Below are 288,358 nucleotides of genomic sequence, written 5' to 3'. Positions count from 1 at the left end.
AAATTTTGAGGCCAACATTGCGCTAAACGTTTCTCGTGGTCTCGTTGCACATATAATCGAAAGCCCCTCTTGGTGTTCGTAGATGATGTATATTATATAACGGGTTCGTCGTCAAGACATTAATATGGAAGCTTAAACGTAGAAAGCCTTTGGATTCATATGTATTGTTACGTGGTGTGAAGTAAAGAAGACGGCACACATGGTGACAGGATGAATGATGATTTAATGTCTGCCCTAGCGCGAAGGATCCTTTCGCGCCACTGCCGATCTTCTCCGCAACACTTCTTGGGGCCAACGAGCGATCGTCCCTATCGTTTCGTTGAAGTCGATGGTGACGTGATGGTGTAGATGTTCAAGAAAAGAGAGAAGAGAATTATGCGCTTGCCACCACCATGACGATGAATACGATGATTCTTGGGTGATCCGCCTCCCCTGGAGCTGTTCTACTATCCGTCACCAGAGTCCACGGGACCGATGGCTCGAGGTCATGTCGCGCGGCTGGGCGGGCGTTGCGTGTACATGTCCGGTTCCTTTGGGTCCTTCGGATCTTTCGGGTCCTTCGTTTCGGTTCTGGTTGCACTATCTGTTCTCCTTGTCTTCAGATCGGGGCTGGGGTCTGGGCGGTGGTAGTTGCTCGGTCTTGACAGGAAGGGCTGGGACACGGTGTAAGAGTAAGCTAGGGCCGAAACTGCTCGGCGATGTCCCAGGACCTTCGGTTGATGGCCCCGGCTTACAGATGGCGCAGTGGCGTGGCTAGGGTCACCCGCACCCATTGCGGAGGAGCGGTGCTGCCCCCCCCCTTCTCTACTGCTCATGGTTTGCGTTGAAGTTCATTTTGTACCATATCACGCAGTGCGAGTGGCATTTTTTTTAACACTTATACGTGGTGATTGTGCCCCACGACTAATATTCAGTAAAACATCACATCAAAAGCACATATATCCGAAAAAGGCAGAAACATTAGCATGTCTAAGTTGCGAGAAATTTTTCAAAGTAAGAGGCTTAAGACAAGTGATTGCCCAGTACCAAACCATAAGAACAAAGTGGCATCTGAACTACGCATTGTGTAAACATTAGGCGTGTGAATCAGTGTAGCCGTATGCGCACAAATATAACAAGGATGCGAAGTGGTAAATGCTACAATGACTATAACGGAGTAGCAATGCAACTTCGCATACCTATTTAAAAACTATCAGAAAAAAACAGCGAAGAAAACGTGATAACCCGTATAGAAGCGCCTTCCTGGGTTCTCCTTGGGATAGTGGTTATTACACTGGTGACACGAATTCAGCGTAAGAATAAGTTTCAAACATGCAATAAACAAGTGCACTTATGCCGATAATAACGGCTCAGAGGAAAGGAATGGTGAACACAAACAATGCCAGACTATGCAAGTTATCAAGCGCGCAGGAATATGCATAGGAATGACAAGTGAGAAGTAGAGGGGCAAATCTATAATTCAAGGACAACTGGAATGCATAGCAATTAACTAAAGCCATGAAACAGAAAAGCCGTTAATCAGGACCTTTAATGGACATGCCAGAAAACACGACACATGCAAAACTCACAAGGAGCAAATAATTATGTCTGCCGCATATACAAAATTTAAAAGACTTACACGTATCCCTCGAATGCATTCGTTAAACAATCAAGAACCGACAGATATAAAAAAATTGAACACTTAAGGCCAGTTTTTTTCATGTAAATTATAAAAAAATTATCACGGTTATTTTAAAAGCGGACATTCCAGCAAAGAGTTCAAAGCGAAAGTACAATCAAGAACTGACTGATACAAGTAAAAATTTGATATACGAATCTGGTTGATACCAATTTCGGGATGATACGAGTTCGCGAAATTTCCTGGCCGGAATGCATTGTGTACAATGTGCAAAATTTCGGATGTTCCGGTCACTCTTCCGCGCCACTACGAACTAGAACACGCGAACTGCGCCCGTAACCTTGAGGGCTACGCGATCGCCAGCCGCGCTTTATGTACGCATCACGAGCAGTTTGCGGTGATGCGTGGTCCGCCCATCGTAGACTTCGCGACGGCTATAGTAGCGCGCTGTACGCTTCGCAAGCAGTCTGCGGCGCTGCTCAGCTGGTGCGTCGCCATCTTTTGTCGAGCAAAGCCTATACAGTAACTCTAGTCGTGCTGTACGCACTGCGAGAAGTCCGCGGAGGCACGTGGCGCGCACGACGCCGACGTCGCGATTGCCTGTCGCGCTGTGTGCGCCGCGAGTGGCGGTCTGTGACCGCGCGAGCGTAATAGCACTTCTCGGACATAAACGGTTCTGCTCAACTGTCTTTCCCATGATTTTGCAAACTTATTCTCTCTTCTTTTGATGACACCAATGTTCGGTTGATAGGAATTCTTTCGCGACCCCTTGAGATTCGTATAACCGAGGTTCTACTCTTACTAAATGTTTGAGACCTTAAAAACCACTTTTATTCATGGAAGTTGTAACAAAAAAGTCATGGTTATATTAAAAGCAGATATTCACAGAATGTAAAGAAAAATCGAAACTCAAATCAAAATTTTGCTTTCCTGGCTTCCAGGGCTGCGAAACTGCTGATCACTTGATCACGTCGGTGCTCTTTGCCAGCTCACTTTCAGTCGATAATAATGCCAGATCTGATAACCTAAACTGACCCATTCTTGATCTCAAATAGTTTTTTAGTAGTTTCAGCTTAGAAAAACTTCTCTCACAAGATGCCAGAGACACACATACCGTGAGAAATGGCTACAACCCTAAAGACAGTTTGGGAAGGCAGTCTACAAAATCCCACTCCGTAGTGAATGTCAAGAAGTTCAATGCCGCCCAACTGTTGGCGACGTCGAGGGCAATTCCGGCTGTTTTGAGGTGTCTCCTCGTCCTAGGAATTTTGATAAGGAGAGCGGCGTCAGACAGTCCGCTACAGAATTAGGTGTGTTTCGGAATAGAAACTTCGAGCTCTTCCTCAGTTGAATAAAGAAGGTTTGCTTCAACAGGTCCAAACAGAGTTGCCACATCTCAAATCGCTTTTGGATTTTGTGCAGAGCTCGGCATAAAATCTATCAATGTACTCCAGCATCGCCACCTTATTTTCTTCCTGCAAAGAAAGTCCCGAATCTCTGGCTTGTTCACATGTCATCCTTTTCCTTAAACTGACACGCTTCTCAAATGCAATTCTAAGTTGATTTCATTTTATGAGCGCCTGCTCAAGAGCATTTTTCACTAGGCAACCACGTTCCTTTTCGAGAAAAAGCTTTAGGGCCTCCAACTTTGGCACTGATTTGTCAAGGGATAGTCCTTTTGTCTGCAAATACAGCTGCGCAGCGTTGACTTCGTCAAGAACTGAACACCACAAGTGCAAATAACACAGGTGCCCTCCTTCTGATTTTTGTTTGTTCTAGTGAGCGCATAGTGATCAGTCTTGCCATCCCCTGAGCAACAGGCAATCCTTGCCTTTTGGCGTTTTGAAAGCATGAGACGGATGTATGACTGGGCCGAGGAGCGAGAAAGGTACAGAAGATAAATGAACAATAGAAAATAAAAAAGACTGCTGGAGCGATTCTGCCAGCGGTCCTATCTTGGGAAAGGAGAGCGAGGTGCACATAAACAAGAAGATGCGATTATTTTGCGGCGGCGCAGCCGCCGACGGGTGTCGTCTAAACGCTCCCGCGCAGCCGCCGACGAGTGCCGTCTAACACGCTCCCGCGCAGGGGTTCCTGATGAGTATCGGGTTAATGCTGCTGTTTCTAGGGTACGCGCCCGTACATAGGTTAAGTCCAACGTTAAAATGGCGTGGAGACTCCAGCATAAACTAAAGAATGTGTTTTCAAGCGCTCCTCACAACAGAATAATTCATTCTACGAGGAGATTACACTTGTCTTTCAGTGTCTCCACCAATGCGCGTCTTTTTGTGTCTTTACACAAAATGTATTTCGCCCCCACACCTTCCCTCATCTAACTGCTGCTCCCCCCTTGAGCTTTGAAGCTGAGGCGGACCGCACCGCCCGCACCCCCCTCGCGACACCACTGAAATGGAGTAAATGCTGCAAGGCGAGGATGGGGTTGACGTACGCCGCACTTCTCACATAGATGTTACGTGGTGACAAGCAAGGAAGACGGCAAACATGGCGACAGGATGAACGATGATTTAATGTCTGCCCTAGAGCGAGGGCTCCTCTCGCGCCCCTGCCGATCTTCTTCGCAACAGTATAATCACTGTTCTCCGAAGACCTAATATATATTTATGACCACAAGTGTGCAGCAGTGCCAGACTGGAAATGCAGTAGATAAGGCGCTAGGGTTCGTTCCAGTATTAACGGCAGATGGCAGGTTCCAGCTCCAGGCTACAACAATACATTCGTCGTCAACCACATTAACTAAGGGATTACGATGGCGCCAAAATGGAAATATGAACCATATATTTGAAATAGTCGATTAAGGATAGCTTAGAGTTTCTGAAAAAAAAACAAGTATGGTTCGCATCAGACCCTTTGCTATTTTAATGCCTCTTTATATGTTTCCTATCTTATGACCTTTCAACAACTGAAAATTGAAAGCGCTGTGTATCATGCGATCTTTTTATTCGAAATATGCTGGCGGAAAAGCTTGGATGTTCCAAGAATTTCATTGTTTTCACTGTTTTTCTCTTCTAAGGTCAAGGCATCCGATAATTGCTGAAAAAGGACTAGCTCATAATTTCATTTGCCAAAACCGTTTGCGTGTCTTTAATCGAAGTTTATTTTTTGAGAAATTCTTGAAAGCTCTTTTGAACCTAATTTTTTATGTAGCTCATGCTTAATTTTCAATTTGATATGTTGCTTTCAAACATATGTAAATGCTTTTAATGCAATTTCTGTAATGCTTTCACACTTTATGTTCTTTGAAAGAACTATGAGGGTCAGAAAAAGAACTAAAGAAGGATGGGCCTCAAGGGCGGCTAAAGTGTGAAAAATTACGCAAATTGCAGGAAAGCAAAAAACAATTCATTCGAGCGTACAAAAACAAAAAGGTGAAGGCTTCAGCGAGTTCTTTTTTAGATGTCTGTATTTTCGGTAATTTCAGCGTCCTTCGAGACGACTCCTGAAACACGAGGCGAGGATTCCAAATAAGAAAACACCTTTATTTTGGCACGTTCCAGGATAGCGGTGCATGAAGAAATGTACAGCACAGACCAAAAACGCACACCAAACATCAATAGAAATAATATTCGCCTATCAACAAATCAATGCGAGCCTCGTGTTTCTCTTTCTTCGTTATGAAAATTATTTTTTTGAAAATATTGACTCCGAGCTCCGGGCCGTTTGCGATGTCGACCGAGCGGCAAAATTCAACTTAATGGGGAACTTGACGATGCGACGCAAATTAAAGACGACTAAAGTGTTCCACCTATTCCACCGCTCAGAAAATAACGAAACAGTGGCTTCTTGTACATTAGAAAACACGAACGCAAGCAAAGCGAATGCGGATGAGGCTGTGATTCAGGGCGGCACTCTGCTCTAGAGACACAAGCTGTGCGCAGATTTATGCTAATGAAAAGGCCCATAGTAAAGCTCTGTGTTCAAAGATTGATTAAACTAGTCACTTTTAGACTTTCCACATTAATAGGGCATTCCATCTACATCACATTATTAGATGTCAGATTATGGCTGTGTTCTTTTCCATTCGCCTTAGCATCTCAAATATGCGCAATGCGTCGGGGTGGTAAAATGGCTATGCGGCTGACTTCAGTAAAACATCACCTTCATAATAGCAGTTCCTGCTGTTGTTATGACCGTTATCCCCATCAAGACGCACTGTTTTTGCTTTCTCAGTCACGAATACGAAAACAGCACCAAGATTCTTATGTTTCTAGTCCGAAACAAGCACTTCAGTTGTAGCCTTCTCATTTTATTTATAATGACAATAGCACAGCTCTAGCACTCCGCAGTCACAATTTTATTTTCTCCCTACGACGACCTTGCTGCAATATATACATCAGCTTGGATGAAAGTGACTGTGGTCCCAGTAATCCTTTTAGAGCTGCGGCCCGTAAGCCTACCAGATGTTTCAGGTGATCTTTAGCGCTTGTTGGAAAGAAAGAGTGACCTAGGAAACGAGGCGCGGAGAGAGATGAGAAAACTTCATTCAGGTGTCGGCAAAATGCAGACGCGGGGCGTTCCGCGTTTGCGACGGCAGTTACACAGCCCGGGTCACCTTCTTGTTTTTGTTTCAGGAGGAACGTTCCGCCGCCCAGCTACCTCGGTGGCATAAGCTACAATGTACGTTCTAATCACGATGTTGATCAGATAAAACGCCTTCCCGACTCCTAACCTTAGTAATGAAGTCGGCGGTGTCTGCTGATATGAAGAGCTGCAATTAAGAATGTTTAACCCTGTAGAGATGGCTTGCTGGCTGTCGTCGGTTGACGACCGAGTCAGTCTTGGCCTACTTTATTCGAGTAAAGCCTTTACTGGCTCTCACATTCGGCATCCGTTCGATCGGTCACACTATAGATGTCAGTCATCCTGACATCCACACCGGGTACGTGAGAAATTTAGTTCCCCTTGTCTAGCATAATTCCAGCGCGGTTGCCATCAAGATAGCCGCCACTAGTTGGTGGTAGATAGTGACCGATAATGATCGTTGTAGTTACTCATATCAGGCCATGTCTAAAAACTGAAACTGACGTCATGATGATGTCACATCCGGTCCTGATGTTGGGACTGGTCACGACGTCACCAGGCGATTCACGCGATGACGAAGCTGACGGCGCCGGGACTCCGATCCAGCCTTCCTTGCGGCGACCCCGTCCACCCAACACGTATAGGTAACTCCGTGACTCCGGATACGTGTCCGGATTTAACCTTTACCCGCAACATTCAGTATGCTGACTGGGTCACACTGAGGAAACCCTCGGTGGCGACCACTGTATACCAAACAATACAATTCGGACCATACCATTAGCAAAACTCACAACACAGGTTCGACTCCCAGACTGGTCCAAATGTAGGAAAAATTAGAACACAGCTACATCTATACTCTAGCAAGGCTACCAGTCATGGTCCGAACAATTGGTTTCTAGCCTTCGCTCCACCGAAACCAAAACTCAGCTTTCCGAGGCGGTATCAGACGTGGATAACCCTCCTCCATCTCTGGGATGCGCGGCATTGCCTTGTCCACCGGAGGCGCTGACAAAAGCATAACCGTAAGCTTAAGGCTCGAATTTCAGAGCTCACCCAGCAGGCGGCCGAGTATGCGGCCAAGCTCGCAGACGCCAGTTCGGTGCATCGTTGCAACACGGCGGCGCGGGAGATGTCCAGCAGGAACATCTGGCGGCATTTCCGCGCTCTTATCGACCCAACGCAGACACACACAGAAACTCAGAAACATCTAAACGTGTCATACACAGCTTTCAGGGCAACAAAACTCAGCTAGCGCACAAGTTGCGGGACCAATACTTGTGCACTACCCAGGGCCCCCGCGGACCGGCGCACTCTTATGCAGGTTCGAAGAACGCTGAGCTGGATCAGCCGTTCCAGCTCCACAATCTGCGGGTGGCCCTGGCGAAAACGAAACGTGGCACAGCCCCGGGTCGTGACAAAATTACAGTCAAATTACTAGCTAACTTACCCGATCCGGCCTACCAGTCCTTATTGGATTCAATTCAATTTGGCTTGGGGACGCGCCACTTCCCTTCGATTGGAAGACTGCTCTGGTCACTTTCATCGCAAAAGCTGGCAAGGCTATCAACACGGACAACCTTCGCCCCATCTCTTTAACCTCGTGTGCGGGCAAACTAATGGAGGCGATGGTGCGTGACAGGTTGTCCGAGTTCATGGAAAATCAACACATCTTCGCAGACTCCATGTTCGGATTTCGCCCGTACAGGTCCGCACAGGATGTTTTGCTACAACTTAATCGGGGCATTATTGACCCGGTCGAATGCCCTCACAACGACAGGGTCATACTCGCCTTAGACTTGAAAGGAGCATTCGACAACGTTACTCATGAGGTAATACTCACTCATCTTTCACAAACCGGTTGCGGACGCAGCGCGTTCAGATACATTCGGCAATTTTTGACAGATCGCATTCCTACATTAAAATTCAGGACACCGAACATGACCCGTTCCAACTTGGAACCACAGGAACACCACAGAATTCAGTGCTGGCTCCTCTCTTATTCAATCTGGCTATGATGCACGTGCTGTCGCTGGTGTGCAGCATGCGCTGTATGCCAATGACCCCACCCTGTGGGCCGCGCAAGGTTCTCTTGAAGATATTGAGGCCAACCTGCAGCAAGCGGCAACCATAGTGGATCGTTACGCTCTACACTGCGGCCTTCAATGCTCCCCTCAAAAATCTGAATTTGTACACATACGCCCCTCACTAAAGTGTACGGCCAAAATTGAGCTCCCCACGTAGCACAGAATGTGGGGCCCCAGTAGGTCCGATGATAGGCAAGTGGGGCTGGGGCAACCATCATAAAACCTGCATCGGTCCCCGATGGGGCAAATGTGGGCAAGCCCCATTTGGGCTTGCCCCTGCTCCTCCTGCATGGGTCCCATAGCGGCGTTTCTTGGGCTAATGCAGAGCACATTCCTGCATCCAGACATTCCTGCATCCCTTGCCGGATATTTGAGGGCAATCCAACCTAAATGTGGGCTTTTTATGGGAAAGCCCTCATAGATCCGAAGTGAGGCCGCCCCCATTAAATCTTTGTGGGACCAACATCGGTCGTAGTGGGGCAAGAAAACGGACATACCCACATGCTGCCCAAATCGGCCCCTTGTAGGTTACTTGAGGGCAGGTGAAATATGAATAAGGGCTCAATTTGGGCAAGCCCTCGTGAAGCCCAAATGAGGCAGCCTTAGCTAAACCGCTTTAGGCCCCACATAGGCTGTAATGGGGCTGGAAGGCGGGCGTGCCCGCATGGTACCAAAATCGGTCCTTTGTGGGGGCTTTGAAGGCCCGTGCAACAGCAGGTGGGCTCTAGGTTCAAAAACAACGTCCAGCCCAATTGGGGCTGCCCACATAAAACTGCTTTATATCCCACATGGGTCGTAATGGGGCTGGAAGGCGGGAGGGCCCGCATGATACCAAAATTGGTCCCTTGTGGGGAATTTGAAGGCACGTGCAATAGCAAGTGGGCTTTAGGTTCAAAACCAAAACCCAGCCCAATTGGGGCTGCCCACACAAAACCGCTGTAGGTCCCACATCGACCGTAATGGGGCTAGAAGGCGTGCGTGAAATTGCGTAATCATTGTTTCCAACTTTTATTTGCATTAGATGTTGCCCTAAATTACTGTTATAGATGATTTGTATAACAGTTGTGGCCATGTTTAGTCGATTAGAAATTTACATGGCTTTAGTTCTCGCGCTCGTGCAAATTGCGCTACATATACTAAAACAAACTGATTGCTAACTGTTGCCTCTTATGTGGTTGCTTTGGACAGCCTGCAACTCGCAGTACAATATTACTGTTCAGAACACACATCTCCTTAGCCTGAACGAGATGTACATGAAGTCATTTAGGCTAGATGAATGCTATGAATTATTGTAAAATTTAATATTGTGGCTGTTTAGAAAGTGCAGACATGTATAAAGTAATTACTTACTTATGTGCCTAAATATTGATTGGGAAAACTTGGACTAGGGCTTTCCATCAATTTCCTACGTCGGACCCCTATGAGAATAATGTGGGCAAGCCCAAGTGTGGCTAGCGCTATAGAACCCGCATTGGTCCTATGTCATTTTCTGAGGGGCTAACTGAAATAAAAAAAAAATGTTCCTCCAAAGCGGCTGCCCAAATCGGTCCAAAGTAGGACCATCGCGGGGAGTTGGCGGGATGTGCCCTTTTAACAATGCCGGAAAAATGTGGGCAGCCCCGCAAGGGCTGCCTGCATCGGCCCCTAGTGGGGCCAATTGGGGCTTTGTCGACAGCCCGCTTCGGGCCTACGTCGGCCCCTCTTGCAGCACCCACATGGAGCCCACCGGGGCTGTCCTGCATTGCCTACATCGGGCCCACCGGGGCCCACCCTTCATAGCCCACTTTGTGCTCCCTGGGTCTTTTTAGAGACAGGATCAATTCCTGAACGAACAGAAGTCCGGGTACTGGGGCTCTTCATTCATCAACATAGACGGTCGGACATTACCTTGGCGAAACTCCGTAAGGTGGGGGACCAGGTGGGCCGCATGGTCCGCAGGGTTTCTAACAAACGTGGGGGGTTGCGGTGCAAAGACGCCTTGCGGCTGGCGCATGCATTCGTGACCAGTCGAATCTTGTATTCGACTCCTTACCTCCACCTTCGAAAACAAGACGAGGGTGCACTCGAAGTCGTCCAGCGCAAAATTTTTAAGAGAGCCCTCGATCTCCCCGTGAACACCTCCAGCCAGCATCTACTGGGCCTGGGCATGGTGAATACGTTCCGGGAGATCCGAGAGGCTCACTTAACCAACCAATACACTCGTCTTTCTGAGACACTGTCGGGTCGCCGCCTCCTTGCCCGGCTACACATCCAACATACCACCCTTATGGAAGATCGTGTACGCCTCCCTTTCGAGTGGAGATGCGCCCTCCTCGTACGTCTTCTTCCTAAAAGCATGACACATGAAGACCACAATGGCCGGCGCCTGCCGCGGGCGGAAGCCCTGGGCCGCCATTATGGGTCGAAACCCGGCATTTACTACGTGGACGCCTCCGGCCCCAACCATGGGGGATGGTACACGGCCGCAGTGGTCCACCAGTCGAAAACTGTTAACGGGCTTACATTTCGCGCCCGTGACATAACTCACGCGGAGGAGGTCGCCATTGCAGCTACTCACACTGATTCTAAAACAATTATCTCCGACTCGCGAGTGGTCTGTCGGAACGTCGAGCAAGGCTGGGCGCCATACTTAGCCTACCGACCACTTCAAAATTGCACCTATACCGTGGACCCCGCTTACCGGAAAATAGTATGGGCTCCTGCTCATATGGGTCTCAAGGGGAATGAGGCAGCTGACGCCGCCGCCCGCGCGCTCTCTTTCCGGGCTTCCCATCTCGACCCCCTACATCAGGATCTCGAATTCGAACCCGCGTATTCTTTTAAAGACATTGTTCTTTACTATCAATCTTGTCATAGCCTTTACCCTCGCCCGAATAAAGGCCTATCTAAGACGGAGGAGCGGCTTCTACTCCGTCTGTATATTATTACTCTGCTGTGCCCGGCAGCACTAAAACATTTTAATCTCTCCTTCACGGGCAGTTGTCTGCTGTGCAGAGAAGTCTTCGCACATCTACCACATGGTGTTGGCTTGCCCATCCAACCCAGCTATTCCTCCTCACCCCAACCCCACTCGGGAGGACTGGGAGGCGACCCTGCTAGGCTGCTATGACCTGCAGGCCCAAAAGGCCTTGATCGAGCGCGCCCGGGCAGCGGCCGACGCCACTGGGGTCCCGTACTAGGGACCCCACCTAGTATCTCAAAGGGCTGGATATACATACTTACATACATGGATATACATACATCCGCCCCTTTTAAATCAATAAACGTTTGTAACCACCACCATCACATTTAATTTCCTCGAACAACTCACCATACAGCATACAGAAGCAGACGCAGACAGAGTGCAGTAGGTGTCAGCGGTGTCTCAAATTGGTTTACAGGAAAGAAAAGGCGCATTGTCTGCCAGAATCCTCCGCGAACACATTAACCGAGCCGTAATAAAAAGAAGGAAAGTGGAAGTGAAACAAAAACAAGGAGAGGTACCATAGTTGAGGGCTTCGGTCTACCACGAATTTGCCTCATGGAACTTTAGTCGTCCAAAGGGCCTCCTAAAATTTTTTATCAACCCTCTGTCTCCAGGAAGAAGCTTGTGGATTTGTTTCCAGTAGAGTTTGCCCTATTTACTGAAACAGCATCGAGAAGGCTCGGAAAAAGCCTTCTGCTTAAGCCGGCGCCTGAAGTGGCCACATATGCTCAGCTAACGGAAGTGTAATGGATGAACTCTGGTTCGTTTGATGGCGAATTGGGAATTACAGTATGCAAGCATCCGAATGGTGTAAGTGGAATAGTGAGCTCCCTCTCTTCCGTTTCTCCCTGTTGGTGAAGTGTCTGTTGTACAATATTTGAAATTTGTGGAAAAAAATGTTTTATCTACTCGTCGCTTCGAAGCTACTCTGGCCTGATCATCGCAGCATCTTACAGATATGGAACCTGATACTTCGATTTGGCTCATGTGGCGCGAGATAACCCCGCCAGGCAGCGCGAAGATTGTGCCCCGTGTTGGAGCTATGTTGGCAATGACCACTCATATTTAGTACCGGACTTTGCCAATGTAATAGAAACATTTGGCCCATGGTTCGTGCTGCCTAGATCAAATTCATTGTGTCAACAGCACCTTGAGTTTTGTGACTCCGCGTTGGAAACCTCTAGCCTAGAAGACCAGCTGCTTCGACTGCACGGGCCCAGCCGTCCTTGAAAAGTGCTCCCAGCACGGGAAGGGCGAATATGTTTGATATGAATTTTTAACTGCGATGCTCTTTACACTGGAGATTCTGTCTGTCGTGCACAGGCGGCAGTGTTCGCAGTACTGACACCATTATGACCGGAGGTGACGTCGTCATCGGTATTGATGTCATTATGACGTGACGTTCAGTCATTTCTAATAATAAGAACTCACGTCGACATGCGGTCACATCCGGTCATGGCGTAACGTCCGGTCATGGCTGATGACCTTACCATGCGATTCTCGCATACACGAAGCTGATCGCGCCGAGCGTCCAGTCTATGGCATCCAAGCTGCGCCTTTCATTTGGCGCTTTCTGGAACGCCGCCCCGTACAGGATACAGAAGCAGACGCACTAAAGCAGGAACCAGCGGCGTTTCAAACTGCTTTAATCAAAAAGAGAAGGCCTAGTACCTGTCACATTTCGTCTACAACAACAGTATAATCACGGATGACTTAGTTGAATCAAATACAAACGGCATCGCACTGTCATCAGTCTTACACGAGACTGTAGTTTGCCCTTTTTGTTTAATCCTGATTATCATAAACTTTAATGACAATCATAATGGAATAAAAAAAAATTATTTCTTGGCTTAATCCACGTAGAGATTAATTGTTCGTACAAGTAACCACTTGTTGCCACCCAGTTTTGCCCTACCACACGTTGAACACAGTAGTATACTCTTCTAAGTGTTTAATCTCCAAAAAGTGTGGAATATTGTTCGGTAAGCATTGTCCGTGGTTTTCATTTCTCCACTGAGAGGTGAAATTTTCCTCACGAATGTGTATGAAAGAAAACCGGACACTTAGGCAAAGCACATATAAATAACGTTCTTGAGGCACAGTACTTATTCTGAAAGACAAATACGGCACTATTATTATCACCTAATTCTTTTCTTGGAGCACTTTTCTACCAGTGTTTTGAATAAAGTTATCCTCGACCATTAGAGCCGCCCTTTTCAAGCATGCATCGAGGTGGCTTAAAACTCAGGACTCAGGCGTTGCTTTTAATCCTCTTTACGATTTCATATTTTCGGGACTGCACTCTAAGTTGAAGTTAAAACATCATGTATAATTATTGTTATAAGGAAGTCAGTGCTAACATAGAGAAATGTTTTAACAATAAAGCCCAAAATTCTCAAGTGCCTCATTGGACGTGATTCTTGGCATAAACTTAAATTTGCTGCATACTTGTCCTGCCTCCTTAGCATGAACCGAATTTACAACTTAACAAAGCGCACATAACAAAAAAATTTATCCGTTGTTTTCATACCCAAAAACAGCATCTGGCCTCTAACATGCATTCTTATAGCATTGGTGTCTTTAAATCTTGCGCTTGTCTGTCACCCGCATAATACGCCAATTGTCATAGCCTTTAAACTGTATTATATATCCTTGAGCTGATTGTATAATGATAATGATGATAGCATATTCTGGTGGCTTCATGGTTCGCTTATCACGTAAAGAAATTCTTATTGCAGAGACTCGTGTGCCCATCGCCGACCTAGTGCCGTTAAATAATGAAGTGGGGCGCTCCAAAGCAGGGTAGATGCATTTGGATTTGAGCCTCGGCTTTTGTATTCAAACAAAAAGTACGTTTTTGTATCTTCTATGTTTAGCAAAATTTTCTTTTAAGTACATTTATTCATCAACGCATAACAGTGCTTGAGAACAAATAGGTCAGCATCAGAGATTTGTACCTTTATAAACGATGCACATTCTGGACAGTTTTTTAAGAAGAAAAAGACAACGCTGAAAATACCTAAATATTGTGTGGTGCAATGAACAATACACTGTCTTAATGACCGCGCCTGAAAATTACCAGAGTATGTGAAAGAAAGGATAACCCAGGCAGCATTGGCGACTACTGACCTAGGGCCGAATATCCGCTTGGCCAACCATGGGTTGGCAATGCACAAGATTGACGAAAGTCCGCAATCGACCAAGGACCAAGCTCCGGAAGCAGACTGAACGCCGACCAATTCGACCACGGTTTCTCGGCTATTGGGTGGTCCATGTTCGGCCATGTACTAGGTTGGCCTGAAGTCGGCTAGTATCCATGGCCTGAGCTTGTAACACCGACTCAACCCCAACCTTTTTGGCAATGGTTGCTAGTGCATTCGGCGGCCCACGGTCGGCCGCGTTCCAGGTTTGCTAAGAGCCGGCTAGCACTCACGACCGAAACATATGCCTGTATTGGATGCCGTAAGGCAGCGCAATAAAGCTTTAAGCGCAACTTAGCCCAGCTGTTTTGGAGAGCTTTAAAAAACTAGTGAAATTGTAGCGCACAATCCTCAAACACCAGAAATTGTGCCACATTGCTCTATAGAATTATGTGCCGAATGACACAAAGCTGTTCTGCTAACTGAAGTTAGCGTGGGAAATTAAAAAGAAATAACGTTGTCCATCCCACATCACCGCAGGAATCCAAGCGGGCTTAAACGAATATAAAATGAAAATCGGTAAAATGAAAAGAAAGTTTTGCATTGCAGAAAGGAAAGAAAACCAACACAAAACTAACTGGACTATCCATTATTTCTTTACTTCATTTTAGGAATGTAATTAAAGAAATTTAAGCATTTCCGACGGCAGGCGTAACCGTCAGTTTTTCTGTGCCGCGAGCTTCTTACCGCTGCGGCGTCAATAAATAAAATATATTGAAGGCCATAAGAAAGAAAAAACGCGCCTAAAATATAACACAACAGTTATCGTTAAGGCTTCATTGCCTGAAATTTTTAACCCTCTCATGCATACGGGCCCCATATTAGGACATATGTATCCTGCTATAATGTTTTTAACTTGCTGGGAGCGAGTCGGTAGCCGCATGGAGTCATCAGCTGAGCATGTCTATATTCCTGAAATATTTCAAAGATGCCATTTGCCTTCAATGTTTTTTGAAATGCCAGGTTCTAATGAGGAGTTGGATTTTTTGAGGTCATGGAATGATCCTAAAAAACAAAAATATTCTGGAAGCAGTGGCTCTGCCCGAGTAGAACAAATATATGCGTAAAGCGCTATTCTTATTTAATGTCAGCCGTATTTGATGTCATATTTGCTTGGCGCCTGTACTCTTGAAAAAAAAACACCTGTGTCCTCAAATAGCGAATTTATGCATGAACAGCGTAGTCGCATTTAAAGCGCCACCCAACAAATACTGAAATGCAGGAATTCCAGGCCTGGGCTCAAAACACCTGTACTTTCCCGCGCTTTCCATTCGTGGAGCAGGCTGGCTTGGCGGGAATGAGGTTATGCGCAAGTGTCACACTTCCATTCAGCGAGCAAAAAACGATAGTTTTGTAAAATTTCTCCAAAACGAGGAGTGCCCTGGGAAGAAATCGATGCTCTTTCCTGCCTATAATTTGACTCTGATATCGATTCTTAAGTGGATGATTGGGAGAGATATCTTCGCACTATAAGCTGCTCAGAAGAGGAGGGTGATGACAGCGAGTCTCTACAGGCTAATGGCGCATTGGTAAATTCTTGCCTAAGGGCTGCCTCGAGGGCTTGCGAGGAAGTACAAAACATTGTTTATCGCCAATAAAGAAAACAACTTTGCAGGGAAGCCTGTTGGGTCTACTGGTGCAACGGGGTCAGCGCTAACGACGCACATACCTATTAACTACCTACACGCCGTAATTCCTGAGATTTTACTTTAGAATATTATTTTCCAATCACGTTTGTATAAAGTTGAAGAGGACAACAGGAAAGAGACCGTGTAACAGATGGCGCCAGGTCGCATTGAGTAGAAGTTTACAACAAATACATGGGGATGTTGAAATCATGGAATCCTTTATTGCAAGGTACGGAGATAACGTCCGGAACAAGAGGAAATTCATGAAAATGCTCTACCGCCTACTACATTCGGTATTTGCGAACGCCTCGCCAGTATAGAGATGAAACAAAGGCAAGGAACACTTTACGACCCAACTTTAGTTCCCAGTTCGCGTTGCCAGGAAGCTCATAAACCACGTGAACCAGCACAGAGCTCGATGCGACGAGATTGCTCATGCAATGAGCCTGCGCCAGCTTCTGTACAGAAAAGACTGCTCCTCTATCGGTCTCAGAAAACATATGCTACTTCGGGGCAACAGTTCCGAAACAAGAGTAACCAGAAGTAGACCAGCTGCTGTCGAAGTCCTGCCTTCAGTAGCAAGACAATGCAGCTCTGCCGTGCTGCAAACTCCCTCTCTGATTACTTCCACAGCCCACAAGTGGAGTGTACAGGGCCCATTTTCAACCTTGTATTTTGAATGGTTGTTTCTTATGCTGTTTTGATATTAGAGGACTGTATATTTTAGAGTAATAATATTTTATTCTGCGCACAAACTCAATGCCTCGAACACCTTACTGTATGATGTCCTCATTAGGGGCACATTGAAAATATAATAAGGATGTTGTTAATTACAATAAATAAAATATTTTCAAGATATTTATGGCCTAGAGTGATATATTCGGCTAAGAAAAACGTTTTATTCCACTATAATTAATGCATAAGAGGTTTAAGCGAAGAACCTTCAACACCAGGAAACGTCGCGAACACAAAGTCGTACAACGTGTCTTTACTAAAGTCATGTAGAACAGCCATGTTACAGATAGGTTTCGATGAGCGGAACCATCACTGTTGCATATATTTATTATATGCGTTTTATTATATATCTTCGTTATGTGTTATAATGTGGATATGCAGACGTCTGAAAAATATATAAGCGAAACTGAACAATGCCAGCAGTGTAATAAATGCGGTCGTAAGGCCAAACATTAGGAGGAAGAGTGATAACAGAGCGAGATATTCTGCGCGGTGTTTCGACGGCGTGAAAGCTTCAGACAGCGTGCGTCCGCGGACCTTCCTCAGAGCAGCTATACAGGACAGCAATAGAGAAAGAGAGAGAGAGAGAGAGAAAGACGCGTTTAAGAGTACGGGCTTTTCAACGGCATCGCATAACGCTTAGCGGTGGCGCCAGACCTCTTCCTGCCCATTTATACTAATTCCAGGCATATCAGTGGCTGCCATGTCTTATTGAGAGACATTACCACCGTCGCGCGGCTCCGCATTTCCTTGCGTTGCTAGTTTTCGTTGGCAAGCCTTGACAACTGTGGATAAAGCCAGTGCCTGACCCACCGGAGTTCGGTGTACCACTCCGTTGTCAAGATGCTTTCGCTGAATGGCGGTAGCTTCTATGATCCGCCCTATGAATGAACCGGCCAACCCAGCTTCCTCGCTGCTCGACCGCCATCTTGTTCCTCTGCTGTTGTGTTCAACGAACTCGCCCGCGAAACCGCTAACGTGACGATTTTCGCATACATCTCTCATCCGGTGGTCTGTATGCCAATTTCTTATTTGTGTGCCTGTTGTCGGTGTACAACGGACCCTGTTCGTCTTGCCCGTCCTGCACAGCAGCCTGGAGGAGGAATTCAGGGTGCCGATGTGATGCTCACTTGTGCGCGCTTGTGCCCCCCCAGCTAACGGTAACCAGCTCCAGGCAGCCGACTTCAACAGCGAGACTCAAGTTGGATACGATCTCGGCTGCGTCGAAAAGCTAAGGTGTCTCAACTATCCAAACTCTCGTTTTGATGTTGTATTGATTTATTCTGAGTTTTGTGCTTGCATTTCCCTTCAGTTGCCACTTTGCTTATTCACTCTGAACGATAACATTTATTCCGTCTCTCCTATGTCGCATACTGTGTTAGAAATACCGATGCTCACGGGCCGGGGGGAGGGGGGGGGGGGGGTTAAAATCGCCTCATTGCATTATAACTCTATTCCCGACCGCTATTGGTACCGCCAGCCAGCGGCTAATCACGCATGACCCTATCATGAAGGAGAGTCACACCATTAGCAGTGTAACGGACTTATACCGTCAACGTGGGCTCATTCTATGCAAAACATCCTAGGCCTCTTGGCAATTGCGCGAAAGGCCAATCGTTGAAGCCTTTTTTTCTACCTTCTGCTCTTCCATAAGCGATCTTTGAATATTCTCGGAAAAGAGCACAATTTGTACTAAAGAATTATGCATGAAATAGGATGCAAATGCATATATAAAAATTTATAACCTGCGTTTTTCTGTCATCATATAACTGAAGAATTTCGCATTATTTTGGGTCACTAAAACTCAAGCAATGTTACGTTTTCAGAAATTTCTTAAATTAGCCTCAAGGTTAAAACAACCAAAAAAATTCTTTATCTCTGGTTGGTGTACACAATATTAAAAATTACTTCAGTTGATAGAACAAAGCGGGTTCTAAAACAATATCCTTCAAACACCGCAAAAGGGACTTTTTGCTCTTATTCTGGATTGTAGTGGGGGGGAATCACTGCTCTCGTGATAAAAATACCTGAGATATCTCTCTGTACACAGCCCGATTGCTCATAATTTGGAAACATTTATGTGAGTAAATTTGATAGTACAAAGAAATTATTTTTAAATTTCATGAACAGACGCAGACGCAGTAGCATTCGCTGCCGAACTGTGACTTCATTGCAGAGCACGTACGTGTCACTGCCTAATATCATGGTCTCGCGTATGCAGCCCTGTTTTTTACGAAGCTAACTTTCTTGCTTTAAATGAATCCAAATGCATCACAAGCGATATATATTTGCGTCAGTTAGCTACTTCGAATTTTAAAGGTTCGGGGCGTCATTGAAGCCGGCACAGCATCGCTGTTAATTATACAATGTCAGGCATTGGCCACCTTTCCTTAACTCTGTCTGAAATTGAGGCGGAAATATCATATCGCATCAAAAGCGATTTTCGCCTGCAAACGAATTTTTGCTCCTCTTTTTGTCTCCTTAGCTTTCTTTTTTCTCATCAACTCATGCTCAACTTTTCAATGTTTCGATTCTTAGACATACAAAGTGAGGCCATTCGCGTACTCATGTCGATTCGCACACTGAATTTATTGATTGAGTTCTTTAAGATTTCAGCAATAAATGTTGAAATCGTAGAAGGTCTGAAACTGGTTAACTGTGATATGTGATACTGTATTGGGACATGGTAAGCAATTAATTGTAATTCCGTTTTTCTTATTTCTAGCGCAGGTAAATATGCATTCTATTGATTTACTTCCTAAAGATATTACTTCTACAGGCTTGATCCTGCTGCCGTCATTTTTACTATTCCACACCCAGCGTCCAACACACTTCGCGTTTTTAGTGCTGAACAGATATAGTTTTGCCAATAAATTGAAGTTCCTTTAATGATAGCGGAAGAGTTATTTTTCTGCCTTTAATTACATTAAAAAACGTCGAAAAAATAGTTCTTTTTTTGTCAGGCAAATCGTAATTCTTTATGTCTACGTGTATTACTTTCTGTTATTTGATGTGAACATACTAAACTTAACTTCCTCTTCATAACTTGCATAACCTGGTTCCACAGGTAATATTCGAACAATAATTTTAGGTAGTGACACCTCAGTGATTTTTACTGACGTCACATTCTGCAGCGCGTCGCTGTAGATGGAAATAAATTTGAAACAAAGAATTCTACCGACAAACAAAATTTACTTGCACAAAATATAGAATAAAATATGATATTGATTTGATTAATGAAGCCACTCAATTGTTTTTGTCTGGACAGTCTTCACTTGTAAGACAGGCCTGAATACAAACTAAAAGTCACTTTTCGCGGAATTTGGAATCTTTGTTTTATAAACCGTTTCGTTGAACAAGCTTGATTTATTAACGGTCAGTAACGCAACCTACACAGGCGTAATATTTGCTTAGCTGAAACGTTACTGAAAATTATCCTAGAGCTCCACATTTTTAACATCTTTAGTGACCTGAGGAACTGCAAAAATGCCTATATTTTTCTACTCAATAAGTAATATAACCGAAATACGCAATCGCAATATCGAAATATGTACTGGTAATTGCATCTTGTTTTTCGTATAATCTAAACATTTGTTTCTGAGGTGCAATTTGTGCCTCTTACCGGAAACTCCATGCAGTAATCGCTAGGAAATAAATTGTCGATAGATATACTTTCACAATAGGTTTTTTTCTCAATTACCAACCGACCCAAATTTATTCTGAAATATTGAAGGCGGTCGTTTTTGGAGCCTGGAAATTTTTGCATGGAATGACGCTGCGAAATTTAGCTTACGATGAAGAAGAAAGTAATCTAACCTTATAAAAGTGATCGGTTCCAGGTGGCACCGACAAAGTATCTTAGTATAGCCAGCGTTGTAAAAAAAAAATACAGTAAATTTAATAAACACCACATGACAGACTATTCTGCTGCCCAATGAGCCACGATTCCTGCGTTCGCATATGTTGCGGTGCGCCTGACGAAAGAGCTTGGCTTTGCCGCTAGCACTAGGTAAACGTGTGTGGGCTGCTGACAGCGCTCTTTGTCCGCACTTTGACTGCATTCGCTGGAGCTTATGTCTGAGCAAGCAGGAATATGAAACTGTCACACTAAAAGAGCTAACGATATTTTCATACTCTCATTGTAGGTGTATTGTACAGGAAGGTAAAATGTTAGCAAAAAAAAAACAGTTCATTATATATATTGCCGCAAAATTTTTAAATCTTTATTTGTTCCTTTGAGACAGCCGCTGACATGGGGCCTTGTCATTGTGATTCTGGCGCTCTCATCAATTCTGTATCCCGTGTTTGTTCATGCTCGTTGTCGGGATACGACGCGTTATCATTTTCTTTGTCGCGAACGATGCGCCAAGATCTGTCTCGAAGATTCCGATCACTCGGGTATGTTTCTACCATGTTCCAGGTTGTGCTAGAAGCAGTTTGCGACGTTATGTAGATTGTTTTCAGAAGCCTTTAAATTGAGCGTTGACAATTGCTACGGGCATTCTTTGTTCGACAATCGACGAACACGTTTGTTGCTATGGCTGCCGCCGGGTTGATCAATTCTTTTGCGGGCGCAAGTCAGCCCAATAAAGAATTTCTTGTGTCAAGTCACCGACTCTTCATTTGTGTCATCGACCTTGTCACCACCGCATGACAATATAGATGCGAAATCGTTATTATTTTAGGGGCATAAATATGCGCCTAATTGAAAGCTGTCAAGTCAAACTAGACGTTCAGCTGAAGTTAATTTTTTTTTTATACAGATATGTTGAAAATATCAAAACATCGGAAATATCCACTACCAGGCTGAGTTGGCGTTTGTGCAAACATAATTAGCAATACTGCATCAGTGAGCTCAATATCTTTGCGTCAATTCACTTTTCTTCATCAAATAAAGATATGTAATTTCATATGAGGTATAAAAAATAGGAAGGAAGCTACTTTATAAATATGCGCTGTGGGAAAGCTGCGTCAACACAATCAAAATTCTGTTTTTGAAATTTCATATTTAGAACGGCATATATTTTAAGAAAATTTGAAAGCTAGGAACGCCTTCAGTGTTGCCAGCCTTCGCTTTCCTTTATAGCTTTACTTGCTGAACTTAATTAATGCGTTGAGTGCTTTATTCAGGACACGAATAAAGCGATGTTACGTACACAATGCCCATTTTTGAGAGTATCTACAGCGACGTGATTCTCGTAGTATTTGTAAGTTAAATGTGTAAATATTACAAATCTCCCCATATCTATATCCTCTAATGCGTCTGTTATTCTAGTTGCATTATATTATCTGCACGATAGCTTAACCAAAAGTCTAAACAAAAACGTTCGAAACCAGCGATGGAAACCAGACACATATTGCTGGCAGCCACTTAGGAAAGCTAAATTTTTTGTTTTCTAAGTAGTGACTTGAGCTCTTTTGTTCAAAGTACTAAATATTCACTGCAGACAATAAATGGGACTTACAGTTGTAGAGTACCGTCTCAAAATCCCTGTTTCCTTATTTACGGTATGGAAACCTCAGGAGTAGCTTTTTCCCCAGTTTCAGAGAAACTTCGCGAACTGTACATACCGAAACTCTTACCAGCCCATTCGTGCGCCACATTTGTGCTGCTCTCAGCATGATTTGAACGGACGAAAAAAACTGAAGCCATGATAGGTGGCCCCCTTGCAGAGTAATGGTGGCAGGTTGGCGATAGTTGCTTCGTGTCAGCATTTTGGCCCGCATGAAAGGGCAAGTTACAGCGAGTGCGCCGCACTTTGCAATGGGGATAAAGACAACAAAGCGGAAAGAATATAAATGAGTGAAACATTATTCATCAGTTGTAAAAAAAAAGGAAAGCAAATATTGTGGCGCTGAACGCTTTTGCCGCCGCGGGCGAGGAGGAGGAGAAAACATGTATTTACAATGAAATCCTTTGGGAAGAGAGGTGCTTATGGTTGTGGAGATGAGGGGCAGACCCTATTCCGGGACGCCATTGGCCGCCGCCGCTGCCCGAGTTCTCTGGATCAGGACACGCTAGGCCTCCAGGTTCGAGCTGGACAGGTCCGCCTCCCAGCCCTCTCTAGTTAGCTGTGGGCAGTATGCTGACCTATACCACATGGTGTGGTGTTGCCAGCAAAATACAAAAATAAAGGGGTAAAACCACGCGCCAAGAAGTCATAGCCAACTTATAGGTCTACCGCTGCACTGGGCTGTTAAGCCAAAGCTGCAATTGTACTCTCCGGCAATCTTATTTTTGTATTTTGGGGGTTTCCAATTGTGACTGGGAAAAATATTCTACACTTCTGTATTGGAAATAATGAAGTGTGGTTGGTGCAGCTGCTCTTCAACGCAGACATTACCATTAATTGTGTGTGGCCAATATTTAGTAATTTAGGTAAACATTGTAAATTAAAAATTGCGAACAAAACTTCTGGGTTGTGGCCAAAGTAACTGCCGGCAATATGTAACTGGCTTACTTTGCTTGCCTCTTAAATGTCTTTTTTAGCCCTTGGATCAATTAAACTTGGACACGCCGTATAGCGTAAAAAAGCTGCTCCCCATAATTCAATCTTCATATATCTCATGATTAAAAAAACGAACCTCAATACTGATCACACTGAGCACCCTTATGATAATTGCCTGTTCAGTTCAGTTCAGTCGTTCAGCCGTGTCCGACTCTTCGTGACCCTATGGACCATATCACGCCACGTTTTTCGGTCTCTCACTATCTTCCTAACATAACTTCATCTGCAGCGCCTCGAGGATGCCATCTAACCTTCGCGTTCGCTGCCTACCCCGTCTCCGGTGACCCTCTACCTTTCCCAACATCAAATCTTTCTCCAGCGACTCCTCTCTTCTCATCAGATTACCAAAGTAGCTGAGCTTTAATTTTAGAATTTGACCCTCCAACGAGCAGTCACGTTTTATGGTCGACAATATCGACTGATTTGATCTTCTGGCCGTCAAAGGAACTCTCAAGAGTCTCCGCCAGCACAACAATTCAAACGCGCCAATTCTTCGGCGCTCAGCCTTCTTCACAGTCCAACTCTCGCATCCATACATCAGAACTGGAAAGACCATAGCACGAGTTATACGGATCTTGGTTGGCAGAGTAATGTCTCTGCTCTTTATTAGGCGGTCAAGGCTAGCCATGGCTCTCTTTCCCAGAAGCAGGCGTCTCCTAATTTCATGGCTGCAGCCTCCTTCCGGGGTAATCTTGAAGCCCAAGAAGAGAAAATCTGTCACAGCTTCCACTTGTTGTCCCTTGATCCTCCAGGACTTGATAGGGCATGACGCCATGATCTTTGTCTTTTAATAGTTCAGTTTAAGGCCAAACTTCTCACTCACTTCTTGTACGCGCATCAGAAGTCTCTTGAGTACCACTTTACTTTCTGCCGTTAATGTGGTATCATCCGCATATCTGAAGTTGTTGATACGTTTTCCAGCAATCTTCACTCCAGCTGAAGACTTGTCCAGACCAGTCTTCCTCATGATGCACTCAGCATATAGGTTAAATAGACAGGGCGACAGTATGCAGCCTTGTCTCACTCTTATCTCAATCTGAAACCAATCAGTAAGACCATGCCCAGTTCTGACTGTGGCCTCTTGCCCTTCATACATGTTCCTGAGGAGACAGATTAGTTGAATTGGAACTCCCAACTCTTGGAGAGCCAGCCACAATCTGGTGTGATCTACGCAGTCAAACGCTTTCGCGTAATCAATAAAGCAGAAGTATATGGATTTCTGGAACTCTCTTGCTTTTTCCATGATCGAGCAAAGGTTGGCAATCTGGTCCCTCGTTCCTCTGCTCTTGCGAAACCCAGCTTGCACGTCCGGAAGCTCCCGATCCACATACTGCTGCAGCCTACCTTGGAGGATTTTCAACATCACCTTGCTAGCATGAGAAATGAGTGCGATCGTGCGGTAGTTGGAACAATCTTTGCCACTGCCTTTCTTCGGAACGGGGATGTAAACTGACCTCCTCCACTCCTGTGGCCACTGCAGGGTTGTCCAAATTTGCTGACATAATGTATACAGAGCATTAACAGCGTCGTTATGGTTGAGGTTTTGAAGCAACTCAGCTGGAATGCCATCAATTCGGCTAGCTTTGTTCTTAGCAAGGCTGGCTAAGGTTCATTCAACTTCACTCTTAGTGACAGCATTTTATCGCTTTAAAAGGCGGGAAAAATATTATTCATGTGAATACAGAATGAGCGCAGATTTTGTTTTCGTATATTGTCTGGATGCCTGAGGAGGGACACCGTGTTTCTTAGGGACGTTCTGTTCGGGAAGGCAGTGAAAGCAGTTTTGCGATGGCCCGTAACAATGAAGGAATCGGACGGCCGGCACAACGAGCAAGGAATAGTGACGTTCTCAACTTAGCCTAGAAGTTTAAAGCAGGAAGAAATTTCTGTGAAGCCTCACAAAGTTGCAAGAAAATTTGTAGGAAAAATTACACTTTTTGTTATGAGGTTCCTGGACGCTTTTCGATTATTTAAGAAAAACTAATAAAATGTGCCGTTTGAATCTACCTATGTAGGTGCGCAGGCTTTTTAGCTACATAAAAAGGGGTACGTTTTGCCTACTCGAAGAACATCGCCATTTTTGATGCCACAAACAGTTCGCTTGGAGGAGAAGATGGGCATCAAAAAATACAGCCGCTGCATTAATTCCACGCACAATCGAACTCCGACGTTGCGTGGTGTAACCACGGACCATGAACGAGTAGACCACTTATGAAACACGGATAAACAACCCGGCAGCGACTGCCGCCGACGTTTTCGGCCATGCGTTTGTAAAACATGCCCCATACATGATCCCGCGTAGCAGTAGGCTGGCCAAGTTGGCCATACTCGTTGGCCCGTGGCCGATTACCGGCGATGGGTCATTCTTTGGCTGTTCAATCCCGACCTCGGGGCGAACGGGGCGGCCAAGCACAGCCCGACAAGTTTTAGTTGGCCATCATTGCACGGGCCGAGCATAGGCGGACCATTGACTTTCAGTTTGGGAAGCACAGATCAAGGCGGTATGTGAAGGGCAGGGTGTGTTCTCTAGACGGCCGTCTGACTCGCCTCTGGTTTTGCAGGCAGTGTGTGGAACCACAGACTCGAAATACTACGCCATAGCGTATACAGAGTTCCTCGTCATGACTATGCCTCCGCCACCGAATGCACACGGGAAAACATAGGGTGGACACTAAAGCGGTGTTGTGTCCATATTGTAACCGGTACAAGGCAAGACACCGATGTGATCAGTCTGATACCACACCACACCAAATTTCGTCCTCGCTTTTTCCGGTCGCAGAGAGGCACGCGGCATTTCCCCACCCTTCCTCTTCAGAAGTTGCTGCTCAATGCTGGTAGTGACCACAGACTGGGGGAGCAGGGAACATACAGCTGGGCATTCAAAGAATCACTGCATTTCACAGTATGACCACATCCGAACAACGTGAAAAGTTGCAGTACTTAAGCGCTGCCGGGGTGAGGATGGTTGATCTGGAGGAAGAACTTGGTTGTTTACGTTACTAATACGCCAATTGCCTCGTGTGGGTTTAAATAAAGGCGTATATAGCTTGTCGAAGAGTAAATCACAGTGCGCTGGTGTCCCAAACCGTGCATGATTGCCAGGAATATAGTGAACATCTCGTTGAACATCTTGAACCGACAGGCGTGTCGTGGTTGTTAGAGCTTATGATGACACCGTGTGGCAATAAGCCCTTCTTCGGCTCGTTGGATGAATATGTCGATGTCAGCATTGGCGTTGGTGGCATCGTCATCATGACCTATGGGCAGCATGCGTTTAAATTTTGCGTTACAGGACGACTGTAGACTATCTGGAATGGCGCAAGACGCGTCGTCTTCTGTTCAGCCGTATTGTATGCGAAAGTTGCGCATTGAAGAGCTCACTCCATGTGCGAAGTTCAACGTCGACATAGATGGAAATTATGTCCGCAAGTGTTCTATTGCTGCGTTAAGTCAGTCCGTGCGTTTGCGGATGATAAGCAGAATTATTACGATGACACGTGAGTAAGACTGAAGAGAGCTTAGTTTAGTTCGCCCATAGAGCTATACCGCGCTCCGTAATAACAACAGATGGTGCGCCGTCGCACTTTACGATGGCTGTGAGAAAAAAAAACTGGTATACTTCAGGAGCAGTTTGATGGGAATGTGACTGTGGTGTCTCGGCACACTGCGTTAAGTAGTGCGTCGCAAATGCGATTCATGTGTTCCCTGATGAAGATGTTGGCAAAGGGTCCCGAAGATCTATACCCACTTGCAGGAAAGGTAACATAAGACATCACGTTCACCGAAGCAAGCAAACGATATTCAATCCAACACCCTTCCTATTCCTCTGTGGCGCAGCAGGGCGCGGCACCACAGGAGTCTTCAGCACCTACTCAGGCCACGAAAAATGAGTCTGGGGTGGTGCCATCCGCGCCCCTGGTGGAAGTAGCTGGTGCTACTCCACTACCCCCCAAACAGGCTGCGCTGACCCCCAGGTCAGCGGGCCCGAAGGTCTTGTCCCAAGGGGCAAGGTCAAAAACAAATGTATCCGTGCCTTCTGCGCGAAGGTCCAGCACATCTGAAGATGTGATGGACACATCGCCCCCTTCGCCTCCGCAGCAGCGGCGGCAAAGCTCTCTCGAGCGTAAAAGAAGGGACAAAGTCCCAATAACGGGTCCAAAAGACCCAACAACATAGATCTTCAACCCTATCCCCAACTAATCCGCCACCATGGCATTTCTAGTTCACTGGAACTGTCGCTGGCTTTTACACAACTACACTGATATAACTGACATTTTAAATTCATTTTCTCCAGTTGCGTTGTGTCTCCAGGAGACCAATCTCGGACCACAGAACAAAAACTTTCTTAAAAAATATCAAGTCTTCCGTTGTGACCAACAGAATTCAAGCAGGCTCTCCGGAGGCACTGCTATTGTGGTCCAAGGTGGCGTTGCGACACGAGTAATCAACCTTAAAACCTCAATTGAAGCTGTTGCAGTCACCGTGGTGCATTTTAAAACAATAACAATATTTTCTTTATACATCTAACCTCATTTCACTATCACACTTAATGATTTATAAGCAATTTTAATGCAACTACCGGAGCCATATATCTTAGTAGGGGATTTTAATGCTCATTCATCCTTTTGGGGAAGCGAAAAAACGGACGCCAGAGGTCGGATTTTAGAAGATTTTATTCTCAACAACAATGTTTGCCTCCTGAACACTGGCAAACACACTTACTGTTCTTCAAGCACTGGAAAAATGAGTTGCATTGATTTGTCTTTTTGTTCACAAAGTCTTTTTACTGATTTTAGATGGAATGTTATTGACAACCCTTTTGGAAGCGATCATCTTCCCATCATTATCAGTCTAACATCGTCACCATTAATCACCTTCACTAAACCACGGCGTTGGAAACTGTACCTAGCCGACTGGGCACTCTTCCAAAAACATGCCGCTTTAGAAAAACTCTTTTCGGACAGCCTCGATGTCAACGAGCAAAATGAAAAGTTCACAGAATGTATCATTGCAGCTGCTCATTTAGCCATCCCCCAGACGTCGGGAATTGTACGAAGGAATGGAAAGACATGGTATACAAAGGAATGTAGGGAGGCCAAAAAGAAGCAGAACAAAGCCTGGGGAATTTTTCGTCGATACCCTACACAGGAAAATCTAATTAAATATAAAAAGGCAAGGGCTAAGGCTCGAAATATTCGACGTGATGCTGAAAAAAGATCTTGGCAAGGTTATGTGTCTTCAATAAACAGTTCCGTCACAGCAAAGAAAATGTGGGAGCAAGTTCGCAAACTCGATGGCAAATTCTCGCCTTTTGCAGTTCCTTTCCTTACACCCCCTGATGCACAAACAAGTATACTCTAGCAGGCTGACCTATTGGGAGAACACTTCTCTCATGTTTCCAGTTCCCTACATTACACAGACTCCTTCTTAAAGTATAAAAACACAGCAGAAAAACAGAGACTTCCTACGAATGGTTATACCAACGAGCCCTACAATAACTTAATTACAGTTCAGGAACTCCATAGAGTATTAACTAATGGCAAGAAAACTGCACCAGGCCCCGATGAAACACACTATGAAATGCTAGCCCATCTGTCCGAACCTGCAGTAGAAGCACTCCTGAAATTTTTTAACAAAATCTGGGTGTCAGGCAAAATGCCTGATGCTTGGAAGAAGGCTGTCATTGTACCATTCCTGAAACCTGGAAAACTGCCAAACTCTTCTACTAGTTACAGGCCAATAGCCCTAACTAGCTGCCTTGCCAAATCATTCGAAAGCATAGTCAATACCAAGGTTAATGTTCATTCTTGAAGCTCGTGAACTCCTTGACACCCACCAGTGCGGCTTCAGAAGAGCTTGTTCAACACTGGATCATCTAGTTCGGCTTGAAAACACAGTCCGAGAAGCCATCATACATAAACAGCACTGTCTCGCAGTTTTCTTTAATATGGAAAAAGCGTACGACACCACCTGGCGATTTGGGATACTTCGCGATCTGGCAGATCTTGGAATCCGCGGCAGAATGTTGAACTGCTTAAAACATTTTTTGTCCGACCGCTCGTTCCAAGTACGCCTCGGTTCTACACTCTCGAGGAACTTTACACAAGAGAACAGAGTACCGCAAGGATGCATATTAAGTACTACACTTTTCACTGTAAAAACGAATCCTATAGCCAAAGTAATCCCACAGTCTGTTATGTACTCACTTTATGTTGATGACCTCCAAATCGCATGCACATCATTCAGCCTATCGACGTGTGAACTACAGATACAACTAGCATTAAAGAAACTGAGTAATTGGGCAGATAAAAATGGATTTAGGTTCTCGCCTCAGAAAACAGTTGCAGTTATTTTCTCTCTGAGGAGAGGCCTACAGCTCAATCCCACCCTGCACCTAAATGAAACCATACTCCCGATAAAGCATAAACACAAATTTTTAGGACTAACGTTTGACAAGAAGCTCACATTCCTCCCACACATAAACAGCCTGAAAGTCAAAGCCTCTCGAGCTCTCAACATCCTTAAAGTACTCTCAAGGAGACACTGGGGCTCTGATAGGACATGTCTTCTCCATATCTATCGCTCAGTGGTACGCTCCTGTTTAGATTACGGGTGCGTGGTCTATGGGTCAGCAAGACCGTCATACCTTAAAGGCTGGACCCAGTACATAACCTGGGTCTGCGTCTTTCAACTGGTGCATACAGGACATCGCCGGTGGCAAGTCTGTATGTAGAAGCAAACGAACCGCCACTAAAATACAGGAGGACCATGCTTACACTTTCATACGTCCTGAAAATTCGCTCGTTACCAAAACATATTTGTTACTCCATACTTACAAACTGCCCCTCAAGAACACTGTACATCAATAAACCTCGATCCATCAGACCTCTCATACTCCGTTTTGAAGAGCAGTGCCGGGAACTCAACTTGCTGGATGCACTTCCTGATATTGCACGGAGACCTGACCCACTGCCACCTTGGTACAACTTCACTGCTGTGTGTGACTTCACATTAACTCAATTTCGCAAATCACAAACACCGCATGAACACATTATACAAGAGTTCTTGGCATTAAATGAGAAATACAGTGATCACAAGGCATTTTATACAGATGGTTCAAAGACAATATTTCATGTGGGCAGTGCAGTAATAGAAGACAAACAGGAAAAAACAGTAAGGTTGCCACAGTGTGCCTCAATATTTACTGCCGAATGCTACGCCTTATCCCTAGCAATAGATAAAATAGTCAACAAAAACATCAAAAACAGTATCATCTATACAGACTCTCTGAGCTTACTCGCATCACTACATCAAAAAATGCTACAGAACCTTTAATTGGGGACATAGTCCATTATGTAGGGATAGCAAAAACACAAGGACTTAATATCAAATTTTGCTGGGTGCCAAGCCACATAGGAATCAGCGGTAATGAGAGGGCTGATGCATGTGCCGCGGCCGCCTTCATTGCTCAAGTACAGAAGGTGAAAATTCCACATAATGATGCCATAAAATTCATACGAAGAAGACTAAGACAAAAGTGGCAGGCTGCATGGGATAACGAAGTTAATAACAAGCTACACCTAGTAAAACCAGTTATAAAACAATGGAAATCATGCAGCCATCAAGAACGTTTTATTGAAGTAATCTTATGCCGTCTTCGTATCGGACACACCCACTTGACTCATAACTTCATCCTAGCAACGAAAGACAAACTCATTTGCGAACACTGCAGAGAGGTGGTCACCATAAACCACATCCTAATATCCTGTATAAAACTCGATCAACTTAGAAAAAAGCATTTCCCACAGTTCTATGACAACTACATTCCCCTACATCCTAGCTTACTCTTAGGAGAAAATTCACTGGTTAAAACGTCTTCTCTCATTGATTTCATAAAAGATGCCAACATCCTAAACCTACTCTAGTATATTAAAATAATCGCTCGCTTCCCTTCAACAAACAGATACGCAAACCCCGAGTTTGGCGCATGATGGCCTTAGCTGCCTATGTGCCACAAAACACAACACACAACAAGCATTAGGACTTGTACAAAGGAAACAAAATATATGGTGGATAATGAATGCAAACAGGCTAAGAAAGCAGTTGAATAAAGCATCTAGTATTCTTCGCATATGTTTCGGAGCATGTTCCTGCATTTCAAATGCCTACTGCTGGGACACTACAGTCGACTAAATATCCAGAAAATATATTAGAAAAATATGTTTCATCAATAAACAGTGTGGTTGGCAAACAAGCTAATATGCTGAGCAAGTACTTTGAGAAAGTATCTAGCTGGCCTAAATGCACACACACAAACACACACACAGACATACACACACACAAACACACATATATATATATATATATATATATATATATATATATATATATATATATATATATATATATATATATATATTGTTAAGGTTTATTTACAGAATGGTTCTGCCCCTTAGCCTGATGTGCTAACCAACAGATGGTGAGCTTCCTCTTCTTCCACTTCTATCCCGGAGAGCCTCTTTTTGCACTTTGTTCTCTTCTGTTCGCATGCCTAACATTTCCCCCTTCGCAGGCGAAGCCCCTGGGCTGTCAGTCAGAGTCCCGAGCGAGAGTGGCAGCGCTTCATTCTTGCGACATGAACTACCTGTGTTTTCCGAGAGGGGCGACCTTGGGAACATTGGCGAGACACGACGTAGTTCAACTCATTGATGCGTTTGAGCACAATAAATGGGCCTGCGTAGTGCGACAACAGCTTCTGGGAAAACCACGCTTGCGGAGAGGTGTCCAGAGCCACACTAAGTCGCCGGGAAGATAGGAGACATCCTGATGCCGACGATCGTAGCGTTGCTTAGAGCGGTCCTGCGAGGCCAGAGTGCGTAATCGGGCGACCCGACGAGCCTCTTCAGCGCGGCAGACGGTGCTCGAAACAGACGGCTCGGTGTCGAGCGAGAACGGCAAAATGGTGTCAAGAGAACGTCGAGGCGGACGGGCGTAGAGGAGGAAAAATGGACTATAGGAAGTTGTCTCATGCTTCGAGGTGTTATAGGCGTAAGTAATGAAAGGAACCACGTCATCCCAGTTCTTGTGGCGCGAGTCAACATACATCGCAAGCATGTTCGTCAGTGTCCGGTTTGTACGTTCGACGAGGCCATTTGTCTGGGGATGGTACGACGTAGAGTGACGCAACTGGCAAGTACAATAGCGCAGAAGCTGTTCCACAACATCTGCCGTAAACTGGCGACCTCGGTCACTGATAATTACACGAGGAGGCCCATGACGGAGGACGACAGCGTGAAGAAGAAAGAACGAGACGTCAGCGGCGGGGGCGGAAGGGATGGCGGAAGTTTCACAGTAACGCGCGAGATGATCAACGCACACGATGACCCAGCGATTGCCTTTGGACGAGCGGGGAAACGGGCCTATGAGGTCAACACCCACTTGCTCATATGGTGTGGTCGGTGGTGTCACCGGATGTAAGTGGCCCGGCGGAGAAGTGGTGGGGAGCTTGAACCGCTGACACTGCACACAGGAGTTCACGTAACGCTGAGTCGTTCGACGCATATTTGGCCAGTAGAAACGTTCCTTAATGCGCGTAAGAGTCCTGGCAAACCCCAAGTGCCCAGCTGTAACGTCATCGTGCATAGAGTGTAGAACAGAGGAGTAGAGGCTAGCCGGAACGACTAGCAGAAAGCGTGCATCGCCAGACGAGTAATTTTTTCGATACAGCAAACCATCGCAAATGCAGAAAGGGTTCGCAGATGCCGGATCACGAGCTTTTTCAAAAAGTGATACCAAGTCTTGATCTTTTCGTTGTTCTCGCTGGAAAGTGGCAAGATCCGGAAATTGTACGGAAACGGCGGCAAGATAGTCGTCAAAGTTGTCATCGCAGAGGGTAGTTGCGAGAGGCAGCCGCGAGAGGCAGTCAGCGTCAGCGTGTTGGCGGCCACTTTTGTAAGACACTGTAAAAGTTGAACTCCTGAAGGCGTAATGCCCAGCGGCCAGCCGACCGCAGGGGTCGCGTAAATTCACCAGCCAGCAAAGCGAATGATGGTCGGTGATGACTGTAAAGGAACGTCCATAAAGGTACGAGCGAAACCGCTGTACGCCAAAAACGACGGCAAGGCACTCTTGCTCCGTCACGGTATAGTTGCGTTCAGACTTGCTAAGGGTGCGACTTGCGTAAGCGACAACGTGTTGGTTTCCGCCATGCCGTTGTATGAGCACAGCACCCACGCCGATGCCACTTGCGTCAGTGTGGAATTCAGTGGGAGCTGTCGGGCTAAAATGACGCAGTATGGGCCGCGAGGTAAAAAGAAACTTGAGCTGGCGAAACGCAGAATCATATTCAGGAGTCCATTTGAAAGGAATATCCTTCTGCAAGAGGCATGTGAGGGGGTAGGCTACTTCAGCAAACTTAGGGATGAAGCGTCGAAAGTAAGATCAAAGTCCCAGGAAGCTCCTGAGTTCTTTCCCAGACTTGGGCTCTTTGACGCAACTGACAGCTTCAATCTTTTGTGGGTCAGGCCTAACACCGTCTTTGTCAACCAAATGCCCAAGCACACACCGAAGCGGCACTTCTTAGAGTTCAGCACAAGACCCGCTTCCTCCATGCAGTTAAGGACCACAGCTAAACGGCTGTTATGCTCGGCGAAGGTCCTCCCGAAGATCACTACATCATCTAGGTAACACATACAAATTTGCCACTTCAGTCCACGCAAAAGAGTGTCCATAAATCTTTCAAAGGTAGCCGGAGCGTTGCATAGGCCGACAGGCATCACGTTAAATTCATACAACCCATCGGGAGTCACGAATGCCGTCTTCTCCTTGTCTTTCGGATGCATCGGTATCTGCCAATATCCGGACCGTAAATCAACAGATGAAAAGTAGGAAGCTGAATGGAGGCAGTCAATGGCATCATCAACACGCGGGAGCGGGTAAACATCCTTCTTGGTGACAGTATTGAGGCGGCGATAGTCGACACAAAATCGCCAGGAGCCCTCTTTCTTTTTCACGAGAATCACAGGGGCGGCCCATGGGCTAGATGATTCCTGAATGATTCCTCTTTGCATCATATCACGGACCTGTTCGTCAATTATCTTACGTTCTGAAGGTGATACACGGTATGGTGTCTGTCTAATCGGGTGTGCAGATCAAGTGTCGATCATGTGATGGGTGCGGGAAGGCGGAATTGGTGGTGGCTGATCTCGAGCAAAGTCGAACACGTCCGCATGTTTCATAAGAACCTCCATCAATATTCGGCGATCGCTGGTGGATAGCGATTGATTTATCATGGACTGAAACTGGGAATCAGCATGATCTGGACGTCTAGTTGGACGAGCAACGCCGTCACTGAACGCGGCGATATGCATAGAAAGGCGTTCTTCAAAGTCGGCGAGTTTCAAACCACGCGACAATACGGCAGGTTCATTGCTATGGTTGACAGTCCAAAGCGTGGCACGGCCCTCGTTCACTCGAACAACGCTGCGGGGTACCAGCACACTCTTTTTAGCACCGGAAAAGGGAAGCGGGTTCCATAAGAGCGTCGAAGGCATTGGGAACCGTGCCCGAAGACACAACTGGTACGAAGATGGCGGACATCGCCGGAACGACGGTATCCTCGAAGACAGAAAACACTTGGACAGCCCGCGGCGAGTCGTCTATGAGGGCCGATCGAAGGCTGGGGCTTATTGATATCTCGCCACTGTTTATGTCGAGAGTTGCGCCACACTGCTGTAAAAAGTCAACTCCTAGAATAACGTCGTGCGTAGAGCGAGGGAGCAGCGTAAATTCAGTTCTAAACTTGTGTTCAGCCATAGCTACATTTACATAACAAATACCAAGTGGAACCAATGATTCTCCCCCTACACCTCGAAATATGACAGTTCTATCCCAACCAAAAATAATTTTGCGGTCGAGACGGTTCTTAAAATCTAAGCTCATCACGGAAACTGCAGCACCCGTATCCACTAAGGCCATAACACAAACACCATCCACTAACACTTCCAAGCGGTTCTTCAGCATAACGACCGGTAGAGGAATTGGCAATATCGATGACCTGGCGACCGCACCTCCACCGGCCGCACACGCTAGTTTCCCGGTGGCGGAGAAGAACGGCGGGGAGAAGGCGATTGTCGGGAGCGGCGGGCAGGAGGTGTCAGGCTGCGATCAGAAGCTGGTGAGTCGTTGCGTGGTGGTACGTAACGGTAGGAGCCCGAAGGAGGGGGATAGGTCGGGTCACGGACTTCTGGACTCACGGTAGAGCGGCGATTCCACCATTGGCGCTGGTAGTGTGGTGGCGGGTTCCGGCGGCGGCAGAATATGGATATGTGGCCAAGCATACCACAGCGGTAACAGACGAGCACGGTCCAAATAATAGTCCTCGGTAACAGGATCGAAGCGATCAACAAAGTCCAGCCGCTGGGGTTGTTGCGGAGGAGGTGGCGCCCTGTAGTGGGTACGAGCTGGGGGAGCAGGGCCATATGAGTCGTTTGGGTGGTTACGTACGGGAGGAGGAGCGGTAGAACGCCAAGAAGAGTGCTGGATGGGAGCTGCCTGCAGGAGCAGCTATCACTGGGGATTGCACTGCGGTTCACATCTTGATGGCGGGAGAGCTCATCACGGACGATTTGGCGAAGCATGTCGGCCAAATGCGGGGGCTCATGTGAATGCTCGTGAGAATCCACGCTTGCAACTGTGGTCACGTTAGGCAGATGGCCGAATTTCGGGGTTATGCGACGCAGCTTTAAAGTTTCGAATGTACGACAGTGCTTGATCACGGCCATGGGAGAATCCAAGTTTTCTTTTGTAATTAAAAAGTTGTGTACGTCCACCGCGATGCCCTTTAAGAGGTGGCCAACTCTGTCTTCGTCGGACATGCTCCACCGCTTTGCAGAGTTTTAGGACCTCTTCTTTGTACATTGTGCATGTTTCACCAGGCCCTTGGGCTCGCTAGAATAAGGTCTGCTCAGCGCATTTCCGTTTTGCCGTGGTGTCCCCGAAACAATTACGAATCTCCTCTTCAAAACGCTCCCAGCTCGTTAAGGACGCTTCATGGTTCTCAAACCATGTCAGGGCTGTGGAGTCCAAGAAAAAAAACATTTGCCAGCATTACAGTGGCATCCCAGCGATTGTACTTGCTCACCCGGTGGTAATTGGTGAGCCAGTCGTCCACGTCTTCGCCAGCCTTGCCAGAAAAGTTCCGCGGCTCATGGTAATGCTGCCATGCGGGTGCCGCTGGACCTGGCTGCCGTGCATCGCCGTCTTGAATCATTGTGGGTGTCAAAGGAGGGATCCCAGCGAGTCGTCGGCTCGAACGAGGTAGAGAGCTATCCGTGGTGATCTTTCAGCACCTTCCACCACACTGTTAAGGTTTATTTACAGAATGGTTCTGCCCCTTAGCCTGATGTGCTAACCAACAGATGGTGAGGTTCCTCTCCTTCCACTTCTATCCCGGAGAGCCTCTTTTTGCACTTTCTCTTCTGTCCGCATGCCTAACAATATATATACATAACAATTGCTGAACAACGAAAGCTCCTCGTTGGAACAGATATGAATCAGGACAACAGCACACTTATTACACCACAGGAACTAAATAGAGTGTTATCATTAGTATCAAAGACAGCACAGCATTAAACCAAAGACAGCATGATATTCCAGCGTACCTCTCTGCAGCGGCCGTTGAGGCACTAATCAAATTCTATTATCAGATATGAGCACCTTGAACGATACCCAAACCACGGAAGTAAGCATTTACAGTACACGTCCTTTTACCCGGCAAGCTGCCAACAAGTCCAAGAGTTACGGCCAAGAGCACTCACCAACTGCGTAGCAATTTTATTTAAAAGCATTGTAAATGTCAGACGACGCTTGCGAAATGACTTTACAATTCACCTGAACCAGACTGTAGACTGTATTACATATTCATCATCATAATCATCATCAGCCTGACTATACCCACTGCAGAGCGAAGGCTTCTCCCATATTTCTCCACTTAACCCGGTTCGGTGCTAGCTGCATCCACTTGACCCCTGCAAACATCTTAACCTCATCCGCCCACCTAACTTTCTGCCAACCCCGGCTACGCTTTCCTTCCCTTGGAATCCAGTTTGTTACCCTAAGCGACCATCGGTTATCCTCTCTTCGCACTACATGTCCTGCCCATGCCCATTTCCTCTTCTTAACTTCCGCTAGAATGGGGGTAGCTTGAGTTATTTCTCTGACCCACTCTGCATGCTTCCTATTTCCTTATGTTACCCCTACCATTTTTTGTTCCATAGCCCTCTCGGTTGTCCTCAACTTAAGTAGAACTCTCTTGGTTAGCTTCCACGTTTCAGCGCCATAGGTGAGTACAGGTAAGATGCAACTATTATATACTTTCGTCTTTAGCGATACCGGTAAGCTGCTAGTCACAATCTGTGAGTGCTTGCCAAATGCGCTCCATCCCAATCTTATTCTTCTTGTAATTTCCTTTTCATGATCCGGATCTGCGGTTACTACCTGTCCTAAGAAGACATATTCGTCTACTACTTCCAGTACTTCGCTACCTAATGTAAACTGCTGTTCCTTCCTGAGGCTGTTGAACATTACCTTAGTCTTCTGCATATTGATTTTCAAGCCTACCTTTCTACTTTTCCAGTCTAGGTCACCAATCATTGTTTGCAGTTCATTCCCGAGTTGCTTAGCAAGGCAATCTCATCAGCTACACTCGCAGATTACCGAGTTATTCTTCATCTACCCTTATCCCTAACTGCTCCCATTCCAAATCTCTGAATACTTCCTCTAAGCAAGCTGTGAACAGTACTGGGGAGATTGTGTCTCCTTGCCTAACACCTTTCTTTAAGGGAATTTTGTTACTTTCTTTATGCAGAACTATGGTTGCTGTGCCGACACTATATATATCTTCCAGCACTTTCCCGTACGGCTCGTCTACCCCCTGATTTCGCAATGCCTGCATCACCGCCGAGGTTTCAACTCTGTCAAATGCTTTTTCGTAATCAATGAATACTATGTATAAGGGCTGGTTATATTCCGAGCATTTTTCTATCACCTGATTGATGGTATGGATATGATCGATAATTACATGTGAAACAAGAAGATAAATTCTTAGATGTTTCTTTATAAAAAATTGCTTTTCTACCGCACATAAAGAAATAAAAAAAGGTATCCCAGGCCATCTGTAAGCTGATACTACTTTCATTAAACACTGGAGGTCTATTAATTACGGCATGCCTGTTACATATTTATACGTATCTGGTACCATCTAAGTTAGACTACGGTTGTATAGTATACGGCTCAGCAAGACCCTCCTACCTGAAACGATTAGATCCAGTCCATATTAATTTTTGGTTTACTGTTAAACATCCAGTGTCAAAAGAACATGCTTCATAGGCTGCCTTTATGTAGAGGCCAATAAACCTGTCTTAGTAGATCGAAGTAAATTACTGACTTCTACACACGTCACCACATTCCGTTCGCAGCCTAAATATCTCTTTTATTTAATACTCATGAAATGCCACCCATCACTGGTACCCTCAAATAACGCCCCAGGCAATGAGGCTACTGCATAAGAAGTTCAATATAGTTATACCAAGATTTGGGTATAATGAATGAAATGCGACTTGTTGCCTCAAGAAATAGACTCTACCACCGTGGTACACCCTCCACACAGTCTTTGAACTCGCATTAACGCACGTTCTGGAAAACGTTAGCATATAGTACAAGGATACACTAGAAGAAAAATACAGACCTTACATAATATTTTATACTGACGGTTCAAAAACGGAAGTCCATACTGGAAGAGCAGTATTAAAAGACAAAATTGAAAAGCAATACGTCTGCCTCAGCATGCAATACTTTTCACCGGTGACTGTTATCCCATCTATGTTGCTGTAAAAGATAGCAAGTGAAAACTTACGCACAGTGAAATTTATACAGACGCACTGGGCGTACTCTCCACATTACACTCTAAAATTGTTGTCAACCCAGTTAATGCGCAAAAACCTTCATTTTATTTTCTTCAAATTTAACATCTCTCCTGATTACCCTGGAACGCTCTAATTACAGAATACAGTATTTATTTAGAGCCATACAGAAATTAGTGCGCAGTTAGGGTTCGGCCTCTCTTCCCGGCCCTCTAATCCAATCTCCCCTTTTCTTGCATCGATCGATGTAGGCTAGCTTCAGAGTCTCTCTCTCGAAGACAACCCGCCAGGCTCCTTAGGAAGCCCCCCCCCCCCCCCTTCTGTCGTTTCATTGCCGCTGTTTGTGGCCGCTGCAAGCGTCTTCAACCCCCGTTGCAACATTTGACCGCCATCTCCCGTCATATTTCCAGAAACTGACTCACTGGCCAGGCGGGGGTGGTTATATAAAGAATGGTACGACTTCGGCTATTGGGGCTATGCCGGCTTCGACCGTTTATTATGCCCAACTAACCATGCGAGGGCAGGAGCACATAGTTTCCCCATAATTAAATGCTCAGAGCTGCTCGGCATGAGAAGCGCTCATAACAAACTGCTAACACCAATCTCAGGAAGAGGCCGTTGTTTTTGAATTAAGAATGAATTGTATCATTTACCTGTTGCAACATGCTGACTAAAAATGTTTTTACGCGTGCACTGACCAATGTTTGCATAGCAGGAACGCCCAAAGTAATATTCCATCGTCTTAAATTACATTTGCGACTTTGAGTAAAAATTCTGGAGAAACCGAAGAGCTAAATTTGAAAATTAAACTCGCTGATTGGATATAAAAAAAGATTATGTAAGAAAAACATAATTGAAGTACTGTAGACGTAATGTGAGCTTAGAGAATTTTGTAACTTTTTAAGTTAGCTTTTGTCTTTATTTTATCCTATTTGATCTCATTACCTTTCAACACTAGAGGTGGATTAGAGCACGCAAGCCAGTTCTATTGGGCTAGAAGGATGTTGAAATAATTCTGTTGTAATCAATGGTCACATAAAGGGACACTGCAAAATGTTTTAGTAAAAATCGGGCTTTAAGCAGCAATCTAGTTTTTCATGGTGCGAACTCTCATACCAACTAGAGTTATGAAAAGACCACAGACGGCACTTTTTAGCAGACATACGCAACCGGTGCCATAGGGGGTTAGTGCAGCTCGCGCTGCCTTTGACTAGGCAAGAAGTTTGCGTGCTTACATTCCGATGACCAGGAAAGATGCCAGTGAGGCTCCGCCGCTGTGCTGCATGCTGATCGCGGCTCCCGTGGCATTGATAAAGTGACTGTGGCACGCTATTTCCACGCGAGTAATCATCGCGGGTTCCACCGTATGTATTCTTGTGGTGGCCTTGTGGTGGAGCATCCGCCTCGCATTCGGGAGGTGCGGGGTTCGATCCCCAGTGCCGCCGGATACTCACCGGTTTCCAATGGGTACAAGATTTTCCCCGGCCTGGTGCTCGGCTCTTCTGGGGTGAAATGCTTGTGAAAAAGCGGCCATGAACCAAAATTGTTGGTTCAAGAAGCAGAAAAAAAGGGCCACATAATGGGCTTTTGCCGCACAAGGCGGACTTATTGTTGTCCGATGGCGGACCTCGTCACTGCCACATCGGAGCAACAATTTGAGACCTATGACCCCTTTCCCAAACAATACACCCCAAAGAGCCGAGCACCAGAGCGGGGGAAAGCTTGTACCCATTGAAAAGCCGGTGTGTACCCGGCGGCACCAGGGATCGAACCTGGTACCTCCCGAACACGAGGCGGATGCTCTACTACAAGGACACGCTTCTTTTTTCTTTTTCTTTATTGCTTGACTTCGGCAGGGACCACAATACACAGAACCACATACAGTGCACAATGAGCAATCATTAATACAACAATCAGCCAGGTGGGTTGTGGCGTCGTCATGCTAAAAATTCTCTTAGGGTCACTAATGGCTCCAATCTTCCGAGCCACTCAGGAGCTTCAGGAGCAAGTTTCTGAATTTCAGTATATCTATTCATGCCTTCCCGAAAATAGATCCGCTTCGGTGCAAAACGTTTTAGTAAAAATCGGGCTTTAAGCAGCAGTCTAGTTTTTCATGGTGCGAACTCTCATATCAACTAGAGTTTATGAAGAAAAGACCAGAGACGGCACATTTTAGCAGACATACGCAACCGGTGCCATGGGGGGTTAGTGCAGCTTACGCCGCCTTTGACTAGGCAAGACGTTTGCGTGCTTACATTCTGATGACCAGGAAAGATGCCATAGAGGCTCCGCCGCTGTGCTGCATGCTGATCGCGGCACCCGTGGCATTGATAAAGTGATTGTGGCACGCTATTTCCACGCGAGTATTCATCGCGGGTTCCACCGAATGTATCCATACCAGATGTGTCCACAAACGACTCAGTACTTCCGTTGTGGATAGCGGAGGTAAGCAGTCAGGGCGTAGCAGCTGTGTATGACCACTTACTGGGGTATATAGTAAGGTGTACTTTGAAGAGTAGTTCATGTCGTTATTAGCAGAGACTATTATCTCTCAGTGGAAACATTGGCTCACATTTTCTTGGTAAGGAAGGGCAACGAAACGTCCATCACCCGCCTCCTGCGCCGCCCGCAACATCATTGTTCAGAAAACAAGGGCCCAGGCGCGTACCATATGCTTTCAGTGCCAGGTGCCGTGGTTTGGGGAAACTAAAAATGTTATGTAAATGATAAGGCAGTACAAAGCAGCCATCAGACAAATGAACATTGAGCGAATCGCAGTTGCCTTAATCTCTGGTGTATCTGAGACATTGAACTTTTGTTCTGGGGGCCAATTCATACCCGCGCTGAATGCTACTTGATTCATAGCACATTCAGCGGAGGTAAAGTATCGTCAGTTTATCATGCTTACAGTATAAAGTTGGTCAATTGACAGTTGACGCTTTTTGAAAGCTGAGCTACAACTCCACCGCACTCATACCTTCTTGTTTTCAAATTTGTTTTCTCTGTCTGTTCGTTTCATTTTTCACTTAATTTGAATTCCTCAAACAACACAGAGCTGTGTAAAATGTTTTCGTGTGAATTGAGAAACTGCAATTCATTACGTGGCAACAACGGGCAAAGTTGTCGCGAAACCTCTATTGAACAACTTCGACGATCGATTGCTAAAATCAAACATCGCTCAGTGCGCACCAGACCCGAATGAGTGATTGCGTTCGCTCAACTCTAGGGTCCTCTGAGCAGCATCCCCTGGCGGCAAATAGCACAAATATTGTCAAAACAAATAAGAGCGTATAAAGCCCGCCATTCCCGTCGCGTCTGTGGCGTATTGAATCTCCGCACTAAAAATACCTGTTCGAATTCCCTGAGTGCATTTCTTTCTGAATTTTCTAAATTCACTACTTTCAAATAAATTACTACTATCAGTCCTGGGGTGTATCCCCCTTTAGTTTGCATTATGTGATGTTTTATTCCTAATAGCCACAAAACCAGCCGAAAACAAAGCTAGAGGGTGACGGTATGGTAACGGGTACACTACGCAGTTACGATCACCGTAATCATTTCATGCCTTCAGTGAGCATATCTTACTTATCGGTGGCATTCAGACAGAGCTTTCAGCAACAATCGCCGTTGAACGTGCTGAGGGACAATTAATGAGGACAACGAAGTTGCTTGATCCTATCTTTGAGAAAACGGAATTACGCGAGCCGGATGCGCTCATTCTCAGCTGATAATAATAATAATATAAATTGTTTATTTATTTCAAAAAATTACAAAATAAATCTGTACACAACTAATCGTATAGTAACGCTACCGCAGGAATTCCACGACCTTGTTAGGCCCGTGCCGTGCACGAAATGACCTCGCAAAGCCGTCACAACCTGCAACACTAAAGTGAACGTTTGACCCCCTGCTTGTTCACTAACGATAACCAACATATGCGGCTGATTAGTTGTGCGATGTTTAACATATACGCTGTAGCGTGTACCCTGGTGCAAGAAAACAAAACTCGCAGGTAAAATCACGCGACGATGCTCTCTACCCGTCCCATCGTGATACTGCAGTTTGTGAACTGATAGCTGTCAACGTTTATCGCAACGGTTCACATACGCTTAAATAAGACCTGAGCCGTCCGAACGTAATGGAAATACAATCAGAGGCACAAACCCCTACCTGCACTTTCCTCCTATAATAAACGCGATTCTTGGGAGTGGTGACTAACAGTACCATGTGAGTATGTGAGAAAACGGAAGGAACCGCGCCATATGGCTCAGCCATGAGTTAATCGCATGCCTGATGCTCCTGATTATGCACCGGAATATTTGGTCTCCCACTAATTCTTTTTTCTTTAGCACCTTAAGGCAGTGCTGTGTATGCATAATAAACCTATGTCGTCATAATTCTTCGCGTATTTGTTTTCCATTGAGCTTTAATAACTCAAGCTATCTGCTGTACGATGTACGCCATCTGGCCGGATTGAAACGAGAGTTCCAAAAAAAAAACAGCATCCATCAGAATGGAAAAATTGCAGCTATTTAGATATGTCCTCGCTAAATCCTGTTTTAGGCAGCCAACACTGTTTTTAAAGTCAATGTACACAGCAGAAAAATTGCAAAAGAATATAAATATGCGCACATTTTCGCTAGCGGAATCGTGTATAAAAGGCGCCAGTAACATCTAGTGGGGTCACTTATATAAGCTTCCATAAGATTAGCCGCATACGAACTCTAAGACCGCAACCTGAAGCTGCAGTCATTTGGTAAATACAGTCTTTAAGCACAGACATTATACGTCTATTTGACGCTCAACTCATTTTCACTATATCCTGGAGACGCCTGTGTCAGTATGTACACAACAATTGACGGTAGTGTGCATGGAGTATTTTTTTTTACAAAACAGACCAAGAAAGAAAGATGTTAAAATTTTATGTTGTAATGCATGCGAGTCATTGGAGAAAAATAGGTGCTTTTAAATTCGTTTACACAATTACGACATAAATTTCATGTACGGTTTATTTATTACTTCAGTGCGCCGCGGTTATAAAGTTGTTATGGCGCTCTACTTTTTTGTCCAATGAAGCGGGACCGAATCCCGGTCGCGGCCGCTCCTTTTAGATGGAGGTGATAAGCAAATCGGCCATGTGCTGTGCGATGTCAGTGCATGTTAAAGAACCATCGGTAGTCGAAATTTCCGAAACCCTCCACAACAGCGTCTCTCAGAGTCTAACTTGCTTTGGGGCGTTAAATTCCATTGACCTAAACCTATGTATTATATCAGATGGCATGTAGCAATAAAACTACTTAAGGGTAAGCTGCGCGTGCACTAGGTGAGTGTTAAAAGCGGCAAACCATTGTGAGATGTGTAGGCGCAATATTTTGTCTCAAAAAAATATTTCCGCAACCATCAAGCCACGAACGCAGAAAACCGCAGTGTGCAGCATTACTTCCATTTTGTGTTTAATGCGCTAGCAGTACCGGTAACAGTGAGTAATTTCACGGATGTGACTGTAGTCCTACATGCGCTAAAAAAGAAGACAATTTCCAGACTCGGAAACCTATCATAAAACGTCCAACCAAATTTTCTCATCAGATGCTAGAAGTGTGCCTCATAATTAAGGCGCTGCTGGTTTAATTTGAGAATATAAGTGATAGACACTTCGCTACTCTTCAAGAGCTCACCGCGTTGCTTGAGGCATCTTCCCTTACAAAAATGGTCGTCAACAGTCTTTAGAATTTGTATTAACACCTTATTGACTCTATCAATATTGTACGTACATTTAATCTCTATGGACATGTGTAAATACTAAGTTCATACACGGTTAATTTTGTGTATTTAGATCAGTTCGTATAAAGTTAGTACATAGCAAGTTGTTAGGCCAATATACTTCTCTGTATATACGCCTGTCAATATACAGCAGGGGCGTAGCCAGGGCTCTGTTTCGAGCTCAAAACACCTTCCGAAAGTTTTTGAACTCTTTTTTTCGGCCTTTTTTGCAATTTTTTTATCGATGCCGTATAACGCCCTCGACAATGTCTGGTTATACCACTCATACACAGCTATTGCAATATATTGAAGCAATTTGGCATGTCAGAAAAAATGTTCAGATCGAAAGTATATAGTCCCAATTAACTGACCGAGTGCATGCTGTTCATTGCAAATCATATTTGAATTGCTTTTTTTATTTTTATTATGAGTAACATCTGTTAAAAAAGAAATGGAAAAAGACAATTGATACGACCAATTTGCAAGAATCATTGATAAAAATGTATAAGTTTATATTTTGAAAAATTTAACTGGTTACAATTTCACTCTTTCTTCATCGCGCATTTCTTCGTGAAGCGTCCGCCCTTGTTGAGGACGCACCGAGTCCTGTTATCGAGCTCGCTCGCACCATTACAGACTAAAACATCACAAATGGAAGGTAAACGCGGACAGCACGGCGTCAGCTACCGCGCCGCCAACTTTACGAAGACGAATGTGCGCTGTGTGGTGTTGTCGGGTTACACCGCGCGATGCTCTCCAAGAGGCGCACGCCCTGGACGCTCGGATCCACGTAGCCCAGAAGCTGTATGGGCGGGACTTTAACATTATTTGATGGTATACACACAACTATTGCGTATATGCGCATGTTCAGTAAAATACCGAACGAGCTCCCCCCCCCCCCCCCCTTCTCTTTTCACGCGCCGAAATTACTGGAAAATGGAGAGTGCTTTTCCCTGACGAGGACAAAACTTTCACCAGAAAAAAAAATGAACCTCTTTTTTTTTTTCTTTTATCGACACGATCGGACTGTGCGCCCAGATGCCGTCGAGCCACCCCACTGTTCACACTACGCCCCTGCCCACCACTTATGGAAACAAATCGGCGTCCGCGTCGCCGGCATTTTCTATCGCCGCGCTCAATATGTTAGCAGCGCTCAATATGTTAGCAATTGTCTTATTCACTTCTGCGCCACAGCTCCCGGCAAGGCAGCGGCCATATCTCAGCCATCTGTTCCTGACAGCGCGCATCGTATGTTTCGCTCGCGGAGGTTATCCGAGACCACACAGCAGCCTTTGGGCATGTGCGTCAACCGAGCGAGTGCTCTACAGGTTCTACTTTTGTTTGTTATGTTTTTGCTGGAGGTGCTCTCTGGGTGAGGTGCGTGCTAAGGGCAAGGTTAGAGAAGGGAGGCGCGCTAATGGTACGAGAAGAGAGCGGAAGAGGGAAGGCGCAGAGAAGGGGGCGGTGCGGGCGAACTAGCACACATAACGGCATAGAATGCGCCCGCAGAAACACGCATATTCGCTCTCTGCCTTCGCATCGCGCTCATTCAGCCTGGTGAACTATATCACCGCGCAACCTGCGGTCCGCAGCACTGACCTTGCTCTGTGCATAAATTAAGCGCCCTTACGGCACAATTAACAGCAATTAACATGCAGAACCACGGAATATGAACCAGCTGTAGCTGAACATATTCATCCTTCCGTGTGTTGTGATCCATTAAGAACGTTATGCTAGTTCTAGCTCCAGCCACCCTCTCGAGAGGGTGGTTGCAAGGTGTCTCAAATCCAATGCGCGGGGAGGATGCAAGGAGGCGCTTGACCATCGGAGCGCGCGCCTTCGAGCTGGAGGAGGGGGAGCATCTAGCCGTCCCGCGAGCAAAGCACACAGAAGCACGCACGCACGCATTCTTCACCCCCCCCCCCCCCTTGAAGTGCGGAAGGTGTGAAAGGAGAAGCGGGCAGGCTTGCCAACGTAGACAGCATGGTATCAAACCTGTGACGGCTTGGAGCTGTCCTCGGCAAATCACAGAGCAGGTTGCACGCTTTCTTCCTTTCGTTTATTTTTTAAAAGTTTGGTATGGACTGCTTTAGCCTGATCGGCAGCTAGGTAGCGCTGGCGATTCGACTGCTACGTTAACATTTACGCGCCCTTCAATCAATCAATAAATCAAATTATCACTCAATCAATCAATCTTATTTTCAAATCCGAAAACGGGGGAGGGAGGGGGGGGGGGGCTCCTCAGCGAGAAAGCAGTTGCACACTGCTTGAGAGTTTACATGGAACACATTACAGGCATAAACATTGCAGGCGTTACAGAGATGAACAGCATCAAAAGTAAAAAAAAAATGATAATAGATATGTGTTTACCGAATAACAGCGCAATTTTATTGTAATACCGGAGTGATTTCATCAATACAGCGAAAAGGATGGCTTCAAAGTTTCACAAAATATTCACGAAGCTGTCTCCGAGTAAAAGTAACTAAATCAGCAATCAGTTTTTCGTGTTTACTTAGCATAAATGGATAATGCTTTCAGTCTTGAGAGCTATATCTTTTCCGCCACTGCAAATCTGCATGTGTGTGAGCGGGCGTGTGTGCAAATAACTTATGCGCAGGTACTCAATATGTGTGGCCCCGCATAGGGTCAGAACTGAGGTTTTCGTTACAATGAGGAAAGCAAGCACACGATCCATGCAGCGCGCTGTGAAGAAGCGGGCTCGCCACTCCGAGTCTCTGCGTCGCCTCGAATACCAGCCACCCTACAAAACCACCGGAAGAAAAAGAACGAAAGCAAAAGATTGCAAACGCACAGAACCGGGGCTCGCTCGGCATTCCCCGCTTCCCGCCCCTCGTCTGAGCAGCGCTATAGTGCCTAGAACATAGCAGCGCGGCAGCGCGATTAAAAAAAAAAAGCGACCTCCCCGATACTCGCGTGAGCGGACGCCGAGGCTACGGCTTGGCTACTGCACCCATGTGTCACGTGATTGTTCTCAGAATGCCTGCAAAAATAGAGGCATGCGTCACGTGATTGTGTCACGTGGTCATGCCCGGAAGACCTGCAAAAAAACTTCTCGGGGAGGCGGCGTTTGGCGACGTCGAGCACGGAAAAAAATACTTCTTTCTGCCATAAATCTTCAATGTAAGTTGCCAAACGTTTTCATTCCTTTTTTATAAACCCTTTGCGCATACTCATGGAAAATTTTATGTTTCTGAACTGAGCAGTTTTTAACTTACACGCGTTTACCCATTTTTTAATTTGGTGCACACAGCACGACAAATGTGCTAGGAAGATTTTTCATCGTTTAGCCTTTTTATCACCTAGTTAAGTTCTAAAATGTGATCCTCGATTGTCCGCGGCCTCTTTCCGATCATTTTGCAACAAAGTTCAGATAGTTCAGGCGTTTTTCAATTATTCAAATTCAAACCAATTATTCAAACGTAAACAACCGTTGGACTCGCAGCCATAACTGTCAGCTTCAAATATTGAGAGAGGCCTTGTACTGCGTAAAAGCGATGTAGACGCCATTTTTATCTTCCATCAGATGTGTGCGATCGCTCGCTACCTATTTTTTTTTATTTATAGCGTTTGTTTGCTGAGATATTTGCAGCTAGAGCCGGTAATTTGAGGTTGATTGGAATAGTCCATAAGCAACGACTTTTGCGCGTAAAATTATACTGTTTTTTAAGCTTTCCTTTCGAGTAAGCACAGACTGTGATACATCATTTTATTCATGACAATTCGCAGACTCCAACACATTTGTATCCTCAGTAGGTCAGTACGTATTGTTTATTTAAGTCCCAACGTTTATTTTTGTATTATTTATTGAAGTCCCAAGGCCCAACGTTTTTTTTTTTTTTTTTTTTTTTTTTTTTTTTTTTTTTTTACGGAGGCGTGGCAAGTTATGTGGCTGAAGCTAACAATTGGCTGTGAATTAAGTGATTCGAGCTTTCACACTTAGTCTTCTGTTTTGTTTAATTTCGAAGAACCTTTAAGCTTCACAGAGAAACAGCATATTTTGAAAAGTGAATTTCAACTATGGAAGTTCTTCGTTTTATTAATGTTTGACATTGCTGACAAGGGTCAGAATTGAAACAGATGATAGGATCGAGTTTTTTGGTAACTTATGGAATGTGATCTAGAGCTGCTAGGAATTCCATTTCTGAGACAGCTTTTCTTTAGGAGTATAGGGAAAGTAATGGTATGTTATGGATTTTGAGAAGCATGGATTTAATGAAGTCTTTCTTTTACTGCGTTTACAGCTCGTTTGACAATAATGCTCGCAGTCCAGCTGATGCAGTTGTGTCGTCACACTGCTTTTGCAGCAGATTTCATCTGCCATCGAGGGAGTGCTGCCTGAATATGAGGCAGACAGCGTCATGAATCTGTTGAGGCATCTTCCTGTCGGACAGACAGGAAGATGCATCAATGATCGTTTGCGAGAACACAACAAAGATGTGCAAAAAGGTGACAAAGGACATATCGCAGACCATATCAAAAACTGCAGCGAATGTCTACCAGATTTTCAACAATGCAGATTCATAGGGCATCACGCTGATCAACTGACTAGGGAAGTGATTGAGGCTTTTAACATAAAAACTAATAAATACACCTGTGTCAGTGCTCCGTCTGTGCTTCTGTCCGACAAAGAAATAAGGTTTCTGTCTGCAGAACATTGATCGCCATCGTTTAACTCGCCGTTAAAGTTTAAGCAGTTTTAGCAGTAACCTGTCAATTTGATGCATTCCACTCCTTTTGTATATTTTATCAATTTTATCATGTTTCCATGCTTCGCTTTTATCGTTTTTATGGCTCTTTACACCTTGTCACATTAACTGCTTCCCATCTTTTGAATGTATCTGTTCCCTTCAATCATCTCTTTTTAGAGTATATCGTCTTTTACCCTCATCAACCTACCAGGCTCTTATCGCTTTTACGGCCCCCCACACCATGTTTGACGTCGACTACTTCTGGTTTTATCACCCAGTTTTCTTCTTATATATTGCTCACTTATGTTCAATAAATCAGTTGTAAGTCAGCGCTCGTGTTGTACGTTTCGTTCTCTCGTCCCTATTCTTTTGCGCTGTTTTAGAATGGAAAATAATGAGGACGCTTCCACTGAACGGCCGCCGAATGCCGAAATGTTATAATGGGTCGCGATAGGATTTATAACGTTTCTCCCGGAGCCGCTCACCTATAAGCCCACCGGATGCCACAGCTGACACGAGAGACGGTTGCCAGGGTTGTACAGGAGACTCAGGATACTGTCATCCCCTACGTCGTGTCTGCGAACAGTGCTCGTCCACATGAAGGAAACTACCGTCATATTCAATGCCGTATTACCACAGTTCGCCCATGTATAAAGCTTTGCACTTGTGTCCACCTTCAAAACTCAAATGCAACCAGACAGCTTGAACGGCAATAGGTAAAGAGCTGCAGAACATTCAAAGAGCGCGCAACAATGTTAACCAAAATTAATTAGACAGCTTCAGTGAGATTCAGGCACCTATCAACCCCATTGCATTCCTTAACAGAGGCGCTAACTCAGACTTTCAGCCTGACGAGCGCCTAGAGGTACGGGGAGAGTGGTTCGATAAGTCCCAGGACGCATCAAATAGCCGCAAAGCTGCTGCGCTCCACTATCGTGCCGCTGATCGCAGCTGTACATCGCCGTGGTCTGTTTGTCAGGGTATGTGCTGAGCGGGCTTAGGCCTCCTTCTTCCGCTCTCCTTGAGAACGAAGATTGCAAAGACATAATGCGACGTGCGCCTGCACTTTTCCTTGTTCGATCTTCGTGTACAGTTGTGATGGACGGACGTTTCGCGGAGCAGACGACAGTTCGCGCAAAGGGAAACGCGATGCTAGAGGCCAAGTTATGTTAGCGTCTGCTTCTGCTACGTTTCGGCTTCATGGCAGACGATATCTTGCGTTTGCTTTGACGTAAGCTCTTTTCAACTCTCTAGAGCCAGTGCTACGCCTTTTCATGGAGTATATTACTGGTATTATAGATTTATTTTCTAATTTTCTCGGAATTTACTAGATTCAAATCGCACCAGAGGACGCATAGTTAGCTTGCATGTCTTACCGGTTTTTTTTTTCTTCGTTACTGCAATGCTGATGTTGCGAGTCTTGCAATAGTTAATGGGTGAGTGCTTCAGCGCAGATAAGGCGATTGAAGCCGCTCGAGTGTACCGCAGTTCGGACGAGTTGCAGAATGTTCTGCGTGTATTTCGTGCATTGCTATCAAGCATGCTCCAGCTATCAGAACTATCAGGTTTACATGTTCAGCCCTGGAACTCGTCCATCCGCACTCAGGAGACCAAGAAGAGTAGCATTTTACAATTCGTATATTTGACAGACTGAGCGCAGCCATGCGTCTAAAAGTGTCCTTATCATCGGGATGATCGGCAGCAGCGGCTGCCGGCGTTCAGTTTTCTAGTTTTGTGTAGTGCTTGTGAAGCATATTCCAATTGATTGAACAGACAAATTATCATCACAGCTACTTCATGGGTGCAAGGAACCTGATGCGAAAAAAGAGACAAGATATCGCGCAAGTCGTTAGCGAGCGGTCGCCTTTGGTTGAGTGCGGTGTTTTACGAGTGGCAAGTGATAAGCGTTTGCATTAACCTCACTGCGTCATGCCTCTTTATTTTGTATTATTAGAGTGAATTACGCAACTTTAACGTTCAAAATGAAACAGTGATCTGTATAATTGATAAAGTGATTTTTAACACAGTGCATGTATAAGCCAACATTGCTTATTGCTGCCGTTTTCATTACAACTTATTTCAGTCTCTACTGAAATAAGTTGTAGTGAAAACAGCAGCCGCTCCACTGTTTATTTTTGTTTAACTCATAGGCATCACTTCGCAGTGTGTAGATATATTATCTGGTCAGGAACATCTCACCTTCACGAACAGCATCATTTTGACTGGAGTTTTGTTCGGCCAATATTATGTCTCGCGAGCTTATCAGGAGTTTCTTATAGCTCGGCGAGTTGATGATTGCGAACGTTCAGGTTTTTTCCCAAACATATTCGGAGAAGTTAGCAACCCTATATAAAGCCGATTACATGGGGATTGAACATCCACGGTGTCAGCTGCGCTAACAGCAGACACCACCGAATTCCTAATTAGTTTAAGTCTTGGTGAAAACAGCATGTGGGTGCGTTAAAAACGTATATACTGCGTTTTATAATTTGTTACCTTAGCTTGCGTTCATAGACTTGTTAGTTGGAAGTTCATGTAAATGACAGATTTTGTTTTAAAGGAAAACTGTTTTCTGAGGTTTACCATGGACCGTAGTCAGTGCCGCGGATTCTGGCCTGAGTTTCATTGTGGTAATCGCGTGACAAGCTATAGATTGAACCATATGTTTCAAATGTGCGGTGAATCTAACCGTGAATCTACTGACGCTCACTAACGTCGCACACTACGCTTGTGTGTTCGCTGCTATTGTCCCGCTCTTTATTGCGGTCGACGTGGCTGAAAACAAATCGCTGCCCCATCATGAGCAGCAAAACATTTATAATAGCAAATTAGCGCTGCATGTAATTGCAATATTCATTAAATAAAACACCAAGGTGGGAGCAAGGTCTTTCTACCACTCTACTGCCATTAACTACGCTGCGATATGTTGTGTATCCGGCATTTGCATTAAATTTATTTTTTTAAGCACTTTCTGTTTCGTCGAGTAGAGGGGCACATTATTACTGTCAGCGACTTCAATGCGCTCCTCATATATAAAAAACGACCAAATGGTGTTGAGAGCATAATTGCTTTCCTCGGCCTGAAAAATATAAATTCTTCAAAAGCTCACAGGACTTAGAGTAACTCACAAAACAGGTTTGTCAGCACGCATGTGGCACATCCTGTTTCACAAATTTCTTTCCTTTATGCGTACTATTCTCCGAACACATGGATGCCATCTTATTTTTGTAGACATACTTTTGTATGACACTTTTTGTTCTGAACTTTCAGTACTTTGCAAATCAGGATTCACTCGTCGTAGCCTACATTTTGTAGAAGACAATGCAAAATAAAGCTTGCATCCGTTTACTCAACAAGAAATCAAGTGACACTATCAACGGCTCGCTGAGCGCTGGCTCCGCACAGCTCATTAAATCAGCTACACTGATTTAATGAGTGATAGTCCTGTTCAGTTGTGGACGCAAACGAAGGCCACAAACAGAGTGAGAACGAAATTCCATCAAATGCAGGCAAGATAGGGGTAGTACGGCTGGCTGCCCAGTACGAGAGAAAGCAGAGAGGAATTGAGCACGCGATGAGAAAAGATGAGAGGAGGCACAAGCTGTTGGGCAAAAGTGACCCCCCCCCCCCCAATAACGCCAGCCATTTTCCCAGCGGACGATGGTTTTTTTTTTTCACATATTTTCTAGGCCCGAAGGCATTACAGAAAGGAGTGGCAACTTGATTAAAAACAGTGCAGAAATTAGTAATGCTATCAAAACACGGCAGAATGTATAGTTTTCTTGAACATTTCAATATCTAGGATTGCTGTTATTTTAGTTCTGGAGAATGGCACACCAACTTTGAAGTTATTATCGCAACGGGATGAAGTGTATGATAGGCGAGAAAAAAGATGGTCGTTTAGTACAGCATTATGGTAATAAATTTTATGGAAAAGACAAACGAAAACATTTGCGGCGAAAACAATGTTCTGGTAAGATAAGAGATTTTCATGGAATTGGACTGGCGTGACGGGAATAGTTAGATAAAATGAAACGCGCTGGGTGATTTTGAACCGATTCTGCTAAGTTAATAAGATGAGTTGGTCTGGATGCCAAACTGGATGCGTATTCCAGCTTGGGCCGTACTGATGTTTTATAGAGGGTGACCTTTGTCGGTAGGGGCGCCGTAGAGAAAGTTTGACATAAGTACCCAAGAACTTGGCTAGCGTTGTTGGTGACGTGCTAGCTACATACGTTTGCCATGATAGGTTATACTCGAAATATGAAAACCAAAGTATAGAAGGGTAGATACTTGGGCTTGTTGGTACATGATCGAAGGGAACAAAATGTAGCGCACCAAGACAAGACAAATTATCAAATACCCCTATCCTGTGGCAAGCAATATATTGGTCTAACGGGCAGATGCCTCAATGATAGGCTTCGTGAGCATGGCCGGGATGTCAGTAACAGGTGTGGTAAAGGTTTGTCGGCTCATTGCCGTGTTTGCAACTGTATTCCTCTCCTCAAAAAAAGTATGGTTTGAAAAGTGCACAAAAACCGGTTAACGCGTGAAATAGTTGAAGCTGAATGGATTACTCTTTTGAAAGATGTACCCCTTCTGTCGCGTTGTTGCCAAAGGAGATTGCGTATCTGGCTGATATGACTTGCTAGCGCATGTTATTTTGGCGCATGTGATACGCGGTGGTATAAAACCATGCTTTCTTCCTTGAATAAACATTAGTTGGAAGTTAGCGCTGTGTGTGTCTTCTTTCTCTGTCCTTGTCTTGGTGCGCTACATTTTGTTCCCTTCGACCAAAGTATATATGAGTTGACAGATCCAAGGAGAGTTTCATAGAGAAAATGCATGTACCTGTTGATACTGACGTTGGTGTGGCGTAATACATACATAGCTTTATATTTATTAGGGTTTAGCCACATAAAGCATTTTTCACGGCAATTGTGAATGCTCATAAGATCGGCTTGAACCTTTAGAGAGTCCTTGGGGTTAGATATTTTACAGTAAACTCCACAGTCATCTGAAAAAAGAATAATCGAGGATTCGAAAACGCAGTTAGGAAGGTAGTTAATGTAAATCAAGAAGAGGAGATGTCCCAGTGCGGATCGATGTGGTACACCCGATGTTACAGAGGTGGAAGTAGAAGAATTGTTATTTGCAGTGACGTATTGTGTTCGAGTAAATATATTTTTTTTTTCAAATGAGAACAGTAGGGTTAATGTTAAGCATGAGGGACAGCGTCGAATGCTTTCGCGAGGACGACGCGTACAGAGTGCATATTTATGCTCGGGTCAGCAAGAGAAAATAGGTCATTAGTGAAGAATATGAGCTTCGTCTGACAAGAATACGTTTTCCTGAAACCATGTTGTGCAGCCGCGAAAAATGAGTTGGTGTCTAGAAAATCAATTAGTTAAGAATACATGGTATTCGCGATGCATACTCGTGAGGGACATAAGACAATAATTAGCAGGGGAATGAGTATAGGCTGACTTTTGAACCGGAACAACCTTGTTAAGCCTCCAATCGCTTGGAAGAATTGATGACTCTAAAGATTGGGAAAAAATCATCGGAAAAATATGGTTCACAGATTTTAAACACTTTCGAATTGATTGAATCATCTCCTGAAAAGGAAGATATATTTAGGTTTCGAATTAACTTCTGCATACTGACAAAATCTATAAGGACATAATTCATTGGATGTAAGCGATATAAGTTCCAGGTGGCGATGTACAAGGAACGTTTGCGTGAATAACGTAAGTAAACACTTCATTTAAAACAACACAGAACTGGCCTGGAGGGATAGCAACATTGTCTGAAAGGACTAGTTGAATGGTTTTGTGTATTTTGCCATCAAATATACACCGAAACGTACGCGGGTTAGACTGGGGAAGTGAAGTAAGGGAGATCTTAATATATCTGTGTTTTTCATTTTTAAGAGCGATAACGTACTCGTGATACGGTGATACGCCTTCCAGTGTTCATGAAGATATATTTTTTTTTGCGCTACGAAAGACAAGCTTTTTCTTGTTGCACAAGCGCAGTAGGATTGAAGTAACCCATGCAGATGCAGGATTGGAAAGAGTATTCCATTTTAGAACGTAACAGCTCATCAATTGCAACCAGGATGATTTTTAAACAATAACCAGTATTCTTCAATGGTGTGGTCAGACAACTTGGGTGTATAGTCAATTATGAAATGCTCTAATTGATCAGTGCTAGATGTCGTATCGGTGGCATTGTAATCACTAATTGTTTTAATAATTTTCTTTGCGCGAGCTTTCTTTTCATGGTGAAATGCAGTAGTGAGTGGTCAGAAATTCCCTTAATATGCATTATTGCTGTAGTGAGAATGAGGTCTAATGCATTAGATGAAGTGGTGGCATAGCGTGCGTGTTCGCTAATCAGCTGAGTGAGATTAAAAGAGAGAGAGAAAGAATAAACTTAATATAGTGCACAAAACAATTGGCTGGGGCTTAGCTCGGTTAAGCCCGGATATCAGAAGCGAAAAGCTTCGGCACTGTCATGGCTGAGCTTATGGTTTCTAGGCATAGCTTTGGCTTATCTTGCTCTTACATTGTTGCACTTGTATATATTTCATGGCTTATCCTCACGGTAAAACATTGAGTTGATTCATACATCACATAAATCAACTTTATTCTGTTTCAGTTGCGCAGACGCCAAGTTCAATGTTACGTGCATGGCATCACTTACCGGTCATAAATTTCGTAGATGCCACAGTTTTTCGCAGATGTCACATACATGACCGAACGGATTATCCTCAAACTCAGTCTTAAACATATTGTAACAACAGCGCTTTCACACACTTTCAATGGGTAGTCTCTATACCGGCGACTATTCAGTTCGTCGTCGATGACCTCATCCCTTTCACTCTGCTTGCTGTTAAAACTGGTGGTAGTTGAAATCCGTCTTTGAGCCTCTTGTCGTCATTTCACCAGGCGCTCCTCTCTTTGCTTAGGGGTCTCCACTGCTCGTTTGTCTCGACGCCTCTCATTATATAGTTCTTTCCTGCATTCGGAATCTTCGTTAGTCGTCATGCTCGCCGCACTCAAACGACGCTTTGCAACCGTGTAACAAGACGAGCCGCTCTTGCGGCGTTTCAGCAGCTTGTTGAGCCCTACGTCTGGCATTTCTCCGCTCCTTCTTGGCCAATTTCCAAGCAACCACTTCAACAGCAGCGCGCAGCAGCCGCTACAGGTGACCGGCAGAGCCAGCATGCGCCTCTCATCTGACGTCAAGCGGTTCTCGCAGAGCGGCGGCAGCGGCAGCGGCGTCTCGACCACCTGCGCCTCTCCTCTGACGTCACGCAGTTCTGCGCATGCGCAGCTGTTACTTTTTCTGACGACGATGCCATGCTCACCCCGGTGTTGACTAGCCTAGTGAAGCTTTTCGCTTCAAAATAATGATGTAGAGCTCCCTTGTTGGGGACTTGATGTTATGTGGCATGTCAGTGATGTGACTGTACTAACTTCGCCCATCCCTCTCTCACAACTTTTATATCCACTCACCTCCTACCCCCCCCCCCCCTCTGCAGGGTAGAAAACCGGTTTCTTTTACGGGTTAACCTCCCTGCCTTTCCTCCTCATCTTCCTCCTCCTCCTCCGTAGTTGGGGTCTCATTCCAGGATTCCCGCGGCCTTTGCTGCCCGGCTGGCCCGTTCAATATGCCAAACTGGTCTTCCGATTCCCAACTGGACAGCACAGCCTCTCAGTGCTCCGGTGTGGCATTGTGGATTATATTCACTGCATCTATCTTCTGGGAGGCCCATGTAATAATATAAAGTGTCGGTTTCTGTCCACACAAGGAACATTTGTCCCTGTATACAGTCGGATGTATCTTGCGGTATAAAAAGACAGGCATGGATAATAATTACTTTGTAGATGCCGCCAAGACGCCGACTGCTCCTTGTTTAACACCTTGTGGGGCGGAGGATACCCAGTTACTGCCTCGGTCTCTTCGGCCTCTGACATCCCTCTGTATGCATAACCTCGAGCTATGAGATAGGCCTGAATGTTCCCGGCAATGCCGTCGTGCCCCGCAGTGTGTTTGACGTCGGCGTACATGTCTATAAATTGGATGCACTCATGAGAAGAGTTCTTAAGGAATAGAATGCCGTTCTGCTATGCTATGTTTGGGAAATTAAAATCACCAAGTAAAACGACTTGAGATCTTAGAATTATATTTGTTGCCAACGTCATGAAGATCAGTTCAGATCAGTTGAGCATGCGCAGAGAATAAAGTCATAAGTTAGATGAGCCACCTGTGTACAAACTATTTAAAGCGGGGAATCAATGGTGATAGCACTGGAGCTGATAGCAGTATTCATGGCAGTAAGAACGCCACCACCTGTACGAAAGTCCGGATTATATTGGTAAAAATTGTATTTTTTTTCACAAATTGAACATCGCGCTGTATCTTATTATTTTCTGAAAGCCATGCTTTGGTGAGTACACCGATATCAACTGAACATGCATCGATATGTGATGATAGTAGTGTTTTTTTGTTGGTAATAATGCGGATATTTTTAAAAAGAACTGTCATGAAATTTAGTCGTTTTTGAAACGTTGATATTTAAGCTGAATCTGAAGGAGGTGTGCCCGGTGCAGTGTTGTGTTTAAGGGTAATCGCGCTCCTAGCTGGACCAGTTTTGGATACTTCGTTTGTGGCGGCTCAGTATGCGTAATACTTGTTGCCCAGGATTAGCTTGTTACGGCGTACGGAATATGACTGTCCACTGGCCTTGCGAAAGTCACTGAGAGCTTTCCGCGACTGACGGGTAGCTTTGTAAAAATCTTCCCTAATTGAAACCCACGCTGGCTTCACTTTAGCTTTTTGCAAAATATATACAGTCTAGCACCTTAGAGGAAGCAAATTTCGCAATTATGGAACAGGACGTGTCAGCAGAAAAAGTCCCTAGTCTATAAGCTCTTAAGATAACAGCCTCCGACAAATCCGTGTTAAGATGTTTGGCAAGCAAGAGCAAGATGTAGGTTCCTGAATCTGTCCATGTTTTGGACAAACTATAGGGATACCGTAAAGGATAAGGTTGCCGAGCCTGGACTGGTCCTTTAGGCGATCCAGGGTTGATAAGAGCACCGTGGTTTTTTGTCAAACTGCCTATTGAAAAGCGGTAGTTATATCGTTCCACAACAGCGAATTTTCAAGGGACTCAACCGCTGACTCCACTGCGCTCTTTCTCTTGGAGAGGTCAGAAACTCTCTCACTGGGAGTTTTGTGACTATCTATAGCTCAGCAATAGCATTCATCATTTCGTCATGACGAGCATCTAGATTAGACGATAGCGCCGCCATGGCGGCAATGATTTCACTGTGTTGACGATTAGCCTCAGAGCCAAGATTGGGCTTTGTTTCTATATCCCCTGAAAGTAATAACATAGTAGACATAAAATCATTGAACGCTGAAGCTAAACCTTGTGAGCACAGGAACAGCAACAAACAGAAATCGTCTGTACGCTTGCAAATTAGCGTTTTCGAATAGCACAAAGAAACAGAAAGGAGTATTTAGCATTTATGCATTACTGCTGCGTTCGCGAGCACACTGAGATGACAGTTGCTTCTATGGTAATGCTGCAGTGCTGCCGCTGGTGCTAGAGTCGACGTTCCACTTCTTGCGATTGTGAAGATACTGCCTCTCGTGCTCAGGTAACCAGAAATACCGGTGTTGTTCATTGACAGCAGTAGATCAGGCGGGAAGCCCGGCGATGACGAATGCTCGGTACACATGCCAGACGATGAAAGCCACGAGCCGCAAACAGCAAACTGCATAAAGAAGCAGAGAGGGATATTTAGCAGAGACCACATGATTGCAGCGTTCTCGAGCCCCCATGGTTAAGCCGATTAAGGGCACTTGCACAGCATATGTGTTTACTACTGAATGCAAGGAATTCACGAAGCAGATAATGTCGTGTGTTATTACAACCTCATGTTTTGCAAACAGGGCTGTCTCCGATTGGACTCGCAGTGAGTATTCCACAATAAATCCCACACCGAGCCAAAGATCACTGAATATTTTTGTTGACGTCTTTGAGAAGGCTAAGCGTAAATCAATACACGTACACATCACAAAAGAAACGGTGAGCAACAATGCATAGCACTAAGATTGTACAAGTCCCTTTCCACGTCAACCACTTGAACAAGTCCCTACATTCACTGGAAAAGGGAACATGTTCGTGAACATATGGTTCCTTTTTCAACTATTACGGTGGCCACCGCGTGTATTGTGCTCCTCAGAATAAAAAGTAATGGGATAGAAGTGCAACATGTCTGACATGGACGCCGTGCGTGCATATTGGAGACGCGTATTACTGTCTAGCTGCGATATTAGTCAACCCCATTACCGAGCCTAGTGCAACAATCTTGAACGCCGACATGGGAGCAGCTCCGAGGCAATGCCAACCGGAGACATCCCAGCACAAGCAAGTTATGCCTCTCAGTAGTTGACGATGTATGTTGGGGCTTCTAAGAGAAGCGCGGCACCTAATTTGGAGGGAAAGGTGTACGAGCATCTCGGTTAACCTAAACAAATTTTACTGTTCATATGAAGGCTTGTCCTAAAAGCTAGGCGTTAGCGCTTCTTTCCTGGCAATATAGCAATATACTCCTCTTCTCGTTCTTGTAAGTGCGAACGGACAAGTGCTAGGGCCGATTATATAAATCTGGCGGCTAGAGCTTATTTCATAGCAATGCACGAAATATTCGCAGAACCTTCCGCAACTCATCCTAACGCTGCGACACACGAGCGGCTTCGTTTGCATTATCTGTGCTGATGGAGTCAACTCATTCATAATTGCAAGACTTGCGACAGTAACCTCGCACTAACGGAGGAATGAAAACTGGTTAGACACGCAAGCTAATAACTGGTCCTCTGAATGCAGTACATTCCCAGAAAATGAGAAAATAAAACAACAATACCGATATCCTATGAAAAGTCACAGTATTGCCCCAAAAGAGTTTACGTCAAATTACACACAAGATATCATCCGTAAAGAAGCCGAGAACTAAGGAGATAGCAGACGCTAACATCGCGCGTTCTTTGGTGCCTACTGTCGTATGCTCCACCAAGCGCTGTATCACAGCCGTGCAGCAATGTTACTAGAACATATAAGCTTACACAGCTACGCCCAGAGGGGTGTCCCTATCACTGGTGGCCGTCGTGAGAACAGCGCTGCAGTCAACTCTTGCTCCTTGCTGGGCGCGTCGTCTGCAAACACGCGGCGCGGTAGCGCGTAGCAGCCGGCACACACTTAGCTCTTGTGTGCTGCCGTAGCACTCTACATGGCTGCAGTGTAATTAAAACTACATTACGACAGCTTTGGCTTCGACGCCATTCCTTCGAAGCATTTGTCTGGAGAATGCGTTTGTGTGATGCGAAATTTAATGCCGTGAAACAAGTGTGACAGTGCTGTCGACTTGGTCGCCAGCATCAACTTTCTCTAGTACGTTTTCTGGTCTTCAGTTCCATTTCGTTTTATTGGGCGATATCCTACGCAGCTCATCCAGTCGAAAAGGTGTCACCATCGCCGCAACCCAGCAATGAGGAAATGTATCCGAAAAATACGCATCTCGTTTCGTATTAAATTATGGCGTAGCCTTTAACTGCGCAGCGTTCAGTTTTGTTTCCGTGTAATCTCGCTTTTTATTTAGCATCCACCTTCTTTTTTAATTTGAGTCTAGTTTGTGACAGTGATTCAAGTCGCTGACATGTGTGCTTCCAATTCTAAGCCGTCCAATGTAAATGTAGGGTGTGCGCCGACAAGATGCTTCATCATTCCCCTAAAATCAAACCTAATAGACGTTTAAAGCTTTGCCAACTACGTGCCAGCCTCTCGATGCCTAAAATTGACGGAATGAAGAGACGTCTAAAGGCGCTATCGAGTCGTCTTTTAAGACGAAGCTTAAGGATTATGCTATATTGTTTTAGCATGAGGACTTTTCATGCTGTCAACGGCGCCTATTGAAACTATTCCTTGGAAATGCTTCATTTGTTCATGTCATTGATAGACGCCCTCGAGATTAAAAGGTGGGCACAAGCTCTGCCCATAACAGGTAACTTACTTCAAGTGAATAATTTTTTATCTGCATTTAGAAAAGGGACTATATTCAAGTATTCTCGCGATAGTTTGCATAGCAATGCTCTTTATTTCCTTGCGGGCACATATTTCGAACGCTAAAATCATTATACCGAAGAGAAAGCACCCTAATAGTCGCGCTGCTTGTGTGTTTCGACGGCAATGCTGGAAGAGAATTCGTAAGATTCCAAGAGCCTATCAGTGTATTTAGCACAAATCGGACAGCAGAGCTCGACAAACGAATTTTAATCTGGATCATTCTGAGTTCGTCATAATGCCAGCAATTCGAAGAATTTTGAGTATTTTGGTGACGAGGAGATAGACAAGCCACTAAAGCAATAAAATTTGCTTGTTCAGAAGACATACGTTGAGCGGTTATGGCAATTATTATAAATGGCGCATAAAGTTCCATATCACGTGAATGAGCGCTAGTTAAGTAGAAGCCCTTCTGAAGCAGGTCAACGAAGCAGGTCAATGAAAAGAAATTGTGCACTGGGCTTGCAAATCAGGCCTAATGCGACGAGAGGAGACATCATAAGAACTGCAGAGAAATTCGACAAGCAAGGTTATCACTAAAATGAAAACATCTTCAGAATAACTGAGCATGCGGCGGAGAAAACGCATGCCTGCGAGCTATAGCAGTGGACAAGAAACTGAAAAAGAGATATCGAAGTTACAATTTAGGCACCTAAAAAGCTGAGAAGAGGATAGAGATCGCAATCTACCAGCAAGGCCTTCCAGACTTGCAACGGCTGGCACTTCAAGCTCTTGGCTGGTCTGAGGTATGATTTCGAATGGCTTCTTAACTGCATTTTTGCGAGGAAGGCAAACACAAAGCAGTCTAAGTTTGTTCTCATCTCATGATCTCAAGGTATGATACCAACCAAGTATAGGCTCTCCCTAATTCATGCTTCGAAGTGTATTCGCGACCAGTACGGTGTTTGCTCTTGAAGCAATACAAAATCACATACAACAAAGGATTGTCAGAGCAAATTAGGAACACCAATTTTCATTTCTGACTGGACAATAAAAGGATTAATCTGGCCACTAAAATATTTCCCCCCAAAAAGTATAATGTTCTCCTCTGCGTTGCTTGTAATCTTGCAATGTTAATTTGTCTATGTTGATGAAATCAAGTTGTGGTTGTTTGCTGCATTTCATTAGCATGCGACGTTAGTGTCGTTGAAAATATTGCATTTTTGATTTTTTTTCTTGTTGGGCTAATACTTTGCGTTCATGCAATGGACTTCTAACACCCTTTCTGCCGCTGTAAATACCTTGGATATCGTGTTTTAAAACTGTAGTTGAGTGTTACTTTGAAATTACATTAACTTCCCCTACAAGTTGTAAAATTACGTCGTTTTTCTTTTCTGTCTCTCTCTCTCTTTGGGTGTGTGTGTGTACAAAGAAGGAGAAGGAAAGAAAATAATAAATGCGCAGTGAACCACGCCTGGCACGCCAAAAACAAGCTCGAGGGCCAACTCAGGAAGGAAGTGATAAAGTGATAAGGAAGAAAGGTGTTTGGAGAAACACGTGCAGCTTTAGCTATTGCGGAAGGAATAACGTGTACACGTACTGTGAATAAGCTGCACAGTAATGCCATATGGGATTGTTTCCCGAATAGTTATGGTGTAGAGGGAAATATTTAAGGGATTCTAACGTTTCTTATTGAGGAGACAGAGAAAGAGGGAGGCCTCATCCCCTCTCAGCAGATACCATTGATATACCCTGGCCACCTGGGCGCGGCTAGGCACGCGTGCGATAAAAGCGCCGCGACAGGTGGAACAGCTACTCCGTGACTATTTGGAGCGGCCTGGGATATTTTTATCCCACTGTACATTATGTTGGCCTAGAGGTAACATTTATGTCTTCGTCGTTGTTTTTGATTTCGTTTAACGGCCCACATTACTTGTGCCATAATAGACATTACTGGTGCGGTAAAAGTCTTTTCCGCCTACCTTACACTATAACCCGTTGTATGTTCCTTCATTGATTTAGGCGTGAAGGCATTCGCCCCGGACGCTTTTTTACGTTCTGTGTCCTCCCTTTATTTGCTCCAATTCATCATGTGATGCTTGCTTGAAACAAAGGATAATTTCGTGCCGCTCTGTATTCCACTTCTGTTATGCTGGAATCAATCAGCACAAGTTTCTGTGTTCCCGATGAGACGGATAACAGCCCATATGCAAGAGTATTTATGCAGTAGTCCGTTGAAAAACCTGCTGTTCTGTGTCACAAAGCATTCTGATCGGTTGAAAGTTGCTTCATTATCACAGCCACATTCGCACTGCATTAAAATGTTCGTCCATATAAAAATTAAGCCAAGGACGTCATAACTTTATATGAACATTCATATTTAACCATTGATGACCCTAAAGTTATGCTTGTCCAGACCAAGGATTTCAAAGTTGATCTGTTCATGGCTTGGAAAATCCAAAATCTAGGGACGGTTTTGCGGGTCGGACCAAACATATGATCTCTATTTGAAATTTTAGTCTAGTTTACTACTAAATATAAGCAGACCAACTTGCCCAGAAGAAATGGCTAGCCCATAACATTCAAATCTCTCTCATCACTAACATAGCTAGTTCATACGTAAATATGAGGAATAATGCAGATTGGCTTGTGATTCAAAACATGGATTAGTATAAAGGGAATGCATTAATAAATTTCGTCAAGGGCTTGGAAAGCCCAGCTTTTAACATCAGAGAAAGTTGTAACTCATGCAAGCCCTAAAGCTACAAAAAATATTCCAAGCAAAAGCCTAAAAACGCTCTGAAGCTTCCATTTGAAATATATATAACAATTTGAGATTAGTGCAACGCTGTTAGATATTTCAGTAGACGATTCCAGCACCTTTTTTTAAAGCCTTTAGCAGGTATATCAGCGCCTGTATAGAGACTCCTCTCGTCTAAAGTAAATTGGAGTGCTTCCGGCGACGACGGTGAACTACGGCGGCAGTTCGATGAAAACCAATTTGCTACTGACGCCATCGTGTTATTTGAGACTTGGCGTCCCTTAATCGCGCGAAAAATACATTGAGTTCAGAGCCATCCTTGTCGCTCGTGCAATCGTGCTGTCTCCTTTATGTTAAAGTTACATTAGGTTTGTACTGCAGCAAACGTTTTTTAAGAGTACTACTTGTCCCCTACAAGCTTACCTCGAAACTAATAGCTAATGGGATTATTTGTGTTCAATGCCTAGAAACAAAATGATGTTTGTTGCTTTGATTCACCAAAAAAAAATTGGCTGGGTCTTAGCTCGGTTAAGCCCAGATATCAGAAGCGAAAAGCTTCGGCGACGCCATGTTACGCACATGGCACTACTTACCCGTCTTATATCTTGTAGATGCCACAGTCTTTCGCAGACGTCACATACATGACCGAACGGATTGTCCTCAAATTCAGTTTTAAACATCTTTGTAGCACCAGCGCTTTCACACAGTTTCAATGTGTAGTCTTTACACCAGTGACTATTCAGTTCGTTGTCGATGGCCTCGTCGCTTTCACTCTGCTTGCTGTTAAAGCTGGTGGTAGTTGAAAGCCGTCTTTGAACCTCTTGTCTTCGTCGTTTTATCAGGCGCTCATCTCTTTGCTTAGGGGTCGCCACTGCTCGTTTGTCTCGACGGCTCTCATTATATCATTGTTTTCTGCGTTCGAAATCTTCGTTAGTTGTCGTGCTCGCCGCACTCAAACGACGCTCAGCGTCTCTTTGTCGCCGTGCAACTAGGAGAGCCTCCCGCTCTTCCGGCGTTTCCGCAGCTTGCTGAGCCCTACGTCTGGCATTTCTCCGCTCCTTCTCGACCAATTTCCACACCACCACTTAAGCATAGTCTTCTTCCATGGCCGTCTGCGCTCCCCTTAGAGAGCTCTTACACATATACCGACCGCTTCGACCACAGCCGCGTACCTGCAGCAGCGCGCGGCAGCAGCTAAAGGTCAACCGCAGAACCAGCATGTGCCTCTCATTTGACGTCACGCGGTTTCGCGCATGCGCAGCTGTGGCTTTTTCTCATAACGATGCCACGTTCACCCAGGTGTTCACTAGCCCAATGAAGCTATTCGTTTCAAAAGACAACCTAATGAGCTGTAATAACTATATCAAAATCACAGCCTTATATGGATTGTGATAGTTATATAAAACGGTTTACAGTAATTTTCAGCATGTTTAGAACTCTTGGGCTGTTGGGAGGAAACGCAAGTAGGTATACGTGCACAAAATGGCTGGCTGGCTGGCTGGCTGGCCGGCTGGCTGGCCGGCTGGCTGTCTGGTCGGTAGCTCAATCGATCGGTCGGTCGGTAAATTAGTTCGTCAGTTCTTTGATTGGTTTATTGTCTCAAAGCGACACGTGCAAAATATTTTGCATGTGAATAAGGTAAGAAACAGTGCCTTCAAATCTTTGTTTAAGCCTCAAATGTTTTTAGCTCCCGTTCTTCTCCAATTTCCCGTCATCCTTCGGGCACCAAATCAAATTTAAAGAAAGGAGTTCTCTTTCAACGGCGTCGGCTCTCTCTTCTACGATAACGCCGAGGTGGAGCACTCAAACGCGCAGCTTATCCTTTACTATTAAAACTCAGGTATCTCATCGTGGCAGAGTAAACTTCATCACTCTGCATTTAACACCATAACAGTCTCAATTGCTTAAGGCAAGCAAAAGGGCCTGATTAATGTAAAGGTAGAAAGCATCTTGGGAAAGCTACCGTTTATTACATACAAACGCTTTCTGCACTCTTTAAACACGATCTTTATTCAACTCAATACATGTCGAAATTCTCGCACGGTAACTTTTAAGTGCAATCGAGCACGATCCTGCTTGGATTGAAGCGGCTTCAAGTACTCTGGTGTTTTCAGTCACATTCGAGAGAAGTCGTCGACACTCTCGCCTTACCGAGCTCTAGAAATAAAAGCGAATGAAAGCAGTAACGCCTTGAATATTATGTATTAAAAGGCACTATAGAACAGCCTTAGAACAATATGCTCGTCTATAATAAGGCATTTTTATTACTTCGACACACCGCTAGGCGCCACCTAAAGCCCACGAAAGAAATTTCTAAAGCCCGAGTAACACCGGAACATTCAATCCTTCTTGAAAACCTCAATGCAGAGTTCAATAAGGATCGAAAGTTTTCGTGTGACGCTACAGAGAAGCCTTACCGCATCTGCCGCCCCACCCCGCCGCGGTGGTGCAGTGTTACGGCGCTTGACTATTGTCATCAAGAACGTGGGATCAAATTCCGGCCGCGGCGGCCGCTTTTCGATGGAAGTGAAAAGCATAAACCCCGTATGCTGCGCGAAGTGAGTGCACGTTAAAGAACCTCAGATGGTCGACATTTCCGGCGTCCTTCCCTACGATATCGTTCGTAGCCTGAGTCGCTTTGGGACGTTAAACCCCACAAGTCCAAACAAACTTCTCGCATCTTTTGAGAATGTTGTATGCCTAGTCATTTCATTCATACATTGCTGTCGATGGCAGGAGATTCACGGATTTTTAATTTCTTTACCCTTCAAATTCTGACTCATTTCAGGAAAGAAAATATTTCTTTGAAGAAATATATAAAGTCATAGGGACAGCAAGGAACGTCCCCACTTTTATAGGAATGAACTCCGTTACCATTACCGTTTGCGCCTATATTCTGCTAGGTACGTACATAAAACACGAAATTTCTCTTGATTTCAACCACCACAATTTTGTAGTGAGAACAGTTTTTCTAATTCATGCTGAATACAGCTTTCCAGACCAGTTATACAAGGGCGTTGTATTTAGTAGTATTATTAAACTAGAATATACGTACATTGTCATGTATCTTAGTATTCGCTTCATATATGCAACGTGTGACGTTTGATATCCAATGCTCCCGAGCAGCAATGGCCTCCTGTTAGTGACCAAATTACGACAATTCGCTCCATCGGTAGTTCTATTTCTGATAGCATTGTTTCAGGGCGAACACATACAGTGCTGCCCAGCACCTGCTACAAAAGGTCGCCGCGTTTAGACGCAGGGTTACTGAAGTTTTGCCATTGCGACATTAACACGGGGCGGGCTTTCGGAGCCAAGTCGCGCGAGCAGATAAAGGCGTTTTTTCAGCATTTCAGAAAAAGGCACTTGTATGCGCAGAATGTCGCAAGTGTAAATACTCATGATGTGTAAACGGACCCTACACAGGCTAGAGCAGCATGAAATATCAAAAATCGGTACACATTTTGATACAGGCAATATGCCAGTTTAGTGAGGCCTCAGGTCGAAAGCCAAGTCTGCGTTGCGACAAGGGGACTTCTTTTCGTCGCGGAAGACCAGTCAGCTCTGGTGGGTTTTGTCCACGGTTTTGCTTCCGAGGAAGAAATTATAGATAGAGGAGGTAGAGAGGAGCAGGGAAGGGAATAGATGTTTATCCGGGTATGAGCTTGTATGAACCTGAAAACGGTGATTCCGTGAACTTAACAAAGATAAAAGGGCGGTGGCGCCAGGGAAAACTACACGGCCAGAGACATGATGGGTTAGCATCAGAAGCGGGTGCAATGTTTGCAGGAGTTTCTTGGAAGGAGGCAGGAATTCCAAGGCGACCTGGTAAGGAAATAGTGGGATGAATAGCCGCAAGATGGCCGACATAAGGAAGTAAAACATAGGGAAAATTGAGCATGCTCCAAAGAAAGGTAGCCTGATAGCGGTAAAACGGAAAGTGGGCATAGGCAAAAAGCCACATGTATGCAATGAGGGACAAGGCGGGCAATGTCATTACTAACGTGGTCAAGATCATCAAGGTAGATCAGGAGGTTTACATGGACCTTTATAGTATCCATAATAGTCACGACCAGGATAGAATTGGTTGAAATGAAAAGGAATAAGACGCTCAGCGAGTAATGAAGGACGATGTTAGAAAAGCAATTGAAGCTATGAGAAGGAGTGAAGCAGCTGCGGAGGATAACTACGGATTTGTTGAAGGACGGAGGGAATATTGTGCTAGAAAAACTGGCCACCCTGTATATGCCTCATAATTGTCACATAACATGGAAGGTACTGGAATTATGAAAGAACGCTAACAATTTCATAATTCGCAAGAAAAGGGATGCTAACGACTTGAAAAATTACAGACCAGTCAGCTTACTATCAGTTACGTACAAGGTATATACCAAGGTAATCACTAATAGTATCTGGAGAACATTATTCAATAAGACGTTCAAGCAGGATTTCGGACCATCGATCATAACCACACTATGAATCAGGTGATAAAAAAGTGTTCGCAATATACCCAACCCCTATATATAGCATTTACTGGCTACGAAATAGCGTTTGACCAGGTCAAACCTAAGAGGTCATGCAGGAATTGCGAGATCAGGGGTCAAATGAGCCATATATGAAACTACTGAAAGAGATCTATAGTGTCCGCACAACAACCATAGTTCCGCATAAATAAGGTGTTAGGCTAGGAGACAGGATCTCCCCAGTGCTATTTAGAGATTGCTTAGAGAGTGTATTCAAAGGTTTGGAATGGGAGCAGTTTGGGATAAGGGTCGAAGGAGAATGCTCTTAAAGAGTTACCAAATAAATTTTAAGGGGACGTAAGCGTAGCGAAGGGCGGCAGAAAATTGGGTTGGTGGATGAGTTTAAGAAACTCGCCGAGGTCAAGTGGATGTATCTAGCTCAGGACTGGGTTTATTGGAGAGGCATTCTCCCTGCTTTGGATGTAGCCCGGCTGATGATGACCGCACTTAATCTGCCTGAAATAATTACTGTTTTTTGCAGCGGTGCTATGCCTTGGAGGAGCTCAAGGAAGCTGCAATAGATTCTGCAGAAAGCCACCGTGCATGAATTTGAAACATTCAAAAGGACGGAACCCACATTATTTTCCTCGCAAAGAGACTAAGAAATGTGAAGTATATTCATCGACCGCGATCTGCAAAGGAAAGTATTATACTACAAAAGCGCAGTGCGAGCAGTGCTGCCAAAAATTTTTTTAAAATAAAATCTAGCTGCCATTAAAATGCCCATAAATATGTTTACCAAAAAATATTGTTATTAAAAAAGCTGCGATCACGTCCGCGTCAAAAGAGGATCAGACATATTTTAATTTTTCGATTATCTTTCTATCTTGTCCTTCAACCGAAATAAATTAAATGTATGGGTAAATCTCTTCATCTAAGAACATTGATTGACTCGCATTTCAAATTAATATTTAGCTTTTTATATCGATGACTAGATATTAGTCTTAAACTCAGACCACCCGCAATTAGGAACTTGCTCCTTTGTGCCAAAGCAATGCAGTCTTCTACATTCAATACCTGAAATGCCGAGTCTATGCAAGACTGAAGTGAGATTTTTATGTTCTCACTGCAGTAGCCAAACCAAGTCGATGAAGTGAGGTTATGACGACGAAAGCATCGTAGCGGAGAGCTTGAGCAAATTTTAGTGGCAGGCGCAAATAGGCGAAAGTTCTAGGCAGTACCCTGTAGTAACCCTGAGTCTGTTTTTAAACTTCGACAGAAGTTTTATATCTTTTCACTTTCATGCATAATTTTGCGCCCCAGACTCAAGTTCTACGGCTAAATTGACCGCCAAGTGTCTAGTCAAATTAGGCCAAGGAACAGACATATCCAAATATATGATGGTGGTACAATGCACCCAGCAAATTTCAGGAAATGCATTATGCTTTCAAGAAATCATTTATTGGTAGACATTTTCTGCAAGCTATTAATTTGAGCTTAGAAGTGCAGTTTGATACTTCGTACTTCTGTTGTTCCTCGCAGATCGATTTTCGGGGGTAATGTCGACGGGTGAATTTCCGCTATATAGATGAAGAATAAGTAAAGATGAAGATTTTGAGTGTTATTTTCAGAGGCATAGCTATCGCTGTGTCAACTTGACCTGTCTGTAGACTGACTGTTCCTGCCGCTGCTTCACTAGTCCCAAGTACATCTATAAACCACCATCCTGCACTTGGTTGAGTCGCCGGGTAGAAACGTCCGCCGTGGAGCTCAGTAGCCACACTCATCCATAGTTGCAATATTAGACGACTATCCGTACCAATCTGTGTAAACGGTCCCAGCTGTCATCTTCGCCTGCTCCCTTCTCCAGCGAGACCCGGCTTCAGCGAGACCGATGAAAATGATGCAGTATGGTGGCTCCATTTTTACCAACGGGGGAACATCTGCAACAATCGGACGGTGACACTAAACTCAACGTAATTTGGTACCTCACCAGAGTGGCGAACTTGAGGTACTCCAACCATGAAGGCGACATACATACTTGGGTTGCCTTTAAAACATCGTTCGGCCCCGCCAGGGTGACGCAATGATTACGGCGCTAGACTACTGCTCCCAAGAATGAGGTAATGAATCCTGGCTTTGGCGGTCGCTTTTTGATTGAAGCGGAAGCAAGGCGCCCGGGTCATGTGCGATGTCAGTGCAGGTTAAAGAACCGCAGGTGGTCTAAATTTTCTGAGCCTTCCACCGGCGTCTCTGATAGCCAGATTTGCTTTTAGACCTAAAAACCTACATGCGTAACCTAACACAACGTTCGCAGAAGTCTTCGTTCGCCCAGCTGTCAGGAAACTGCGCGTCGAACAGTGCTTGTGTGAACGATCACAGCAAGATGGCGAAAGCTTTAGAAGCTATAGAATAAGGTTGCGACCTCTGGAAATGTGTCCTCGCCAACATGTCTGAGACTGACAGGCTCAAACACACTTTGAGGGGTGTTAACGACGACCGCTTTCTGATATCGTTAGCGCGAAACTTGCGTATCGTCACAGAGGTATTCACGCCTTGCCAGAACTTCGAGGATATTCGCAAGCATAGGATGTTGAGGCATCAGCCGATATTATAGGTTGCATCACATGCCGGGCTGACACCTATCGCAGACAGCCCCTAGTTGCTGCAGCAAATTAAAACTTTTATTACGAAGAGGTGCTACATCACCTTTCCGCGTTTCTTAGCCATTAATAGCATACACCCCTTTTGGTCCTAGCCTTTCGGTAGGCTAATCAGGAGCAGATTGCTGAGGCGCTTCTATTTCCCCATCCGTCAGCAGCTGTCGCTGCTGCTCCATCGGTTTAAGCCGATGCGGTTCCAAGAGCTGTCGCCGTTCCTATGACTTATGAAGATGTCAACCCAAGAACTTTCGCCGGTCCTTTGCCTTAAACAGACATTTTTCAGTGAACTCGGAGTGCTATATACAAATTACCGTCAGTGACTTTGCGAGCGCCAGAACCTTTTTTCAACTAACCCCAAGTCACGTAATTCCTGGCGCACAACAAATAACCAGCCATTTCGCTACATTTGCGGACTGGATATGCGTTGCCGCTATTGCCGAAAGCGACTCCCATTGTCAAGCATCACCATCGTATAAACCCCAACGCTTACGAACACAGACAGAGGACCAGACGAAACAACTGTGCAACATGAGCGGCACCAGCTCATGTTTCTGAATACTGGTCTTCGGCGCATCACTATTCCTTGCCTATATAAAGTATGACGCGACAGAGTAAGTTACCAGTCTTCCTCTTCTTCTCCTGTCTAAAAGGCGAGACTTAACCACATACAATAATATTCTAGAACACTCTCACAAAGAAGAAAGAAGTAATATGTCTAAAACTGCAGACGGCCACTTTCCCAAACACGTATATCCTAAACAAAGGGCATCCTGAGCTGCACTCTTCCAAATTCAAAAACTGTGAAGGCATAGCTACCCTAAATCCGATGCTCTGGGCTTGCCCAGCGCTAAACGGGATACATGGAAATAGAGAGTCATGAGAATCCTCCCTTCACAGCCAGGAAGAAAAAATTTAAAAACAAGTCATCCGTCAAGCCCAGGCTGCCGCCGGAAGCCAACTGATTCCGGCCGACGTCTAGGGGGGAGATAGACGGTGAAGGGGGGGGGGGGGGCGGAGCTGCGTCTTCCCCGATCATCCATACTCTTCGACGGGTGCAAATAAGGTGCTCTCTCTCTCTCGCGCGCGCGCCTACTGAGCCTGCAGCAAAGCGGGCATTTCTCACCAGACCCCTCAGAAACTCTCCGCGACGCCGATCCATCTCGCCGATCAGATGTCGGCAGAACGCTTCTCGTGAGAAAAATTCGGGACCACAGTTGCCGAGGCGAGAACTGCGACACCGTCGACCTTTCAAAGTCCTCAACTGTTACTTTCCAACTATTCAATTTTTATTCTAGGAAGTTTCTGTCATGGCCCTAACTAGCACTAGCGCTGGAGTTTCGATAATGATTGCAAAACTTTGTAGCTGTTTAAATCGCGCCATGATGCCAATTTCAACACTTTCGTAGCGCACAGCTAGCGCTCAGCATATCAAAACTTTGCAGCGGGCACCACTAGAGTTATAAACCACAACATGTTTGTGCATATGAGTTCGTCGTGGTGCGAAGTTGCTACCACGCTGTTTTCTTAGGCTGGGATTTCCTGTCTGCACACGCCGCTGTTATCGTTTGTGCTCACGCTGAAGTCGGGTTTTTCTTGCGCTGCACGACCCCTTGCCAGAAAACGTTTTTTGTAGTGTATGCATAAAGCCCTCATCGCTGATATTATTGGCATTATTTTACCCTTTTGTGCTTGTAAATATCGTTGGTGTCTCTGTATCCGATGAAACTTCTGGTCCGAAAGTGCCTTCCATTGCCCAATGCAGCATTCCCTATTTTTGATGGCTGCTCTGTGCTTTGATTCTCAATTGGTTCCGCTACAGCACGTCAGTGTACCAAATGTCTCGTGAGCATACAACCCCTCGCTTCTCTGCTTCATGAAGACACACACAATGTGCCACCCCTCGCCACTACTGCGCCAAACCCTCCACTTTGTGCACCCGGTTCCTCTTCCATATACTGTTCGATCACACCACAGATGCCGATCTTCCTTCGCCACAGCGAATGCAACTTCTTGACCTACTACAGCAGTTCAGCTCCTCCTTCGATTCCCATCAATGTTCACTGGGCCAAAGCTCAACTGCCACTCACCGCATTGACTTCGGAGTTCACGCCCCACTTGTTTGCCTCATGTGTTTGCAACTGAGGAGCAAGTTATAGAAGACCAAGTACACCATATTCTGAAGAGCTTCTTCGTTCAGCCCTCAAGCAGCCCTTAGGCTTCGCCTGTAGTGCTCGTTAAAAAGAATCGCTCCCTCTATTTCTGTTTAGATTACCGCCGACTTAGTAAGATTACAAAGAAGGACGTCTATCCTCTTCCGCGCCTGGATGACGCAACTTGAATGTTTTTAAGGAACTGAGCTATTTGTATCTTTTGATTTACTGTCTCGATCTGGCAGGCCCCGATAGAAGTGGCCGATAGCTTTAAAACCTGTTAGTTACTACCGACGGCCTTTACAAATTTACTGTTATCCCTTGCGGCCTTTGCAATTCTCCTGTGACATTTGAGAGTATGATGGACACCATACTGCGTGGAGTAAAATGGAAGACCTACCTCTGCTCTCTCGACGACCTGGTCGTCGTTTGTCCTGCCTTATACACTCACATCTACCGCGAGAAGCATGTCTTGACCTGCCTTTCTAATGCTGGCTAACAGCGGAAATTAAGAAAATATTTTGCCGCTCATAAACTGACAATTTTAGAGCTTGTTGTTGCCAAAGAAGGGTTTCTATAGTCCCGGCGAAACTTCATGCGGTCGCGGCCTTTCCCAAGTCGAGATTCATTAAAACCCTACACTGCTTACTAGGTCAGTGCTCAAAATTTATTCGCTGCATTGTAAACTTTGCCCGCATTGGCCCTTTGACCCAATCTTTTTCCGGCAGTTCCGAGTATTTGCTCTGGTCACCACCATCCTCACTACATGGCCGGTCCTTACTTCAACACGACGGCCCCTACTGAAGTTAACACAGACGCCAGTGGTGCCTGTCTCGGCATTGTACTCCGCAAGCGAAAACCTGGGTTTGCTGAATAAATCGTCACCTATGCTAGCCGCCTCCTCACGAAGCGAAATCAAATTTCTGTCGCATAAAGAACAGCGTTTGGCTATTGTTTGGGCTCTAACCAAATTCCGGCATGACATCTATGGCCGCTACTTTGGAGTTGCAATGAACCACCATGCGCTGTGCTGGATTTCCTCCCTGAAAGGTCCATCTGATTGTCTAGCGAGGTGGTCTCTTCGTAAGCTGGAATTTGATGGCCGTGTAGTCCGCCGCTCTGACCGCCAGCATAGACGGCGATGTTATTTATAGCTGCCTCCTTTCATTGGCTGCCGCCAGCCCTTCAACCTTGGGCGCCTCTATGTCGTCATTTCATATCAGTGGCATGCCTTCTGCGCAGCGGAGGTCGTTTTTCTCATTGATTTCTTCTCCAATTCCGTTGCTGCTGCTTCATCGCATGCAATTCCCTGCGAAGTATCCCACTTAGCCACTCGTTACAACCTCCTTTAGCGCCTCGTTTACAGCGCATAGGGCCGCAAATAGTTGCCAGTTATTTCCCGCCTTTAGGTATGGGACTAGTTTACGCTGACCTACAATGCGACCATGTGAGAGTGTTCGAGACATACCATCGGCTACGCTTCAGATATTGCTGGTCGGCCATGTACACCTTCTTCCTCAAATACGTTCATGCATCGCCCCTCAACGACACAGGCCCTGCTCATTGTTCTGCTGGAGTGTTGCAGCCATTACAAGCTCATCATGCCCCTTTGACCATGTCGATATTAATTTATAGATATCATTCTCTTAAGATGCCGATGGCAATTTTTGGGTCATTGTCGTGGTTGACCACCTGACGAGGTACGCACAAACCACTGCCTTTCCATCGTCCACTAGTGAGACATAGCCTCATTTATTTTCCAGCGATTCGTCACGGCTCACCGCGTAAACTACTAGGTGACAGATGACGAATCTTTTTATATAACATCGCTAAATCCTTACTCAACAGGTGCCATAAAAATTGGAGAACCTGCACCACCTGTCATCCGCAGACTAATCGGCTCATCGAAAACTGTAACCTACTCGTGGCGGCATGGTTTCCGTGCACGTCTCCTCCGAGCACTACGATTGTGATCTCGTGCTTCAATATGTAATGTGCACTTACATAACCCCTACAAAGTCAACTACCGGTTGCTCTCCGTTCTATTTTCTTTACGGCTGTCACCGTTTTGCTCCACTAGACATCACGCATTCATACTAACCAGGCGCATCTGAGTATACCCCGGCTTCTGAAGCTTCCCGACTCGCAGAACTGAAATCGATTGCCCCCAGAGATACATCCACGACAACCATCACACGACACTGCGATTCTCATCTGGCAGTCTTGTGTGGCTCTTGATTTCATCGTGTACTCCCGCGCTCTCCTGGAAATTTACTGCTAACTATCATGTCCCCTATCGTGTCCTGTAGCGCATCTCTCCAGACAGTTATATTGTGTAACCGACGCGGACACTAGACTGTCCACGTCCAGCGCCCTAAGCAATGCCACGACCCTACTATCCTGCCAACGCCGTAAGTCGCCCGGGTGGCTCCTCTTCTTCCCGGGGGCCCCTGTAAAGGTGAAGAATCAGTCCAACTGAAAAAAATTTTGCGCGCTATCTTCAGCGGCACCGCTATAGCTACGTGTTCTTGACCTGCCCGTACATGGACTGGTCCTGCCGCTGCTTCTCGAGTCCTAGTACCTCTAATAAACCGCCATCCTACACCGCTAGTTGTGCGTTTTTTTCTTTGCATTAGCACGTAAATACGTGCCCCAGAAGAAAGAAAATCGTAACAGTGACAGACTCCAAAGGCTGCCTAAGACACTGTCTAGAGAGAGGGCTGGAGATGGCGACCGGTGACCCAAGACGATCGTAGAGCGAAGCACAATCTCGTCCGAACAAGACAGTACGAGCTCTCAGTGCGCGCGCCAGCTGATCGGCGTCTTCATCGTCGTTAGTGTCGGCACTGTATCGTCTTCTTCCTACTACTTCAGTTATCTTATAGGCTGTATGTATACACAACGGAGACATACATTGTTGAAGGATTTCAAAAATTTATAAAACCCGAGTTGTAAGCTGAATGCAACAAAATAGTCACATCGAACATTACATTCAATTAAAGTTCGTTATTATCGCTTTCGCCCTGATAATGATCCGAATATAAGGCACCGTGGAGTTCCATTTATACATCCCTAACCTACACGTTCTAACAAAATCAGTCAGCGATAGAGTTTGTGTCCTTGTTGCTGCTATTTTCTTTCACTGTGGTACTATAAAGATTGCCTAAAGCTGTAAATGACTGATACACATCCTCGAAGGTAATATCCTAAACCAGATGTATAAAGAAGCTTGCTTCATTTTCCTTAAACACGCAATACTCTCGTTGGCCAAATTGAATCCACAGGGAACAAACTAAAGTGAATACAACTTCTTTCTTAAAAATGTGCAGTTATGTTGGTCGGTGAAATACTGAGAAGCCATTGCAGCATATTGACCGTCCAAAAGGACGAACTTATAACTACCAGAAAAATATAGTACTTGCTAATAGCAGAAAAAAAAGTGCACAAAACGACCCAAATATTAAAAACCAGCTATTGGAATTACGACGATAATGGAAGGGCGTGTACCCCAGGATATGGAACCATGTTCAGAAAGCTGGCTCATAAAAGCCACTACCAGAAGCCACCTTCAAGCATCAATGAAAGACAATGTTGCGAACACCCTGGAGCCTTCAGTGGAAAGGAAGCGCTCGCCGACCAAAATATTACAGATTTAAAGAGGTGCAGTCAGATTTTCAAGCAAGAACTGTTTACATAGGTACAGCTTGATTTCATTTTCTTCACCTTCATTTAACTTACTAATATTTGACTGATATAACGAAGTGCTTTCATATATGCAGAGGCAGCCCTTAGCAAGTGCCACACAGTTTGTGTTGAAAGTAGACCACATTAATTGCCCGTCCTGCTTGGCACTCTTTTGTCAGTTGGTCTTGGTAGATGGCTGATAAAAACAGCCTTACTGCTGCCGTCTCTCCAGCTGTTCATTCCGCTAAGTGCAGCTCAACTCAGCCCCGACAGCTGCTACGTAAGACGTGATTTCTAACGAAAAACAGACATTTTATGTAAGTTAGTATGAAGGCAAGTAACCTTACGACTAGTGCAATTTCCGAAACCACGGACAATCACTGCTCTCCCACTATATCTGCCAACTACTATATGCCGGAGGCTCACGCGTGCGGAGGACCATGATATCTGCTTCCAATATTGCATGATTCACATAGCCAAAAAACATCGAATAAACTAGGAGAGCAGGAAGTTGGGACAGTTGGGTAACATGGATAGTGAAAAGTTTGAGGTAGACACAAGGACAAGTGAGGAAAACAAGGACGAGCGCTAACTCACAGTTGTGAGTTAGCGCCCTTGCTTTCCGCACTTGTCCGCGTGTCTCAGCACAAACGTTCAATGTGTTAATAGACTTAATAAGCGGTAAGATTGTGCCTGCGTAACCGAGGGTCAGCGCGGGAAGTTGACTTTCCTTCAGTAGATTTTGTATTTATGACCCCGACCTCATCCTTGTGTTCCTGCTGACCAATTACGCAGGAAAATCTACCATGGTGGCTACCTTCTTAACAAAACGAGCTGTATATGCTGCCGTGTAAAACATCTCTGCTACTAAAATAGACTTGTCGATGTTGGAAAATGGTATGTTTTAATTGCAAGCCAAATCTAAAGTTGTGAAACATGTGTATCGAACAACTGCTTCACCTGCGCCATTTGACAGAACCACGGTGCTCACCAGGCATCAGGTCACAAGGGGAGCATCAGGTCGCAGGGGAGCATAACAGGTGACGCCCCAGCGCGCCTACAACCATGTTAGAAACTTGATGGCTATAGCATTTCGATAGTCACGCCGCGTTTAACTACAGGGACTACGAAATTAAGCGGCCAGCCCCTCAATCCAAAATAAAAAGTCATGGTGATGAACTAAAGCAAACAGCAGTTAAGAAAAAATACGAGGTATTTTAGCTACTAAAGTAGTGAAAAACGAAAGCATGAGTGCCGCCTTCTGCTATGCAAATGGCACTATTTAGAAAATATTAATTAATCGTTAATTAGGTAATTTTTAGTATTCATTACAAATGTAGCTAATCAATTAGTCGATATTTAGTTAATTAACGATTTGCCTATTTAGTAATTGATCGAGTAATTATTTATATAGTAATTGATTATTGTTTGGCATATGGCCATATAAAGTGCGCATTCGCGCATGCTGTGGTGGTGCTCTGTGATTGGTCAATACCTTTATGACGTCATCCTGCTTCGGCTAATAAGAGCCGCCGAGAAAAAGGGACACATTTTATCCACGACTGCATGAGCCATTAAAAGCTTTCGCCTTAACAATCTTTAAGGCGAAATCGGTGGACTATGTAGCCTCCAACAGGACCATTTACCGCAAAATTTACCGGCAACTTAATGGATTTCTGCCACACCCTAATTATGTTTTCGTACTCATAATAGCAACCATCTCCCCAGAACAGCGCATGCTGCCGATAAGAACGAGACGACGGCACTACCTGGACATCAACGCATCCCGCTCGAAACCAACGAATAAAATTTGAGGCAGCTCAAATCGTAGTCTGCACTCTACTGTGTATAAATCAAGAATACTTTTTGGATTTAACATTCACCAAGAACATCAGGCCGCCGCAGTACAAAAAACCTGAGAAGAAAAAACTGCCGCTTAGCGCTGCGCTCTGTTACTGAAATCATGGTATAGTCTCGCAAGCCATGTTTAGATTGAGGGCACCAGATGGATTGCTTTTTGATTCCGTGTGGATCATTGTTTATTGAAGATTATAAATATTCTTGAATTTGAAGAATAGAAATGAGCTTCTTAGTGAGCTGCTTACAGAAATGCCAGCACTGAGGCTTAGCATGAGGAGAGTAGTGCACTCCCAGACTGTAGACAATTACATTTGTAGGCAGCAATGGAAGCACTTCACAAAAAATACCTTAAGTGAAACAGAAACGTCGGCTCCGCAAATGCATCAGTCATTTGGAAAAAGAAATAGCATCCTCCTCCTAAGATCTCAGTCGATAGCATTTGTATCAGATCTGTGATCGCCTAAAAAGTTAGCCTGAGTGTAAGAATATTCAATCTTTATATATGCGTGTGCTAGATCTTAAGCATACCAGATCGAAATATTGAAAAAAAAAAGAAAATGACCATGCATTTTTAAAAGACAGGACAATGACACCTGATCGGTTCTCTTAAACATACACACTTTATTAACTTGTATACATTCAATAGCCAGCGTGTATTCAGCGTGCGAACGCCTACATCTCGATAAGGATATTAAAGAATCAGAAGAATATTACCGCTTCTTCCGCAGGTAAGGACCGTAGTACAAGCAAAAAGTTGAGAAATATCAACCATCAATCAGTATAAGAGACCAGGAACCGGTTCAAAGAATTTTAAGATGATGGGTGCCTTCGTCCTAGCTCGCATAATGCCGCCGTAATCTTAATTCTTAAACCTGCCCAGAAATTTTATTTGAGCAGCCTCCGCTCTATATCTCTCAAATCTTTCTTTGGTAAAGTAACAGAACACGTTATGCAAAACTGATATGTTTGGGGAAATTGAGGGCCCTATGCTTCAGACTATAGGGAGCTTGCACGCAACGCTGAGTTTGCCATTTTCCTGTACAGTCCCAGACGGAAAAAGCTACAGAACATTTTATGATGTTAGGATAGAATTTCTGTGCGGTTTTTGACAGGAAACTTGTGACAACAGAACGTTCGGTAGTTACATCAAACATTTCTGTAGTTAATCAGAAAAGTGCTACAGAACTACAGAAAACATAAAGATACTACAGAAAAACTGCAGAACAACACAAAAACTACAGAACTACAGAAAAGTACTACAGAACTATAGCATATTTTGTCGTATTTTTGACATGGTTGTGTAGTTTTTTCGACTGGGGGGCAGCAGTCGACAGTGGAGCAGGCCGCGTAAATAGTGTTAAAGCGATAGTCTACTGTGCGGTCGTGGGCTGTAATAGCCGAACGCCGACTAAAGTACAAAAGGTGAAGTCCGGACAAGACGACAGCGTTTTTTTTTAAATACCAAAGGGACGCTTGCATGAATGCGACCACAAGACCAGCGATTGGAACGTCGCAGACGAGAGTGGCTTATGCGTGCACCTCGAATGTTGTATATAGAGGCGCGGATTGCTGCTGCAGCTCACCGTTCTAGCTTCACGTGTTCATTTTGCAGGTCGGCCATCTAAACTTTTCGATGACTGCAATACTGACACGAAATGACGTGCACACACTTGGTATTTGTACGCACTTCTGTGAATGCCGTCTATTGGTGCGTTCAAGCCATTCTCATCTGAGACGTTCCGATCGCTCCTAGTCATGTCGAATCGTACCTTTGGTATACTGTGTACCTTCAGTAACTTGAGTTATTTCTCAGACCCACTCTGCACGTTTCCTACCTCTTAAATTTACAAATCCCATTTTTCGTTCTATAGCTCTCTGCGTTGTCCTCAACTTAAAGGGGTCAATACACCAATTTTGGAATATAAACTGTTCAACGCATCTTGTTCCCGATGTGCCAAACAAATAAACCTCAAAGTTTCAGCTGCATCAGAGCTGCAGATATTTTTAGAACTACTATTTTCATTCTTGCTTGAACAGCTTGCGGATCTGGAAACCGGCGCAGCCGTTGATGACACAGGCCGGCGGCGCGTCGTCTGCTGCATGTTCTGTGCACGAGCACTGTCAACCGCGCTTAGGAGAAACTGCAATAATATTGGTCAAACAGCAGTTATACCGCCTACCGAGGATACAGAAAACTGAGCTTTTAGTCGATCTCTATTAGCACTTTTAACCTGGGTAATATCGGCCTCTGTTTGCGGGATTGAGGTGCACGTCGGCGCCTGAGTACGAAAGGTGCACGAGCAGCTCTTCTCTACACATTGCACACTGAAGCACGTCTCAAAAGCAACACATTAAATGAGTACCATATTTATATTGCCGTCAGACGGCGCGTTTGTACAATTTACAGGTACCGCCCGATAGCGCAGCAGCGCAGTGTACAGGGCGCGGCGCACTACATCGAGGCACCCAATACCTCGGCCATCCCGCCTTATAGCATGCTGATCGTTGTCGGGCACAAGTCTGCCCTAGCTGCATCACAAAAATAGAAGATAAGCTCATGAGGCTTACAGCACCGGATGTCGCAAGCTTATAGCAACGGCTCTACCGGCGGGCGCGCAGGACGACGCCACTCCGGCTGTCTTCTCCCTAATCGCCGCTATATAAGCCTGATTACTTCGCATCGAAGCTGAAGCGGGCAGCATTTTGTAATAGATCAGCGAGGCCTTTTAGTAAATTCGTCCACACTATCATGACACTTCTTTTTAATATCAACCCCACGGTTTTTTTAGTAAAGAAATGATTATTTTAGGCGGCGCCTTAGCAGGATCTAGCTTACAAGAACACAGCCCTCACTGCACCGACTATGAGCAGGAACTCCACCGTATGAGTCGGCATTTCACAAGAAGCATTGTTTTTGAAATTTGTCTTTTGAAGGACTATTATTATTACGAGAAAAATATTTTGCATGCTTTTCTGACACTGGCGCAAGGGATCCGCCTTATCGCTAAAGCGACGGCTTGCGCGGAAGGCACACAGCCGGCGTGGCGGTGCTTACGGTGATGGGGGCAGTGCTGCCATCACACGATGGGGCTGGTCGCGCCGAAGGCGGATACCTGGGCAAAGACTAAATCGCGCTTCACTACAGTCTGTGTTCTCTTTTCAGAAACGTGCTGAGTACAATAACTGGCCGTTTAGCAAGTGCGGACACAGTACAGCGCGTCCGCTGCTTATCGACGCCGGCACAGAAGCAAACAACGCGGTGGTCGGTGTCGGCCTGTGACGTCAACAATCGCTTCAGCATGACGATCGCTGTGGTTGGGAGAGCTTCGCAGTGTCAACTTCAGCCATTTATTTTGGAATAAGGAATGTGTCTAGGGCATTTAAATTTCCGAAATAGAATAATAAAGCCTAGTATTACCTGCCAGACTACAACATTGTTATATATTGGATGACCGTGACAGGACCCGTCTAGGTAGAACCCTTTTCGTTAACCTCCATGTTTCAGCCCCATAGGCGAGTACCAATAGGATGCAACTTTTATACACTTTCTTCCTGAGTGATACTCACAAGCTGCTAGTCATAATGTTTGAGTACATTCCAAATGCGCTCCATCACAATCTTTTTCTCCTAGTTATTTCCCTTCTGTGGTACGAATTTGAGGTCACTACCTGCCCTAGTATGTATATTCGCTGCCTATTTTAATCTATTGTTCCTTTCCAAGGCTGTTCAACATCACCTTAGTCTTCTGCATAATATGCATAGGCCTACCTTTCTGCTTCTCCTTTATAGATCATTAGAAATTATTTGCAATTGATGCCCTAAGTTAGTTATCAAGGCATCATCAGCGAATCGGAGATTATCGAGATATTCGCCATCGACCCTTGTGCCGATCTGCTCCCATTCCATGTCTGAATACACCCTCTAAGCAAGCTATAAATAGCTCTGGGGAGATCATATCTCCTTGCCTAACACTTGTCTTAACTGGAATTTTATTACTTTCTTACACACAGGAGTATTCCCAAGACCCCAGCTTTATAGCAAGGTGCAAATGTTTCGATGACATAGCGGACATGATCCACGTGATAGGGAAGTGCCCTAGATTTGGAGAACCTGACAGAGCAGGCGAGTCCTGGGAGGTACTATACTTCTCCAAGATGAAAAAGGACAACGTAAATCATCCGTCTCGCCCTGGCCGCTGCTCAGATCCAAGAGATCCAGGTCGACGGTTGAGGGGGAGGACATGGTTGGGAAAGAGCTGCGCCTCCGATCCTCGCCAATATTTTGACGGGTGCAAGTAAATGTTATTTTCTCTCTCTCTCGCAATGCCTGTATGACTGGTGCTGTTTTTACAGAATAAAATTTTGTGTCGTAGTAAATGACTGCTATGTATTGAGGCTGGTTACTTCTGTGCACTTCTCTATTAGTTGGTTGAGAGTGGACGTGATCGATGGGACAGTACTGTTTTGGAAATCCTACTTGATCCTTTGGTGTATAAAGTATGAGCCGTGATATATCACCGATTCCCTTAGTAAATGCCTTGTACGTAACGGATAATAAGTTTCTTGGTCCCTAATTTTTCATGTCCTTACCGTCTTCTTCCTTATGAATGTAGGTAGCCAAAGCGTTCTTCTATAATTTGGATACTTTCGATGTTCTCAGGCATTGTGTATAAAATGTGGCCAGTTCTCCTAACATAAAATCCACTCCGTCCTTCAACAAATCTATAGTTACCTCATTCTCCCTAGTAGTTGATTACACATTTCATATCTTTTCATAGAAACCTCGGCTAGTTAGTTTTTAGAACAATTGTGAGTTTATCGCTGAATTACTCAGAAGTGAATGCAAGCTTTTCCTTCTTTTGGTAATACAGAGGCTCACTTGTTTTGGGGCGAATAACGTAAAAATTCTGAGCAACACTCTTTTCACGTCAGTTGCGATGCGGAACTATTTACAAGATCCGGAAGGGGTACAATATGCTTGGAATGTCTAACTTGTCGTGGGGCTTCGTCGCGTCCCTTCCGCCGAAGTGTGCATGAACAATGTTGAGAGTCATGCATATAGCTTACACGACGTGCTTTAATTCAAAGGACAACATGAAAGGAAAGCTAACGACAGATATACATTTAAACACGTGCAACAACAAGCAATATACGTCGTGGGTGATGAACAGGCGGTTCTTTTCCGGCTGCTGCCTACATTTTTAGGTAGGCTTATTTATAGCTGCCCATCAGGCTTTTATTTTGACGTTATTTTACCCTTTGAATACCCATTTTAGTCAATTGTATACTGTAGCCGCCTCTTTTGCAAAAGGCAGCCGCTGAAGGTAATCTACGACTGCCCACGGCGATATTGCCGATTTACTGTGCGTGCCAGCGACGTCCGCTCCTTACTGAATCACTTTGAGGATTGCCTGACGATACTGGTGCAGCCGGCTTCACAACCATTTTCAGAGTGAGAATTTCACAGTGAATTTTCACCCCTGGGAGACGGGTTGCTTCCCTGGCCATCCAAGGCGGCGTCAACCCTAAGGCCCACCCTAAATCACCTGATGCCACCCATTATGGCGGGCAGGCTAAGGTACAACCTAGGTCAGCTGATGTCACTCAAGATGGCGGCTACCATAAGTCACGTAGTGCCACCCAGGATAGCTGCCCCTTGGTCACGTGATTCCATCTATGCCGGCGGCCACCCTAGGCTCATGCGCGCCACAAAGGGACGTATTATATTCGGTTACTATGCCACTATATTGCCGCGAACAGTTCAAATCTTTGTTTTTCGATAGCCGGCCGCCGGAATGAGGCCTTATCGCGGTTATTCTGGCGCACGAATCGATTCTGTAGTCTTTGTTTATGCACGTTGTCGCGAGATGCTGCTTTTAAATATTTGTATTATCATTTTATTTGTAGCACACCATGCGTCGAGATATATCTAGAAGATTTCGGCCACTCGCGTGTGTTTCTGCAATGTTCCAGGTTGTACTAGCCACGCTCTGCTGCTTTATTTGGAGTTTCTTCGCCGCCTTGAAATTGAGCGTTTGCGTGTGCGAAAGCATTCTAATTTCGACGACCGATGAGCGCATTTGTTGTTATCACTGCCGCCAGCTCACTTACTTCTTTTGCGGGCGCAAGGCAGCCCCAATAATTGTTCCATTCAAACATAACACCAATGTCTTGATTTGTGTTCATCGGGCTTCACATCACTACGTGACATCTGGTTAAGACACTGTCCTTCGATACCCAGGCTACCTCTTCAAGCGAACACCTCAGTATTGTTCTTGTCACCCTGGGATACCAGCCTACAGGCTACTTAGCCAGCCGCCGACTTATAGGGCTCTAACCTGAACACAACCTGCTGCAGGACCCCTTTTGACCCCGAAAGAAGGCCCCACATCGACAATGACCCAGGCTACATTACCGGTTGTCTACCACCTGACCCGACCGCCCCCCCCCCCCTCCCACTTTTAACGGATATTCTACAACATCTACAGGAGCGGCTAGGCCAGTACGAACGAGTTGACACATTCAACAATTGGGACGTCAGCTTAAAGCTCCGAAACGTGTTATTCGCTCTTGACGGAACAGTGCTGCCATGATATCAAAACCATGTGCTCTTCGCTAAAGACGTGACAGGATATCACGAAGGAACTGTTGAAACAGTTAGCGAGCATGGTAAGAAAATAAAGATCATAACTCATTCAGTCCTAACCCAAGCTCCCCAACGGGCTCATCCTCGCCTACGTTGACGAAACGAAACGCCTCCTCCGTCGGGCCTACCCAAATATGACCAAAAGTGAGAGTTAAAGTTTTGATTAGAGACGTCAAGGAATTTATTTTTGTATGTCTCGTGCGAAACCAATCCAAACCGTGACTGAATTTGAAAGGGAAGTATCATCAACAAACCCTCGACGCCCGGACTCGACAGTACAACTACCCGACACCACTCAGGGTAGCTCCCTTAAAAGCGAGGACCACCACCAATGTCTTAAGGGAACTGATACGGGAAGTCATCTGAAAAAACCTTCGCCAACTGCTACTATCGCCTCAACAGCTCCAAGTATCGAAGCTTACGGGCATCGTCCGCGAAGAGGTTCAACAGGTGCTTGGTACAACTTCAAACCAGAGAGCCGCTCCTGAGCGACCACTAGCCATGAGCTGCGTCAGCGCGCTACGTAGCTCCGATCCACGATGTGAGACGCCAAGTCCGTGACGCTGCCGTCCTGTTCTCGAAAGCCGCCCCTTGGCTCCCGCCCTCCAAGCCTATGAGCGAACGTCAAGTCCCAGGAATTGTGACACCTGAATGTACTTCGAACAACCGCCCTCTATGCTTCCACTGCAGTGAGGCCGGGCACATTCTACGCCACTGCCCTTCAAGATGCATCGGTCTAAGCGGCTTCGCTATCGACGCCCCACGACCCCGTCCTGTTGAACGGACCGCCAGGGTTAATATGGGAGGGGCTAGTAGGTGGAGTTGGGAACAGGGCACTAAGCAGCACATATCCAGGTAGTGCAGGGAGAGGTGATGGGGTGCAGTGTGCATTTGGTCATGATGGAAGGGGCTGGACATGGGGAGCAGGGATGGTGCACTATAGCCTTGTAGTGCTAGGTGTTGCAGGAATAGGAGGCTGAGCATGGGTACATTCCAGAGCAGTGTCCTTCATAGAGGGAAAATGGCAGTAGACTGTCTTGAGCTCGGTAGTTAGCAGTGAAGGGTCGATGGATCAAGTGATGAAGTTGAAGGGGCGGGGGAAGCGCATGGCCCAGGCAGTAAGCTGGACACCCCACCGGAAACAACCACTCAGGAATAGTTTGTTGAAGAGATTGGCCTGTGGGTCTTAAAAATGATATCTGGACATAAAACAAGCATTTATCACCATAAGATCCAAAATCACCTTCTCAACACTTATCCAAACACATATTTGAAGTCTGGGTGCCCTATACGATTGAGTACAAAATACAGAACCCCGCTATAGTAAAACCTCTAATATAGTAGAGTCAAACTGAAGTCCCAGTTCACCTTCCATAGGCAACCGTACGTTTTCCCCCTTTATGTAAATATATTTTGGTAAAAATAGGTTAAATTGCTTCTGGTCACGGCGACGACTCCCACGATGGTATCGCCACCGGCGCACTGCCTAGAATCGCGAGACCAAGACTTTTTGTATTTGAAAACAAAAAAATAACCCCGAGTGTTCGTTTAGGTGGCTTTACCACTAGACGCAGCAGTCAGGAGAAGCCTACTTGACAAAAGCCTTGGAGTCGTGAGAAAAAGCGCGCAGCGCGAAGAAAAAAAAGTAAAGCTGTCTGCAAACAGAGCAAGGAGGCGGTGTGGTCCGTCCAGAAAGTAAAGAAAAGTAAAAGTGCAGCAAGAAATAGGGAAGGGGAAGAAATGGGTTAACATCCACTGCAATGTGCAGCACAAAGGATGAGGCAGCGGAGGCAGAAAGTGGAGGTGCAGCGAGTACGGTCTTAGAGCACTTGAGTGCCACGCGCATTTATCATTTATTGCCTTTTAAAAGACAAAAAGAGCAAAAAGGGACACCATGCTCATGCAAGGCTTTGGTTTTTACATGAAATCGAACTTGGTTGCATTCGTAATCACGTCCTCATGCTTAGGAGGTACTTCCACAAGATGTAGAGAAATTTTATAATGCAAAAATGACCCAAAGCGATAATAAAAGCAAGATGGAAAGTATTTGTTTTTTATTTTTCATTGAGCAACAATACGTGCTCACTATGTCCCTATTTAACTACTAGACAGCATTTTCAGGTCCATGTCATCACAGACTACTGATATAGTACACCCTAATATAGCAAATATTTTTCTGGCTCCAGTGGCTTTACTATAAAGGGGTTCAACTGTATATATTGAAGGCCTATTGGCACACATTCTCCTTTTAGAGTATTTTGCGACAGGTCTCTGGGCCTGCAAGGATATGCAGCATCTTATGACGTAGGGATGATAAAAATGCATGCAAAGTAATATGCATCCCACATACAAAAGATATTTGGAAGGAAAAACCTGCTTTCGGAAAACCGATACCTTCAGGTGGATGCTTAGTCTTCATATAGAATTACAGTTCCTGAAAATATGGCGCTTCAGGCTCCAGACCTTACCAATATTTTAAAAAATTCTTAAGAACTCCTGCAATAAGCAATATGGATTTCTAAACATGCAAAACCGGATGATATAAAGAACACATTAAAGAATATTTTCTGCAGTACATCAGTTACATGCACACATACATTACTGCGGCCAGAATAAAGAAAATATTGCCCTGCCAGAATCAATCAAACTATCTTCAATCAGCTAACTGAAGGAGATGTGTACATTCCAGATATTCTCAAGGCTGTGTATTCATATTATATTCTCAAGATCAGGGATGAATGAGGCACAACTGTTTGATTTAAAAGAGCCATACCGTTTCAAGTTCCAGCTCTTTAGTTTTCACAGCTTTTATTGCATGCTGTATTCTACTATAAACAAGATACTTTGTTGTTCGAGTTGGTCAGCGCACTGTGGCTTCCTGTTCGCGCTCTTTAAATTAACTACTGTAAACAATTGCCTTACTTGTAATGTACCAAGGAATAGTTTTCATACAGTGCTCATTATAACTTAAAGGCACCAGAACAACATGCACACACACAAGAAAAGAAGAACGGGACAGAGCGCCACTCACAACTGGTTTATTGTGCAGAATAAAGTACATATATATCTCACTGCCGGCGCATGCCCAAGGAACACATTCATCATCATGTAGTTTAAGATAAGATATCTGCAAGAAACGCTTTCTCAGCATTAGACACATTGATTGACGCGTCACTGACTCACAAATTACCTTTCTTTCCGATATAAAATTCTTCAATTAGCTCTCTGGCCATCGTATTACCACTCCTTGCAGGAATGCGCACATCAGAAAAACATGGTTCACAAGTGCCTGAAGGGCAGGATCTGATATGCTTCGGAATATTGGGGCAATCTTTATATTGCTCTATGCTTCGTTCACGTTTTCGGATTCGCTCATTAACACATCGGCCGGTTTGTCCAATGTAGGAGCAACCACAAGAGAGGGTAACTTCATTCACAACCCCTTCGGCACAGTTTATGAATTGTCGCCCATGCCTCATACCTTAGCGTCTTTCTCTGAGAAAGCGCTGAGGTATGAGGCCTTTTATATCCAGGTGCCAGGTGTGCTCGGTCATCTGATTTCTTCAAACCAATTCATTGTAGTTGTTGGTATAGAGAACAGTAATCTGCCTGAATATCTAAGGTGACATATTATTTTCCATGCAAAAGCACACCTTAAAATGCCATGCTTGATGTTACTATGGGATCACAAAAAAAGATACATCTAGCATGACAGCGATTTTTCATTTTCAGCCTATCACAAGTTCCTTGATACACCAGTTTAATCCTGAGCAGAAACATTGTTTCGCACACATTTTTTTATTTCGATATCTATAAAATGTTGTTAATTGTGAATTTATTTCATAATAAAAATTTTTTAACAGCCTTACAATTTTTTTTTTCAAAAATGGACAATATTTTGTACTAAAAAAAAAAATAAAATGGTGTCTGGAGAAATAGTATTGTTTGCAGAACAAAACAGCACATACGCAAAAAGCACCAATATCGCTCAAATTTCATGTGCAATGCATGAACTGAGAGTTCACCTAAAATTAAAAGTGCAAGAGCCCTGTATACATGGACTCGACTGCACCGGATTGAATCAGCGTTCAGTAAGCAAGGTCACCATTACTCGACCCGGTTGGTGTCTACATGAACTCGCTTTCCAGTAAGTATCGCAGCGGAGCGTAGCGTCGAGATTCGAAGTTATTGTGCAAGTTTCTCACTCGTATTTGATCCAATTGCATTTTACTATCGAGAGCTTCGATTATTTATTATTGTTGATGAGCGCTAAAAAGCATTCAATTCGAGTGACGCTCGTCGCCGCTCCAGAGGCTTTTTCATATCCCAGAGTTCCCCATAACTATACTCCCTGACTGGACAGCGTCTACATGCCTTTAGATAAGCGGGTCAAGCGAATTAACCTACCCCCTGCAAGCGAGCTAACGCGACCCGCTCCGCCGCCTATTTTACTCGACCCGGCTGTGTATACATGAACCCCACAACTGATTTTTCACTCGAGCTCGACCCAATTCTGCCGAGTTCATGTATACAGGGGTGGAACGCACGTGTAACAAGTAGCAATGCTGCTAAGAATCCAATCTGCATTCTCCTGGCTCATCCAGGTTTCTAAAAAATATCTTGTCTGACAAAGGAGAATATTTGGAGTTAAGCAGCTAAACAACACAAGATCCACATGCGTGCTCCAATGCGCGACTCCTCAATGCACTTACAGTTGCAATTTGCTTGGTCATGTGGCAGTTCACTACACCGTCTGACCAGACATGACAATCGGAAAGAACAATCGGGGGATCATTTCTACTTTTACTAAGACATACAAAAGTCGTCTGGCATGGTTTTTGTTGTTGGAATAGTATAACATTCAGAGACTGCGGGAGTTCGGCAAAGTTTTATGTCTTATTTCGTTTGGAAGTAGCAAGTGGATGCAGAAAAAGAAATATGAGTGAGGAATATAAGGGGTGACAACATCCCGAAATGAACCTAATGGACCAGTGATGCACACTGCGTATCTTAAACGGCGTCACTTGTCGCATCAAACACAGAAAATCGTCCTTAAGTATGACAGATTTGAATCCCAGGAGGTGGGTTGTTGTGGGCAGGTAGTTGGAAATGGGCAGTCGCCCTGAGAGGTGGGCGGCAAGATCACTGCCACCCATTATGGAGAATGCCCTGGCAGGCATTCAGGCAAAGCTGCACATATATAAGAGCAATAAAAGCCCAAGCAATGCACTCCTAAATGAGCAGCTGCCCTAATAATATCTTTTTGTTTTACAGCCCACCCCTCCTGCACTGTCAGCAAGTCTGCTCACGTTTTCCGAACTCAAAGCATGTGAAAAAACAAACAGAATACTCTCTAAAATTTACAAAATTTGAACGAGTACTTCGGGATGATTTCCTTTCTGTAAATGTCTTGCTCTAGGGTTACAGAATAAATTCATTGCAGCTGCGAATTAAGCGAGTTGGGAGCTAATGGCAAATCTGAATGGTTTGGGGAGAGAACTATTAATAATTGTCGCTTTGAGCAAAGTTAATAACCTGGTTTAGGTCAAAGTAATATTACATATACATGGCTGAAGCCGGTGTAAGCAACCAGCAATGTACAAGCAATCAGTAACTGCATCTCTGTATGAACAAGTACATACAGTACAGGCAGCAGTAATGATGGGAGAGTGGAAGGCAAATAACCTGAGCAATACTGAATGACTTTATTTTCTGCAACCTCAATACATGCTTCTAGCGAATTCTTGTAATGCAAACATAATTAAGTACGCTAAATATTTAATCGCTTAAAGCGCCTGCACCTCCAAAGTAGAGTGTTACGCATATGTTAACTACTTCGTCATTTCAATAAGCTATGTGTTATTGTGCTATTACACCACAGCTTCACTCAATCTTGCCTAAACTTGAAATAGTCACATATTGTTGAAATAAAGCAGCGAAATATAGCACCAGCTATTAAAGCACTGCCAAGGACATGAAGGTTATTATTTTCTGCATACTATGAGCAAGACTCCTAAACAAGTAAGTCTTGAGCTAAAAAGCCAGAAAAAGTCATATAGCACGCAATCATATAGCAAAACGCCAGCAGAGCATTTAAAGCCAATATATGAATGCAAAACCAAGGTAATGTTTTCTTACACGCAGCATGTTTCATGGCAAGGCTCCCACAGTTGTTGACAGGCTATGCAGCACAAAAATGTTGATGATGTTGTCTGCCTCACATTCAGGCAGCACCTCTTTGATGGCAGATGATTGCTGGTGCAAAAGCAGTGCGATGATACAAGTGGAGCAGCTGGACTGCGGGCGTTATAGAGCAAAGAGTCCTAAATGCAAGGAAAGAAAGTCTCCATTAAATCGATGCTTCTAAAACATGATAACAGCATACCACGGCTCTTCTCTGTTTAGTTAACCTATAATTGCCATTGAAAGGTGTCTCAAAAAATGTACTACTCGCAACTCTATATTACACAAGGAATAACATAACTGCGCCAGGGCGGTGGGGCGATCAGTTAGCATCACGACCGGAAAATTCATACTGATCACACTAATGCATACCGATCACACAAATGCACACTAGTCTTGACGCTGAGCAAAGTGTCACGGTGCGAAGAACAAAAATAAAAGCAGGCACGGGCGCCAAAAGTGCGCCACACAACCGACGCGACTAGAGGTGTGCACAGGCATAAAGCTTGAGCCCGACCCGGGCCTCATGCTACAAACCCGAGCCCGGCCTGGCACTGAAGTTTCCTGAGCCCATCCGGCGCTCACACTTAAGGCTCCGGCCCTGCTCGACATGCTATAATAGACCAGTTGCAAAACCTACAAGTCGACTTCCCTGTGAGGCAGGAATTCTTGCACAGTAGCGACAGAACCTAATTCAGGGATAATAGTTAGGTGCAGTACATGCATCTACCACAGTCCACGCTGCTTCGGATGCAGTTCCCCTCGCACAGGCCATTGTCAGAAAAAAAGTTTTCGGTCATTCTTAACGGTGGAATAAAGGGGGGAGCACTGTCACCCTAGGGGTGAAGAAAGATGATTTAGAAAAGGGACATTAACTGGAGAGGGTAATAGTGGGGCGACAATGCGCACGCGAAGAATGCTGTGACGAATGGTCAAGAGGTGCGGGAATTATCCTACCCATCAGGCGATGTGCTAGCACTGTACCCAACTATTACTCCAAAATCTATGCCGCCGTTGTGCAGGAATTCCTGCCGCACAGGGAAGTTGACTTGTAGGTTTTGCAACTGATCTATTGCAGCTGAAGCAACGATACAGAAAAAAAAAAGACGATAATCACTGGCGAGGCGTTGCGCGACGACGACGCCTGTCGCTGCCGCTGGTGCACATCACACGGAGCGAAGGACCTCGGCGACAGAGACGCGTTTTCAGCCATTCTTTGTTAGCGTCGCCTCTTTGTTTGGTAAAAGAGTACAGTTACGCTATATCCAGTTTCTCGCACTAAGCAGCAACACTGATGAAATTTCTTGAAACGCATCGCGTCCAAAAAAAAAAAAAGCCCCAGCGCAGTGGCGCGCTACTATACTGCAATGCAGACATGATTGCAAGCAGTGACGTTCTCCTACAACTTTCAAAAATTAGCAATATCTAGCCACACTAGCCTTTTTTTTTCATTACTACCCTACCAAGCTTTTACTAAACCGCCTCGGTGCGCTCATACATGCATGGATCAGACGAAATGAGCGTCTGCAGGTTCTTCACTCATACCGGACTAGGGAACCAAACCTTGCATGCAAAAAAAGAACCTAGAAAACAATACCGAAGGTGAGTACCCCAAAGCCTTTTGCGATTGGCTGCCTCGCGAGCGGGTTCCGGCCACATAAGAAATATTCTAAAAACCCACAACCTGGGCGACAGCGACGAGCGGAAATGCTTTGGCGGTCCTCAGCCCATCGTGCATCGTGCTGCCGCGCGACTCATGCGGTTAGCGCTTTATCGCACCAGGGCAGCATCTGCGCCTTTGCAAAGGTTGCATGAACTCGGAATCGGGGTGCCCGGCCCAGCCCAACCGACGCGAGAAAGAAAATATGCTCTTGCACGGACTCCACCGACTCCGCCCGAGGGAACCCGAACGGCCGAGCCACGTGACGGCTCAACTCCGTGAATATCCGAAGTTGGCTTTTAGGGTTACGATGCCATGTTGTTTACTTTGCAAATTAGTACTCAGCAAAACAGTAACGGTTTAACTTGAAATAAGCAAAAAAATGATCGGAACCAAGTCGCGGACACTTGAGAACTACTTTTGAAAAGTTAACAACGTAATAAAGGTGCTAAGAGAAGACAAATCTCCCTAGCACATGGCTTGTGCAGCCTGCAGGAACAATGAAATGTATAGACAACGCTTGTAATTTAAAACATGCTCAATCTAAGAGGCTAATATTTCGCTCCAATATACACTAAGGCTTTATAAAATCGTAATGAAGACTTTGAAAACTTACATGGAATATTTCTTGAAGAAAGTATTTCCCGTGCGCGGCGCCATCGAACGTCGAGCCGAGCGTACGAGCGGCAGTTGGATGGACGTGACGGAGCGCCCTCTTTGAAACGAAATAGCAACTGTCGCCGTCATACCGGCTAAGCGCTTGTCGCGTCATCCTTCGGGCTTTCCGGTAATCACTTTTTCAGGAGCTCTGCAGCCTCGGTTTAGTACCTTCCGTTTTACAAGCGTTTCCTAGATGGTAGGGCTTGCACCATCCTTGAACGATGCGCTGCTTCTGGTGCTCATCTATGTAGGGCTCTGTGCAAGCAGCGAAGCGCATCGTCCCCCTGGAGAGGCGCCTAGGTGTTTTGGTTACAACACCCAAACCTGTTCAGATTGTATTTTGTGAATGCTGTATTATATTTCGAATATTTTGCTCAGTTGTAGCATACCAACGAAAATGTTTTAATACAATAGTGCTCAATCGAGCAGAATATTTTAATCACCCTGAAATGAGGATTTGAAGCAAGTTTGTTGAAAATTATTGAGCTAAGCATCTCAGTACCACGACGTGCCACCTCGTTATAAGCTAGTTGCATGCGATGTTTACATTTTCTCTCGTAACGGCTATAGTTGCATATCCGCACCGTCAGCATCATTGTATCTGCTAGATTAGTCGTTTGTTGGCCCGATTCATTAGGCGCTTGTTTCTTTCTCACAGTTTAGTTTCTTGCGTATATTTTATTGGCCAAGAAAATGCGGTAAAAGCACATTTCTCTATGCAACATGTTACGAAAGCCCGAAAATGTTTGAAATACGTCTCCAGTCTGTTAGCGATCGTCTTTTTAATACTGCGCAATTCCTTCCCCTGTGCGGCGGCCAACCGCCCCTTGGACCATGAGTGGTCTATCGACCCGACCATCGCTTTGGCGCACGTGCGTGGATTTCGACGCGCGCATGCAACATCGGACCTTGCTCGCATCGCATGGGGTGAGAGTGTCCGATCCGGGGAACGCCAGGAATGCGAAGTGCGCGAGCACGGGATTCAGCAGTGCGTCAGCACGGATAGCGGGCGCTGGAAAACTGTGCGAACGTGCCTGTGAGAAATAAAGATGTGTAAATCTAATCCAGTTGTTATCTGTTAATATGCCCATTGTACTTTTTCGTACTTTATTCGTGTTTCCAGTCTTTTCTTTCACAATTTTTTGTTCTAATGCTAACAAGTAAGTTTACATGTGGGTGTCTTCTCGCCATGCACAATATTTGTAAAAAAAAACTGCCTTCCCCGCGAACGCCTGTAACTGTTCCACTACAGAGGTAGTTAGAGAATAAATAAGCTTTGATACCGAATTAGGCTTAATTGTAAAACAACGACTGATTTATTGACTTTATGAACTATACAGTTATTCCTTCTTGTCATATGTAGCGCAAGCATTGTATTGCAGTCAACGACGACGAAGTCGCGAAATTGGGGGTGTGAAGAAAAGCGGAGAAAAGTCACAAACTTCTTTTTTTTCGCACTTGTGCAAAAAAAATAAACCAGAAATTCTAAAATTATGCTATCCATGCACTTGGCATGGCGCCGAATCAAATGCTGTTCTGCTGAGCTGCCGCTCTTGTATACTGGCTGCTACACGAAGCTATTTCACGTACCTATAAAATTTAGTGTGACAAAGCCCTACGCGGATATATTTCGCGCATCAAGTTCTTGTGAAATGTGAAAGCCGGCCCGACGCCGTGCCGCCGGCGGCTCTAGCTGGCTCTGCGATCATTTTTGCCACTGCAGTGATTTGAATATTCGCGGCTTGTTTAGCAAATAGCTGGCGTACTCGTTTGCCGAATGAGTGTTTCAAGATAATCATAGAGCATTTACCAGTACCGTATGTGTGCGATATTCCATCAGTGGTTAACGTGCCATGGTCATTGCAGTCGTACTTTTGATTATACACCTATCGAATGGTCCACTCTTGCAAAGCCTAAGACGTAAGTTACGCTAGCTCTACGTATGACAAATAGGTATCTGAAAAAAATAGAGCCTTAAAGTACAGGGGCTGACGCACTGCGTCTTAAATTACCGCCCGGACGGCGGCCGTGTGCATCTTGAACGACACGTGGAGCGTCAGAGCCTGCGTCTTTGATTGCATCGCACAGCGTGTAACCCGACAACCCCACCTGCAGAGCGCATCCACTCGGGCAAGTCGGCGCCGCTGTTGTTGGCAGCGTGCCTCCGTCTTTTTCTTCCTTCGTTTGTAATGTTTTCAATGGACCTAGCAAGCAGCGAACAGAGCGTCCATATTTCGGCGCGAGTGAGTGCCATATCAGTGGACTGGAACAGAAGTGCGTGGTGTGTCGTCAACAAGAGCGGACGCTTGAGAAAATTTGTTTCAGCGTAACCTTAATTTTATTCATACTGAGATTGTACGTCCAGTGTTTTCTCTCCGTTTATTTTCTAATACTTCATTTCTTAGAGCGACAACGAAGCAGGAAGCGTCGATACGATTTGCCATATGTGGGAACGTCCATGCATGGGCGGACCGACGTTTAATTCACCGCTCAATAACCCAGCTTCAATTTAGATCGCCATTGTTAAACCGTTTAAGCGAAAGTATGTGCTGCGATGCTTCGTATTCGTATAGCTTAAACGGCCTAGTGTATTTTTAAAGTGTATTTCGATGGAAGCGCGCTCGCCATAGTCGATCTGAGTCACGTACGAGCCTGAATAGGCCGACGCTTATCGTTCATTAATTGCATCGCACTGCATGCATGTCCTGCGGTAATCATCTGTTTGAAGCCACTGTTGTTAAAACTAATACACTCGGGGCAAAGAAATTTGCTAAAACGTTTGAAATTCTCTTCATCCAGAGCAGCAGGAATCGCCACGGAAGCAGCCATGGTAGAACCTAGACCATTGCCGAATAGAATACAAAAAATAGCAACCATTGCCTATGCATGATATATGACATGCCGTTTTGATTCTTTCTAATCTGCCGGTCGGCGTGGATCTATTTATCGCCGCCGCCGCCCTGACAGCCCAGCAAACGGTGCTGAACTTATTGATATTTGACGCCGTTGACCGAACGTCGGTCTCATCCAAATTTGTCAGTTTACATGTGGATTGATTACAGTGCCAGCTTAAGTCAATGAAGATCTAGTGTAAAAAAACATGGTGTAATCCCAAGCAGCATCAGCAACAGCTAGGTGGGATTAAAGCAAACACGACGGAAACCAGCACCGCGCAACCATAACTATTTAGACACAAGATTTCCGAAGCATTTAAAGTTGCAAAGGTGACTTGAAAACATCGATTATAACAGCACAGTTAACGACTCCAAGTATTAAATGAGCCTGCCAACCGCAAAAGCACGCTAATGCGGTTTCCCACAGATAATTTTCAGCCACATGCTAATTTGCATCTAATATTGACCAGTAGGGAAAATGGACAAGACAATGTTGAATAAAGTATGCCAATGCATCTGGCGGGACATGGTAACAGAACTGACTGTATTGTCCAGCATATGCCATACATTAGCCAACGTCAGTGGAGTAATGGCTAATGCTGTTCGATATAGCCATCCTTATGAAACGGCAATGCCAATATCGTTGATATGTAAGACATGCCAGCGTATATGACATTGGTGGGCCATTGTAACAGAGCTCACATTATAGTCCAGCATATGTCGAATATTGGCCAATATGAGTGCCCTGATGGCTAATGCTGTCCGTTATAGCCATCCTTATCTCATGGCAGCGCCAACACCGGTGATACGCGGATATCCAAGCCCATCCTTGTCATCCTCGTATAATGGTACCACCGATATTGTGAGGGCATCGAATATGACGGGCCAAAGTTGTTATCATTATAAATAGGTACGCACAATATTGGTTACCAATGGAATCCTCAGGACCAGTGTTGGACGTGTTATAGAATGGCACAACCAATACCAGCCATAAGATGGCAGCGCTGGGCGTACATAGGGCTGATCTCTGCCAACTCACTGAAAATATTGGTCCGGCCTCTTGTGCTGCTTGGGTTAAAACTAATACACTCGGTGGCAAGCAATTCGCTAAAACTTTTGGAATTCTCTGCACCTAGAGCAGCAGGAATCGCTACAGGAGCAGCCTCGGAAGCACTGGACCATTTCCAAATAGAATGCAAGAAATAGCAACCATTGCCTATGCACGATATATGACATGTCATTTTGGATTATTTCTAATCTTCCGGTCGGCGTGGAGCTAGTTAGCGCCGCCGCCGCCCTGGCGGAACAGCGAACTTTGGTGAACTTATTGATATTTGACGCCGTCGACCGATCGTCGGTCTCATCCAAATTCGTCGCAGTATACATGTGGATTGATTACAGTGCCAGCTTAAGTCAATGACGATCTCGTGTAAAAGAGCACGGTGTAATCCTAAGCAACATCAACAACAGTTAGGTCGGATTAAAGCGAACACGACGGAAACCAGCACCGCGGTAATATAATTATTTAGACACAGGATATCTGAAACATTTAAAATTGAAAAGGTAGCTTGAAAACATCGATTATAACATACTAATTTGCATCTAATATTGACCAGTAGCCGAAATAGAGAAGACAATGTTGACTAAAGTGTATGCCAATGCATCTGACTTCACCGGGCATGACCTAGCCTGTATATGAGCTCAATACAGGACTTGTTTGCCCTGTTTCATATCCATACCAGTTTGGGATGTCCGGAATGAGGTGCATACTGGAACTGGTCTGTCCTGTATTATCTTCATACCGAAACCGAACTGTCCGGATTGAGATTCATACTGGACATGACCTCTACGGTCTAAATCTTCTTTATCTTCATACAGGACTGGTCACACCGATATGAAATTTATACGGGTTAATACATGACCGGTTCAAACCCGTTTTGTGCGATACGGGATTTTCCACTAGGTTTACCACACCTGCCGACAAGAAAGTTGTGCGCAGATTCCTTGGGCTGTGCGCTTACTATTACTGATTTGCCAGAACTTATGTTACCTGCAGGCTCAGTGTTTTATCAGCGTGATAAGTGATGCGCCAAGTGACGTCAGCAGGGTTTTTACAAAAAGTGAATCACGCCCAATAAAGTGCTTAGCTGCCTTCGTACTGCTTCTTGCTTTTTGCAGCCCGCGAACACAGCACTTTTTGCGCACCCCCGGACCGTTGACGCAGCTTACAAAGAATGACGTGCTTTTAAATGTGAAGCGCTGCAACCGGAAGACTTCGACGAACTCTAGGGAAATGCGTTCCTGCTAAGGTAGCTTCGCATCGCTCCTCTGATATCGTCGTCATCCACGTCAACACTTATCCTCTCTTCAGAGAAGGGGATCCTCGCCTTCCGAGGAAGCTCCAGATGTCCTCTCGCCGTCAGGTTGCGAGGCCTCCAGATGATGGCACCCATACATGATTGCAGCCGAGCTGGGCACTGAGGCTGTGCTTAGTGCTTTCGCTACCACGTTGGCAGAGGTAGCTTCGGCGGCGTTGCTCGCTGCAACGCCTGCCCCGCAGTTGACACCGCAACCTCAGCCTTAGGTCCAGCTTGGTGCTCTCCGGTACATCAGCAACAGTGCACACCCCGCCTTCCCAAAATACCCAGCAGCCCATAAGTGGTCTGTTCCCTGGAAAGAACATGGAAGTGGCTACCCAGTCAACATGCCGACATGGTCATCCAAACGTGCGACTTGAGGAGATCTGCTTTCGAATGGACTAATTGGCACCAGTCAACGAGCCCCTGTGCCTCTCACAAACGTCCTTCTGTGAATGATCAACTGAATTCGTCTTCGTCAAGTGATGGCTGTCAAGGAAAGGACAGAAGACAAAAAATGTATAATTTTTATGTTTAGTTTCTTCTCGAGTTTTTTTACGATTAGGCTCATTGCCTTCACACCACCCCATTTCGAATTTTTAATAATTGATTTTGCTTTTAATGTGACTTCTATATCTTTGTAGTCAGCCTCTAAAGCATGTTAGGCAGTATTCCTGGAACATAACATACTTCAGTCATACGAAGCCTTGTGACGTTTATAAGACCCTCCCCTGCATTGAAACCCAAAGACGCGTCTGACGGGTATTCTGGAAGCTGACAAAGGAAAAGGCAGCTGCACCTCGCGCCTGATTCTTCATGCTTTTGCTCATGCGCTTTCCTCTTCACGTCCGCGTTTTCGATCGCACCTGGCTTCCGTTGTGTATTGCGACAATGCTTATGTGGTGAGGGTGCAGGGTTGTGTGTATGGACTGGTGGTTCGCTATGGACAACACCCAAAGAAAGGACACTCAACTCATGGTTCATCACGCAGACTACGATCACGTTCGTGTGGACTTTTCTTTCAGTGGGTGCGTTGCTTGCCTTTTTTCTCTTCTAATTGACGGCGTTGGGCATGGTCGATGGCACATTCGAGTTTCCGATCGAACCTGGGTTCTGCACTTGAATACCGCCAGGAACTGCTACAATGCCTGTGAGGTGTCGAAGACCTCCTTGGAAGTAAGTTTGTGCGGTTGTGTGCGTACGGAGTGGTGGTTCGTCCTGGACGATGCCCAAATAACGAACACAGCTCGTTGGTAATCACGCGCAGAACGAGCACGTGCTAGTGAACAATTTTGTCGCCAAACCCCAATGCAAGCTTGATATCACCGTCACACAGTAACTCTTCTCACCAATATGCTTGTGCGCGTACAAAGCGGAAGGCCCGCTAATGACGCTGACGTATGCTGTGAGGCAAAAGAGCGCGTGTTAACATGTGATAGCGCCGCTTTCAACGAAGGCTCGCCCCTGCCGCTGCGCGGGAGGAGAAGGTAGGAGCCGGCCTCTTCAAACGTTTTCGCTATATTTATTTTATTCACTGGCATTAAGAGCTACAACGACGCCCAGCGATGCTTGGGAAGCCTATAGGTGGTGCACAGCGATTAGACGTGGGAGGCTTCAACCACTCAAGGTTTAAAAGTTTAGCACATGTGATTTGTTAATGCGTCTATTCCGTACAATACTTTCTACAAATCGTTAATAAATCTGTGGTGTTATATACAAAATGTATATGTAAAACCACTCTACCTTCATCTTACGTGGTGTAACCGATATGAGTGTTGATCTCCACAGGAAATCGGGATAAAGAGATACTGTTAGGCACATTTAGAGCTGACGTGTATTAAAGCTAGGAAGAAACAGAAGACGGAAAAAACTTTCACCGGGAGCAGCATCATCCTCCACTGCCTGGAATGGAATTCAGAAGATTTTCCCCTTTTCACAGAATAATAGTATTCATTTCTCCCTGGACCCTCTCCAATCCGCTTTTCGTCACCCCGTCGAGCACTGCACCAGTGTGCTCTACCCCTCTCTGGTGACGCCAGTGACGAAACTGCATTGTCCTAATTTTATGACAATGCGAGAGTGTGTGCGAGATAGCGCGTCTCGCGATTAGACGTGGGAGGCTTCAACCACTCAAGGTTTAAAAGTTTAGCACATGTGATTTGTTAATGCGTCTATTCCGTACAATACTTTCTACAAATCGTTAATAAATCTGTGGTGTTATATACAAAATGTATATGTAAAACCACTCTACCTTCATCTTACTCGGTGTCAAGACTTCAGGTGGCCACTCCCCAAAGTGGGCTCATCCGAATTCAGATAGCCTTCCTTCAACCTGCAGCCTAGAGCCACAAGTCCTACGCAACCAGCCTGCTCGGCTGCCCTCCGCCAAAGGCCCCACTTTGTTGCTCGCACGCAGAGATCTTGGCCCATTCTCTCTAAACACAGCTTCTCTAAACACAGCTCGACAGTTCTGCCATTTTCTTCAGAATAAAACAATAGTTGGAATGAAAGGAAAAGAACACAGTATTAAACGCCAGCGAGCGTGTCTGCCGCTCTAATTACCTAGCCACAAAAATGATGACATGCACAAAGACAGATGCCAGACCACTCCTGCTGTCGCCACGTGTTGGAAGACTATACGAAAATCTACAACACACTGCTCGGCCACTTCGGGGGCATCAAGCGCCACAACAGCACGACGCCTACCACTTCTCTGCATTTTCATCTATTCTCCCCTCCACCTTTTCTTGCAGTTTGCACGCAGGGATGTCAAACTTCCGAAAATATTGGAGGCTAGGAAAGAAGTTTTTTTCCTAAAAAATTGGGAAAAAAATGAAAAATACATTTATTTATGTCAATCAAGGTATGTAGTTGGAGTGAAGGAGCAGTTTTTTTACGACATGTTTGCTGTTCATATATATCTCTGATATGGTCATAAAAATATATAAATAAGAATTTTTATTCTAGGCATTTCCTTTCATGTGTTGCAGCCTCCACTGCAGCATGTGAGAGGAAGTGACCAAAGTTGGCATGTGTGCACACCAAGAGCAGGAATATGATCAAGGAGCATAGCACGTAGAAGCTTTTGTTCATTTGCTCGAAGTTACAGCTTAAAGTTTTTGATTCGATGAGCAGCGCCGGAAATTTCAGCAGCAGCGATTCGAAGAGCGGCCGTGAACATCGTTCTGGCTTTGTATCGGACCGTCTTCTATTTTTCAACCGAAAAATTTGTTATTTGTGATTTGCTTTGCATGTAGTCAGATGATATGTACAGTACAGTCGACCATACATCTTCAAGAATACAATCCGCACACGGCGTATAGTCAGAAGGGGTACTGGCTCGACACATTTGTTTTTTCTTAGATAGTCTGCAGGGACGAATTTTTATGGCAAACAGGTTTTTAGATTATGAGCATGCATTATGAACTTTCTAAGCAAGCACTTTATCATTAAGTAATATTCCCGTGTGTTTTATTATATTACATTGATTGCAGCCCTAAGCCCATCGAAATCACTTTTGCCGGTGCTGAGCGCTGCCAAGGAGGCTCTTCGTTTGTTGGAAGCCATCGCAACCATTCGTGTTGTTACAACTCTGACGAAAATTCTGTTGTTGAGCCTCAGGATTATATTTTGTATAATTGCGTTTTGCGCACCTGCACAAATACAAGCAACTTAAAACAGCCACTCTTCCTTATCCCCCGCATATCGAAGCTGCTTCCATATCAGAGCTGATATCGATATGTGATTTAATACGGTAACATTTCGTAGGCACCCACTCGGGGTGCATTCACACCTTCCCCTCCACCCATTGTTGTTAACGACACCGGTAAGATTTGCTCGCTCAAATAAAAAATCTGTCACTATAAAGTCATGTATTGTCCCCACTCATAGATAATCCGTATGATGCCAAATTTCAGATTTTAAACATGTATTATGAATTGATTTAAGTTAGGGAATCAGGATATCTCATAACTATAATTTTGTTTGCAGTCAGTATTGTGGGAATAAGGTCTGCAAAGGTTCTTGTGTTTTCTTCGGCCTGGTGTGTTACAGTCGTTTGACGTTCACGCGAAGGGTTATTTTTATATTCGAGTGTGTCCTATTGTACTGTTTGATGTTTGTCTATTTACCTGGCATGAAAGACCTGATAAAATATACAGGCCGCAGTTATGCATGGTCTTCCTGTGTTTTTATCCATGCTTACTCTTAGTTGTGCCGCTTTTCGCGTGAAATCTTATTATGGGTTCAACATTTACACGTTTCCTTTCTAAAAAGTCATGCGGAAATAAGTATTGGATTTATTTCAGCCTATTTAAGTTGTATTCTACTCTCTGATATCAACGGCTTCTTTTCTACTGTTCGAAATCTCGGAAGTTCAATGTTTATCACTTTCTTGAGCGCGCACTAAGAAATTAGAGGTCATTTTTGCGAATTTTTCTTATTTATTTCCTCTAGTCGATTCAAGTCAGCTCTCCGTTGCGTTGATTTGCCTAGCTATTTCCTCACGTTGTTTAAAGTTCTTCGAATTTAAATTCTTGCAAGGAACATGGCGATTTTTTTCTTCTTCCTTGACTGAATTTAAGTTCTTTTTCTTCCAGTTACATTTGTATGATTAGTACACCACATATTTAAGCTATAAAACATGTTAGGGCTTTCGTCTGTAAATGAGGTCACCCTCAAACAAGTAATAAACACGGCAAAACCTTGACTTAATTCAGCTGCAAAAAGTCCTAAATGTTCTTTCCTCTGATCAGGAATCATCGCCAGCGCCATACTTAATTACGCATGAAGCTGGGAACGGTATCAGTGAATGCAAGTAACGTCACAGAAGAGTAGTGTGACGTAGTATGAACGGCGTAGCGGCTAGCAAAATCAGCCAGCCACTATATCGGCTGTCGGCGGGCTTATCGGTAGGCGCTGCCGCTGATGGACTGGCACATCGGCCCTCGAGAAAAATGTCGCCTGACTAATCTTGATTTACTTTATTCGAAATACAATAAAAAAAATTAAAACCTGACTATATTTCATATCTTCACACTTGTACGATAAGCAGAAATACACTCAATGAAAGAGGGAAAAGCGAGAATAGAGAATTTTCGCGCACTGTAGTGTTGCAGCAGACTAATCATTTATCAGACAGCTTTTCAACTAGGCCTAAATTCTGCAGCTGAAACCAAGCTGCAGAAAATGTATAGTTTCATGCTACCTTTTCATTGTTCTTTTCTGTTTAGAAGCAGCAATCTATCAGTGTACCACAAATTTTCAACTTTTTCGAAGGAATAATACTTTACGTTTATATGTCTGCGTTCTTGCCTGCGGAAAAAAAAGAGGAAATAGCAAGCTTTTTTTCAAAAGTTCTGTTCTTATTCTCAGCCTGCCTACCCCTATCTACACGCCGACAGTGTCTGTGATGGTTCTGCCGGCAGTTAACACAGCCCTCTTTGCTAATCTTTCCTCCTTCACTGAAGTCAACCAGCTGATTCCACCGAGAAACATGAGTCTAGAGCCTCGGCGCCCTTTCAGTGCTTTGAAGGACAAACCCCCACTCCTCCCGTCGCCTCAACGCTGTTTCGTGGGCCAAGTCCCTCTTCTGCGAACACATTACGTTTTCCGCGACGCACTGAGAATGCGTCGTTAAAGGACTAAACAAAAATAATTGTAAAATTGGTGTCTGTACCGGATGTTACCAGAACACGCCTGTTTTCCTTACTTGGCAACTGACCTATAACAATCGAAACACGCGCGAAAATTGTGAGCTATCTAAAAGAAGCAGCGAGTTGCCCGCGGGTAGATCCCGCCGCAGGACGCTCCTGTCTCCGCAAGTGGCGCTCTCGTCAGGCGTAGCTACATCTGCTGGGTGCCTGTAGGGAAAGGTGCCTCTTACGAAGGTAATGTATCACAAACTATCTCAAGTTTTATTTAGGTTTGATGCAAGTAAGTGTATGCTGCTGTACTACCATATTATTTATTGTATTGAATTTCTACTTTGCAGTGTATGTGCTAGCGGTCTGAATTTCGGTTTCATAAATAGCTTACATGAATGGGTGGTTTTTGGATGCTATAGTAAGACCGGCTCCGGTGATATTGGCACCGGGGCCGCAGGCAGTGAAGTAAAGTTAAGGTTTACCTTGCCATTTACTCTTTGCAGGCTAGACAATAGATTTTACATGCATGTCACCTAGCTCTAAACAAAACCTGCTATTATTTGCCGTGGAGTTAAGCTGCAGCACCCAGCGTAGCCATCCTAGCATGGCTCACCGAAAGAAACGCTTGCCCTGACGCCCTGAACATCTGACTCTGAATTGACCTTTAATATTTTCCTCTCCTGTAGGCTGCTCAAGAGAGCTAAACACGAATACCTCCGTTCACTTCCTTACTGGCTTCAGAGCGAGGAGACGTCACTTCAGAATTAGTTGGTGCATTTATTGGTACTTACTACATTCATTCGATTACGTTGGAGAACAGATTTGTTTTCATAGTTAGGCAAACTAAATCATACAAATGAATTCTTAACTGTTGAGCTTTGATAGATGTAATATAAAATAATTTATATATGTAAAATATTTTTACTTACTCTAGGATACAAAACTGCTGCCTACAAATGTCTAAGCCCAAGTAGCACAGCTTTCAATGCCCGTCTGGGCCCCATGTGGGCAATATGGGCTTGGGAAACCCGTTCTTAACACACCTTGGGCCCTTTTGGGTATCATGTGGGCGAGCAGAATTTGCGCTTCCCATTACAAGCCCGTTAAGGTCCCATGTTAGTAATTATGGGGCAAAACGAGCCGACATTACCAAATTCAGCCCGCAGAGATCCCTTGTCGGCAACATTAGGGCAAAATTAAGATCGACTTGGTTTGAGTGCTGGAAATCTAGGGGCAAGCCCATCTTGGGCAGCCCACCTGGCACCTAGATTGGGCCAGCATGGGTTCTTAATGGGCTAAGCTAGTTCACATTCTCAGAAAAAAACCAAACGGGGCCTTAGTGGGCGATGAATGGGCTTATTTGATGCAAACCTGGGCGGTACAGAGAAATATTGTGGGCTGCCCAAGTCTGGATACCCCATTAATAATCAAAAGGGTCCCATCTGGGTAACTAAAGGGCTAATCATAGTGCACATTCTATTTTAGCCCTCCAAAACCCCGTGTGGGTCCAGATAGGATATTGTATGGGCCTACAGAGCATGTTAGCCCCTCCAGGGCCCACACGGGGCCCTCTAGGGTATTTCATGGGCTTTCAGGTGAGCCTGGCCACAGTATTCCTGTACAATGCCCAAGTATGCATGAAGTTAGCCCCTGCTTACCCAGTTTGGGTCCCATGTGGGTATTACATCGTAAAACGTAACTATTTAGCCCCTCAATCCGTGTCCCGGGTGGGACCCCGATAAATGCCCAAGTTGGGTTGCCCACGATCTTTCTTCCCATATCCCATGGTCTACGCCACGTTAGCCCTTGCTTACCAGATTTGGGTCTCATCTGGGTATTGCATCGGAAAACCTACCGGTTCAGCTCCTTCATGTCCCGTGTGGGACCCAGATAAACTGCCTAATTCGGGTTGCCCATGATCTTTCTTCACATTTCCCTGGTCTACACCACGTTAGTCCTTGCGTATCCCACCAGAGCCCCATGTGTACAATACAAGCTGCAGTAGTGCCCTCCAAATTCCACAGTTTCCTTGCTGGAGTAATATGCGGGTCATTCAAGTTGTGTCTTCCAGAAATGTTCCTGCACATTGTCCAGCTACCCCACTGGCGTCCGATGTGAATATTGCGTGGGCACGAGCATTGTTACAGCGCTCCCACAGTCTACATGGGACCCGTTTCGGCATTACATAGACCACCCAAGCTGACCTTGCTCACAGTATTTCAACATATAACACAGCGACTGAAGCCCCATATGGCGTACAGCGAGCCCCTTTCTTATATGAACTGAATGCCGATGTGCAATTTTGCAATTTTATTAACCGTGAGATTTTTTGTATAGGGCCACGAATTCATTTTACACACACACACACACACCAACGCACGCTCACACACACACACACACATATATATATATATATATATATATATATATATATATATTGTAAGGAAGAAGAGAAGAGGAAGGAGATGATGAAGGAAAAGAGAAAAACAACGCGCCAATGGTGGGCGCGTTGTTGTTCCTCCCGCTTTGCATTTAATGCTATTTATTCCAATAATCACCATAAGACAAAATTCCTGTAAATGTCAACAGTATAAACGAAAAAAAAACGAACGTTTGCCTTGCACTCGTAGACTGTTCGCTCCTTTAAATGCTTTATTAACGAGCCCCTCATTTCCCTATATATGTACATATATACAGTTCACGACAGTTGACAGGATCATTCTAACTCTCCACGATGATAATAAATGCAGCCAATGGCGATATATGCATTGACAGTGAACGCAGTAAGTTGACACTTAAAACCATATTTAAATGCATAAATATGAACTACATCTTTATTCAGCATGAGTTGGTGAACTAGAGAGAAGACTGCGTCACCGTTTGTAAAACTGTGAGCATGAATATAGGTCATTACTGATAGTTTCGATGAGCAGCCAGTGCTAAACAGTTTAAATATGAGGGAGAAAAAAACTTTTTTTTTTTCAAAGAAATGAATTTTTCTTTCTTGCGTTTTGCATATCTTAAAGCGTCATATTTCATATAGCAAGAAGTCAGAGCTAAGATTTAGCGGGGACGTTAGCAAAAAACGCTATTATACAGCACTCGAACTGCTTTGTGAAAGTGCAAATTTTACCGATATTCTGGCAAGCGGCACGTCGCACCACGCCGTTGCCCGCTTTTGAATTTTAGCGGGTATAAACAGGTCCAATACTCATTCACTGGCTGCGTCACACTCGGACGCACGCCCCCCGGATCGCGCATGCGTGCTCTTCATTTTGCGTGGCCAGCGATTCTACCAGAACCGAAAGTTCTGCCTGGGTTTTTGTGCTTTCTGCACCATGGATGTCAGCTAGAAACATGATTTTTGTTCACTGTGGTCCTTGAACAAGACATTAATGCAAAAGGAAAACGCCAGAAACGCAAGCGGAAAGCTCCGGTGACGCGGCGACGTGAGGTTCGGCTGCTGCTAGCCCTAAACATGACAACGGCTACGCAGCCTATTCGGATTCATCAAGCTCTCTCCATAGCGTCAACTTCGTAAGTGCATCAGAGAGAAGACAGGGTGCTTAATGGCGACCATAAACTTGAAGACGAGCACACAAGCGCAGTTATTTGCGAGATCGGAGTGTTGAGCGACGTCGTCAGCGGCGCGGCACGCGCAACCTGCAGGTGATGCGATCTTTTTTTCTAAGAATCCGCCGGAAAACTAAGATGACTTGCATCATTTAGGAACTGCATTGCCGAAATGACCCGTGTTCTGCATACACTTCAAACCATATATTTCTGTCAGGCAGTGCCAGCAACGGAGACGTCCGCCTGCGGTAGCGCAAGACACAGCTCTGCCGTGAACTTGTTTGGCAGTCGCAACCGTGGTCGCAACGCAACGCGCGTGATCGGCGGCGGGCACGAGCAGTTTGTGCGGTTTTGTGCTGTAGTTGGTGCTTTAAGGCCAGTGCATTACAAGGCTTTCACTGAATTCGCCAAAAAAGTGCATGCCGCCGCCACCAAAGCCGCCACCGGAAACCAGCGGGCCAGACACCTTACGGCAGGACGAAGCGTGGTCCACGCACGTAGCCGTAATGTTCGATGGCACGTGTATCAACATAGGCAAGCGCATAGGAACCGGTTCATTGCGACATTGAGTATTGTTTTGGGGCACCCTTGCCAGCAGTCTGTAGAGTTAATCGATATTGAACGACTGGGCGGGATAGCAGTAACCGTTTTTTACCTTTCAAATTAATTTCTTTTTTTCTGTTCGTATTTGACATTTTGCCTGTGTTGGCATGTTGTTGCTTTACCGTGTGCGGAATACAAAAATGAAAATCCCTTTCAGAATCTCGCTATCATTTCAGTGAGAGAATTTGAGAAGCTTCTTTGTGAACAGTGGGTTAAAATAGTGTGGGTTAAAATATTTTTCTAGAAAAAAATACAAGTGGCGTACTTTGTTTCTATAGTTTATTGTATTCTGCTATTCGTAACGAGAAATTTGAGTTATGGTCCGAGTGTGCATAACAGGAATTGTTTTTACTGATGGCATGGAGAGGGTCAACTAAATTAGCTATTAAAACGCTGAAAGTAGATTCGGGAAGAGTCATCGGTATGAGGTCATACTCTTAATGGTGAATGCTGTAATATGCTATTGCAAATATTAAACAAAAATTTTCTGTGTAGCATCACCAATAAATCTATTGCAGTGATAGCACAACTGGGCAAAAGCAGCAGATGAACATATACAGACAAGGTGCCACTTGCAGTGACACATGCAATGCCTCTTACATTCACTGCTAAATGAACATGGCAGATGCAAAACAAAGTAAAATTAAAAGCAAAAAAGAACAAGCAATTAGGTACAGCAACTGCTGACTGAACAACACAGACTGGAGAACTAAAGGCTAAATTTTAAAGGGCTCCGTACCTCAGTGAGGTTGCCTTAAGAGCAACATGCCCTTCTTCAGTGAATTTTTGAATATGCCTCACTAATCACTCATTGTTTAAGGTGTATTTAAGAACTGATCTAACGTAGGTGCAAGCATCCTCATTGAGGTAAAGGGCCTTCTATATTTTGGCCTTAAATTGCATAACAATTAAGCTTCTCTGACGCTAGGCCATGCCTTATTGAGGATACAATCAAAGATGTTCACTTTAGTTTGACATTATGCCAACCATTTACGACAGGTTAAAAAAAGATACATTGTGACAGAAGTGCTTAGGAATCGCTTAGCAACTTGAAAATCAGTCATGCACAATTATTCATAATGCAGTGCATTTAAGTCAGTCAAAATATTTGGCACATACTCTAAAGTAAGTAATGTTACATAGCAACTAGGAAGGTCCTTGCAGTTTTTTACTTTTTATAAAAATAAACACTGATGTGAAACTAAGTATTGCCTGGTGCGCATTCAAAATAGTCGAGCTCGAAGTAGTCTTGAAGGGCTCGGAGGTTGAATGCAAAAAAATATGCATTCATGTTTCACATTCATACCAATCGCAGCTTGAACAGCAGCAAACAGGAATGCACGTATTCAAGCAATTTTTTCATTACTGTCAGCTCTTTGAAGGGCCAGTATTCAGAGTACGGCCTTTTAAACAAAAAAGCTTGAATCCTCAATCAGGTATCAGAGATAGTCTGCAAAATACAACAGCGATGTGCACGTCGAAAAGCAGCAAAACCAAACTTCAAAACTCTCTCGTCCTCCTCTTTGGAAAGCGAACTTCCTAGTTCTCTGAGTGAGGCATGAGACGTAAGCGTAGACCATTGTGTCAGCCACTCGCTGTGTGCATTTTCATCAGGCCTTTTTTTACACAGGAGCAGAGAAAAGGAAGGTTTTTATTTTCCTTTTCTACTCTATGTGCACTTCAGACTTTTCTGTGTGCAGTGCTGGGCTCATTCAGTCGCATAACTGTGAACAGATGTACATAAACACGAAAGACACACACATGTGCACCAGCCTGTTAGCTTCTCATTTGCCGCTTTGATAAGAGCAGGAAATGGGGGGGAGGGGGGAGGGCAGGCTTCCTTTTTTCCTTTGCTTTCAAAACGAAAGTTGCCTGGGGCTCCCACTGCACGTTGGGGACTCAGTCTAATAGTCATGAAGCAGCAAAAAAAAGTATGTCGTAAAGGCAGAACTGTCACATGCTGCACCAGATATCATGCCTCCTGTCAAGTGTGGAGGAGAAAGGGGAATTCGGCTTGTGAAGGCTAGACGGCCGGGCAGGAGAACGAAAATCTTCCGAGAGAGAAAGGAAGTAGAGAAACACGAAGAATTTTGTGATTGCAGTGGCTGTAACTGCAGTATCAATTATTATATTCAAAAACGGTTTGAAGCTTAGCGTTCTGGGGTTTATGCCGCATAGTTAACAGGGAAAAAGTATTGTTGACCAGAGGGTGGGCTGTGGCCCTTTAAGATAAATTTTCAGTTGAAATGCAATTAGAAATTCATCAAGCCTTTAGAGATAGTACCATAATTGAATTCATTGATGCCAGATATTGGTTCCTAAAGTACAGCTTCGAGACCTGCCTCTGGCACTGCACAGTTATGCATGTATCATGAGGTATCATGAGGTATTGAGGGAGACTGCAACCAAACATGTAATGAGATGGAAAGAGCAAAAGTGATTTAATTAAAGGAAAGGTGAAGAAATTGGCCGGCAGTAAAGAGGCCCTACCCTCGCCTGCTACTAAAAGCTGAGGAAGGGGACAAGGGAAGTAAACGACAGTCATGAGGCGAATAGAGGATGGTGATGTCATAGTACAGCAAAATTCTTTGTAGCGATCCAAGTTATTGAGAAGACCTTGCAGCAACTTGGCGACACTCGTCTCGTCCAACATGGAGCCCGCTTTCCATACAGGCCAGTTGTAAATGTATTCGCACCGACGCTGTTTCCGAGAGTTTTACGAGGTCCAGGAAACCGATACAGGATGTAGCATGCAATAACTAATTAGAAACCACTACATATGCAGTATAGTAAATGTAATAAAGAGTTCAAATAGAAGCCACAAAACAGAGGCAGTGATAAAATACATAGTTATGGAGAAAAAGTACACAAATGACTGTACATAACATGAGCGTAAACAACAAAGCAAATACTATAAAACAAAAAATAGTGATGCATTAAAAAAACACCATTTTAAGATGTTCACAATTTTAAAATGAAGCTCTGTTTTTTTTCTGCGAGTTGGGGGGGGGGGGGGGCTTTCTGGTTGGACGGGACGTGTAAGAAGGCGAGACAGACACATGAGCTGTGTCTTCCTATACCTTCCCGCCCATTTGAGCTGTTCCTTCCTTCCACTCAACATGAACCAAGCAGCCCGACAAAGCCTTCTTCTTGAAGTCAGTGTTGGCCAACTGAACTGCCTGTGTCTGTAGATTGTGTGCAGTTTTAATATGAAGAATACAACCTACCAGCCCAACTTTCTACCCTCACAGCATAAGTATGTTCCATCAAAAAATGTGCCAGAAGTTAGCATCGAAGGGGGCAAGATATCGATTTTAACTGATACATCATCTTATATTTTATGTGGAATAATGTGCAGTTGACTGAATATGCTATCTCACTGTGTGTATGTTTGAAAATTCGGGCAAATGAAGGGTAGCAGGCAGCAAACACATGTTACAGTTTTACATCTAACAAATCTTAAGCAGGGAATTATTTCCTTTGCTACTGTGTGGTATTGTATGCGATATTTAGCATTCCACAGCTGCATGGCAAATATGAAAGCCATCAGAGTGGAGTGCTCCGGATCAACCATATTACATTTTTTAGTACATGTGGACAACGTGAAGAGCACGAGTGCCTTTCACATCTCACGTGCACCTAAATGCAGACACCAAGACTTGAACCTACAACCATGAGCTCAGTAGCAAAATGCAAAATCCACTCAGGTGTTAAAGTTAGCATTATTTTTGTTTTGACACCTTAAGAATAAAGGAAAAAGAGGTACCAAGTTCTAAACTCTACAACTACGAGGAGGAAAACGTTATTCCCTTACTGAGCAAGTACAACAGACTCCAGTGGCAGGCATTATAGTGAAGCTTCTCTTTTGCATATCTACAAACTTTGCTTGTGCTTTAGTGCATTCTGTAAAGATGGAGTAAATATCTAGCATTGCATGAACTTAATTACCAGCTAATAGTGTGCAAACAGACTGAAACTACACAGCAACACAATATTACCATGACAGCCTGACTGACAGATTTCCACAGGCAGACAAAGCAGTGGAATAATTTGAATGGTGTACCTTGAATGTCACTGTACGCTTGTCTCAGATATATTTTTTTTCAAGCCCAAACAATGCTACCAACAGATTTGAGCAATGTGCATGTCTATGTGTGCAATTTACAGCCTAGACTTATAACCTGGTTTGTACTTTTTTTGCCAGAGCACTAAACAGAACAAACTAATTTGCCATTTTAATGGCATTCCAGATACTTTTTACCCTTGTCCACATCAGGCTAACAATCACACCATGCTTCTACATTTTGTCCAGTTGTCTGGTGAACCTGCACGACAATATGTGCCTGGCTGTATAGGTTTTAACTTTGAGACTTTGCATGTGGCAGCCACAGTGACTGTGCCTGGGGTTGCACTGATGTTATGGCTGCTGTAACTATGGTATTGTTCTTACATAAGTCAGGCATGTATCATCATTCAGGTTCACTAGACAAGAAAACCACACTCTTATTAACATGCGTAATGGTGCATAACGTATGGAAACACCTGCAGCAGCAGTTAGTAGACAATGACCGCATTCTCCAAGGCATTCGATTTTGCTGTTTATACAGCAGTCACCACACAGAAACAGCAAAGAATCAGAACTGTGCATGCAGACCTCAAAAAAGCAATGAAAGACGTGTCACTGCAAAAAAGATTGCAAAACCCACACTGAATAAGGTTAATGCTGTTAGCACTTTAGTTATGTCTATATAGCCCTAAAAACATGCAAATTCAAAATGTATGCTACATTTGCCTGGGAAAAGCGCACACACAGAGAGCCTGTATTTTGGAGAACAAGCCTTAGCACTGTATGACTGCAAAACATTTATACATAGCATAGCTTGATCTAGAGTCATTTGTTCTAGAAGTAGTGGATGCCTGGAACCCTAGTGAAGCCAATGGAATCATTCATGGTTGATAAATTGCGTGCATCACTTGGACTAGACAAGAAAGAACTGTAGCAGGCAAGTAGTAGGTCAAGAGCTTACCAAGATACTTTGTTGGGTGAGTTGGTACTTATTCATTATTAATATAAACAGCGCGAACACGAAGACAAGGGACAAGAAAAAAGAAAGCCACAGTACAAGCGCTGACTCACAACTAAGCCTAAGCCCTTTACTCCAAGGCCCAGAAAAACAAACACGAAGAAAACGAAACAGTCACATGAAACAACCCCTGGGTTCACCTGCTGCATAAAAATTACTTTAAAAAATCACTTAAAAAAGACACCTCTTTGCTTGAAAGAGCAAGAGAAGTCTTGCTGACACACTTATTGTCCGTTGAAATAAAATACGATTCCCCTACCTCTCTCGTTATCTTCTCTTTGTGGCGATATAAAATCTTAACACTGTCAAACTTGGATGGATGTTGGATGCTAGACAGGTGTTGTGTATAGGCTTCCACTCTCTTGTGGAGCCAGTTATGTAGGACGAACAGGACGGTGTATTAATAAGAGACTACAGGAACACAGGAACAACTTGGAAAGTGGGAAGGACAAGACGTTTCTGGTATCCCATTGCCAGTCATGTGAAATAATGAAGAAGGAGAAGAAGAAGTGCACTCCTAAGTTTGACAGTGTTAAGATTTTATATCGCCACAAAGAGAAGATAATGAGAGAGATAGTGGAATCGTATTTTATTTCAACGGTCAATATGTGTGTCAGCAAGACTTCTCTTGCTCCTTCAAGCAAAGAGGTGTCTTTTTTAAGTTACTTTTTAAAGTAATTTTTATGCAGCAGGTGAACCCAGGGGTTGTTTCACGTGACTGTTTCGTTTTCTTCATGTTTGTTTTTCTGGGCCTTGGAGTAAAGGGCTTAGGCTTAGTTCTGAGTCAGCGCTTGTACTGTGTCTTTCTTGTTTCTTGTCCCTTGTCTTCGTGTTCGCGCTGTTTATATTAATAGTAGGGCAAGAGGCAGCAATCCTGGCACAGGGAAGAAAACTAAAGTTCTGGAAACTGATGCTGTTAACTCATATATATATATATATATATATATATATATATATATATATATATATATATATATATATATATATATATATATATATATATATATATATATATATATATATATATATATATATATAAAGACTGCGCTTATATCAAGATAAAGATAGATGGCAACTTTAGGTATGAAGGGTTTTTTTTGCTGCAAGAATTCTTCATAGGTATGGCCAGCTACGCTGCCAACCCTTCTGCTTTACTGCAATTCGAGCAAAGCAGCATGCCAAGCATGCTATCCTGCAACTGTTATCTTCCTCTTACTCCCTCTCAAGGGAACTACCGTGCTGATGACTTACATTACACATTGCCTCTCAAGCTGCTATGCAGTAGCTCCTCAGTGTGCTCACCTCACCCAACCATATGTTGCCCATACCAAAATAAAAGATCTGTTAATCAAGGTCAAAATGAGTCCCCAGATTATTGAGCCATCCAACATTAGACAGGCATGCATCAGTGTTGACAGCATCATGAGAACAGCCAACATGTTTACTGTGTTATTATCATTACAGCTCATGAAGATATACACAAGTAGCTATTGTGCTTGTACAGAAGAATCAAGGCTATTTCACTGCCTGTCCCCCCTCCCCCAATGCTCAGTAAACCAAAACACTCGGAAATGACACTGGTACTTCTTTCAGCCATGATATAACACTCAAACTGCACTACTACTGTCTACAATACATGAAACCAAAAACTGTTTTCTAAAAATAAAATGATGACAGAAAGGAAATATAACACTGAACATACACTTCTACCATGATACAATAACTACAATTGCTATGATGAGGAGAAAGCATAGGGCTAAAGATGCACTTTCTTAAGCTCCTAGCTTATTGCTTGTGATGAAGGAGAGGGAATATAACATACCCAGACTGCCAGACAACTTTCACACATTTTGAGCGAAAAGACTCCACAGGCCACATCCTTATTTGATGTGAAGCATTGCCTGTACGGAAAATGTTCAGCTGCTCTGATGGAAGCGGAGCAGAGAAGACGTTCCTTGATTGAAGGTACTCGTGGCCATAAAGAAACATTGGAGTGAGCTCTGTCACACTGACAATGCTGCCATTGTTTAATAAGCAGCACGAGTCCTTTTTCCACTCCAGCTTTCAGAGATGAGATGTCTGTTGGGTGCACGATAGGTGGGATATTTCTTGGTGAATGAGCCAGCTCAGACAGTCCGGGGCTGATTTGTTCAAGTGGCTTTCTGCTAGTGCGCAACAACAGTTTAAGCTGCCCCAAAGCGTTCTCAATTGGGAAGGCACTAACATTGTTCAGTGACCCATAAATTAGTCATCCGCAATGTGGCACAGCAGGTGTATATTGTACACCATAAACTCTGGTCCATAAAGTTTCCCACACAGCTGCGAAAAATATTGGAGCAGATCTGAGGCAAATCTGTTCATCTGTGATGAAAGGACATCACTGAGGAGAATGCGGATTGCGACATGAAGACACATGAAGTGCTTGTAATGGGCTTCATCCAACAAACCACGTAGCACCACAGGGCCAATGTAGAGAAGGAATGACCTAAATTCCACGGCCTTCCATCTATACAGTTCATCAAGGTTTCTAGGCTGCCGGCTAAATTCCGACGGTGCTTTATTTTTCTGTAGTCTTGCACTAAGAATGGTCCGCTACTGTGCGCTGAGACGATGAGGTAGTAATCCAGATGTCCAAGTCTGCAGCAACTTACGAACCACTCCCAGGCACACCGTGTGCATGTAGTCTAGTGGAAAGCTTTTCATCATGTCCACACGTAACTCCAGCAGGGGACTTTCAGTGTGATAATGGCCAGCGTCGGCCATTGAACGAAAGGTTTCATCTGTGCGATTTGTGAAGTCAGCACAGATGGAAAATGTTTGCCGTCGCTCAACTCTTTCACCTTTTTGTGTACAACGGTCACAGCCGTAATAACCGGTGTGACCCTTTGTGCATTTTATGTATGAGAGGGCTGGCGCATCGCATATCACTGCCTCGAGGGAAGTGCTGTAGCACATACCTTTCACTATCACACCAGAGTTCTGCATACTTTTCATTTCCTCGAGAAATGGCCGCAAAAATTGTTCAATATTAGTTGGCTTCTTCTTGTCACAATGAATAGACACAAGAAATGGTCGATTGTCAATGGCATTCGCCACTGAACACAGCAGTACCCAGAAGCTAAGTAACGAACTCTTGAACAGTGGCAATCCGTCTATATTCGCGTGGAGGGCAACCTGGGTGCCTGCAGCATCATGCAGACCCGCTTTCACTTTTTCTATCATTTGGCTTCGCAGGCCGAAATGCACAGAATTATTGCGTACATCAGCTTTTCGCTCAGTCTTCAGCAATGTGCGAGCATCACGAGGCACTGCATGACCAAGTTGGCGCAAAAGCAGGCACAGGTCGTTAACAGCAGAGTGCGTAAGGGAATGCTTCCGGGCTATTTCTGCTAGCTTCTGTGCAGCATCTGTAACCGAGGGACTTGCTTCGGTATTGATCGCTTGTTCAGCCGCGGTAACCGTATCCTCTTCGGAAGGCCACAAATCATCGGCGCTTTCTTCAGAAGTGGCTGGCATGTGAGAGCAGTCAGCTACGCCGCTTTGTCCCACAGATGCTTCAGGCGATTCTTCATTGACTTCGTCGCGTCTCGTCGAAGACGCATCGTCGCTTTCGGCGGAGAAAATGTCACGAAAAAATTCCTGAACATCCCGGTTCAGCCGCCGGTACTTCTGCCACTTACTGGTCATTCCGTATGAAAACTCTACTTCGATAGAGAACTTTGAAGCGGAGCGCGTTACGCACTCTAAATCTCTGCAAAGGTATAAATCGACTCTCCTGATCTGTGGCTGGCGGGAAAAGAGCGGAGAAAGAGACAACTGAACGGCAAGGCAGGAGAGGGAGAAAAAAACTTTAATGGGCTCTGAAACGTAAAGGAACGCTACCCTTTTCCAAGGCTCCAGCGGCCACAGCTGCAGCACAAGCCTGGTCATTACGCCTTGAACAGGTTTCCGTTCGGGCCGGGAGTAACGGCCCGGCGACCAACTGGACTTCGTCGTCCAGTCTTCTCTGAGCAGCATGATCGGGATCTCTCATTGCTCCAGTGTGAGACTCTGCATGTGTGGGATCGCTGTGTCATGCATTTAGCTTATAGATGTAACGCCCGGCTGGCTACCCAACGGTGGTAATGAAAAAAAAAGTAAATCTATTTAACTCAGGAAATACGTATATCATGCCCACCAAAAAGGAGAGGTCGGTACTATAAATTTAATCGGTAAAATTATCGATAGGACATTCCATTACGATGTGCTAAAAAAAATTGAATTTGTGTATATGTTTCTGCAAATACAGATGATACGGTAGTTTTTACTGTCAAGTTGGAAAAAATGTCACTGAAGAAAGGCTATATATAGTCTTACATCCAGATTCCTCCTTTCCTTAAGGCTATTTCGGAGAAAGGTTAAGTTAGTAACCGAATAGAAGTACAAACGAAGCTGCAACGTGGGGGGGGGGTAAAAGCACCCGGGAAAGACGGCTTGGTCAATTAATGCCAAGCACTCGAACACTTTGAGGTGTACACTACCTATATTCCTAACGACCGACCACCTAGAGAAAGACGCGAAGGCATTGTTTACAAAATTTCCTGCGCCGACTGCAACACTTGCAAAGAAATACTAGAAGAAAGAAATTGGCAACATAACAATGGTCTAATGAATTTCTTAGGAGAACACAGCGTCATAGCAGAACATTCCGAAAACTCCGAACACGAAATAAACTTCCAAGAAACATCGACCTGGCTTTAAATCCCCTTTAAATCCCCCCTCCCACTCCTTCAACACCCACCCCCTCGAATCCCCCACCTGTGTTTGCCCCTCCTCGCCTCTTCTTTCATTTACTTACAGCTTTATACAAGCGTCGGCTTTGTCGGGGAAAAAAAACTCTATACACTGTAGTAGACTGGGGCACAAGAGCACCTTGATCGAAGTTGGACGGCATAACGAACAACCAGATACGGGCCTGTCTTTAAAAACGAAGGAGCGAGCATTCGCTAAAGCAGTGGTTCTCACACATGGAATGTGTCAAGGAGCAGTGGAAATGTTGTTCAACTCCGTGACACCGTTAAAGGAGCCGCGAAGCGCTTCGTAATGTGATGTCGGTTATGCTCAGATCAATTCTTTATGTCACAGGGATGCTAGCTCAAAAAGAATTACAAGAATCGGTGCACAGAAACGGGAGTTATTCAAAGAAGAAATTTAAAAATAGAAGCAAACAAAAAACTGCCCTCAGCTCAAATTTTGCGGGGCTTCCCATTCCCATTTCACTCTCCCATTGACGTCATTGGGTGCGACCAATCAAAAGGGGCAAACCGATGGCGTTGCGGAAGTTATCAGTGCATGGTTGCCTGTTTACTTTAACTCGTTCCTGACAAAGATGGCAGCGTCGTTTCTATGGTTACAAGGAACACGTGGGCGTAAGCTGACAGCGTCGCTCCCATGGTGATAAACAGGTGGATGGTCAGCGACGCTTCACCATCCGATATCAGCACTGCTAGCACCTTAGGAGTGCATAAGAAGTCACCGTAAATGGACTTGCCAGACTAATCGGAACTCGAACGCGAGATATCGCGACGGAGCGAAGATCTGCGCATTATTCCGTGCGGGGATACTCCGAAAGAGTACGAACAGCAGCCGACCAGCAGCGGCCACCGCGCGGTTTTGACGGCGATCGCCCAGCAACGCTACCAGATCACCACCAAGCTGACGATGCGCACTGGTAAATATGAACCGCAGCACTTTTTTTGCATCCTTTCTTGTGACTGAAATGAATTCTTGTAGAATGCAGTGGCTCGATTAGATCGGTTTCGCCATGTCGTTCTCGGTACGCAGGCACGCCTCGCGAACTTCGAAAAACAACATACTTGTTATCGCGAATAAAAACGTGGTGATAGAGCCACTGTGGTAACATTACGTTCAATTTTAACCCCGGAAATCACGCTAGCGGAGAGAACACCACACTGATGACTTGAAACTTGCTACGTCCAGGTGTACGGAGCTTCTGTGCTGCCGAGATGTTGAGCCATGTGCAGCCAGGAACCGGGACTGCATATGCCAAGACACGTGTATATATATATATATATATATATATATATATATATATATATATATATTGTCACCAACACAAGTAGCAAGCAGCACAACCTTTTGGCCCTTTTTTAATCAAGCGAAAACTCGAGAGAGACGAGGATGACGCTTAGCCACGTGCCAAGACATTCGGCCACTTGGCGGTGCCAGAAGATGGTCAGCGGTGTGGCATTGCCCCCCTTCCAAGGGGCATCGACCCGATGCCGCAAGCGTCGGGGAATAGTAGAAAAGCGGGGCAAGTTATACGGGAAAGTCTCCTACTCTGATTTGGACCCTGAAATGGTTTAACGATTGTAATAAGGCTGTATTCTCGCAACGTGAACTATTTCAGATTTGGGCTGCCGAGAGGAGCGTACAGTGCCTTGTGGTAGCACCTCGTAGTTCACCGCGCTGAGGCGGCGGAGCACCTCGTAAGGTCCAAAGTATCGCCGCAGAAGCTTTTCAGAGCGCCCTCGCAACCGTATTGGGCTCCATATCCAGACTTGGTCGCCGGGCGTGTAAGTCACCTCTCGGTGTCGCAGGTTGTAGCGCTGGGCGTCGTGTGCTTGTTGGTGCCGAATTCGCTGTCGGGCAAGATGGCGTGCAGCTTCTGCGTCACGAATAAATTGGTCAGCCCCTACGACAGTGGAGGGAGCAGAATCTGGAAGAAGCATGCATCCAGCAAATGAAATGGAGTGAAACGTGTTGTTTCCTGGAGTGCAGTTTTGTATGCGAACGTGATGTACGGCAGAATTCGGTCCCAGTTCCCATGCTCGTCGCCTACATACATAGAAATCATATCGGCAATTGTCTTGTTAAGCCGCTCAGTCAGTCCATTAGATTGAGGATGATAGGCTGTTGTCTTGCGGTGGGTGGTGCCACTGAGTCGAAGTACCTCACTCGTGAGTGCCGACGTAAACGAGGTTCCTCTGTCAGTTAAGACGACTGTTGGCGCACCATGACGGAGTACAATGTTGTGAATGAAGAAATGCGCAACTTCATCTGCGGTACCACGGGGAATGGCCTTGGTCTCACAGTAGCGGCTAAGGTAGTCAGTGGCAACCGCTATATACCTGTTACCCATGGAGGACTTCGGAAATGGGCCCACTAAGTCCATGCCGACCTGTTGAAATGGGAATTTCGGGGGATCGATAGGCTGTAAGAGCCCAGCTGGTTTATTGGGTGGTGCTTTCCGCCGCTGGCACTCACGGCAGGTACGGACGTAGCCGTGCACAACGGCAGCTAGCCTGGGCCAGTAGTACTTTCGGTGTATGCGTGCCAATGTGCGAGAAAACCCGAGATGGCCGGAAGAAAGGTCATCGTGGCACGCACGAAGAACTTCGTCATGTAGCGTTGTGGGTACTACAAGTAGATAAGCAGCTTCTGTTGGACCGCAGTTCTTGTAGAGCACACCATCACGCAGGCAAAATGACGACAGTCCGCGCCTGAAGAGCTGAGGAGGAGATGACACAGTTCCTTCGAGGTATTCAATGAGGGGCAAAAGTTCAGAGTCAGCCCGCTGCTTTCAGGATAAGGTGGACGTCGCGACAACACCGAGGAAAACGGAATCGTCGTCGGAGCCGTTCGCGTGGCAGGGAGTAGGGGCGCGGGACAGACAGTCAGCATCACTGTGTTTCTTGCCGGACTTCTGCACGATTGTAATGTCAAATTCTTGCAACCGAAGGCTCCATCGAGCAAGCCGACCCGATGGATCTTTCAGGTTTGCCAGCCAACACAGAGAGTGATGGTCGCTCACGACACGAAACGGGCGACCGTACAGGTACGGACGAAATTTCATCACTGCCCACTGAACAGCGAGACACTCCTTTTCGGTAGTTGAATAATTAACTTCGGAACGGGACAAAGTGCGACTGGCGTAAGCAATGACACGTTCTGCACCGTCCTGCCACTGAACAAGGACCGCACCGAGGCCAACGTTACTGGCATCCGTGTGCAGTTCCGTGTCGGCCTCTTCGTCGAAGTGGCCAAGTATTGGCGTACATTGGAGACGGGTCTTGAGTTCCGTGAAAGCGTTTTCCTGGTCGGGGCCCCAAAAGGACGGCTCGGTGTCTTTTGTCAGGCGGGTCAGAGGCTCAGCGATCTTGGAGAAATTGTTAAAAAAGCGACGATAGTACGCGCAGAGGCCGAGAAATTGACGCAAGCTTCGTTTATCCGCTGGTTTGGGGAATGAAGAGACAGCGGCCGACTTCTCTGGGTCTGGGCTAACACCTCGAGCGCTGACAATGTGGCCGAGAAATTTCAGCTCGTTAAAAGCAAAGTGGCATTTTTCGGGTTTTAGAGAAAGACCGGCAGATCGGATGGCCTCGAAGACAGCGCTCAAACGTTTCAGGTGCTCGTCGAACGTATCCGAGAAAATCACAACGTCGTCGAGATATACGAGGCATGACTGCCACTTCAGACCATCATTCGCTAAAATGTGGCAGGGGCCGAACACAGACCAAACGGGAGCACTTTAAATTCATACAAACAGTCCGGCGTAATAAAAGCGGTCTTCTCACGGTCTCGCTCGTCAACCTGTATTTGCCAATATCCACTGCGGAGGTCAAGGGACGAAAAGTAAGTGGCATGGCGAAGGCGATCGAGGGAATCGTCTATGGCTGGCAGGGGGTACACATTCTTCTTCGTGACGTTGTTGAGGCGTCTGTAATCCACGCAAAACCTCAAGGTTCCATCCTTCTTTGCGACGAGGACAACAGGCGAAGACCAGGGGCTCTTGAAGACACCCGGTAAGAACGCTGACATAGTGGACGTTGGTCATCGGCAACTATAATTCGGTGCTTCGTTAGTGGCGTCTGTCGGACCTTGGAGGTTGATGCAAAACAGTCGCGGAACGAATTGACAAGATTCTCTATGCAGCGTTTCTCACTGGGCAAGAGGCGCGGGTTCACATCACTCTGAATGGCTGTAGGCGTCGCATTGTCGAGGTCTGACGTGTTGGATAAAGCGCACTGGCCTCTACATTCTCCAAGTTCTTCAAAATAAGCGACCGTCGTGTTCGCCGTCAAACGTTGGGGTTCACATGTGAAGTTTGTCACTAGCACTTTGGCTTGGCCACGGACAAGTTCGACAAGGCCCCGAGCTACACAACCTTGTCGAGTTAGAAGCAGTGACATGTTAGCTTCAGCAATGCCACGCGTGCCGGTGCTGTGACCACATTCGACTGTGACGAACTTGTTCGCACGCGGAGGGATCGTTATGTGGTCGTCACAGACGCGCAACATCGTTTTGCAGAAGTCCGTGTTGCTATCAACGGCTCGCTTGGTTGAAAACGATACCATGAGCTGCTCCCGAAGGCCTATAACAGCACCATACTCTTGAAGAAAATCCATGCCGAGAATCAGATCTTTGCAGCACTCTTGTAATACGGCAAATGTGCCAGTAAAAGTAAAACCGCAGATCTCTATGCGGCAAGTGCACATGCCAATCGGCGTCATTACATGACCACCGGCGGTACGCATCATTGGCCCAGACCAAGGCGTCAGAACCTTAGGGAGTGTCGTGGCTAGCTGGCTGCTCATGACGGAGAAATCGGCGCCGGTATCCACAAGTGCGGTCACATCACAACTGTCGGCGGTTACAAAAATTTCCCCGGAAACAATGCGTTCGCATCACGTCGGTAAGTTCATCGGATCGGATCGCCGCCGCTCGGGTCGTCGCGTCAAATCGTCGGGTGGAGGCTGTTTAACCTGAAACTTAGCGGCGGCCCCACCCCAGGAGGTCGCCGTGTTTAGTTTTCTCGGCGAGGGGACGTGCCTCTGAATTGCCCAGAGGAAGAGTACCGACTGGGCGAAGCAAACCGCTTCGGAGATGTCGATCGCGACCGCCGTTGTGGTGACGTTGGCTGCATCTCGTTAGCAGCCAGGTACTGCTCAATCTCCTGTGGTCTTTCGCCATAGCGGGGTCGAGGCGCGTTTGGTGGAAATCCTCTTAAGCCTATTCTCCGGTATGGGCAATTGCGAAGAATGTGACCAGGTTCGCCGCAATGATAACATAGTTGGGCGTGCGCCACAAGTACGCATTGCTGATAGCGGGACGCTGGTATTGCTGCGGCTCGACGGGGCGCAGATCTTGTTGCTGCTCGACGGGGCGCATGTAGCGAGGCGGTGGTCCGACAACAGGTCGGAATGGATTTGGCTCGGGAGCAGGTCGACGTAAGACATCACTATAAGTCATGATGAATGGCTCCGGTTGTGGTGCTGGTGGTGGTGGTGGTGGCTGCACCTCTCGCCGAATTTCATCACGGATGACGTCCACGGTAGAATAATTCTTTGCAGAGGGAGCATTCAAGTGGATGTTTTGCAGCTCTTCGCGGACAATGCTCCTCACAAGCTCCCGCAATGCCTCGTCCCTGGCTGCTGGCACGGACACGCAGCAGGGTGTGGCCGCTACGCTTGCCTGGCGGCAGTATTGCGTACTCCGTTCCTGCAGGGAACGTTCCATGCTGGTAGCTTCTCTCGCGAAATCTGCGACAGTTCTTGGGGGGTCGCGCATGAGGCCAGCGAACAACTGCTCCTTCACCCCGCGCATGAGGTGCCGTACCTTCGTTGCCTCAGGCATGGTAGGGTCGGCCCGATTGAAAAGTCGCGTCATGTCCTCGATAAACATGGCCACACTCTCATTTGACTGTTAAGACCTTGAACCAATTGCAATCTCTGCATTTTCTTTGCGCGCACTCGAGCTGAATGTTGTAAGTAATTCACGGCGAAAGGCTGCCCAGTTGACAAAGGACGCCTCGCGGTTCTCAAACCACGTCTTGGCCAAGTCTTGCAGTGCGAAGTACACATTCATTAGCTTCCGCTCGTCGTCCCATTGGTTAAATGCAGCCACACGGTCGAAACTGGCCAACCAGTCTTCCGCATCCTCTAACCGGTCACCATGAAATGATGGCGGTGATCGCGGTGCGAGAAGGACGAACGGTGGGGCGTTGCTGGAAGGCTGGCTTGTCTGGCTGCTCGTCGTGGATGTCATGGTTCGTAGCGGGGTGGACAGCGGTTCAAACTCAGGTTGTAGGCCTCGCAGGCGACGGCTGGCTTTATGGACAGGAGTCACGTCCACGCGTTGATGAGCAGCGTCACTGACGTCTTCGGGGGCAACGTACATGGGATCTTACCCCGCACCTCCTCCAAATGTCACCAACACACGTAGCAAGCAGCACAACAACCGAGCTGGCACTTTTTTAATCAAGCGAAAATTCGAGAGAGACGAGGATGACGCTTAGCCACGTGCCAAGACATTCGGCCACTTGGTGGCGCCAGAAGATGGTCAGCGGTGTGGCAATATATATATATATATTATAAAAGTCTTCCAGGATCCAGAAATATGTATAAGATGAGGGAGGGGCGCACAAACGAAAACAAAGGTTTATTTCCGAAGTTTCGGCCGGGGCCCGGCCTTCGTCAAGGAATGCGCAGAGCAGCCTATGTTTTCCGCTTAAATACATGCGCTATCGAGGGACATGTGACAAGTAGCGACACTGTAATGACAATAGAATAAAATGCGCGTAAAACCACAAATAATACATTGTCAAAGAGGTTATATCATTTCATAATGGTGCGTGTGGCGCTCATGCAGTACATTTTCGGCGTGGCATGCAGATACATAACAGTTCGACACACAATGTCCGCTCACATGCGCACAAGGTAATGATTAATGCGTATTGCATCTTTTAAGATAATACCAAGAATCATACGCAAGATATGTAATCACCTTTAGCACACAAAATAAATGCAAAATCCAACACACGAGGAGCAGTCGCTAGTGAAGCATACAGAGAAAGATATTTTATATGCTGACATGTAGAAAGTTCAATTCAAGTTTACTGGAGCACTCTTTTGTATTAAAAGCAAATATATGTAAAAACGTAAACATAGCATGTCGTGCACCTTCACTTCAATACTAATCACGCGTCTTGGGAAAAAAAAAAGATATTATCCCTAGGTTTGCATTGAGACCAGAAGTAACTGCATTGAATTTGTAGATTAAAAAGGATTAACGGACCTCTCTTTCATGATGAGATATAAAACCAGATTCCAGTATTGTGGCTGTAATGTTGTCAAAAGAATGGCCCGGAATCGCGACATTTTTGGAAAGCGGAAGGTTAGGCAAGCTTTTAGCATGTGATTTGTGGTTGTTGAATCGTAACCTGAACGGCAGTTCAGTCTGTCCAATGTATTGGAGTCCGCACACAGAACACTGGAGCAGATAGATGACATTGCTACGGTCGCAAGTGAAATCACCTTTTATTTTACAGTAAAAGTCTGGTGACTAGGCACTGCTTCAAACGGTATGGTGACATCCTCGACTGGTTTTCTAAGGTTGAGAAAGTTGATTGACAAGCGCGTCCGGTACCAACTTCGTGCGTCCACTTTAAGTTCTTATGTCGCAGCGTCGATTGCTCCGAGAGGCCTTAGACTCGCTTTAAGGCCTGCTACATCTGAAATGTCGAGCCGAAACGCAAATATGTGGAAGGATACTCTAAAGAAAGCATCCTTAGAACTCACGCGAGTTGTCATTGATCATTACCAGTCATCCGATAAAGACTTAACGAACAGGGAACGACAACTGCGTGCTACTCTCGATTTAACACCTTTGCAGTACACTTTATTAGATGAATATCAAGCAAAAAGGACGGCACAAGTGGAAGTTACAAAATCTAACAAGCTGCTGCGTGATAACCTTCGTTCCGCGTTCTCCCCAGAAGTGAACGCCAGTGCTAAAGCTCCGTCCCAAACAAACATCGTCAACATATCAAATTTTGCCTTATCTGAAAAAGAAATTGCATTGCTTTCGCGCGGCTTGAACTTTTGTCCAGCGACAGGCGGGTATAACGAGTTCCAGCTAATAAAAACTTGGAGAACTTCACACGCACTATGAGACTACGGGAGTTTTTTCATGAACGGCCCTCTTCTACGCATATGCCGTCACATTATCAATGGACTTCGCCTACTCAGCGAGATAAATACTTCGACCTATATATACCCGCTGTGCAACAAGACATTCTAAAGGTGTACGAAGAGCGCACTATTTTCAAGCACAACTTGTCTGCAGATGAAAAGAAGGCAATTGATACACTGCAGAACCGGCATGATATTGTTATCAAGCCCGCAGATAAAGGTGGAGCAGTGGTAGTCATGAATAAAACTGATTATATCGCTGAAGCAAAAAGGCAACTTAGTAACACCACGTTTTATAAACGTTTGGACGCTGATCCTGCTTGTAGATATAAAGTTGTAATAGACAGCATAGCTGAACTTGTCAAAGACGGAAAACTATTCGAAATGGCAAGCCACTCCTTAGTACCCCTCAGCCCAATCACAGGGAGATTTTATCTCTTACCCAAGATTCACAAGCCTGGGCCGTCCAATAGTATCAGGCATTGGAACGGTTACTGAGCCTTTGTCCCGCTATGTCGACAACATAATCAACATCATCCCGCCCACATTTCCGTCATACCTAAAAGACACCAGCCACTTCTTAACAGATATTATCGACCTTGACGTTCCTCATGACTCCCTACTGGTGACGATGGATGTAGCTTCTTTGTACACTAATATTCCCCATGTAGATGGTATCCGTGCGGTGCTCGACGCATACGTCGATTTATCATTTACAAAACCGGTCGACTCCTCCACTCTGGCAGTCCTGCTCAAGCTCATTCTATAGTTTAATAATTTCGAATTCGATGGGGATCATTTTGTACAGGTGAGCGGTACCTCGATGGGAACCAAGATAGGCCCAAATTACGTCAACATTTTCATGGGACTACTTGAGGACAAATTCATTGGTAGATGTAGCTTAAAACCCATTTATTACAAGCGCTACATAGATATTTTTTTCATCTGGCACCACGGTGAATCAGAATTTATGTCCTTTATAGCAGGATTCAACAGCGTGCACCCATCCATTTCTTTTACAGAATCATATTCGGCATCGTCGATAAATTTTTTGGACGTAACAGTGTCTTTGTCTGGCATTAAATTGTGACTAAACCTTATAGGAAACCGACTGACAGGCATCAATACCTCCATTTCGAGAGCAGCCATGCAAGGCACTGTAAGACAAGTATACCATACAGCCAAGCACTTCGTTTTAAAAGAATTTGTTCACAAGATTCCGACTTCGTTGACAACTGCGGGAAACTGCGTGATGCCCTAACAAGACAAAGATATCCAACGCAAATTATTGACGACGCAATAAAACGCGCCGATGTAATGGACCGCAAAGATCTCCTTAGCTCACATGAACATACTCGAAAATCACCGAACCCCACTTTAGTGCTAGCCCATTGCGCGTCAGCACCAAATGTTAACGGCATTCTCCGAAAACATCACAATATCCTTATACAGAGCAGTCGCCTGACCCAAATCTTCCCACAACCACGACTTGCTAACTTCATCTAAAATAACTAACCCTCTTTCAACTGGCTGCCGCCCTGCCAAAAGCCACGTTGTAAGGTGTGCGATCACATGACCACCACTACAGTAGTGAAAAGCACAGTATCAGACTTTTACTGTAAAATAAAAGGTGATTTCACTTCCGACAGTAGCAATGTCATCTATCTGCTCCAGTGTTCTGTGTGCGGACTCGAATACATTGGACAGACTGAACTGCCGTTCAGGTTACGATTCAACAACCACAGATCACATGCTAAAAGCTTGCCTAACCTTCCGCTTTCCAAACATGTCGCGATTCCGGGCCATTCTTTTGACAACATTTCAGCCACAATACTGAAATCTGGTTTTATATCTCATCATGAAAGAGAGGTCCGAGAATCCTTTTTAATCTACAAATTCAATGCAGTTACTTCACGTGTCAATGAAAACATAGGGAAAATATCTTTTTTTCCCAAGACGCGTGATTAGTATTGAAGTGAAGGTGCATGACATGCTATATATACGTTTTTACATGTATTTGCTTTTAATACAAAAGAGTGCGCCAGTAAACTTGAACTTTCTACATGTCAGCTTATGAAATATCTTTCTCTGTATGTTTCTCTAGCGACTGCTCCTCGTGTGTTGGATTTTGCGTTTATTTCGTGTGCAAAAGATGATTACATATCTTGCGTATGTTTCTTGGTATTATCTTAAAAGATGCAATACGCATTAATCATTACCTTGTGCGCATGTGAGCGGACATTGTGTGTAGAACTGTTATGTATCTGCATGCCACGCCGAAAATGTACTGCATGAGCGCCACACGCGCCATTAATGATATAACCTCTTTGACAATGTATTATTTGTGGTTTTACGCGCATTTTATTCTATTGTCATTACAGTGTCACTACATGTCACATGTCCTTCGATAGCGCATGTATTTAAGCGGAAAGCATAGGCTGCTCTGCGCATTCCTTGATGAAGGCCGGGCCCCGGCCGAAACGTCGGAAATAATTCTTTGTTTTCGTTTGTGCGCCCTTCCTCATCTTATATATATATATATATATATATATATATATATATATATATATATATATATATATGTATATATATATAAGCAGATAAATGAAGTGGAAATGAGGGTGCTCGTTATTATACATGACGGAAAGAAGTCAACAGTCGGCGAGGCCAAGGAAAGCATTGGGGATTATGTTTTGTCTTCTTTTTATTTTTACTTGGATAATCACAGAAATGAGTAATGTAATCTGCTTAGGGGAAAGATAATTAAACACAAAGTAGAAGAAAAAACAACGTGCTGATGGTGGGGACCGAATCCACGACCTCCGAATATCGCGTCCGGTGCTCATCCAACTGAGCTACATCGGCCGCTGTCCCCCCTGCTACTTTCTCGGGTATTAATGTTGTCTGTATACGAACCTTGAGAGTGTTCACCAGCGCCACCCTCTACCATAGCGGCGGACGTGGAACGTCCTGTGTTACCGCCAGCGTCACGGTGATCAAGAGCGAGGGCGAAAGCTGTGCTAGAACCCTCTTACGCTACCTATGGCTTCAAGACTGCCAGAACCGAGACCCCCGTAAGCTACAAGCCGATAAATGAAGGGGAAATGAGGGTGCTCGTTATAATACATGAAGGAAAGAAGTCAACAGTCGGCGAGGCCTCGCCGACTGTTGACTTCTGTAACGTAAGAGGGTTCTAGCACAGATTTCGCCCTCGCTCTTGACCACGTTCTATGTGACGCTGGCGGTAACACAGGACGTTCCACGTCCGCCGCTAAGGTTGAGGGTGGTGCTGGTGAACACTCTCAAGGTTCGTACAGACAACATTAATACCCGAGAAAGTAGCAGGGGGGACAGTGGCCGATGTAGCTCAGTTGGAAGAGCACCGGACGCGATATTCGGAGGTCGTGGGTTCGGTCCTCACCATCGGCACGCTGTTTTTTCTTCTACTTTGTGTTTAATTATCTTTCCCCTAAGCAGATTACATTACTCATTTCTGTGATTATCCAAGTAAAAAAAAAGACAACATAATCCCCAATGCTTTCCTTCGCCTCGCCGACTGTTGACTTCTTTCCTTCATGTATTATAACGAGCACCCATTTCCCCTTCATTTATCTGCTTGTAGCTCACGGGGTCTCGGTTCTGGCAGTCTTGAAGCCATAGGTAGCGTAAGAGGGTTCTAGCACAGCTTTCGCCCTCCCTCTTGGTCATGTTCTACGTGACGCTGGCGGTAACACAGGACGTTCCACGTCCGCCGCTATGGTTGAGGGTGGCGCTGGTGAACACTCTCAAGGTTCGTATACAGACAACATTAATACCCGAGAAAGTAGCAGGGGGGGCAGCGGGCGATGTAGCCCAGTTGGAAGAGCACCTGACGCGATATTCGGAGGTCGTGGATTCGGTCCCCACCATCGGCACGTTGTTTTTTCTTCTACTTTGTGTTTAATTATCGTTCCCCTAAGCAGATTAGATTACTTTTTTGTGTGATTATCCAAGTAAAAATAAAAAAAGACAAAACATAATCCACAATGCTTTCCTTGGCCTCGCCGACTGTTGACTTCTTTCCTTCACATATATATATATACATATATATATATATATATATATATATATATATATATATATATATATATATATTTGCACTCTGCCTGGATACCGAGGTGTTGCAAATCGCATACGGTGACATCATCGAGAGGGGCCAGCTAGGAGCCTGAAATGGATATCCACAACATGGTGGCTCGCGCGTTGTGCACGTATTGCATTTCGTTTTCTTCTTTGGAATGAGGACTTCTAAAAGCGTACCATGCCCTTCAAAAATGAGAAGGGTGCAGTGCACCAGAAACTGGCAGACTAGGTTTCCAAATTAAGGACATTTGAACCTTTCCAACATGTGTGCATGCTGTAAAAGCACAGTATTTAACTGGATTTACTAGGGCAGCTTACTCATTTATTATCATTGCATATGTGTACAAAGCACTATCAGTAATGTAATGACTAATCTATTGCAGAACTTATTAGAATGTACAACCTTTTCTTTTATATCCTTTTATTCTCTGAGGAGAGAAAACATTAAGAAAAAAACACTACATAGGGTATTTTGTCTCAAGGTATGGAGGTGACTTGTGGTGGTACTATTTTTGCAGTATGCTAGACATTTGAGTCAAACCAATGTGGACTGGAGCTTTGTAAATCCCGAGATTGCTCTTTCACAGATGTCTCTCTTCTTTTCATTCTAGAAAATATTATGTGGCCTACCATCAGTTTGCAAGATGGATTGTGGGAGAGACTGAAATGGAGAACAATGAGGGATCCCTTCAAGTGCGGTGACCATGATTAGGATGACGTTTCCATCGGAACGCTACACTGAGTTAAATGTCCTGTTAGGGGTAAAAAAAATAAACTAGTTTTTTCAAGCTTCATTTGTTTATACAGTGCACAGCTTGCAGCACGGATTACAGCACGTGGTACTGCTAAGCCGAAAAGCCAATAGTATGTCAGGCAAAGACAGAAAAGGGCAACAAAGATATACAACTTTTGAAACACATTTTTTTTTAGGGCTCTTATTTTTGGTCTTGCACTTTCCGGAACAATGACGCCAAACTACAACACCATATTGCAACACCGGGAAGAACCAAAAAAAGCAAATGCTTCCCCTGTGGCCATGGTAATGGCCATTTTTTTAATTCTCCTAAGCAAAACAGTGCACAGAGTGACGGAACAGAGTCATGAAGACAGGAAGCGTGGCTTCTATCACTGTCAACATTGTCTAGAAGTTTTCACAAATAGGAATCTGTGTTCTTGTCACCCTGAGAGATGGATAGAAATTTAAATCAACACATGTGATCTGAGGAGATGGGCACCAGTTACAAAGCTATCGTTGAAATTTTCTGTAGAAGCACATACAAAGAAACAACAGAAAGAGCTTGTGAGCAGAGTTGTATCCTCACAGCCGCTACTTTAATGACGTCCAACCAAAGATTGGTGATCTTATCAAAAGACGCATGCGAAATTTCCTGGAGTATGTATAGCAGCGAGACTTGCATCAGAAAAACAGTTTACGTGGCAGTTTGCCTAGATATATGACCGATAAAGAGATCTTCCTTTTAGCAAGCCAGTTTCAGAGAGGGCCACAATCTGGACCACAGGTTTTGTTCAAGAATATTTGCAGTTCATGTTCGTCCCAGCACAGCTGCACTGCATTACAACTGGCACATTTAGCTGATTTTGACTTCTGCAAAGTTCAACAGGGCCATTTACAGCACAACAAGCATTGCTTTCTAAATGCTAATCATTAACTACAAGAAAAGCACAGCTGTAGGGAGTTGGTTAAGCTTCTAGGTAATATCGCTGGACATATGAACACAGGGCTCCGAACAAAATATAAAGGAAAGAAGGACAGATCTTCATTTCTGAGCTCCGCAATTTGCACGCCATAATCCCTCACAACGTCGAAGAAAGATGCTGACTGGGACACACTGGACCACAGCAGATTGTTTGCATGCGACTTATGACGTCTTGCAGTGGCCTGGTCCCTCAAGAACACGAACATTTTTGCTACAGCAGTTTGAACTTGTTTGCACTTAGGGGACAGTGGAGACTGGATCAAATGCAGTTGGTCAAAAACATGAACACACTTTGCAGATGCAGAAAAACATCCATCTTCAACACACAGGTCATGCATACGGTCGACAAGGCACGGTTAGATTTTGGGACTGGCAACAAGGAACTTTCAATGGTGTAGTGGCAGCCAGTAGGAGCAGCTATCGAAACCAGCTGGATGATCACCACAGCTGGCATAAAGTCCATTTTGCAAGTTTTGAAGTCATGGATGAAACCACACAACGTGCAGCAATGATTCTTGGTACAAAACTTTGTCTAAGACATTTTGCATCCAAGGCAACGGGAAAGCATTTCAGCAAGCTCGTTGGCTGCATGCTCTTTGAACCCGCAGTCAAATTTTCTGTGGCATATGCTGTTATGGCAAATGTCAGGACAACACAGTAGAACAGTGCACGAACACTTTGTAGCAGTCAGTGAGCAAGATCATTCTTCATGTATCATGTCATAACACCTTGATAACACATCTCTTATGTGGCTTGCAGAAACCAGGCTTTCACTGTGATGTTGGCAATATGAGACGAGAAGAATGCGACTTGCTCTTCTGTACGAACATTCATGTGTAAGCCCTTGCATTGAGAATCAGCTGCGAGTCGGTGATGATCCCAGTACTAGTACTATGGGCTCATAAGGAACATGATGAAGCTTTGCCTTTTGAAAATGACGCCTTTCTTTGTTGGAATAAGTGTCACCGAAATCCACGCCATTCATTGCTTCAGACCCTTATTGCCCGCATTGATATACCAGCCGCTATCTTGTCACTTCTCGTGATCGTTGAGTGATGTGGCCGTGCATAATTGTTGCTCATTCTCATGGTCTCGCAGCTCCATTAACCCATGGCCGATTCCTCAGCACTGGCCTCCTTTGGTTGTCACTGGCCCCTTAGAAATGTTCATACTGGAGCAGCCATATCCTTCCCATAGGGACAGCACTGCCTTGAAGATGTGGCTGTATTCCAAGTCTGAAAACTCTACAATAAAATTGCACAATTATTACCCCCCCCCCCTCTTGCGTTTACCCACAGCCACAGCCAGTGTGGCAAACCAACTACAACTGGCAGCCGGAGTAGCAGATGCACTCACAATGTGAATGAACTCGTTTTTTGAGATTTCCTATCACATAACAGTTTTACGCAGCCCCTGAAAGTCATATAATCGATGTTCTAATGCATAAAATACCAGAGCTAACAACACATCAAGAGAACAAAAGTTGTTTTTTGTCAGCCCTCGCGACAGGCCTCCTATGCCACGAGTCAACGTTGAAGATTCTGAAAGTTGTTCCGTAGAACAATGGCTTTGTATGTGTTGACCTTATAGACCACTTCCCTGAATACAACTATCGTATCGCAACTGACTTAGCAAAGCTATGATAGTGTCTTTTAAATCCAGCAGGAAGTAACTGGCTCAGCGAGAAAATAACGCCATCCAGACACCAACGACCTCCGAGATAGAGATCAAGCTTCCAAAGCTGCAGCAGCGGACGACGAAAAGATTGGCAGCTCTTCTGGCAGGAATTCTAAAAGTCACCGACATGGACAAGGTACTGCTATCTGTTGACAAGCGCCATTACCTGAAGGCATTGGTCACAAACAGCCACTGCACTTGCCAGACTTCCACCAACTCCATGATGCTACAGCAGCACCACAGAGCTTCTCAAGAAGTGCTTCGGCAATGCAGAGCTTCTAAGCCAAGAGCATATGAAGAAATTGACTCACGTAAAGCTAGTTTGGTCTTCAGACGACATACTCAGACTTTGCCGTCTGTATGATACTCTAGCCACACACATCAAGGGCTTAGAGACAAAAAGGAGAATCCCTATATCTTACTTTTGGCGCCTATCACTTGACAAACGATCCTCCTTGACTACAGCTGTAAACGCGTCGAGAGAACTAGTTCAACAACACCCAGCATGAAATGGAGCTTCAAGAGAAGCATTGCATGGCAACGAAAGAATGTGCCTGTGACTGTTTGCAGCTCGACAGTCATGGTGCTCTTAAAAGTGCATGGAAGACTTCAACACAGCCAACTTAATTATCATGGCAATTGGCCCATCATTCTGCCTAAACACAGTGACTTTATTGCTAAAATTTATTGCTAAACCCCGCCACTGACAAGTGCTGCTTGAAGGCATGCAGGAAACTTTCACTACACTCGGAGGGAAGCTCTGGGTGAACAGCACAAGGCAATTAGCAAACCGCCAAGGAGTACATTTTCTGCCAGAGCTACAATGTGCAACCAGCCAACAAGATGTGCAAGCCACTTCCAAGAGACAGAATCACAAAGACCCATCTGTTTCAAGTCACTGGTGTTCACTGGAGTGATCCTTTACATATCAAAGGGAATGATTTGTCAGTGTTTATATCATTCTGTGTCATCACCCTATATTTTACCCAGTGTTAAATTAAGTTATTCTTTGTTCATCCATTGCTTGTTCTTTGAAAAGTTAACATATTCGCGACAGTCTTGAGCAAAGCTATCAACAGGCCGGAACTTCAAAAGGCTAGGCTTGAAAACCAGTGCGAAGAACTCGACACTGGTGAACAAAGGCCTGTCACCATAAACACAACCCAACAGCAAAGATGGCGCATAGAAGTTTCACCACCAGCCATGATACGCCAAGAAATGAGAAACCTAGGCTCGTATTCAGAGTTTGCGTTGTTATCATAAGTGTCGCTATCTCCCGGTCTCGAGTCACCTGATTGGCGAAAACGCTAGAACATGATGTTGCCACCTCTTCCGGTTCCACAGTGGCAACATCCAGTTCCGCCGTTTCGACCAATCGGATGACTCGAGGTCACGTGAGCTAGCGACACTTCGATAACAACGAAAACTCGGAATATGGGCACTACTGCAAGTCATAAGCTTTCACTGTGACATCGGAAACATACCATCAATGAGACTGGACAACACAGATCACCTCGAGGACCTAGCCAGCATCACACAGCATCGTGGTGTACCAGCCCATCATATGTAGGCCTTCCAGATGGGTCAAAAGGATGGCCAACAGCATGCCCAGGAACTGCAAAAGTTGCTCCTCATTTCTTCACCTTGAAGTCACTCTGAAAAAAAAAAGAGTATACCACCATTTCAAGGGCAGTTTTATTAAAACATTAACTGCATATACCGTTGAGATGAGTGGTAGCTCTAGCCTCTCGCAACATGCCCAGATCGTTGGTAGCAACATACTAATATCAAGGTCTGGCACACTATCCATTGAAAAATATACATTGAGAACATGCTTTCGAAAGAAGCGCTACTTTATATTATAGCTCTACGTCGCTTCAAGCCGAATAGGATGGTTACCTTTGTTTTTGCGTCGCTATTTTGCTACCTGAGACGAAAATCAAAAAGTGCACATTCCAAATATATTTAGCGTGGGGTGCCGAATTTCATTTTCTTTATCAACTGTGCTTGCCATATGCGGGTTCAAGTCAGTGGGGGAAACAAAAAGAGTAGGGGGGGGGGGGATAAAATCGCGTTTCATTGGCTGTGTTGCGTCAACAGACCTTGTGGCAAGGGACAGGGGAACGCGCGTGCTAGGGATGTACACCGTCCCCCCCCCCCTTTTTTTTTCGATAATGCGGTCGGAGCTCCGGCAAGCCATGCTCTGAAAATAAAAAAAAAATTCGACACGCTTACGCAAACTCTCAGACAAGCCGCGCCATCGACAGTTTACCAATATTATATAATTCGAGGGGCTGTACGCAGCGCTCTTAAAAATTTGTTGCCATTCCTCCTCATAGCACCGCTCGAGCTCTCAAGTGTGCCTACGCGCTCACGCGGCCCGATCTGTTGAGTCGAGAGAACAGTGAGCTGCTGCCAAGATCGTTGCTCGTAACGATGACTCTCTGAGAAAATATACAAAAGCAGTTAAAACATTGAATCCTTGATCGTGTATGAACTTCGACAGACTCGCTGACCAAAAACGTGGTCATTGGCACAACTTTCACTGATCAGTCCGTCACGATTCTTACGTCTTCGACTGTTTTTCGTAGAGCGCCTGACATTGTTGGCACCACGTCACTGCGTAGCCGTCGTTGCTTGTAGCCTACGGATGCATAAGCTACCGATGAACACTCGAAGGCGTCTGGAGTGAAGTGCGCCGAGCACACACACCGATTCGGTTCTTTCACAATGCCCAGAGCTTCTAACCATATTCTTTTTCGTTCATTATGGGAAGGAAATCTGTGGTATGACACTCCTCCAACGCCTTCGCTGCTCGAGCAGCCTGCGACTGCGCAGAATTTCTTCATGACAGCACAAAATATAACCAGGCACCAGGCTTCACCAGCGAAGGATACGAAGAGCCACACCACCTACAACAAACCACCATGAAACCACGAGCAAACAGGAGCTACATGTGCAGCTATATCTACTAGAGGGGCGCAAAATTCTTGGATTCGGGAAAATAGGCAGAGCCTCTAGCTGTTTTTTTGTAACACTTTATTTAAAGTGCTTTAATCTAAAATAAATATGTCGGTTCTGTAAGTATATTAGAAAACGCAAGAACGTGACAGAGCCTATCATTAATCATGAGCTCATTTAGCTTTGAATTTATTGTTCGTCCAATCATCAATTCGGACCCAATGTCGTCATATCCGCTGCCAAAAAATGGCCGCTGTGTGCCGGCACCATCAGTGGTCCGAACTCGCTTTCACGAACAAATTAAAATATTAAATAAATACACAAAACAACCACCGTTAATAGTGTCACTATAACTCAATCTGCGTAACCAAGAGGCAAAACAATGTGCTTAAAAATCGTTTCGGGGCTTCTTTAAAGGGCCGGGTGAGGGAAGGGGGTTACATTGTGCCGACTGCTGCTGCATTTGCGGGAGCAGGTCGCAGAATTTGGTTAGAGTACAGGCTATTCTGCCATCGAAAAAAAAACACGCACTTGATAAGCCAGCACGCCAAGGCGTGCAAGGGAAAAGGCGACGTGTCGGCGCCGGTATGCATGCCGCTAGAAGGGATTCGACTCCTCCCAACACTCCGCAGATCGCTCGTAGGACACCTGAGATGCTTTGCATTGCAGCTTCGCCCAGTAGTGCATACAATGCTCGAGTTCAACCGATGCCAGCATCTAGAAACGAGGTAGATGCTCTCACCCACGCGCACTTTCTGTTTCTGCGCACACGCGTTTTTTTTTAGCTTTGAGAAAGTGAAGTCAACTTTGAACCTTCATGCTTTTAACCCTACAAAACTGCGTCTAGCCAGGCCACAGCTAGCGCACGACCTCTCTCTTCTTTTTTTTTTTTTGGAGGGGGGGTGGGGGTGGTGGGGGGGCATGAGTTCATTCCGTGGACCCGAAAACGGCTTCCAAGACCCGCCCGATGTACCGAGTGCTCAGTGACCTAAAATATTTTCCTCAAGCAAATTATTGTATGTTGTGCCATAGCTGTATATATGTCTTTTTATTTTGCCTACCCTGGTCCTTTCTTCCTATCGCTCACCTCTATGATTTACTCTACCGCTTCCTCACTATCCCTTTATTTCCGCCACCCCAGTTCAGGTTTCCGGTATCAGATACCGGGGCTGGCAAACACCTCTTCCTTCCTTTTGAACATTTAATAAAATAACTACATACTACTACTACGCCCATTTAGAAACACGGCGCTAAATCTTGCCAACGCGCGGAATGCCGGCGCCTAGCCTCAAACAGAAACTCAATAAACGGCGAGCGTGTGCAGCAAATATGGCGCAGATTTCGAGCTGCCTGCTGTACTACGCTGTGAAATATACTTTCCTTCCCTCCGTCCTTCTCCGAAAGACTTCTAGTTGTATCCTTTTCGTGGCACCAAGACGCATGAGCATTATGCGCTAAAATAGCACAGCCAGTCCCTGGCGTGGCACAGCACGATACCGGGAATGCTACGCTTTCACTGCACCACATAACTGCGCTTTTTCTCCACTAAGTTTCGGAATATTCGTAGTGCTCTCTTACGGGGGACGTATAAGGCAATAAATTGAACTGAATTGAACTTAAAAGCGCCGGAGTTCCTCTCGTTGTAGGGCTTTATGATGTGCCTTTTTCATCGTTTCAAACGCTGCACGTGTCGCTCTTCTGTCCATGTATGGCCTCAGAGTCTAAACTGACAGTTTAACCACCAGTATACAACACTACAAGCTGTGAATTAGTTAATTGGATTTTTATATCAGCTGACTTCCACCGCAGGTGACAGTTTGTTCCTGAAAGTATTCCATTTAAAGATTCTTCAAAGTGTTATCTGAATATAGTGAATGAAATAAGTAGTGAAACGCCTGTAATATACATGCGGCACTAAGGAGGCATAGCTCGAAGTGTGCTTGCATGAACCAGTTTTATGGTCCGGCTTCTGCCTCACTTACCTTGACGAGGCCAACGAAGCTGCTATCCAAGGTGAGGTTTGTTCAAGTGTGTTCAGACATAGTTAAAGAGGGGAGCAGCTGTCAGCGCTCCCAAATGGTTAATTGCAAAGCAATCGCATCGACACTTGAATGAATGCTATACTGTTTCAAACTCGTCGCATGTCGCTTGCAGTTCGACCAACTAACTCTCTCTTCTGTCACTCCAGACTCACGGAAATGTTAGTGTCGGGACGAAACATCGCTACGTTTGTAACTAATTCTTTTACGAGTCCATAGCCGAACACTGTAGATTCTGTTCGGCTGCATGCGGATAAAGAAATTAGAAGGACGCTCAAGGTTCGTCTTAACAATAGCCGCAAAATGCCTTTAACACCGCCTTTTCATTCCACAAATACTTATTTTGCAAGTTGCTTCTGGGGAGCTGGTGGTGGCTACATTTGCGGTATAAATGAAATCAAAAGGGACCAAAAACGCAAAAAAGCAAGGTTTTCAAGGGTGAGCTCCTATACTTGTCCTGGAGCCCATGGGTATCAGCTTCACGGGAACCTCTGCCTGCCTGCCATTTTTGGCTAGCCGGTTGAGCAACCCGCAGAGTGGCCTCCCTTGTGGAAGTAGTGGGGTTGGATATGCGGGGTATACTGCCGATGGTTGGGGGCATTCCCACAGATATGAAGAAGGGGGAAATTAAATTATATGGTGGTAGCAGTAGAGGTGGTAAGGTGATATGGCTACACTTGTCGGAGGTGCATATGTCGTCGGTTCAAATCCTTGTCGCCAACTAGCCTCCAATTTGACTAGACGATGGATGCTGAATGAGAAGCCAAATCGTATGACGCCACACTGAATGCTGCACAAAGTACAGGGTTGTACGTGCCGCAGTTTAGATACAAAATTATGTGCTTGTTTTCTCCGACACCGTTTTTTTTCTTTTACGGCGACGGCTCTTCAGAACTAAGTGAAAGTATATATAGTTGCAGAACATATTCTGCTAATATATCCATATTGATGCTTCCTAGATAATTATCACTACTGGCCTGGTGTTCAAGTCTAACGGAGCTAACAAAAATGTCCAAACGTTAACAGAATTAAAACAGTCGATGGATTTGTGGTTTAAAAGCAGGGAAGTCCTCTCTGCGCTGTCACTCCTTTACTTTTCCTTTCCCTATCTCTGTTGCTATCGTGGGTCGCATTTCGAATACCTGAAGCGGTATAGATACATAATTTATAGGTGCATGCTTGATAATTTCCAATGATGCGTAAGATAATGCATCACCAAGCGACATTCGTCTCTCACCTGCTTCGGCTGCGAACAACAAGGGAATGATATATATATATTGTACTGTGATAGTCAGCACTTCAGCCATCGACATCACCTGTGCGTTGTGCGACGAAGACAAAGAAGAATTACGCTGGGCTCGCCGTTGCAAGCTCTCCATCTGAGCGTAGCGTCAATAAACGCCCTATTAAAATTGGCGGAGGTGCCGGAAACGATCCCACCCAAACTGGAACTGCGAAGCCGTACACTACCCTCTACGACCGCCATGCAAGACGAGTCCACTTCGACGCTGCCGGCCGTTACACCCACGATCATGTGTGCTGGCGTCGTGCGCCAGCGTGACCCTTGCCTGTTCAGCGGCACGGCCGATCAAGATGTCGACGACTGGCTGTCATCGTATGAAAGAGTAAGCAGCTACAACAAGTGGGATGACTCATACAAGCTCAGTAACGTCATATTCTATCTGACGGACGTGGCGAACCTCTGGTTTCGCAACCATGAGGCTGACCTGTCATCTTGGTCGACATTTAAAAAGAATTTCGCGGAAGTGTTCGGCCGCCCGGCAGTGCGTAAGCTTCGTGCCGAACAACGTTTACACGATCGTGTTCAGCGCGCTGATGAGACCTTTACCAGCTACATAGAAGACGTCGTTGATCTCTGCAAACGAGTCGACCCGGCCATGCCGGAAGCAAACAAAATCCGCTATATCCTCGAGGGCATTTCTGAGGACGCCTTCCAGATGCTGGTAACGAAAGATCCCACCAGCGTTACTGAACTCGTGAAGCTTTGCCAGAGCTACGACGAGCTCCGCAAGCGGCGCGCTTCTAGGCGCCGCTCCAGTGTGTGCGACGAAGGCGTATCCGCATTAGCCCTGGGTGGTTCGCCAACTTCTGAAGGGAGCCCGCTGAATCAAAAGATCAAAGATTTTATTCGTGAAGAGGTCGCACGTCAGATCTCATTCCTTCTCCATTTTCAAGACTCGGGCCGCCTCGTTCCTGAACTGGCTCCATCTTTGGCCCCTGCTATACGCCGTGTCGTGCAAGAACACGTCGCTGATGTCTTGCCGTCCAACCCCGTGGTGCCGCCTGTGACGGCACCTCTCACGTATGCCCAAGTAACGGCTAGGCCACCACCTTCGCCCACGTCTGGCTCCTATGTGCAGGTCCCTGCCTACCGTTCACCGCCGCATGCTGAGCCTTCGTTTCAAGCCCCACCCTCAAGGTTCCGCCCACATCCTATGAAACCTTGGCGTACTACGGACAACCTTCCGATTTGCTATGCCTGCGGTCGGCCGGGCCATGTTGCGCGCCTTTGTCGCCAGCGCCTCCAACCTTCACAGCCTGACATTCGACTTTACCCGTACGATACCGACTCACGCTCGCAAATGATTCCGCCCGGTTCTCAATTTGTCCCACAAGATCGCCAAACCTATACTACTCGTCGATCACATTCTCCTCGGCGCCGATCGCTTTCTCCAATGCTGCGACGTTCTACCAGCACCGTTGAGGGAAACTAACAGTCGCAGTTCCGGGGGCAAGAACTGCGCTTGTTTCGAATTCCTCAAGTCCTCCATGTCGTCCCGCTAATGTTATCAAAGTTTCTGTAGAAGGCGCCACAGTTCTCGCTCTCGTCGATACCGGTGCAGCCGTCTCCGTCATCAGTGAAGCGCTCTGCCGTCGAATTCGCAAAGTGACCACTCCGATTTCCGACTTTTCGCTCCGCACCGCCTCATCACAGCACATTCACCCATCCGCATCTTGCACAGCCCGTGTGCTCATTCAAGACGTCTTGTACCCCATCGAGTTTATTGTTCTGCCGAACTGCTCGCATGATATCATCCTCGGATACGATTTTCTATCGACTCATCAAGCCGTTATTGACTGTGCTCGTGCGCAAATTGCCTTCGCCCCCCTCTGTGATGCCCCCTTCTGTGATACCCCTCCCCGCACTGCAAAACTTCTCGTCGCCCATGACGCCGACATTCCTCCGTTCTCTGCTGCCCTCGTACCACTGTCTTGTGAGTGGGTAACTCATTTGACTGCGATGTTTACACCTTCCGAAGCCACCTCCCGTCATCCCTGCCTCCTTTTTCCGTTCGCAGTTCTCGAAATTCAAGACGGCAAGAGTGCACTTTACGCCTCGAACCCATTTTCTTGCCCAGCAGTCCTGCTCCGTGGCGAATGCATTGGACGTCTTGAAGAGCTTGATCCCAGTCATATCACCACTCTTGCTGACTCAACCCCCTCCTTCGACGTTAGTCTGTGCTCTTGCGATGTTGCGACCGCTTCGACGCCTTGCGATATTGCGACCGCTTCGACGCCCTCCGACGTTTTCCAACATGCTATTGATGCTCATCTTCCACTTGCGCAACGTGATCAACTTGTCGCCCTTTTGCAGAACTTCGCTTCTTCATTCGACTTTCCTCAAACTGACTTGGGCCGCACGTCTGTCGTAGAGCACACCATCGACACCTGTAAAACTGCACCTTTGCGCCAGCGCCCCTATCGCGTGTCGGCTTCGGAGCGCCAAGTAATTGCTGATCATGTGGACGACATGCTCCCTCGTGGTGTCATTCGGCCATCCCACAGTCCCTGGGCGTCTCCAGTTGTGTTGGTACCTAAGAAAGATGGCTCCTTCCGGTTTTGTGTCGACTACCGCCGGCTCAACAAGATCACGCGCAAGGACGTCTATCCTCTGCCACGCATCGATGACGCACTAGACTGCTTGCAGGGCGCCGAGTTTTTCTCCTCGTTGGATTTACGATCTGGCTACTGGCAGGTGCCAATGGCTGACGCTGACCGCTCTAAAACTGCCTTCATCACACCAGATGGATTATATGAATTCAACGTCATGCCCTTTGGGCTTTGCAACGCCCCGGCCACATTTGAACGCCTCATGGACACTGTGCTTCGTGGATTCAAGTGGCGAACCTGTCTTTGCTATCTCGATGATATCGTAGTCTTTTCTACCGATTTTCAATCCCACCTGCTCCGACTGAAGGACGTTCTCACTTTTCTCGCTACCGCCGGCCTCCAACTGAATCTGAAGAAGTGCCGCTTTGCTGCTCGCCGACTAACAATTCTAGGTCATGTCGTTTCTAATTATGGCATTCTTCCCGATCCCACCAAACTTCGTGCAGTTGCCGAATTCCCACGCCCAAAATCACTGAAGCAGCTACGAAGTTTCATCGGCCTGTGCTCCTACTTTCGCCGCTTCATCTTAAATTTCGCCTCTATTATTGCTCCTCTCATCCAGCTCCTCTCCGGCAGCTCCGACCTCTGCGCATGGACACCTGCTTGTGATGACGCCTTCAACACTTTACGCCGTCTTTTAGTTTCGCCTCCCATCCTCCGCCACTTCGACCCGAATGCGCCAACTGAGATTCACACTGACGCTAGCGGTATTGGGATAGGCGCCGTTCTCACCCAACGCAAACCTGGTATCCGAGACTATGTGGTGGCGTACGCAAGCCGCACCTTGACCAAGGCAGAGTCCAATTATTCTGTTACGGAAAGAGAATGCTTGGCCATTATTTGGGCCATCGGCAAATTCCGTCCGTATGTCTATGGCCGACCATTTTATGTGGTCACTGATCATCACGCTCTGTGCTGGCTGGCGTCCCTCAAGGACCCGTCCGGCCGCCTTGCTCGCTGGGCTCTTCGCCTCCAAGAGTATGACATTCGTGTCATATATCGCTCAGGCCTCAAGCATACTGACGCGGACGCTCTTTCGCGCTCACCGCTGCCTCCCTCTTCGTTGTCTGATGAGATCTGCGCCTACGATTTGTCTTCGCTTGCCACTATCGACATGGCCACGGAACAGCGGCGCGACCCGTGGATATCTACACTTCTGGACTTTCTTTCAAGTCACTCTCCAGGTCGTTTGTCTCGGGCGCTTGCTCGCCAAGCTCACCATTTTTCAATTCGTGACGGGCTGCTCTATCGCCGCAATTATCTTCACGACGGAAGGAAGTGGCTTTTAGTCATCCCCCGTCATCTCCGCGCCGAAATTTGTGCTGCTTTCCATACTGATCCCCAGTGCGCCCACGGCGGAGTGTTGAAAACCTACACGCGCTTGCGTCTACGCTTCTTCTGGCGTGGAATGTACCGCTTTGTCCGCCATTTTGTCCGCTCTTGCCAGTCTTGCCAACGCCGAAAAACTCCTCTCAAGTCCCCTGCTTCGTTGCAGCCGTTGCCCTGTCCTGCCCGTTCGTTTGATCGTGTCGGCATAGATCTATACAGTCCTCTTCCTACAACTTCAGCTGGCAACCGCTGGATTATCGTGGCAGTGGATCATCTAACCCGCTACACTGAGACATCATCATTGCCTTCTGCTTCCGCACGCGACGTGGCTGCCTTTATTCTGAAAAACCTGGTTCTTCGCCATGGTGCCCCTCGCGAACTGCTCAGTGACCGCGGACGCGTTTTCTTATCAGACGCTCTTGAGGCTCTCCTGAAAGAATGCCGCGTCATACACCGCACCGCTACCTCGTACCACCCTCAGACGAATGGACTGACAGAACGTTTTAACCGCACTCTCGGTGACATGCTGGCTATGTACGTGAACACCGACCATTCCAATTGGGACCAAGTTCTACCGTTTGTTACTTACGCATATAACACCGCGACACAGGCAACTACTGGATTCTCTCCATTCTTTCTCCTTTACGGGCGCGAGCCACCCTGTACTATGTACACACTTTTTCCCTACCGCCCTGACGTTTCCGAATCTTCCCCGCTATCCGATGCCGTCACGTACGCAGAAGAATGCCGTCAGCTCGCCCGCTCTCTCAAAACAGAAAATCAGTGGCAACAAAAGTACCTCCGTGATACCGGCGAAGCTTCGTCATATCTCCCGAACACACTGATGTGGCTCTGGGTGCCCTCCACAACCCCTGGCCTTTCAAAGAAGTTTCTTGCTCGCTACCACGGGCCATATAGGGTCCTCCAGCAAACATCTGCAGTCAACTATTTAGTTGAGCCCGTCACGCCCTCTGCGGACTTGAGTCGCCGTGGTCGTGAAACAGTTCACGTGAACCGATTGAAGCCATTCTATGACCCCGCTGTGCTTTCCGCGCCATAAGTCGCCAGGATGGCTCCTTTTTTTTACCCGGGGGGGGGGGGAAATGTACTGTGATAGTCAGCACTTCAGCCATCGACATGCACCTGTGCGTTGTGCGACGAAGACAAAGAAGTACGCTGGGCTCGCCGTTCCAAGGTCCTGTCCTCACAGCTCTCCATCTGAGCGTAGCGTCAATAAACGCCCTATTACAATATATATATATATATATATAACATATGAGCAATTCCGCAAATGCGCCTTGAACGATTTTAAAGGTGCGATATATTCACCCTTTCGTCGTTTTGTTTGACTAAAACGCTAAATCAAGCCTGACTAAAGAGCCAAAATCAGATATGAAAGTTGTTATCGAAACCGAAACGCACGAGTGAAAAACAAATTATTATGTAAGAGTTAGTGGTCGCAGGCGTGTACCTACATGACGAATTATGGTGAGTGACTAATGTCTGACTTATTATTAACAAGAATACAACACGCAACCCAAATTTGATGCCTATATACTCCTTTAATGTGGCAGACACTGCATTATTTGGTGTTACTTTAACGACTATCGTGTTAAGATACCTTAGAAGTCAGGGAAGGGCTCATTTAATTATTATTGTTGAGGTTAAAGAACAACCTTAACAATTCAATCACGGGGACGGCAAGCACTAGTCTTTCAAAAAAGAAACTTCCACTGTAGTCCGAAGACCGAAGCGCAGCTGCCATTAATATTCCGCGGCTGAATATAATCCTCAAAACGACGGTGAGAAAAGTACAGACAAGAAACTTACACAGAACATTTTGCGTCACTGAAGCAATAAAATATATCATCATCATCATCAGCCTGATTATACCCACTGCAGGGCGAAGGCCTCTCCCGTATTTCTCCACTTAACCCGGTTCTGTGCTAGATGCATCCACTTGACCCCTGCGAACTTCTTAATCTCATCCGCCCACCTAACTTTCTGCCGCCCCTGCTATGCTTTCCTTCCCTTGGAATCCAGTTTCTTACCCTCAGCGACCATCGGTTATCCTCTCTTCGCACTACATGTCCTGCCCATGTCCATTTCTTCTTCTTAATTTCCACTAGAATGTTGGTAACTTGAGTTATTTCTCTGACCCACTATGCACGCTTTCTATCTCTTAATGTTACCCCTACTATTTTTCGTTCCTAGCCCTCATGGGTTGTCCTCAACTTAAGTAGAACTCTCTTGGTTAGCCTCCACGTTTCATCCCCATAGGTGCGTACAGGCAAGATGCAACTGTTGTATACTTTCCTCTTGAGCGATACCGGTAAGCTGCTAGTCATAATCTATGAGTGCTTGCCAAATGCGCTCCATCCCAATCTTATTCTTCTTGTTATTTCCTTTTCATGGTCTGGATCTACTGATACTACCTGTCTTAAGTAGACATATTCGCCTACTACTTCCAGTATTTTGCTACCTAATGTAAAGTGCTCTTTCTTCCCGAGGCTGTTGAACATTACCTCAGTCTTCTGCACATTGATTTTCAAGCCTACCTTTCTACTTTTTCTGTCTAGATCATCAATCATTATTTGCAGTTCATCTCCCGAGTTGCTTAGCAAGGCAATGTCATCAGCAAACCGCAGATTACTGAGGTATTCTCCATCTACCCTTATCCCTAACTGCTCCCATTCCAAGTCTCTGAATACTTCCTCTAAACAAGCTGTGAATAGTACTGGGGAGATTGTGTCTCCTTGCCTAGCACCTTTCTTTATGGGAATTTTGTTACTTTCTTTATGCAGAACTATGGTTACTGTGCAGCCACTATATATATCTTCCAGCACTTTCACGTACGGCTCGTCTACCCCCTGATTTCGCAATGCCTGCATCACCGCCGAGGTTTCAACTGAGTCAAATGCTTTTTCGTAATCAATGAATGCTATGTATAAGGGCTGGTTATATTCCCAGAATGTTTCTATCACCTGGTTGATGGTATGGATATGATCGATAGTAGAGTACCGTTTCCGAAAACCTGCTTGATCCTTTGCTTGATTGCAGTCTAAGGTTGTCCTGATTCTATTAGTGATTACCTTAGTAAATACCTTATACGTAACAGACAGTAAGCAGAATGGTCTGTAATTTTTAAGGTCCTGAGTCCCCTTTCTTCAGAATAATGTTTGCATTCTTCCATGATTCCGGTACTGTCAGTCACACCAGGCACTGCATATACAGGGCGGCCAGTTTTTCTAGCACCATATCCCACCCGTCCTTTCACCAATCTGTAGTTATCTGATCCTCTCTAGCCGATTTATCCCTTTTCATAGTTTCTAATGCTTTCTTGACCTCGTCCTTCGTCGCTGGTGGAACGTCTGACTGTTTTTCCCTACCGCCAATCTCATTACGGTCCTGACTACTTTGGCTACTGTAGAGATCTGTATAGAACTCCTCGGCTACTTTGACTATCTTGTCCATATTAGTGATGACGTTGCCCGCCTTGTCCCTTATCGCATACATCTGGTTTTTGCCTATGCCCAATTTCTTCTTTAACGCTTTAAGGCTTCCCCTTCTCTACAGCATGCTCAATTTTCTCCATGTTATACTTCCTTATATCGGCCACCTTGCGCTTATTGATTAGCATTGATATCTCGGCCAATTCGATCTGGTCTGTTGGATTGGAAGCTTTCATACTCTGGCGTTTCTTAATCAAATCTTTCGTCTCCTTAGACAGCTTACCGGTATCCTCTCTAACTATCCTACCTTCTACTTCCACCGCGCACTCAGTAATGATATCTCTGAAATTATTGTTCCTTGCCTCTAGGGTAATGTCGCCATCCTCAGTTAGAGCTGAATACCACCTATTCTGTAGCGAGATCCTGAACTCTCTGCCATCCCCCTCACCGCTAATTCGTTGATGGGTTTCTTTCTTACTAATCTGTTGCGTTCCTTCTTCAGATTTAGGCTAATTCGGGACCTCACCATCCTGTGGTCACTGCATCGCACTTTCCCGATTACCTCTACATCGTGCACAATGGCGAGGGTTGAGCACATTATGAAGTCGATTTCATTTTTAGTCTCTCGGTTAGGACTTTTCCATGTCCATTTCCGGTTCTTCTGTTTGCTGAAGAAGGTATTCACGATTCGTAAGTTATTGCGCTCTGTAAACTCCACTAGTAACTCCCCCCTGCTATTCCTAGAACCAATGCCATAGTTACCTATATACTGCCTTCTCTCCTGCGTGTTTTTTCCCTACCTTGGCATTGAAGTCGCCCATTTTACAGTATACTGCGTCTTTACTTTTCGCATTGCCGATTCTACATCTTCATAGAAGCTTTCAACTGCCTGGTCATCATAACTACATGTAGGTGGATAGGCCTGTACAGCCTTCATTTTATACCGCTTATTAAGCCTAATTACGATGCCTGCAACCCTCTCATTAATACTATAGAATTCATCTATATTACCCGCTATATACTTATTGACAAGGAAACCTACTCCTAGTTGCCTCTCTGGTAAACCTCGATAACACACTACATGCCCATCCTTCAGTACAGTATATGCCTCATTCGGCCTCCTAACCTCACTAAGCCCTATGACATCCCATTTCATGCCCTCTAGTTCCTCTAACAGCACTGCTAAACTAGCTTCACTAGCTAGGGTTCTAGCATTAAACGTTGCCAGGGTCAGTTTCCAATGGCGGCCTGTCCAGCGGAGCCAGGCTTTCTTAGCACCCCCTGCTGCGTCACAGGTCTGACCGCCGCCGTGGTCAGTTGCTCCGCAGCCGCTGGTGACATATATATATATATATATATATATATATATATATATATATATATATATATATATATATATATATATATATATATATATGGTTTCTCAGATGTCACTTAAGAACATTCTTCTATCATTTACCTATTTCGCTTGCCTCTTATCGGCTTCGTTGCAGTGTTACTATAATTGGTTTCAGTATATCTGTCACACTTCCTCCGGCAAGTGTGAGTTTGGATGGTACACCATCGCTCCTGTCGCGTGGCGTTACTTAGCGCGCGTTCAAGCGTGGCATTGCAAGTGGCAGGAACGCTAGACAACTAATCTCGTGAAAATATGACAGATCTCACGCACAGATCTCGCATACAAATATCGCGCACAACTCTCGCTCACGGGATTTCGTTCCATGAGCCTAGGGGCGCTGCTGTCTCGACTAGCAGTGACCCGGAAATCTTGTCCGGATTTGACGCAAAGCGCTCTTCACGAAATAGGGCACACTACAATCTCCTCCAATCCCCTATTTGTGTCAACCCTTAAAAAAAAAGGGGGGGGGGGGGGGTCAGCTTGAAGGTTCGGTAATATCTGGTGCCAACTGGCATGCCCCGCACAATAAAAGCGCCTGCACTAGGAAAGCGCCTGCGCGTACTGTGATGGGCTCGTAGACACAGTTGTTTATTGTAAAACACTGATTTAACATTTACTGTACTCTATATTCGTCAACTGGGTCACTGTCTACGATAACATGCAGATAGTTATATTGTAACGAGTACAAGGCAGCAAACACTGATCGGAACAGTTCCACGCGCTACACTCAGTTTTCGTCCTCTTTGTCCTCTGTTCTTCCTTGTCCTCTTTTCAGAGAGGCACGCGGCATTACCCCCCCTCTTCGAAAGCGGCGACTCGACGCTGGGAATATCCTCAGATTATGCACACAGGAGAAGCAGGGAACACAAAGCTGCACACGCGCAAAAGATCACTGCCACTCATAATACGGTTTCATCCGCACTACATGAACAGTTTCAGCACTTGAGCGCCGCCGTGTTGAAGGTCGCTGGCTCCGAGCAACAACTTCGTAAGTCACGTTACTAAGACGCCGAATGACCTCGTATGGCCCAAAGTAACGGCGAAGTAGTTTCTCGGAGAGTCCTCGACGGCGCACTGGTGTCCACACCCATACAAGATCGCCAGGTTGGTAGTGAACGTCTCGGTGTCGGAGGTTGTACCGACTGGCATCGCGATGTTGTTGTTGTTGAATACGGCATCGTGCGAGCTGGCGCGCTTCTTCGGCCCGCTGTAGAAATATGTCGACGTCTGCATAGGCGTTGGTGACATCGTCGCCATGACTTATGGGTAGCATAGCGTCCAACATTGTGGTGACGGGACAACCGTAGACTAGCTGGAATGGTGCAAGACGCGTCGTCTCCTGTTCAGCCGTATTGTATGCAAAAGTTGCATACGGAAGGACTTCATCCCACGTGCGATGCTCAACGTCGACGTACATGGAAATCATGTCTGCAAGCGTTCTATTGAGGCGTTAAGTCAGTCCGTTTGTTTGCGGATGGTAAGCAGTAGTCCTACGATGAGTTGTGCGGGTAAGACTGAAGAGAGCCTGCATTGGTTCAGCCGTAAAGGCTGTACCGCGGTCAGTGATAATAATCGATGGGGCACCGTGGCGCAGTACGATGGTCTTAAGAAAAAACTGGGCTACTTCTGCAGTAGTTGCACGGGAAAGTGCCTGTGTCTCGGCGTATCGCGTTAAGTAGTCCGTCGCCACTACTATCCATCTGTGCCCTGATGCGGACGTAGGGAAAGGGCCCAGAAGATCCATACCCACTTGCTGGAAAGGAGCTGTTGGCGGAGTTATCGGCTGAAGGAGCCCTGCAGGCTTCAGCGGAGGTGTCTTTCGCCGCTGGCAATCTCGGCATATTCTCACGTAGTGCTGGACTGAAGGCAGCAACTTAGGCCAATAGTATTTTTGTCGAATGCGTGCTAATGTTCGCGTGACTCGTAAATGTCCAGCCGAAGGCTCATCGTGGCATGCGTGCAAGATTTCTGGCCTGAGGTCGGACAGCACAACGAGAAGAAAGGTTTCCTTGTTGTGCTGAAAGTTTCTCTTATATAGGACGCCATTGCGAATGCTGTAGGAGGATAAACCCCGTGCAAAAGCTCGTGGGACAGCTACATCAAGGCCTTCGAGATGCTCAATAAGCGGGCGTGAACCGGGGTCAGCCCGTTGACGCTGGGCCATGTCGGCGGTCGTGACGATAGCAAGAGACGGGAAGTCATCGTCTTCTCTGTCGGGAGGGGCAGCATCAACTGGTGCACGAGACAAGCAATCGGCGTCGCTGTGCTTACGGCCGCTCTTGTATACAACCGTAATGTCGTATTCTTGGAGACGGAGACTCCACCTTGCAAGCCGTCCAGAGGGGTCTTTGAGGTTGGCTAGCCAGCATAACGAATGGTGGTCGCTCACAGCCCTAAAAGGTCGGCCGTAAATATAGGGTCGGAACTTAGTTATGGCCCAAACTACCGCGAGACATTCCTTTTACGTGGTTGAGTAGTTTGTCTCTGCTTTTGAAAGAGAGCGACTTGCGTAAGCGATAACTTTTTCAGTGCCATTTTGCCACTGAATCAGAACGGCACCGAGTCCAAAATTACTGGCATCGGTATGGATATCCGTAGCGACGTTTTCGTCAAAATGGGCAAGTATCGGGGCGGCCTGCAGTCGCCGGCGCAACTCGTTGAAAGCATCCCCTTGATCATCTTGCCACGCAAAAGGAACATTGTCTCGGGTAAGACGCGTAAGAGGCTCGGCAATCACTGAAAAATTCTCTACGAAACGCCTGTAATAGGCACAAAGCCCCAAAAACCTTCTAACGACTTTTTGTCGGTTGGGCGCGGAAACTTTTGCACAGCAGCAGTCTTGTCGGAATCTGGTTTCACGCCCTCAAAACTAATAGCATGGCCAAGAAAGCGGAGCTCCTGGAATCCGAAATGGCATTTCTGTGGTTTTATCGTCAGTTGGGCTGAACGCAGTGCCTGTAGTACCATTCGCAGTCGGTCAAGGTGCTCCTCAAAACTAGCCGCGAAAATGACGACATCGTCAAGATACACTAAGCACGTTTGCCACTTCAGTCCAGAGAGAATGGTGTCCATCATTCGCTGGAAGGTTGCTGGTGCAGAACAGAGACCGAAAGGAAGCACTTTAAATTCATAAAGGCCGTCGGGGGGGACGAACGCTGTTTTCTCTCTGTCCCTTTCGTCCACTTCTATCTGCCAGTCGCCATTCTTGAGGCCAAGCGACGAGAAATATTTGGCATTGCGTAACCGGTCCAATGCGTCGTCGATACGTGGGAGCGGGTATACGTCCCGTTTCGTTACCTGATTTAACTTACGATAATCGACGCAAAAACGCAAGGTGTTGTCTTTTTTCTTCACCAACATTACAGGCGAAGCCCAGGGGCTGGTAGACGGCTGTACCACGTCATCGATAAGCATTTCCTGCACCTGTCTTCGAATAGCCTCTCGTTCCGTTGACGACACTCGGTATGGGTGTTGGGAAATCGGCTTGGTCTCCGCTTCAACCATAATGCGGTGTTTGGCTACTGGGGTACGCCCAACTTTCGAAGACGTTGCAAAGCATCCAGCAAATTCCTGAAGGAGGTCCAGGAGTCGCCGCCGCTCAACCACCGACAGATTGGCATTAATGTCCACAGTTGATATAATGTCGGGTGCATTACATCTGGCTGGTGACGGCGGCGCCAGAGTACAGATGTTCCCTGGCTCAATAAAGTCGGCAACATACGCGATGGCCATTCCTTTCGCAATGTGCTGAAACTCGGTCCCGAAATTCGTAATCCAGAGCTTCGCACAACCATCCCGTAAGCGAACAAGTCCTCTTGCAGCGCAGATCCCTTTCTCAAGAAGCAAGCCCACGTTAGTCTCTGCCAGTACGTCTCGGTCGCATGGTGAGTCACTTTCTACCAAGACCATAAGCACCGTGGCGGGACCGTAACGTCAGCAGCTGTAATACGTAAGGCGGACGTTGATGAACCGTCGACGCTAGATCTCGCAATGGCTTGGCTCGGCGAAAATGTCACTCGTGATTCTTGTAAATTAATTATCGCACCATTAGCCTGTAAGAAGTCCAAGCCGAGTATGACGTCTCGCGAACAGTGGGTAAGTTCAACGAAGTCGCAAACATAAACAAATCCGTCAATTGCAACTCTCGCAACGCATCTTCCAGCCGGGGTAATAAGGTGTCCCCCTGCAGTGCGGATCTGAGGCCCAGTCCACTCGGTCAAAACTTTCATCAATTTCCTGGCTAACCCACTGCCCATAACTGAATAGTCCGCCCCCGTATCAACTAAAGCTGTAATGAGACAATCGTCGATAGAAACTGGTATGTCCGAAACTGCGCACTTAGGTTCATCGTTACATGTCGCCGTCTGATAGCCGTTATCTTGTACTAAACTTGATGAAGGATGTTCAGCACTTCGCTCGTCAGCGGCCTCACCTCCGCAGGTCGCTGTTCCTAGTTTTCCCGAAGCCTCGGGGAGCGGGGGCTCGTCGAGCGGCTAGTGCGGGATGTAGAGGGCCGTGGACTTGGAGAACAATAACGGGAAGAGGTAATGACGCGGGACCCGTATTGTGGGACGTCCGGAGGATTCGTATGCGTCGACAGGTACTCCTCGATTTCGGGTGGTCGTTCACCACTCCGAGGACATCGTGCACGCGGATGGAAGCCACGAAGTCCGGCGCGGCGGTACGGACAGAACCTTAACATGTGACCGGCCTCACCACAGTGGTAACAAAGAGGCTGATTGTCAGGGGTACGCCAGACGTCAGTCCTTCGGAATCGTGCTTCGGCTAGAAGAGGAGGATGGCGTGGGCTAGGATCAAGAGTAGGGGGGTTCACTCTGGCTCTGGGAGAGCCGTACCCACTGTGGTGCTGGTTTGGATGCGGCACAGTGGGGTTCCCTCTTGGAGGATCACAGAGGTTATGCTGCTGAAGCACGGCCGCGTACGTTGGCACACTCGGCGGCGGTGGCTGCACACCAGGCACAGACGGTTCCGGGACGACGGCTTGCCTGACTTCTTCGCGAACGACCTCCGCGAGTGATGGAAGCCTCGACGACGATGTTAGACCCTGTAGCTGAATATGTCTCAGCTCTTCCCTGACCACAGATCGAATCAGCTTCCTTAAGGCGTCATCAGAACCGTTGATGCCGGAACCGTAGACGACCGGTGACATGGCGGACACGTTACGGTTATAGTGCTGAGCCCTGTGTCGAAGTGCTTTTTCTATCGTGGTGGCCTCCGCTAGAAACTCTGATGCTGTGCCAGGTGGATTGCGCACAAGCCCAGCAAATACTTCTTGCTTCCCCCCGCGCATTAGGTGGCGCACTTTCGTCTCCTCTGACATATTTGGATCAGAACGCCTAAAAAGGCGGATCATGTCCTCGTAGAACATTCCAATGCTCTCGTTTGGGGCTTGGATACGAGATTTCAGCGCCGACTCCGCACGCTCTCTTCGGTCGTTGGCGGTGTAGGTCGCCAACAGCTGGCGACGAAAGAGGTCCCATGTTGATAGTGTCGTTTCGTGGTTCACGAACCACGTCCGCGCTGAATCTTCAAGAGCAAAGTAGACATTATAGAGCTTCCTTTGCTCATCCCAGCCGTTGTAATTGGCGACCCGTTCGAATTGGTCCAGCCAGTCTTCAGCGTCCTCATAAAGCTCGCCATGGAAGGACGGTGGCGTTCGAGACTGGAGGACGACGAACTGGGGTGAAGACTCTCCGTTAGAAGCAATGTTCGGGTTGGACCTATGCATGTTGGCCACAGGCGTGCAGGAAAGAGGCCCGAACTCTGGCGACTGACCTCCAAGGCGGCGGCTGCAACTGCGATGGACCGGTGTCAAATCCGTGGTGGCTCCCGGTTGCCCTTGAGGGGTTGCACTCAGCAAAAAGGGAAATCGTACCCAGCACCTCCACCAGAAAATGTAACGAGTACAAGGCAGCAAACACTGATCGGAACAGTTCCACGCGCTACACTCAGTTTTCGTCCTCTTTGTCCTCTGTTCTTCTTGTCCTCTTTTCAGAGAGGCACGCGGTAATATCAACAGGCATGTAGCGTTTTTAATTGCCTATTTACTGTTTTTATTTCTTTTTGCTCCGTATATATTAATGAATTGACTTTTTTTGTGTGGTTTCGCTATTTCTTGCTGCCTCTCAGTTCATGTTCCTTTTTTTTACCAGCCTTCGCTTCTTCCCAAATGCACCTCTAATTCCATTCTTCTGGGTATCTATCAGCGACCGCATGTGAGCACCGGCGGGGAAGCTGTCTTTGAAAATTAGCCATGCTTTCCCTTATCGTCGAGAAAACTGGCAACTGCTTCACTGGAGAAACAGCTACAGTTTTTCAGAGATCTTCTGCTTAAGTTTATTATTGCGTCCTCGACGTTGTCAAGTAGCGGTCACGTAGTTCGCGATTTTACAGGCTTTTCGTATTTTATAAAAAAAAAATTTTCAGCTTTTCTTTCCTTCTTTTCAGCTTCAGCTCCATACGTTCCTGGTCTTCCATAGACGTTCCTTGCTCCCCGCCAACTACCTCGCAGCGTTCTCTCTTTCTCCCTTTCGCCTATAGGGACGAATCCAACCCGTTCCTCTAGGTCAAAGTGCGTTGGAGGCTGCCTTTGTGCGAATTGTTGTACCACATGTAGAGGGAGGTGTACGTGTTTCTCGCAAATGTTGCTGTTATGTTATTTTTACTTCTTTTTTCGTCGCGTTTTTACCCCTCCTCTTCGTTATTTTGCTCTCCCTTTCTCATATGGTACGCCCTTCTCCTTCCTTCCTCTCCAGTTTCTCGGGTTTACAGCCCTTAAAAGACTTTTTGAGGTCGTCCGCGTCTCTCCGCCTTGTGATCGCTCGCTCCCGAACCGACATCATTTCGCTGCACAGAGCTTGGCCGCTTGACTACTTCGCCACGACAGCAGCAGCGACTCTCCCGGAAAATCTCTTCCGGCGCCAACTCTTGGCGCGAGTGCCGCCCCCTGCGTTTTAGGGTTAAAAAAATGGGAGCCCGCCCTTCTGAACTGATATTTGATGCATTGAGACAGGCGCTTTCCTGCGTATACGTAAACTTGCTATAGGTGCATGCGGAGAGTACTTTGCTAAGGCTTTATCATCCGATTCAGAGAATGAACAGAACGATGCAGCGCGGTCTCCAAGATCGGTAAGTAAATTTGTCTCAATATTAGTGTTGAATGCCTGTAGCTAGAAATGGCCCAGTATGCATGTCTGCATCCGCGGTGTGCGCTGCGAGTGCTCACTCACGCTCAAGCTCGCATTCCTTATCACGATCTGGATCATGGCTGAGTACAGACAAGCTCGCATCCAGATCACGAGCTAGGTCGTGAGTGATCCGAACAACTCGATCAGGTACAGATCAGATCTCAGCCGTGACCTATAGGGAGCTTGCATGAAGCGATGCATGCTGGGTATAATCCGCCATGATGTTGTCGCTGGCAGCAGACGACGCAGCACGTCACTCACACTCGTTTGCATGGTCGCGTAGTGCGCGCAAACGATGCAGGCGTGATCAGACAGGCCGACTGCGGGTTCTTCACAATTCCAAAAGTACGTATGCACGAGTGCGAGAAGGCAAAGCATCCCTCTAGCGTTGCCGACTCGAATGGCTCGAAAGGCCAACACTCGGAGACCGACGCTAGTCCGGGAAAGTATCAAACTACTCGCCAGAACTAGAAGTCATGAATGTCGGCGATGCAGCGATGTCGACGGGCGGCCACAGGTCCAGACGAATAGTACAGCCAGTCGTCTGCGCCTATACGTGAACAGGTCCGCGCCGCACTGCTTTGCCTTTCTTCATAGCGCGCCCGATTTCTCGGGCACAGCGTCGACGCGTATGTTCCTCACTGATATCTTGCAAGATCTTGCACGCACGTAAGGACAGCGCATGAAAAGCCGTTTGTTTGCTCGGTGGACCGTCGAAAATGACAAGGCACTCATTCCATTCAGCCTAGCTGGCTGCGCTTCCCGCCGTCTGCTGCCAGCGACAACATCATGGCGGATTATACCCAGCATGCATCGCTTCATGCAAGCTCCCTATATAGTCTGGACTAACATTGAAATTCTGACCCCAGTGAGTCCGCGGGTTCGGGCTCAAATTATGATGAGTGTTTTTCATGACGAAAGTGTGTGCCTTTCTTTCCTCGTTTGCTGGCGGTGGAGGGGAGGAAATATCTTTTTGCCGCGAGAATGCATGCTTGGGCGCATTGGCTTATGTGTCTCGGTGACCGAAAAAAGAGCATATATGTGGAACGTATTTTTGCGTGCGCTTCAACCAGTATTTTGTGCATTTTGCAAACAATATTGCCACTGATATACAGTGAAAGTGGACGGAGACCTAGAACAGCCCTTTCAGTGTACTTTCTTTTTGGCTTCGCGCTCGCCGTTGTCAGATAGGAAGGGGACTTCACACCCGGAAGTGCCGCGTCCCAGGATCACACATTTCATCAACCTAACATCATCTTCAAAATAACGGCCTGAGGGGCGGTGCATGATGCCCTTTCTTGTTAGTGTCTTTGTTGCGCCGCCGTTCATTCTATGATCATCTGTACATCATCCATCCGACGCCCCCGGCAAGGCCTCCTCCCCCTCCCAGATAAGGGGGGGGGGGGAGAGTTTTTTTGTTATGGGGCGAAGGTCCTGTTGCTGATTTCCAGATGTACACGCATTACGGTGCAGGGTGCTGGTCCTCGCCGCTGTACCAGCGTATAGGTCTCAAGCCAAGGCTCAAAGTTAGGGGGTCTCAGACCAAGCTTCCACCTGTATTTAAGAAAGGTGTCCCCCCCCCCCCCCCTTGTTTCCCGCCCCGCCCCGTTCCCTGCATTAAAATGTATTGTCAGAACATTCTTCTCTGTTGTTTCGGCAGTTTCACAGTATTTTTTTTATCAGGTAGGAAACAATTAAGGTATTATCTAAAAAACCCGATGAGAGAAATAATTTCTCCTCAGATTTTCAAAACAAATTCTCTCCTTTGTAAAAAACTGTGTACGACGCAGGCCACCAGCCGCTTCTTTCTCTATATATATTTCCCTTTTCCTCTGTGCTTGACCTCTTCAATGGCGCCAGACTTTAGGCACTGCTCCTAGTACATATTCGGCATGCTTTTTCCATGGCTGTGCGGTAGGATATGGAGGAGGTAGGGTTTAACGGGAAATATCCCATTCTCTCTATCTGCATGTAAAGAAGTTATTTCCTTATTACTTATACCTACGACGGACGGTTGCACTGCACTGCGAGATGCGTGTTGTGCCGGCGTTCGATCTTGGGAGGTCGGTGCATGCAGGATCGAAGGCAGCGCAAATGCTAGGAATAGCTCGTTTACATTATACGAGTAGATCGAGGTGGCAGTTCAGTGCAAAACGAAAGCTGCTCGTGAATTGGTGTGCGTCGCTTGCAGCGGTACCAGCCGCACACAACCCTGAGTGAATACAGTGGTGAAAGTCACCGTGGGAATGCTATACTACATATTTAAGAAGAATGCGGACATACAGATATGAATTAAACCATGGGCCTAAATCAACTTCAGCTGTACCGTCATCAAGAGGCGAATGCATACCATAAAAACCCGTGTTATTATACGGGCCCGCATATAATATACGAATTGTAATTTAGGAATACCAAAAGCTGGAGAAAAGTTTTCATCCGCGTATAATACGGACGAGGAAATATCAACAAAAATGTTTATTTGCACTACATTTCGTTTTCCCTCGAATCGTACGCGCTTTCGCGTCCGCACCAGTCATTGAATATAGTGTCGCGAACCTTCATATGTGCCGGTGCTGGTTCACTCTTGTCGCGCCGTCATGCTTAAACTGAGAACTTCACGCAACGTGAGGAGAATACCAGATTTGCCCAGCTATCGTAAGCCTCCTACTGTTCTAACTTCCAGCTCTAGAGGCAGTGCACGAGCTGTCGCCAATCATCCGCCGCGTTCTGCCCTTCACGAAGAAAAGCCCAGTAAAGCCTAAAACAGACTGAAAAGTTATCAAGACTCATTTTCAAGGCGCTGTAGTTTTAAAACAGTGCGATATATGCGCGTGGGAGTTACCTGGCGGCCGGCATGGACGATAGAAATGCTCATTCAAACAAAACTTTACGAACAATTTTCTCGTATCGTATCGTGCCCTGCTCTGTCAGCTGGCGTTTCAGAATCGCGCAACCGTCTGGAGTCCAACATATGTATCCTCCTGCGCGCGCTGCACTGATCCAACACTACGGTCCTTAAAACTGCAGCTCTCTAGATGCTCAATGTGAAAAGCAGCTCCGGCATGACAAACGAACGAATATGAACTGCGTACCTTTGCAACGATGGCGCAGACGATATATCCGGCCATCGTGGTGGCTCACATCGGCCATCTGCAATGGTGCGCAATTTGTTTTGGTTCGTTTGCTATTCCGTTTGAGAGCTGCCTAATTAGCATAGAGTGTAAGCTGTTCAGTTTCAAAGACCGGATACTATATAGACCTATGGAGCGCACAGTAGCTTTTGCGGTTCGAAGAAACACCTTGCAGCTGCACAGCACGTACTTATCGTGCCGATTTTTTTTTTTTAACTGATAGCTTCTAAATATCAATGCATATTAATTTTGTCACAGTGCTCTTCAAAAGTACACGCCAACTGTGTCGACATAAAGCCGGTGAAACGAGAAGAATTGAGTTCTGCCTCTGTGACGCTCCCGCGTGGTCAGTGGCGACCCCCACTCGCACGTATCGCGGTGTTTTAAAAATGCATCGCCTTCGAAATGAGGTTTCATGAAATGAGAGTGTAGCTGCAGACCTTTCTTCATGGCACGCTGACATCGTGCTTACACTGTGCAGTCATAAAAATGCGTTTAAGACATTTGCTTACGAGTATTCATATATTGGGCGCATTGCCTCTCGCATGGAGCGCATACCAAGCACCGCGCGCAGGCGCGCGCCGTGTGCGCCCAAGAATTGCGCCAAGAATTGCGAGGAATAAAGTGCATTACTACTACTACTAGATTCAGGCTTTTCACGATCGTTATCATCCGGCACGTTGTCATATGCGGCAGCTGTGTGGCCAGCATAGCTAGAGAAGTAAGTGATAGGTATGAGAGATCGTTAAGGTGTGCTCGGCATGCTTCCGGTCGCGTTTGCGTCGCGGACACCGTGGTAGTCATGTCGCGACGATCGCAGTGTCAACGTGCTGAACACATCCTCTAGATAGCGCTGATTAATAGTTTGTAACTGCGAATTTAGACAAGTTTGTTGGGATCCGCATAGAGTTCGAGGCGAAAATCTGACATGATAAAATCGGGGGAAGAAATGTATTATACGTGGGTTTTTACAGTGCGTATGTATGCGTTTTTGTTTATGTGTGTTGACAAGTTTTTATATTAAACGTGTGTTAGATAACAAAGCAAAATTCACACGGACTCACATTACGAAAAATGATACACACACACACACATACACACACACACACGAAAAAACAATTAATACTTTCCACCTAATATAATTCTACCTAAGATAGAGTAAGTCCAAACAATTGAGCTAGCTGTGAGTCTAATTTTCACGAGTTAGATGAGACAGCTGGTGTGAGCATGAATATGAGGGGGCTAGTTCACAGGTTGGCCAAAATTTTGTCAGTGAGCTTGAGTAAGCAGTCGTTTTGCCTGTGACAGCAAATGGCGGCCAACTTGTGTGCAACTTTGTAATTCATAGATAACCTTTGCACCTCTCTGGAATGTTTTGACTGGTGTTGTTTGCATACTGGTACGTAATCTTACCACATATGATCCCTGCTGTCTGTAAATTTTCAACCATGGGCTCTTTCAGTGAGAAATCATGTCTTTGCGATAGTGCTGTATTTTGTATTGAAGTAATTAGACGGTTTCTTCGTTGGTCAACAGCCACGATAGATGATGTTTGAGGTGGAACTAAGTCATATGGCATCTTTGAATGACATTCATGACGTCTGTCGAGGATTGTTGCAGAATCTGTGTAAAATGTTAAGCAACTACTTTGGCATTTTACATGGTTTGCTAGTATTTCAAGGAATGTTGGCATGTTGGTGATGTGGCTTTCATATATTTTCATGTATAGTAGTGGGATTCCAGTTGGAAACAGTGAAGGTTTTGCAAGTGTAAAGACACTTGCAGCATGTAAAAGTCTCACGAGTATTTAGAAAATGTAGAACGAGTCAAATAGAAGTTTATTCTACATATTCTCTGCCTTGCTTATTCACTTTTCAGAAAAAGGAAGAGGTCGAAGCCTCATCATCTTTTCTGCATAGTTATTTTTACTAAAGAAAAGGATTCACTATGTGCTGTGCCAACAAACTGGCTCTCGAAGTCCAAAGTACGGTGCTCGTGGCCGCCAAAAGGTACAGGAAGGTCAGCCATTGAACAGATGGCGAGGAGGAGAGTGGTGCCATTATTGAATTGGCAACGTTGCCCTTGCATGGTGTTAGGATATGCAGGTAAGAAAAGAGATGTGCTTTGAGTAACTCACAACATTCTTTTTGAGTGTTTTAATCCTTCCCCTAGCATAGCGTTGAAGAAAAGAGCTAAGGTATGGACTGTAATAATGACTGGAAACATTGCAGAGCAGTACTCAGCTGTTTGAAGTGCACCCACTGCTAGAGTGCTCATATTTCAGTTTATTTAAGGGAGTACCATCGAGTGGAAGTAGATTAAAAAATTGGGGGGGGGGAGGTTGTGGGGAGGTGGATGCTTATCTAGTTCTTTGGAACAGCTTTAGTGGTTCTCCCTTTTTTCACAAAAGTTTTGCGACCAAGTTTTGTCTGCTATAGCCTAAGCATTTCCAGCATGTAGTGTACAGGTTAAAGGCACTCCTGTGGACAGTAGTTGTATTTGCAATTAACTTCTGGTCTCGGTGATACTAGCATGGCTCTTCGTTGGTAGGTAAAATTTGTTTCTGCGGGATATATAAGTAATCCTATTAGAAGCAGAAGGGCTAGTGTAAAAGATGTTTGTTATGACGCATACTCAACATATGTTTTTCTGCACAAATCTGATGAGGCACACAAATATTGGCAAGTATCCTTCACCGTTTCCAGCTGCCATGGCAGCACAGTGGTTATTGCACTGAGCTGGTGACCTGAAAGGAATGGGTTTGATCTTTCTGTCACAGATTGCTAGAGGCTGGTGTACTATGTGCTGTTTGTATAATCAAAGAACAACAGATGGTTGAAATTATCAAATGTCCTTTCATCAAATGCCATTAAACATACTTTTTATTCCAGAGAAGTCTTTTTCGTCATCGGGTCAAATAGAACATTTAGTTTTTATTTCTCACAATGGTTAATTTTGAGGATCAAGTTTGGAAAGTAATTTTTGGAAGAGAGAGTTTTAATTACATACTCATCAGCTAGGTGATACTTTTCTTGCAAGGTGACTTGTAAGTCGTGTTGGCCAAGTTGTGATTTTGTTGACACAGGAAAAATTTTTCTCAGCGGTACCGTGTGTGACTTGGTCCATTTTATGGAAGTTTGATTAAAGGGAAAAATTAGTGAACTGGGTTCATCATGTCTGCACCATGACTTGTTGTATTTGTAATTGTGCAGCAAGGTCAAAGTAAGTGCAGATACATTATGCCGTTCAAAAATAGTACATTGGCCCTTATAAGTTTCAGTTACAGTAACAACTTACCTGGCTATTAATATATTTACAGAGGCTTTAAGGGAGCCTTCCTTGTCCTGTCAAAACGCTACGCTTCTCGTTGAGTTAATAATGCAACAGGTCAGCTACTGGGAAGATATTCTTAATGAAATTGCAGTCATCAACAATGCTTTGAAGTGGAAGTCTGCAATTTTCAAATATTTTTGTATCTTGCCAGAATCCTGAACTCAAATTACTGGCAAATTCTAACTTCTGTCAGTTGTGGATTTCTATGAGGGAAGCTGAGTTTCAACCTGGCAGTGTTTAATGTGCCACTAGGGTTGCTGAAAGGATGCTACTCAGTGCTATTCCATGTCTAATTTTCATGTCCTTATCTTTCATAATCTAGTCTCCTATGCCAGAGCCTGCGATAAAATGGCACTCGCTGAACATACCTCCCACTTGGACTCTACCGAGTCCAGTGACGAAGAGTGTGCTCTGGGAATCAGGCATAGAAGTACTATTGCATTGCCAATCAAACTTCTGCCTTTATACACATAGGTGGCCTAAGTGTGTCTGTTGAATATTTTTAAAATTCTGCTTCATCTTTGCTGAAACACCTATTATATTTGTTCAATATTGCGTGCTTTCAAAAAGTGACAGGGGCAGGGCAGTTACACATCGTTGGTAACATTAATGATTTTTACACATTTACTATTGAATTAATTTTTCAGATCGGCAAGACATGGACATTTCGCGCTCGCAGCAACGTGAGTAGACCACTTGAATTTCGTATAATGCTGGTTTTATTTTCAGGTGGCATTCACAATTTTTGTGGCTGCTGTGAATCACCCTTAGTCATAATATTGCAGTTCCAGAAAATAGTTTCAAAAACTGTGAATATGGGGGAATTTTGCCAGTCTTGCAAATTTAATATCATATACGGATTTTGAAAATAATTACTTGAAACCTCCATCCCTAGGATTTATTGTACATTGTGCAAATGCTCAAAACATTTGTTAGATGCGTTGAGCTTATTCACTTAGTCTTTAAAGCCATTATATGGTCTCGGTAATGTAATACCATTATGTTATGAAGTGAGGCTCCAAGTCCATGATGCCTGGGGCTTTGTTGCAAAATAAGCCTAAAAGCATGCGACACTACAAGTGGAAATAGTGACCCCACTTACCACTGTACAGTCCCACTTCTTTCTTAATTTTAACACTACAGTGTCAATATTGTAATGCAACAAATTTCTATAATTGGCCTTTGTGAGTATTTGAGTGAAATTTAGAAGCTTTGCATAGACTATCTTTTACAAATAATTTTAAAAAGCACTGTTTGCAACAGCTCAAAGCCAATGCGGGCAACAGCTAGGTCAACATACATTTGTAGTAGCAATCTTTCAATTGATGTCAACTAGCCTTTCCAGGTGCACCTTCTCACTGGGCGTTCCAAGTGACACAGAAAGTACGGGATGTGGTGGAGTGCCGTAGCAACTTATTTTCTTCTCGTCGAACCTTGATATAACCAACCTCAATGTAACGTAATTCGCGATGTAACATTTTTTTTTAAATTTTCCAATCTCTGCCCCATTAAAATCATGTATTTTTTTTCGAGATTTAAACGAAATAATTTTGTGGCGCACTTTCAATTTAACGAAGTCGCAGCCGCGCATTGCAGCCACCTTAATTGACAATCGGATGAGAACAAACTTTAGCCGAAATACCGCGTTTTGCATCCAAGTCAATTTGAGGGGAGGGTTAAATACACAAGAAGTAGATTTTTTTTTACGACAGTCGTCCATCCTTCCACCTATCAGTCATCAAATCGCGGTCAGTCGCGATCAACTTCTTTTAGCATCCTGCGCTTCAAAAATCGCTGCAACTCCGCCAAGTCTCTCCCCCCCCCCGCCCTTTTCACTCCACCACTGGAGCTGTAACGCACACCGTGAAGTTGTCGCTGCGCGGAATCTAGAGAACAAAACTGGATTGGGCGCGCAGGTGTACAATGAAGGGAAGCATAACGACTGGCGTTCTTTTTTTTTAAGTTGTCAGGGCGAAAATGGGAGGCAAGTTCATTATGCGGGTAAATAGGTACGTTGGTACGTTGCCGCGCTGGCATGGGCGCTGCACTCGCTCTTTGCTCACATAAAAAAAATGACGTGTTCGCGTCTGTTTGCTATCACCCATTGTCCTCTTGATATACAGAACAACATCCGGTACCCTTGTTAGCGTTATTATTGCTAGAATTTCTTGCTTATTTCCTGAATTCGTAATTGGCAAGTTCCCATCTACTAGCAGTGTTCTACTAACCTGTTACTTTATTTGGGTGGCTAGAACAAGGGAGCCTCAACGTAACGAAACTCGCGATTGAACAAAATTTTCATCTGCAAGTAGAATTTCATATATCGAGGTTCTACATTCGCATGCAGGCAAGGTACGAGTTGAGAGGGCAAGAGTGAGAGCATCATTTTTATCACTCATATCTTCTGTGATGGGGATGTCAGGAGGAGGAGGAGGAGGAGGAAAAAACTTTATTTGCAGAAGAATTCGAGGCACGCAGGCCTTCTGGGCCTCCGCACAACCCCACTCACGATCTAAACGTTCATATTATGTTTATCCATGACGTATGCGGCCCGGCTGACGGCGATCGTCTGCCTGGCCGGGTCCGCTGATCGCAGTGAGGTCTCCCAGCCCTCCCAGGTTCGGAGAGGCGCCGGCCCGGCGGGGGGAGGAGACGCAGGGCACGATAAAAGAATGGGGGTAAGAGTGGCCTTGGGGTGGGAGCACAAAGTGCATATGGAGGATACCGGCTTAAATTTGGAAAGTAGAGCTGGTGTCGGTAGAGTTCGTGTCTACAGACGACGCCAGAATGACTGCTCTCTGATAGTGAGGGATGGGTGGGGTGACGGATAGATGAGGCGCTCAGCGCGGGAGTTTGCGGTGAACTCAGCAAACGAGTGCATACGATCCTTCGAGAAATCCCCCATGAGGTCCGCCTGTGCCCGGTTTCTAGACCCTCGGGCTAAGTAGTCGGCAGCCTCGCTGCCGGGATTTCCCGAGTGCGCAGGCACCCAGATGAGCTCAATCCGTCGGGGGAGGTGGGAGGTGGGCATGTGCAGCAAGCGGTGCGCCGGAGGATGAACCCGGCCCCTGGCATAATTTAGAATGGCAGTTTTTGAATCACTGAGTATATAACTGGCACCGGTGTATGCCAGAGCAATAGCTATAGCGGTCTCCTCGGCTTCTTCAGGGGTCGTGCCTGAAGGAAGCTCAATAGTTAAGGGGGAAATGGGGGGTTGTGGACAACTACAGTGGCTCCGCTCTCATCGCAGGCGGCATCTACCCAAACGGCATCAGGCTCATTCCCGTACCATTTGAGCAGCGCTGCCGCGCGCGCGCCTTCCTGCGACCTTGGTCATAGTGGGGGTGCATGTTCCGCGGTAATGGTTTGACATAGATTGAAGTGTAAATGTGGCTAGGGAGTGTTAATAGGGATGAATTGTTTGCAGGAATAGTGATGCTCAGCTTAGTGATTATATGTCGTCCGGTAGTTGTAGCTGATGGAAATATGGGAGAAGCCTTCGCCCTGCAGTGGGTATAATCAGGCTGATGATGATTATGATGATGATGAGTTGTAGCAGCTAATCTGAGGTATTCTGCTTCTAAATGGGCCTCTCGAAGTTCGTGTATTGCATTATAGACTCCAAGTTCGAGCAGTCTCTCGTTACTAGTGCTTTTCGGTAATTTAAGTGCTGCCTTTGTTGCTTGCCGAATTAATGAGTCTATTTGCTGGACCTCACTACATGATAGTTTGAGGTATGATGTAGCATAAAGAATTCTGCTGAGGGTATAGGCGTGCACTACTCGAAGTGTGTCCGCCTCTTGAAGCCCATGTGCGCGTCCTGTCACCCTTTTTATGATTTGTGTGGTGTTTGCAACGGCCTTTTTGAGCCGCTTAATTGTGTCGACGTTCTTTCCATCCTGTTGCAGGTATAGTCCCAGAATGCAGATGGTATGAACCTGTGGTACTTGTCTTCCCTGAATTCGAATTTCTATGGGGCTTTGGTAGGTCCGTCCTTTAGGGTGTATGATTAGTAATTCTGATTTTTCTGGGGAGCACTCTAATCCGATTGTTGCGGTAACCTTGGCTATCGTGTCGGCTGCTGTTTGTAGCGCGTCTTCGATTTCACCGTCTGATCCGTGTGTTGTCCAGAGTGTGATGTCATCGGCGTATATGGTGTGACCGAGATGAGAGATTTTCTGTAGTTCTGCGGTTAAGGGGATAAGGGTAATGTTGAACAGAAACGGGGAAAGAACGGAGCCTTGCGGCGTCCCCACGTTCGCAAGCGTGTACGGTGAGGTGTGGAGATTGTCGATGTGAAGTGTGGCTGTCCTGTGCTGAAGGAAGGCTCTTATGTAGTTGTAAACCCTAGGACCAGTTTGAATGTTTATGAGTACCTGTAGGATTGGTGTGTGTTGTACATTATCAAACGCTTTTTTGAGATCTATTGCTAGTATCGCCTTAGTATGCGTTGGTATATGTAAGTGAAGCACTGCTGACGTTAGCTGCAGCATAGCGTCCTGCGTAGATAGACGGGGTCTGAAACCGACCATTGAGTGCGGGTATTGGTCCGTGTCATCCATGTATGCAGTTAACCGAGCTAGTATAACCTGTTCAAAGAGTTTTCCTAAGTTTGAGGTGAGCGATATTGGGCGCATACTCGCTAGGGAAATTGGCTTATTGGGTTTTGGTATGAGAATTACTTTCCCGTGTGTCCATTCTGCTGGGAGAGTCCCTTCTTCCCAGTGTTTGTTATAGAGGTCCGTTAGTTGCTCCAATGATTTATCATCTAGATTTCTTAGCACCGCATGTGAAACCTGATCTTCGCCTGGCGTTGTGTTCTTGAGCTTGTGAAGTGCTGCCCGTATTTCTGATGTCGTTATTGCAGCATCTAATATATCATTTGGTCCTTCTGCATACGAGGGAAGGGATTGTGGTTGACCCGGGGTGGTGTGCATATGCTTTAGAGTAGCTAGTAGGGAATCTGTGTCATCTCTGTGTTGATGGGTTAGTCTAGCTATTATGTTTCGTGTATATGTCTTGCTCTGGGTTGGGTCCAGAAGGTGCCCAAGTAGGTGCCATGCACGCTTTGTGGTGAGATTTCCTTTTAGCCCTTCACATATTTGTGTCCAATTCTGCTGAAACAATTGCGCTCCATAGTCTTCAATTTGGTTGGCCAGATCATTAATCTTCTGCTTAAGTTTGCGGTTGTGCTTCTGTGTGGCATACCGTTTATTTAAACTACTGTGGGCCTCAAGTAAATGCGCCATTCTGGCATCTAACGTTGGCACATCTTCGTTTGTATCAATGATCTGCGCATTATTTTCCTGGTCCTGAAGTAGTTGTCGCACCCATTGCCTTAATTCTATGTTGTCTTCAGCAGGGGTGTTTTGTCCTTTTCGAAAATTTTCCCAGTTAACCAAACGATGCTTTTATGTCTTTGGCGTGCACTGTGGTCCCTCAAGGGTTAGGGCGATGATATAATGATCGCTGCCTTATGTGTGTCCGGTTCGTTCCCATTTCAGGTGCGGGATGTGTCTGCCGAGCGTGAGATCTGGGCTGGTATCCATAATACCAACTGTACCCTGTCTGGTGGGCATTACCAACTGTACCCTGTCTGGTGGGCATTTCAAAATCAATATGTACGGATAGCTGTGACTGCTGTATCTGATTGGACAGAACCTCTCCTCTGCTGTTTGTACGGCTGTATCCCCAATCAGTTTTGGTCCCCCGCTATTAATAAAGGTGTTTTCTTGGCTTCCTTTGCTATTGTCCTAATTAGATTCGCGCAACGAGATGCGGGGATACTAGGAGGGTTGCATATATTGGAGACTATTAATGATTCTTTAGTAACATTATTCGGTACAATTTCTACGGTAATGTGTGCTACCTCGTGTGTGTAGTCGTGTATTGTGTGTCTTAGTGTGCGTCTGATGTAGGATGTAACCACGAGCTTGTCCACGCTAGGTGCATGGTATGCTGTATATCCTGGCATGTTGAGTGCTATACGAGTTTCTTGTAGAAGTATAAGGTCTGGGGGTGACGAGTTGCTAGTAATGAGTTGCACTAGAGGGTCCCGCTTTCGCTTAATGCTCCGGCAGTTCCAATTCCAGATTATTAGTGGGTTGTTGTTGCCCTTAAGAACTGGAGGATGAGCTGCCATCATGCTGCACTTGGGGTGCTACAGAGGGGGGTATTGGTGGTTGGATAGAGGGATAGCTTGGTGGGTGGATAGAGGGATGGCTTGGGAAGAGAGAAATGGGGGATGGTTGGAGAGGGACTGTTGCATTGTTGGTTTGTGCACATTTTATTAGAAAATACCTTATCATGGTGTCCTTACTGGTCTTTTGTCACAGAAAATCTGGCAGTATCAGTGTTTTCCACGAGGAAAAAAATCCCTCTGAAAGAGGGTATAATATAATTTGATCAGGTCAAAAATATTTGACATGGTGCCATATTTGTGTCTGGTTGCTGCCATCAAGGAAAAGAAATTGAGCTAAAATATTTCAACTAATTTTGACAAGGGATGAGAATTGAACCCTGGCCATTTTCTTGAGATAGGCATGCTACCCGCAGGAAGCAAAGCTTGTTTTTTTTAGCATGACAACATGTTTACATGCATGCGTTTACATGCATCCAGCTTAAAGTAATGAAGTTTTGTGGCCTGTAATATATAGAGACAGCTCTTTACAGGCAACAAAGCTTCATTGCTTTAAGCTGGATACAAGTGATGTAATGAATGCATGATCTGAATGAGACGCAATAACAGTAACAGTCCAGGCGTTGAAAGAAAGTTAACAAAAGCTTGCTTCTCCGTTGCGTAACCAGTCTGATTTAAACCAAAGTGTGATACCTTTAGACTTATGAGTGCACTGAAAAGGATGCATGTTGTTGTTCTGTAATCATGGATTTTGAATATTTATTTCAGGGATCAACACACGCGTCGTCCAGCTCCTGATGGAGATTAGAGCCGACATAAAAGAGTTGAAGGGCAATCATGCCGCTACACTTCAGGACTGCCTCAAAGATGAGCTGGCCCACCTGCATTCCATTGAAGAGCTGGAAAACCTGGAGGACAGCCTAGAGGATGACAACAATAAAGCTCTCATGGTAATCCAAGCTTTGGAGTGCTTGTGCCATGTAGCACAAGCAATGTTTCTTCCCTTGCATGTTTTTCTATTCTCTTTTGTAAACATTGCATGGTTGTGAAATCAGCAATGATCATTACCTGCTGCTTCCTCGGTTCGTCTGTTAATTTAATATTTTTGGGTTAAATGGAGCTTGCTGCAAGTAGTGCAGTGCAGTAGTGGGTATAGACTTATGTTTAGAATTTAAAAGCAGGCAGCATGCAGAGGTGGAAATTGATAAGATGAACAACACCGTCGCCACCTCATTTAGAGTTATGTTTGGCTTCTCTTTTTCTTTTCTTTGTACTCTGTATTTCTTTATTATAAGTATTTTAATAAATATTTAAATAAATGTTTTAGTGTACAGTAAAATCTAATTTATTTGAACCTAACAGAACTGGAAAAAGATTTGAATTATCGAATGGCCTTACTGTGCTGACAGAACTGCTTGTGTTGCAGTACATTTATATGAAAACAAATTGGGCTATGATCATATGCCTGTTGAAAAAGAACGCCATACCAATGACTATTTCTTGCATTCACATCAATGATGTATTACGTGCATACCATCGGGAGCATCAAAGCAGAGTAAGAGGAGGAAAGGAAGGGAGGGAGTGAGCACAACTGTGAAATTTTAAGGCACTCCCTAGTATCCTTCGTGTTGCAATACAGTAGTGGGGATGTCTCATCACAAGCAGCTTGAACAGTACTTGACGAGCGCACATTTTTGGAGCAGTGGAAGAAATACATGGATGGAAGCACAGAAAATGTTCAGTCAGTACTGCCAATCATCATCTGAAACTTCAAACAACTGCAGTTGATTGTCTGCCTGATATGGAGCCAGTAGCCACCATCATCGTCGGTAGTGCAAATGGCACAAAACTCCTAAAAGCGAAATTGAAACTAAAGTAGTCGGCCTGTTATCGGAGATGAGGCCATTTGTGTTTCATTATGCTTTCATTAGCATGCATGTAAGAGGTGTGTCTTCAACTTAGCAACGTGCAGTTCAGGTTTGCAGAATGCTATTTTGACTTGCTTATCATGCTAATCATACCCGGACGTGCCCTTCTGTGTGAGACTTGTAGCATCCATGCAGTGCAATAGCCTTACATGGTCATCTGCTGGGACTGCACTGACAGTAGATTTGTTTATATTTTCTAATTAACAGGGATAAAATTAATGAGCATTCAGTTGCAAGCCTTAGAAGTCATAATGAACAGAGAATACCTACCACCACAACTGCTTTCTCCTACTTTCTGGCGTTGCCGGTTCGCAGATTAGAATTATTTCTGTTGTTCTGTTCTCATTTTGGAGGCTTTCAGACTCTCTAACTATGCTGCCTCATTGCGGGGTATTTGTTTGTCCATGTGCCGGGTAGTAGGCTACTCAGACATGTGCGATGTAGTTCGAATTATCCATGGTGTAAACGATTTGCATTCAAAATAGCAGGGTTGTTTATGCAGAAGCTTCTGTGAAGCTTGATGAGACAAAGTAATGCAGATCGAAAATTTGAAATTGAAACTGAAATTTATTTATTATTGAAATTTAAATAAGGATCTTTCACTGCAGCTTTGTTGCATAGACCTTGATGAGCGTTCAAGGTATTTGTCAGTTGTGAAATTAGCTTGCAGAATTCAGGTACTGAGTAATCTAAAATGACAAACAGGTGTTCTTTAGCCAGTGATCCACCAGACCAGTACAAGCAAGGAGAGCTAAATTTCATCTGGAAAGTTCTTAAAATAGTAAAAACTTTACTAAACTTTAAAACTTAAAGCTATAAAACGTTTAAAGTGGTTGTAGGGCTTAAGCTTTATTTTCAGAGCTATCTGAGACAAGGAGAAGAGTGTAGAGGGTGCCCTATTGCAAAAATATGCAAGATGTATGTTCTGTCATGTATGTCATGTAAATATAAAGAAAAGGTGCAGAATCTGCCACACTTCTCGGTCGGCATCTGAATAGCAAAGTACGGGAAGGGTGGAAGGTGTGAGTGAAAGAAGAGGTGCCGTAATGGAGGGCTACGAAATAATTTCATCCACCTGGGCATCTTTAACGTGCACTGACATCGCACAGCACATGGACGCCTTTCCGTTTCGCCTCCAATGAAATGCAAAGGCACCGTGTGCTGTGCTGAGAGACATCAAGGAAAGGAACGCGGCTATGCTAGAAAGGTTACTAAACACCTGAGAGGCGAAAAGCTAGATTGATGGCTTGCCACGGGGGGCTTACTATTTGTGGAAGCATGTCAAGACAAAAGCGGCTTTGAAAAACCCAGTAGATATAACAAAAGTTTTATTCTAGCAAAACAGACATTTGAGCGAGTTGGTATATTTTCTAAAACTTTACCAGCATTGCTAAATGGGTTCTTCCTTCTCTACTTTGTCTCCTGTCGCAGTGCTGGTAAACTTGTCAAAGTTTTACTCGTTTTAATGAGGTTTATGTAAGGTTAAATTTCCTCCATTTTTTCAGGTAGCGTGCATGTATGTGAAGTCGCTGCAGTGATAAAAGCAAAATGGAGCGCAAGATAAATGCAGTTGTATTGCATTCTTTTGTTACCATTTTCCGGGGTACATAGCTTGGGCTATATTCTTTACAATCTGTACTGTGTTTTTAGCTTAGTTTATCAGTGTTTTAGTTGCACGTGCTGTTTGCTTGCTTGAAATGCTTGAAATCATCCTTGCTGTTTTGATACAGTGAATAAATATTTGGTGTCAATGATTCAAAAGGGCATGTATTAAAAAGCTAAAAGGCCATGCAGCATCTCACACTGAACCACTATCACTCATAGCTTTAGCATGTTTTGATCAGCTGGACATAAGAATTGCCTTCTTTTTTTCATTATATTACTTTAAAGAGTCCTTTCGGGGTATTACATAAGGGTTAGGTTAACAAATAAGTGAGATTTATAATGTTTGAGTTAGTGAAGTTAGTTGTCGCAAACATTCATGGGCAAGTGATGACAGCAATGACGTGGGGAAGGTCGTCCCTGGAAGTCTATGGCTGTTCGGGGAAAAAATTAGCAAGCAAATATGGCAGTTATACACAGTGGTCGTGCATTATAAAAAGGATGCGCAGTGCGGTGGGATATGCATGATGATGGAGTTATGTGAGGGGGATGATTGAGCGAACTACGAAATAGCTTATGAAAGAGGCAAAGGCTAGCACTGCAATGACGGGCATTAAGGCTCATCAGACTGGATTGAAGTTTTAATGCGGTTATGCTGGTTTTAAATGAGTAATCAGAGTAAATGAATCTCACAGTACGATTCTATGAAGCTTCAAGTGCATTAGCTAGATAGGTTTAATGCAGGTGCCATATTGGGGATGCACATTCTACTCTAGGCGTGATCAGCGATTTATATGCAAGTAACATTATGTGCTGTGGTGCATTCCTTAAACGATGTTTTAAAAAACCAAGAGACTTGTTAGCAGATGATATCACGATTAGAGATATGAGCGTGCCAGGCAAGATCACTGCCTAAGGTTACGTCAAGGTATTTATAAGATTGCACGTGGAAGCAATGATAGTGTTGTTAAATACGAGGGGGTGTTGGCAACGGTGAAAAGAGACCTGTTTGCATTTGTTCGTGTTTAGTTTCATGAGCCACTGGTCGCACCATTTCAGAATGCAGTTAAGGTCATTTCGGAGAGCTGATATGTAAGTCACTGTGCTGCAATGAAATGAACACAGGTGCGTCACTGCATTTATTTTGGTTTCACATGTTCCTTTTATTTTATCATGTGCTGAAATCGCTCTTCATTTTACAAAAAATGGTCGTAAACAATTCCAGGGTGTTGAGCATAGACAAAGTTCTGATTATTGAGCCTTGTACATGATAAACATGACATGTCTATGTGCTTATAAAAAGCTCGTTCATATTTTTTTCCTATCAAAGTCTTATGATTTGTGCCATATTGGTTTTCAGATCAGGCGGCTCGTATTGATTGGGGGCCAAAATGCTGATGAGGCAACATGCCTGATTCTAAAAACATTAATAAAAACTGCAGTTGCTTTGGCTTTTACCCTTGAAGGGCGGGGGCACAGGCGTGCCTTCAAGCAGCTGAAGCTGTATCGAGTGATCGTAGGTGAGTTTTTACATGCCAAGTTTGTTTGGCCTTGTGATGTTTCTGTTCCCTTGTGTTCTCTTTTAGCATTGCTTTAAGTGGTTGTCCGATTAACTTTTGCCGGAGTACTTCATGCTTCATGAAACTCCCACTGAAATTTTATATAAGGTCAGAACTTAAATGCACTGAGCCACCTTCATTTTCATGCCGTATTTATATTTAAATGCTTAAAAGTTTTCAGAATTGTCTGAGCTGATATTAAAGTGTGTTCTAGCATGTAGTTTCCAAATTACATTTTCACTTCCCATGAGGCAGTTGTGACATGGACAGTGGAAATAATGTATGGATGTCTTGATGGTGCAAATTAACTGAAGCTAGCTGCCTTGTATTTTAAAAGCTCAAAATTTTCTAAGTGCAATGCCATTTGTTTTTTTCGCCTACATTACTATTTCTGACCTAAAAATTTGGAGTATTCAAGAGTAAATGTCACTGGAATTCATGGTCAATATTTGGTGCGTGATTGCTACATTTAAGACATGCTCACACTAAACTTATTTCTGTTGACAGACTAAGCACATGCATTTTTTGTGCCGTCCTTGATCTGGTTCCACTCCAGTGACGGTTGCAGCATTCCGATTGTCAGCATATGGTGGCGATGGCACCCCATCTTCATGATCAAAGCAGCCTGGCAGTAGACAGTTGCCAAGACAGCAATGCTTTTCTGTCCCCATCAGCCTATAATCATTGCTGTTTTCACTTTGCCCAACCCGCAACTTCACACCGTGCTACTAATATGGCTCCCATAGTGTTTATTTTGATCTCTGCTACGTGATTTTTTTGTTGCTTGTTCAGCAATTCTCTGAAATTTTTCAAGGGAGGACTTAAGGTGATTGCACACCATCAAGTACAAACTACATGGATGGTTTTTCTCCATAATATGCTGATGTCAATGACTGCACCAGATGCTACTCTTTATTATTAGCCCTATACAAACAGATACTGCAGTCCCATCAGCCTATAATCATTGCTGTTTTCACTTTGCCCCACCCGCAACTTCACACCATGCTACTAATATGGCTCCCATAGTGTTTATTTTGATCTCTGCTTGGTAATTTTTTTGTTGCTTGTTCAGCAATTCTCTGAAATTTTTCAAGGGAGGACTTAAGGTGATTGCACACCATCAAGCACAAACTACATGGATGGTTTTTCTCCATAATATGCTGATGTCAATGACTGCACCAGATGCTACTCTTTATTATTAGCACTATACAGACAGATACTGCAGTTTACATAGCAATAAATGCAATCTGGGCTCTCCTTATGTCATAAACTTTTAAGGCGAAATCCTTTAATGGCTTATTGTTGTCGTCAGCAAAAAAATGTCACGCTTTCGTGGTGGCTCTGATATTTAAAAAATTAATAACGCTTGTCTCCCACCAGGGATTCAAACCTCCATCCCTTGCATCCCCAGCCCAGCGCTTTACTACTGCGCCATGCCCCGGATCGGGAAGCACTCTTTTTTTCTGGCATGGTATTTATTACACATGGTTATGTAGTCTATTTACAAAGCACTCAGCCGTTGCTGAGCTGCACAACAGAAAATACAGCTAAAAGGCTGGCAAAGATACACAGCTCAAGTATAAACAAAGTACTAGTATCATGCTGGCATATATTTTCATCCAATTTTGTCTGCTTTTAAGATGAATCTTTGCATAGTGATTGTGGTTTTGCTTGAGTCTTCACTTTGTTGTTACAAAGTTTACCTACATAGCTGTGAGCTCAATTACCAATTGTCTAATTGCAGCGGCTGTCCAACGGAGAGTGCCTGATGCCGATGTCGCCAGGATAAACTCTCGCATTGCAAACTTTTTATGTGGTGCGAGAGATCGGGATGGGGGCCGGAAGGCAAGGATGAACCTCGGGCAAGCCTTGCAGCAAGCTCGCTAAAATCCAAGGCTCCGTGACTTGGATACACAATAAAGCTGCCTTTATTGCAATTTGAAAAGTGTAATAAACCTGCTTAGTATTCAATATTGCTGATTTTCAATAATTTTAACTCATCATGCAGAATAATGTTAGTGCAGCCAGGGCTATGCAGGGCGGCCAATGTGGGCTACCTGCATGCCTGTAGCCCATTATGGGCAACATTGGGCTGCCCACTTTGGCCCAGACTGGGCTGCATTAGGGCAACCAAAATGGGCCCAAGCTGGGCTCAATCTGGGCAACCAAGAAGGGCTTCCCACTAGGGCCCAGCCAGGGTTCCCCCAGGGCATTGAAAATGGGCTATCCACTTGGGCCCAGTCAGGGTACTACCAGGGCATTGAAAACAGGCTGCCCACTTGGGCCCTACCAGGGCTCCACCAGGTAATTTAAAATGGTTTCCCTACTCTGGCCCAACCAGGACTCCACCAGGGCTTCGAAATTGGGCTGCCCACTCAGGCCCAAAAAGGGCTGCACCAAGGCACCGAAAAGGGGCAGCCCACATGGGTTAGAAGTGGGCTCTATTAGGTAAGCCTAACTTCCTGTCAGTTGATGGGTTACCCAAGCTGGGTCTTCTCTGGCCCCTTTAGGGGAGCCCGATGGGCTGCCCATTTTGGCCCCTCCTGGGCACGAGTCGCAAATCCCGCATGGGGCTCATGTGGGCTGCCCACAAGGGGCCCGGAGGGGCCCCCAACGGGGAGCCTATTTTGAGCTACTTGAGAGGTATATAGCTTAAAAATGTTTTCTTTCTTATGTCGTATAGTCGTACAGTAGGGTGGCGTCCCAAAAGAGACTGAAAGTTCATTAGATGTCGGTTTGTACGCAACGTGTGTAGCTCTAAATTTTGTAATTACACATGCAGTTTTATTGTCTGCGTATATGAGACAGTGATCACCTTTTATTTCCTATATGCAAGCTCATAATTCTTATTCTATAGAGGAAAAGGATTCGAAGGAACTAAAAACATAATACTCAAAAATAATCTTTTCTGACTCCTTGCAACCAGCTGTAGGAATCGGCGCTGAAAACGTCATGTCAATTTTCCTTTCATTCAACAGCCTCTTGCGCACCCTTAAAACTCTCTACGTCCTGAGCGCAAACCGTTTCATCACTCGCTAACATTCAAATTTAAACTTAGCCTCACACTTGTATTTTTAGAACCTGTAAAATAAGCCCAAGAAGCTGCGAAACCATTAGTTTCTGAAAGGATAAAGTCCTGCTGCCTCCGCGCTTCCTATAAATTATTCCTTAGCCTGCGGAGCTTTCAGATTCGCGTCCGCTTTTTTGGCTGCAAAATGAAATTTATCGCAGCATCTGAAGATATTTAGAGGACTTTATACGATGTTGAATTGTTTAAAATTCTGACGTTCATTTTAACAGAAAAAGATATTTCCGAATTAACCCAATCTCAGGAGAATATCTATTATGTAGGTTATTGCAAACATTGCACACAAGGTGGGGTGCAGGATTATGTTGCGCGTGCACTCGATGCGCGTAAGACTACTACAAATGCGAGTTATATTTGCCTGCCCTCTTCCATGCATTGTTCCTCTGTTATCGGAGGCAAGCAGGGATATTGCTTAATTGTTGAAGCTGGGACAATGACACGGAGGCTCACGGCTAATGTACACTTCATAAAATATCATGCCTTTAATATTCAGTCTGCAATCTTCTTTTACACTATGCATATCAAGTTGTGAGCGACGATTTTCAAGATTCCTGCTTCTTGGAGGCAAAAGATAGCACTGAAATGTTCGAAATTAAAAACTAAAAACATGTATTCAATAATCATTTTTTCTTCGAGTTCCCAACAAAAGGGAAAATATATGGTCTCCGGTCCGACTAACTGGATGAGCAGGAATAGAATTCAGAAGCTGCGGAAAGTGTACGGTCATGAAGAGACGTGAGCCTTGGAGAACAGCAACCGCGATTGGTTTGTACGCCATCTTTTATGGTTTGTTCTGAACCGTCCTGGCTGGACCCAATTAACAGGTGGTGAGCGTCCGGATCCTCCAACTGCGAGTGCGAAGTGGTGTCATCGGCGATAGCGAAAGGTTTAGATAACTCAGCTTTCTGGCGATGCAGTTCGCAATAAGATCCACTGAAGCGGAATAGCGTCGAAGACGTCGCTTCGGCCCTAACCAAATGACTACTAGTGTCTTCGGCTGCACATCCACAGAGACTACTTTATCGTGGTATTGGTCATCGACGGTCCCTGGTGGCATCTCGTTGCGCTGCCTGGAAGGCAGCGATATGAGCTCAGCCAGAAATGCCGAAATCTGCCGACTGGCCGTCAAGGCGCTCAACTCAGAAGGTATGCCATTAATGCTACTAGGCGTTTCTTCTTGCCCGAATTGACAACTTCGCGCCGCGGTTGTTCCTGGAATTTCATTCTCGATTCTAGAAAGCCCAGCTGAGGAATGATTTGACAACGGAGCCAACATAGTATTAACCTTTGCAGGCCCAGAAACGTTGTCATGGTGGCTCGGTGAAAGCCATCGAGTGCCGCTGACGGGACAAATGCTTCCTCGCGTGTTACCATTGTGGGACATTTCGCCCCCGGAGAGAGGAGGTGAGGCGTACTCAGATATGCAGCGTGAGGGAACCGATGGCAGTTGTGCGAGAGGTTTCAGCGCAAGGCTGCTCACATTCGCACGATATGTCAATTGTCTTCGAGAGCGGGAATAAGTATCTAGCGTGTACGAATTCGAGGTATCAATGCTGGATAATCTATTTCTGGGTACTTCGATTTTTTTTGTGTCTGTAATATCCAACGCCTCTTCATTTAAATATATCAAGCTGCTATTTATACCACTCTGTGACGGTGGCACCGGTAGAAAGGATGCCACACCTTCAGGAATGAAATTTCTGTCTTTCCGAGGCACTGCCATAGGCAGATTAGCAGAGCCCCTATCTGACCTTGTGCCAACGTTGGCTGTCGGATACTGCTGGTAATCTCCAGTCACAACGCAAGCCTGGATGTCTGAGCTATCCGCTTGATAATTCTGATTCCGACACGCTTCCACTGAGGTTGCAGGCGAATATTCGCTGCAGTTTGCTGAAAGTGGCGATTCACTCCCACATGTTGTAGCACTCTCAGCGCCGTATCTATTGACACTCAATTGCCTGCACATATGCGTGGTGAGACCTGACCAAACGTGGGGCCTGCAGTGCGCAGAAGGCAGGTCTGCACTGCGTGTTGCCTCTTCGCCCACATCTACCATCTGGGTGGTTATTGTCACCGTCGAGACAGCGCTGAGTGTCACTTTGTCTCGGTCAATGACGTCATCAATGCTTTCTGTGGGTGATGATGCTGCGCTCGAAGGGAGGAAGGCTGCGCCAGTCGATTGAAATGCGCCCAGAGCAATCTTCGACGCTATTTTTGCAGCACTGAGAGCCGGCCGCGTCTGCAGAGGCTCCGACGAGTGCTTGCGCACCGCGAATGGGCTTCTCGTCCGCAAAGGCTAGATCGGTCTTGAGCAGGCAGAGTCCTGGACCGTTGTCGGCATTTCGCCATTGTGCAGGGGTCGGTGGAAAAAGCAGCGGATGCCACCTGCATTCCATCAAGTATAGTGACTGCGTTTTTATAGAAGAATGCGAAAACTGCACTGGTGCACTTTCGAATTCTTTAAAATGAACCAGAGGCAGGATGTACCATCATTGCCAGAAGTAACCAGGCTGCATGTGTTATTTCTTACTTATAATATAAAGCTAATAAGGGTTCCCAGAGGATCACAACTGATTTCTTTGTGAGGACTGGCTCTCGCTGTTACTTTTTTTATTTATTTATTTATTTCAGTACCCTCAGGGCCCGAGGGCATTACAGAGGGGAGTGGGGTACAATAAAAGAAAAAAAAAAGGAAAAGAACAGCAATCAGTATTAAAACAAATTTGAACAGTAGTATGGTTGACACGCATAAGCAAGTTACAGCAATATAAGAATACAAATTATTAGCTACTGACACAGACGTATGAGCGAATTATATAAGCACACAAATATACCACGTGAGCAAAACAAACAATTTTACTAGCAGGCAGGAAACAAAGTTGCTGAAATATACCATCATACACGTAATCAGCAGCACAATTCGGGGGGAAAAAGAGAAAAAAAGTTTATAAAAACAGCAGATGAACTAAAAACAATAAACAAATGGCAGTGTGGAAGAATTCAATGTTCTATGTTAACATCAGATTAGCTAAAGCAGATTTAAACGCAGAATGGTCACTCACTTCAACAACCGATGGGGAAAGGCGATTCCATTGTGCCGATGTGCTGGGGAGGAATGAGTTGTAGAAGTGATTTGTTTGGCACGAAGGAATACCAACCTTATGACGGTGATCGATCCGAGCAGACATGTAGCAAGGTGGCGTAATGAATTTTCTCTCAAGGATGGAGTTATTACAGTAGATCTTATGAAATAGACAAAGACGGAATATATTTCTACGTTGAGACAGTAGTGGCAGGGATAAGCTTGATTTCATAGCAGTGACACTAGAATTACGATTATTGAATTACGAGAGAATGAAACGGGCCGCACGGTTCTGAATAGATTCGAGTTCATAGATTAGTGTCTCTTGATAAGGGTCCTAGATGGATGAAGCATACTCCAGTTTACTACGAACCAACGATTTGTAAAGGAGCAAGTTTACAGAACTGGAGGAAAGACTAAAGTTACGACGTATGTAGCCTAGCATGCGATTAGCGTTGTTGGTTATGTGATCTATATGAGCCTTCCAGTTAAGATTATGGGAAATAAATACACCTAGATATTTATAACGAGGCACAGACTCAAGGCTACTATTATTAAGAAGGTATGAGGGTAATAAAGTGTTACGACGAGAGACACGCATATACTTGCATTTGTTAATATTTAGTTCCATGTTCCACCTGTTAGTCCATTCAAGGGCATGATTAATATCGGATTGAAGGAGAGCAACGTCAGAATCACTGTTAATTTCACGGTATATGACGCAGCCATCCGCGAAAATATTTATTGTTGAGCATAAGTTATCAGGTAAGTCATTGATATATATAAGAAAAAGAAGAGGCCCTAGCACAGAGCCTTGTGGCACGCCTGATCCAACTGGAGAAGTGAAGGATGATGTGTTATTAGCAGTGACAAACTGCGAACGATCTGTAAGAAAAGAATGCACCCAGCTGAGAACGTTAATGTCAAGGTTAAGTTTACTTAGTTTCAGAAAAAGCAGTCGATGAGAGACCTTGTCAAAAGCCTTTGAAAAATCAAGAAATATGCAGTCTACAACGGAACGCCTGTCAAGGAATGATTTTAGATCATGCGTGAAGGTTAAAAGCTGCGTTTCACAAGAAAACAACTTTCGAAACCCATGTTGACTGTCAGTAAAAAAATTATTAGAATTAAGGAATGATGCAAGGTGAGAGTAAATAACATGCTCCATGATTTTACACGGAATGCTTGTTAGTGAGATTGGTCGATAATTATGTGGGGAATGTTTATCTCCGGACTTATGCAACGGAATCACCTTCCCGACCTTCCAGTCCCCCGGTACGCAGGCTGTTTGAAGCGATTGCTGAAATAGGTTAGATAGTATTATTGCGCTGTACACTTTGGTTTTAATCGAGAACTTGGAATTAATATTATCAACACCACGTTGGTGAGATTTAAAGCTTAGGTTATGGTATGCATTTGCTGCCATACGACCGAGACACAGACCTTGCAGCCTGGTTACTTCTGGCAAAGACGGTGCATGAAGAAATTATGTTGCTTGAGATACATCTGGTCACGCTGAAGAGGCCAGCATTCCGACAAATATTCGTGTTTTTACCCCCTCATCATTTGCAATTATTTCAGCAGTATTCTATGACGTGTGCGCCAGAAATAACACCATGGCTAGGGCCCTGCATTAGCTTTTCTCGAGTTTCATGATAATATTTATTATGTAAAAACGTTCAAAAAGCAGTACAAGTTAAATAACAGTATGATTTTCCGCCGTTCCATTGAAAGGTGCTTTTATGATTCTCGCGAGCATTCGATAATATAATACGCCTATTTATTTTTTCAAAGTTATTGCTTCAGTTCAAGAGACTATGACGCAAATTTTGCTTTTCTTGGTTAAGATATTGCCATCTCTTGATATCAGGGGAGAAGTGAGATATTTGCTCAAGATAGGAAATGTCTTAAAAACGTATACTGAATTGCATTGTTCCGCGTAAAAATGAATGAAAGATATATGTTGTTTTGACTGCTGAGTACTTCTGCCCAACTTGCAGAGTACTTCTTCGCTAGAAGTGCTCATCTGGCGCAGAAGCGCGCTCTTGTTCGCACAAGTGTAGTGGTATAGTGTTGCCTCTAAAATATTATTTTGAAGTGATAGGCTAAAGGTGTTCAGTGACGTGATTTTGCCAAACGAGTACATCAGGCACTTGTATCTCCCAGCCTGCAGCGTAAAAATATTTTTTGAAATTGGTACGTGGGCCATCTTTGGTTTGCACAATTATCCCCGATGTTCTTCAGACGTTTTTCTGTAATTATAGCATGTAGACCTGGTTTACACAAAAGAACTTGGTCGCCGCTGTGTTCTCTTTTGCTAAGACAAACCCATGAAGATTAGCTGCAAAAAATACGTATCCTAGCTTCTTTGTCCAGTACTTTTAAGTTCCATGTAACACAATGAAATAACAAGGAAGTACATGCCCCATTACCGCTACATAATATTAGATGTGGTACAGTCTCTTTTTTATGTGGTCGTTTTCTTTCGTATGAAGCCAGAAGGCACGACCTATAAATAACCTGGCGAGATGCTCAGTAGGCGCCGTGCTTGAAGCCGCGAGGAGCTCAGATACAGTGAGCGGAATTTAAGCTGCCTGAACTAATAATGTGGTGCTTAGAGCATTAGCAGCAAGCAGGCATTAACAACAGAAGCGAGAAGCCGAGACAATGAGATGGTAGTCAGAGGAGCGATGGGCATAAACTCCAGTATCTTGTCCAATATAATACGTATAAAATGTTCATTTCATACCAGTCATTACACATGGGTTAGAAGCATAATTAACTAATCAAATGCAATGATATGCTCTATCGACGTTAAGTTTGTTATAACCTGTGAATTGCCGGATAGAAAGCATCACTAACTTATAAAGGATAATGGCATGAGGTTTCGATTATTGATATGCAAAAAAGTGCTGCAGGCGGCCTGTCGTCTTGAGTAAGAAGTGGAACACGAAGAAACAAGAGTGAATATATAATGCGTCCCCATTAGGGTAGTGTTTCTATAAACATTTGCACTCAGTTACTTGGTTCTCCAAGGGGAAATAAGACAACTATAAAGAAAATCTCTCTCCTTGATTAGCTATCCATTGCTCTTGGACTTAGCTTATGAACAGTTCCGTGCTCACCAGTGTTGTCGAACAGTGGTCGACACAGCTAGAGGCATTGGCTGCCTCTCCCTCCAGCGAAGCGAAACGCTTCGTATCACAGCGCCGTCCAACAGCATCATCATTCTGCACCAGCGACTGAGGGCCCCCTTTCTTGGCAGGAGATGGGCAGAATGCTTCACCCTCGCCTTTAAATGGTACTTTAAGGCGCTTGAGTACAGGTGGGCAGGACATCTCGACGCCTTGTATCACTTCAGTAATCGCCTGCAAGAGAGGCATAGGACTTTGTGGTATCAATCAGGAGGACAGCGTGTAAGGTTAAGGCCTAGAGTGAGGACACAAAGGAGATTGAAAGTCGTTAATTGAAAATATCGCATCATCTGCTAGCATCTCTCCCTGGAAAAGTACAATGAAAAGCACTGCTTTTTTCAAACGTCAGTGAATAATCATTTATGGTCCATACAACTAGTATATGGTCTGAAACGGGGCTGCGCAATGATACTACCAATTCACTATGAGCCCAATTCTACTTCACATTTTCATACATAAAATGCATTTGTCAGCCCCTTGCAGTTCAAATGTCAACACTGATCATTTTTTACAGCTACGTCCTATTCCCCGGAATAAAAGACATGGTCTCGGATATGAATAAAATAAAGAAAAAATAACTATAGTAAGTACTCGTATCTTTTAGTATTTTTATTTCTTCTCATGATGCTATGGGAAACCCCCGCTGTTTAATTTCCAAGAACAAAATCAAATAAAGGGGAACAAAATACGTATACGAAGCCCTCAAATGAAACATTACAATAACTATTCTCTACTGCGGTTACTAAAAACGGGACAAATGATGTTGTTTCATATACCGCCACTAAATACACACGGGTTAGAAGCTAGCAAGAACTGCGCCGTGGTGGTGCAGTCATTATGGTGCTCGACTACTGCGCCCAAGGATACGGAACCGAATCCTGGCCGCGGCGGCTGCTTTTCGATAGAGGCGGGAAGCAAGGCGCCAGTGTGCTGTGCGATGCCACTGCACGTTAAAAAACCCAGGTGGTCCAAATTTCCGCAGATTTCCACTACGGCGTCTCTCATAGCTTTTTGGGACGTTAAACCCCACAATCCAAACCAAATCTAGCCAGAACTTTTAAAAGGCCACAACGTGAACGTTTCTCTGACTACAAACCAATATTCAAACAGGTGACAAGCCCCACATTTTATGGTAGACCATCCCTGCTGCGCTTATGGTTGGGCGAATCGATAAGTATTCCTCAATCGTTTACTCTAAACAGCACTGCCCTAACTGCCAGCGATGGTAAGAGTCTTGCTACATCGCTTCAACCTACCTGCAGTTGACTCGAAGTGGTTCTACGGTAGCGAGTGGACCTCTTAAGCGGCTTGGGGCAAAAGGGCACCGCGGCTGGGGGCACGAGGCGGCTGTTGGTGGTGCGGGCACGATGCAGCTGGGCGAGCGAGGACCTCCTGCGCTGCTCCGAGGAAAAAAGGGACGCTCCGTCGCCCTCATCGGAAAGGATCTGAGCGGCCACTGGTACCTCCAACTCGCTCGATGAATGGGAAGCGCCGCTCTCCTCTGCCCTTCGAGAATCCTGAGTTCAATTCAGGATATTTCGACGCACGGTTCAGCTTGCCATGCAGTCCGCGGGATTTTCTTGTTAGCTGCTCTAGACAAACTGCTCCAGCCAAATTGCAGTAACGTAATTACTTTAGCGTATATTATAAGCCAGTAAAACACAATCCTGTTCTCGTAATAAAATTAAGCAGTAAGTTACTTTGAGAGGCTAATATCATCGCCCGATCGATGAGACAAATCAAGCCTCATCAAGAGAGAAAAAGTAGCGTTCGAGTTATCGCTTTCCTTCTCTTTCCGTCTTCACATTACTTTCGTCGCTGCCTCGGTTAGCTCGTAACCCCACAGCCATCTTTCTTCGAGATAGGATTTCAGTTATGTTTACCTTTGGGCCTACGGGCCGCCTTTTATTTTAGGCCCAGCGATTCGTATCCCGACTGGTCTGTCAAGGTAACGCAACATTTATGACATCATCACTCTTTAGTTGATAATTATTTTCCTCGCCTGCGGCTTCGCGGGGTTTGGTCCGACAGCAATTCAAATTCTTTCACATTAAAATTGAATTATTATTGTTCTGATCGTTTCTATAAACATGTAGCGTTGTTCTTTCCACATCAAACATTTGGTGTTCTGATCGAGTCGCAGGCTGTTGCGAAACAGCCTGATAATGCAGTTAATGAGCGAAATAGCAGTTAATGAGCGAAATATGTATGCCGGCATGCCAGTAAATATTTGGGGGCGGAAGAAAAAATTCGGCTCATAGACATAACCCTCCCCAACGTTGCCAGGTATTTTAGTGAAAGAAATGCTATGTAGCCTCTTGCATGGCGCTGGCTCCCTCACGCTCAGGCACACGCAAAAGAGAAAACGACAGACTATTACTTACTGTTATTTTATACTCATCACCTAAATTCATTCTACTGTGTTATAAATCAACAAAGCAGCGGCAAATACAATACAAGCAAGGCCCTAAAAACTAATGGCGGCAGTTCCCGACTTTGCGCCCCCTTCATAGAAAAGTACATCAAATATTAATGTCTCCATAGGCTGGGCAGTTTACCTCCTTTCTCCTGGGACTCCACGCCTACTTTCAACACAACAACCTTTGTCTCCTTCCGGCATCCGCGGTCTACTCCCCCCCCCCCCTGCCCCTTGCCCCCTCAAAATTTTTTTCGCATCCATATGAAAGCTCATTTACTACGGTATAGTAAAGTAAACAAATTAAAAATTCTCGTACTGCCTACACGGCCGACTTATTTTTTCTAAGTGTACAAACTATAACGGTATATATCACATTACATTTTCAGGCTTTGATGTAATGAATTTAGTTTTGGAAATGAATTATTGTAATTCAGTGAGTTCACTGAGTTACAATTTTAAAAATTTGACCAGAAAATATATAATATAATGAATTACATTCCAAAAGCATTTTCGCCATGCATTACACTATCATTGAGGCGCGTCCGCGAGACAGCCCGTCCCTAAGGCAGATTTCACCCGCCGTATTAGTTCAGTTAGCGCACACCTGCAATACAATTGCAATGGCTATTAGGGGCTTTTCGTTAGAATGATCGAAAGAATAGCTGTTTAAAGTTCTTATATAACCTACATCCTACACAACAACAAAAGGAACAGGATTGAATTTCGAGGTGGTGTCTGAATTGCCGAACTCTTTCCGATGCGCTCGCTTCGCTTTCGTTTTGTTTTTGTTTTTTGTTTTTAGAATATCTTGCTGGAACTAATTCAGTAAGATTAATTCGTGAAGTTAGCCCACTGCACCGATGACAAAAATATTATTGTTTACTTTCAAGAATGCCCGATAACCTCATGTCTGTGCGTCACTGGGGGCTCCTTTGCATTGAAAACAACCACAACAGGTGTCAAGCAACCAGCTGCAAAATTTTTGCCCGTTCATCTTTTGCCCCACACTAGCATTTACGAGCGCATTTACAACGAAGCGTTTTCTCCTAATAAGGAAAGTGGTGAAAATACATGAGGCGCCATTTTGCCCTGTTTATTACGCGATGCCGCAAGAAACCGGAGACGCAGAAAAGCTATCGCCAATGACAGCAATCGCTTTGAAGGACACCTTCCCATTGAATTCTAAATTTCGGAACGGCTAAGTAAAAAAAAAAACAATGCTACATAAGTAAGTTCATATTATTATGTAGAAACGGTCAAGTTTCTTACTTCTAAAAAACGAACATTGTATACTTTTACGCAGAAATTTTAGTTAGCTTTGTTTTTATCGGCCCCTTTTACTCTTGTAAACCAGGTCCAGAACACGATGGGCTTGCGTGACGGATGACGACGTTTCAGTATAGTGTCTTCGTTATATCACCATGCCTTCGTCTTGCCATTTATAAGCTTTTACATACAACGGGCTCATGTTTTATATTGTGTCAGGAGTTCTCGCCCCTCGTGTTTGCTGTGGTAAAGCTTGCATCGTGCAAAACTTCTTGGGTGGTGCTGCGAGCGCTTCCTCGAAGAGACGTCCCGTCGCGGCAGGAGACCGCACGCACTGCTCAAACAGCATCTGAATGAGTGACTGCATTTTTGATTGGGAAGGTGTGCGAGTGCGCTTTGATAGCTGTTACCTTTGCTGCGCGTTTCGGTTGCTGTGTCTTATTAAAGAGCATTAGTGGCATGATTCCGCTTGAGGAGAGGTGTTGACGCGTGAACGATAGCTTACAGTATAAAAGTAAGGAACTTGTTTAAAATAAGTCTCAGTGATAAATGACGCTGCTGAGATGGCGGTAAAATCTCGCACCCCGATGAGCCCATCAATGATGCTGCAATATCCTCGATAGCGTTCCATCAGACATCATACAGAAATTAAACAGTTCATTAGTGTTTCTTAATTTCTCCACTTTCTTTTTATTGCGCTTATTCTCGTGCTTATTACCAATGAGTACTTCCCGAGATACTGATAGCTGGTTGCAGCAAAAGACAAGCCAATGTATCTCTATCCATCCAGTGTTTGATTTCAAGTGCTATGCAGGGTGGCATGCATTTCTCTCAATTTTTTCAAATGTGCCTTGCTGCTCCATGTGCGAGCCGCAGTTTTGCGACCTTGAATAGCCCCAGTGTCGCAGGAAACTGCCAGCTGATTCGAGAATGACATAGGAAACTTCAGCAGTCCCCCGAAATAGTAAGTGATATAACCACCTATGTGTCGTCATCATTTGCTGCAGTGATTGAAGCTCAGCTAAAGGTCAAAAATATTAAACGCTATCGGTACCTTTGCAGCAGCTAGGACAAAGCACCTGCTCTGGGGCATATGTTCCATCGCCTGAAGGGCTATATAGGTGTATTCAAGCCAGTTTCACGTGCGAGCTCTGGTTGAAGCGTCTTACCTTGAAAATATGCTTTTTCTGAAATACTTGTCTAAGTAAAAGCAAGGAACTTCAACTTCAGCATCCTAGCGAGTAGGTACCATAACGTTTAATGAAATATACAATCAGGACTAGTTGTCCTACAACACGTCATTCGGTAGGTTTGAAGGCCTTGTGGAATACCGTGGCAGACAAGGTGAAAAGCTTTGCGATAAGGCACTGATGCGATGTCCACAGACATTGAAACCTTACAGGAAAAGCCTCTTGCTTATTTCTCCTCCACGTGAATGCCTTTTTAAGGCTTCTGTTGAAAGACGTGTATAGAGATAATATCGGGGAAGCCCTATGCTCTCTCCTTGATAAAAAAGTGGAAAAAATGATAGGCAGTGTGCAGTGATGCTGTATGTATATATTGCCGCTAAACCTTCAAAACTTTATTTGTTGTTTTTTAACAGCCGCCAGCATACAGGCTTCTTACTCTGATTCTGGACCGCGTATCAGTTCCGTAATCTTTGTTTGTTAATGCTCGATGTCGCGAGTCACACCTTCATCAGTTTTGTTGTAGCGCAAGATGCACCGAGATCTGTCTCGAAGGTTCCGGCCACTCGGGTATCTTTCCACAATGTTCCAGTCCGTGCTGGTAGCTGTTTCCAACGTTATCTAGATTGTTCTGTGCAGCCTTTAAAGGAGTACACGTACATTTTCTGTATCGGAGTTATTGCTTTATTCGATCCACAGTGGTCCAAAACAGACGGACTGCGACCCAAAAAGCCCCAGCACAGATCAATTAATTTATGATCAGTGCATTTATCAGGGCTAGTTTTGGTTTCGATCTCTCCGGACACGAACGCGCGATGACGTCAAAGATACGGATGGATGGATGGATGGAATATAGGAGCGTCCCCTTTGAAACGGGGTGGTAGCAGTAGCTATCATGCTCATTTTTCTCCATATATCTTAATTATTGATTTAGAATGATTAACTAAACCATCATTCAATTTATTAAATTTTGCTTCTACATTACTAACATTATGTCACTTCTCTGCTTTTAAGCCACCAATCTTCCAGCCGTTTTTTGCTAGTTTCCACCGCCGGTTTATTCACCCGGCCACTGTTATCTCTAAACCCCAGAGCTTCAGGAACAGTGATTGCGCCTGCATCAACTTTCGGATGGATACCATTGCATTCGAGTATAATATGGTCAATTGTTTCACTGGAGTTTCCACATACAGCACATGCGTCATCTCCATTTTAAACTTCTTTTTGTAGCTGCGTGTTCTAAGGCACCCTGATCTAGCTTCAAAAAGTAGGGCACTGCCTCTTGAGTTATCAAAGAAATCTTCCTTCCTGATCTGCATTTTCCACTTTCGGTATAATTCCACACTCTGTTTTTTTTTTTTTCCATCGAATTTATCCAATTTTTACCTTCTGTGTTTTTCACCTCTTGCTTAATGCTCTTTATTTCTCTGTCCTTGTTACTAGCATACTTACTAGTTAGTTTCCTAGTTCTTTTCCTCCATTGTGAGTCAACGCTTTTTAGGTACAGGTATTTAAATACCTTAGCTGCCCTTCTGTTACTGTCCAATTTCCTCAGGCGCTCCTCATAAAATATTTTACTCTGAGCTTCCCGTACTTCGAAAGATGCCCAGCCCACATCTCCCTGTACCGCCTCATTTGTAGTTTTGCCGTGGGCACCTAGTGCTAATCGTCCAACGGATCTCTGATTTGTTTCTAATGTCGACAGTACCTCTGATTTTAGGCCCAAAACCGCATTTCCGAAAGTAAGTCCGGGCACCATAATTCCTTTCCAAATACCCCTCAATACCTCATACGTATTGTATCCCCACAATGTCTTATGCTTCATTATCCCGGCATTCCTTCGCCCTTTGGCCTTAAGTGATTGCTCATGCTTTCCAATGTATGCCAATCCTTCGTTTACCCATACCCCCAAATATTTATATTCTGCTACTCTAGGTATTTCAAGGCCTTGAATTTTAAGACCCTGATCAGTTGAGCCGTTGAAAATCATCAGACCCGACTTAACTGCGCTGAAACTGAAGCCTAGAGCGTCCCCTTCGTCTCCGCAATACTTAACTAGAGTTTGCAATTCTTCCAGACTCTCAGCTAGCAGCACAATATCGTCTGCATACATCAAACCAGGGAGGCGCTGCACTACAGCCTTTCCACCTAATCTGTATGACAGGTTAAAACCTAGGTTACTGTCTTGTATCCTCCGTTCCAGGTTTATCATATAAAGCATGAACAGCACCGGTGATAGAGGACAGCCTTGTCTTAATCCTTTGCATACTTTGACATCCTCCGTACTTCTTATCCCTTCCCACGTAATTTCTACTTTGTTATCCCGGTATATTTCCTGTAGGAACTCTATTATCTCATAACTGATACCTTCTTCTTTTAATATGTTCCACAGGAGTTCCCTGCTTACGTTGTCGTACGCCCCGTTTATGTCCAGGAAAGCCAAGTACAAAGGTCTATTTTCCACTCTAGATATTTCGATGCATTGGGTAAGCACGAAAAGGCTATCATCTAAGCACCTACCATTTCTAAAGCCGTTCTGAAGTTCTCCGAGTATCTTGTTACTTTCAACCCATGCTTGCACCTTTAATTTCACCGCCTGCAATGGCTAACCTGTACATTACAGATGTTATGGTAATCGGCCTGTAGGATTTTATGTGCATCCTTTCTCCTTTCCCTTTATAAATCAAATTCATTTTACTCTGCCGCCAGCTGTCCGGAATTTGCTTATTCGCTATGACTGCTTCCAAAGCTTTTAACAACGTTTCCTTACTTTTTGGACCGAGTTCAATAATCAGCTTGATCGGAATTCTATCTATTCGTGTAGATGTGTTTTTAGGAATATTTTTTTCTGCCTTTTTCCAGTTTAGATTAGTCAGTTCTAAGGTGCTTTGTATTCTGCTACCTTGTGTTGCTTCCTAATTTGCGGAGATTACCCTATCGTCGTTCTTAAATGACTCGGCTATAACTAATGTAATGTAGTTCACTGCGTTGTCTCCCTTTAAACAATTTCCCTCGTTATCTTGAATCCGATCTTGCTTTCTTTGATTCTTCTTCCCTAGCCAGCTTATGTGGTTCCAGAATTTTCTTGCTCCGCCTCTAGAGGCATCGTGTATATCAGCCATCCAGCGATCGGTGGACTGTCTTATTTTACTTTGGACGAGGGCCTGCACTTGAAGTTTCTTTTGTCGATATGATTCCCATTTTTGGTCGATTTCCTCCTGAGAAGCCTGTGCTTTCTCAACGAGAACGCCACGCGAGCGCCCCCTACTGGCAGGGTTGATGATCGCGTAAACACAAAATCTGATGACGTATTCGTGCCGCGTTTTTCGTCTGCTTGCTGTCACACGTGCAAGAAAATATCGTCGTCGAGCAGCGCTTCAGCGTAGCATAATTAGTACTGCGACGTTGTTTCGCCCAATAGCGTGAATGTTACTAATATTGCCGGGCACTTTAATCCCAACCCGCTCGTTGCGACTCAAGCGACGAAGCAAGACTCAGCAGCAGCCACGAAAGCTTGGTGGGTTGACGCGCAGGAAATGTCAACTGATAGGAATGTTGAACAAAGGAGCCGTGAAGATGCTGCTTTATCAGTCCCGTTGGCCAACACTGTGAGCCAAGCTGTTCTAAAAAATTGTTTTAGCAATGACGCGATCAAGCACCGTAACCCGTAAGCTCTCCCTATGGCTCCCGTGCTCACGCTGTTCACGCGCTGATTGGTCCCGACATGGCAGGCCTGCGTGCCGCCGTCCAAGCATGTGGCGCCATCTGGTGTAGTCAAGGCAATCTGGGTGCGTAAAGCCGTGGCCGCCGCGATCGGCTCCCAAGTCATAGCTGCCTCATACCATCCGCTATCTGTAGTCTAGCTATCGCGGATCGCTGTTCATTTGCTTACGCAACTATTTATACAAAGGACTGTCAGTCACGATTAAATTGCGAGGATTATTCGGCCAATACGGAGGTCCTGGTAGAAATAATTACAGTGATACAAGCGAACTTTTTTTTTCCTACAGCAGCTGCCCGGTGCGACGCACCTGATGTCTGCTAGCTCCGCTGCTGAAGGCATCGCGCAAAGCAAGAAAGTATTTCACAAGATGGGCTTGCCAGTACAGCGGCGCTAAACTCCGACGTTTATTACAGCGTTAGCCCGTTCCGAAGCGCCTTTGCTGGCGCTTCGATGTGAAACCAGCTAGGGCTGGCGACGTCTAGGGTAAGCGGGGAGCGGCGCAGCATGTTCCCGGCGCTCCATCGAGTCACCGCTGCCGTAAGCCCTGCACTTGTGCAGGCATGCTGTTGTGGCCTATGTTTAGCTTAGCAGGCAGTCTCCATACGTACACCGGTGAGGTAATTGTAACATGCACCAACGAAGAAGCCATCGAGTAAGGCGAGCAGAAGCATAGTTCTCTCTCAGGGTACGACCGGAAGCGGCGGCGGCGGCGCTGTTCGAGTTCGGCCATGTGTCGTCACTGCTCTTTGATTTGCCGACTTCACGTCACAGTTGTTTGATTACGTCATGTTGTTTACCTATGTACACGTTTTCGTCACAGAGATGTCGATGCTAATGGGTTTTGAAAAACGGAGTTCTTGCTCGGCATGTTTTTAAAATTAAATTAAAATATCTTCGCGGAAACGTGCGAGGTTGGGATTGCTTGGGGAGCATCTCTGTATAACCAGAAAAGCAATCGTGTTCCTTCCGACGCTTCAAAAATGGTGTCTATACTCCTTCAAATTGAGCGTTGACGAGTGTGACGAGAATTCTTTGTCCGACGACCGACGAGCACGTTGTTGCTATCGCCGCCGCCGAGTTGCTTAGTTCTTTTGCGGGCACAAGTAAGCCCCAATAAAGAGTTAATTTGAGTATCATCAAGCCTGCGTCTTCTTTTGGTGTCAACGGCCTTGTCATCACTACGTGACATCTGGTGGAGGTGCTGCCTTTGATCCTTCAAGCGAAGACCCCATCCTTGTTCCTGTCGCCCTGGAAAACCAGCCTACAGGTCACCGAGCCAGCCGCCGACTCCAAGGCCTACGACCCGAACACGGTCTGCTGCCTGGCCCCCTTCGATCTCGGGAGGCATCGACGCTGACAATGGCCCAGCCTACAGCACCGGTTGTTTTCGTCCAACCCTGTGAGTCCCCCTGCTTCCATGGACAACCGGATGAAGACGCGGGAGACTGAATGGACCTTTTCGACCGTGTGGCAGAATTCAACGGTTGGAACGACGCTGCGAAACTCAGGCAGGTCTACTTTGTTCTACAAGGACATGCCCGAGTTTGGTTTGAAAATCACGAGACTTCTTTTAAGGACTGGGAGATATTCAAACCACAGTTCTTGATGGCCTTTACAAGTTCTGTTCGAAAAGAAAGAGCTCAGGCCCTCCTTCAGTCAAGAATTCAACTACCAAACGAGCCCGTCCTGGCCTACGTAGAGGAGATGAAACGCCTGTTTCGCCGCGCCGACCCTAACATGGCCGAAGGTGAGAGAGGGAAATTCCTAATGCGAGGCGTTAAAGAGTTGATTTTTACGGGGCTTCTCCGGAACCCGCCGAGAACTGTGGAAGAATTCGAAACTGAAGCATCGACCATCGATAAGACATTGGACATCCGGATGCGCCTCTACGAGCGACCACTTCAACCACACTACTCATGCCACTACCTCAGCGCATCTGCAAGCGGAGAGAGCCTTCGGGACCTCATCCGGGAGATCGTGCGAGAGGAGCTCCGCCGAATGCTGCCATCATCGCAACAACCCCAGGTGGCGACGCTCGCGGACGCCGTCCGTGAAGAAGTCCAGCAGGCGCTGGGCGTTCCTCAGGCGACGGCTGCGACTGTTCCAGCACAAGAGGCAACAGCGATGAACTACGCTGGTGCATTACGTCGCCCTGCGCCCCGACGTGATGACTTTTCGAGCCCTCGCCGCTACCGTCCTATTCCTGAAACCGCCCCTTGGCTCCCGCCCGCCAAGCCTACCAACAACCCCCAAGCCCCAGGAAGTGCGACGCCTGAAGGACAACAAACAACCGGCCATTATGCTTCCACTGCGGTGAGGCCGGCCACATTCTGCGCCACTGCCCGTACCGACGAATCTGTCTCCGCGGATTTGCAGTCGACGCTTCACGACCACGTCCAGGTGAACGACCGCAAGAAATCGACAACTATCTGAGTAGCGGTGAGACTGCGCCACCAAGCCATCGGTTCAGGTCTCCATCACCGTACAGGGCCCGCTTTGCATCGCCAGGCCATAACAACGATGAAAGTGTGCGCGGAAGGTCTCCAAGCCCGCGTAGGTGAAACTAACGGCAGCAACCTTTGGAGGTGAGGTTGCTCAACGGCGAAACGACGAACACCCTCCGCCACCGACGAACACTAACGACGACGCAACCATTTCACCGCCGTTCCACACGACAACATCGACGACAACACGACCACAGTGCGAGCCGACACCGCTGCCCAGCGAAGTAACAACGGTATGCCCCGGCCATGACCTGAAGAAAGGACGGAGCCGAGATCGGACACCAAGGTCCACGTGCAATGCGAATACGAGAACAAGTGACCTTGAAGTTGATATCGACGGTCGCAGAGTCACTGCCCTAGTAGACACCGGAGCTGACTATTCAGTCATTAGTGGACCGTTAGCCTTTCAGCTAGGAAAGTTACCACCGCTTGGGATGGCCCGCTGATTCGCACCGCAGGTGGCAACCTGATTACTCCATCGGGACGATGTACTGCTAGAAAACCCGTAAATGGGCATACTTACCCCACCACCTTCGTGGTCTTGCAGCAGTGCTCCCGCGACGTGATTTTAGGCATGGACTTCCTAAATGAACAAAGGGCTATCATCGACCTGCGATCCAAGCTCATCAAGCTCTCTGCAGACAAAGCCATTCCTGTTACGACCACTTCGATGCAACACATCCCTCTAAACATCCTCGGTGAAGAATTGACCGGCCCGCCCCGATCAAGCATCGCAGTCTGCGTAGGTAGCGCAAACATCGAAACCGCTGAAGGCATCGTCGAAGGAAATATTCAATTGCTCTTAGAACGAGGTGTCTGCATCGCAAGAGGCATCGCGAAATTCCGGAGAGGTCAAGCTCAGGTTCTGGTAACAAATTTCACCGAAGATACCAGCATCTCAACTAGGGCACGACGATCGCTTTTCTCGACGAATTAGCCGACCTCAAAGATGTATTCGCCCTCCACGACCAAATGCTGGAAGACGCCCCGGACCGATTCCGTCAGCCCAAATTTGACATCAACCCGGCATTGACCCACAGCAGGAAAGACCAGATTCTCAGTCTTCTTCGAAGCTACAGGGAGTGCTTCTTGTCATCATCGAAGGTACGACAAACACCACTGGCCAAGCACCGCATTATAACGGACGAACACGCTCGACCTCTGCGCCAAAGCCCTTATCGTGTATTGCCGCGAGAACGCCAAGCCATTCGCGATCAAGTTGAGGAAATGCTGCGTGATGTCGTAATCCAGCCATCGAACAGCCCCTGGGCGGCACCAGTCGTCATGGTGAAGAAGAAAGACGACACACTTCGCTTCTGCGTCGATTACCGCCGCTTGAATAGCATAACGAAGAAGAATGTCTACCCGCTTCCCCGCATCGACGACACTATCGACCGGCTCTGCAATGCAAGGTACTTCTCATCGATGGACCTGAAGAGCGGATATTGGCAAATTGAGGTCGACGAACGAGATCGCGAGAAGACCGCATTCATCACACCGGACTGTCTTTTTGAGTTCAAGGTGATGCCATTTGGCCTCTGCTCCGCACCAGCCACATTTCAACGAGTAATGTACACAGTCCTGGCAGGCTTGAAGAGGCAGATTTGATTGGTATATTTGGACGACGTTGTTGTCTTCTCGTCAAACTTTGAAGACCACCTAAAACGACTACAGACAGTGCTGGAAGTCATAAAGTCATTGGGACTAACGCTAAAAGCAGAGAAGTGTCACTTCGCCTACGAAGAACTCCGGTTCCTAGGTCACATCGTTAGCAAGAACGGTATTCGCCCAGACCCGGAGAAAACAGCTGCAATGGCACAATTCCCACCGCCTGCCGAGAAGAAAGCTGTGCACCGATTCCTTGGGCTGTGCGCTTATTATCGACGATTTTTCATAAACGTTTCGCGGATCGCCGAACCGTTGACGCAGCTTACAAAGGCTGGCGTAACTTTTAAAGTGGACGCGCCGCAAGGAGAAGCGTGCGACGAACTTAAGCGCCGCCTGCAATGCCCTCCTGTACTTGGCCACTTTGATGAAAACGCCGAGATCGAAATTCACACCGACGCGAGCAGTGTAGGCCTAGGAGCCATTCTCATCCAGAAGAGTGCCGCACAGGAGAAAGTAATCGCCTACGCTAGCAGGTCCCTCACAAAAGCCGAAGTGAATTATTCGACGACCGAGAAGGAGTGCCTTGCGATCATCTGGGCTACTTCTAAGTTTCGTCTATACCTATACGGCCGACCATTCAAGGTTGTTAGCGATCATCACGCGCTCTGCTGGCTGGCTAATTTGAAAGATCCCTCCGGCCGCCTTGCCAGATGGAGCCTACGACTTCAAGAATTTGACTTGACTGTAGTCTATAAGTCGGGCCGGAAGCATTCCGACGCAGACTGCTTATCATGCACTCCCGTCGACGCTCCCCCGAAGGACGATGACGACGACGCCTTTTTGGGACCAGTAAGCGCCAGCAGTTTCGCAGAACAACAGCGATCAGACCCTGAGCTGAAAGCGCTAGCCGATTACTTAGAATGAAAGACCACTTCCCCTCCTGGGCCGGCTTGCACGATAAAGTCCGAGCTAAGTCCAGACTTAAATGGTGTCTTTAGAAAGACCAAGCTTATTTAAGACGGCTCGTGTTCCGAACGTCGAACACTTCGGGTTCATGTTCACCAGAGTGGCTTCCCAGAACGGCCTCAGCAACCACTTGGGGCTTTTTTCCTCGTAACACAATCTTAAGCCGCAAAAAGCAATGGCACGGATTTTACACAACGCAAAATTGACGGAATGTGTACATCTTACAGCAGGGACAATGCCAGAACATCCCTGTATTTCCTTAATTTCTCTACTTAGACACCTGGCGTCCTTGTGTCTTAACCAAGACAGCGCCAGAGTCGTAATCATACAAGCGACTTATTCAAGTCAGGACTGAAGCCCAGTCTTGACTCCAGTCTTAAAGAGTCCATGCTAGTGGCCTATTTTTTAGACTCCAGCTAAGTCTGGACTTAGCTAAGACAGTCTTAAGATTGTTTTGTGCAAGCGGGCCCTGGTGTGTTCAGGCGACATTTATCATCCTTCATGTTAAGCAATGGCCTCCTAGTCAAGAAGAACATCGCAACCAACAAGACCGCGCAGCTTCTTGTAGTGCCTAAAAACCTCCGGCAGGAACTTCTGCATGTGTTGCACGATGAGCCCAAAGCAAGCCATCTCGGATTTGCGCGCACGTTGCGTCGAATCCAGGAGAAGTATTGCTGGCCGCGAATGCCTGCCGAATGTGCCCACTACGTGAAGACGTGTTGTGAGTGCCAACGACGCAAGACGCCGCCGATCAGACCAGCAGGACTACTAAACACGATTCCGCCCCCAATCCTGCCCTTTCAACAAATTGGGAAGGATCCCCTCGGCCCCTTTCCATTTTCGTCTATGGGTAACAAGTGGATCATCGTAGCCATTGACTACCTTACCCGTTACGCCAAATCAAGAGCACTACCAAATGGTACCGCGGCCGAAGTCACCAAATTTTTTGTCGAACAAATTCTCTTGCGATATGGCGCCCCAGAAGTGCTCATCACGGACAGGGGAACGGCGTTTACGGCAGAGTTGATGCAAGCCATCCTGGAATACAGTCACACAAGCCATCGACGAACAACTGCGTACCATCCCCTGACCAATGGCCTTACGGAGCGCCTGAACAAAACGATCGCGGACATGATCGCTATGTACGTCGACGCTGAACACAAGACCTGAGACGCCATCTTGCCGTACGTGAGCTTCGCGTATAACACGGCAGTCCAGGAGACGACCAGAGCGACCCCGTTTAAGCTTGTGTACGGCAGGGAGCCCACGACGACGCTCGATGCACTGCTGCCGCACGTAACCAGCGAGGCCAACCTTGACGTCGCCGCCATCCCCAGACCAATGGCCTTACGGAGCGCCTGAACAAAACGATCGCGGACATGATCGCTATGTACGTCGACGCTGAACACAAGACCTGAGACACCATCTTGCCGTACGTGAGCTTCGCGTATAACACGGCAGTCCAGGAAACGACCAGAGCGACCCCGTTTAAGCTTGTGTACGGCAGGGAGCCCACGACGACGCTCGATGCACTGCTGCCGCACGTAACCAGCGAGGCCAACCTTGACGTCGCCGCCATCCCCAGACCAATGGCCTTACGGAGCGCCTGAACAAAACGATCGCGGACATGATCGCTATGTACGTCGACGCTGAACGCAAGAGCTGGGACGCCATCTTGCCGTAAATGATCTTCGCGTATAACACGGCAGTCCAGGAGACGACCAGAGCGACCCCGTTTAAGCTTGTGTACGGCAGGGAGCCCACGACGACGCTCGACGCACTGCTGCCGCACGTAACCAGCGAGGCCAATCTTGACGTCGCCGCCTACCTGCAGCGTGTAGAGGAAGCCCGACGACACGCACGGCTGCGTATTAATGACCAACAGCACACCGACAGCCGACGATACAATTTACGACGACGCCACGCAGAGTACAATCCAGGAGACCAAGTGTGGGTTTGGACACCAGTTCGCCGTCGCGGATTAAGTGAAAAGTTGTTGCGTCGATACTTTGAGCAGTACAACATCATTCGCCGCGTGGGACCACTGGACTATGAAGTCATTCTCCACGGAACATCAGCATCACAACGGCGACGCGCACGCCCAGAAATTGTACATTTTGTACGACTGAAGCCATATTACGCGCGTTAAGATTCTGTGGTGTTTAAACTTTGGAGTATTTATATTTAAGTTTCTTTCTTTTGGAACATCGAGGCGATGTTTTTTTAAGGGGGGAATAATGCCGCGACACCTTCAAAACTGTATTTGTTGTTTTTAACAGCCGCCGGCATACAGGCTTATCACTCTGGTTTTGAACCGCGTATCAGTTCCGTAATCTTTGTTTGTTAATGCTCGATGTCGCAAGTCACACCTTTATCAGTTTTGTTGTAGTGCAAGATGCACCGAGATCTGTCTCGAAGGTTCCGGCCACTCGGGTGTCTTTCCACAATGTTCCAGTCCGTGCTGGTAGCTGTTTGCGACGTTATCTAGATTGTTCTGTGCAGCCTTTAAATTGAGCGTTGACGAGTGTGACGAGCATTCTTTGTCTGACGACCGACGAGCACGTTTGTCGCTATCGCCGCCGCCGAGTTGGTTACTTCTTTTGCGGGTGCAAGTCAGCATTTCAGTACCATCAAGCCTGCGTCTTCTTTTGGTGTCAACGGCCTTGTCATCACTACGTGACAATATGGTGAACTGTTTTCCATGTTCACACGAGTTAGGTTAACTGTTTTCCATGTTCACACGAGTTAGGTTTCATTGGTTTGCGAGGCAAATAAAGGCTCAATTATTTAACGTGGCTGCTAACGCAATCTGCAGGAATTGAGCTCGGAAGCTTAATACGTGAGTCTGCCTAAACGTCCGACGTTTTATTGTGGTTTTTCATGAAGGGCTGCTTTTTGGTATGCACAAAGGTTAGTTGTGTAATAACCAGGTTGAAGGAAAGGTTACTGCCTCACATTAGGGCAATCTGACTACTATTTTTTAAACACAAACGTCATGCAAGTACAATACTGCTGCAACATTCTAGTTTATTTTATTCTTGGAGTTGCATATTCAAGCTTGTTTTAATACTTTCTGTACCGTGTACATCACCACTTTGTTGCTTGATCACGCCAGAGATGTTACGTGAAACCACTATTGCTTCTCGAACACTCCATTCTACCTTTCTATTTTTCGTAGTGTGCAAGCACTAGCAGGAACGTGTCATTCACCACGAGAGTGCATGCAATTTTTGCTCCCTATAGCCAGAAAAAACTAAGGTGGATGTAAGTAGTGATGTAACGTGGCATGCTTTTGTATGACGCCCACTGAAAGACAAGGCGAACGACGACGTAGAAAGGACGTTCACCACGAGAGTGCATGCAATTTTTGCTCCCTATAGCCAGAAAAAACTAAGGTGGATGTAAGTAGTGATGTAACGTGGCATGCTTTTGTATGACGCCCACTGAAAGACAAGGCGAACGACGACGTAGAAAGGACGGTACTTAGACAAGTCGGCTTTACAATAACCCTATTCAATATAATGAGTTCGCTTCACTTGGCAGTTAAAGTTCTTATCGAGTTAAATTGATTCAGCATTTCAGAGTAAGTCGAAGCAAATGGCCTAATTCCTTACCTCGTCTGTGAACTCCTTAGACTTTGTCAGCGGCGGCAGCATCGATACACCTTGGGGCGTCACTGGCGCTGATGCAGCCGTAGAGAGCTTTACGGAAGGCGCTGTGCTTGCTCTGGCAACAGGCACTGGCGCCACAGCGGAGTCGTAGGCTTCTGGCGACATCGTCTCCTTTGAAGCGATGACGTCTACAGGCGGACAATGCGAGAAGGATGCGGTCGATATCCTGGTTGGTGTTTCATGCAGATCAGCAGAAGTGACTTTATCCGTTGGCAGCACAGAGTACTCTCGCAGAAGTGTGCGCTCTCGCTGGCGGTGGTGTTTACCCAGCTGGGTGACCTGAGAGGCACAGGAATGGAAGTGCAATGAGTGACTATGTTTTAGTTGAATAATTACCTACTCATTATATTGTGCAGCTGTAGGCTGTTTTAACTTGACTGTAACTATATTTGAGAAAACAACATCCCAGCAGAAGTCCAGAATTAGTCGTTCGCCGTCCGCGGCAGTTATTATATATCTGTTGTGTTGCAGGTGCTCTTGCCGAGAAAGTACCCCTACCTCAATAAGCGCGAGTGCACAGCGGTAACTTGACCAGAATAAATAAATATTTATTTTGATGTATTTATTAATTTTTTATTCAATAAGAGTTTCTTTACAGGCCCCGTTGCCAGGGTATTAAATAGGTGGGGAAGGGGGGGAGGAACTAGGAACACATTATAAGAGAAATACCGCAATAACAACTCCATTCACACAACAGTTGGTAGTCAAATATAGCAGCAAGCCCAAAAATATTACAATTAATAATATTAAGCAAGCTATTACACAGGGTTTGGTTGCAAGATTTCGAAATGAATATAAGTTATCTTCAGTTGTGATGTGTGATGGCAGGTTCTTCCAGTCAATTATTGTACTCAGAGTCAACGATCTTGAGTAAAGATATGAGCGCCAAGACACGCGTTTTACTTGGTTATTGCGATCACGGCGCGCAAAAAGTGCGCATGCCGGCAGAACGAAGTCATCATGGAGAATGGAACGACGATATATTTTTTGAAATAAGGTTAGACGACTACAGTGGCGTCAAAAAGATAGTGGTTCCAACTCAGCACGATGTTGTTGTGCTGTTACACTGCTCAAGCGTGAGCAACAGGAAAAGGTGAAGAAGACAGCATGGTTTTACAGGGATTCAGTGTTGTTCTTGAGCTATGCTTGTTCGGGATCTCATATTGCGGAAGTGTGTTCAATTTTGTGGAGGATGACTGTATTACTGTTACGGACGAAGGAGGAAGAAGAGAGCCTGCAGTGGCGCGATCAGGAGCGCGCGCGCTAGACCCGCACAGAGATTCATTAAAAGTCATCTCACGATCAGTGAGCATCTTCTGTCTGTCTTCTGTTCTCCTGTTGTCATCGCTTGCCGCCACGTAACATTTGGTTGGAGGTTCGGCGTATGTCATCCCCATCCTCGCTTTGGAGCATAGACTACATCTGTAAGCTGAGACCATTGACCGAGGGCCCAGAGACATCGCCGAGCAGCTTCCTCCCAGCCCTTCAAGCCCAGACCTGACCAACTACCACCACCCAGCTCCCAGCCCGGACCTGAAGACAAGGAGAACAGACAGGCCAATTAGAACCGAGACGAAGGACCCGAAAGACCCGAAGGAACTGATGGACATGAACACGCAACCCCCGCCCAAGCTGCCCGACGTGACCTCGAGCCATCGGTCCCATGGACTCTGGTGACGGATGGTTGACAGCTCCAGGGAAGGCAGATCATCCACGCATCAGACATCGTTGTTGTTGTTGTTCTCCTCTAATTTGATGCCACATACCCACACAAGGGGATCGGCCAAGAAATGGAGTGCAGAGATATTAGATTTCTAGATGTATAACATAAATAACATAACACAAATAAATAGAAATAAATGCTAGCGAATAGATAAGGAAATGTAACTATGAAAAACCAAAATAAGAGGAGTAAATACTAACGCGCGTAGTAGGAGGATACTAAGATTTATATGTACAGATTAAAACTTCAAAGCATATTAGCAAGGTAGACGTTTTCTTTCTATTAAGAAGTTTTGAATGGCGTTAAAAACAGGCCTGTGGCTGTACCCAAGCATGGTGGCACCGAACGATAATAAAATCTGGCTGCTCAAATTAAGACCCAGCTATTGTAACGGCTTCTCTAAATACCGTTTTCTCATCATGGTAAAACGGCGGCAAAATATCAAGAAATGATCTATTCTTTCCGGTTCCCCGCAGAATGCGCAGACGGGAGAAATCGCCAAACCAGACCTGTGAATATAGAAATTTAGGGGCGGAATACAACAGCGTAGCATGGTTAGAGAGACCTGAGTCTGCCTTGATTGACATGATTTCCTATTCTATGAATACTTGGGATGCAGATAGTCATCCGATGATAAAGCAGATCCAGACTGCGTGCTTTATAAGGAACGCCTACGAAATCGTGCTGCTGGTATGTACGCTGTTGCCGGTAGGATGGGCAACACAGGGCTATTCAGAGATTCTTTAGCTATAGTTTATCAGCTACCTCATTGGCATCGTACCGGCAAGCCGTTCTATTCTTACTTCTTCCTCTTCAAGCATCCAAACACGCCCATCATCATGCCATGGAATCATCATCGGTAAACTTTCTCGTCTACGATCGGGACAATAGCTCGGTGGCCCCGGGTCATGTTACGGACGAAGGAGGAAGAGGGCAGTGGCGCGGGCAGGAGCGCGTGCGCTAGGCCCGCACACAGATTCAATAAAAGTTATCTCACGACCATTGAGCATCTTCGCTCTGTTCTCTGTTCTCTTGTTGTCATCGCTTGCCGCCACGTAATATGATCAAGCTTATTCTTCTGTAGAGAATTTCGTTTACCCAGGCAAGACCTTTTGGAGGAACATTTAGATGTTTTAATTTGATTAGAAGCCTGCGGGGAGGAACGCTATCGAAAGGTTCAGAAAATTCAAGAAACACGGCATCAATCTGGAATACTGCATGAAATATAGAAAACATGTCGTTAGTAAACAAAGCAAGTTAAGCGTCAGATCAATAGCCCCTGCGAAAACCACGCTGGTATTTCAAAATATCATGCTACTGAAAGTAATTAATGCTTTGGTATAATTGACATGCTCACGGAGTTTGCAGACTTTCGTTGAAAATGAGACAGGAAGATAGTTAAGCGAGGTGTAGTGGGATCGTCTGATTTGAAATTAGTTTTTACTGACTCGGTGAACTGAGTTCATTCTACAGAAATGAACGACTTATCGGTAACTGAATGACCTAATCCATAACTCATACACGCTAATTCTGCGTAAGCACACCTTTCTTTTTTGAACGGAAAGTTTTACCAACGTGATCTATTTCCAGGTGATTATAGTGCACATTTGCAATAAATAAATCACCGGGCCCTCCATTGGGACCATTCTGTATTGCACTGTTGCAGAATACAACGCATCCTGTCTGTTTCCTACTTTCAAAACGATATGAATGTTTTACCTTTTATTTCAGCCTAAAGGGACACAAAAGAGAAAACTCCCTGCCGGGGTGACGCAGTGGTTACGGTGCTCGACAACTGCTCCCAAGGATGCGGGATCAAATCCCGGCCTCGGTGGCCGGTCTTCGATAGAGGCGAAAAGCAAGGCGTCCGTGTGCTGTGCGTTGTCAGGGCACGTTAAAGAACCTCAGGTGGTCGAAATTTCCGGAGTTCTCCACTACGGCGTCTCTCATAGCCTGAGTTGCTTTGGGACGTTAAACCCCACACACCAAACCTAAAGAGAAAACTGAAGTGGGCTTGCATAGATAGAATGTCAATTCCTGGTTACAAAAAATCCATTCTTACTGAAAACAGAGCTGTTATAAGGTAATAAAGAGGAAGAACAGAAATACAGGTATTGCCGCCACAGCCGAAACTCGCGACTACAAATCACGTGCCGCGCGAGGGATCCCGGAGGTTGGCAAATGCGAATTACATTGCCCGTTTGAATGCGGTCGTAGGTTTTGTCTCGAATATGATAACACGCTTTTATCATGCGTGAAGGACGGCGAAAAGACAACGTAAACTTTACAAAGCAAATACAAAAATATAGTTGGAGGCGCCACAGGCACCCAATTCAGTTTCGGTCATGTTCCGGCTCAGGCACTTCGTGCGCGCTCGGATAGTTTCAAGTTTGGACCTGCAGCGCCTGAATTACGAGCTTGGAGCAGCAGATGCGCCTGGCTCGTTTACATTTTGAGCATTCGGAGGCGCGAGCGAGAGCAATCCGCGGCCGCCGACACGCTCCTTCGTCACACTTCTGAGCCAACATATCGCCGCCGTCGCCGCTTCGACTGCAAGCTCCCGTTAACCCTGACCTGACCGCTCGACTGCAGGTACGTACGTCACGAAAAGCATAAAATATGTCTAGTGCCGAAGGAAAAACGCATTATCATTCAATTGTTCACTAAAACATGGCACAGTTGACCCACATACTGCGGCAACAAGACCTTCAACGTGCTATTTGCAGGCATCATGAACAAAAGGGGCGTACTTGCCGTAGTGACATAAAACAGCGCAAGGAACGGGACGAAACACGAAGGAAACAAATACGCAGGCGCTGTCGCTGTACAGCGCCTGTGTATTTGTATCCTTTCCTTCGTGTTTCCTTCCGTTCCTTGCGTCGTTTTATTTCATTATGCAGTACCAACTAGCCCGGCATCTTGCACTTCTGAACTCCATACTTGCCGCTCGTACCAAGGAAAGCGTTGATGTATTGCGCTGGTCGCCTGGCGAAAAAAAAAAGGTCCTCGAGTAAAAAGTAAAAAGTAAATATAATGAAGCACCACAAATACATTGAAAATGCATAAAAGTATCGATTTGTAGAAAACAAAAACGCCACCACCAGGATTCGAACTCCGCACTGCTTGCTCCGTAATGTTCGACGCTAAACACTCGGCTACGCCGCACATAAGGGAACCAGGAAATATTTCTACATATGACGTCATGGCCGTATTTAAAATGGAACATGTTCCGAGGTGTACAGGTCATTGCTGCCGGTCTATAAAGTTCAACTTCTTAACCATCGGAGCATGCTGCCTGCTCTCACGACTTGCAACTAATGTTCTGGAAGCCTATGCGCACTATATTGTGCACTGGAGCCATTTTAACATGTGGATTTTCACTGCGCTGGCAAATTTAGGGGCGCCGACTTTTCGGTCATGCTCTGCTACCGTGGACGTAATTTTCGCTGAACACGGAGCTGTAGCACGAACCTTGAAGGAAGAAAGTGCGACCAAGCTTAAAAACTGGCAAGTGCAGCAGCGAGTACACTATTTTGCTGGTAACTAAAATCTTATTTGTATGTAAACATTTCAGGAAGCGTTGCGATGACCGAGGGCTCGGTTTGTTTAACGCAGTGCAAGAAGGAGCGCAAATCTTGAGAATACATGTAAAGTATTGGGCATTACAAGCGCTCTATGTATTTTGTTTTCTTCCTTTATGGGCCCATCGCTTGGTAAATTACTCTCTTCATCGTTTTATTTATTTCGGCTGTGGCCGTCACTTATTGTGAGCCGATGGTCGATTGCGAGTACGCTGTTGTCATGTTGGCCCCTGAGGGATGCGACGCCGTGGGCCCCGCCGGCTCGCTAGCAATCACGGAGTTTCCGCTTACGTCATATTGTGCGTCACTTTATCAGACTACGTGGTCGGAGGAAACAGTTTGAATTCGACCTGCGGGAACAAGAAAAAACCTCAACTTCTTATAGCAGTATCTCAGCAATCATTCGATATTTTGCTGCCGGATATGCGGCGACAGTGTCACCAAATGTAGTTAATTAGATTTTCATAGCATCTTTGGGTGTCGTTAGTGTCCCTTTAACCGGAGCGATTCATAGTCGCGCACAGTTGCGATGGGCGCTTGGAAGGGCAGCTTACTGCTGATGCGTGATATTTTGCGCGTTTTGTGTTCCAACAAGACTGAAGGATGCCCAACAATGAATGAAAAGCGTGTGTTTACCGCGTGAAAACAGTTTGCCAATTCTTCTTAGTGATTTGTGAAGAACTCAATATTTTGCACGAAAATGTTATTGTAAGATAGCTCTCACGGCTACGCGAAGCCTTTGTTTGGCATTACAAATCAGAAGTGCAAGATGCCGGGCTAGTTTGTACTATATAATGAAATAAAACAGCGCAAGGAACGGGACGAAACACGAAGGAAAGGAGACAGCGCCTGTGTCTTTGTCTCCTTTCCTTCGTGTTTCGTCCCGTTCCTTGCGCTGTTTTATTTCATTACAAATCAGCTCCTCTGTACTCCCACGAAGTTTACATCCACAAGCTGCTTGGAACAGAGAAAAAAGAGAGGAAGAATATATTTATGCAATTTTGAATCTTATCAGCAACTGGTACGCGGCATACAAATCTCCATGGCTGGCATGCCGACATATATATATTCGGCTGGCAGAACCAGCTGAATATAAACGGCGCGGGATAACGCAAAGTTTTCTCAGTGTTCCCACACCGACGCAGAGCTTACACTTCGATATGTCGGCATGCCAGCCATGGAGATTTGTATGCAGGGCACCAGATGCTGATAACATTAAAATTACATGAAAAATATTCTTTCGGATGGTGGAGCGAACCCTTACCACGAAGCATACTGAAGAGGTGCCTCTTGAGATGGGTTAGGCGTTTTTGCGGCAGTTGCTTTCACGCGAGAAGCAACATTTCTTGTAAAAAATTTCTAACGCCGTATTGCATGGCCCTAATCATACCGCAGGATGTTTTATCTGCCGCGTAAAAGACTAGACTCACCTTCCGTTTCATTCATGGCACTGCATTGCGGCGGGCGGCGACAATATGCTCTGTATCCCAGTGATCCGAGGTATCGTTATAAATTGCTTTTAGGTGGCTCGAAATAGTTCGGTGTTTCAGAGCACATACTCTCTGCCGCTAGTTCCTGCGTTTCGCGTCGTAGTCGCGTCGCCGTTGTCAATAGTAAATAGCTGCGCAGCCGGAGTAGCGCACGCTCCTGCCGCCTCTGTTGTCCGCTGCGTGTACCCTCCCTCTCATCCTTCGTGGCGGCGACCGCGCGTGTTCTCCGATTCTCCGATTACTGCTTCGCGTTCCTGTCGCCACCATTCGCCGCTACTTGTACCCCCTTTGCTACATGGCGGTGACGGTGTTCTCCGATTGCCGAAGCGCCGGGTCAGCCTCAGCGGATCCCGGTGCTTGCATCCTAAGCAGAAAAGCTGAGCCACGTGGACTTGACTCACTAGCGGCGTCAGCGGCATCAGTAAGTCGCGGCTATCTCTTCGCCGCGCAAAGTTCCCATGGTTCTACGCGCTGCCTCCCGCGACCTCTCGATAACTTAAATGCTCTCTTCGCTCCTTCTCCGATGCCTCCGCTGTGCGGCAGTAATCAGAGCGCCGGATTGGTGGCGGTGGATCTCGATATGTGCACCGCCCGAGCCGAAACGCAGCCGCCGCCATTCGCCACTGCGAACCGCCTGCCTATACATTGTATGTAATTACACGTCCTACATGTTTTGCTCGCATTATGCCTCACTCTATCGAAAAGCTGAAACAGCTGATGAGCTTGGCTCAAATTTCGCAATAGGAAGTAACAATGTTTCATATAGAGACTCTGGATTTTTTACTTCTCTGGCGAGGCCATGGCTCGCGCACCCGTTCTATAGAAGATGCGACCTTCAAGTTCTACGTTTATAATACGATTGTTCACAATGCTTTCTGCGTCAACACTCATGCCACGAACATACGCATGCTCAAAACCCAAAAACGCATAAAATACGAGAACTGCACACACTAATATCTTAGGCTAATATTACGAATTCCTAACACAGATTCTCAATTCAATATGGTATGACAGAGTGGTTTTTAGAGCACAGGTGTACAATAATTTGTTGACTGCCATTGAAGTACTAATGCATGATTATTGATATATTGCTTTTTATCTATTTCTAGTTTAGTTCGCGTTTGCGTGCTTCTGTTCGGACTCCATAAGAGTCCACAGATTTGCTAAATACAAAGTAATAGTAATGCATGTCCGGTACAAAGCACTGAAAACACTTAGGCGGTACACTAATAGTGCCTACAAGTATTGTGTTTTGCATATTGCTCTCTTTTCACTGGCATTAATAGAGCAGGACGTGAGAAACACGCCCTGCACTATAGTGGCCATTCTGTAATCGAAATCAAGTCTGCCTAAAATCTGCAGCCCTCAACTCCTAGCAGATGCATTGTATAATTGTGAGTCAGGCATGCATAGCATACCATTTTGGCGATGATTCTTGCGAAGAAGTTCTCCAAACATTTCGTAACATCTTTATGAAACAAGTGTACAGGGTCCAACATACAACGTCCTATGACAAGGAACAATGAGACGATGCCTGATCTGCATTCTTATTTCGCTTATAATTCGCCTCTGCGTTCTAACAACTCCTCTGTTCATGCGAGCCGATATGGAAGTACAAAGCAAAGCAGGTGCTGTATTTGTTCTTTTTTATCATTTCTTTTTACAATCTCGGGCTAATAAAACGTACCTGTCAGTGGTTTAATTGTCTACTAAGAACGCTAGAAAAAAATTACACTGAGGTAGGATTCCGTAGAAAGACGAGAAACTAGCTTTGCCCCCAGCGAAGAATTGCAGAGTTTCCCGATCGGTCGCCACCCATTTCCTCCAACGTACAGCAGCTCACGCACCTTCATGTTAGCGAGAATCTCGGTCAGGTTCTCGATGTCCGCGGAAGATGATGTACTCCCTGGATGTGCTCCCGCGGAAATTGTCCCGGCCTTCGAAATGTGTCGGTCTGAGGACAAAGCGGTTCGTTCATTTCCTTTCTCTGACGCACCGGTGCTCAACGCCCGACCTGTTTTAAATATTGGTGCAACCATATATGAGTTGAAATTATTGATCACATCACAGAAAACAATACCTTTTCCTAAAGAAGCCATGAAAAATGCAAGAAGCATGCGATGCAAGAGCAGTGAAGGCTTCCGATCCCCATTTAAATAACTATTTTCAACTGGGACTTCGGTTTCAAAGGCTTATTTTTATATTTTGCGACTCGCTACTTCTTTAAGTAGCTTGAAAGAAAATGAAATTATGCGACAAAAAGCTACGATGATGTGATAACGTTCGATTGCATATAGAACTAAGAGGTTTATGTTTTTTTTTATCCGTGCATTTAAATATATAATCTGTGTTCCGCCCTACAACTGTTAAGAGAACACTACTTGGCTGTTGTAATTTGTGAGTAATGCGATACCGATGATTCTAAAAAATCGCCTGATGTCCTCAAGAACAGCAGCTGCAAAAGTAAGCATACTCTTTAAATAAATGCATAAAAGCGTGATCTCATGAAAAGTCGTTAAGCTCGCCACTCAATTCGCATGTAATGGAGCTGTCATGATACGCCAACTTAGCTTTCTTTAGGCGACGCGAGGTGCACTTGAGGGCGACATATAACGGCGAACAATAATTTTCGATGATGTCTGTTTCTCAGATTGCAAATTCCTCGAAGGTGCCGGAAAAAATCGCGCCATTCAACTGTTGATGCCAATGACTGGCTCATACTGCCACGTGGCCGGATAAATTGAAGCAGTGAAAAGAAGGAATGGCAAATGCGCTGAAATGGGCTCTTTTTTTTGTTTTTTTTTTTGCTGCGTTATGCCCACAAAATAGTTATTCAACACTGCGGTGCCAATAGCAGTAAGAGTGCACGGCGGTCGTCGAACTATGCTTGCCCGTCGCACTCGTCAGCGCTCAACTAAAAGTGGACAAATACATCTGGATGAAGCTGCCAAAGGTGACTCCAACAAACTAAAAAAACGTTGGCTATGGTTCAGTTCTGTTTAACCCTAGTTGAATTGTGAAAGCCACGGCGAAAGCTTCTTTTGCCTGCTACATTATTCCCCTGTCTCGCCCTATCAGTGTAAAGTGCTACATTTTTGGGGACACTTAAACTCAGTCTTAAGGGTATGACTCGCGAGCGTAAGCTACCAGCCCACATATAAGGTCACGCTTCAACCAAGCCGTATGCACGTGCTTGCGTGTCGCAGGGGTAACGAGAATGCAAACGGTTCTGGCAGGCTGATTCTGATATCACCCTCCCATATGAAAAGAGCGACCCGAATTGGCAGCTCCTGCCCGTGGCATAGGGCGGGTAACGTGAATTCAAATACCGTGGCAGGCCGATTCTAATGTCACCATTTTATATGAAATGAGAGACCTGAGTGAGCGCTCTTGCTCAGTACACGCTCGCCCGAAATATGCCACGAATTAGCCTATCATCCCTACTATCATCTCCTCGTTAGAACACGAGAATTAAGACGCGCTGTTCACAGTGCCAGGCGTGGCTCAGCCGTGGACAACTGTGAGTCACGCCTGGAACTGAATTCAATATTGAGAAGCTGCACATGACGGCGTATTTCTGGGCGTCTGAATGGGAGCGCTGCAGCCGGACCAACATGTTCAGACAAGTAAACGACGATGGGCTAGGATTGGGCCACCTGTTTCTGCGACATCTGGTCAGTCGCTTTTTTTGTTTTTTAGAGACACGACTAACCCTTTCTTACGCACGGTATGCCAAGTCAGACTGGGGCGGTTGTTCCCGAAGTACGTTGTTTCAACTGAATATTTTTCTGCAGAGATTAAGGGCTTTTATAGAGAAGTCGCAGCAAGTGTGCGGCTTCTTTCAGCGCGGTTTTCAACCGATTATTTGTGAACAGATATACGAAAGAAATTGTACTGTGCATTGTGTGACATTCTGTGCCCAGTGCCTTTGTACAGGGCCTTGTACAGTGGAGGTCGAGGTGCAGATGTGTTAAAAAGGGTAAACAGAATGCAGGTGAAGCCTGGAACAAAAACATTTTTTTAAATTTTACACCACAACCTGGCCGGTAAAAACATTTTTGGAGGGAAAGGGATTATTTATGCTCCTTGTATTTTACTGTTTATTATGCAGGAAGCCAGAAACAATAAATTGTTTTTTATTCTGTTGAGAAGGGTTATATTTTCTGGACGTATTGCAAGGAACGCTAATTAAAGAATTTTACCTAGACCCGCAATACATCTGGTACTTATGCGTAAAAAGTGAGGATGGGGGTATTTGATTGAAATATGCTCATGGGTCTCCACTGTATATGGCGCTCAAGAATGGCTGGTTATCATTGTGGTAAAGATGCATGGCCTGTCAAATTTTATTTTCGGGAAAGCGTGAAAAGGTTTTTGGCAATCCACAAAGCTGCTGCAGAACCTCCTAAGTGGCTCTCAAGACTAGAGCCTTCTTTATGTTTGCGTGCATTTTAATCTGTCATATGTAAGTAGCGTTTGTGTGATATTTGTTTATTTTCTCTTCGTGAAATGCAATGCGTCAAGACCAGGCAATAAAAAAAAAAGCTAGGTGTGGCTCAGTTGGTTAAACTGCTCGGGTGGGGATACAAGGATCCGAGGGATGGAGGTTCAAGTCCCGGTGGAGACCATGTTTATTATGAGGAGACCGTAGCTACGCCTGTTCACGTGCACGGCGTAGCTGCCGCCACCCGAGGTCGTGCTTTGGCTGTCGGAGTGTTGCTTTCACCTAGCGGGATTGAAAGGCAGTGACGATGGATGGATGGATAGAATATAGGAGCGCCCCTTTTGAAACGGGGTGGTAGCAGTTCCTATAGAAGCGTAGCAGGAATGGTAGCAGTTACCCATTGAAACGGGGTGGTTGCAGTTGCGCGGCACCGACTGCGGCGCCATCTGATGAAGCTTGGCTGAAACAGTGGCTAAGTAACGGCTGTTCGAGGCCATTCGTGACGACGCGGAACTTGGCGTAATGTTGCTTTCGCAACAAAATATGAAGACTGGAGCGCGCAAATCATTCCGCATACACCTCGGCGCATTTTGCTCGGCTGAGAAAATGATAGAGGCCAGGTTCTGCGACAGTGAGCGTGAGCAAAGAGCACGATGTGGTTCTGAACAAAAATTGCAAAGTGGTCAAAGCGAAAAGACCACATGCTAGCAGCTGTTGAAAGAAACAAATAAGATTGCTGTAGTTCACTACAATACATTTCTTTACACGAACGCCGATAATAATTGCCATGTCTTGTTCACTTATATTAAAGTGTAATGCAATATGTGCTAAACTCTACAGACACTCTTTGTAGAGTTTGCGGACTACTGAAATTCTAATTTTGAAAGGTGGTCAAAATTACTCCGCAGCCTTCCACTACGGCTCTTGTTTCTCTATTTCCCCTGTCACTCACACCTTCCTTCGTTCCCTTGCGGCACGGGCAGGTGTCCAACGAAACAACCTATACCGCCCCTTTTTATTCTGTGAACAAAAATTTAGGGCCAATAACTGCGGTAAGGTAAACGCTCAATTTGTGTTGACAGGACCTTGCGCAAATGAATGTTTAATTGTAATCACTACAGCAATCAGTTGCTAATTAAAAACGACAATTATTTGTGCACTGCCCTAATTTAAAGTTGGAATGTTTCCAGAACGTATCTTGTTCGTTTAAGAGGACATGCTCCATGAAGGAACATCTTTGTCAGTATTATAGCCAGGTGGGCGAATATTTCCCATTTGGTCAGTTACTCGAAACTTTTTTTCAAATTCGGTGTTAACTGCTACTCATCTACTTTGGTTTAAGTGTTGCAAGCCATCATTTTGAGCATAAAGAGACTTTTGTAGGCATCTAATTGAGGTCAATATATATACCGCAAACCAGTGACCATGACGTCGTTTCCTTCATTTTGATGCACTGTACGCAATGAGAACAAATTGCTCTGAAAGCTAGAATATATTACTGAATTAGGTTTCTTTTTTGGGTGAAACTAAGTCGCTTTTTGAAATTTTCATCTGATTCACAACGATAACTTTCAAATTAAAAATAGCAAAACGATTTTGCAAGTAGTAAGGAACGTCGATACAAACTTTCATGGTGATGTTTCAATGGCAGGTGAAGTAATATACTGCACAAGCATTAGGCCTGCTTAAAAACAACAGACAAAAAAGAGGGTTTTAAAATATCGACAACCCTTTCAATGAATGAACGTTATGGTTTCTTGTTTTCAACTTGTAATAATCAGGCTTAAATAGCTGCAAAGTAGCACGCTTCCTTAGAATTCCCGTGCAGCGCACGACGGTCCCTCGCGTTGCTTCCAAAGAACAAGTGGTCTTGTTGCAAGCTTTCGTCGCACTATGGCCACGATCGGACTAAGCCTCAACAGTTTCTTTAGAAGTCATCTGTGAAACGTGCAGGTTGCGCATATTGATATTACTCAATAAAATTGATCTTCGAAAACATAGGATTACTAGCTTCTGCAAACCTTGCACAAATCCGGTGTATTTCTGATTGAATCATAGCGCGGCAACCTGCCAACACAGGGTACAAGGGATTTGGGTCAATAGTGGCAGCAGTTGCGAGAGTGGCAGTGCAGCTTTTGGAGGCAGAAAAAACTTGTTTCTAATTTCGCTTTGAAACGTGTTGGAGAACTCACAAAATGCAGAAAGCTCTTTCTGTTTGCCTGCAACGTCACTAAATCGGCAGAAGCCATTTTTAAATCTGTAGACGTAACAAAAGCAGCTAAGCTCTGCCCTTTGGTCCCTCACCGCACGTGCTCACCACACGTGCCCACATGTTCACGAACTACAGCTTCGAATTTAGACAAAATTCGAAGTTGTAGTTCGTGAACAGGAAACAGGATGCTTTAAAGATAACAAAAACAACAAAAAGAATAACGCAATTGTGATGAGATTAGCAATTTTTCACGCATGTCTCCCTTAAGCGAAGACATGGTAACTGTAAACAACAGAGAAGAATAGACGCGATCAGCTAAAATACAAGGAGGTTTAGAATTAAATTATGAACGCGTCAGTCCAGCTGCGTCAGATCGGGAGAACGGCGGATGGCAGCGTCAGAGGTGGGCAAAATGGAAAGGAGACTCCCATTAAAAAATAGCCGCTGCCGCTGAATGTGAGGGTTAATTGAAGGCCGAAGTCTACAGATTATACGCTGCGCATATTGGTGCCGTTGTTTTTTTTTTATCAATACAAAAACTGGTAAATAGATACAAAGATGGAGTTAAATTGAATGCTGCAAACCTTTTTCGCGGTGAGCTGTGGTCAGAACTGGAAAGAAATGCTTCAGCCTGGGCGTTAGCAATCCCGAGAGGTCGTTACCATTGCGTCGTGTTTTGGTCATTCTAGCAGCCGGGGCGCCTTCATGACCAGCATAAGACGCACCGCCGAACAACAGCCCCTTGGGCGCGACTTCGCTTGAAGATTCGTCCTGAAGAGCGGTGGCCAAGAAATCATCTACTAAGCGGGCATCCTCGGAATTGGATGTGGCGGCACGTTCCTTAGGCGGGGACTCAGCATCCCGCAAGAAGGCGCTCTCGATATCTGTCCTGGGCACCAGTTCCTCACTGGATGAAGGCGCCGATAGAAAGGAGAGCGCAACGGAGGCAGATTCCGAGAGGGAGCCCTCGTCTATGAACGGGGTATCCACTCCGATTCGGTTGCGCTCGCCAAGTGTAGGAGGACTCTGGGCTCCAGGAGAACTAAGCGGGGGAACAAAAATGGGAATAAGTACAAAATGCTCCAACGGAAACAACGAGAACTATCGCGTTTAGGGCGCAGAACGTTTCTCCCAGCGCAATTTCTACAGCTGCACCTGAGCGCCCTGTGCGTCGCAGTAGACACAAAGCATACTTTGGAGTTAAACATTGATGATAATGATGAATAATTTTATTGGTACAAGAGCACCTCACGGACAAAGAGCACGCGAAAGGGACACTGAATCGCTAGTGGTGAATTTGCGAAATGTCATGTGTGTATAATATGGAAAGCGTAAATAGCTAGAAATATATACGGAAATCTAAACATAGTAGGCATATAACGATTTGTTGGTCCATTAAACAAGAATAACATGTTTAAATTGAAGAAAGTTGCACAGCTTGCAATGAGAAATAGGGCATAGAAATTCTCACCGTGCATGGCTATGGTACCCTGTTGCCTATGCTAAGGAACCCTTTAACTTAACGCCCAGAGATATTCCAGCAGGCTATTGAATAGGCTCATTTGTAAATTGCCAATGAGGTGTAAAGCGTATAAAACCGCATTTTTAAATAGCATGAAACTACTTGCTCTTGTCAGTTCAAATCAAGAAGGGATTGTAAAAAAGAAATTTTATGTGTTAATTCTATTCCAAGAAAAAAAAGTATCAGGTTCAAGTAAAACCTTCGGATGAAGTGGAATGCATTGCTTCTGGGAAAAAAGCACTTCGTTCTTTTTATCAGTGGGTGCACTCGATAAGTGCAGGCACTACAGAATCGCTCTGTCCACATTTATCACTTAAAGGCGAGGGTGGACGTGGGCAATAAGAGCGCGTTCGGTGAGTGTGGCCTATTCAGAATATTCTCATCGGCACTTCAACGAAGCGATTTAACAGCTGTTCCTTCCAGGCTGCTATATGTGGCTAGGTAGCCTGCTGATTATCACTTTCATCAACCCATTCCATCAGCCACATTTGAATTATGCTGCGGTTGATGGATAGCCTTGGTAAGGTATGTGGGCAATCCCCACAGGTACTATATATGTATAGGTAGAGAGGCTCCGCCTAAGCTTCACAGGCAGAACCATAGTGTGAAGACTAGGGATCAATTCCTACAGAGGCGCCCTGCCTGAATCTGAAAGAGACAAGGCTGTACGGGACAGGCTATGGATACCTCCACTGCCAATAAAAATGTATCCCGAACGCCACAGGGAGCGTCGATAAAAGAATGTTCATATACTCTGTACGACATTTACCCGCCTGCCGATGGAGAAAGTAGCCTTCGCAGATGCTGCTAGAGGGACAAGTCCTATTATGGTAGCAACGGTAACGAGAAGGTCGGGTAGACCGATCATCGACCTTCAGAGATTATTGAAGAAAGTAGCTGTAGTTCTAGCCTATTTGGTGGAGTACCAAGGTGTCTTATAAAACGGTCGAAGTAGGACCGTTCATAAAATCCTACTAAACTTGAAACTTATGCCTGAAGATTCCTGTCCACGCCCCTGAGAAGTTACGTTAGAAGCACTTTGTTGGCAAGCTACCCAAGTGCGGAGAATGCCCGACAGCAAGTAGCATGCCATGTAGCTGTCGTTTCAAGGCTTCAAACAAACGTCGACAAATTGCTGATTGGGAAACTTGGTGGTAGCATACTGTGATGCCCAGAAATGGAGACAAGAGAAGACGAGATCGACGAAGAAGCGTCTTGTGCTGGGACTCGCAAGTGGACACAGCTGGGTCTTCGACGCTCATACTAAGTCAACTGAAACCGCGCGTGTAGCATCTTGGTGAGAGGCGCTGGGTACACGGTCCCCAGAAACCCCGAAGATTGATTCCCAGCTTGAAACACGCCGAAGTCACCGTCTTGCAGGCCTGCCGCCATCTGAGCCTACGATGTCTGTTAACAGTGACACACTGAGGTTCGCGCCTAGCAGCTCATGGCAGCATCACAGGGAGCCGCTCTCGTTCATGGGCTCATCCAGCGAAGCCATGGATTATTGGCTCACTCCCTACCAGCGGGTGAGCCGTTACAATAAGTGGGATTCTTCTGCGCAGCTAGCTAATGTAGTCTTCGCGCTTAACGACACAGCCATACCATCGTACGACAGCCAAGAGGACACTTTCACCACTTGGGACCGCTTTGTGGAAGAAATAAAAAAGTGGTTTGGAGATTCTGACGCAAAGAAGAAGCGAGCTGAACAAGCGCTCTCTCTAAGAGCTCAACTTCCTGGGGAAACGCGCACCAAATACATCGAGGAAGTCGAAGCAGCGTAAGCTTGTCGATGCTCGCATGACTGAAGATTACAAAGTGGGCCATCTGCGTAAAGGGTTTGTCATATATATTGTTACTTAGCGGTGTTAGCTAGTCGTGCTGAGGATGAAGAAGTGCGACAGACTCCGAGAAGACGACGACGCTGAGGGTGTGAAATCGGTGCTTTGATCAACGTTAGTTGTGCGGACAGCTTTCAGACTGTATATCTTCCACGTAACATCTCTTGGTGGAGGTGAATCTTTTGGATCCCCTGTCACAAGCTGGATCTCCACAGCGGCCGCCATATCGGAACCACTACATTGACTACAGACGCCTCTACCTCTACAGCCGCCGCACCTGCTGTTGTAATGGCCCACCCCCGTGACCCCGGAACCTTCTGCGGGATCGACGACGTCGACGTATAGACGACTGGCTAGCCCCATACGAGCGCGTGACCAAGCACAACAGGTGGGATGCCACACTCATGCTCGCGAATGTAATCTTTTACCGCGCGGGTGTGGTTTGAAACCCACGAAGACGAGCTAACATCTTGGGATATCTGCAAACAGAAGCTCCACGGTCTGTTTGGAAAGCCTATTGGCCGCCATATCGCCGCCAAGAAAGCGCTCGCCTCTCGCGCCCAAACGTCTACAGAGTCTGATCTCACTTACATCCAAGAAGTCCTGTCTCTATGCCGCAAAGTCGACCAAGGCATGCCTGAGGAGGATAAAGTCGGCCATATAGTAAAAGACATTGCCGACGATGCCTTCAACCTCCTCATGTGTAGGAATTGCTCCACCGTGGACTGTGCTGCAGGTGTGCCGACGTTTCGAGCAGGCGAAACAGCGGCGCATATCTCACCGTTTCGACCGGCTGCTGAACACGGCTGCTAGCTCCTCCTGTATCGATATCCCCACTCCTCGACCGCCTAACCACAGCACTTTGGCACGCATTGTCCGCCAAGAGCTTGAGGCAATGACTCCCGCAGCCTCACTGTCGCATACACCCGACAACACCCTGGCTACCATATCACTTATTAAGGCTATTGTTCGCCAAGAGGTTGCGAATATGGGCCTACCTTTTACCAGCGCCATCGACACCGTGGATTCAGGAACTGCCCCTCCAGTAATTGCTGCTGCCTCAACCAACGTCGGTTTCTCGCCCCGATATCGGTACCGCAACCCAAATGATTAGCGTACCCACGACAATCGCCCCATCTGTTTTACTTGTTCTCGCGTTGGCCACATTTCCCGTCACTTCCGTAGCCGCTGGTACACACCATCTCGCCAGTACACCTACGTCGACCGCCGCGGAGACTATGCCCCTCGCTATTCCCCACCTCGCCCCGACCATAACCGCGCTGACCCCGGTTCCACTGTCCGTGCTGCCAACCGTTCACTATCCCCGCAAACACAGCGTTCGCGTTCTCCTCTTCCTCGCCGCAGTTCGTCACCGTCCTATTCTGGCCACTTACCGGAAAACTAGCCAATGCAGCTCACGGAGGTGACGCTGCATTTGTGACCCGGACTGAAAAACCTCTGCTGACCCCTGCCCTACGAAATAATCGCATCGACGTCCTTGTGGATGGAGTTCCCGTTTCTGCTCTAATTGATACAAGCGCCCAACTGTCCGTTCTCAGCTCCTCATTTCGCCGTCGCCTCACGAAAGTCCTTACGCCAGCCGACTCGTCCACAGTTCGCGTCGCCAATGGTAGCCCTGCTGCCGTGGATGGCATGTGCACGGCGCGAGTTACAATTGCTGAGCGTCATGCCCCAGTGTTGTTCAACGTCCTACATGAATGCCTCCATGATGTTATCCTTGGCACTGACTTTTTAACAGCCCACTCTGCCCTTATTGACTGCTCTACTGGCCTACTTCGCTTGGACCTTCCGCTCTGCTCTGAAGACCCCTCCTGCTCACCTCGCCTTCGATCAGCACAGTTAGCCGCCTTCCTCCTGAAACTGCAGCTTACATCCCTATGTCGCCATTCCCACCCGTCCCGGATGGCGACTATCTCGCGTGTCCTATTACTGATGTCATGATGCAGCGGCACGTCACCCTTCCTCATCTTATTGTGCACATCTCTCAGAACCGCACCACTCTCCCTGTCCTTAACTTCAGCTTGGCAACCCAGGTTCTGCCCAAGGGAATTTCACTCGCTGCGCTGTCCCCGATGACCGACTGTGCCATATCAGCCCTGACTACGGATCATTCAACTGCCGTCTCTGCAACCACTCCCTCGTCCTCCACATCATACCCTGATTCTTACCAGCATGATGGCAGCTGATCTCCAACCTGATTACGCCGCAGAGTTACACAACCTTTTGCTCACCTACAGTGACCTTTTTGACATCGGAACCCGCCCATTGGGTCAAACTACAGTTGTCAGCTACCTCATTGACACCGGAGACGCCAGTCCTATTCACAGGCGGCCCTATCGTGTTTCGCTTGCCGACCAACGCGTCATTCAAACGGAGGTCGAGAAGATGTTAGCGAACAACGTAATCGAGCCTTCCAGTAGCCCTCGGGCATCCCCTGTCGTGTTGGTCAAGAAGAAGGATAGCAGTTGGAGATTCTGAGTTGACTACCGCCATTTGAACAAGGTAACCAAAAACGATGTCTATCCTCTTCCGCGTATCGACGACGCGCTTGATAGTTCGCACGGAGCCAGCTACTTTTCGTCCATCGACCTTCGTTCCGGCTACTGGCAGATCTCCGTTGACGAGAGAGACTGTGAAAAAAACAGCATTCATCACCCCTGACGGACTCTATCAATCTAAAGTCATGCCTTTTGGCCTTTGCAATGAACCAGCAACCTTCGAACGCATGATGGACTTTTTGCTCAGAGGCATCAAGTGGACCACCTGTTTGTGTAATCTTGACGACGTAATTGTTTTCTCCTCTACGTTTGACAGCCATCTCCTTCGCCTTTCTGCAACCCTGTCGCTTTTTCACCGAGCCAGACTTCAACTAAACTCCAAGAAGTGCTGCTTCGGTCACCGAGAAATCAATGTTCTTGGTCACTTGGTTAATGCTTCCGGCGTTCAGCCTGAGCCTGACAAGATTCGTGCCGTCAGAGATTTTCCCAATCCGCGTTTATCCAGCGATGTTCGAAGTTTTATCGGTCTATGTTCACATTTCCGAAGATTCGTCCCGAACTTCGCAGCCCTCGCTCGTCCTCTCACCCGCCTCCTCAAGAAAGATGTTTCGTTTTCCTAGGGGCCTGAACAAGCTGCAGCTTTCTCGGAACTTATTGCTTCTCTCACAACTCCACTCGTCTTGGCCCATTTCAACCCATCCGCCAATACTGAACTCCGCACCGACGCAAGTGGCCATGGCATAGGAGCTATACTTGCTCAGCGACAACACGGCCGTACAAGGGTGATTGCGTATGCCAGCCGCCTCCTATTAACGTCCGAACAAAATTATTCTATCACAGAGCGAGAGTGCCTGGCGCTTGTCCGGGCTATTACGAAATTCCGCCCTTATTTCTTTGGTCGCCCTCTTACTGTCGTAACAGACCATCATGCCTTGTGTTGGCTTTCCTCTCTCAAAGATCCTGCTGGTCGTTTGGGGTGGTAGGTGGTGGTGGTGGAAAACATTTATATAGGATACAAATACAGGAGGTTATGCATGAGCTGACCCTGAAGGGGCCAACCCTCACAAACATTAGGTGGAGGTCCCTAGTTCGGGACCCCAGTGGCGTCTGCCGCCGCTCGGGCTCGCCCGACTAAGGCCCGTTGGGCCTTCAGGTCGGAGCAGCCGAGCAGGGTCGCCTCCCAGTCCTCCCGGGTTGGGTTGGGGTGAAGGGGATAGCTGGATTTGAGGGGCAGGCCCACACCATGTGGTAGATGTCCGAAGACACCACCCCACAGTACGGGCAGCTGCCAGAGAAAGCAGGGTCGAAGGGTTTTAGAGCTGCCGGGCACAGCAGTGTGTTGGTATAGAGGCGGAGTAAGAGCCGCTCATCCGCCTTTGAAAGGCCTTTACATGGGCGGGGGTAAAGATTGTGGCTAGATTGGTAGTAATTTACGATATCTTTGAACGTATAAGCCGATTAGGATCAGCGTCCTGGTCGGAGGGGGAGGAGGAGGAAACTTCCCGGAGAGAGAGCGCGTGGGCGGCGGCGTCGGCAGCCTCGTTTCCAGCCAGCCCCTGATGAGCAGGAGCCCAAATAATATATCGGGTAGCGGGGTCCCCAATGTAGGAGCTATGTTGAAGTATTCGGTAGGCTAGATAAGGGGTCCAGCCCTGTTCGACGTTCCGACAGGCCCCTCGCGAGTCGGAAATTATGTATGTCGAGTCAGAGTGGGAAGCAGCCAATGCTATGGCGACCTCCTCCGCATGAATTATGTTGCGGGTCCGGAAGCTAAGTCCGTTGACTGTTTTCGCCTCGTGTACGACTGCGGCCGTGTACGACCCCCCATGGTGCGGGCCAGAGGCGTCCACATAAAAAACGCCGGGTTTAGAACCATAATGGCGTGCCAGGGCTTCCGCCCGCGCCAGGCGTCTGCCATCGTGGTCTTCGTGTGCCATTATGGCGGGAAGAGGGCGTACACGGAGGGCGCATCTCCACGGCGCTGGAATGCGTGCCCTTTTTTCCATAAGTGTCGTATGTTTGATGTGGAGCCGGGCAAGAAGGCGGCGGCCCGACTGCGTCTGCGACAAACGCGTATATTGATTTGTGAGGTGCGCTTCCCTCAATTTCCTGAAGGTGTTCACCATTCCCAGCGCCATGAGGCGCTGGTTTGAGGTATTCACCAGAATATCGAGGGCCCGCTTAATGATTTTGCGGAGAATGACCTCTAGGGCATCCTCATCTTGCTTCCGCAGGTGGAAATATGGAATCGAATACAGGATTCGACTGGTTACGAAGACGTTTGCCAGCCGCAAGGCATTCTTGCTTCGTAACCCCCCGCGTTTATTGGAAGCCCGGCGGACCATGCGGCCCACCTGGTCCCCCACCTTGCGGAGTTTAGCCAATGTGGTGTCTGCCTTGCGGTGTTGGTGAATGAAGAGTCTCAGTACTCGGACTTCTTGTGTTTCTGGAATTGGACCTGATTGAAGAGTAAGTTGAATTTTAGTAGTGCATTTTGGAGAGGGGCGGATGTGCACAAATTCCGATTTCTGTGGGGAGCATTGAAGGCCGCAGCGGCTAGCATAGCGGTCTACTATAGTCGCCGCCTGCTGCAGGCTGGCCTCAATGTCTCCAAGCGAGCCCTGTGTGGCCCACAGGGTGATGTCGTCGGCTACAGACCATGTTGCACGCCCTCGACAGCACCCAGCTGGGCCGGCAGGCGCATTATGGCCAAATTGAATAGCAGGGGAGAAAGCCCTGCGCCTTGCGGTGTTCCCCTGGTACCTAGGGGGAAGGGGCCGTGTTCGTTATCCTGAATGCGGATGTAAGAGGGGCGGTCTGTGAGGTACTGGAGGATATATTGGAAGGCACGATGGCCACAGTTGGTTTGACCTTAATGAGTAAGAATAATATCATGCGTTACATTGCCGAAAGCCCCCTTAAGATCCAGGGCGAATACGACCCTGTCGTTATGAGGGCACTCAAGGGGGTCAAGGACTTCCCGATGTAGTTGAAGCAAGACATCCTGTGCGGATCTGTGTGGGCGAAATCCGTACACGGTGTCCGCGAAGACATGTTGTGTCTCAAGGTGCTCAGACAACCGGTCCCGCACCATCGTCTCCATAAGTTTGCCCACACAAGAGGTAAGAGAGATGGGGCGAAGGTTGTCCGTGTTTATTGCTTTGGTGGCCTTTGGTATGAATGTGATCACAGCGGTTTTCCAATCAATGGGGAGTGGCGTATCGCCTCGCCATATTGCATTGATGCAGTCCAATAAAGTTGTATAAGCTGAGTCGGGAAGGTTAGCTAGTAATTTAACAGTAATTTTGTACCGGCCAGGTGTAGTACCACATTTTATTTTGCCCAGGGTGGAGCTTAAACGGCTGATCAAGCTCAGCGTTCTCAGAGCCTGCATAAGAGTACACCTGCCCACGGGTGTCCTGTATGTTCTACAAATATCGGTTCCTGAGTTTGTGCGCGAGTTGTGTAGTATTACCCGAGAAGGTGTGGATTACACGCTGAAGATGTTTCTGTGTCTCTCTACGGGTCTGAGTTGGATCAATGAGGGCACGAAAGAAGCGCCATGTGTTTCGGCTGGACATTTGACGCGCTGCCGTGTTGCACCTATCCACCCAGTTAGAGTCGGCGAGCTGGGCTGCGTACTCAGCCGCTCGCTGGGTGAGCTCGGCAATTAGAGCTTTAAAGTTTCTGTTATGTTACTGCCGGCGCCATCGGCGGACGAGGCAGTGCCCAGCTTCCCAGAGGTGGAGTAGGTGGTTGTCCACATCCGATACCACCTCTGAAAGCTGAATCTGAGTTTCGGTGGAGCGAAGGTGTGAAACCAAATGCTGGGACCATGAGGTGTACCCTTGCTCTGTAATGGATGTTGTGTTGTCAAAACTTTGCCTGAATTTCGTCCAATCTGGGAGACGGGCTTGTGTTGTGGGTGTAGAGAGTGGACGAGTTCTGATTGTGGTATTGATAATGCAGTGGTCGCTGCCGAGGGTTTCCTCGGTGTTGACCCAGCCTGCATGTTGGATGTTATAAGTAAAGGTGAGGTCCGGACAGGTGTCCCTTGTCACGGTGTTACCAAGCCGGGTTGGGTGGACGAGGTCAGTGTTAAGAGTGAGGCCCAGCGTGGACGCAAGCTCCGCTAACCTGCGCCCTCACTTTTCTTCACGGTGGTAGCCCCAAAGCCGACTGGGGGCGTTAAAGTCGCCTACAATCAGGAGGTGGTGTCGACCCGCGACTCGCAGTGCTCGACTGAAGAGGTCTGCAAATGAAATGTGTTGCAGTTTAGGAGGACGGTATACATTGAGAATGTGAAGTGGTGGGCCCTGCTTGCGGAGAGGAAGGAGAGTCACCATCACGTAGGAATATACAATTTGCAGGTCGAGGTCGACAAGATTAGCTGTATAATTTTTGTGGACACAAAGACAAGTCGAGGGGTCTTGTTGGAATGTCGTATAGCTTGTGAGTGCGGCGCCCATCCCTGGCTCTTGGAGGGCTACCACGGCTGGTAAGCATTCAAAAGTGGCGAGTTAAAGACGGAAGTTGGCCCGCTTACAGCGAGACCGGCAACCTCTGCAGTTCCACTGTGTTATTGTAAATGGGGAAGCCGAGTTTGAAGGTGGAAAGCGCCTACTTTTTGGGGGCCCCGCCATCATTCAGATTAAATATAAATTTGGAGGGAGCGACTACCTCAGAGCCAGCACCCAAAGGCTGGGCTTGGATCTCGGTCCCCGGGTGAGGGGCAGCTTCTTCGGTGTCCGAGTCTATGACTCGACGGCTTGTTTTGGGAAGTCGAGAGGACACAACCCGAAGGGGTCCCGATCGTCGGAGAAGGCAGGCATTTTCACCGACATGTTTTGAAATCATAGCCGGAACAGTCTCCATGACCTTGGTCAGGACCTGCTCCATTGCTGCACTGATCATTGAGGTCAGTTTCATAGTCAGGCGGGCCTCCATCTCAGCGAGGACCACCGCGAAGGCTGATGATGATGCCACCGGCTCGCTCTCCATGTTCTCCGGGCTGGGAGGGCTGGGAGGATTAGAAGCCAATCTGCTTTCTAAAGCTTGAATTTTGGTAAGCAGCACCTCATTTTGGGCCCGGATGGCTGCCATCTGTTTTTGGAGCTCGATATCAACGTGAGCGCTACGATTACAAGGATATACCTTTTATGTCGTCTACAAGTCCGGCCGGCTTCACCAAGATGCAGACTGCTTGTCCCACCATCCCGTCGACTCCCCTAGTATTACCGATTCTGACGATGACGCATGTGTCTTGTCTGTCTCGGCCTTTTCTAACATTTCCGACCAACAGCACTTAGACCCTTCGCTGCATTCCATTATCCTCCCTCTTACCTCCGACCTCCCTGATCCATATCTTGCCTTATTTGTGCTCCACGAGAACACCCTATACCGACGAAATATGCGACCAGATGGCACAGACCTTTGCTCGTCGTTCCCCAACACCTGCGTTCCACCATCCTTGAACAGTTTCATGATGCTACCACGGCTGGCCACCTGGGTGTATCTCGCACATATGACAGCCTACGCCGACGTTTTTACTGGCCAGGGCTCTATCTCTCTGTCAAGCAGTACATTGCCGCATGTGAACTGTATCAACGTCGGAAGAAGCCCACAATTTTGCCTTCAGGTCATTTGCAGCCAATCCCCATACCGACTGACCCGTTTTCCCGTGTAGGCATTGACCTTCTTGGCCCCTTCCCAGTTTCCGCCTCCCGCAACAAATGAATCGCCGTCGCCACCGATTACGCTACTCGGTACGTTATTACCCAAGCCATTCCGACCAGCTGCGCCGCAGACATTGCTGACTTCCTTCTAGAAAACGTAATCCTCAATCATGGTGCCCCTCGCGAACCACTAACTGACCGTGGCCGTTGCTTCCTGTCGCGAGTGGTTGACGAAATTCTCCGTTCGTGCTCCGTCCGCCACAAATTCACCACCGCCTATCACCCCCAGACCAACGGCCTCACGGAACGTCCAAATCGTACCCTCACAGACATGCTGGCTATATATGTGTCTGCCGAGCACCGCGATTGGGACGTTCATCTCCCTTTTTTGACGTTCGCCTACAATTCCTCTGTCCATTCTACCGCTGGATACTCCCCATTTTATTTATTATTTGGCCGACCCCCGTTACTGACCTTCGACACCTCCCTACCGCGGCAGACGCCACCAGTACTTACGCCAGTGATGCCGTTGCCGGCGCTCATGATGCCCGCCGGATAGCTCGTGCCAGGCTCTCTGCATCCCAAGATTCTCAAAAGGTCCGGTACGACAGTCGCCACCGTGATGTCCACTGCACTCCTGGATCTCTCGTCTTGCTGTGGCTCCCGCACCGTCGAGTAGGCTAGTGTGAAAAACGTTTGCCTCGTTACATAGGCCCTTACCGTGTTTTGCGCCCCGTGACCGACGTCACATACGAAGTTGAATCTGTGCTACCGAAGTCCTCGTCCACAGCACCAACCTCCGAAATAGGGCATGTGTCCCGTCTGAAGCCCTATTATGCACGTTCTATTTCGCCAACGTAGACCGCACTGGGACTGTGCTTTTTCCGAGGGGGTTAGTGTTACTTCGCGGTATTAGCTAGTCGCGCTGAGGATGAAGAAGTGCGACAGACTCCGAGAAGGCGACGACGCTGAGGGTGTGAAATCGGTGCTTTGATCAACGTTAGTTGTGCGGACAGCTTTCAGACTGTAGATCTTCCACGTAACAATATTTGTAATTACCTTATTGGAAAATCAAGCCTGGATTCAGTGGCTAACGTGATCCAGCATTTCTGCACGATCGAGACGCTGAAAATTAGTCGGATAACACCCAAGTTCGGACGTTTGACTGGCGTTACGTCGGTGGCCGCTGTTGGCGCTGCTGACGTAACATCGTCTGGCGATCTGACCTCCACAATCCGTCAGATCATTCGTGAAAAAGTAAGCCGGTCCCTAGAACTAGCTTGGGGCTCATCAGCGCTTCCCTCGTCGCATCCGCCGTTTCCGCCTGCTACAACCGCCTTTAATGCAGCGGACTTCGTTAATTCCGCGGACTTGATGAGTACCGGGCACCACAGCAGCTTCGGCAGAGCAACACACCGAGGACACCCCCAAGGCACTACCAGCTGACACATAACCGGCATGAAAACAGTCGACACGACGCTCTCAGTGACGACGACTTGCCTGCGCCACATTTTCGGAGACCGCCTGCGTGCTATCGCTGCGGCCAACCTGGCCACCTCTCAAGATCATGTTCTCGCCATCAAACATCGCACCATGGCTACGACTCCATGAACTACCCTGAGCAGTTCAGTTCTGTTCAGTTCAGTCGTTCAGTCGTGTCCGACTCTTCGTGACCCTATGGACCATATCACGCCACGCTTTCCGGTCTCTCACTATCTTCCTAACATCACATAACTTCATCTGCAGCGCCTCGAGGATGCCACCTAATCACTGCGTTCGTTGCCTACCCCTTCTCCGGTGACCCTCAACCTTTCCTAACATCTAATATTTCTCCAGCGACTCCTCTCTTCTCATCCGATGACCAAAGTAGCTGAGCTTGAACTTTAGAATTTGACCCTCCAATGAGCAGTTAGCGTTTATGGTCGACAATATCGACTGATTTGATCTTCTGGCAGTCCAAGGAACTCTCAAGCGTCTCCGCCAGCACCATAATTCAAACGCGTCAATTCTTTGGCGGTCAGCCTTCTTCACAGTCCAACTCTCGCATCCAACAACACAACTTAAAAACCCTAGCAAGATTTATACGGATCTTGGTTGGCAGTCTAATGTCTCTGTTGTTTACTAGGCGGTCAAGGCTAGCCAAGGCTCTCTTTCCCACAAGCAGGCGTCTCCTAATTTCATGGCTGCAGTCTCCCTCCAGGATAATCTTGGAGCCCAAGAAGAGAAAATCTGTCACTCTTTCCACTTATTGTCCCTTGATGCTCCAGGACTTGATAGGGCAAGATGCCATGATCTTTGTATTTTTTTGTTCAGTTTTATGCCCAAATTTCTCACTCTCATGCACGCGCATCAGAAGTCTGTTGAGTTCCAGTTCACTTTCTGAGCAACAGGTTTACAAATCTGGCTCTTCTCATCGTTCACGTTACACTCCTGATTCCGGCGACCCATGACAAGCACCTTTGCGCGATATTTCACCTTCATCGAACAGAAGTATGACACCACCTCCAGCTTCCTGCGCGCGCCCTTCGCCATGGCCCCGGCGCCGCTAACCGCCGCCGGAAAACTAGTCCGCGCAACCGATGGGGGTGAGTTCGCTGGAAGTTCGCTGTTACAAGAGATACCCCCACCTGTGCCTGTGTTACGAAACAATGTCCACGTTTTAGTTGATAGTGTTCCTGTGATGGCTTTAGCTGATAATGGGGCCAGCATATCCGTAATGAGTGCTTCAATTAGGCGTCGCCTCGGAAGAAAAGTGTTATTTGAGTGGGATATAAGTGTTCACTTTTGCGGTGTGAGTGGCGAACCATTGCTTGCTGTTGGAGTGTGTAGTGTATAGATCCTTTGGGTGGCGAAGTGTTCCGTGCGGAAATGGCAGTGCTCACCCTATCAAGGCACGACATCATCCTTGTGCTCAACTTTTTAAAGATCTGGGGCATTAATGTCGACTGCCAAACTGGCGAGCTTGGCGTCGGCAAATGTGTTATCCCTGGTCTGATGGAAGGCTCGCGTAGTGATGTGGCTGCGTTTGGGTGTTTCTGAAGATACCGTTGTGCCTCCATCCTCAGCTGTATGTGTACACGTTTCCTGCCTTGATGCCATCCACGACATGTCTGAAGCGACTTTAGATCCGGTGCACCTCACCTGCATCAAGAAAAATGTCTTGATTCCTCATGCCATGGTGTCTGTTGCCAAAGGCAGCACTGCACTCTGGACAGTGAATTGCTCTACGGAACCTGTTGTTCTTCCCACAGGTTTGAAACTTGCATCCTGCAGTAATGACCCACTAATATCTGTTGACCTAATTACCGACGCCATAGACAAAGCAGTGACTGATATCCAAGATGAATCGCGACTGCTTCGTATGATTGACCCCTCGCTGTCAACGAAGGAGCGCTGTGCACTGCTGGCCATTCTATGGCGACACGTCTCCTTGTTTGACTTTTCCCAACCGGGTGGCCCATCTTTAATTCCTGCTTCACGTATCCTACACAGGATCGACACTGGCGCCTCGCATCCGATTCGCCAAAAGCCCTATCGAGTGTCACCGTCTGAACGAAAGGTGATAAATGAACAAGTGAACGAGATATAAACGAAGGGTTTTATTCAAGAGTCGTCGAGTCCTTGGGTAGCTGCAGTGATTCTTGTCAGGAAGAAGGATGGCACATGGCTTTTTTGCGTTGACCACTGTCGTCTAAATGCAGTCACTAGGAAAGACGTGTACACTCTCCCCCTATAGATGATGCCACTGACTGTCTTTTTTCTGCCTCCTGCTTTCGACCGTTGGCCTCAGATCGGTCTATTGGCAAATACCTGTCCGCCGGGTAAACAGAAAAAACTGCATTTATCACACCAGATGGCCTTTCTGAATTCAATATAATGTCATTCGGCCTCTGTAATGCACCCGCCACCTTCGAACGAATCATGGACACCATACTCCGCGGTTTAAAATTGGAGGTGTGTGTGTGTTACTTGGACAATGTCGGGATTTTTGGGAAGAAGTTCAGCGAGCACAATGAACGTTTAGCTCTTGCGCTGGGCTGTATGCGCAAAGATAGTCTCGCGCTGAACTCAAAGAAGTGTCGTTTAGGCGCATTGCAAGCGCTAATTCTCGGACATCTCGTCGATAAAAATGGCGTCAGACCTGATGCCGCAAAGGCAGCAGCGGTTGCCTCTTTCAAGCCACTCTATTCCGCCAAAGCATTACGGAGTTTCCTAGGTTTTTGTAAGTATTTTCACCGTTTTATTCACTTCTTTGCTGATATCGTACACCCCTGACAAGCCTCCTTCATAAAGATGTAGCTTCCGAGTGGACACCTGAGTGCGATTCAGCCTTCCGCCACTTGAAATTTCTTCGTACGTCGCAACCTGTGCTCCGCCACTTCGATCTTTCAGAGCTCACGGACGTGGATACCGACTCAAGTGGTGTTGGAATTGGCGCAGTTCTTGTCCAGCACTGTGACAGCAAGGAGCACGCCGGGGCGTACGCGATTCGCTCCCTAGTAAGCCGTAGTGCAGTTATACTGTCACTGAACAGGAATGCCTCGCTGCCGTTTTCGCCATACAACGTTTTCGGTCGTATCTTTATGAACGACTGTTTGCGTTCGTCACAGATTACCATGCCCTCTACTGGTTAGTTAATCTCAAGGACCCATGTGGCTGCCTTGCACGATGGGCCCTACGGTTGCAAGAGTATGACTTTACAGTCGATACGAACCTGGCCGTAAGCACTCTGACGCAGACTGTCTTTCGTGCCTTCCTCTTCCTAGGACGGAGTCTGACGCCTATGATTTTGAGAACTGCGTAGCGTCGGTATCAACGATTTTTCATGACATCTTCACGTTTATAGAAGTAATACAAAAAGATCCCACCTTGGAATCTATCTTCGCAGCGGCTCAAGATCGGTCAGGTGGACACCGATATTGTGTGTTGATCGCCTGCTCTGCAAGAAAAGCTATTCCTCGACAGGTCCCCACTTCCTTCTGGTTGTTCCGAGAAGCCTATGCCATCCTATATTACAGGCCATGCACGACGACCCTAGTCTTGGAACTTTAAGAACGCTCCACCACACTCAGGAGCACATCTATTGGCCAAAAATGCGAACTACTGAGCGGTATGTTGCCAGCTGCACCCAGTGTTAACGTTACAAGCGTCCAAGCGTGGTAGCGGGGCAACTTCACCCCATCACACCACCGATACGGTAACTAACATTCTGTCCCTGTACAGCCTTTATCAAAAGTTTACAGCCCAGGGGGTCTACTTCTGAGCGATGGTATGTGGCTCGTAATGCATTCCCAGGTTTTCATATACTTGTTGAAGGCAAGAAGATTTTTCGGCCTACCCTCTCCAATGACTAGCATTTCCACGATTATTACAGAAGTGATATTACACTGATTAAAAGCAAACCATCTGGGCTGTAAACTTTTGCTAAAGGCTTTCATCGACGCAGATCATAAAAACTGGGACAGTGTACTACCGCCCATTACCTACTCAACTCCACCAGTCATGAGACCCCTAGCTTTAGTTCATTCTTTCTGCTCTATGCTCGCCACCCACGATATACCCTGGACACCATCCTCCCGTTTTCAGCCCCTAGTGATGAAGATACCTCGGTAGCCGACCCAATCTGCTCTGCCGAAGAAGCTCGCGTGGCTTGCCCGCCTTCGCATCTTGACGTCCCAGGATCGCTCGAAAGCACGGTACGATACCCACCACCGTCACGTTATTTACCAGCCTGGAGATTTGGTCTTGCTGTGGCGGCCTATCAGGAAGCAGGGTCTGTCAGAAAAGCTGCTGTGCCACTACAATGAACCATTTGCGTTCTTGCCCAACTTAGCGAGCTCAATTATCGCATCGCTCGCCTCACCAAAAGCGGCCGTCGCCCACGTCATTCCTTTAAAGTCTTATGGATCACGCGACGATGTTTAAGTCACCCAGCGGGCTTCAGCTGCATCGGGGGAAGTGTGACGCCCAGAAATAGAGACAAGAGAAGATGAGGTCGACGAAGAAGCGGCTCGTGATGGGACTCTCAAGTGGACACAGCTGAGTCTTCGACGCTCGTCCTGCGTGAACTGAAACCTCGCTTGTAACTATATTATAAATTTTTGGGACTGCTTCGCACGTGTAAAGAGGGGAATAAGATATGATCCAGTTCGGATCTACTACGAAACAATAAAAGTTGACGACGACGTGTAAGGAGCATCGGAAATGATTGATCTTACAAAACAAAAAATTTGCAGCCAATTTTCACAGGTAATCAAATGCGAAGAACGTGCGTAGCACTGCTTATCCCCGCTATTCCTTTCCATCGCTTGCTGTCGTGCAGCCCGTTGGAGTTTCCGCCGCACGTTTGTTCTTTTTTGCTTCGGCATCCGTTTCACGACGACGCTCAGTGCCTTGAGCCGTTTCCTGAGCACGCTCGGCATGTTTCCTCATTCTTTCTGCTTCTAGACTATCCGCTTAGCTGCAATATCAGAATCAGTAAACTCATGATCCTGCTGGGATCGTCTGCAATGGGTTCGGCATTGATGCCTAGCCTCAGCAAGACAAGCCTCCCGGCTTTGGTGCGCGCCAGTCTGGAGTACTGTGCTATTAAATGCGCTTCCTTGAGTTCATCAAGTGTGTTGTGCATTCCAAGAACTAAGAGCCTATCGGTTGAGGTGTTTCTCGATAGACCCAGTGCTGTCTTGTAAGCTTGCCGGATAAGACATTCAACCTTTTGCTTTTCGTCTTGGTAAAGGTGCAGATAGGGCAGGGTGTAGACTAGCCTGGTGATAACGAAAGCCTGAATGAGTCTACAGGTGTCGCGTTCTTTCATGCCCCTCCTCTTCTTGGCTATTCGCTTGATTAGTCTGGTTGTTTGGGTGACTGTTGTGGTCAGTTTATCTAATGTTCCTAAATTTATGTGGTTACTCTGAATGAACATGCCTAGGATTCTGATGGTGTCTACTTGTTTGATTGGCAGTCCTTTGAGCTGTACCCTGATTGCAGGAGGCGGAGGTCTGTTCTTTCGATTAGGGCCTTCTCGAACTACAAAGAGTTCGGGCTTAGAGTGTGAACATTCAAGACCCGCCCTTAGAGCATAAGTCTCAATGGTGTCGACTGCTTCCTGAAGCGCACTTTCTATTTGGGCATCACTTCCCCTGTTCACCCACAGGGTAATGTTGTCCGCGTAAAACGTATGCTGTAGCCCCTCGATGGCGGCGAGAGTGAGCTCGGCCGTCTTGTTCGTAAGGAAGGACCGGACGTATCCGAAGACTCTCTCTCCAGGATTCAAAAGCGAGAGGTTTTCTAATATCGCCTCGTGCGAGACGTTATCGAAGGCTTTACAGAGATCAAGCCCATTTATTGCCCTCGTTCTATGACAGTACCTGCGATCCATAACATCCCTCGACAGCTGGATCACGACATCCTGCGTGGAGAGGTTGGGTCTGAATCCTATCATGGTTGAGGGAATGAGGTCGTTGTCCTCTACATAACCCTGCAGCCTGCTGAAAACGATGTGTTCCATTAATTTGCCTAGGAACGACGTTAACGAAATGGGTCTTAGGTTTTCTATTTAAGCTTCTTCCCTGGTTTCGGTATGAATGTCACTTTGGCATGTCTCCATTCTTGCGGTACCTCTCCTTTCCTCCAGTAGGTGTTCATGAGGTCAGTTAGGGCCGAAACTGAGCTGATATCTAGGTTCCCGAGGATTTTGTTTGAGACGCCGTCTGGTGCCGCCGCCGAGGTCGTCCTGAGTTGTCCTGTCGCGTACAACACCTCCGCTTCCATAAAGTCCTCGTCCAACTGTTCATTGAGGAGTCCTCCATACATAGGGAGTAGGCTAGTGCTAGATGTCATGTTCAGGTACATTTGACATAGTGCATTTAGTAGCTCCGTGTCCGTACCTTCATACTTTTGTATAATTTGTGCGAGGTGGTCCTGCGCAGCAGATTTTGTTTGCGTTGGGTCGAGCAAGTGTCGGAGCAAGAGCCAGGTTTTCTTATTGCCGAGCTGTCCGTTCATTCCATCGCAGATTTGCCCCCACTGTTGTTTCTCCAGGTCGCTGGCATGTGCCTCTATCTGCGTCTCTAGTTGTGCAATGCGCCGTCGCAGCGTTCTGTTGAAACGCTGCTTTTTTCAACGGCAAAGTAAAGTAGGGTTTCGGAAATGGTACTCTACTATCGATCATATCCATACCATCAATCAGGTGATAGAAAAATGCTCGGAATATAACCAGCCCCTATACATAACATTCATTGATTACGAAAAAGCATTTGACTCAGTTGAAACCTAGGCGGTGATGCAGGCATTGCGAAATCAGGGGGTAGACGAGCCGTACGTGAAAGTGCTGGAAGATATATATAGTGGCTGCACAGCAACCATAGTTCTGCATAAATAAAGCAACAAAATTCCCATAAAGAAAGGTGTTAGGCAAGGAGACACAATCTCCTCAGTACTATTCACAGCTTGTTTAGAGGAAGTATTCAGAGACTTGGAATGGGAGCAGTTAGGGATAAGGGTAGATGGAGAATACCTCAGTAATCTGCGATTTGCTGATGACATTGCCTTGCTAAGCAACTCGGGGGATGAACAAATAATGATTGATGATCTAGACAGAAAAAGTAGAAAGGTAGGCTTGAAAATCAATATGCAGAAGACTAAGGTAATGTTCAACAGCCTCGGGAAGGAACAGCAGTTTACATTAAGTAGCGAATTACTGGAAGTAGTAGGCGAACATGTCTACTTAGGGGCAGGTAGTAACCGCAGATCCGGACCATGAAAAGGAAATAACAAGAAGAATAAGATTGGGATGGAGCGCATTTGGCAAGCACTCGCAGATTATGACTAGCAGCTTACCGGTATCGCTCAAGAGGAAAGTATACAACAGTTGCATCTTGCCTGTACTCACCTATGGGGCTGAAACGTGGAGGCTAACCAAGAGAGTTCTACTTAAGTTGAGGACAACCCAGAGGGCTATGGAACGAAAAATGGTAGGCGTAACATAAGGAAATAGAAAGCGTGCAGAGTGGGTCAGAGAAATAACTCAAGTTACCGACATTCTAGTGGAAATTAAGAAGAAGAAATGGACATGGGCAGGACATGTAGTTCGAAGAGAGGATAACCGATGGTCGCTGAGGGTAACAAACTGGATTCCAAGGAAAGGAAAGCGTAGCAGGGGGTGGCAGAAAGTTAGGTGGACGGATGAGATTAAGAAGTTCGCAGGGGTCAAGTGGATGCAGCTAGCACAGAACCGGGTTAAGTGGAGAAATATGGGAGAGGCCTTCGCCCTGCAGTGGGTATAATAAGGCTGATGATGATGATGATGAAAGTAAACTAGCGTGAGCCTCCCACATGTGCAGTAGCCGCGCGTCTGTGGTTGTGTTGTCCTGACCTGCGGATTGTATTTCGCCTGTGGTGCTGTGAACGTCATTAAATGCTCTGGTCCGGTCTTTAAGGTCGGTTATGTTGGAGGGGGCGGTTTGTTCCCTCAGTTTTCTAAATTTTTTCCCGTCCGTAATTGTGGCTTTCGTGGTTAGGCGTTTATGTGGCGTTGTGTTGAACTTGACGGAGATAATGTAGTGGTCACTGCCTAGCGAGTGTTGCGTGTTGTTCCAGCGACCGTCCCGAATGTTTTTGCTTAGTGTTAGATCAAGAGAGGTGTCTGCACTTACGCTGTTGCCTATTCTAGTGACTTCCTGTGGATCGTTAAGAATGGAGAAACCAAAATCTTGGGCTGCTTCCCAGATTCTGATGCCTTCGGGCGTGGTTTTATTGTAACCCCATGCCGTGTGACGTGCGTTAAAATCGCCTACCACCAGTAACTGTGCCCTGACTGCGAGCTTTAGTACCTTCTCTAGTAGACGCGGTATTCCTGAGCCCGCGTCTTTGGGTGAGCTGTACAAGTTTAGGATGAAGAGCGTTGTATCTCCTGTTTTCCTAGGGACAATTTCTAGCAAAGTAATTGACGTCGGTGTCATCGAATGTGTGCTATATGGCGGTGATGTTTCGCTGAATGAAAGTAGCGGTGAGCTGGTCCCGCTTGTTCGAAACGCCTGTTTGTACAAAAGCTTTGTAGCCTGGTAAATTGATTGGTCCCCTATTTTCTTGAGCGCTATTACATCTCGTTTGCTAGCTGAGTTTTGAATGTGGAGCAGCAGGTTGTCCCGCTTGCCGCGGAACGTCCTGCAGTTCCACTGCCATACCTCAATTTCTTGGCGAGGGGCCATCTTTGTGCAGAAGATTTGGCAAGGTTGTCGGTACCTCTGCATGGTTACTGTGGGATACACAACGATCACTTGGACGAACCCATTACTGAATCCGAAGTGCGAGCAGAGCTTGCTAGGCTAAATACTAATTCAGCGTCCGGGCCTGATGGGGTAAGCAACAAATTGCTCAGAAATCTCGACGACAACTTTATAACAGCACTCACTGCCTGCATGCTGTAATGTTGGGAGGCGGGTGAGATTCCTAAGCAGTGGAAGTCGGCTAAGGTGGTACTTATTCCTAAACCGGGGAAACCTCTGTCGATCGAGGATCTAAGGCCTATACCCCTAACCTCCTGTGCAGGGAAATTGATGGAGCATGTAGTGCAGACACGTCTCAGCAACTACACGAAAGACCACCATCTTTATCCTATCTCCATGGTGGTATTCAGGTCTCATCTCTCAACGCAGGACGTGATGCTGCAACTAAAACATGAAATTCTGGACTCACAAACGCGGGACACGAAGGTCATCCTGGGTCTTGACCTGGCGAAGGCTTTCGATAACGTCACGCACAAGGCGATCCTGGATAATCTCAGCCTCCTGGGAGTAGACCCGAAAACCTACAACTATGTTAAAAATTTCCTTTCCGCAGAGCGGCCCAAATTAACTTCGGGGAAAGTAAATCAGACTACATAGAGCTAGGTAGCAAGGGGACCTCGCAGGGATCTGTACTGTCCCCGCTTCTATTCAGCGTGGCCATGATCGGGCTTCCTAGCAAACTAGCAGCGATTGAAGGTCTCAGTCATTGCATGTATGCGGATGACATTACTATGTGGATTGGCAAAGGACCCGACGGTCAAATAGAGGAGACTCTCCAAATGGCCATAGGAGAAGTTGAAAAATACGTAAATGATAGGGGACTTAGGTGCGCCCCGCAAAAATCGGAAATGCTTTTTTACCAACCAAAGAGGAAATTGTTGTGTAATCGCGGCTATAGCGATAGCGGTGGCGCGATTATCGCGAGAGTTGGCTATAAGATAAGCGACGTCGTTCGGGCACCGGGCCGCATTCCACTACAAGTTGTGATGGAATAAACTACGTTCGGTTACCAACCCACCGGGCCTTCGTCTGCTGTTCCCCCGACGAAACACGACATTGGCGACCAGGATGGGATCCTGACCAACCGACATGGCAACGGATGATCCGGCAGTTCAGTGACGCAAGTCTTCGGTCGACTGGGACATATCGAGCCTTTCGACGAGTCTACGAGCGACTGGCCGTCGTACGAGGAACGATTGACGTCGTTTCTTCTGGTCAACCGTATCCCCGAGGATGACAAGGTACATGCTTTTTTGAGTCTCGTAGGCCCAAAGACAGTCTCCTCAAGTCGTTGACCGCACCTGATTTGCCGTCAGCTAAAAGTTTCGACGTGTTAAAGAAGCTTCTAGGTGACCACTTGTCACCAAAACCGTCGGTAATTAGCGAACGCGCGATGTTTCACAGAAGAGCGCAACTCGAGACTGAGTCCATTTCAGAATTTGTAGCTCAGTTGCGCAAGTTGGCGCATACATGCGAATTTGAGGCGGCCCTAGATCAGTCTCTGCGGGACCGTTTCGTCTGCGGTTTGCGCAGAGAAGACATACAGCGTGTGTTATTCACGGAGGATAACAAGCTAACTTTCCAGAAAGCTGTGGAACGACGCTTGCCATGGAAGCGGCTAAAAAGAGCGTGGCAGAAGCGCACACCTCTGAAATGAGCGTACCGGACGTTCACAAGGTCAAAACGGTTGGGGAAAGTGGTTTGACGCCGCGGAATTCCTATCGCTGCGGGTCTGCGAAGCATGCAAGTCGTTCATGCCCGCATATCGCAGACACCTGTTTCAAATGTGATAAGAAAGGACACATTCAAAGAGTGTGCCAAGCTAGTAAGCAGCGAAAGCCAAAGGGAGAGCGGCGAACCTCGGTGAAGGTGTTAATTCCCGGTCAAGCGTCTGTTAACATGAAGGAAATTTGTTTCGCCTGGCCTGGAACCGATAAAACTTTTGATTAACGTGCAAGGTGTACCTTTGGAAATGGAGCTGGATACTGGGGCTACTGTGTCCGTCATGTCTTTGCATCAGTTTCGTTAGATGTTTCCCTCGATTAAGATCATGGCAACGACGCTCAAGCTAAAGACGTTCCAGGAAGCCATCGTTGAGCCTGTCGGAGTTGCTCACGTTGCCGTGCAGTATGGAGAACAGAGGGCCCAGCTGCCTCTTTACATCACGAGAGAAAAGGGACTCCCTCTGCTGGGTCGACAATGGTTGCAAGCCATCCGACTCGACTGGACCCGTAATTTTGAGCTCGACGCCATTTCAAGGTCAGATGTTTCTGCATGTTTAAGTCAAATCGGCAGATTACGCACGCTTCTAGAGAGGTACCAGAGTTTGTTTAAGGACGAACTGGGGACGATTTCAGGAGAAAGAGCGGAATTGGCACTAAAGGAAGATAGTGTGCCGAAATTTCTAAAGGCAAGAAGTGCGCCCTTTGCATTGCAACCTGCAGTCGAGGCAGAGCTTAAGAATTTGGAAGGCATGGGAGTAATTTCACCAGTCGCGACGAGTGACTATGCCACACCGGTGGTACCAGTAGTAAAGAAAGACGGTAGCATAAGGCTATGCGGAGATTACAAGTCTACCCTAAATCCTCGTCTTGAAACTGACCGGTACCCACTCCCGAGAGTCGACGAGTTGTTTGCAGCGCTCGCAGGGGGCTAAGCGTTTTCTAAAATTGACCTCAATCGAGCGTATCAGCAGGTAGTAATGTCGGAGTCTTCAAGAAAATACTTGACTCTTAATACCCACAAAGGGCTTTTTGTCGTTAACAGGCTGCCGTTCGGAGTTTCATCGGCACCTTCCATTTTTCAAAGAATTATGGACACAATGATGAAAGACTTGAAAGGTGTCAGCTGCTATTTGGATGATGTTCTCATCACAGGCAGGACGCCGGATGAGCACTTTGCCAATCTCGAAGCGGTCCTAAAGCAGTTGATGGAGCGCGGGGTTCGAGTAAAAAAAGAAAAGTGTTGGTTCGTTCAAAAAGAACTGCGGTATCTGGGTCATGTTATCAGCGCAGCAGGAGTCAGTACAACGCCAGAGAAGATAGAAGCGCTAGTAAAAGGTTCTGCGCCCACTTGCAAGCAGCAGCTGCAGTCGTTTCTGGGCATCGTGAATTACTACGGAAAGTTTGCTCCACGATTGTCCACTCTTGCTAGCCCTCTTCACAAACTGCTGCGTTGCGGCGAGCCATGGCGTTGGGATGAATCGTGTCAAGTGGCTTTCGAGGAAATCAAGAACGCGTTGACGACATCCTCTGTGCTGGCGCATTACGACCCAGATAAACCTTTGCAAGTGGCATGTGACCCTTCCCAGTATGGCGTGGGGGCAGTACTTTCTCATGTTGCAGAAAATGGAAGCTCCCGCCCGGTCGCTTATGCGTCACGCACATTAACTGACGCCGAGAAAAAGTAGTCAACTAGAAAAGGAAGCGCTTGCCATTATTTTTGCCATCAAAAAATTTCATTTCTACATCTGTGGAAGATGTTTCACGTTGATTACGGACCACAAGGCAGTTACAAGCGATACTGGGGCAAAAGGCAGGCATTCGGCCGATTGCGGCAGCACGTTTGCAACGATGGGCTGTCACTTTGTCTGCTTACAAATACTCGCCTGTGTACAAAAAGTCCAGTGACAACGCAGAAGCAGATTTTTTTTTTTCAAGGTTCCCTCTTAACAGCCAGGAGGACGGCACGTCCGAAGGCGAGGAATCGTTCTATGCGTTGCGCCTGGAGTCGATGCCTGTATCTGCCAAAGAGATCGCGCGAGCTACATCACGTGATCCATTGCTTTGCAAAGTGCTCCAGTATACAAGTATAGCCTGGCCACTGCACTTACGAGATGCGAGCCTAAAGCAATTTTTTGACAGACAGTTGCAGCTCAGTGTGCATCAAGGGTGCCTCATGTATGGAATGAGGGTTGTGATCCCGTCTTCCCTACGAGAGTCAGTGCTCGAAGAACTGCACCAAGGTCATCCCGGCATCGTGCGGAGCAAGGAATTGGCTCGCAGTTACGTATGGTGGCCGTCAATTGATGCAGACTTGGAAACAAAGGTACGAAGTTGTCAAGCGTGCCAAGAGCAACGGAATGATCCATGTAAAGCACCTCTGCATCCTTGGGCATGGCCGACCGCGCCGTGGAGGAGTATTCATCTGGACTTCGCGGGGCCTTTCAGAGGAACAATGTTTCTAGTGGTAGTAGATGCCCACTCAAAGGGGCCAGAAGTGTTTGTCATGCGGAGCACAACGTCCGAACGTACTGTTGCTTGCTTACGTGAACTTTTCTGCAGATTCGGAATACCGGAGACTGTAGTGTCTGACAATGGACCACAACTGGTTTCCGATGAGTTCAAGGCATTCATGCGGAACATCGGAGCCAGACATGTCGTGAGCGCCCCTCACCACCCAAGCACAAATGGTGTGGCAGAACGTTTCGCGCAAACGTTGAAGTCTGCACTACGCAAGGCATCTCCTGGTGAGTCTGTCGAAAACACACTTCACAACTTTTTGCTGGCGTACCGAAATACGCCCCATCCTACGACGGGAGAGGCTCCAGCTAACCTATTGATAGGTAGAAGATTGCGTACTAGGCTGGACGCAATCAAGCCTACAGTGGAGGGAAAGGTGATGCACAAGCAGTTCACCCAGATGCAGAACCGTAAAAGCAAGAGGGGCTGTTTTGGCATTAATGAAAGTGTTTTAGTTCGAAATTACAGAGGCTCGCCGAAGTGGGCTCGTGGGACTATATTAGAGAAGACTGGACCAGTCTCCTACAAAGTCATGGTGGCCACACCCCGAGGCAAGTTCATCTGGCGTCGGCACCTCGACCAGCTGCTGGATAATTCAAGCCCTACGGTGACAAGGTCTACCGACACAGACTGCGTGCAGGGGCTCGCTTTTAACTGTTGTATAAGGATACAATTGCACCCTTTAAATAAAAGGGGAGGAGTGTTGTGTAATCACGGCTATAGCGATAGCGCGATAGCGGTGGCGCGATTATCGCGAGAGTTGGCTATAAGATAAGCCACGTCGTTCGGGAACCGGGCCGCATTCCACTACAAGCTGTGATTGAATAAACTACCTTCGGTTACCAACCCACCGGGCCTTCGTCTGCTGTTTCCCCGACGAAACACGACAGAAATCACGGTCGGATTCCCCGCGGATATCTGTTAAGGCTCAGTGACTCGATATCCCGACGGTGGACAGGATTAGAGTCTTAGGGATGTACATTCAAAACAACGGTTTCAATGGAGAAAGAATAAAAAAGTTGGAGATATGCGCGCAACAGACTATGCGGCTCATCCGCAGAATCGCAAATAGGCGCTATGGCATGACAGAAACGAATCTAATCAGATTAGTTCAAGCCTTTGTAATAAGTAAGATTGCTTACGTAGCTCCTTTCCTTAATCTGAAGGCTGCGGAGAAGTCCAAGCTGAAAGGGATCATTCGCACAAGTGTCAAGAAGACGCTGGGTTTACCAATTCGGACCCCCACCGCAAAACTTTTAGAACTAGGTCTTCACAACTCAATGGATGAAATTGTGGAGGGCGTGACAATCTCGCAGTACGAAAGGCTGTCGGGAAGCGTTACAGGCAGGAAAATCCTAGCGAAACTAGGAATAAATTACGAGAGTCAGCGAGGTCCGAAAGTGGACATGCTTAAGAGCGTGCGCGATAGGCTGATGATCCCACCACTGCCGAAAAACATGCATCCCGTCCACCGCAAGGATCGCAGAGAGAAACGGGCTGAAGCCCTCGGCAAATGTTTCAAAAACTACCCGATAGAAGATGTGGCCTACGTGGACGCAGCTAATTGCGGGAAGGGGAGAATGGTGATAGCGGTAGCTAGCGCCGAGACTTATCTCCGAGCCGTCGCCTCGATCATGACGGGCAGTCCCGAAATTGCAGAAGAAGCCGCCATCGCACTTGCAATAGTGGGCACGGATGCGTCAACGATAGTCAGTGACTCAAAGGTAGCAGTGATGAACTTTGCCAAGGGGAGGGTCTCACCTCTGATGAACGGAATCCTGTGGACTGCAAGGGGCGACCGCAAAATTCGCAGTCTGGACACCTGCACACGCATCCCTGGCTGGAAATGCAGCAGCTCAAGAACTGGCTCGAGGTCTTGCTCTCCGAGCCAGTGGCCATACCGAGGGCTTCGCAGACAGGGATCGTCTTGTGTGTTACAGAGAGATCACGCAACATTATAGGCTTAATCGAACGAAGTACCCCGCCGCTGATAAATCATTGACAAAGGGTCAAGCCACCTCTTGGCGCCATCTCCAAACTTATACGTTTCCGAACCCGGTTATGTGTAGTCGTTATTATCCGGGACAATATTCAAACGAGTGTAAGCAATGTAAGGCCAAAGCGGATCTCAACCATATTCTCTGGAAATGCCCTTTTGACCCCCTGGAGGGACAAAAAATAAAGTCACTTGAACAATGGGAGGCTCTCCTACTCAGCTCCGATTCGGAGACTCAAACAAAAGTCGTCCAACTGGCCGAAGACGCCGCCAGGAGCCAAGACCTTCTGGCCGCCGTTTAGGCGAGGGGTCTATATGCCCTTCAGACTGTCGGCAATAAACGTTTTACAATCCAAAAAATCATGTGTGTCCGTACGGGCGTTGCTAATTGCATCCCTATCAGTGAGACTTTTGTTTAAGGCATTGAGTCTGGCGTGATGGTCAGCTGTGTTGGCATTAATTTTGGCTTCGAGTTTCCTGATGTCCTCGTCCCTGGTTGGTTCCAGAGGGGTTCCCTCAGGGGAGCTTCCAAAGGTTTTTTTGGCTTTGACGCCCTGCTCGTCCCTGGTTGGTTCCTGGGGGTTCCCTGAGGGGAGATTTCCGCAAGTTTTTAGTTACGACTTCCGGCTCACTGTCCGAAGGTGCCGGACGTTTTAAGGTATTGGATGATTCAACCTCCATATCTTGTGGCACAGTCGCGTTTATGACACACGTGTTAAGAACGCCAGTAGCTAGGGGAGGTTTAGGACTTGCCATTTGTTTTGATGTAGGAACTGACGCTCTCGTGATTCTTTCGAGGGTTTCTATTCTTTTCATCATGTAAGCCAACTGCTCTCTCAGAAGTTTGTTTTCTGTTGCCAGCTGCTTTTCCAGGAGTGAAAGGCGCCATAATGGCTGCACTGCTCACCTGTGCGTAGGTGCCTTGGCTTACAAGCAGGGGGAATGCTTGGTCCATTCCTTTGTCCACGCTGCGGGCTTTAGTCTGGTCGGTCCGGCCGAGATCTTGGTGTCTGGTTTCCCGGCTCAGTGTACAGGTTTCATAGCCATGCCGCTGCTCGGCTGTCGCTCGAAGCGGAGTTCACACTTCTTAGAGCCCGTGAGGTGTTGGCCTCTGCATACGATGCACCTCGGCGTGCAGTCAGGTTGCTCTTTCGTTGGATGATGCATTCCGCACCTCCTGCAGAGGCTTTTCCTCTCCTTTATGCAGACGTCTGCGCGGTGTCCAGGCTTCCAGCAATTGAAGCACGTTTCCACGTTGTTCCTAAAGGGTTCGCACAGGTAAAGTCCCGAAGCGAATCGCATTCCTGTGGGTACCTGCGTGATGCCTCTGAAGGTCACCACGACAGACCTTGACTTTCCTATACATCTGGCGTCGGGAATCTCGTATTGGGGGTTCAATTTCTGGATGTTCTCAACAATCTGGTGGTGCGTCTGTCCATCGAGCGCTCCACGTACGACGCCTTTAATGGAGTTGTCTGGTGCCGCGATGTACGCATTAACGCGTAGCGTCTGGTCTTCGATTTGCACGTATTGCAGGGCTACGTACGCTTCGGTCCTTTTAGTGCAAGGCGAGCTTACGGTGAAGGAGTTGTTGGTGGGATTGATCCTCACCTGATCGAGGTACTGGGCTTCCTCGAAGTTTTGCTCGGCTCCTTTACACACGGCGCTCAGGAGCGTCTCTGCAGTGGTTGCACGGAGGTCAAAAACCACCTTGGGACCTAAATACCACTTTATAGTGTTCTATCGGTAGTGGAGGTAGCGGCTTCCTTCTCGGTAGCTGCTTCTTGGCCTGGGGCTTAGGAGCTGCGTTGGCGTCCGTTACCGGAATCGGCGGTGTGTTGCCAGGCTTCGGATGGGTCCTGTCATGGGCTTCGATGGCCAATGTCCACAATGCAGGATTGTTATATTCCTCCTCAGTGATCTCGTCCCCCTCTATCGTGTACACCATGGTGTCAGATCGCGGTGGAACTTGATGTGGAACTCAGTCGGAACGCGGTGGCCAAGCTCGCGCGTAGCCGATGATCACAAAAATGCCCAAACATAGGCCACAGGACGGTACTCGTCAACTGACAGTCACTCTACGTGGTCACCACCAGCTTTCTTGAGTCGTGTAGAACCAAACTCTCGATCAGAAAAGTTCTCGTCGCAGGAGCTCATGTGAGGTACGTCCTCACAGTCCAAGCGAACGGGCAAAAAAAAAACAATGCAAAGAGGATCAGAGCTAGTTGGAGTGGAGGAGCGAAGAAAAGAGCAAACAAAAAAGAAGTGAAAAGAAGGTGCAATAACATGAACAACTATAAGTGAAGGAAGAAACGCATGAAAAAACAAAGGTAGGAGGCTTGGAATGGAAAATTCCACATTATTACGAACATAATAAATAATAATTGGTTCACAGGAAGGGAAAGGCGCAGTATGTCACACTGTTTTCTGTGGACACCTCACCGCACCCTAAGGGAAGGGAGGATTGATTGATATATAGGAATTGAAAGGCGCGGTAACTGTCTCACTTGTTTTCTGTAGACACCTCAACCGCGTCACAAGGGAAGGGAGGAAGGTGGGAGTGAAAGTTGAAAGAGAGAAAGGGGAACCATAGCGGAGGGCTATGGAGTAATTTTGATCACCTGGGGATCGTTAACGTGCCCTGACATCGCACAGCACATGGTGGTGGTGGTAAAAATATTTTATTAAAAATGTTCCGGAGGTTGTAGCGGTGATTGGAGTACTCAGTCCGTCACCCGATTGGCGTAGGCTGCTGTCCTCGCTCTTTCGGTGAGTTCTTTTTGACTCCTTGCGTCCGAGCTGGTCAGAGCTGCCTCCCACCCCTCCTGCGTTGGCTGGTTAATAATAAGGGGGTTATAAGGGGTTCATAGGAAGGGAAAGGCGCAGTATCTGTCACACTTGCAGCTGTGGACACCTGAACCGCGCCGTAAGGGAAGGCAGGAAGGTGGGAGTGAAAGTGGATAGAGAGAAAGAGGAGCCGCAGTGGAGGGCTGCGGAGTAATTTCGACCACCTGGGGATCTTTAACGTGCGCTGACATCGCACAGCACACGGACGCCTCTTCGTTTCGCCTCCACCGAAACACAGCCGCCGAGGTCGGGATCGAACCCGGGAACTCCGGACAGTGGTCGGGCGTCTTACCACTGCACCACCCCTGCGGTGAGTCTGATTTCGTTGGCAGGCCCACACCATGTGGTACAGGTCCGCCGTCTCCCCGCAGAATTTGCATTGTGAGTCAAATGACTCTGGGTCTATTGCGTGTAGTCTTCGTAGGTTTTTAAAAGCGTTGGTCGGTAGCTTGCGGAGGTGTACCTCCTCCCATTTGTCTAGTGTCTTTGTCGGTGGAGGGTAGACCGGGCGAGATAATCTTAAGTGCTGAAGTAGGAGGTTCCACGAGATCCGTATTCGGTGCCCGGGGGAGAAATGCTCGGGCTGAGGCATGTGCGCTCTCGTTCCCTGGGATGCCTTGGTGACCTGGGTTGGTAGCCACGGGTGTAACTACCTTCAAGTATTTTAGCTGCTAGCAGTGCAATCCTGCCCCTAAGGTAATTGCGATATGGCGTCTGTGAACCTGTAAGAATGTATTCTGAGGTAGTATGTGTTGCAGCTAAGGCAATCGCCACTTCCCCAGGTGGTCGATACTTCCGGAGTCCTCCACTACGGAAGCGTCTCTCGTAGCCTGAGTCGCTATGGGACGTTAAACCCCACAAATCAACCAACCAACTTCTTTCGCAGCCAGTGTGTCTTGGCTGAGCAATATTAGTCCATCCACTGTGTGAGTTTGGTGCACTACCACAACGGCCGCCATTCCCCGTTCAGGACCCGCAGCATCGATATAGAAAACGCCCTCGCGCCCGCCATAGTGCCTTTTTACAGCTTCTGCTCGCACTTGTCATAGCTGATACGCCTCTTCGTTTCGCCTCCATCGAAACGCAGCCGCCGAAGTCTGGTTCAAACCCGGGTACTCAGGCACAGTAGTCGATCCTCTTACCACTGTACCACCCCGGAGGGGGACACCGTAAGGGAAGGAAGGAGAGTGGCAGTGAAGTGAGTAGAGAGAAAGAGGAGCCGCAGTGCAGGGCTACGAAGTAATTTCGACCAACTGGGGATATTTATCGTGCGCTGACATCGCACGATAATTATTCCCAGGTGATCGAAATTACTTCGTAGCCCTCCACTACGGCTCACCTTTCTCTCTTGCGCTGACATCGGAGCTTTCCGATAGAAGGGTGGTGGTTCCTGGCCCTACAGGCCTGGGACGGTGGTCAACGCCGGGGTGGTGCAGTGATAAGACGCCCGACTACTGTACCGGAGTACCCGTGTTCGAACCCGACCTTGGCGGCTCCGTTTCGACGCAGGCGAAACGAAGAGGCGTACGTGTGCGGTGCGATGTCAGCGCACGTTAAAGATCCCCAGGGGGTCGAAATCACTCCGCAGCCCTCCACTACACCTTCTCTTTCTCTCTTTCCACTTTCACTGCCACCTTCCTTCCTTCCCTTACGGCGCGGTTGAGATTTCCACAGAAAACGAGTCAGACAGTTACCGAGCCTTTCCCTTCCTGCAAGTCAATCAAGTCTTCTGTCGCTCTTCTTTTTCCTTTCTTCTCTATTTTTTTCTTCTGTCCGCACGAGGCAGCGGAGGTGGCTCAGCTACAGATGTTGAGTTTCAGGTTCTCAATTGTTGGGACGGTTCGGTTTTGTTTCCCTCTCCACATTCGAAGCAGTTCCGATTTCTCGGTCGAGCATGCGAGTCCTCTTTCTCCGAGATATTTCTGTACACAGGAGGCCGCTTCCTGTAGTTTTTCTTCCTTCTCCCCGACGGAACCGGTGTTCGTCCAGACTGTTATGTCGTCTGCATACATGGCGTGCCTGATGCCTTCGATCTTCTCTAATTTTCGTGCTAGACCTATCATAGCTATATTGAAGAGGATAGGTGAGATGACTGATCCTTGTTGTGTTCCTTTGCTTGGCGCGTGAATTTTGTTCGATCGAAGGTCTCCCATGCCGATGCTGGGCGTCCCGTCAGGGTTAGCGGGCTGGCGCCCGCTTTGGAACTTTCAAGTCCGGTAAAGATCCGAAAAAAGGGTCCTACCGCTTGAAATATGGCATGGTAGGATTGGTCGTCACGCGCTTCGTATACTCCTCAAAGCGAGCGACAGATTTAAAAACCACGAAGAAAACAAGACCAGACACAAAATTATATGGGTACCGGGGCACATGGGGGTGGCAGGGAACCAAGAGGCTGACAGGATAGGAGAGTTTCAAATTGGGCTAGTTGGTGGGTGTTATTCCTGTGCATTGTTGCGCTTACGTAGGAACTGGGACACAATCGGAGACGACACAGAACAGATGTGCGCAAACTATCAACTGCAGGTTTATTTCTGAGTGCATGTATGTATAGGCATTATCAAAACAAAAAACAAAATTAAAACAAAAAACAAAAATTCCGCGATCACATCGTCAAGGCAACATATCTTTTAACGTTCTGTCCAGCATTAAAGAACATGCCTTATCCTTCTGACTTGGCTGCTTGTTATTATATTCCCAAAAATTCTTTTTCTTGATTAGAAAGCTCGATAGAAGGTACGCTTACACATGGCCCTTCTTTTCCTGATTGTATGCAGTATGCTTCCCACAGTTCTCTGATTAGCTTCTCCCTTGAACTGAGCAGTATTGCTGTCTGCCGAAAGTTAGGTGTGCATTCTTTTTGGCATCTGGCGCAATGATCTGCCAGATTTCCCGGTGAGTTGACAAGACCGCAGTTGCGCCTATGTTCTCTGAGCCTCTCATTGACGCACCTACCGGTCTGGCCAACATACGTCCGCCCGCATGATAGCGGTATCTTATATACTACACCTTCGCGGCATTCCACGAACTTTGTCTCGTGTTTGACGCCACATGACTCCTCTTTCTCTGCACTGTATTCTTCATTTACTTTCGCGCACATAGCTTTCAATTTTTTGGGTGCGGAAAAAACGACTTTTACGTCGTGTCTTTGTGCAACCTTTTTCAGGTTGTGGGAAAGTGCATGGACGTATGGGATAACCACTGGCCTCTTCTTTTCTTTGACATTGTCTTGGTCCCTTATTCGTACTGGCCTTCTCATTATTTTTTCCGCCACTGAAACGAGCAATGGTGTCGGATAGCCTGCTTTTCTCAGCCGTGTTGCCTGCAAATGGAAGCTTTCTTGCATCTTGTGGCTACATGATTTCTTTATGGCCTGCTCTAAACATGCGGATGAACGGTGACACATGTGGTGTCACCGTTCATCCGCATAAGGTTTTTCATCGAACTCATTGCCGAGGCAAGATGTCGAACAAGAACCCTCACCTACGCTGTCACCCATGGATTGACAACCGAAGTTATTTCAGCTCTCTTTGGCTGGATGGCCCCGACAGAATCAACGTGTCGACGCCTGAGCAAGGTACTGCGATCAGAGACATGGAGGCAAGTCAGGATCTACCGCGACCACATCAGATTGATCTGCTCTTCGACGCTAGGAGAAAGACAAAGTAAGCACATGGTCAAATACTTTGTAGAATCGGCGGAAGTGTTGGCGGAACGCAAGTGGGCTGGGTCTTTTAGAAATCTGCCAAGAAAGAAGAAACTGAAACGCGACCCAGATGTGCCTAACGCGTTCAACTTCTCGGGATGCGAAATCCCGTCTGCGATTCTCGACACGTTGAATAAGGGACCCAAATATGCCGTTCGGCCAACCCTCAAGCCATTGGAAGTTCTAGGCATGATTCGCTCCATTGCAAACCGAGCTCAATCAGAAGACAAGAATGCATGCGTCAAAGAGGCGTTATTGAGCATAAATGAAAGAAGCAAGAAAAAGGATGCCGGAGTAGCTCCGAAGAAAACGGTTGATTTTCTACGTAATAAAGGACTGAAACTTTTGATGGCAGACAAGACAGGAGGCTTTGCTGTAGTGGAAGCAGGCGACTACCAGGCAAAAGCTTTGGATGCGATCTCAAAAAATTTTACCAGGCAAGAGCATCTCAACGAGAGAAGCCTAAGAAAAAACCGCAACCAAGCCGCAAAGCTATGCGAGAATGCAGGCCTGGAAAAACTCGCTAAAGCAGTAAAGGACAGCAAGAAACTTACTCTGAGACCATTCTTCTCAATTAAGACGCACAAACCAGGAGCACCATTCCGAACTATAGTTGAGGATAAGGGCACCTGGCAAAGGAACATAGCGGTATACCTCCAGTGCCATCTGAACAAGCTTCCAGTGAATGACCCGTTTGTCATCAGAAATTCGAACGAAGTCATCGAATACCTGAACGGTCAACCCAGAGTGACTTGTTTCTCCATTGACGTGACAGACCTTTTCTACTGTGTACCGCAAGAGCAGGTTCTGGAATGCGTTGAAGAGTGCATTGGAGAATATGGCTGCGTGAAGTTTATGAATGAGAGCGGCATTAGTACGACTGATTTCCTTGCTCTGCTGAAAGCATACCTTTCATCATTGTGTGTTGAGTTTAATGGTGCTGTCTTCTCTCAAAATGACGGAATTTGCATAGGATCTGCTGTTGCCCCCGTACTCTGTGACATCTTCCTTGCCAGAGGGGACAGAGAGCTGGAAAAAACATTGGTACCGCTTGGTGTTACTAAATGCTTCCGTTATGTGGACGACTTTTTGGTTTGTGCAGATAAAACCTCAGCCACGCCCAACTTGTTAGGAAAAACTTTAGAGCAGTTCAAAAGAGCCCACAAGGGGCTCACATTTACTCATGAGGTACCTGCAAACAACAACCTACAGTTCCTTGATCTAGCTCTCACTCTTGAACCACATTTATGCTGGCAGTACAAAACGCGCAACGAGAAAGGTCTACTACCGTATGACTCTGCCCATTCAAAGCTGATCAAACGAAATATGGCCATGTCATGTTTAGAGCAGGCCATAAAGAAATCATGTAGCCACAAGATGCAAGAAAGCTTCCATTTGCAGGCAACACGACTGAGAAAAGCAGGCTATCCGACACCATTGCTCGTTTCAGTGGCGGAAAAAATAATGAGAAGGCCAGTACGAATAAGGGACCAAGACAATGTCAAAGAAAAGAAGAGGCCAGTGGCTATCCCATACGTCCATGCACTTTCCCACAACCTGAAAAAGTTTGCACAAAGACACGACGTAAAAGTCGTTTTTTCCGCACCCAAAAAATTGAAAGCTATGTGCGCGAAAGTAAATGAAGAATACAGTGCAGAGAAAGAGGAGTCATGTGGCGTCAAACACGAGACAAAGTTCGTGGAATGCCGCGAAGGTGTAGTATATAAGATACCGCTATCATGCGGGCGGACGTATGTTGGCCAGACCGGTAGGTGCGTCAATGAGAGGCTCAGAGAACATAGGCGCAACTGCGGTCTTGTCAACTCACCGGGAAATCTGGCAGATCATTGCGCCAGATGCCAAAAAGAATGCACACCTAACTTTCGGCAGACAGCAATACTGCTCAGTTCAAGGGAGAAGCTAATCAGAGAACTGTGGGAAGCATACTGCATACAATCAGGAAAAGAAGGGCCATGTGTAAGCGTACCTTCTATCGAGCTTTCTAATCAAGAAAAAGAATTTTTGGAAATATAATAACAAGCAGCCAAGTCAGAAGGATAAGGCATGTTCTTTAATGCTGGACAGAACGTTAAAAGATATGTTGCCTTGACGATGTGATCGCGGAATTTTTGTTTTTTGTTTTAATTTTGTTTTTTGTTTTGATAATGCCTATACATACATGCACTCAGAAATAAACCTGCAGTTGATAGTTTGCGCACATCTGTTCTGTGTCGTCTCCGATTGTGTCCCAGTTCCTACGTAAGCGCAACAATGCACTGACAGGATAGCTCGAGCATACACTACTTTCCGAGCATCCGACGGGTCCGCGGAACTTTTGCCAGCACCCAAGGCATACTCGGCCATACTAGAAAACTACAGAGGAAGAAGAATGCGATATCCCCCACCGCACAGTTCTCTCACCAGAGAGGAAACTGTCCTATGGAGACAATTACAGACGGGTTCATACCGAAACCTACACATACTAAACAAAATGCACCCTACCATATACGCTGACAGATGTCCGTGGTGCTATGAAAAACCAACACTATATCACATCACATGGGCATGTCAAAACATAGATGTGGTCCCCAAAATTCGAAACCCGAGTGCGGAGCAATGGGAGACTGCTGTCCAGCGACCGCTGCGAAGACCAGCAAGGTCTGATACAGCGAGCCCAACGGGCGGCAGCAGCCAGCGGAGCCCTGGACTGAGGGCAACCGACGATTGTAAAAAAGTGGACGAAGTCGACGGAGAAGACTCTTGTGGATACAACAAGCAGACATCTCTGAAGACGTCCAAAAACCGCCAAATAATATAGGACTAAATAAAGTTTTTCCTCCTCCTCCTCCTCCTCAGCTACAGAGCCAGTAGCAGGCAGGCCCATGCATTTTCTTTTCCTTCTTCCTACAGCCACAACAACAATGCTGACATCACACAGCGCACGGACGCCTCTTCGTTTCGCCTCCTTCGAATCGCAGCCGCCACGGTCGGGATTGAACCCGGGTACTCTAGCACAGTAGTCGGGCGTCTTACCACTGCTCCACCACGGCAGGGTTATTAGGGGCATTAATGTAGCATAACCGAGAACACTTTTAGTATTGCGTAAGCATTGTATGGCTTGGGGTTTCGTGTCATCACGAGCTTGTCCGCACGTTGCACGATTACGTTAGAACGAATGCGTTTATAAGAACAAAAATGGTTGCATCAGATAGAGCATCAAAAAATTCCGTGCCGGAAATCAGGAGGTACTACATGTGGGCTAATTAGTTAATTAGAGCCACATAGGTCAATGAGACGTCAGAATAGCCGGTAGGGGTAATGTCGCCGTCAACGAGGGTCAAGTGGTACTCGATTTCCGATAACGTAAGCTTAACTTCTGTGGACGAAAATTTGAAATGTTTGAACGTTAACGAGCGGAAACGGGCGTGATTTGCATGCACAAATGTGTGGGAATAGTTAGAAAGTGTGTAAAGAGATGTAATCAAACAACTGCAGTAGGAAAACTTCAAAGAAGAGTGCAGAAATGCGAAAGCCTGCACATAGTCCATCTCGCTAACCTTATCGAACACAACCAGCGTTCCGTTCAACGCGTCAATGTTACTGACATTCTACAATCGATCTAGAGGAAAGGCAAGGTGCAGTATTGGTCCCTCGTGGAATTCCATTGACACATCTCCTAGACAACACAGCAACGCTCAGGCTTACGCATTTGTCCAGTGCAGATTCTGCAGTTATAGATCGAAACTTTTTGCAGCTAACAAATTAGAAAAGCTTCACATGTTCAGTGTTATATGAACAAGGAAGACACTGACATTTACGGATATATTTTTCACTATTATATCATATACAAATAAAAATATAATAAAGCTGTTATAACTTTAGGAAATAGCAGTCTTCAACGACCACCGCCATATTGTGACAGGTAAAGTCATAGCTAGCCAGATGTATCAAACATCGTCCAATGTGCAAATCAACTAAATAATAATAAATCAATACGCACAAAAAAGGCAATTCATACCCCAGAATAAGCAAAGCTTCAGCAGACGCATTTGATGAGTGGATGTATCAGTCCACAGGAATGACCCACAGCGCAGCCCACAGTCTCTTTTACCAAATAACTAGCCTTTCCGCATGAGACGACTTTTCTTCCTATCCCCAAGCATCAGCTTGCGTTTGACCAAAAGCAATACCAACTGATCGCGACCGCGGTACTATTGACTTCTTTATAATGATCGCTATTATACTCTTTGCGAGAACACAGCTTCGAAACAAACATACATTCAAATCCAATACCGTACGAACACATATTTTTCCAAGTCCAGCAAAGCCTTATAATTCTCACAACTGATATTCTGTTCAGGCATCCGCCGGGGTGGCGCAGTGGTTGCGGCGCTCGACTACTGTTCCCAAGGACGCGGGATCGAATCCCGGCCTTGGCGGCCGCTTTTCGATGGAGGCGAAAAGCAAGGCGCCCGTGTGATTTGTTATGTCAGTGCACGTTAAAAGAACCCCAGGTGGTCAAAATTTCCGGAGTCCTCCACTACGGCGTCCCTCAGCCTGAGTTGCTTTGGGGCGTTAAACCCCACAAATCAAACCAACAAATTACAATCAGTAAGAAAAACCAATCACGAAGGTGCTTCCAAATATTTTGTTTTGTTGCACAAATATTTATTACACTTAGGCCCAAAAATGGAAACTGGCACTATAAATGAAGCACAAAACCCTCTGAAAACTCCACTGCCCTCTGGCAGACAACCCACCAAAAACTTACAGGGCTCCCACTATCTATACATATTTATTTAAATTCACTTGAACAGCCCGGCAATAAATATTTTATCAAGATATGTCATCATATACTACTATTGTTTCCCGGTATTCCTCCCATCCCGTTTGGCGCATTATGTAATCCATCTTTAGCGCGTGTCAGTAACTTCTTTCGCCCAGGAAACTTCGTATTTGGAGCTAACATCGTTTTCTTTGATATGAGTTTAACTCATGGAACCTATCGCCGCGAATCATTCGAATTTTTGTATCTTCTTTTTAGATTCGTTTTAGATAGCCGCTGGCATGCGACCTTAGAGCTGCGAATTTAGTGCGCGGATTGATTCAGTATTGTTTGTTTATTCATGCAGTTGTCCCGAGACGATGCTGTATTAATTCTTTTTTTGCGCAAGATGCGTCGAGCTGTATCTCGAAGATTCCAGCCAGTCTCGTGCGTTTCTACAACGGTCCAGGTTATGCTAGTCACCATTTGCAGATTGATCTAGACGTTTCTTCGTCGGCTCTAAATTGAGCGTAGACGGGCGAGACAGGTATTGTTTGCTCCTACGAGCAGCGAGCACGATTGCTGCTATCGCTGCCACCGAATCACTTAGTTCTGCTGGCGGCGCAAGTCAGCCCAATGAAGGATTTCTTTAGTCTACTCCCGGACTCTTCATTTGTTATCATCGGCCTTTTCACCACCACGTGACAGTATTAGGCACTGCTTAGGAAGATTTATGTTTAATGTTGATTATCAATCCCCCCTCATGTTAAGCTAAGAAAAAAAACTTGGTGTTACCGAGAGAAAGAATAAACGGCATAAGCGGCGGAATCCCACCTAGAGTCGGCGGCGTTGCGATGTGCGGACCTCGAGGATAAAATGCCGATCGTGGCGGCGAATGGTGGTGCCGACTTCCCTTTGTCACGAAGCCCTTTCGCCGCACCATGATTCTGCGCTGAAAGAGGCCACGCACTCTGTGACAGCCATCGAGTTCCTGCCTTAAGTGAGGCCCGACCGAGTTCATCATGCTCTACACGAGCGTTGTCATCGGTCTCGTTTGGATTTGGAGAAGAACCGAATGGCCCGCTTTCCCGCTTGCTGTAGTTCGCCGCGACATTTGTCGCTGGTGGGGCCTCGTCCGCGAATGTAACGCCCTTGCTTTGGCGGCGGGATGAACAGAACTGGAAAACACCAGGTTGGCATCTGTCTTTATCTTCTAGGCCCATGTTGTCCTTTTTGTTACTATTTGCAGATGATAACAATGGCGAACTAATTCCGAGTAAGTTTACACGACTGATCGCCGACGTCTTCCGCTCAGCAGGCAGCGAAGAGCTACGGTTGGGGTCAGCCTTCCTAGCGGTGGCTCTGATACGGCCCGTCTCAGGTGGCTGGGAAACTACGGGGTGGTTTAAGCTGCTGCGACTCCAGAGTGGAGCTTTCGATACAGCAGCTGACAGCGCTGTTTTGACATCTCGCTGGACCCGTATGACGATGCCTTCGTCGCCCGCGCTTTCGATGCTCGAATTGAGTAGTTTCTCCACGAGCCGCGATGTGGTGAGTGGCGCTGCTGAGCGCGACGATGATTGTTTGCAGGCCTCTGTCGGCGTCGTTACCGATGAAGGCATCGCCTTTGTCGTGCTCAGGCGTTCAGGAGAAAAGGAGTTCGCTTTCAGGGCACGGTCCGGCGGCCAGCGCATCAGGCGCGGAGGCGTAGGAGACGCCATGTGAACACCACTGCTCTGGGAAGACGTTCGTCGCCGCCCGTAGGGACGAGCCGCCAAAGGTGGTCCCGGCCGTACATAGATAGACGTTGTCACTGTGTTTGAACGAGTGCTGCAGTATGTTTTGTTTGCACGGCGCCAAGGCATTTCAGGATCGCTCCCCTCGCAAGCGGGCTTTCTTCCAGGAAACATCCTGCGGGAAAATAGGGAAGAAAACTTGAAAATAAATCTGCGCTTCAACATCAGACGAAATTGAGACTCAGGGAAGAACTTTCCGCAACCCAGCTCGTCTAGTAAGACTGACTGGTATAGATATTTCTGATGAGCTCGGGCTAAACCTGTCACTTTAAAATAAAGACCAGCTCCTGGTTGCGATGTTCCTGTTGTGGAAGTATATTGTATCGTAAAAATTTTACGTTTTTTTAAATGCTTACATCATTGAACCGACTCAGCACAAGCAAATGCCACAATAGTATTTAGCAAACTACTTATTATAATGACTGCTCGACACAGCCCACATTTTTCATGAAGCACATCTTAAAAGCGATACCTTGCCCAGTTTCTGGCCGAATATCGTACGCCTTCCCTACATTCGAAGTATTGCCGTTAGTCTGAATGCGTCCCCACTGCTGGAAACAATTGCCCCTCTATATCGGTTACCAGCCTTACCTTGCAAACGTCCTGATGTCATACAGCAGCTTTCATCATTGCTGTTCCCCTGTTACGCCTTTCCTCGTGTAATATCTCTGTCATCCTACGGAACGATCAGTTTTTCCCCTTTGCACTCTGTCGTCATGCCTGTCTCCTCTCCTCGACTTCAGCTATCCAGTCATGACTGACGTTAGTTCCCAAGCTCAATTGGCTTTTTGCTAGCCATGGCAATTCTCATATTGCTCGGTGCATGGTGCTCATTTTCAGTTCCAGCCTTTTTTTAAACCTCGAAGCTTCATTTTATTTAAATATTCTGTTTATCGTATTATGTCTATGCATGGCAAATCAATTCAACTCCTCCTTCGTATTTCTAGTTATCAACATCAAATGAAGTACCTGCGCATTCAATTGTAAAATTTTAAATTTCGTGCCTTACCAAATCTTCTATGCTGCAACTTAGGCGAGCTTATTTAAAGTTTAGGTCACTGTTGCGCAGCTACTGCTATGTCCTCAGTCATCGAACGTAATTCGCCACCTCAGTTATACACAACAAAATGGGATCAGAAAACTGATGTTCAAAAAGCCTGTCATATTACCTTTCATCCATAACTATTATCAAAGGAGTTCCTTATTCCCAAATATGAAGAAGCGGCAGTTTATTGTTGAGACATGTCTTGACTGGAGCCTGATCCCTTTCTATGCGAAAAAAGTGGTCGCTGTTCTGCCGCTCTAAGCATTTCGCAATACATTTTCAAAATTTATTCTGGTGCATGTGTAGAAGGTAAATTATACCATAGAATATGGTTTTCTCCATGCGCGTTGAAGGCTTCTCAGCCGAATCAGGCAATCAAACCACTGAAACCTTCATGCTACTGTGGCTACTCGACAAATCACTAAGGCTCTCAGACGAAACTGAATCCACGACTGACACTCTGTCAGTAGAAAAGTTATTAATCAAGGTGGTGACACTTCTGTAGGCGACAAACAAACCGACAGATGTCGGACTGAAATCAACATATTATTGGGCTTTCTTGCATCCGCAAAAGAACTCAGAAAGAGGGTGGCTTCGATATATCCAGTTTCGTGGACCTAAGAAACCATTTCAGGGGCCGGTCGAGTTCCAGAAATCAATTCGTATGTTGCACATGATCTAGGACCCAATCCATGGGCCGGAAACCATCCGAAAAGCCAAACGATATCGAGGTGAGCTGGGTAGATAGTCTCCCAAAAGAATCAGCAAGCATATCGAAGAGCTTACAAAACTTAGGCACTTGGTAGACTGACTCTTCAGAGAAAACGAAACTCGTAAAAATAAGGTTGAAAAAATAGAAACCCCTAATGCATCGCGGCAACAGAGTGCCGTTGAAACGCAGGTTAGCTCGAACGCTAAAGCAAACCAGAATAGGAGAGATGATGCCCCGCCTCCAGCGAAGAGGAAGGTTGTAGAATCGAAGGATTTAAACATAACGATAGAGGAGGTCAGTAGAATTATTGACCAGAAGCAAGAGCAGAACTTCGATGTGTTACTTAAGGAGATAGCTGCAGAATTTGCGGTATTCAAGGTGCCACTAAATGCATTCACTGTCAAGTTCAATGAGATAGATGCGCGCTTCGCCACGCTAGATGCGGAGAAGACGCCAACAAAAGAAAACACAGCTAATGATGGCCATCAGAAATATCAGGCATACTATTTGGCAGTAAAGGTGTCAGGGATACCGCTAAAAAGGCCTGTTCTGCAGCAACTGCTTAGTAAAGAACACAATCTGGAAGCAATTGCGTTAAATGAGCTAAAAATGCAAGCAAAGCTAAAGAGATATCAAGCTTTTCTGTAAGGAGGAGGAGAAACCATGGGTGGCTTCACTAATTAGTAGAAATATAACAGCAATCTAGCATGACAGGGAGGTTACAAAACATTGACCACGTCCTCGTCGAACTCACACTAAACAGGAAGACAGAAGGAAGCCTTTTCATTCTGAATGTATACAGCACTCCGCGGTAGAGAAAAAAAATTCGAGACACTTTTCCAAAAGACTGAAAACTGCCAACCACCAAGCGCTGATTGTTGTATGCGACTTTACCTCTCCACGTTCAGCGTGAGGCTACAAGCGAGAATATATAAAAGGCCGGAACATCTGGCAAGACGCGCGACAGGCACGTCTAACGTTGTTAACAGATCCAGAGAATCCAACCCTAAGCGGAAATAGCGTGACAAGACACTTCTCCGTACTTGACCTTTCTTAAGCATGTTAAAGACGTCACATGGTGTAACAGTCAAGAGAACCTTGGCAGTGACCATTATATCATCGAAACTGTGGTGGAAGGAGGACCGCGAAGACTCAAAGACAAGAGGCTACACTAGTAGAGTGGAAAACCTTTAGGAAATTCAGAAGCCAAATAGAAAGCGGAGAAATTACAACTATAGAAAGCTGAGAAATAACAAATATAGAAGAGTGAGCCACAGTGCTTCGTGGAAATGTTAAAGAAGCAACCACAGAGGTTCCCGGAAGAACCCGATGTGGAGTAAGTAGACAGCCGTTTTCTGCTCTTGTGATAAGCCAAAAAAGAATTGGAGAAGATAAAGCAACAAAGATGAAACAGGGTTGTACGCCGCAGACTGACGCGACTCAACAAACAAATAGAAGAATATGCACTTCAGCTATGTAGACAGAGTTGGGAATCTGCATGCAACAGCACGGAAAGATCCATAGGACTAGCGAAAACCTGGCATCTACTACGCTGTCGTTTGGAGCCGGAAGGTTGGAAGTAAGAGCAGAAGAAAAACATTAAAAACCTAGTCCAGCTCTACGATGAGACGAAAAAGGAGCTTTTTGAAGAAATACAGGCACGGTATGTGGGAACTCCTGCCCTTGAAGCACTCCTATACTACCACAGTTCGCCAAAACTGGGACCTGGTTAGACCCACAAACGAAACAGAAATAAGGTCTGAAATAGCTCGCCTTAAAGCAAAATCAGCAGCGGGGCCAGGTAGAGTGAGTAACAAATTGTTGCAAAATCTGGGCGAGGACTCAATTCCTGTCCTTGGAAGATACATACAAAATTGCTGGTAACTAGGATGACTTCCGACAATACGGAAAAGGGCGCAAATTGTCATGAATCCCAAACCTGGCGAAAAGCTACAGATTAAAAATCTAAAATCAATTTCTTTGACATCATGTGTGGGAAAACTCTTGAAACATGTAATCCTGACAAGATAGAACGCAGACATAGAAGACAATGCACTCTACCCAAACGCTATTATGGGCTTCAGACCTGGTCTGTCGACCCAGGACTTTGTGCTGCAAATTCAACACCAGATCATCTAAGCGCATATTAAATACACGCAAGTTATCCTGGGCCTGGACGTAGCAAACCTCTTCGATAACGTCAGGCACAGACCGATACTTAAAAGCCTAGACTTTCTCTGCGTAGGTGAAAAAACTTACAACTACGTAAAGGACTTTCTCTCAAAGCGAGAAGCAACCATCCAAATGGAAAAACAGAAGTTCGACAAATTTAAGCTGGACAGCAGAGGACGACCCCAAGGCTTAGTCCTTTCTCCCCTGCTCTTCAAAGTTGCACTCATTAAACTTCCGTCAAAGCTAGAAAACATTGAGGTGCAAAACCACAGCCTGTACGCAGACGACATCACACTCTGGACCACGGGAGGTATTGATGGGAAAATTGAAGGCATCCTTCAGGTAGCTGTGAAAACTGTTGAAGAATACTTAACACCTAGACGCCTGAAAAGCTCTCACGAAAAGTCCAAGATGTACGTGTATCAGCCACCACGTAACAAATTGGACAAGGAACAACCGAGACTCAAACTAAAGGAAGACGGAGTTCCCATCCCCAGAGTGGACAAGATTAGGATCCTAAGTATGTGGCTGCTGGACAATGGTCGTCACGGAGAAGCTATGAAAACAGTCTAAGGCTGCGCTCAACAAACGATACGAATATTACACGCATCACAAATCGCAAGTCGGCCATGAGAGAAGCAAACTTAACGCTTCTACATGCGTTCATCAGCAAGATTGCCTACGCAGTCCCGTACTTACGCCTTACCAAAAGCGAGAAGGCTAAGATTGACGCAATCATTGATTGAACCACAGCCTTTGGTCTCCCCATCAGTACGTCTACGAGCCGGCTAATGAAGCGGAGGGTGCAAAATACACTGGCAGAGGTGACAGAGGCCAACCAAACCAAACCAAACCAAAGCAAACAAGGTGAGAGTCATTGGTGATGGAGTCGAGTGCCTCGTGCGGACGGCTGATGCCGGCACTAAAAAGAAGCCTCCCATTGGGAAGACAGCAAAAGCGATTCAGCGCTGTGGTGCCACCGTACTCGAATACTGGCAAACGAAATACTGGCAAAGGCGCGGACGGGAAGAAGTATACTGCTAAGACTAGTAATTCGATACGGGAGCCAAGAGGACCCCAAGACGGATGTCTCTATGAAAGTCAGGAAGCGACTAAAACACCCCGCGCTGCCACGAAACATGAATCTAGAGCAATACGAGGAAAAAAGGAAGAAAAGGGTGGAAACGCTGCATAAGATATATCAAGGAAGACAGGGCGTGGTTTATGTCGTCGACGCCGCCGAGTATGAGGAAAGGCATGTTATGGTTAAGTATTACTCTTGTTTGGGCGAGTTGGTTCATCTTTGAAAGGTTATGAATACTTGCACAAAGAAGACGGGACACAAAAAGGCACACAAAAAGGAACCCAAGATTCTTGCATCGAAGATTCTTGACCCGGCAACCACGTGCATCAATCTCATCGCCAGCACCGTCAGCCAAGCTAGGCTTCTAACTTACTGCATTCAAAGGAAGAAAACACCGATGGAGGTACGACGGCTTTTTGGTTTTACGAATCCGACATGGGGACATGTGAAACGCATGTGTAAAATTCTTTAATCTGAATACTGGAATCAGGCTCGGCTACTCGAAGAATACCTGAAGGTGATGGTAAAGGAGAGCACTGAACCTTCACGACAAGCTCGTCGCCTCGCCGAGCAAAAGAAGTTAGCTGCCCCACCATCGCCGCCACATCGTCGTCAGTCTGCCACCCGGACAAAAAAGTCGGCGAGAGACAGCAGGCATGGTCTCCGTTCAGGGGGATGTGCCACTACCCGAGGACGTCAGAAGAACACTGCAAAAATGTCCTAAGTTCAGCTACGAACCAAGCACCAGCAGGCCACAACTTGGCCACCGGAGCCTTTGAAGCAAACAAGGTGAGAGTCATTGGTGATGGAGTCGAGTGCCTCGTGCGGACGGCTGATGCCGGCACTAAAAAGAAGCCTCCCATTGGGAAGACAGCAAAAGCGATTCAGCGCTGTGGTGCCACCGTACTCGAAGCTGACAAGAAAGGGGGATTTGTTGTGATGCATGAATCACTTTTCAAAGAAAAAGCACAGGCAGCGTTGAAGAAGAATTTTAAGGCTGTGAAGTATCGACCGAAGAAACAAAAATCGACTGCGATGCAGATGCTACGGGAGCTGCCCCTGTAAAGAGTAAACACTGACGTCGAAAAATCAAAGAAGGAATTCCTGGAGGTTTTCTTTTCGGGTAAAGCCCGTAAACGAGAATGCCCGCTAAGTATTATAGTCTCGGAACAAGGCACTTGGCAAGCCACAGTCAGCACGTTTTTACAGCTACAACTCAAGAGCCTGCCACTAGAGGATCCCTTTCTGGTCAAAAGTTCTATAGTGGCCATCAAAGCGCTTGACTTCACCACTTCAGCATTTTCAACAGACACCGAGGATCTGTACTATTATATCCCACACGGAGGCCTTCTAGAAGCAGTTCAGGATACGATAGGTTACACAAATGAGATAAGCTTTCAAAATTCTTCCGGAATCAGCACAGACATCTTCATCACTCTCCTTGAATTCTACCTGCAGTCGACAGCGATATGCTTCGATGGAAAATCTTATGTGCAGAAACATGGAATTTGCATTCCATCTGCAGTCGCACCGGTACTCTGTGATATATACCTGTCTTCCATGGACAACCGGATCAAGAAAAACCTGCCAGGTACGACAGTACTCAAAATCCAGAGGTACGTTGATGACTACCTAGCTATTCTAGATGCTCCATCAGGATGCAATCTCGATGATTTGGTGTCTGAGATTGTCAGTTTGTTTACCATTGAATCCAAAGGCCGTACATTTACCTGGGAACTCTCTCGAGACAAACGCATCCAGTTCTTGGACACACAGATCATCTTTGATGATTCTCAATACCTTCTGTGCTACAAATACATCCCACGCACAAAGAACAGTGTCCTTCCGCATGAGAGTGCCCCCTCTAAATTGATGAAACGCGGCATAGTTACGGCTCTTCGAGCAGCGCTATTCAAATGTTGTCCGCACCTAATGAAAAACAGCTTCGGAAATCAGGTCGCCCGTCTCGACAAAGCAGGTTACTCCTACAATGTCATCAGGAGTGTCACTGTGAGTCTTCTACAGAAGTTAAAAGCATGAGACAAGAAGCCTTCGAGACCCACAGTTCCCAGACAACGCATGACGGTTATTCCGTATAAAAATCTCCCACAACTTAAAGAAGATATGCCATACACATGATGCAAAGGTTCTTTTCTCAGCTCCCAGTCGTCTATCTAGTATTTGCACTGTCTTGTCCAGGAAGCGGGAGTAATGGGGAAAAAGCATGCAAAACGATATGTCGGTTGCGCCACCAGCGTAGTATACAGCATTCTTCTAGCTTGTGGTTGTGTATAAATTGGAAAAAACGGGAAAATGCGTAAACGCCGCACTGCGGGAACATGACAAAACAGCGCAAAACAATGAAAGACGCTGCCTGCCAGAGCACGCCGTGACTCATAAATGCAAGCCTTCAATCAGCAGTACCTCGATCCTGGCACATTCAAAAACTAAACTTAGTAGAGGAATAATAGGAGCCTTTCATATTAACTAACACTGGTGATAAATGCATCAGCACTGCTTCTGTCGTACTGCTGGACAAAGAGATAACGTTCATAGATGGACACGTGTGAATTCATTTTCTTGTTTGACTCACTTTAGTTTTGATGGCTTGTTGTCCTAGCCTTCGTTTGGTGTTTCGTTAGATAAGCCTTTTCCCATCGTGCTTGACTTGTTCTGGCCTTTCGGCATCTTGTTCTTTCTTACTTTTTGACACTGCTATTGCTACGATAAGCAAATTTCACAAAATGACCGCTTTTTTGTTTTTTATTTCCTTGACACTGCTTTTGCTAAGAAATATCTGTTCATCGTTCACTTCATGCTTCATCTTCCCTATTATCCTTGTCATGGCCTTTTCTTGTATTTGATTATTGTATCAAATGATATCAATTGTACACGTTTGCTATCTGGCGGAACACTTGGCGGCGGGACGCAACATGAGCAGTGCGTTTAGTTGCTTGTTAATCTTGTGTTTGCACAGAGCCGGTTTAAATGTATCGGCCTTCTCGAAATTAAACCAGTTGGAAGTTGCGCTTCTTACATGTCGTTTGTGTGCTTTTTGTGTCCCGAACTATACGTAACCTTTCAATTCATGTTATCGTTGCGGTTGTGTCAGATGAACAAAATCTAAGAATAAGGGGCTCGGTTAGGACGAACTTACCTCCCACGGTATAAGAGGTGGCAATTGCCCTTGCAATATCAGGGACAATGACTACTACAATTATAAGTGGTTCGAAAACGGCAATATGCAGTTTCCTAGGGGGAATTGTCTCTCCACAGGCAAAAAGGACACTAAACACATGTAAGGATGACAGAAAATACGGCTAATATGGGCACCAGCCCGTTCCCAGCTTCAGGGAAATTAGGGAGCTCATAAGATTGAACACCGGCGCACCTTCCGGGTAGGCTCTGACCCTCAGTACGCTCTTAGCAGGGACAGGCTAGTCAGCTATAAAAAGACTACTGAGCACTATCGGCTAAACAGAGTAGAGTACCAACCGGCAGATATGACACTAAATAAGACCCAAAAATGCACTTGGAGGCGCTTGGAGGCGCTTACAAGCAGATTTTTCCGAATCCAGCAACCCTAATACCCAGGCTACACGGCCGTCTTAACCATGGTTACGTTTAACCGCGGTTACCGAACTTAACTACAGTTAACCGCCAATCGCGGTTCGCTGCTGTTACAGGTCACCGCCGTTGTCGGTTATGGCGGCCATTGCCCACTATGCTGATCGGCGGAACGAAGCTGCATTTACAAACATCCTATTTATATATGGTTCCCGGAGTTAACCGGAGTGTCGTCCGACGAAACGTCAGCAGCGCGGTCAAGCACCGCACAATGGCAGCACCTTCTCGACCGCCGTAAACACCGCTGCAGCGGTGGCCCCTCCTCCCGCAAACTGTACGCGAACGACACGGCGTATCGCTAGCGCCGATGTCAGAATTAAGGCGAGCTAAATTTGTTGATGTCTGTAATACTGCGCAGAATATCAGAAATGAATCCCTCTTGATAATGGCTGACCAGCGGCAAATTGCTGGTAGGAACGATAACCGCGACACAAGGAAGTTTCTGCTCAAGCTATACACCTTTTTAGTTTCGATGCCTGGGTGCAGCCATCTTAGTTTGATGGTGGCGCCCCGTATGAGCCCAACTGGGAACGTCCCTCCCGCTCCTCTTGACGCCATCTTGGGCTGTGCTGTGCGTGTTGATGCTGCAGTGCGGCAGTGTAAAAGTGCTGTTTCGCAGTGCTCGTGAAAGCTATCCGACGCTGTGGTGCTATTTGTGCTTTGAGCGCGCCAGCAAACCGTATACTATCGGTTTGATATAGCGGCATCTGTTGAAAACAGCACTAGCGGCCGGGCTGACTGCGAAGAACTGCGCTCCACTTCCGCAGTGAGGATGTATCTGCTATATCTTTGACGATACATGCATGTTCAATTATATTTTATAATCGCAATGGTAACTGTACACACAAACACACAGCGAATGAATCGTATGGGCAGCTGCCGAACGCGGAATGCAGATACTGCGAAATATTTTTTCCAGTTATCGCCGCATTGATTAACATGAAGTGCAACCAATTTCGATATAGGATCGAGCTGTCCTGCTTCAACAACGTATACTTTCAAGTTAAACCACGGTTCAAGACCAGCACATAAAAGAAGTAGTGTCGAAAGTACCATCCGTCGACGTTTTTATAAAGCCTTGGTGTTCGTCCTGCGGCGCAACAACATCGTATACCCCCGTCGCATACCAGCATCGCTTGCACGACGTATTGTTGAGCAAAACGTCGAAAAACATGCGCTCTCAGCTGTGCCATGAAAGAAGACGACAAATTCTCAGCACATACAGCAGCGCTTACGAAAGCGGCGCCGTCCGCTGGCGCGGCGGATTACGGCACTCTCGTCGAGCGCTACTCCCTAGTCGTCGCTAGGCCTAAATTGTTTCGCATCGAAGGCACATCCGACGACGCTTTGTAATTGCTCAGCGCTAGAGTAAATGGTCTCTCATGGAACTGCCTTACTGCCGATCCCATAGTATCAGTAAAAGAAAGATGTAAATTTCGGTGGCGCCTTAGCAGCGGAGCCAGCGTGCAGACGATGAGCCGCACGCCGCACCAGCGGCAATGTGTTGCGTAACTTATTGTATTGCAATTATCAATAACACGGTAGTGGTCAGAAATCCACAAGAAACATTTTTTTGCTATAGATTTACTGTTTAGGTGCAGAACAGATTTTAGCACGCTCTTGCGTTTGCGGAAGACATCCACTGTATCGTTGGCGCGGAGGGCTTGCGGGAGGCACGGCCTGCCCGGCGTGCTTGGCTATTACGGCGGAGGAAGTGAAATGGGCATCATATTCGTGAGTATATCATTGGTTAAATCTATCTGGCGTACATAAAATGTTCATAGGCGAATTAAATAAGGATAGACTGGAAAGCGGTGAAGTAGAAACATATCACAGCTGAACTCGGACTGTCGATGCATGCTTCCCGCACACGCTTTCGGCAATCATATTGCGATTCCTTTGATTGTTTGTGCAGTCCACGATCACGCATTGCTGACCCGATGACATTACCACTGAAAGGACCGCTAATAAAGTTATTTAAGTATCTCAAACGACAATGTACCGATGTGCAAGGCCGCTCTGCTATGCATGAAGCGTGCGAATGCACAGCCCACTCCGTACTGACAACAATGGGCCGGCGCAAGGTATCTGGTAAGAGAGGATTTTCCTCCTCTCCTGCTTGCTCTTGGTAAAAAGGTCTATAGCTGCCGCCGGTGTATTGCGATCAACCGCTATGCTTGTGCTAGCTTTGTAATTAATGCTTCGCCAAAGTTATTCATATCGTTCTTTTACTTTAGCAGAATAGGATTCACAAAAAGGTAGTTTCATGAGTAGACTATTTACGAAAGCGTCGATCAGTTCCAAAGTGCCGACCGCCGCGGCTTCGAAGCGAAACAAATTAGGCCAAGCGACGACTAGGGGTTTATCGCACTGCGCCGTCGTTCGCCTCGCTAGCGCGCTCCACCGCCGCGGTAAAACTAAACTCGGCCTGCTCGCAGCATCCAATGCTTCAAGCGTTGTGAACTCGAACACTTGCAAGATACAGCTAAGGCCGCGCATATATATATATTTTTTTTATGTTCCACTCAGCGACAAGCCCCGCAAACGATTCTGCAGAGACAGGACGAAGCTTCAATACGCAGTCGCTGCGCTGTCGGCCGTTACCGATGACTTCGGGTGGCACAGTAGGCAACGGCCATTCTATACGCCAGTCTTTAAACCTGATACAGTAGGCAAATGAGTACATTGATGAAGCAGACCCGCTCGTACGCTTCGCGCAATCGGGCGCCGACAAGCAGCCTCCGTGCACAGACGCCGCCATAACCTCGGTTAACGACGCAAACCGAGGTCGCCAAGCTCGGTTTGCGATAACCGCGGTTAGGGTGTAACCATGGTTTGGTCCGCCGTGTAACATGCGCTAACCACGGTTTCGCGGAACTGCGGTTACGCTAACCGCGGGTAACCCTGCTTGTGTAACAAGAGTATAAACCTTAAGTCAGTGGTACCCGGAACAAAACTCAGGTGCAAACTCTGTCAGAATAAGGCGGATCTGGTACATATGATATGGCCGTGTCCAGAAATACCAACTGCAAATACAGAGATAATAAAGGAAGAATGTTTGGAGAATACTATTGAGCTCACACTCTGAGACTCAGCTAGGTGTAATCCAGCTGGCCAAACACGCCGCCCGGGTCCAAGGGCTCCAGGCAATCGTGTAGGCGGATAGGTTGACGCCTGTCCTGTATCTGTTGGAGATTAACGTTTTACCACCACCACCGTCACGCAAGATGCACCGGGATGTCTCTGGAATGATTCAAGATGCCTGCATCCGTTTCGAAAAGGTTGCAGGTTGTTCTGGTCATCTTTTGCGCCATCATCTGGATTCTTCTCAGCAACTATAAATTGTGCGCTGGTGAATGCAATGGGCATTCGCCGTTCGACGACCAACTTGAACGCTTGCTGCTATCGCCGCCGCCAAGCTACTTTGGTCTTTTGCCGGGGCACTTCAGCCCTATAGCTGGGTCATTGAAGTGATATTTTTCTCTTCATGAGATATAATGAGGCAAGTGATCCACAATGGATATATATTGAAGGATAACGGATCTTCCCATCTTTATAAGCTCTGGTTATGGCATACCAGTCTTATTTAATTTCTACCTAATTACCTGAATACACTTCTGACACATTACTTCACATCCTGGTACGTTACTACCGGTACCACTAATATTGATGACATGTTCTGCATTCCATGAGACAACTAAGGTTTTCGGCTGGATATACTCAGAAGAGAACGGTGTGCCAAATGTTGAAGCACATTATTTCGATTTTGATCCTAATGAATGATGTAGGGAAGATGGGATTGTTTCTTCACATATGTATTTAATTTATCATGTTTAATTTTGCCTAATATCAACCACCCATTTATTTTACAAGCTCTCTGCAAAGCACATCGGCTAAGAGCTAGCTTCACCGACAACACACATTTAGATGGGCGCACCTGAACCCCAATATATTTAGAGGCACTCAAAATAGCACGGTACCAGAGAGATTCAGTATGTCAATGCCACGACTTGGCTATGTCTGCATCTAGGTAATACTGCGGTAACGTGAGTACTTGTCAAGTTGTCAGCGTCACCTGCATCTATACGACAATTGGCCGACGTAACTTGACTGCTTGTCATTTCAGCGACACGACGTACGTAACCTGAAGATGACTTGGCCCTCTCTAGCTCTCAATTTTGTGCCGTCATTCCTAACTCATTTTTAATTTCTTATTGATTTCAAGGAATTTCTCTTACTAATCCTTCTTTCCAATTTATTTGGTTTCGGCCCACTGTACTCAACCAGATTTTGCTAGAACGCTTTAAATACATATTTATAGACCCTGCTGTATAGAAACCGCCATTTGCGGTGATGATTACTGACATAGGTTGATGGGCCAAAAACGCAGTACTCCCAGGAACAAAGCAGTCGCAGCCAAATATGAGCCGGAGCAGACGATTGGTTTAAAATAGAAACTGAAAAACGTGACACCATGCGAATTTGGTCCACTCCTTTATACTTGCAGACAGCGTTTTGAGACGGTGTAGCCACGGCTGTCGAGGCGGAGCTTTCGTCACGGTGTTAGTGTCACTACGCAGTTCTAATATATGTGGCCTCAGTTAAGGTTTTGAATAAGCTCCACCTTAAATTGACAATAATTTTCGAACCACTAACGACACTGAAATGCCTTCTTTGCGCTACTTAAGGCCAAAGTGAACACAAATTCCTGGTAATGCGTATCGCGTGCAACGTAAGGTGCCTAAGCAAGCGCATTGCAAAACCATACAAAAACCGGCAGTTGATGCAGCAGAAACAGCCTACGTGCGCTTCGGCATCTTCGGAATGATTGTGCAGATATCTGGTTTGCACTAGCGTTACTAGAAAAATTTCCAGTCAATCTGGCTTGCACGGCATACCACATTGGTTTTAAAATGCACCACACCAAATTTGTAAAGGCTTGTACTGTAGTACAATAAACGCATGGACCTTTCCGCAATGACAAAGCTTTCCTGAGCACGATCTGAAAAATTAAGATGCTATATTATGCTGCGCGGCCAGGTTATGCGTTTCGGCTTTGTACGCTATCCGGGAGCAAAGTACCTGTACCCTGAGCTGCAAATGAACTGCACGGGGCTAAATAAATGACTGTAATCATTTCGATCTCTGTTTGCCTTATGCTACATATGGCATAATCAACTAGTTTGCTATTGTAAGGCAGAAGCAGAATACCTCCGTACGATGAATGCCGCTGCCAAGCCAAGCGTAGTAACGAGTAAAATAGTAGTGGGCGTCACCGCAGCGATAACATTGGCTGTGGACTGTCGGGCTGCAAACCAACAGAAAAATGCATTCGTCAAGCCATACCACAGATCGCAGATTGACGGTCACCTGCATAGTTCTTTGGCAATGCGCAAACGAAGCTTTCAATGCTACCTATTCGCCACGCCCTCTTCTTGGAAAGATGGAGATCTCAGCTCCGCTTATGAGGACAAGCGAGGATTAGCGCAGAATAGGTTTAGGAGGCTCAGAGCTTAGCAAGGTCGTGTATTTTTTGTATTCGAAATGCATAGTAATAGCTAGTAATAACAACAATAGGAAGACAAATCGCCCGAGCAGAGCAGATTCGGACCACGAAAGTTTCAGTGAATCGCAAAAAGCGAACTCGCGGTTATCGGCGCAGCCAAAATAACCAACGTATATAACAGCCTCATTAACACGCTTTGTTTTGAATCATGTCTTCATCAACGTCTCAAATCATAACGGTTTGATTTGGGTTTGCGGTTTAACGCTCTCCAGCGACTCAGGATATGAGAGACGCCGCAGCGAAGGCCTCCGGAAATTTCGACCACCTGGTGTTATTTAACGTGCACTGACATCGCACAACCCAAGGGCGTCCAGCTCGTCGCTTCTACCCAAAAGCGGCCGCCGAGGCCGGGATTGGATTCCGCATCCATGGGCGCAGTATTCGAGCACCCTAACTGCAGCGCCATCCCTGCGGGTCTCAACACAAAAAGAAATCATAATCCGGCAAGACTAAATTGATTGATTGACTAAAGTGTCCAGTTCAGTACTCTAAATTGTTACCACATTTTTTGCCCACACTATCTAACTCTCAATCCATCCCTAGGCGTTTTAGACAACGCTGAGCTGTCTGAATGTCGTTAGTGGCGCGACAGAGTACTACACTGTGAATGTCAGTCTTATAAAGCACCTGTGCTTCATACCCGCAGTGTGTGTGGAGATTTCCACCATGCCTTTATTTAGAAACACCTCGTCCCCCATATCTTGTCTCTGACAAAAACAAATAAGGGCAAGAGTTTGAAGTCGAGTTATTTTATTAATACTTGCAAATTACGAGCGCTGCGACGGAGAACAGCAACGAGTGTGTTCTTCGAATAAACTTTCAGTTGATAGTAGCGCCTGTCCTTGTCATTACTCTCTCGTTGTTGTTCTCCGTCGCAGCGCTCGTAATTTGCAATCATGTACCAACTAGCTCAACTTTCCGTATTACTGCAATTTATTAATACCTACTTCTCTGTCTCTACCAACATATTCAGTACCTGCGTCAATGGGGCCAAAAAATCTTCTCATGCAAAGTATTTCGCATAACTGTGACGGCGCAGGGGTAGTCGGCCAGTTTACGCACGCTCTAGGCAATCCCCGCTGCCTCGCAGCTCAAAGGGCAGCGGACAGTAGCAGAGGAAGTCGACGCATCGCAGGTTGGCGCTACGGTGGCTGCACTCTTCGTGGTGGCGGCAGGACTCGTACGAGGACTTGGCTGCATACGCACAGTGGTGGACGTCACCACGGAGTTGATATTACGTTTTCAGACCCACATTAGACTATCTATTGTAACTAGCGCAAAATACAATGCACGTGCACCCAGATTGAAATTATGTTGGTTGGTGTTAGGATTACGATTACAACAATACGACCATAACCTAATCATCAAGCCAGGAGACTAGAGGCGTGCGCGTACAGGAAATGATGGTCACTCTGCATCGTAAGGCACACCATGTTTGCTCTACGTTTACACACAATACAGACATGCACATGAATAAATTTTACTACTAAGTATCGCAAGATTTCAGACCCCAGGGAGAGCAGTATATAGCAGCAAAGGCTCAAAGAACAAATATACCAATATCCACCTTCAAATATTGCATTGACGTAGCCTCCAGACCTCTTGTTGGCTATATAGACAGCGTAGTAGGACACTCTCTGGTGGCCAGAGAGGCGACTAAAGAAAAGTTTGCAGGAGCTAAGTGTTTATTACGGGGGACTATGGTTTTTTTCTGCCAGCCGCGGGGCAATTAATATAGAATCATCGACCCTTTCATATAGAACATCTAAGAGCGTCCGGGAATCATCCGCAAGGCATACAACTTATCTTGTGTGCCAATAAGCATAAAACATATTTGTCTTTGAATCCTTCTGTCAGCGCTGTTTTATTAGAAATGAATGTTTTTCGATGAAAGAACGACCATTCAATTCGACCTACCGGGCAGCATTGAAAAGGCGGTCGTGGAATTAAATTGCGCGATCACGCTGACAAGCCGTGATCACAAACGAACACATCGGCGTACCAACACTGAAATTACCTCGGTATTAGGCCGACTTGTGCCCTCAAAATAACTGATGCACTCGGCGGCGGCGATAGCAGCAATCCTGCTCTCTGGGTGTCGAATTACAAATACATAACGCGCAACACAACGCTCAATTTAAAGGCGGCTAAGAAACATCTAGATAAAGCCGCAAACGGTGACTAGCATAACCTGGAACACTGTAGAAACACGCGCGAGGGGCTGGAATCTTCGAGATACGTCTCGACGCATCTTGCATGAAAAACCAAATGACAAAGCGTCGTCTCGCGATAGCCTGCAGTAACAAAACGAAGAATACAGAAGCGATACGCGCGCTGGAATCAGCGATAAGGCCGCGTGCCGGCATCTGTCGAAATAGAACAAATAAAGGTTTGAATAGCTCGTATCATTACTCTCCTCTGAAACGTCATCGCCTCAATGCTTACAACATAAAAACAGAAAGGTCAATAAAATACCAGAAATAACTAGGGTCTTTAGCGCGCGTAATAAGGCTTTAGGCGCACAACATGGACGATTTTCGGTCGCACCCGGCGCCGCTGCGATGAGGCCATGCCGTTGGCGAAGGCCTCGCAGTCAAGCTCTCGATTCGTCGAAGGACCCTGTATGGGCCGAAGTACCACAGCAAGAGCTTTTAACTGAGCCCATAGCAGCTTATCGGAGTCCAAACCTACATTTGGTCTCCCGGGCTGTCCTCCGCGACGCGTCGTCGCAAGTTGTATCGTCCGGTGTCGGTGAGTCTGGTTTTTAATGCGCAGCCGGGCGAGTCTTCCTAGTTCCTCTCCACGCTGTAGGTAGTCGGTGACGTCCTTGTTCACTATATCAATTACGTGCGGCAGCATTGCGCTGAGTGTTGTCGTAGGCCCCTGCCGTACACAAGGCTGAACACAAGGGCCCCTGCCGTACACAAGGTCCTCGTTTTCTGCTGTATAGTGGTGTTATAAGCGAAGATCACGTAGTGTAGAATGCCGCTCCATGTCTTGTATTCGGACTGGATGTACATACGTCTTTATACGGCCAAAGTATACGGTCAAAGTATACAGCCAAAGAGGTTCGCTTCTAAGCACTGTAACACGGCTGCTGGCAGCAATAATGGAATATGAATGTATGCTAGAGGAGAATGAGGTAGTGATGCAGAACGATCGGTAAATTGACTATCGATAGTATCGACAGTTTTTTTGAAGCTATCAATAGTGTAAAAAACACTATCGATAGTACTATTATCAATAAACCATCGATAGTAGTCATATTGATACAATATCGATAGTACTAATTTTGATACACTATCGACAGTGCTGTCAAAATATATGCAATTTTTAGCCAGTAATAGTGTCAAAATATTTGCTATAACCTATTATCAGCAGTACTCATTTCGTGCAATTTATGATCAAGTTTAGGTGAATGAAGTCAATAATTTAATTCCGCAATGAAAGGGCCAGATTAGGTCCATCAATAGGTTCATACTCAAAAGTAACCTGTTAAACTCAACCAACAAACTCGGTGCCTAATGTTTTTATTCTTAAATCGTAAATTGCAGATATTAATTTGAAGCCGTGCAGTTCCACACACTTGTTACGCTATGAATGAACAGTTCAACAGTTGTCGTTTGTCAGCCAAGCATTCTGGTAACACAAGCATGTCAACTTTCGTGCCCTTCAGCCTGTTTGTTCTTCCTAGAATTATCTGTCCAGCCTTTGAGAATTCGCGTTCTGCCGATACCGAAGTTGCTGGAACGCACAAGCACTTCCTAGCCACTTCAGAGAGCGGCTTTGTGGAGCATTGCCAAGACCTCCAGAATTCTAAAGGGTTGCTCGTTCTTTCCTGCGGACGTAACTCGAGGAGCTGGCGAACCATTCCCTCTTCTTCGGAGGTCGCGATTAAGGGCTCCTCTTGCTGTCTCTCAAGGAACCGCAGAATTCGGCATCCTGCCACAGCTTCGTTTGGCCGCTTCTCATGTCGTTTCTTACACATTGAGAAAGTATAATCAGAAAGAGAGGTCTTTCCCGCACAGCCGATTTATCGATGGACCAATTGCGCTTAGAGTGCACTGATGCCCCAAGAAGAAAAAAAAATAAAGAAAAAGCCTCTCACGCACCACTACAGATCGTACCAACATTTTCCTATGAACACATTTTTTTTCGTACTTCACCCGAGTCGATGTAGCATGCGTTAGAGTGCCGCCAGCCTCATCCAGCAGAAAAAAAATATTTGAACTGCATTCTTAATATAGATTACTTATTTTTGACGAATCTCGTAATTTTCGACCTCCCCAGAACAACACAGACTAAATATCGATTAAGAAACTAGAATCGGTTTTTAACAATGCTGCTCTGACGAGTTCCGAAGGGTGGGCAATTATTAAACTACCGTAGTAGGCATAATCTGCGTCCAGACGTTGAACGTTCAGTACAAGCTTACCTGGCCCAACCGGCAGTTGCTACTGTTTTGAAAGCAGCAGCTATGCTACAGAAAGCACGGATCTCGGCAATAAAAGTTTTTCATAATCGGCAAGCATACCCGCTGAATTGTTAATTTCAACTGATTTCGGCTCAGAAGCAGACACGCCCAACAGTTCGTCTCGGGTCGTTGCTTCCACCACATCTAGGGAATTAGCAACACTTAGCATTATCCAAGCAACTCTACCTAAGGTACAGATGTGTTGAAAAAAAGATTAACAAAATGACGCCACCAGAGCGGTGAAAATTGCACCGCGCGGCTGGCACTGCACCGTGCTTTGCGAGCAGGATTGGTAATTTTGTTATCGGCGTGGTAACTGCGACCGAGCGTTGTTGTCTGCCGCTTCGGAAACACGTCACTAGTGCTCATGTTATTTTTTCAACTCGACTGCACATCTGCAGGTCTCGGTAATGCGTAGACTGCGATAATGGAGAGTCCTGTCATATTTACCACCACCATCATACCGTGCACTCAGGGAACCAAGTTTTTCTGCAATGAGTTCCCACGGTTGATTTTATTCTACCGATAGCACTACGAAAATTACTAACGATAGTACTATCGATAGCGCTATCGAAATAAACTATCAACGAACTATCGATAGCGCTATCGATGATCTATCGAAAGCACTGTCATAGTACCGTTGATATTATTATCGATAGTACTATCGACAATTTTTTTACCATCGATAGTTCGATAGTGACCCAAGTATCGATAGTAACGATAGTACTATCGATAGGTCTGCATCACTAGAAAGAGGGCGCAATTTATTTTCTACGAGCTTTCTAACACTACAGTTGCTTTACGAGCCTTGTTACTGCGCTTAGAACAAAAATCCTAGGCCGTATACTTTTGACAAGGACTATACATTGCAATAATGTCCGCAATCAGACGCTCCGTAAGTTAATTTGTCTCAGAATGGTATGCAGTTGTTCGTGGAGGAGTTGTATGACTGTATTCCAGAATGGCTAGTGTCAGCTCTTCCCTAAATGCCATTCCCCTATAAGTGATGACCACTTCGGGGGCACCGAGTCGCAAGGAAATTTATTGAACAAAAATGTTTGCGACTTCTGCTGCGGTATCATCGGGAAGTGGTTTTGCTTCGGCGCAGCGGGACAGGTAGTCGGTAGGAACGATGATCCAGTTGTTACCCGTAAATGAAGATTGAAAGGGGCCGAGGCGATCCGCCCCAATTGTTGAAAAGGCAGGATTGGGGGCAGTATCGAGTCCAATAGTCCAACTGGTCTGATCGGCGGCGTTTGCGTTGCAGGCAATCCCTGCCCGTTTTCACGTAATGGGCAACATCGGCAGGTCGCGGCCAGTAGTACTTCTCCTGGCTTCGATGCAACGTGCGCGCAAACCTGAGATTCCTTGCTGTTGGCTCGTCGCGCAATGCATGAAGAATGTACTGCCTCAGACTTTCAGGCATGACAAGAAGCTGTGCGGTCTTGTTGGGAGCGAGGTTCTTTAGAAGGACGTCATTGCTTAAGGGTAACGACACAACTGACGCCTTAACAAAGGAGGAGGGGAAGCGGTCTTGCCTTCCAAGCAATCGGCCGGGACTTTCAACTCAGGATTTATCGCAGCTGTTGTGCAGAACTGCTGGCGCTTACCGGTCAAAGAAAAGCGTCCTCATGGTCGTCTTTCGGGGGAGCGTCGACGGGAGCGCGGGATAAGAAGTCTGCGTCGGAATGGTTGCGGCTCGACTTATAGGCTACATTCGCGTCAAATTCTTGAAGTCGTAGGCTCCATCGGGCAAGGCAGCGGGAGGCAATTCCAATTTGCCATCACGCAGAGAGCGTGATGGTCGTTATCGCCTTGAATGGTCGACCGTGTAGGTATGGACGGAACCTAGAAGCGGTTCAGATGACCGCTTGGCACTCCTTCTCGGTCAGTAATTGACTTCAGTTTTTGAGAGGGACCTGTTGCGTAGGCGATTACGTTCTCCTGTCCGGCACTCTTCGAAATGAGGACGGCGCCTAGACCCACACTACTCGGGTCGGTATAATTTCGGTCTGGGCGTTTTCATCAATATGGCCATCGACAGGAGGGGATTGTAGGCTGCGCTTATGTTTACTGGAGGCTTCTGTTTGCGACGCTTCCCATTTAGAACGTAGGTTAGCCTCTATAAGCTGCATCTACGATTCGACGAGGCGCAAAAGGTTTCTGACAAATATTCGATAATAGGCCCGCAGCCCAAGGAACCTGCGCACAGCTTTCCTGTCAACAGGCGGTAGAAACTGTGTGATTGCAATTGTTTTCTCTGGGTCTGGGCGAACACTCTCTTTGCTAACCGCAGTTACTCCTAGGCGAACTGGCATTTCTGTGAATTTAACATTAGTCCTGATGACTTGATAGCACCAGCACTGTCTCGAGCCCTTTCAGGTGGTCTTCAAATTTTCACGAGAAGAGAAAAACGTCGTCAAAGTATACTAAACACATTTGCCACTTCAAGGCAGCCAGGACAGTGTCCATTACTCTTTGGAACGTGACTGGCCCGGAACAAAGGCTAAATGGCATTACCTTGAATTCGAAGAGGCCGTGCAATGCTATAAACGCCGTCTTCTCGCGGTGTCTTTCAGCAACCCGAATTTGCCAGTACCCGCTTTTCAAGTCCATTGACAATAAATACCAACCCTTGCAGAGACGTTGCAGTGTGTCGTCGATGTGAGGTGGCGGGTAGGCATCCTTCTTCGTTATATTGTTCAAGCGGCGGTAATCGACGCAAAAGCGAACCGTACCGTCTTTCTTGTTCACTAAGACGAGTGGTCCTGCACAGAGGCTGTGAGATGACAATGACGACTTCACGAATCATTTCGTCGACTTACGAATGGTTTGCCGTTCTCGCGGCGATACACGGTAGGGGCTTTGACGAAGAGGTCGAGCTTGTTCGTCTGTGATAATGATGTGCTTTGCGAACGGAGTCGGTCGCACCTTTAGCGCTGAATAAAAGCACTCGCTGCAGATTTGAAGAAGGCTGCAAGTCCTGTCTTGCCTGTCTCTGGGTGGTACTGTATTGATATCAAACGTGAGTGGCTTGGGTAGGTTGCGTGTATCGTCTTCGGGTACGCTGATGTGGACGGACACACCTCAGCTGTCCGCTAGCTCGTCGAGGAAAGCCATCGTCTTGCCGTTGTTATGATGCCAGTATTCACCTGTGAAATTCGTTACAAGCACCTGAGCCCGTCCGCCTCAAATATCGGCAACACCTCTTGCGATTCCGAGCCCTCTTTCCAAACGCAGCTTGGTGCTTCCCGCGACAACGCCTTCGATGGTTTCGATGTCTGCGCTGCCCAAGCAGGAGACGATGCTTTATCGGGGCGGCCCGGTTAAGTCACTGTCGAGGATATTTAGAGTAATTTAGGTCGATGATTGTCCAATGCTCACTGAGAAATTCCATATCTAGGTTATTGTCTAGGTGCAGATCTGTAGATCCTCGAAGCTTGTGGGATAGGTACGACCATTCACTAACTCTTGCTGTGCATCGTCCGGACAGCATTTCAAGGTTACCACCAGCGCTCAGAATCAGTGGGCCATCCAAAGCTTTCGTCACTTTCTTGAGCTGGGCGGCGAACTCTCCACTGATGACCGAATAGTCGGCTCCGGTATCCGCTAACGCGGTAACCGTGCGACCGTCGACAGCAACACGAAGTCATTTGTTCGCTTCCTCGATCTGAATGTTGGATTTCGATCGCTACTTCGTCGTTTGCTGAGGTCGCGGCCGAGACATACTGTTGTCACTTCGCTGGACGGCGGTGTTAGCTTGAAGTTTGGTCATGTTCTTGTCAACATTGTCATCGTTAGGAGCGGCGATTTATTGTCTGTGTCGTCGTCACTCGTCATCGGTGACGGAGGATCTCCTTTTTTCCCAGTGAAGCAACCTCACTGTCAAAGATTGCTCTCTTTAGTGACTCCTGCGCGGGCGAGGGGACCTTTCCTGAACTTAGCTTCGCCCCGGCGACGCAAAGCGGCGTCTGAACGGTAATGGGGAGTTTGACAGACGACTAGGTGACGCGTGCTCTCTCCTTTGCAAGAAGGCGCCAATGGCCTGTCGTTGCTCGCCAGGACGTGGTCATGGAGAGTCGACGGCGAAACCACGCAGGCCAATACACCTGTAGGGACAATGACGAAATATGTGTCCAGCCTCACCACAATGGAAGCAGAGGGGTCGGTTGTTAGAAGTCCTCCATGCGTCGCATTTTCTGGGGCTGGAGGGTTCTTCGTAGACTTTACGGGAGGAGGTTAATTGGCAGCATTCCGGTGCAGCTTTCCCGCGTCGAGGGGTGCTTGGAGGGTCTCGTCGCAGCGCAGGATAGCTTATCTCAGTAGGCTGTAGCGTCGGCGCCGTCGCTTGAGGAACGTCTAGTGCTTGCTGGACTTCCTCGCCGACGAAAACCACGTGCGACGCAATCTGCGGCTGTGCTGGAGATGGCAAGAGTCCGCGCAGCTCTTTTCAAATGACTTCACGAATAATCTCATGGAGGTTATTCCCACTTTTGGCTGCGGAGTCGCAGTTTTCAGAGAATACCTGTACCATCGAGTTCGGGCATCTAGAGTTCGTCCTATTGAGGATGCTTCTTCGAATTCAGCCACTGTTGGGGGCCGTTTTCTCACTAGGCAAGTGAAAAGGGATTCTTGGATACCTCGCATTAAAAACTTCAGCTATTATTTTCAGTCACTTAAGGGTCTGCACGGCGAAATAGGCGATTGAGTTCTTCTACGTAAGCGAGGACTGACGCATTCGGGAGTGGGATTCTTGATTGAAAAAATGGCTAGGCTTTCTTTTATTATGGTACTTGTAGAAGCATTCAACAGACCTGTCTTGAATGTGGCCCTATCCTTCAAGAGAGCCTCGAAATTCTCATACCAAATTTGAGCGGATCTCTGATGAGCAAAGTACACTTGCCTCAACTTTGCTTAGTGGTCCCAAGCGTTGAACGATGCCACACGCTCGAAAATGGCAATCCAGTCATCAGCGTCCTCATCCTGTTGCCCTTGGAAACTAGGGGGCTTTTGGGCTGTTGAACGAAAACGAGAGGGTGTGCTTGCCCAACTGGTTCCGTCTTCAGCGGCATGGTCACGTTTACTAGGATTCAGCACCTCCACCTGATGTGACATGACGGTGTCGATGCCGTGATCACAAAAAAACACACATGACTAGCAGCACTGATATTAACTCTTTATTCGGCTTACTTGCACCCTCACAATAACTGAACAACTCGCCGGCAGCGACAGCAGTGAATGTGATCTCTGGTCGTCCAATCACGAAAACCTGTTGCGCAGGTAAACGCTCAATTTAAAGGTGGATACACTCTAAGAAAGTCCCAACCCTATAAACGCGATCATGACCCAACATACAAAAATATTTCTAAGCACCTCAGTTCTCGGCGTGGCCGAGGTACCGAGTTCGAAGCGCGCTACTGCAGACGTTTGTTTTTCTCCCAGTTTCGATTTTTTTTCTTCACTATTGTTAGCTTAGGTTAATGTACTTCAGGTGCTTCGTTACGTTTGAGCTTTTACTTTTTATCTGAGACCTTTTGTTTTTTCCTTGCGACCAGTGCCACCAGTGCGGAGAGTGCCAGTATGACGCGTCCCAGGATGTTAGCCTCTTTGGGAGCATTTGCAAGGAGCAACCGTTCCTGCTCCTACAGTTCATCTTTTGGAGGCTAAGTGTTTATCCCCCTGTAGTTGGTCCCCAAAAGGATTAATGCTTGTGGCAAATCAGTTTGTCACAAAAAGACTACACTCACTACCCCTGTTGGTCCTTTTTTCTTAGAGTGTATGAAACATCTAGATAAAGCCACGAACATTGAGTAGCATAACGTGGAACACTGCAGAAACATGCGCGAGTGGTTAGAATCTTCGATATATATATCGACTCATCTTGCGCGACAAAGTAAATGACAAAGCGCCGTCTTGAGATAAGTGCGTTCACAAACGAAGATACATAAGCGATTCGCGCGCTGAAATAACATTGATAAGGCCGCTTACCGGCGGCTGTCGAAGAACAAATAGATTTGAATAGTTCACGGCACTATTTTAATACCGCATCAATATTTCGATCACTAGCGTATGCGAGGGAAACCTTTGCTTTTCTGCAGCTACAAAGCTGCAACTCACCACGAAAATATGCCTTTAATTGCATGCACAACGCATCTGATTGCTGTTGCACACCGGAGCTCTCACTGAATGTATACGAGTTTGGTAAATCGTAAATCGTCGTTGTGGGTCGAATAAAAAGAATAAGACTAGGACGTAAATCGTCGTTGTGGGTCGAATAAAAAGAATAAGACTAGAATAGCTCTGAGAAATAAATGCACGCCCGCTTTGCTAGCAAAAACAAACATTTCGCAACAAACAACCTCGTTGTAAAAAAAAAGAACCCAGGATCAGCCGAACATGCTTGTCGTTTTAGAGACATAAGCCGAAAGACATTGACGCCGCACATAATGTGGAATCAATAACCTCCTTATTGAAGTCAGAATAAGTGGTGTAAAGTACAGAGAGGCACACCTTACTTGTACACTGAAATACGGTGCGATTTGAAATCACATTTGTTGCTGTTTCAGTGTTTCTATATTTTCTGGCTTAATTTGCTTTAATATTTTATTGTTTTTGTTATTTTGCATTGCTTTACTGTATAAGGATTTTAGTTTTTTGTTGAGCGGGAGCGCCCTTCTATCTTAAAGGAGACCGTGAAAAGCTGTTTGGCTGAAGCTGCGCCCGTGTAGAAGACATCAGAGTCCCATAGATACTTTAATCAATTATTACAGCCTGCAGATCACTTGCAATATTCGTTAGTTAATATTGGTTAGTAAACAACGTGGCGTTTATCAATTAATAATGAAATTTTGCACCATAGCTAGTGTCTGAATTTCTGTCCGTACACGTACTTATCTATCGAGTTAAAAAGTACACCCAGTCGACTATTGCCGAAAAAGACGTCCTCTCGAGGGGAAGTATTGCCTTACGCTACATAAACCAGCACATGAAATGGCATATGCAAGTAGGAGGGCACTAAACCTCGCAGGCAGGTGTCCACTCCGTCATCCCGAACTCTCACAGGCGACTCGGTGGAACAGGCACACAGCCATTCCTGGCAGGACAGTCCCCGACTCGTAAGACAGTCGTCGTCGCTGGCGCATGGGACCCCTAGACCCCGGGACTCTCGGACACCTATGAGCCGCGTCCGGGAATGGTAAAGGAAAAACACTGAAAACCAGATTCTCGTGCCCACCGGCCATTTATAAAGCGTAAACGTTGTACTGAAATATGGTCTGTCATGACGTTCAAAGAAAAATGCGGACACTGGCTCAGTGTGGTTGTTTTTAAAAACTGTTATACAAATGCAGCGTCGGCTTCTGTGCACTATGAGGGATAACATGGAACAGCTATAAAATACGCCTTGCTCGTCTTGCACACAATTATAGTGTTCAATGAATTGACTGCTCGACATACGCCTATTCGCAACGTCCCTGTCCGTCAAGTAATGAAAAATATAAATGCATGCCCATTGGCGTTACTATCAATTCGCAGCAGCAGTGACAAATGTGAATCCTGGGCACATGTGACAGTGCGATCACAGTCAGCAGTGGACATGTACTATTACGTTGTTTTCGTACAGAACACGTTAAAAGGTATGCTTATTTTTGTGCACCATATACCAGGCTGCGTATAGAGTGTGACTGATGAGTCCATTATGTTACCTAGCATACGTTACACACTCATAGCGCAGGACAGGCATTCGGCTCTGAAATATTTAGCGCCTGACGCTCAAGAAATACAAGGACGACCACTGTACAACGGTCGCTCCCACCTTCGTGCATCTGCTCACACAAGCTAGGATTGCTGCGACTGGTCGCCAGACGTTCTGTGCATTGTTCGCGGAGTAGCACCTTGAGCAAGGTCCTCTACTACAAGTGGTCGAGGTGACCACAATGCCTTCACCCCGGAGCTGCGCAGCCAAGCATTGCCTACCACTTCTGCGATGTGTTAGACCGCCACCCATCCTGCCCAATCCTCTACATCAGTTGTCATTTGTTACGGCGCTGAGCGGCAGTGTGACCCAGTCAGTTCAGGCGCACAGATGACACGGAGGTATGAGACTGGTTGGCGTCATATGAACACGTAAGTGCATACAACAAGTGGGACGACGGCGTGAAGCTCACAAATATTATATTTTATTTGAGTGACGTTGCCACCTTCTGCTTTTGTAACTACTATGCTGACATCTGTAGCTGGACTGCTCTCAAGACTAGCCTGACCGACGTTTATGGTCGTCCCTCTGTCCGCAAGCTTCGCGCCGAGCAACGCTTGCGAAGTCTGCCACAACAACCTGGCGAAAACTTCACCAGTTACATAGAGGATGTCATAGACGTCTCCAAGGCCATAAACCCTACAATCAGCGAGGCCAACAACATTAAGAGCATTATGAAAGGCATGACGATTATGCCTTCCATGATGCTCCTTACGAAAAATCTACAAATTGAGTTCGATGTCATCAGCTCCCACCCAAAGCTTCGGTGAGCTGCGCAAAAAAAAAAAACTGTGAGGGCACAATACATGAATGAATGAAAACAGCGGCTCTCCACACGTCGTGCGGGCCTTCAGAAGGCCACCCTTTTCAGCTTGACTTCCTCCGGAGCCGGTTCATTGAGCACAATCAGCAGTTTGTTCTTGAGGGCGTCGTACGCCCGCTTTCCTTTCCTGCCTGCCCGCCAGCGTCTGCGCCGAAGCCGCCGTTCACTCCAAACCTCCAGCTTGTCATGCCGGAGCATAGCACTGGGGTTCTGTTACCACCTCCTCAATAGCCCCTGGTAGAGGCTCCTCTCACGTACGCTGATGTTTTTTTAAATCTCGGCCCTCACCTATGGCTCCTGTCTACAGCCCGTCTCCCCTCCAATACTAACCTCCGCGACCTCAGCTCTTGTTTTTTTCCGGTGCTCCGTCATCGACCACAGCCGCAGCCTCTCAACAACTGGTGCACGCAAGACAGCCGCCTTATTTGCTACCCTGTGGAGTCGCCAGTCATGTGACTCGTTGGCGCCGCGATCGTGGCCTTCGTCCCCAAGACTATACGCGTGCGCCGACGTACAATTTTCCGCGCCGTCCCCTCGACCGCTGCCACCGCTGACAGTCTCCTGGCTGTCGTTGCCGTTCTGCGATGCACCGCTTCTGCCAGCCGTCTACACAGAAAACTAACAACCGTAGTTCCGGAAGTAAGAAGAGCGCCGTCAGGGACTAACGCAAGACCTGTCTCCGTGCCCGCCAACATTATTACCTTGTTCATTGATGGAGTTCCTGTTGAGACAGTTCTAGACACTGGCGCCGCCGTTTGAGTTCTCAATTACGCCCTCTATCGCAGACTCAAAAATGTCGTTACGCGCTTCCTGCCGTCTCTCCGCATCGCCAACGCTCAGGATATTCGCCCCTAAGCTGCCTGCACTGCCCGGCTTTCCATCGAATACGTTTTATACACAACAGAATTCATCGTCCTCGCCCGCTCATCACAAGACGTCATGCTTGGTTGGGAGTTCCTCTCCAATTATCACGCCGTAATAGACTGCGCCCGTGCTAAACTTGAGTTATTATACCGCAGTGACTCCCTTCGACGTATCTGGTCTGATGCCGCTACCAGTCGTGTCGCAGAGGACAACGACGTTCCGCCTTTCCCGTCAGTGCGGCCTCATTCTTATGCTGCTCTCTGGGACGCCGCTGTAATTTGTACACCCTCGTTACAATGCACTGACCAGAAATCCGTTTTACTACCCCACGCTCTGCAGACCGTTTTTAGTACCTCATGTGCCATTTATGATTGCAACCCATGCCCTTAGCCTACCACATTACTCCGTTTCCAATCGCTTGGTAGGGATGCCTTGCTCGATTCCACTGCCGCCTATCCCATCGCCGATAACACCGCCAGCGTGCTCATCAGCTCCATAACGCCTCTTGCTGTCGTCACTCCATTTTCCCCCAAAGTTTTTCACCGTTCTTTCGACGGTGGCCTGACGCCCATAAAACGAGCCCAGCTTGTCGTCATCCTATAACATTTTGCGGTTCCATTTTATAGCCAGCAACCTTCATTGGGCCACACAAATACCGTTACTCACCGTATTGATACCGGCACCCATTCGCTACTGCGCTAGCGTCCGGACCGCGTCTTAGCAGCTAAGCACCACATCATTGGCGAATAGGTGACCTACATGCTCCAGCGTAACGTAATCCAGCCAGCGCGCAGTCCTTGGGCGTCTCCAATTGTGCTGGTAAAGAAAAGCTGGTATAGAAAAAAGACGGTTTCATTCGATTCTTGTATAGACTACCGCCGACTGAACAAGACCACACGCAAGGACTTTTACCCTCTCCCTAGAATCGATGACGCCCTTGACTGCCTGCAAGGAGCTGAGTGCTTTTTTCATTAGGCCTGCGTTTCGATTACTGGCAGATGCCGAAGGCACCGGCCGATTGCACAAAAACCGCTTTCGTCACACTCGATGGGCTCTGTAATCTTAATGTAATGTCATTCGGACTATGCAATCCCCCGCCACATTCGAGCTCATGATGGACAACCTACTCCAAGCTCTCAAATGGCACACTGACATTTGTTACCTGGACGATGTTGTGATCTTTTCCTCGGATTTTTCCTCTGACCTCCAGCGCCTTGAAACTGTTCTGCGATGCCTGTCCGACGCTGGCCTCCAATGACACCGCACCTTCCTCGGCCTCTGCTTTTACTTTCGCCGCTTCGCTCGCAACTTCGCCAATATCACCGACCCTCTCCTCAAGCTTCAGTCCAGCTAAGACTATCACAGCCTCGTCTCCACATTGTGATAAAGCCTTCGCGACATTCGACTGCCTTCTGACGACAGCGTCAATCCTGCATCATTTATACCCTCCTTCAACAAAAATGCACACTGATGCCAGCGGCGTCGGCCTCGATGCAGTGCTGGCTCAGAAAAGTCTGGCTTTGACAAGCACGTTGTCGCGTACGCCAGCCGGACCTTCAGAAAGGCTGAAGAAAACTATTCAGCTATCCTCTAGTCAGCTATCCTCTGGACAAAAGCCAAATTTCGCCCCTGTTTGCATGGCCGATTTTTTGATGTCATCACCCATGATCACTCCCTCTGCTGGAGGACTTCTTTGAAAGATCCTTCCTATCTATTGGCCGATTGGGATTTGAGGCTACCAGAATACGATATTAACGTCGTCTATCCCGCTGTTCGTAAAAATGCCATGGTCTGTCAAGTTCTCTCCAAGCGTTTGAAGGCACTCTTGCTATATGTGTCTTGCATATCGCCGTCATGCCCACTGATATGACTTCCGATCAGCGCAAAGACGCATGGATCACTTCTTTGCTGGGTTTCTTCTCTGGCCGATCTCCACGACCTTCCTACCCCGCTCTCTGTCGCCATTTCGCCATCAGAGAATAGCTCATTTACCGTAAGAATTACCTCCCGGGTGGCCGAAAGCGGCAGCTTGTTATTCCGACCACCTCCGTACTGTGATTTGCTCCCACTAACAGGACGGTCCCCAGTGTGTCCACGCCGGCTAATTGAAAATCTTCACTCGCCTACTACAGCGGTGCTACTGGCGAGGGATTTACCGTTATGTTCGCTGGTTGATCCAGTCCTGCTCAGAATATCGGTGCCACAAATCCCTCCTCTCCACCCCGCAACTCCTTTGCAGCCGCTGACATGTCCAGCACAGCCATTTGAGCGTGTGGGAATTGACCTGTACGACCCTCTTCCTAGCACATCAACAGTCAATCGCTGAATCATTGTTGCAATTGATAATCCCGAATGCTACGTCAAACCGTCACCTTTGCCATCTGCTACAGCCCACGAAATTGCTTCCTTCGTCCTCCATCATATTAATACTTATCGGTATCCGCTGATCGTGCTGCATAGTATGGTGAAGTGCGACAGCTGCCTAAGCTGGATATCCGCAGCGGCTGCCACGTCGGAACCATCGCAATGTCTACAGACGCCTCCCCTCTACGGTCGCCGCACCAGCTTCATGCCTCGATACCGCTACCGCAATCCTAATAACTGGCGCACCGCTGACGACCGCCAATCTGCTTCACTTGTTCCCGTGTTGGCCATATCTCCCGTCACTGCCATTTCCGTTGGTACTCGCCGTCACGCCGATTCTACTATGTCAATCGCAGTGGAGAGTCTGCACGGTGCCGTTCCTCGCCTCAAGCCGACCCACCCAATGCTGATCTTGTTCCGCCTGTACCGTATTTCCAGCCGGTCGCCTTCCCCACAAACCCGACTTTCCCGCTCTCATATTCCTCGCCGCAGTTCAGCATCATCCTATGCTTACCGCTTCCCGAAAAAGGAGCCAATGGAGGCCGCAGAGGTGACGCTCATTTGTGACCCGGACAGAAGAACCTCAGCTGAATCCTGCACTAAAAAGAACCGCATCAATCTTCTTGTGGATAGAGTTCCAGTTTCTGCTCTTATTGATACCGGCGCTCAACAGTCCGTTCTAAGCTCCTCATTTCGCAGTCGCCTCAAGAAAGTCATTTCGCCAGCCGTTTCATCCACACTTCGCGTCACCAATGGCGGTGCTGCTCCGGTGGCTGGCAAGAGTAAGGCGCGAGGGACCATAGCTGGCCGTCCTGCCCCAGCGTTGTTCACCGTGCTACACGAATGCCCCTATGACGTCATCCTTGGGATTTAATTTTTAACAGCCCTCTCTGCTCTCATTGACTGCTCTACCGGTCTACTTAGCATGGACCTTCCATTTTGCTCTGAAGACCATGACTGCTCACCTCGCCATCGCTAAGCACAGTTATGCCGCCTTCCTCTGTCGCTATTCCCACCCGCTCCAGGTGGCGACTGTTTGCGTGTCCCATTACTGATGTCATTCCGCAGTGGAACGTCACCCTTCCTCTTCTAATTGCGAATGTCTCAAAGAACTACACCACTCTCTCTGTTTTTAACTTTAGCCTGTCAACTCAAGTTCGGCCTGAAGAAATTTGACTAGCTGCCCTGTCCCCACGAACCAACTGTGCCAATTCAGCTCTGACTGCAGATCCTCCAACTGCCAACCCTACAGCCCCTCCTTCGTCCTCCACATCACACCTTGAGCCTGTTAACAGCCTGATTAAGCTGATATCCAGCCTGAATTCATCACGGATTAAGAGAAGCTTTGCTCATTTATAGTGACCTATTTGACTAGCACCCGCCAATTGGGTCAAACTACAGTTGTCACCCACC

At 46.3% G+C, this 288,358-nt stretch overlaps 1 protein-coding gene and 1 pseudogene across 3 annotated transcripts; both read left to right on the top strand.

Moving 5' to 3' along the window:
• The first annotated feature begins 47,915 nt into the window (after window positions 1–47,915).
• On the top strand, window positions 47,916–177,064 carry LOC146193504 (uncharacterized). 3 transcript variants are annotated; one of them, XM_084600102.1, is made up of 7 exons: window positions 47,916–48,099; window positions 162,429–162,655; window positions 164,531–164,566; window positions 169,388–169,454; window positions 170,791–170,972; window positions 174,913–175,072; window positions 176,856–177,064. In XM_084600102.1, the coding sequence occupies exons 2-7, from the start codon at window positions 162,650–162,652 to the stop codon at window positions 176,996–176,998; spliced, it is 594 nt and encodes a 197-aa protein (XP_084456228.1). In that variant the 5' UTR covers window positions 47,916–48,099; window positions 162,429–162,649; the 3' UTR covers window positions 176,999–177,064. The 3 variants fall into 3 exon arrangements, with proteins under 3 accessions (XP_084456228.1, XP_084456230.1, XP_084456229.1); XM_084600103.1 differs by having other exon boundaries at window positions 47,928–48,099; window positions 169,388–169,482; XM_084600104.1 differs by lacking the exon at window positions 162,429–162,655 and having other exon boundaries at window positions 47,926–48,099; window positions 169,388–169,482.
• A 65,333-nt stretch (window positions 177,065–242,397) lies between these two features.
• Window positions 242,398–243,652, top strand: LOC146193503 (uncharacterized; annotated as a pseudogene).
• The last annotated feature ends 44,706 nt before the right edge of the window (window positions 243,653–288,358 follow it).

This window comes from Amblyomma maculatum, chromosome 4 (genome assembly GCF_055883805.1).
Source record: "Amblyomma maculatum isolate TAMU_Amacu chromosome 4, ASM5588380v1, whole genome shotgun sequence".
NCBI classification, from domain to species: domain Eukaryota; kingdom Metazoa; phylum Arthropoda; class Arachnida; order Ixodida; family Ixodidae; genus Amblyomma; species Amblyomma maculatum.
Note: the sequence above shows the minus strand (reverse complement) of the source record. Positions and strands in the feature narration are given on the sequence as shown.

Excerpts from the sequence above, each read along its gene's own strand:
- LOC146193504 (XM_084600102.1), top strand. Across the intron at positions 170,973-174,912 it reads ACAACAATAAAGCTCTCATG|ATCAGGCGGCTCGTATTGAT; the intron begins GTAATCCAAGCT and ends ATTGGTTTTCAG. Across the intron at positions 175,073-176,855 it reads GCTGTATCGAGTGATCGTAG|CGGCTGTCCAACGGAGAGTG; the intron begins GTGAGTTTTTAC and ends GTCTAATTGCAG.